The sequence below is a fragment of the Salvelinus namaycush genome, chromosome 1, assembly GCF_016432855.1.
Source record: "Salvelinus namaycush isolate Seneca chromosome 1, SaNama_1.0, whole genome shotgun sequence".
Lineage (NCBI taxonomy): Eukaryota > Metazoa > Chordata > Actinopteri > Salmoniformes > Salmonidae > Salvelinus > Salvelinus namaycush.
In genome coordinates, this window is record NC_052307.1 from 71,594,108 (window position 1) to 71,879,854 (window position 285,747).

At 44.7% G+C, this 285,747-nt stretch overlaps 6 protein-coding genes and 1 long non-coding RNA gene across 15 annotated transcripts in view; 2 read left to right on the forward strand and 5 right to left on the reverse strand.

The window, feature by feature from the left end:
• LOC120052813 (transmembrane protein 266-like) overlaps positions 1-10,544 on the reverse strand; it is a 43,649-nt gene extending 33,105 nt beyond the window's left edge. The window contains exons 1-2 of the mRNA XM_038999952.1: positions 10,474-10,544; positions 10,194-10,415 (exon numbers count right to left, since the gene is read on the reverse strand). Of these exons, the coding sequence (XP_038855880.1) occupies positions 10,194-10,415; positions 10,474-10,544 (293 nt within the window). The remainder of the gene's footprint in view (positions 1-10,193; positions 10,416-10,473) is intronic.
• Positions 10,545-25,467: 14,923 nt separating this feature from the next.
• LOC120056706 (F-box only protein 22-like) lies at positions 25,468-32,260 on the reverse strand. The gene is made up of 7 exons (XM_039004913.1): positions 32,072-32,260; positions 31,375-31,507; positions 29,241-29,328; positions 28,899-28,997; positions 27,921-28,073; positions 27,438-27,603; positions 25,468-27,053 (listed from the first exon to the last, which is right to left on the reverse strand). The coding sequence occupies exons 1-7, from the start codon at positions 32,200-32,202 to the stop codon at positions 26,660-26,662; spliced, it is 1,164 nt and encodes a 387-aa protein (XP_038860841.1). The 5' UTR covers positions 32,203-32,260; the 3' UTR covers positions 25,468-26,659.
• A 5,934-nt stretch (positions 32,261-38,194) lies between these two features.
• LOC120056717 (tropomyosin alpha-1 chain) lies at positions 38,195-49,298 on the reverse strand. Of its 7 annotated transcripts, XM_039004941.1 has the most exons (10): positions 49,185-49,298; positions 48,473-48,598; positions 46,027-46,160; positions 45,037-45,154; positions 43,462-43,532; positions 43,205-43,280; positions 42,928-42,990; positions 42,630-42,699; positions 41,126-41,146; positions 38,195-38,253 (listed from the first exon to the last, which is right to left on the reverse strand). In XM_039004941.1, exons 1-10 carry the CDS (start codon positions 49,296-49,298, stop codon positions 38,195-38,197), a joined length of 852 nt encoding a protein of 283 aa, XP_038860869.1. The 7 variants fall into 7 exon arrangements, with proteins under 7 accessions (XP_038860869.1, XP_038860891.1, XP_038860861.1 ...); XM_039004963.1 differs by lacking the exons at positions 48,473-48,598; positions 49,185-49,298 and adding an exon at positions 47,063-47,194; XM_039004933.1 differs by lacking the exons at positions 38,195-38,253; positions 41,126-41,146 and adding an exon at positions 39,007-39,080.
• Positions 49,299-58,590: 9,292 nt separating this feature from the next.
• LOC120048252 (talin-2-like) lies at positions 58,591-128,455 on the reverse strand. The gene is made up of 56 exons (XM_038994089.1): positions 128,299-128,455; positions 126,135-126,232; positions 125,484-125,613; positions 125,112-125,264; positions 124,042-124,184; positions 122,780-122,907; positions 122,333-122,396; positions 121,644-121,748; positions 119,637-119,792; positions 118,196-118,297; positions 117,874-117,950; positions 116,651-116,831; positions 116,313-116,426; positions 114,909-115,017; positions 113,925-114,133; positions 112,802-112,900; positions 112,459-112,626; positions 111,927-112,061; positions 111,610-111,769; positions 110,836-111,002; positions 107,597-107,725; positions 102,919-103,032; positions 102,637-102,750; positions 102,242-102,376; positions 101,931-102,059; positions 101,704-101,806; positions 100,277-100,485; positions 97,526-97,645; positions 97,084-97,281; positions 95,845-95,984; positions 95,147-95,240; positions 94,734-94,823; positions 94,433-94,555; positions 93,947-94,090; positions 93,490-93,651; positions 93,256-93,396; positions 92,883-93,064; positions 92,433-92,565; positions 92,042-92,143; positions 91,702-91,872; positions 87,786-87,932; positions 86,697-86,798; positions 86,260-86,379; positions 85,887-86,033; positions 81,711-81,877; positions 66,514-66,697; positions 66,134-66,259; positions 65,000-65,116; positions 64,219-64,404; positions 63,852-63,959; positions 63,646-63,751; positions 63,016-63,140; positions 61,624-61,812; positions 61,284-61,466; positions 60,934-61,059; positions 58,591-59,447 (listed from the first exon to the last, which is right to left on the reverse strand). The coding sequence occupies exons 1-56, from the start codon at positions 128,432-128,434 to the stop codon at positions 59,319-59,321; spliced, it is 7,629 nt and encodes a 2,542-aa protein (XP_038850017.1). The 5' UTR covers positions 128,435-128,455; the 3' UTR covers positions 58,591-59,318.
• A 32,649-nt stretch (positions 128,456-161,104) lies between these two features.
• Positions 161,105-172,140, forward strand: LOC120056767. The gene is made up of 3 exons (XR_005477828.1): positions 161,105-161,209; positions 162,142-162,288; positions 172,102-172,140. It is a non-coding gene; the product is annotated as an uncharacterized LOC120056767 (long non-coding RNA).
• Positions 172,141-190,679: 18,539 nt separating this feature from the next.
• LOC120048260 (probable ATP-dependent RNA helicase DDX28) lies at positions 190,680-194,815 on the reverse strand. Its single transcript, XM_038994102.1, has 4 exons — positions 193,488-194,815; positions 193,217-193,300; positions 192,375-192,587; positions 190,680-192,144 (listed from the first exon to the last, which is right to left on the reverse strand). The coding sequence occupies exons 1-4, from the start codon at positions 194,601-194,603 to the stop codon at positions 191,833-191,835; spliced, it is 1,725 nt and encodes a 574-aa protein (XP_038850030.1). The 5' UTR covers positions 194,604-194,815; the 3' UTR covers positions 190,680-191,832.
• A 4,419-nt stretch (positions 194,816-199,234) lies between these two features.
• The window catches only part of LOC120048266 (nuclear factor of activated T-cells, cytoplasmic 3-like), a 98,450-nt gene continuing 11,937 nt past the window's right edge, over positions 199,235-285,747 (forward strand). The window contains exons 1-9 of one of the 3 annotated variants that reach the window (XM_038994129.1): positions 199,235-199,662; positions 220,416-221,592; positions 230,957-231,119; positions 254,029-254,228; positions 254,768-254,964; positions 256,500-256,640; positions 262,326-262,381; positions 262,569-262,695; positions 264,750-265,925. In XM_038994129.1, the coding sequence (XP_038850057.1) occupies positions 199,572-199,662; positions 220,416-221,592; positions 230,957-231,119; positions 254,029-254,228; positions 254,768-254,964; positions 256,500-256,640; positions 262,326-262,381; positions 262,569-262,695; positions 264,750-265,925 (3,328 nt within the window). In that variant the 5' untranslated portion in view covers positions 199,235-199,571. Of the gene's footprint in view, positions 199,663-220,415; positions 221,593-230,956; positions 231,120-254,028; positions 254,229-254,767; positions 254,965-256,499; positions 256,641-262,325; positions 262,382-262,568; positions 262,696-264,749; positions 266,071-285,747 lie in introns of those variants that run through there. The other 2 variants (XM_038994113.1, XM_038994122.1) reach the window with 2 other exon arrangements.

A 285,747-nucleotide genomic window follows, 5' to 3' on the forward strand; every position in this document is an offset into this window, starting at 1 on the left:
AATCAGCCAACATCCCTCCCTCAGAGTGCAGACGGTCCATGATAAAGGACTGCAAACCCTACACACACTGACTGACTGCAGCAGATGATACACCACCTCTCTCTCTCTCTGATCTCCTATTTGCCTTCATCAGGGCTCGGATTAGAACAGTCCTTATCAGCCAATCACAGATGATTTGTATAACAGTCTATTTGCTCAAGCATCACAGCAAAATCAGGGGGAACAGGAGGATTGAGCTGCCTTCATTTCCCTTTCCTCCCTTCCTTCCCTTCAAACACATTATCAGGAAGTGACCTTTTAGATCATTCCAGGAAATATTGACCTACTCACTGGCTCCCGAGTGAAGAAAGAGAGAGAGAGAGAGAGAGAGAGAGAGAGAGAGAGAGAGAGAGAGAGAGAGAACAATTGAGGACCAACTCAGAAGTATTTCACTGAACTGAACTTCTTGAGGTATTGTATTGACTGGAAGCCTTTCTCTGAAATATATTATGGCATTCAAATTCATAAACAATCCTTCAGCTAGCACAAATCTCATTGCTGCTGTGGCGCGGAGCAGGCCCCTTTGATAATGTATAGAGTCCAACTTCTGACTAACTGAAGCTTAAGATCATTACTAAATTAAAGACCTGGGATAAACACCTCCTTCTGCAACTGGATCCTGGACTTCCTGACAGGCCGCCCCCAAGTGGTGAGGGTAGCAAAAAACATCCAATCTGACCCTCAAAACAGGGGCCCCTCAGGGGTGCGTGCTTAGTCCCCTCCTGTACTCTCTGTTCACCCACGACTGCGTGGCCATGATCACCGACGACGATGACACAGCCTACAGGAAGGAGGTCAGAGACCTGGCAGTACGGTGCCAGGACAAGAACCTCTCCCACCATGTCAGCAAGACAAAGGAATTGATCGTGGATTACAGGAAACGGAGGGCCGAGCACGCCCCCATCCACATCGATGGGCTGTAGTGGAGCAGGTCAAGAGCTTCAAGTTTATCGGTGTCCACATCACTAAGGAATTATTATGGTCCACGCACACCGACACAGTCATGAAGAGGGCACGATAACGCCTCTTCCCCCCAGGAGGTTGAAAAGATTTGGCATGTGCCCTCAGATCCTCAAAAAGGTATATAGCTGCACCATTGAGAGCATCTTGACATGCTGCATCACCTCTTGGTATGGCAACTGCTTGGCATCCGACTGAAGGCGCTACAGAAGGTAGTGCGTACAGCCTAGTACATCACTGGGGCCGAGCTCCCAGCCTTCCAGGACCTCTATACCAGGTGGTGTCAGAGGAAGACCCTAAAAACGGTCAAAGACTCCAGCCAAGTCATAGACTGTTGTCTCTGCTTCTGCATGGCAAGCGGTACCGATGCACCAAGTCTGGAACCAACAGGACCCTGAACAGCATCTACCTCCAACCCGTAAGACTGCTAAATAGCTAGTTACTGTAAATAGTTAACAAATAGCTACCCAGACTATCTGCATTGCACTCTTTTGACTCATCACATACGCTGCTGTTACTGTTTACTATCTATCCTGTTGCCTAGTCACTTTATCCCTACCTAAATGTACATATCGACCTCAATTACCTCGTACCCCTGTACATCGACTCGGTACTGGTACCCGTGTATTTAGCCAAGTTATCGTTACTCATTGTGTATTTATTCCTTGTGTTATTATTTATATTTTTTCTGTTTGCATTTTAATGTTAGTCAGAGTGTTAGAGTGTGTGTGAGAGAGAGAGAGAGAGAGAGAGAGAGAGAGAGAGAGAGAGAGAGAGAGAGCGGAGAGAGAGAGAAGAGGAGAGGAAGGAGAGATGAGCGACGAGGGAGGAGGAGCAAGAGAGAGAGAGACCGGCGAGAGAGAGGAGAGGAGACGGGGGGAGAGAGAGAGAGGAGAGAGAGGGAGAGACGGGAGAGAGAGAGAGAGGAGAGAAGAGAAGAAGAGAGAGAGAGAGAGAGAGAGAGAGAGAGAAAGAAAGAAAGAAAGAAAGAAATACACAAGAGCCATATAGCATTGAGGAAAGAACAGGGGCCTCCTCCCTCGCAGGGCAGTGAACAAAACTTCTTCCCTCACAGGGCAGTGAACTAGACCTTCCTCCATCACAGGGCAGAGAACCAAAACTTCCTCCCTCACAGGGCAGTGAACAAAACTTCCTCACAGGGCAGAGAACCAAAACCTCCTCCCTCACAGAGCAGTGAACTAAATCTCTCTCCCTCACAGGGCAGTGAATTAAACCTTTCTCCCTCACAGGGCAGTGAACAAAACCTTCCTCCCTCACAGGGCAGTGAATTAAACTTCCTCCCTCACAGGGCAGTGAACAAAACCTTCCTCCCTCACAGGGCAGTGAACAAAACCTTCCTCCCTCCCAGGGCAGTGAACTAAACCTTCCTCCCTCACAGGGCAGTGAACCAAACCTTCTCTACGCAAGGGCAGTATGAACAAAAACCTTCCTCACTCACAGCCGGCATGATGAAACTAAACCATCCACCCTCACATGGCAGTGAACTAAACCATCCACCCTCACAGGGCAGTGAACTAAACCACCCACCCTCACATGGCAGTGAACTAAACCTTCCACCCTCACAGGGCAGTGAACAAAACCTTCCTCCCTCACAGGGCAGTGAACTAAACCTTCCTCCCTCACAGGGCAGTGAACCAAACCCTCCTCCCTCACAGGGCAGTGAACAAAACCTTCCTCCCTCACAGGGCAGTGAACTAAACCATCCACCCTCACAGGGCAGTGAACTAAACCATCCACCCTCACATGGCAGTGAACTAAACCTTCCACCCTCACAGGGCAGTGAATGAAAACTTCCTCCCTCGCAGGCAGTGAACTAAAACTTCCAGTCCTAATGACAACTTACTCCCCCCTTGGCTGATTCCAAATTCAATCTCACCTGACAAATATGAACAGTCAACCATGGCAGGGTGGCGTGCCTCTCAAACTGCTCCCCACAAAAACAAATGTTCCCGCCAGCTAGGTTTCGCTGCCTGGGCCCACACACAAAGGTTTCTACTAAAGCAAGCGTGGAGAGGTGAATACCAACTAAGCACAAAATATATACTGAGTATCAGAGATGTGTTGAGATCGCAGGTAATTACTTTTACATTTGAAAGGTTCCCCATTACTGATACTTAGGCACCACTGATCACGACAACCTCAGCCTGAAACTGACAAACAGAAAGAGTACATAAGTCTAGGTGAGTTTTCAGGACTATTAAGGAAATATTACATTGTAAAAAGGCTATTTATAAGGTTATGTATAAACTATTGATGAGACAAATGATTACCTGACTAATACTGATTAATTCATATTAATATCAAATAGGAAAATTTATGTATTCTAGCAATGAAAATGGACAGTTACTATTAGAACTATATCAATCCTACTGTATAATGAATTTGTTTCTCAGCCTGGGTTGGAGTCAACCCTGCCCCTCTGTAATCCAGTTGTTGTTATAGTAACTACAGTGGTATCTCTCCTACAGGGTTAGTGAATTAGTGTTCCAAGCTGTCACGCCCTGACTTTAGTTATATTTGCTTTCTTTATTATTTGGTTAGGTCAGGGTGTGACAAGGGGTGGTTTGTTTAGTTTTTGTATTGTCTAGGGGTTTTTGTCTTGTCTAAGGTTTTTGTTTATCCTATGGGTTTTGTAATTGTTAGGGTTCTGTAGGTCTTATTGGCTGCTGAATGGGTTCCAATCGAGCGAAGCTGTTTATCGTGGTCTCTGATTGGGGATCATATTTAGGTGCATTTCCAGTTGGTTTTGTGGGTAGTTTGTCTATGTTAGTTGCCTAGTCTTCCCGAAATTGAAAGGTTTTGGACCTATTGGTGTAATTGGCTGAAGTCTGTAAATAAAGCCAGCGCCTGACCCTTCCCTATTGAGGTTTGGACCTATTTGGTGTAATGGCTGAAGTCTGTAAATAAAGCCACAGCGCCTGACCCTTCCCTATTGAGGTTTGGACCTATTGGTGTAATGGCTGAAGTCTGTAAATAAAGCCACAGCGCCTGACCCTTCCCTATTGAGGTTTGGACCTATTGGTGTAATGGCTGAAGTCTGTAAATAAAGCCACAGCGCCTGACCCTTCCCTATTGAGGTTTGGACCTATTTGTGTAATGGCTGAAGTCTGTAAATAAAGCCACAGCGCCTGACCCTTCCCTATTGAGGTTTGGACCTATTGGTGTAATGGCTGAAGTCTGTAAATAAAGCCACAGCGCCTGACCCTTCCCTATTGAGGTTGGACCTATTGGTGTAATGGCTGAAGTCTGTAAATAAAGCCACAGCGCCTGACCCTTCCCTATTGAGGTTTGGACCTATTGGTGTAATGGCTGAAGTCTGTAAATAAAGCCACAGCGCCTGACCCTTCCCTATTGAGGTTTGGACCTATTGGTGTAATGGCTGAAGTCTGTAAATAAAGCCACAGCGCCTGACCCTTCCCTATTGAGGTTTGGACCTATTGGTGTAATGGCTGAAGTCTGTAAATAAAGCCACAGCGCCTGACCCTTCCCTATTGAGGTTTGGACCTATTGGTGTAATGGCTGAAGTCTGTAAATAAAGCCACAGCGCCTGACCCTTCCCTATTGAGGTTTGGACCTATTGTGTAATGGCTGAGTCTGTAAATAAAGCCACAGCGCCTGACCCTTCCCTATTGAGGTTTGGACCTATTGGTGTAATGGCTGAAGTCTGTAAATAAAGCCACAGCGCCTGACCCTTCCCTATTGAGGTTTGGACCTATTGGTGTAATGGCTGAAGTCTGTAAATAAAGCCACAGCGCCTGACCCTTCCCTATTGAGGTTTGGACCTATTGGTGTAATGGCTGAAGTCTGTAAATAAAGCCACAGCGCCTGACCCTTCCCTATTGAGGTTTGGACCTATTGGTGTAATGGCTGAAGTCTGTACATAAAGCCACAGCGCCTGACCCTTCCCTATTGAGGTTTGGACCTATTTGTGTAATGGCTGAAGTCTGTAAATAAAGCCACAGCGCCTGACCCTTCCCTATTGAGGTTTGGACCTATTGGTGTAATGGCTGAAGTCTGTAAATAAAGCCACAGCGCCTGACCCTTCCCTATTGAGGTTTGGACCTATTGGTGTAATGGCTGAAGTCTGTAAATAAAGCCACAGCGCCTGACCCTTCCCTATTGAGGTTTGGACCTATTTGTGTAATGGCTGAAGTCTGTAAATAAAGCCACAGCGCCTGACCCTTCCCTATTGAGGTTTGGACCTATTGGTGTAATGGCTGAAGTCTGTAAATAAAGCCACAGCGCCTGACCCTTCCCTATTGAGGTTTGGACCTATTGGTGTAATGGCTGAAGTCTGTAAATAAAGCCACAGCGCCTGACCCTTCCCTATTGAGGTTTGGACCTATTTGTGTAATGGCTGAAGTCTGTAAATAAAGCCACAGCGCCTGACCCTTCCCTATTGAGGTTTGGACCTATTTGTGTAATGGCTGAAGTCTGTAAATAAAGCCACAGCGCCTGACCCTTCCCTATTGAGGTTTGGACCTATTGGTGTAATGGCTGAAGTCTGTAAATAAAGCCACAGCGCCTGACCCTTCCCTATTGAGGTTTGGACCTATTGGTGTAATGGCTGAAGTCTGTACATAAAGCCACAGCGCCTGACCCTTCCCTATTGAGGTTTGGACCTATTGGTGTAATGGCTGAAGTCTGTAAATAAAGCCACAGCGCCTGACCCTTCCCTATTGAGGTTTGGACCTATTGGTGTAATGGCTGAAGTCTGTAAATAAAGCCACAGCGCCTGACCCTTCCCTATTGAGGTTTGGACCTATTGGTGTAATGGCTGAAGTCTGTAAATAAAGCCACAGCGCCTGACCCTTCCCTATTGAGGTTTGGACCTATTGGTGTAATGGCTGAAGTCTGTAAATAAAGCCACAGCGCCTGACCCTTCCCTATTGAGGTTTGGACCTATTGGTGTAATGGCTGAAGTCTGTAAATAAAGCCACAGCGCCTGACCCTTCCCTATTGAGGTTTGGACCTATTGGTGTAATGGCTGAAGTCTGTAAATAAAGCCACAGCGCCTGACCCTTCCCTATTGAGGTTTGGACCTATTGGTGTAATGGCTGAAGTCTGTAAATAAAGCCACAGCGCCTGACCCTTCCCTATTGAGGTTTGGACCTATTGGTGTAATGGCTGAAGTCTGTAAATAAAGCCACAGCGCCTGACCCTTCCCTATTGAGGTTTGGACCTATTTGTGTAATGGCTGAAGTCTGTAAATAAAGCCACAGCGCCTGACCCTTCCCTATTGAGGTTTGGACCTATTGGTGTAATGGCTGAAGTCTGTAAATAAAGCCACAGCGCCTGACCCTTCCCTATTGAGGTTTGGACCTATTTGTGTAATGGCTGAAGTCTGTAAATAAAGCCACAGCGCCTGACCCTTCCCTATTGAGGTTTGGACCTATTGGTGTAATGGCTGAAGTCTGTAACTGGCCTGTAAAGCCACAGCGCCTGACCCTTCCCTATTGAGGTTGGACCTATTGGTGTAATGGCTGAAGTCTGTACATAAAGCCACAGCGCCTGACCCTTCCCTATTGAGGTTTGGACCTATTGGTGTAATGGCTGAAGTCTGTAAATAAAGCCACAGCGCCTGACCCTTCCCTATTGAGGTTTGGACCTATTGGTGTAATGGCTGAAGTCTGTAAATAAAGCCACAGCGCCTGACCCTTCCCTATTGAGGTTTGGACCTATTGGTGTAATGGCTGAAGTCTGTAAATAAAGCCACAGCGCCTGACCCTTCCCTATTGAGGTTTGGACCTATTGTGTAATGGCTGAAGTCTGTAAATAAAGCCACAGCGCCTGACCCTTCCCTATTGAGGTTTGGACCTATTTGTGTAATGGCTGAAGTCTGTAAATAAAGCCACAGCGCCTGACCCTTCCCTATTGAGGTTTGGACCTATTGGTGTAATGGCTGAAGTCTGTAAATAAAGCCACAGCGCCTGACCCTTCCCTATTGAGGTTTGGACCTATTGGTGTAATGGCTGAAGTCTGTAAATAAAGCCACAGCGCCTGACCCTTCCCTATTGAGGTTTGGACCTATTGGTGTAATGGCTGAAGTCTGTAAATAAAGCCACAGCGCCTGACCCTTCCCTATTGAGGTTTGGACCTATTTGTGTAATGGCTGAAGTCTGTAAATAAAGCCACAGCGCCTGACCCTTCCCTATTGAGGTTTGGACCTATTGGTGTAATGGCTGAAGTCTGTAAATAAAGCCACAGCGCCTGACCCTTCCCTATTGAGGTTTGGACCTATTGGTGTAATGGCTGAAGTCTGTAAATAAAGCCACAGCGCCTGACCCTTCCCTATTGAGGTTTGGACCTATTTGTGTAATGGCTGAAGTCTGTAAATAAAGCCACAGCGCCTGACCCTTCCCTATTGAGGTTTGGACCTATTGGTGTAATGGCTGAAGTCTGTAAATAAAGCCACAGCGCCTGACCCTTCCCTATTGAGGTTTGGACCTATTGGTGTAATGGCTGAAGTCTGTACATAAAGCCACAGCGCCTGACCCTTCCCTATTGAGGTTTGGACCTATTGGTGTAATGGCTGAAGTCTGTAAATAAAGCCACAGCGCCTGACCCTTCCCTATTGAGGTTTGGACCTATTGGTGTAATGGCTGAAGTCTGTACATAAAGCCACAGCGCCTGACCCTTCCCTATTGAGGTTTGGACCTATTGGTGTAATGGCTGAAGTCTGTAAATAAAGCCACAGCGCCTGACCCTTCCCTATTGAGGTTTGGACCTATTGGTGTAATGGCTGAAGTCTGTAAATAAAGCCACAGCGCCTGACCCTTCCCTATTGAGGTTTGGACCTATTGGTGTAATGGCTGAAGTCTGTACATAAAGCCACAGCGCCTGACCCTTCCCTATTGAGGTTTGGACCTATTGGTGTAATGGCTGAAGTCTGTACATAAAGCCACAGCGCCTGACCCTTCCCTATTGAGGTTTGGACCTATTGGTGTAATGGCTGAAGTCTGTACATAAAGCCACAGCGCCTGACCCTTCCCTATTGAGGTTTGGACCTATTTGTGTAATGGCTGAAGTCTGTAAATAAAGCCACAGCGCCTGACCCTTCCCTATTGAGGTTTGGACCTATTGGTGTAATGGCTGAAGTCTGTAAATAAAGCCACAGCGCCTGACCCTTCCCTATTGAGGTTTGGACCTATTGGTGTAATGGCTGAAGTCTGTAAATAAAGCCACAGCGCCTGACCCTTCCCTATTGAGGTTTGGACCTATTGGTGTAATGGCTGAAGTCTGTACATAAAGCCACAGCGCCTGACCCTTCCCTATTGAGGTTTGGACCTATTGGTGTAATGGCTGAAGTCTGTAAATAAAGCCACAGCGCCTGACCCTTCCCTATTGAGGTTTGGACCTATTGGTGTAATGGCTGAAGTCTGTAAATAAAGCCACAGCGCCTGACCCTTCCCTATTGAGGTTTGGACCTATTGGTGTAATGGCTGAAGTCTGTACATAAAGCCACAGCGCCTGACCCTTCCCTATTGAGGTTTGGACCTATTGGTGTAATGGCTGAAGTCTGTAAATAAAGCCACAGCGCCTGACCCTTCCCTATTGAGGTTTGGACCTATTTGTGTAATGGCTGAAGTCTGTACATAAAGCCACAGCGCCTGACCCTTCCCTATTGAGGTTTGGACCTATTGGTGTAATGGCTGAAGTCTGTAAATAAAGCCACAGCGCCTGACCCTTCCCTATTGAGGTTTGGACCTATTTGTGTAATGGCTGAAGTCTGTAAATAAAGCCACAGCGCCTGACCCTTCCCTATTGAGGTTTGGACCTATTTGTGTAATGGCTGAAGTCTGTAAATAAAGCCACAGCGCCTGACCCTTCCCTATTGAGGTTTGGACCTATTGGTGTAATGGCTGAAGTCTGTACATAAAGCCACAGCGCCTGACCCTTCCCTATTGAGGTTTGGACCTATTGGTGTAATGGCTGAAGTCTGTACATAAAGCCACAGCGCCTGACCCTTCCCTATTGAGGTTTGGACCTATTGGTGTAATGGCTGAAGTCTGTACATAAAGCCACAGCGCCTGACCCTTCCCTATTGAGGTTTGGACCTATTGGTGTAATGGCTGAAGTCTGTAAATAAAGCCACAGCGCCTGACCCTTCCCTATTGAGGTTTGGACCTATTTGTGTAATGGCTGAAGTCTGTAAATAAAGCCACAGCTCCTGACCCTTCCCTATTGAGGTTTGGACCTATTTGTGTAATGGCTGAAGTCTGTAAATAAAGCCACAGCACCTGACCCTTCCCTATTGAGGTTTGGACCTATTTGTGTAATGGCTGAAGTCTGTAAATAAAGCCACAGCGCCTGACCCTTCCCTATTGAGGTTTGGACCTATTTGTGTAATGGCTGAAGTCTGTAAATAAAGCCACAGCGCCTGACCCTTCCCTATTGAGGTTTGGACCTATTTGTGTAATGGCTGAAGTCTGTAAATAAAGCCACAGCGCCTGACCCTTCCCTATTGAGGTTTGGACCTATTGGTGTAATGGCTGAAGTCTGTAAATAAAGCCACAGCGCCTGACCCTTCCCTATTGAGGTTTGGACCTATTGGTGTAATGGCTGAAGTCTGTAAATAAAGCCACAGCGCCTGACCCTTCCCTATTGAGGTTTGGACCTATTGGTGTAATGGCTGAAGTCTGTAAATAAAGCCACAGCGCCTGACCCTTCCCTATTGAGGTTTGGACCTATTGGTGTAATGGCTGAAGTCTGTAAATAAAGCCACAGCGCCTGACCCTTCCCTATTGAGGTTTGGACCTATTGGTGTAATGGCTGAAGTCTGTAAATAAAGCCACAGCGCCTGACCCTTCCCTATTGAGGTTTGGACCTATTTGTGTAATGGCTGAAGTCTGTAAATAAAGCCACAGCGCCTGACCCTTCCCTATTGAGGTTTGGACCTATTTGTGTAATGGCTGAAGTCTGTAAATAAAGCCACAGCGCCTGACCCTTCCCTATTGAGGTTTGGACCTATTTGTGTAATGGCTGAAGTCTGTACATAAAGCCACAGCGCCTGACCCTTCCCTATTGAGGTTTGGACCTATTTGTGTAATGGCTGAAGTCTGTACATAAAGCCACAGCGCCTGACCCTTCCCTTCCCTAATCAATAGCTACCTACTGTACGGTCAGAACGCGTCAGTGCCTTTCAATGGATGAATACAGTTGTATTGCCTCACCCTTCCCTGTTGTCGTCCTCATCCAGGTTAGAGAGGAGCTGTGATCCGGCCAGGGAGAGGTCCAGGTGGGCCAGAGGAAGGTCCCTGTAGCCGAAGCTGACCAGCTGGACAGGAGCCATGCAGGACGGGTCCATCTCCTGCACACCATGCTCCTCCACTGGGTCTGGCTGGGAGATGATCTCCAGGTCTGATAGGCCTCCAGCCTGCTGCTCCACCACGTCACTAAACACACAGGGAGAGAAGACGACTGTGTTAGCCCACTGAGCTCAAGCCTCTTCACCTTCTAACTCCACTGGGTCTGGCTTCACCCTTTACCTCCAGGTCCGACAACCCAACCGCCTGCTCAACCATATCCCTAAACACAATGTTGTGGGCTGCTGGAGATCCAGATCCTATATCAAAGTCTGAGAATCAACACTATGAGATGATGGTGTTCATGTGTTACTTTGAAACAAACAAAACAGGGAAATAAAGTCCATTGAAGTGCTGTAGAAAAACACCAACTTGGTGATTGGCGATAAACAGCACACCTTGCATCAATGATATCTGATTCAAACACACACAGTGACCTGAGTAGTGGTAGAGGCTGAGCCTCTTCTGCAGGGGGGTACCAGAGCACCATGACAAAGGGAACAAACTGAGCATATCCAGTTATTTGACATGGATTATTGTCTGATATGCATGACTTCCTCTGTTGGGGTGGAACAAAAGTTGAAATGATACAAACACAGAAAGTTATTGAAAAAGCTCTGTCCTGTCGCACAATAGAACAAATAACAACATTATTCTGTCTCACTCCTGCCAAGTGTTAGCATTTCATCAAACAGGCAGACTGAACTTATAGACGTTAAATCAGTACCTACACTTAGAAAAAAAGGTGCTATCTAGAATCTAAAAGGGTTATTTGGCTGTCCCCATAGGAGAATCCTTGAAGAATCCTTTTTGGTTCCAGGTAGAACCCTTTTGAATTCCATGTAGAACCCTTTCCACAGAGGGTTCTACATGGAACCCAAAAGAGTTCTACCTGGAGACAAAAGGGGTTCTCCTATGGGGACAGCCGAAGAACCATTTTGGAACCCTTTTTTCTAAGAGTGTACGTCAACTGATTTTGCAAACACACACTGAGGGAGCACAAAGCACAACACCTGATACTGTTGTTTCATTCTCCTCTGTAGTATAGTTAAACACCTCTATACAGCTTTGTCAGCACCTCCAGAGTATGTATACATACTGTAATATATCAGAAGTTTATATTGTGGGCCAGGCCTCTAGCAGCATCACACAGCCCATCCACAAGCCTCAGTTGTGCCCTGTGGTGCATATTTTTAGACCAGAGCAGATGCGGATGTATCATGTCTGCTGTGACGTTGCTCTCCTCTACACTCACAAGCCTCCCATTGTCAGATGAGTGGATCGGAGCTCTTACAAATGTGAAGTTAGGAACGAGAGAAGTTGAGGAGGAGAAGGGAGAGAAGAGGGAGGGTCTAAGCAGTCTCCCACTGATTCACCGTCAGTGATTGTTCTCTCTCTCTCTCTCTCTCTCTCTCTCTCTCTCTCTCTCTCTCTCTCTCTCTCTCTCTCTCTCTCTCTCTCTCTCTCTCTCTCTCTCTCTCTCTCTCTCTCTCTCTCTCTCTCTCTCTCTCTCTCTCTCTCTCTCTCTCTCAGAGATTTGATCTCCACTGTGCTGTACTGAGGCGCTGTGATGCGTTCCACTGGGCTGTACTGTGAGGCGCTTTACTGGGCTGCACTGTGAGGCGCTGTGAGGCGCTCCACTGGGCTGTACTGTGAGGCGCTGTGAGGCGCTCCACTGGGCTGTACTGTGAGGCGCTGTGAGGCGCTCCACTGGGCTGTACTGTGAGGCGCTCCACTGGGCTGTACTGTGAGGCGCTCCACTGGGCTGTACTGTGAGGCGCTCCACTGTGCTGTACTGTGAGGCGCTGTGAGGCGCTCCACTGGGCTGTACTGTGAGGCGCTCCACTGGGCTGTACTGTGAGGCGCTCCACTGGGCTGTACTGTGAGGCGCTCCACTGTGCTGTACTGTGAGGCGCTCCACTGTGCTGTACTGTGAGGCGCTGTGAGGCGCTCCACTGTGCTGTACTGTGAGGCGCTGTGAGGCGCTCCACTGGGCTGTACTGTGAGGCGCTCCACTGGGCTGTACTGTGAGGCGCTCCACTGGGCTGTACTGTGAGGCGCTCCACTGTGCTGTACTGTGAGGCGCTGTGAGGCGCTCCACTGGGCTGTACTGTGAGGCGCTCCACTGGGCTGTACTGTGAGGCGCTCCACTGGGCTGTACTGTGAGGCGCTCCACTGTGCTGTACTGTGAGGCGCTCCACTGGGCTGTACTGTGAGGCGCTCCACTGTGCTGTACTGTGAGGCGCTGTGAGGCGCTCCACTGGGCTGTACTGTGAGGCGCTCCACTGGGCTGTACTGTGAGGCGCTCCACTGTGCTGTACTGTGAGGCGCTCCACTGTGCTGTACTGTGAGGCGCTCCACTGTGCTGTACTGTGAGGCGCTGTGAGGCGCTCCACTGTGCTGTACTGTGAGGCGCTGTGAGGCGCTCCACTGGGCTGTACTGTGAGGCGCTCCACTGGGCTGTACTGTGAGGCGCTCCACTGGGCTGTACTGTGAGGCGCTCCACTGTGCTGTACTGTGAGGCGCTGTGAGGCGCTCCACTGGGCTGTACTGTGAGGCGCTCCACTGGGCTGTACTGTGAGGCGCTCCACTGGGCTGTACTGTGAGGCGCTCCACTGTGCTGTACTGTGAGGCGCTCCACTGGGCTGTACTGTGAGGCGCTCCACTGTGCTGTACTGTGAGGCGCTGTGAGGCGCTCCACTGGGCTGTACTGTGAGGCGCTCCACTGGGCTGTACTGTGAGGCGCTCCACTGGGCTGTACTGTGAGGCGCTCCACTGTGCTGTACTGTGAGGCGCTCCACTGGGCTGTACTGTGAGGCGCTCCACTGTGCTGTACTGTGAGGCGCTGTGAGGCGCTCCACTGTGCTGTACTGTGTGGCGCTGTGAGGCACTCAACTGTGCTGTACTGTGAGGCGCTGTGAGGCAATCCACTGTGCTCTACTGTGAGGCGCTGTGAGGCACTCCACTGTGCTCTACTGTGAGGCGCTGTGAGGCACTCCACTGTGCTCTACTGTGAGGCGCTGTGAGGCACTCCACTGTGCTGTACTGTGAGGCGCTCCACTGGGCTGTGCCTTTAGGTTGTGTAATTATGAGACTTCACAGGGCTGTGGGTTTAGAAGGTCAGACAGTGCTCCAGTTGTACTCTAGCTCAGTCATCCTCCTCATCCTCCCCCTCCTCCTCCTCATCTCATCCTCCCCCTCCTGCACCCCCTCCTCCTCATCTCATCCTCCCCTCCTGCACCTCCTCATCTCATCCTCCCGCTCCTCCTCCTTCCCCTCCACCTGCTCCTCCACCTCATCCGCCTTCACCTCCTCCCCCACCTCCTCTCCCACCTTCTACTACTCCTCCTCCTCCTCCTCCTCCTCCACCTCCTCCCCCACCTTCTACTCCTCCCCCTCCTTCTACTCCTCCACCTCCTCCTCCTCCACCTTTTCCTCCATCTCCACCTCCTCCTCCACCTTCACTTCCAACTCCTCAAGGCTAAGTAAAACAATATCGACCTCCTACATAATGAAAGAAAACCATCTTGTAGTTCCATTCTAAGTATTAAGAGATAAGTCAACAGTAATGGTCTGCTGATAGGATCAGGGTTGACCTGTGAAGTTGGAGGGCAGCCCCATCACCATCACTAGGACCAGGGTGTGCAGTAAAGTGCTTGTGTTGTGGGGAGTCAGTGGCCTCGGAGGCACCCAGGACCAACCTAATCTCTACAGTGACTCACTAACCTTCACAAGGACGACGGACACGGCGGACTGGGAGCAGACCACACCTGGAGTGGTTCTTACTGTATGTCCACGAACAAACAAACACAAACACACTGAACACACACACACGCACGCACGCACGCACGCACGCACGCACGCACACACACACACACACACATGCACACACACAGACGCACATACACAAATTAAACCCACATAGGCTGCACCCACGCATACTGTGCATGCTAGCATATCCAGGTGTGTTCTTCTGACACACATTCACATAAGAAATAGTTAAAGCGGTTAACAAGGATTTCTAAGGAAATTCTCACGATAAGCCTGACGGATAACAGTGTCTGTCATGTGAAACAGAGAGGTTACATGGTACACATAATCAGTGGAGAAAGCTCTCTCTCTCTTACGAGCCTGGCACGCATCATCCCTAGCTGAACCCCCATCTGAAATGTTAATGTGGTCTATGTTTGAAGGCCAGCATTATGACTAATCCCTACTTAATATGCTCCCCTCCAACATTGTTTTTCTTTTTCCAAGTACACAGAGACCTCTGGGAAGAAATACTAGTCAGGTAGTGACTCTTTTACCTCAGAGTGAGGAGTAAATCAGAGTATATCACCTTTATTCACCAATTACATTTACATATACCTGGAATGGTGCAGGCAGCAACAGAGAAAATATACAGACAGAATATAGACAGATATAGAGCATCTCGTCTTGGATCAAAACACTACTTGAACACAGTAGGCCTAAATGATAGTGACCCTGAGTGTTTCCCAGTGTGGGTTTGTGTACATGAGACAATGAAAAAAGAAAATAAATACTACTATTCGACTATAAGTGAGACCAAGTAAGCTCAAGGAACTATAGATGCCACAGTCAAGTTCAGCCTAAAGACATAAGCCTCTTCAGCGTCCTTGGTCATCTCGCCCTACACTACACGTCTCCATTAGACCAGACCTGTCCTGGCCTCTCACCATCCCTTCTGATCAACACAGCCATCTGATCAGTCATGGCAGACACAAGCTGTTCAGAGCCCCACACCTCATCATCTCATCCCAGCACAACTGCATGCAAAGCAGGGACCCAGTGCTGTGGCTAGCTGCCAATGGAAGTACATGGACAGTAGTGGCCCAAGACTCCTGCCGTCTTGTGTATCTCAGTTGGTAAGAGATTGTGAGTTAAATTCCCACAGGGATCACATATGTGTACTACAAAGTCCCACAGCAGAAAAGCTCAGAAGCATACTTTATATACACTACATACATACAGTACATAGAACTCACTCTAAGACAATGGAAAAAGCCATCGCACTCTGCAGAGTTTATGTGTATTATTCAGTGGGAAAGACAAGAAGAGTCTCCCTTGGGGCATTGGGACACATACACACAGCCTGCCCCTTCAGCCAAATGATAGAATTAGAAGTGTTATGGGCCAGGTCGAAAAGGTCATTATTCATGTTGCATAATTGGCTTAAGGCAGTCCACTGACCATACAGAAGGTCACGCAACTGGGAGCAACCACAAAGAAGATCATCGCACCACTTGCAATGTACCGTTGTTTGTGTAAGTTGGACAGACACATCAGTGTTTCATACAGTGGAGGCTGCTGAGGGGAGGACAGCTCATAATAATATATGGAACGGAGTAAATGGAATGGCATCAAACATATGGAAACCATGTGTTCGATGTATTTGATACCATTCCACTGATTCCGCTCCAACCCTTACCACAAGCCCGTTCTCCCCAATTAACGTGCCACCAACCTTCCGTGGTTTCATAATCCAGAAAAGCAACACCAATCCATATTCTAGTGTACTTGGGTTGGTTGGACTAGGCTACAGTATCTGATTAACACACCTTGAAGTACTCAGGTTGTGGAAAGCCCTGCAGAGCTAAACACACCCAACCTGGCCAAGTAAAACGCAGCAGCTGTCTGATTGAAACCACCAGCTGCTACAGAGAACAGTGGAGAAGCTAGCCATCAGTATGAGTTAGTGTTCAAGGCTCCACCATATCTAACAGTGTGTTCCATGTGTACAGCATCTCTAGACACTTGATGCACATCTCACTCCACTCCATCCAACCCATGTACATGCTCACTCCACTCCATCCAACCCATGTACATGCTCACTCCACTCCATCCAACCCATGTACATGCTCACTCCACTCCATCCAACCCATGTACATGCTCACTCCACTCCATACAACCCATGTACATGCTCACTCCACTCCATCCAACCCATGTACATGCTCACTCCACTCCATCCAACCCATGCACATGCACACTCCACTCCATCCAACCCATGTACATGCTCACTGCACTCCATCCAGCCCATGTACATGCACACTCCACTCCATCCAACCCATATACAGTGGGGAGAACAAGTATTTGATACACTGCCGATTTTGCAGGTTTTCCTACTTACAAAGCATGTAGAGGTCTGTAATTTTTATCATAGGTACACTTCAACTGTGAGAGACGGAATCTAAAACAAAAATCCAGAAAATCACATTGTATGATTTTTAAGTAATTAATTTGCATTTTATTGCATGACATAAGTATTTGATCACCTACCAACCAGTAAGAATTCCGGCTCTCACAGACCTGTTAGTTTTTCTTTAAGAAGCCCTCCTGTTCTCCACTCATTACCTGTATTAACTGCACCTGTTTGAACTCGTTACCTGTATAAAAGACACCTGTCCACACACTCAATCAAACAGACTCCAACCTCTCCACAATGGCCAAGACCAGAGAGCTGTGTAAGGACATCAGGGATAAAATTGTAGACCTGCACAAGTCTGGGATGGGCTACAGGACAATAGGCAAGCAGCTTGGTGAGAAGGCAACAACTGTTGGCGCAATTATTAGAAAATAGAAGAAGTTCAAGATGACGGTCAATCACCCTCGGTGTGGGGCTCCATGCAACATCTCACCTCGTGGGGCATCAATGATCATGAGGGATCAGCCCAGAACTACACGGCAGGACCTGGTCAATGACCTGAAGAGAGCTGGGACCACAGTCTCAAAGAAAACCATTAGTAACACACTACGCCGTCATGGATTAAAATCCTGTAGCTCACGCAAGGTCCCCCTGCTCAAGCCAGCGCATGTCCAGGCCCGTCTGAAGTTTGCCAATGACCATCTGGATGATCCAGAGGAGGAATGGGAGAAGGTCATGTGGTCTGATGAGACAAAAATAGAGCTTTTTGGTCTAAACTCCACTCGCCGTGTTTGGAGGAAGAAGAAGGATGAGTACAACCCCAAGAACACCATCCCAACCGTGAAGCATGGAGGTGGAAACATCATTCTTTGGGGATGCTTTTCTGAAAAGGGGACAGGACGACTGCACCGTATTGAGGGGAGGATGGATGGGGCCATGTATCGCGAGATCTTGGCCAACAACCTCCTTCCCTCAGTAAGAGCATTGAAGATGGGTCGTTGCTGGGTCTTCCAGCATGACAACGACATCTCAAGGTCCTGGAGTGGCCTAGCCAGTCTCCAGACCTGAACCCAATAGATAATCTTTGGAGGGAGCTGAAAGTCCGTATTGCCCAGCGACAGCCCCGAAACCTGAAAGATCTGGAGAAGGTCTGTATGGAGGAGTGGGCCAAAATCCCTGCTGCAGTGTGTGCAAACCTGGTCAAGAACTACAGGAAACGTATGATCTCTGTAATTGCAAACAAAGGTTTCTGTACCAAATATTAAGTTCTGCTTTTCTGATGTATCAAATACTTATGTCATGCAATAAAATGCAAATTAATTACTTAAAAATCATACAATGTGATTTTCTGGATTTTTGTTTTAGATTCCGTCTCTCACAGTTGAAGTGTACCTATGATAAAAATTACAGACCTCTACATGCTTTGTAAGTAGGAAAACCTGCAAAATCGGCAGTGTATCAAATACTTGTTCTCCCCACTGTACATGCTCACTCCACTCCATTCAACCCATGTACATGCTCACTCCACTCCATCCAACCCATGTACATGCTCACACCACTCCATCCAACCCATGTACATGCTCACTCCACTCCATTCAACCCATCCACAAAGACACACGAATCTGCTTCCTAAACCTTCCTTCACCTCTTCCTCTTAGGCTTTGTCTTGATGCCTTTACTAATATTACAGTATGTGCTAGCCTATGGGTACACTCCATCAGCCTTGACTTTATGCAGGAAATCTCCATAATGATAAATGAGTCTGGTTTCAGGAAGCTGTAGGCATGGCATGTTTCAGACAGGCACAGTGTGACCAGTCTCATCTGACCTTTACAGATACCAGGACTGGGAGACACACTGATGATGAGAGACCCTCCTGGAGAGCTGCTGTGCTGTACTGTACTGTCAGCAGAGGAAAGGTCTTGGCTCTTTACAGTCGGACTGAACTGCAGTGTGTTTGAGGTTACCTAAGGCTCAAAGCTAAAGAGTCTGCATAGAAAGGTGATCAGTGAAATGGGAATGGGCTGTATTATGATGTGGACTTGATTTGTAATATGTTAAACGATATGACATCCAGAAAGGATTTTCTAGGCAGAAAATCATCAGGAATGAAATAAAGTACAGTTTCAATCCAGACATTTGCTAAGATGCAAATCACCTACAGCATGAAATAGCACCCTCTTCACAGCAACAAAAACGATTTGTTTCCGGCTACTAAACCTAGATGCATGTAATGGAGACTTCCTAACAGATTCCTTGTTATCTTCTGTAATAGATGAGGTCCAATAGATGAGCTGGCCCAAGCATCCATCCATCCCTGTGTTACTGTTCTGCTTGGAAAAGACTCACAGGAATATGACCCTGCTCAGACAGACACCATGTGCTTGTCAACCTCAGCATGCTGAACAACAGAGGCAGAGCCCTCCAACCTCCCCACCCTCCTGTTGGCATTGAATAAACAACAGGGTCAACAGCGACGGAGAGAAAGATGAATGGTGCTGTCCTGCAACGACAACCCTTCAGAATCTTAAACAACTGGGCCCAAAGATAGGCTACAGCCCTACGCCACTGACTGAGCAAGACAGAGTGACAGAATAGAATTGGACCGACAGGGCACAGAATAAATCCACTCCCCTGACTGGCTGTCACACTGACGGACAGAGAACAGTGAAGGAGGGCTTTTCATTTACCATTCATTTATTACACGTTTGGATAATGAGCATGGCTAGTTACATACAGCCTGCTGAAGACTAATAATTAAGTCAAGTGAGACTAAATAAGCTCAAGGAACTATAGATGCCACAGTCAAGATCAGGCCTAAAGACGTAAGCCTCCTCTTCAGTCTCCTTGGTCCTCTCGCCCTACACTACACGTCTCCATTAGACCATACCTGTCCTGGCCTCTCATCATCCCTACTGATCACGCAACTGGGAGTAACCACAAAGAAGATCATCACTGCATAAGCAATTGTTCATTAGTCGGGTATGTTTCTGCAAGGAAATGTTGAACTATCTTGTTTCTATCTCTTTATCGCTCTCTCTCTTTCTCACACACAAACACATTCTCTCTCACACACACTCATCAATAAATCAACCAATCAAAAGACTTGAGGATAGCAAGAAAAAATGGCAAGGTAAGAGGAATTTGTGAAAGAGTGGCTAGACTGCAGAATTCCAAATGAGCTGACCGATGAGGTGCTCCTCAGCAATATCATTGAGCTCTGCCTCTGTCTGTAACAGGGACATTGTCGTTTTCCCTCTCTCTCTCTCCCTCTCGCTCAGCCTCTCTCTGTCTCTGTCTCCCTCTCTGTCTCCTTTTCTGTCTCTCTCTCCCTCTCTCTCACTTTCTCTGTGTGTGTGTCTGTGTGTTTGCGTGAATGCCTGTGAGTACAATACCATATATATTATTCAGGAAAAGAGGTGAGAGGAGATCAGAGAAGTCTGGTAAAGAGGGAAACATCTTACTGAGCACAGATCGTGTTCTGGGGGGGAGACATCTTACTCAGGACAGGTCATGTTCTGGGTGGGAGAGATATCTTACTAAGCACAGGTCATGTTCTGGGGGGAGAGAGATCTTACTGAGCACAGGTCATGTTCTGGGGGAAGAGAGATCTTACTGAGCACAGGTCATGTCCTGGGGAGGGAGATCTTACTGAGCACAGGTCATGTTCTGGGGAGGGAGATCTTACTGAGCACAGGTCATGTTCTGGGGGTGAAAGATCTTACTGGGCACAGGTCATGTTCTGGGGGAAAAGATATCTGACTGAGCACAGGTCATGTTCTGGGGGAGAGAGATCTTACTGGGCACAGGTCATGTTCTGGGGGGAGAGAGATCTTACTGGGCACAGGTCATGTTCTGGGGGGAGAGATCTTAATGAGCACAGGTCATGTTCTGGAGGAAAAGAGATCTTAATGAGCACAGGTCATGTTCTGGGGGGAGAGAGATCTTACTGAGCACAGGTCATGTTCTGGGGGGAGAGATCTTAATGAGCACAGGTCATGTTCTGGGGGGAGAGAGATCTTACTGAGCACAGGTCATGTTCTGGAGGAAAAGAGATCTTAATGAGCACAGGTCATGTTCTGGGGGGAGAGAGATCTTACTGGGCACAGGTCATGTTCTGGAGGAAAAGAGATCTTAATGAGCACAGGTCATGTTCTGGGGGGAGAGAGATCTTACTGAGCACAGGTCATGTTCTGGGGGGAGAGAGATCTTACTGGGCACAGGTCATGTTCTGGGGGGAGAGATCTTAATGAGCACAGGTCATGTTCTGGGGGGAGAGAGATCTTAATGAGCACAGGTCATGTTCTGGGGGAAAAGAGATCTTAATGAGCACAGGTCATGTTCTGGGGGGAGAGAGATCTTACTGAGCACAGGTCATGTTCTGGAGGAAAAGAGATCTTAATGAGCACAGGTCATGTTCTGGGGGGAGAGAGATCTTACTGAGCACAGGTCATGTTCTGGGGGGAGAGATCTTAATGAGCACAGGTCATGTTCTGGGGAGAGAGATCTTAATGAGCACAGGTCATGTTCTGGGGAGAGAGATCTTAATGAGCACAGGTCATGTTCTGGGGGGAGAGAGATCTTACTGAGCACAGGTCATGTTCTGGGGGAGAGAGATCTTACTGGGCACAGGTCATGTTCTGGGGGGAGAGATCTTAATGAGCACAGGTCATGTTCTGGGGGGAGAGAGATCTTACTGGGCACAGGTCATGTTCTGGGGGAGAGAGATCTTACTGAGCACAGGTCATGTTCTGGGGGTGAGAGATCTTACTGAGCACAGGTCATGTTCTGGGGGAGAGAGATCTTACTGGGCACAGGTCATGTTCTGGGGGGAGAGATCTTAATGAGCACAGGTCATGTTCTGGGGGGAGAGAGATCTTACTGGGCACAGGTCATGTTCTGGGGGAGAGAGATCTTACTGAGCACAGGTCATGTTCTGGGGGAGAGAGATCTTACTGAGCACAGGTCATGTTCTGGGGGGAGAGAGATCTTACTGAGCACAGGTCATGTTCTGGGGGGGAGAGATCTTACTGAGCACACGTCATGTTCTGGGGGGAGAGAGATCTTACTGGGCACAGGTCATGTTCTGGGGGAGAGAGATCTTACTGAGCACACGTCATGTTCTGGGGGGGAGAGATCTTACTGAGCACAGGTCATGTTCTGGGGGGGACAGAGAGGAGATACACACACTGGGTGGTGTAATGTACTATACTTACTGAGGGTTAGCCATGTTGGTGGATGGTGATGGTGATGGAGAGAGGAAGAGGAGGAGGCTATGATCTTCACTCAGTTCTCAGTCAGGCTATGCCTCTCTTAGCTCCTGAGTTCACCACACCAGATAGACTCTGCTGGACTCATGTTGAACCTGGGGATTGAATTAAATATCAATTACACCTGACATGTACTACAACCATATTACATCCGTATTACACTAAGATGTTTAGGAGTTCAGTAAAACATTGTATAATGGCACCAGAAACCGTATGGGGATACTGAGATAATGAAGAACTATAATTGTAGCTTGAAGAGTAACCTACAACAGCAATTCTTCAAAGTAAAAGATGATTCATTCTATGTCTATGGTAAGAGCACATCACCTGCATGTCTGCTGGATAATACTCATGAAGAGCTGCTCTCACCATAGAATGAGTCCATTGTTGAGTTACTGCTGTGAAAATCCATTACGCTTGACACAGGACATGCATGAGTGAAAACCTACCCAGGTGCTTGGTCTTTATTTAGATATGATTGATGACAGACAGTGACATACTATTATGACAACCCCCTGAGAGTATGGTATGTGTCATTCAATAACACTTTAAACGCAAGACATACACTACAGTACCAATACTTTAAATGGAGAAGATGTGAGAGACATTACAGGTCAAATCTTTCTGTGTTGCCCATCATTACATTGCAGATGGTGCTGGTGAGAAGGTCTATTGAGAGACTTCTACTAAAGACTACAACAACTGAAGGTTGTCAGCACATCCCAACTTACTGTATAAAGGGTTATGTTCAGCAAATTCTCTTGAATACCCTTTTTTCGACCATGGTGTTTGAATGGTGAGAGTTCATAGACTGTGCTTTGCCTGATCAGCACAACATATCAAGTAGAGGTCTGTCCACTGGTCTCTGCATGACCTTAATAAGCTACAGGAGCCTATCAGTTCAGATCCATCTCGCCTCTAATCTACTTACTATATAGTGCACTACATTTAAGTGAGCCTGTGTATGCCATTTGGAGCATGCCCTGGGTCTCACACAGTTCATTGAATAGTAAAGTAGGCTAACGGCCCCTTACTTCATAACTGAGGTTTCTTCACACTAACTTCATTTTACAAGGCTTTTCTGTAGCACTGCATAAAATTCAAAGCACAACTCAGCCCCATATCCACGTCAAAACCAAACTTACAGGTAGTTTGACATGCAAATGTTTGTCTCCCTGTTCGGGAACTAATAATAATGTAACCCTACTGGAAATTGTAATTGAAACGGACTAAGCCAAGCATTAATCCACGTTAGGACTATACTTAGTCGCTGTAGTACCTGAATATAGAAGCAGAGACTCGAGAGACTATAGTAGCCTAGTGCGTAAAGCGGGGGTGGTCCCCGTTGTAGGCTACACCGAGGGAGTGCCCCGGCAATGTACAACTAATCTATTATTCAGTTGAACCAAAGAGGAACCTTCCTACCTGTCTTGATTTACATTGTTGACAATCTAATCGAGCCTCCCGTTGGCCGCGTGCTCGTGATAATGTCTCCCTCTGTGATGATCAGCGTGAGTGAGGCTCGTGCTCCAAGCTCGTGGGGATGTGTAGGCTGCTGCCTTCCTTAGCACTTTTACATTGGACAAGCACCCCTGCCGCTGCTGCTGCTTAGAATCCTGTGCAAAACGAAAAGACTGGAGCCGAAATGCAAGCACCATCGTCGTTCAGCAAGATTATATTAAATGTCCCTGACTGACCACCAAATAACCAGCATCATTGGAGAGTGGAGGAAGAAAGGTCAGAACGTTGTGTGTGTTGTTGGCTACACCGCTCCAAATTTGCTAGTGAGGGTTGAGGGCTTCCCCCGCGATCGCAGAAGGGACTCCTTGCTGCCGAATATAGACCTCCTCTTCCACAAGGAGCTGTCTAGGTGCTGAAAACGTGATTAACCTCCGGCTTCTCTAGTGCCACGCTGTGATGCCTGGCTCTCTCCCTTCAAACCCGAGAATAGTAGCATAATCCCCGCGAAACAACGTCAAAAACATTGCCGTCTCTTTTCATGCGGAATAGTGGCAGTATCGAAGCTCTAACATTGTCATTGCTTGCTTCGGTCACGAATCACATGTTTGCTCTCAGTGGATTCTAGTTCCAAATCCTGATAACCGAATGAAAACTGAGGTACAGTCACCTCACTTCATTTGTAGGCCTATAGCTTTATGCCCGAGCTGCCTTTCTCCATGTCCATAGGCTTTACGATTTTTATCGTTTCGTAAATTGAAGATACTATGGGAATATAAATGATCTTTCTACCAATTGGTTTAACAGTTTGTCATTCACCAGGAATAGCCAGTCGATGGTTAGAGCGCACATCAATCCATCTCATAGCGTCTTCGCAGCCTTATATCAAACACGCCTGCTTGTCAAGGTTAGGCTTTCGGAAATGGTCGATATGAAATAATTGTAGTCTATGATAGAGCAATTCTGAACAATTAGGGCTGTTATATAAGAAAACATATATATAAATTGCAGGTTTTACTATTCTGTTATTCTTTCATTTAATTGTTAATATAAGTACATTGGTTGTAGAATATGATATTGGAAGGTGTTCTGAAAATAAATAGATGCACATTTTTTCTCCATTATGATAAATCAGGATACCTAAACCTGAAGTCCACGTTGTGACTCTTGTGCAGGAGTTAGAGATAGAGAAAGCCAGAGAGTGAGGAGACATTTCAATGGCAGTCATTTATTGAATTTCAAATAAAATCAAACATATTTGGCACACATAGTTGAAAAGTGCTTGTAACCTTAAACATTTTACTCATATTAAAGCCAGAGAAAACAATTTAAAGAACCATTTTAAAATAATCCCATTAGCTCTACACAGAATGGTTGTGTGTTATCATTAGGTGTGTTGTCTAATGAACATAATGAAAGTGTATAAGGTGACAAAGATGCATGTTCCTAAAATATGTCTGCTATAGAAAAAAGTTTGTTATCCAGATGAAAACCTCTGTTGAGTGTACAGTATTATTTGGGAAAAGTTAGGTCACAGAAAACTATGAAGTGATCTTACATTTCCCCCATTAAAGAGTATCAGGAGAATAACTTGTATACTATACTGAAAAGTTATACCTTAAAATAGCTTATCTAAATAAAAAACAGAAGCAATCAAAACCCTTTAGCCAAACATATAGGTTGGTAAAATTGCACATTCATCTCCAAAGAACTGTTTTGAACTTCCTAAACATTTCTCATACCTCATACCTTCATACCCTCATACCTTCATAAACAAAACAAATACTGTCATCAGGAATGTCTTCAGAATTATAATATGTTCGTAAATTCAATGAATGAAGCAGAATATTGTACAGAATCCAAACTACAAAACTGTTTGTACATGGTATGTTTATCACACATATAATACCCTGTTTGGGAGTGGAACACGTACAATAATAACACACATTTTAAAACCATCAGTTCCACTGAAGCAACAAATATGACCTTACAAGATAGTATGAAGAACGACACAACAGAGAGATTTTGTCTTAACCACGGAACCCATTTGAGTAAATAGAAGCTAGTGAGGCAATTCCACAATAACAGAATGACAGCACAAACCCTCATTCTGTTACCAAACTTTGCATCCTTTTTTTTATTTAACTAGGCACATCAGTTAAGAACAAATTCTTATTTACAATGACGGCCTAGGAACAGTGGGTTAACTGCCTTGTTCAGGGTAAGAACGACAGATTTTTACCTTGTCAGCTCGGGGATTCGATCTAGCAACCTTTTGGTTACTGGCCCAACGCACTAACCACTAGCCTACCTGCCGCCCCACTGTTCACTGTTCTTCAAGTAAATGTCTTTATAAAAGCCATCCTTATGCATAGAGTTGTATGGTTTGTTTAACTTTGCAATCATTGCTTTCTGTTTGACATAAAATTTAAAGTGAAAAATCAGAGTCTCAGCCTCACTCTGTTATTGTGGAATTGCCCAGTGTGTGAAATAGTCTTATAAAGGTAGTAGGAATAGGCCTTGATTTAATTGCATTTCAAAAAGGGTTTCTCCATATCTAACACGAAAAGAGGGGCATGTGTCAAAGCACATACAGGAGAAAACATTGAAATCAAGACAAACTGAATTTTTCTCAAAGGTTCAAAACATGTTACTTTCCTTATCTTAACTAAAAAGTGCCTGATCGGTAATCTCAACAAGTATTTATAATAATTAATAATAACATCATTAATTGGACATCAAGTGTCAGTAACTTTTCACTATAAGGTGTAAGAAACCATCTGGTTAAGATTATTACTTAGTTTCAGTTCTATGTTTTGAATATGTACATAACATTTGGTGACTAATTCAGGATAATATATACGTGTTTTACATGGGGAAGTCCACTGTATTATTTTGTAACAGAGGACTGAGATGAATGGACAGTATTTTCTTCTCTGATTCCCATCAGCACCTTGTTAAACTCACTAACATATCAGCAATATTTCCTATTCAAGTTTCAAACTGATCAATGCATGATCAAGTAAGTATTTGCCTCTATTGCAGCAGATAAAACATTGCATTTCCCCCCAAAATTGACAAAGTTAAAACTTTACATTGGGAAAAGTTGAACACAACAAAAAGAAAGACATCTACATGTTGTAATCCACTTCAAACAGCATCACATACCACCATGGCTGAGAGTTAAGATTCTACAACCAAAATGTTGTTGATCCTGATTGTTATGTGTACAGACAGTCTTCTGAACTAGACACCAGGGTTGTATTCATTAGGGCACACCGTTTCAAAACATTTTGCAATGTAAAACAGGTGTTTCTTATTGGACCAGTTAAGATAGTACCTCTCTGCTTCTTCTGGTTTTCTTCCGTTTCGTACCTAATCAATAGGAACCTGAAGTGAACAAAACAAACTGTAGTTTGAATGTAAATATGACCATCGACTCCTCAGCCAAGGTGAACTAGGGTCATAACAGTGGTGTATCCATGCTGCAGACTGTCCGTATCCGTGTCACACAGAGTATAGTCCTCCTTCACGATACGATCACACCCGATCTCCCCGTTACCAAAGAAGCCAAACAGTGGGATGTTGGGGAACACCTTGCGGAAGGTGTCAGCCTCCACGTTACGTTGGTTGTTGTAATAGTTGTGTCCGCGGCCCACGCAGGCAAACATGAAGCCCAGGGTGTTCCTCTCTGGGAGGTTGGCGGCTTTCAGTCTCCGTATGGTGGCCTCGGCTGCCTTGGGGTTGCTCACGTCCTGCTCCAAGAGAACACTGGCCCCCTGGATCCTTGGACCGCTCAGAGCCAGACCCACCACGCCGTACGACCCCCGGCCACAGCTACGGAGAAAGACAGACCACTGTCACATAACTGTATAGTAATACTCTTAAGCTAAACCCTAACCCCGGTACCACTCAGGGCCAGACCTACACCACCGCACGAGCCCCAGCAACAGTTACAGAGAACGGCGGCGGGACAGACAAAAACAAAGTCACAGCTGCATAGTAAGAGTAGGGATTCCCAAACCTTTCATGTCAAGGCCCTCTGAATATGATAAGCCTCCAGCTGAGGACCACCACTACCTTAAAAAAAAAAATGTTTTGCCGCTTGGTAGATTACTAGGGGGTCGCAATAAATAAGACCCCAGACCCCTGTTTGAGAACTCCTGACCTTTCTCAGCATTGAAAAGAACAGTACATGTTACAGATCACTCAGGTACTCACCACTCTCTTTCAGGGGAGAAGACATTCTCCACATGGCCCCCAGCGATGAGAGCCTTGCTGCGTGCCAAAGGCTCCAGGACCTGGTTAAGGAAGTGGGCTGCTCCGGGTTTGTAGGCTTCATAGCCAAAGAGCAGCACCACACGCAGATCAGGGTTATTCACTAGCCCTGAGGGGACAGGACGACAACAGAGAGGGGTCAGAGATGGAATCATATGGTGGACGGTTGGCTAGAGCCAAGGATGTGTTTAGCATACTGTAGAAATGTTTGTTGCCATCTCTTTTCTGTAAATATTGGTATTTATCACTCACACTCATATACTAATCCTAGTATCAACTTTACACTGCAGGGTTTGTATTGGGCTAGAACAAGACCTGCACTGACCAGCTTAATGGTTGACTGTGGTACCCCTATGTGGGAGAGCGGAGAAAGGTATATTTCTGAACTGGTCATCATAACTTCAACTCCCAGTCGGTCACACCAACCTGCTTCCTCCAGGTGTGACTCTGAGATGGTGCGTTTGCAGAAGTGAAAGGGGCGGATGTCCACTCCCTCCATCCTAGGGAACATGATAGCGTAGCCAGCTTCTCCTTCTTGGAACTCCTTCGGTGGACCCGAGTGGGAGCCACTGGGAGTTACTGTGGGGGAAGATGAAAAGAGACTCAGCAGCAACTCTTGGGAGGACATTTGAAGTTTGCTTTTTTTAAAGTACATTTTGGCAAATGCCTTCTTCAGGGTTACTGTGGGAAAAGGCAAAAGGACAAATCATACTGTCAACCAATGTCCTTTTCCTTATATTGGTAAATGTATCACCTGTATGATGTACATTTAAAGTAGCTAGCTAGCTAACAGTAATTGCATTTAACCTATTGCATGGCGTTCCACTTCTCTGCTTCTCTAAGCACCCAATCTATGTGACATAACACTATTTAACACATAACAAATCAATATTACCTAGCCAGATATTCAGTTCACGAGCAAAGACACTATCTGCATACTTGGTTGATGGAGTGTCACTTCTCTCCAGCTTAGTGATTATATGGAGTAATACAGAGCACAGACCCTGTTGTCAGTCCTGGAATACTAGGCTATCTATCGACATATCTAGTCGCCATGCTTCTCTTCCCAGCTCCAAAGGAGAGCACCCTATGCTAATAAGGCAGGGGGAGATTAATGTGGACCATCCCCTGTTGACAGGTGACCCATTCCTCTGTGATATGCTTAAGTGAGCTGGTTAACATTCAAAAACTCTGGTAGATGAGAATGCACAACACGCATCAAAGAGGAAAGGACCTGAATGTCATGCACTGGCAGCAGCCTGTGTCATGAATTATGGCACAAGAGCTAGCTATCAGTGGTTAGTTAGTGTTGTAGGGAAATTTTGTGTTATAACATATAACAACACACAAAAGAGTTACCACACGGTGTTCTGGTCATTAGGAAGGGAAATATGTGGTTCTTACAAACAACACCAGGAGTGGCGATGGCCATGATGTCACATCCATTGGGGAACAGCCTGTTCAGTTCCTCCACTGAGTCTGAACTGTGGTGGCTCTTACGTGCTGCAAGAGGGGATACAGGTTAGAACATGCCTTACATTTAGATTGTTACTGACAGGGTCTCTAATATAAGCAGCAGGTTTCACAACTTAGCCTACAACTTTTAATAACTTAACACGTGTTTAGTAACAAACTAAATGTAAGTTTGCTAGTAAATAAGAGGCCACAGTACTTTTTACTTCTCGGCCCAGGATTATTAGTGTGCTTTACTACAGAGTAGTAAATGTAGTACATGTTACATCTTACCCTTTTTCTGCTTGTAGCTAGAGTCTTGTCCACTGAAGGTCTCGCTGTCCACCATAACCAAGACTGTTTTGGGCAGCAGGTATACATTCTGCAAACATTAAGAGAGAGGTGTTTCTACAGTTTTCAAAAATGTCAGTCTTCCACTGTAAGTGCCAGGCTATAACTTTACTGTGTTCTACTAGCCTACTTGTAGGACTGTTGCAACAGCATACAGATAGATATGCATAATGTCTAACAAGCATGCCTCTGGCTAAGCTCAGTTAACTTCTTATGGCTGGGGGCAGTATTGAGTAGCTTGGATGAATAAGGTGCCCAGAGTAAACTGCCTGATACTCAGTCCCAGAAGCTAAGATATGCATATTATTAGTATATTTGGATAGAAAACACTCTGAAGTTTCTAAAACTGTTTGAATGACGTCTGTGAGTATAACAGAACTCATATGGCAGGGAAAAACCTGAGAAAATAATCCAACCAGGAAGTGGGAAATCTGAGGTTTGTTGTTTTTCAACTCATCGCCTATCGACTATACAGTGGGATATTGGTCATATTGCACTTCCTAAGGCTTCCACTAGATGTCAAGAGTCTTTAGAATCTTGTTTGATGCTTCTACTGTGAAGGAGGGGGGAATGAGGACTCTTTGAGTCAGGCAGAGTGCCATGAGCTGACCATGCGCATTCACGTGAGAGTTAGCTTGCGTTCCATTGCATTTCTGAAGACAAAGGAATTCTCAGTTTGGAACATTATTGAAGATTTACGATAAAAACATCCTAAAGATTGATTCTATACATCGTTTGACATGTTTCTACGGACTGTAACGGAACTTTTTGACTTTTCGTCTGCACCTAGTGATCGCGCCTCATGAATTTTGATTACTGGGATAAACGCGCGAACAAAAAGGAGGTATTTGGACAAAAATGATGGACTTTATCGAACAAATCGAACATTTATTGTGGAACTGGGATTCCTGGGAGTGCATTCTGATGAAGATCATCAAAGGTAAGTGAATATTTATAATACTATTTCTGACGTTGTTGACTCCACAACATGGCGGATATCTGTATGGCTTGATTTGTTGTCTGAGCGCTGTACTCAGATTATTGCATGGTGTGCTTTTTCGGTAAAGCTTTTTTGAAATCTGACACAGCGGTTGCATTAAGGAGAAGTGTATCTATAATTCCATGCATAATAGTTGTATCTTTTATCAATGTTTATTATGAGTATTTCTGTAAATTGATGTGGCTCTCTGCAAAATCACCAGATGTTTTGGAACTACTGAACGTAACACGCCAATATAAACTCAGATTTTTGTATATAAATATGAACTTTATCAAACAAAACATACATGTATTGTGTAACATGAAGTCCTATGAGTGTCATCTGATGAAGATCATCAAAGGTTAGTGATTAATTTTATCTCTATTTCTGCTTTTTGTGACTCCTCTCTTTGGCTGGAAAAATTGCTGTTTTTCTGTGACTAGGTGCTGACCTAACATAATCGTTTGGTGTGCTTTCGTCGTAAAGCCTTTTTGAAATCGGACACTGTGGTGGGATTAACAAGTTTATCTTTAAAATGGTGTAAAATACTTCTATGTTTGAGGAATTTTAATTATGAGATTTGTTGTTTTGAATTTGGCGCCCTGCACCTTCACTGGCTGTTGTCATATCGATCCTGTTAACGGGATCCCAGCCATAAGAAGTTAACCCAGAACTAAAGTCTTGCGTAATTGGTCAGATGCTCGATTAAGTTCTGGGTCTGTACATGTTAATAGAAGAGATGCTAGAACGAGGAGTGGAACCGGATTGAGGAGATCCACTCTTTGCAAGTTATAGGTAAATGTATGGGCCAGATGGCCCCTCCCCTTCCAAAATTAGAAAATATGCTAACACCTGTGAAACCTTGATTTGTCCAAATATAAAACCAGTGACGAAAAACTGGAACTACTTCTGCTCGTTATCAATCGGAGCTCATAGTATAAAGACAAATCTACGGTACCATTTATGTTTATGTAGTCTGTTCACGAGATACTACTCTCTGGCATGCAATCATGTCAGCTCTATTCATGACACTTCTATCAACAATTCATGAACGTTCTCCTGAAAAAGACCCTGTGTATTTCCAGTAGTCAAACTGACTTCCACTTCTTCAGCCAGGCTGTGGCAGAGAGCATGGCCGTCATAGTTGGACGGTCCTGAGGCAGACACCCACGTCAACTTCTGCTGGACCCTCAGTACTCTCCGTGCACAGTTCATCCACAGCCTGCAAACACTGCACAATAAGGAAGACAGTCGTCGTTAGCTCTCACTCTCATCCTGGCATGACAAGGAAGTTGTTTAAAAAACATGATACCTACGACCAGTCTGGGGATAACTAGCTAACGTTAGCTAGATTCCAATAATTTCTTAGCTAGCTAATTTAGCTGTCAAACACTCATCTGTAATACAAGATTATTACTAAAATACTGTTGTGATACCTGTTAGCTAGCTAGCTAACGTATGCTAGTTTCACATGGCTGCACGCCTTTGCAAGCAAAACGTATACAGCTAACAGAGACATTTAGTGTAGATTGCTAGTTAGCTACATATATTCAGTTCCAGTCTTGTTTAGAACTAGAAACGTGCATTGCCATTGTTGATAAAACACTGTTTTTGCTTGCTAACGTTAGCTAGCTAGCTGACTGTGGCTAATCGGTCAGTGTTATCCGGAATCCTTGGGACATCCCTACCCCCCGAAACCCTACCCTTACAGGGGGGGGACGTCCCAAGGTTCCCCGATAGTACGGACCGTGGCTAATCTAGCTAGCTAGCTAACGTTAGCTAGCTAGTCACTTACCACGCAATTTGGAGCAGGGATTTGGTTGGTACAAACGTCAAAATTCTCTCCACTACTTCTGCCACATTACTGAGAATGTATTCTGCCGTGCATTCATCTGAAACGCCAGAAAAGTCTGTATTTCCATCCATATTTCCTTCGCAAGATCTTGGCAGCTAGCTACGGATTTGTCTTTTGACCTTTCACTAATTCAAATTGCATAGCTAAATATCGAAAGCAGTTTTCGGGAGAAAATACACTATTACTGCCACCTAGTGGCGAGTACACTTTATCTGCCTAGTATGTATAAATCAAATCAAACGTTATTTGTCCATGCGCCGAATACAACAGGTGTAGGTAGACGTTACAGTGAAATGCTTACTTACAAGCCCTTAACCTACAATGCAAATAGTCTGGGTAGCCATTTGATTAGATGTTCAGGAGTCTTATGGCTTGGGGGCAGAAGCTGTTTAGAAGCCTCTTGGACCTAGAATTGGCCCTCCGGTACCGCTTGCCATGCGGTAGCAGAAAGAACAGTCTATGACTAGGATGGCTGGAGTCTTTGACAATTTTTAGGGCCTTCCTCTGACACAACCTGGTATAGATGTCCTGGATGGCAAGAAGCTTGGCCCCGGTGATGTACTGGGCCGTACGCACTACCCTCTGTAGTGCCTTGCGATTGGAGGCCGAGCAGTTGCCATACCAGGCAGTGATGCAACCCGTCAGGATGCTCTCGATGGTGCAGCTGTAAAACCTTTTGAGGATCTGAGGATCCATGCCAAATATTTTCAGTCTCCTCAGGGGAAATAGGTTTTGTCGTGACTGTCTTGGTGTGCTTGGACCATGTTAGTTTGTTGGTGATGTGGACGGCAAGGAACTAGCTCTAGCTCTGTGCAGGACCCTTGTATCCTGGGGTTGGACTTTCTTAGGAGCACAGGCTGCCAGTTAGACCTAAATAGGGGCACACTGAGCTTCCAGGGAGGGCCGGAATTCACCATGGCCCCCCCTAATGTCACATTCACTCAACCCAACAAACCCTTTACTCCAACAGTTAAAGCAGCAGAGACTCATGGCTGCCCCCCTCCCCCACATCTGTGGGTGATTTTTCCCCAGCCCCCCTGTCACCAACGGCGGTGTGTTACATTCCCCCAGCCACCTCCACGACACAGCCCTCTGTGAGCCTGAGCCGCGCCCCCCCCAGCCCAGCTACCCCAGATGGGAGAGGAGAGGACACTGTCTGCAGTGAGGGAGATATGGGGGAGGAACTGTGTTGGTCTTGACCCCGAGCAGCAGGAACGGTTGTGGCAGTTGCTGTTTGAATTCAGAGACAGCTTTGCGCTGAGTGAGGAAGAGGTGGGTCAGACTCATCTGGTGCAGCATGAGATCGACACAGGTGATGCTCGACCCATCAAGATGCGTCCCCGCCGTATCCCGCTGGCACGCCAGGAGGCGGCAGACAAGGCTGTGTTGGAGATGCAGCGGGCAGACTTCATTGAGCCCTCAGACAGCCCCTGGGCGGCGCCAGTCGTCACGGTTCCGAAGAAGGGGGGCAAGCTGAGGTTCTGTGCGGACTACAGGCGGCTGAATGAGGTAACCAGGAAGGACTCATATCCCATACCACGTATCGATGAGTTGCTGGACCTGGATAGGGGGTCCTCCTGGTTCTCCTCACTAAACCTCCGCAGTGGCTACTGGCAGGTGCCCCTCTCCCCAGAGACCAGAGCAAAAACTGCGTTCTCCACTAACAGAGGACACTGGCAGTTCAAGGTCCTGTGCTTTGGCCTGTGCAACGCTCCAGCTACTTTTGAGCGTTTGATGGACAGGGTGCTGGATGGCATCCCCCGACAGCAGTGTCTGGTATACCTCGATGACATCCTGGCCCATGGCAGCTCCTTCCAGTCAGCCCTGGGGGCGCTACGGCGTGTGCTGGAGAGGGTGGCTGCCGCAGGTCTGAAGCTCCACCCCGAGAAGTGTCACTTCATGAGGAGAGAGGTGTCCTTCTTGGGCCACCGAGTGGGGAAGGAGGGGATCAGCACCATGGAGGACAAGGTAGGGGCTGTCAAAGACTGGCCCACCCCCACCGACCAGCGTCAGCTGAAGAGCTTCCTGGGCCTAGCCTCGTACTACAGGAGGTTTGTACGGGGCTTCTCAAGCGTTGCTGCTCCCCTGAACCGCCTGCTGCCGAAGGACAAGGCTTTCACTTGGACAGTGGAGTGTGAGGAGGCGTTCAACACCCTCAAACGTGCACTGATCGAGGCCCCCGTGCTCGCCCCCCCTGACCTCACCTTGCCCTTTATCCTGGACACAGATGCGAGCAATGTGGGCATGAGTGAGGTGCTGGCCCAGGTGGGGCCAGAGGGGGAGAGAGTGGTGGCGTACTTCAGCAAAACATTTGACCAACATGAGCGCCGCTACTGTGTCACCCGGCGGGAGCTCTTGGCTGTTGTGGCTTCCGTCAAACACTTCAAGTACTACCTGGGTGGCCTGCCCTTTACTGTAAGGACTGACCACTCTGCTCTCCAGTGGCTCATGTCTTTCAGAGAGCCAGAGGGGCAGGTGGCACGCTGGTTGGAGGAGCTTCAGCCGTATGACTTCACAGTGGTGCACAGGGCAGGGGCACGCCACTCCAACGCCGACGCCATGTCCCGTCGGCCCTGTACTGCAGACGGCTGCCGCCACTGTGAACAGAGAGAGGGACGGGAGAGAGAGCTGTGTGCAGAGGAGGGGGTCTGTGCCACAGTGTGTCGGGCGAGCGGGCCTGTCTGCTGTGAGCTGCAGACTGTCGACGTGGCTGAATGGGGGCAGCAGCAGGGACGGGACACAGACCTACAGCCAGTGCTACAGTGGGTAGAGGCGCAGGTGAGGCCACCATGGGAAGAGGTGACAGCGCTCTCACTCGCGACCAAAGGGTTGTGGTCAAAGTTTGAGCGACTGCGGCTGGCTGATGGCGTGCTACAGCGGGCATGGAAGGAGTCAGCTACGGGAGAGGGGGGGTGGCAGGTGGTGGTCCCAAAAGCACTGCGGGAGGCTGTGCTCCAGAGTACTCATGGGGGGGTGGGGACTGGACACTTTGGGGTCACAAAAACACTGCGCCGCCTCCGTCAGGGCTTTTACTGGGGGCAGCACAAGAGGGATGTGGAAGACTTTTGCCGCCCCTGTGACAACTGCACAGCGAGAAAGGGCCCCCCAGGCCGCTCTCATGCTGAGCTCCAACAGTTCCCAGTGGGGGCTCCCATGGAGAGGGTGGGAGTGGATGTAGTTGGGCCGTTCCCCACCACAGACAGTGGAAACCGCTGGGTGCTCACGGCCATGGACTATTTCACAAAATGGCCCGAGGCCTATGCTCTGCCTGACCAGGAGGCAGAGACCATCGTCGACGCCCTGACAGCGGGGCTGTCCATCCACAGCGACCAAGGCAGAAACTTTGAGTTCCGTGTGTTCGCCACCATGTGTGAGAGGCTGGGTATGCACAAGACCCGCACTACTCCTCTCCATCCTCAAAGTGATGGCCTTGTGGAGCGCTTCAACAAAACGCTTGGACAGCAGCTGGCCATCGTCTCTTCCAAACACCATCATGACTGGGACAAGCACCTGCTTATGGTCCTCATGGCATGCCGCTCCGCTGTCCAAGACTCCTCCTCCTGCACGCCTGCCCTCCTCATGCTGGGTAGAGAGATCCGCACCCCTGCGGAGATGGCGTTTGGTCGGCCCCTGGATAGCCCTCATGTTCCCCCGGGGCCGGAGTATGCCCGGAGACTCCAGGACCGCCTGGAGACAGCCCACACCTTCGCCAGAGATCAGCTGTGAGGCAGAAGAGGAACTATGACGTGCACACCCGGGGAAGGCACTTTGTGGCTGGGGAGCTGGTCTAGGTCTACAGCCCCCTAAGGAAAAAAGGCAGATGCCCCAAGTTGGACAGTCACTGGGTGGGACCCTGCAGTGTCCTGGAGAGGGTAGAGGAGGTTGTTTACCAGGTACAGCTTCCTCCCAGGGGGAGAAAGGTGACACTGCACCGGGACAGGTTAGCCCCATACAGAGGGGCCTCTTCTCCCCAAACCCCAGGGACCCCCACAATTCCCCTCTCTGGCAATGACATTCTCCAGGCACCCACCCCCAGGTGCCGCAGACAAGGCTCCAGACAGCCCACTCCCCCTGTCTCCCTCCCTGTGTCACCGCGTGGTTCCCAAGAGCCACGGACTGTAATACCCGTTCCCGCTTCCTTGTCCCCCATATCCCTGCCTTCATCCCCTGGTTCCCAGAGGGGCATTCTGCGACCATCACGACTACGCAGGCAAAGGAGACCTCCAGGTCGCTTCAGAGACTTTGTTTGTTCCCTCGGGGACGAGGGACTTTGTGGTGGGGGGGCTGTGTAGCGACCCGCACAGACAGCTGTGTGTTATGTGTTAGGCTAGTAGGTGGTTGTGTTGTACTTACCAGTACCCAGTGTTCGCGGGGTCCGACATGCCAATCAACCTGCTATCTGCCAATCACGGGAATGCCTGGAATGTTCTGATGCCGGGCATCCTGGCGGTTGGCGGAGTGGCGTGGAGGGGGGTTGGGCAGGGGGATGGAGCATTGGAAGTTAAGACCAGGTTTAGCCTTTGTTCTCTCTCTTATGTCTGGCCTTCACAAGAGAAGGTCACGGTTGGCTTGTGGTTATCTTTCATTTATTTGGCGTGGGCTACGGCCAAATAGTAGCCTGTGTAAAGTTGGGTTAATAAACCGTCAATCGTAAACTCAATCCTCTGTCTGGACAATTGTTCCTTTATGATCTAGTCAGGTCATTACAATATTTTGTGTCATATATTCATGGATTACATTTTCAGTCCATTGGCATTTGAGCAAGAATTATCCTCATAAAAAACAAAATGTTATCACTCCAAAGAAAGTTTTTGTAGTTTCTTTATCATTGCAAAATAACACAAAAATACTAGGCTATGCATGGTCCTGGAAATATCATTTTTTTAAATTAAATGGATCGATTCAAGGAGGTACCACCTTGGTTGATTATAATGATTATATGCGTTGAAAGTAGTATTAGACTGTGTTTACACACACAGACTATTTCAGATTTTTTGGGGGAAAAAATTTGATCTAATTGGCCAAAAGACCAATTAGTGGAAAAAGTTCAGAAATGGGATGCCTGTGTCAATGCAGCCTTGGAGAGCGAGTTAATGATCATTGTGCAGTAGCTTCACACCAACACTAGAGTGTAGTCTTCACACACTACATCTGCTTCCACTTGTAAAAAATATGAGCCAGATCTTTCTAAAGGGCATTTACAAGTCAAATACATTTCAACAAAATCACAGTTGACTTAGTGGAGACTGGACTACAATTCTAACTGTACCCCTTATCTACAAGTGTAAACACTGTAAAATAATAGCACAGATTACAGATGTCAGCATGTTTTCTGAAAGTAACACTTCATAAATGTGATTGTGGGTTTTTATTTATATATTACATTCACATAATAAAAGGAACAAGAGACACCATCAAATCAAACATGTATGCTATTTGACAAAAAAAACATTCCCTGGGGAGTGACACTGGACATGAAATGATCTAGGTCGATCTATTTGAGATTAAATGAACATACTGTACCTGCCGCCTCGCTAAACATTGTATCAGTGTACATATTGCACATGCTTACTTTCTTTTAAATATAAGTACTGTATATCACTGAGGCACCAGCACATACATATGAAACATGGACAATAAATAACTAAAGAACAAGTTACAAAAGCAGAATAAAAAGTGTAAATGTTAAACCTTGGCTTCGGTTATGGCTTAATTGGTCAAGAGTAATCCTGTCCATTATAATAGCTTGAATAAATCAAGTGCACATTTTGTCAAATAAATCTCACTTTAACATACAAAAATAAATGGTATATGAGTCAAGTGACTGCTCAGCCATATGTCTGCTTTGCTGTCTAGCTAACATCCAGTTAAAGTCCATTGTGTTTGTTTTCTCAGCCCCTCTGAGAGCTGAGAAAACAGTCAAGCCCCAGAGATCTCCACAAAGAGGGCACGGAGGAGCACTCCATGGCAACGGCAGGTGAGTGTTGGTGTGATCATGGTGTAATGCTGGACCAGGTCACAGCAGGTGAGCGGTGCAGTCTTGTGTGATAATGGACCATGTTGTTACATGTTATTGAGGTCCATGAGTGTCTGATCCAACATTTGACACATACCAAAGTTCTCTCATCTCATCATTAGCCTGATAGAGTTTGTCACTATGTGTGCAACATAAAAATGAAGCCTGCAGACTATTTATAATTTTTGACCACAATGAAAATGACAACCAAGAGTTTCACAAACCCAATAATATTGAATGAAGATTGTTATAGTTAAAACTTTAAAAGGTGGTCCCTGTGTATATCCTTAGTCAACCACAGTCAGTAGATATTGTTATAATGCACACTCATATCAAGCCTTATCATACATTGTGGGTCAGTTTCACAGACCCAGATTATGCCCAGAATTACTCCTGTACAATGGACAATCTTTCAGTCATAGACTTATAGAGTGATCCAGTTTATGTTATCTAAATTGAATTGCTGTTCATGAAATAAAAATTCCAGATGTTGGTTAACTAAACTAAAATAGGCCTGCGCTTAAATCCATCTGTGAGTCTGTGAAACCTGCCCTCTTCACCTGCAATGTGAACATGCATTTCATTTCTCTGATGCTCCGCATTAACTACAGTCCAATTATTTCTTCCCGATAAATATTATCCAATATATATATTTTTTGTCTTTGCCTGACTCTTAGGTTTGTGTCATAGACACACATTATCCTATATTTCCATCACAGCATCAGACAAATGTCTACGGCCAATGACATGCCAAGACAATAAAGGTATTTTAAATTTGAGCCACAAATGAAGAGTGCCTTTCATTTTTTTTCTTCTAATTTGAGCACAGTGCTAATTTCACAACACATCCAGTAATAGTTTAATCCTGATTTAACACCACTCTCAGTTCATTGGAAAGAAGACGATTTTTCTCAAGCTGCCGGTACAGAGGGTCTTTGCAGTCAGAAAGCAGGTTAAGAGAAAATAGAATAGAGAGAACAAAGTGTGTTAGTACAGAAAGATAGAGTCTTGTGTCATGCTACAACAGCACACACAACAAATACCATTGTTTTCTACCCTCTGCCTAAATGATCACATCTATCTGCAAACAAAGAAATGGCTCCCTCACCTCAATGTGGAGATGGTGTGACTGTGAAATGACAATTATATGTTTACAAAATATCCCCAATGTTACACAAGTCACTATTATCTTTTGGCTTTGAACATGAAGCAAAGTGTGACCGTCGGGAATGTTGAAACAGGTACATTTTCAGTTTCTGATCAATCCATGTAATTGAACTCGTCTGGTTAAAGAAGTTGAAACCATGCCTGAGGTTGGTAGAGAGGTCATGGCCGCAGCCCTCTGCATTTACACAATCCACTGCCTGAGTGGGATCAAATCCCCGTCCCACCGCACCTCTACACAATATTTTTTATCTATCTCTCTCCCTCTTAATTTCTTGCCTATCCCTGTCAATAAACACTTGTATACTTTTTTTAAAAGAATAAGCTCTGTGGATGTGCTTTTGTCCAAATGTAAGCAAATTTTTAGTTAATACTACTACCATAGTACCATAATGCCAACCAAAATCAAATCAAAAACAAAAAACATATGTTTGGGAAGAGGAGCTTTCGGTTTTATTCAAAGCTGCTCAGTAATACATTAAACAGAGAAACATTTAAAGACAGGAAATTAAGGAAATTAAGAACTACATATTTGAAGGGTAAGAATGGCTGACATGGATAGATGTAAAGTTTATTTTACAGAAAGCAAAATGAGTCAGGGTTCTGTACAAAAGGTGGTCTATAGGATGGCAGCAGCAGCAGAGGCCCAATGTGCGGTGGTGCTGTGGTAAAGAAGAGACGTGGAGACATAGGGGACAGGATGTTGGGCGATACTGCCACATAGTTGTAGTAGAGAGAGGCCTCTCAACCAGCGGGTGGCATCTGTGATGGTTGTGAGATGATGTAAACAATTTAACTGGAAAAGAATGAGAGGAAAAACAGAACGTGTTGGAGGGACAAATCGTAGAAAGGCACGTGACTGATATGACATGCAGGATGGAAACAACAGCACACAGAACAGAAAGCAGAGCCAGGTACTCAAAAAGGGTTGAGAGGTACACTATTCTGGAAGTTCAATTTAGATGTTTCTAAAAGCATGTAAAAACTGATTGTACAACTTTAATTGTACAATGCATGTTAGATTCTATATAGTTTTCTCAGCCTAACAAAAAAGCCACTAGTTAACTACAAAAGGCAAAAGCTATTTTCTGTTGCATGGCAGAAGCTTAAAGTGAGTCAGATTAGTAGGCACTGAAATTAAAATGTGAGTGGAAAAATCCAAACAGATGAAACACACAAAAAAAATATGCCACTAGAGGGAGTATACAGTAGAAAACATTGTGAGTGGGTGGGACCTATGCACAACGCACAAGCAGACACAAGCAGATGATAGATTACATGGAGGTCATGTCGTTGAGGGCGTGGTCCAGCTCCTCGCTGATGGCCTTGTACTTCAGCTTCTGTGCATACAACTCATCTATTATGGGTGGAGTGGAGGAGGAGGAGAGGAGTGGTGGAGGAGATGACATTGATGGGGTGATAATGAAGGAGGGTGGGGACAGCAACAGAGATGATAGACAGAGCAAAGAAAGGAGGGGAAAAGGTTAGGAAAAAACAAAGGATTGTCAGAGAACTGAACGAAATAAAATAGAATGTCAAACCGAAAAAGAATAAGGGAGCAATAGGATGTGCACAGGCCACTAATGCCCTGTTAGATTGTTTAGACCAATCAGGAAACGACTAACTGAAAACCTGATGAAGGCAGCTTGGTTTTCGAAATGTTTGTATCTAATTAATACATATTACATCGGAGTGGTACAGTGTGTAGCTTCTTTATTTTCCAGAAGGAAATGACAACATGGTCTCCAACCAAATTATATAGAGCTCCATTGTGAATGCTTTGTAATTCCACAGCTACAGTGCCACAGTCACACCAACAGCAGCATGAGACATTTCTTTCCCTGGCCTGCACTAGCCTAACAAACACTGACTGTGGGTCTGCATAATGTCAGCTGTGGCACTGGCCTAGTCTGCCTAGTACAGAACTGACTGTGTAGAATGTAGATGCAGTATCTGATGACACCACAGAGGAGGTGATGAAAGGTTAGACTTGACAATATTTGCACATTACTCTTTTTAAAATTCTTCAAGCACTGTCAAGTTGGTTGTTGATCATTGCTAGACAGTCATTTTCAAGTCTTACCATAGATTTTCAAACCAAAACTGTAACTAGGCCACTCAGGAACATTCAATGTCATCTTGGTAAGCAACTCTAGTGTATATTTGGCCTTGTGTTTCAGGTTATTGTCCTGCTGAAAGGTGAATTTGTCTCCCAGGTTTTCCTCTAGGATTTTGCCTTTGCTTAGCTCTATTTTGTTTATTTTTATCCTAAAAATCTCCCTAGTCCTTGCAGATGACAAGCATACCCATAACATGATGCAGCCATCACCACGCTTGAAAATATGAAGAGTGGTGCTCAGTGATGTGTTGGATTTGCCCCAAACATAACACTTTGTATTCATGATATAGTGTTAATTTCTTTGCCACATTTTTTGCAGTTTTACTTTAGTGCCTTATTGAAAACAGGATGCATTTTTTAAATATTTTAATTCTGTACAGGCTTCCTTCTTTTCACTCTGTCCTTTAGGTTAGTATTGTGGAGTAACTAAAATGTTGTTGATTCATCCTCAGTTTTCTCCCATCATAGCTATTAAACCCTCACTGTTTTAATGTCACCATTGGCCTCGGTGAAATCCCTGAGCGGTTTCCTTTCTTTCCGGCAACTGAGTTAGGAAGGACGCCTGTATCTTTGTAGTTACTGGGTATATTGATACACCATCCAAAGTGTAATTAATAACTTCACCATGCTCAAAGGGTTATTCAATGCGTGTGTTTTTAGTTTTTTTTACCCATCTACCAATAGGTGTCCTTCTTTGCAAGAAATTGGAAAACCTCCCTGGTCTTTGTGGTTGAATCTGTGTTTGATATTCACTGCTCGACTGAGGGAACTTACAGATAATTTTATGTGTGGAGTACAGAGATGAATGAGGTAGTCATTCAGAAATAATTTTAAACACTATTATTGCACAGAGTGCAACTTATTATGTCACTTGCAAAGCAAATTTTTACTCCTGAACTTATTTAGGCTTGTCATAACAAAGGGGTTGAATACTTATTGACTCAAGACATTTCAACGTTTCATTTTTTATTAATTTGTAAACATTTCTGAAAACATAATTTCTCTGATATTATGGGATATTGTGTGTAAGCCAGTGACAAAATGTAATCAATTTTAAATTCAGGCTGTAACACAATACAACGGGGTGTGAATAGTTTCTGAAGGCACTGTATATGTCCTGTTTTACTATACAACTTACCTCAGATTTTCACATAGAAAATGCTTCACAATATATGAAATGAAAGGAAAAAGGTCCATACCCTCCAGATCATCAATGGTCTTCTCAAGCTTGGCCACGGACCTCTCAGCGAACTCAGCACGGGTCTCAGCCTGTGGCACAAGAGGCAGACAAGATGTGATGAGTGTCTCCCATCCTCATCACACCAAAACATGTTCCAACATAGATATATAATACAATGTCTAGTGTTCTCCACCCTTTCTATGGTCGCACTTTACAGAAGATCTAGTGGCTAACATGCTTACGCTAATGTCCCACTTTAGCTAATGGTAAAGTGAATGGAAACAGGGGCTAATTTGCTAATGCTAAAGGGAACTCACCTCCTTTAGCTTGTCTGTGAGAACCTTGATCTCCTCCTCATACTTGTCCTCCTTCTGTGAGTACTGTAGTGACATAGTGGAGCGCAGGTCAGAGAGTCATCATCACAGCACTACCGACATGAACTGGTTCAAGGGATAACAGGCAGAAATGAGTGGGCCTACTCAATAGAGTTACCTCCCTTTATCTCTATGGCTATACTAGCAGGCAATGGGGATATAACCCCTGACTGCAACGACCTGAGACTCTACAAATACATTTGTCTAAACAGACACCTACCTTCTCTGCCTGAGCCTCAAGAGACTTCAGGTTGTTTGTGACTGTCTTCAACTCTTCCTCAAGCTCAGCGCATTTGCTGGTGTTTTAGGTATGGTTGAAGGAGCAGAGGAGGAGAAGGAACGAATGCAATAGGAGGACCGACGGGGGAAAGAAACAAGAGTTATAACAGGGCAATAAGTACACAATAAGAGTAACAGCAGGTTGTCTCCAAAGCAGTAAATTGTGCTGTATTTTGTGGTTGGTTCCAAAGTTTTTACCCTTCAGAGAGCTCAGCGCGCTCCTCTGTACGTTCCAGATCACTCTCAATGATGACCAGCTTACGGGCGACCTGTTTTCACCCATAATAGGACAACACATCACTATAGCACATTGGTGCACCAAGCAATCAATATGTTTAGTTTCATGTACAGGTCTATATGCTGTCTGTTTCTCTCACACACACACACACACACACACACACACACACACACACACACACACACACACACACACACACACACACACACACACACACACACACACACACACACACACACACACACACACACACACACATTTACATTTAAGTCATTTAGCAGACGCTCTTATCCAGAGCGACTTACAAATTGGAAAGTTCATACATATTCATCCTGGTCCCCCCGTGGGAATTGAACCCACAACCCTGGCGTTGCAAGCGCCATGCTCTACCAACTGAGCCACACGGGACACACACACAGTCTTTGTTCCTGAGCACTCTGGAGCAGGTTTTCATCAAGTATCTCTGTGTACTTTGCTCTGTTCATATTTCCCTCGATCCTGACTAGTCTCCCAGTCCCTGCCGCTGAAAAACATCCCCACAACATGATGCTGCCACCACCATGCTTCAGCGTAGGGATGGTGCCAGGTTTCCTCCAGATGTGACACTTGGCATTCAGGCTAAAGAGTTCAATCTTGGTTTCATCAGACCAGAGAATCTTGTTTCTCATGGTCTGAGTCTTTAGGTGCCTTTTGGCAACTCCAAGTGGGCTGTCGTGTGCCTTTTACTGGGGAGTGGCTTCCGTCTGGCCACCCTACCATAAAGCCCTGATTGGTGGAGTGCTGCAAAGATGGTTGTCCTTCTGGAAGGTTCTCCCATCTCCACAGAGGAACTCTAGAGCTCTGTCGGAGTGACAATCGGGTTCTTGGTCACCTCCCTGACCAAGGCCCTTCTTCCCCGATTGCTCAGTTTTGTCGGGTGGCCAGCTCTAGGAAGAGTATTGGTGGTTCCAAACTTCCTCCATTTAAGAATGATGGAGGCCATGGTGTTCTTGGGGACCGTCAATAATGCAGACATTTTTTTGGTACCCTTCCCCAGATCTGTGCCTCGACACAATCCTGTCTCGGAGCACTACAGACAATTCCTTCGACCTCATGGCTTGGTTTTTGCTCTGACATGCACTGTCAACTGTGGGACCTTATATAGACAGGTGTGTGCCTTTCCAAATCATGTCCAATCAATTGAATTTACCACAGGTGGACTACAATCAAGTTGTAGAAACATCTCAAGGATGCTCAATGGAAACAGGATGCACCTAAGTTCAATTTCGAGTCTCATAGCAAAGGGTCTGAATACTTATGTATATAAGGTATCTGTTTTTTTATCTTTAATAAATTGAAAAGAAATTATAAAAACCTGTTTTCGCTTTGTCATTGTGAGGTATTGTGTGTAGATTGATGAGGATTTATTTTTATTTAATCAATTTTAGAATAAGGCTGTAACGTAACAAAATGAGGAAAAAGTCAAGGGGTCTGAATGCTTTCCGAAGGCACTGTATATAATAAAGTATCAGCCTAAGGAATGCTAGGAAACTCACCTCCTCGTATTTCCTGTCAGCCTCCTCAGCGATGTGCTTGGCCTCCTTCAGCTGGATCTCCTGCAGCTCCATCTTCTCCTCATCCTTCGATGCTCTGTTTTCAATCACCTTCATGCCTCTGGAGGATGGAATAAACGGGGGGAACATATGTCAGGGATAGGAGGACATTGCATGTTGTCTTGTTTTTTAAATAAATAAAATGTTGATAAACTAAAAGGAATAGGAGGACATTAATCTGCAGCCCAACAGTCCACACACTGTGGGGGCCATAACTACATTTGGCACTTGCCTATTGTAACACAATAAATCTGGTAGTGTGCTTATGCATATTTTACATGAACTCTTCTCAATAAGTGTGCTAGTTAAAGAGATTTAACATGATCTTAAGCACTTATAAATTTGTCACATATTGTATCATATGAATTGCAGAATATTGTAAAAAAAAATGCAGGATGTAACATATCATAAGAAATGGATGTCGTTGTACACAATTGTGCACAATTTTCGGGGCTCCATTTTGGCTCGGCTTCTTCTAAAACTACTGTCTGAAATGATACAATACCTTTATCATGCATCCTTTACTGAACACTTTTAAGAGTGAAATGATAACATTATTACTGTGGTCTTGTGGATTGATGTCATCTATATGGGTTTGGTGTTGATGACCGAGTTTGAGACAGACTGACGGGTCTGATGATGGCTGTGTCTATACTCCTAGAAGAAATGGTTCCAAAAGGGTTCTGCGGCTGTCCCCATAGGAGAATCCTTTTTGACTCCTGGTAAAACCCTTTTAGGTTTCATGTAGAACTCTTTTGGGTTCCATGTAGAGGCCTCTGTGGAAAGGGTTCTACCCGTAAACAAAAGTGGTTCTTCACAGGCTTCTCCTATGGTGACAGCCGAAAGAACCATTTTTGGTTCTAGATAGCACCTTTTTTGTCTAAGAGTGTAGTGTATGATACAGAGTCGGAGTCTCTGAGTGCTGCTGCTCACCTCTCACTCTCATCAGCAGCCTTCTCAGCCTCCTCCAGCTTGGTCAGAGCTGTGGCTAGACGCTCCTGAGCACGATCCAACTCCTCCTCAACCAGTTGGATACGTCTGTTCAGGGAAGCTACATCAGCCTCGGCCTAAGTGAGCACAACATGGAGAAACCACAATGTCAACCTGATGCACACTCAGACAGTCACACTTTCTTGCATAATACAGTATCTGGAGAGATGTGTAATGGAGGAGGTTGGGGTCACATTTGGACACCTCTGTGGGGGGCTTCTTAACACTATAGGGGATTAAGGTTTAAATGTGTGAGAAAGGCATAAGGGCCCAGACCACACTGTATTTTATTTATTTAACCTTCATTTAACTAGGCAAGTCAGTTAAGAACAAATTCTTATTTACAATGACGACCTACCCCAACCAAACCCTAACCCGGACGACGCTGGGCCAATTGTGCGCCGCCCTATGGGACTCCCAATCACGGCCGGTTGTGATACAGCCTGGAATGGAACCAGGGTCTGTAGTGACCCCTCTAACACTGAGATGCAGTGCCTTAGACCGCTGCACCACTCGGGAGCCCCTGTAATTTCATGCTAATCTCCAGCATTATATATAACATTCTATAGACAAGATTGTATAAAATATACATTTATATAGGCCTAATTGGTATGTTTGGAAAGGCAGTGACCAATATAAACATAATAAGCTGACAATTATGTAAATGTATGTAGCTACAGGAGGTGTAGGATGATAGTGTATGATCGACTGGAGCATGCTGAAACTGCAGCAGCCTAGGCTAATGTGTTTATTTTGGAGCCTTCCTGCCTGGCACGTTTTACCATTACATCGATTCTCACTGTCCCATTTCTCCATCCTTTTAGCACATCACATGACAGACAAAATATTGATTTTTTAGTACCGTAAAATCATCTATATTCTGTCTATCGTTCTACCAAGCGTGTTGATCAGATTTATACTAATACTGTCGTCAGGCAGGCTGCAGACTAATTGTCTTAAATTATTAGCCAGGGCTTACGGATTCTCTCGCATCCCTCTCCAGACCCAGTTCCTTCTGCCGCATCTCTGCCGACTCTTCTGCACCGTCAGCCTGCTCTTGTAATGCTTTAATTTTTCTTTTTACAGCTTCCAACGACGTTAGCCCGGCCATTTCGCTTGTTTACTGCCTATTTTCTATTGCCTACGCCTTTTTCTAACGGTTCTCGGGACAGAAACGCGCAACGATGCCGGGATGAGAAAATCTCCTCACGTCTCTGTGGTTTTTTCCTACTGCTACTGGGGAGGCTGGGACTTGCGCTAAATGACACCGGAAGTAACACATTTCATACATTGCGCAAAATTGCCTCAAAATATCCAGAAAGATTTTGTTAAAAGAGGTTATTTATTTATTGTATTATAGTGAGATAATATGATTATGTCATAATGACTTATTGGCCATTAGCCTATAATGGGCACTCTGCTCAGAGCCTCCCCAACCCCCTTATCCCCTACATGCTCATGTTAGTGGTGTTGTGATTGCGCATCATATCTGGGATATTCATTTATTATGGGGGGATTTAACCTATAATAAACGTTTTAAAATAAGCATTTAAAATGTATTTAAAGATATTAATTGTATTTAAAAATAAAAATCGATTACATAAGGACAAAAGTAACATGATTATCCCAATTCATAATAATGATAGACCTATAGGCTACATAGTATAAATATAGCATAAATATTTTTGGTACCATTTTTGTTAAAACATTTTTTTTAACTATAATTACTATCATAATTTGGTGTTCTTTCTAAACTGACACAATAAGATGCATGTTTCCTATAAGAACAAACGTTCAATTATTGGCGTCCCTTACAACATTCTCAATAAAAGGAGAAGTAAAAGTTTTAATTTGACGAGTGGAATATAATGTATGACACCTACAAATCTAAATTAAAGGTATTTAAAATATTCAAAAACTTCCACCAAACTTTTAACTGAAATTCTAAACGGGCCCCCATTTTAACCCAACAGGTTGCGGGGTGCACAGGGTACACTGCCTAAACCTGTCAGCTGTAACTTGGCCATATAAAACACAGCTAAATTTAACCTTCTGCTTGCATCTTCGAGGAGGGTGGCACACAACGCACATTTGTTAAGCCTACAGTTGGTCTACTCAGTCTTATTCGGTTTCAATGAACACATGTGGAATATTGCGCATGGCAGGCCAATGGTCGAGCCTAATGAAGACGCAGGTATTAACCATAAACCATTATGTAGGCTATTCCAAACTGAAACAATAAAATAATCTTAACGTATATGTATATGTATGATGACTAGGCCTAGAATGAAAAATGTTGAGGTTCAATGTTAGCAGATTGGATTCAGGGGGACCACGAACACTCTAACACATCGGACAGGTTTATGCCACCGCGCCTCTTCAAACTTACGTCTGTGGCTTTCTTCTCAGCGAGTTCAAGTTTCTCCTGGGCATCCTTAAGAGACTCAGAGTACTTGTCCAACTCATCCTCTGTTCCCTTCAGCTTCTTCTGCAGCGCTACCAGGTCATCCTCAAGCTGATAGTTGGTGGGAAATATCATCAGTCAATTGGGGTGTGCCATAAGCAGCGTGGACGCACAGCCAGAAACAGACAACAAAGGGAAGAAAACAAAAGCCAAGAGTCATGGAAAAAAGGCAAACACTTACAAATGCTTCAATGCTTCAATTGTCTTTGGACAATTATTTACATTTCATTTATTCAATCCACTCACAACACTAGAGTGGCATACTTTAATCAATAGACTACGCTATTCATGTTTTATGGTAAAAAATCTAACGCTGATCAAAGAATATTAGTTTATAGTAGGCTTAATCCTGTATAATGCAGTATAAATGAATCGGTCAAACAATAAATATTTTCTAAAACTTCCTGGAGTCCAATAATAAAATATTGTCACGCCCCAAAAACAAATATATTCCTAATACGATTAAATACAGCAATCAATACTGATCCTCATACGCATCCTCTGAGACTTCATTTAATCCATATCGAGAGAGAGAGAGAGAACGCTCCAAAACACTCCGTGCCCAAACATTTGACGCACAGTGCCAAAGGCACCCGTGCGAAATAAGACAGACCCCGATTTATCTATGGATGCCAACCTGTTTGCTCTTGTCCTCCGCTGCCTTTTTGTCTCCCTCAGCTCCCTCAGCTCTGTCCAAGGCATTCTCCTTGTCTAGCTTAAGCATCTGCATCTTCTTCTTGATGGCGTCCATGACTGCTGTGTTGTTGGGGTGGCCTCGCCAACTGACAAAAACCAAACTGAGTAAAATGCTGAGAAGCTCCGCGCGTCTGAACCACACTGAACGTGAAGCTGGAGTGCTCGAGCTGACTGTAGCTTGTCAAATATGTACTATAGCAGAGGAGTTACTGGATCTCCATGGATACCAAATACTTTTTGGGGAAACGACGGCAGCTGCTCTCTTCCGCGGGTCCTGCCTTTTTTATGGCTCTCCTCGGCGATTCGCTGATCCAATACATTTTACCGTTGATAAGACTATATATGGGTTATGAGACGTAGGCTACAGCCAAGGAAGTCAGTTTGGGGAGTGGGGGTTAGTTTATGCACAAGGAAGTGAAGGTGGACAACAAAAACATGATCTTTGACTGGAATTGCTCATTTCATTCTGGTAGGATAACTTATATTTGCTCAACACAGCAGTTCAAAGAAGGCTTGATAGAGTAATATTTATAGGAATAAATAATGGCATAGTAATCGTTGTTTATGTTACCATTCCTCCAACCAAACTCATGTTTAAAATAATTGTCGCCCACACTTAGTTTAGCCATTGACCCCTCTTGATTATGAATCGTGTCTCCACTATGAATCATAACACCTGAGAGATGGGGTCATGTAACTCTGATCTCCAAAGACAAAATAAGCAGTTATTAAAGCAGACAAATTTAGTCTAATGTTTAAAAGGGATTGTCCCTGGGAGGGGTGTCATAATCTATGCTGAAGTGTTCTGTCAGTGATACCACACGGTAGAGAGGAGAGGAGCACGTCAACAAGTCCCTCAAGATATTGTTCACAGTCTGAAGAGGGGCATCAGATAGTGTTATATTCAACAGTGGCATGTCATCGAGATTATAAGTGCCTTGGAGTTCATTCAAAATGGCCACAGGGAAAGAAACGAGTGCTTTGGCATTTCAGCAATCCCCCTCTTCCTCTGTGACAGTTCACAGGTCCAGGGGAGTCAGTCACAGCTGTCACACATGGACAGTGGAGGAGGAACCAGAGACCTGTCCAAACACACTGTGATTGGCTGCATGGTATGGACATATACCCTCTAGTTCACTTTTAGCTAAATTATTTCTAGGATATATCTTTATGGGGAAGATAATGAAAAAATGATGTCTAGTACTTACATTTATAGTACATTTTACTTTATAGTACTCATACGTACAGAACATTGGTTTAAACTTTAGGTGATATGTGTGTGAAAGGTACTGCTGTTGTAGGTCTATACCCCATAAAGGAGAAGAACAGAACAACAACACAAACAATGACGTCTTTATATCACCATATCCTGGGTTGGCTCAGCGACATCTACTCAAACAACCTCTTCTTCTTGTCCTCTCTGTTCCTCCCATGTTTTCTTGAGGGGTATTTATAGGAGCGTCTTGTTTGCACAAGTTGCACCTGTTACATACTGTCCATAGGGCTTCAACAAGGGTTCTTCTAAGATCCTCAAAGTTCTTTGAAGAACTTTAGGGTTATTGGCGCTGAAAAATGACCCCAAAAGTTACTTCCAAGAACCCCATAGGAGGTGGGGTTCATCAAGTAACCTCCTTAGGCACCTGCAAGAACCCCCAAGAACTAACTGCCCAACAGAAACATTTGGATTTGAATTTGAGAAAACAGAGGTTCAGGCACTTAAAACATTTGTAAGATCCCCTCAATTTAAGGTTTCTCCCTTGTATGATCTAAATTGATATTGTTTTATGGTGATACTATCTATCTTTTCATATTTGTGCAAATGGCTGTGTTTGGAACTTTCTCGCTTTTAAAATTAGTTATAAAACAGAAAATGGACACAATTCAGTGGATGTCAATCAACAAAGAGGTAAGAATATGTTGAAAGCTATAGCTGCATTAGGCGCAGATGACTGAACTGCCAACTTATTTGTGTGTGTCTGTAGGTATACTGACGAGGAGGCACACAAAGGGTATGTACAATTGGTATTGGTTTGTCGCATGAAAGTTATGCAGATCACATGTAGGCCCACCGTACCTTCTCCACTGTGCAATCTGGTTTCCGAGCTGGTCATGGGTGCACATCAACCACGCTCAAGGTCCTAAACGATATCATAACCGCCATCGATAAAAGACAGTACTGTGCAGGCGTCTTCATCGACCTGGCCAAGGCTTTCGACTCTGTCAATCACCGCATTCTTATCGGTAGACTCAACAGCCTTGGTTTCTCTAATGACTGCCTCGCCTGCTTCACCAACTACTTCTCAGATAGAGTTCAGTGTGTCAAATCGGAGGGCCTGTTGTCCGGACCTCTGGCAGTCTCTATGGGGGTGCCACAGGGTTCAGTTCTCGGGCCGACTCTTTTCTCTGTATATATCAATGATGTCGCTCTTGCTGCTGGTGATTCTCTGATCCACCTCTACGCAGAAGACACCATTCTGTATACATCTGGCCCTTCTTTGGACACTGTGCTAACAAACCTCCAAACGAGCTTCAATGCCATACAACACTCCTTCCGAGGACTCCAACTGCTTTTAAATGCAAGTAAAAGCAACACCCAACTGTGAAGCATGGGGGTGGCATCCTCATGATGCCATATATTTTGTGAAGTGCACCAGTCCCTCCTGCAGCAAAGCACCCACACAACATCATGCTGCCACCCCCATGCTTCACAGTTGGGATGGTGTTCTTCGGCTTGCAAGCCTCTCCCTTTTTCCTCCAAACATAACGATGGTCATTATGGCCAAACAGTTCTGTTTTTCTTTCGTCAGACCAGAGGACATTTCTCTAAAAAGTACAATCTTTCTCCCCATGTGCAGTTGCAAACCGTAGTCTGGCTTTTTTATGGCGGTTTTGGAGCAGTGGCTTCTTCCTTGCTGAGTGGCCTTTCAGGTTATGTCGATATAGGACTCGTTTTCCTGTGGATATAGATACTTTTGTACCTGTTTCCTCCAGCATCTTCAAAAGGTCCTTTGCTGATGTTCTGGGATTGATTTGCACTTTTCGCATCAAAGTACGTTCATCTCTAGGAGACAGAATGCGTCTCCTTCCTGAGCGGTATTACGGCTACGTGGTCCCATGGTGTTTATACTTGCGTACTATTGTTTGTACAGATGAACGTGGTACCTTCAGGCGTTTGGAAATTGCTCCCAATGATGAACCAGACTTGTGGAGGTCTCCAATTGTTTTCTGAGGTGTTGGATGATTTCTTTTGATTTTCCCATGATGTCAAGCAAAGAGGCATTGAGTTTGAAGGTAGGCCTTTGAATTACATCCTCCAATTGACTCAAATGATGTCAATTAGCCTATCAGAAGCTTCTAAAGCCATTACATAATTTTCTGGAATTTTCCAAGCTGTTTAAAGGCACAGTCAACTCAGTGTATGTAAACTTCTTACCCACTGGAATTGTGATACAGTGAATTATAAGTGAAAAAATCTGTCTGTAAATAATTGTTGGAAAAACTACTTGCGTCATGCACTAAGTAGATGTCCTAACCGACTTGCCAAAACTATAGTTTGTTAACAAGAAATTTATGGAGTGGTTGAAAAACGAGTTTTAATGACTCCAACCTAAGTGTATGTAAACTTCCGACTTCAACTGTATGTATATAAAAAAGTTGTCAAAAGTGAACAGTTTTTTATTCACATTTACCACAAAAACCAAGGTATGAATACTGTCGCACACGTTTTGTTAATCAACTGTATAACATATATTCTTGTATTCACAGATTTCACCCTCCCTATACCGCTGATGAATATACCTGGAAACCTGTTCAATCACCATGCACTGCAAAATCATTCTGGCTATGGATACGAAGGATATCAACACGCTGGGGAGAGGGGGGGGGGGGGGGGGGGGGGTACATACTTCCTACCTAACTCAGTTGCCGGAGAGGTTAGGAAACCACTCAGGGATTTTACCAATGGTAACTTTAAAAACAGTTACAGAGAAAACTGAGGATTGATCAATAACATTGTAGTTACTCCAAATAATATTAGAAAAGATCTGTTTTCAACAAGGCACTAATACTGCAAAAAATGTGGCAAAGCAATTATCTTTTTGTCCTGAATACAAAATGTTGTTTGGTGCAAATCCAATACAACACATTACTGAGTACCACTGTCTATATTTTCAAACATAGTGGCGGCTGCATCATGTTATGGGCATGTTTGTAATCTTTAAGGACTGGGTAGTTTTTCAGGATAAAAAAAGTAACAGAATGGAGCTAAGCACAGGACCAATCCTCGAGGAAAGATCCTAGTGGAATCCTAGAATTATTAAAAGAATAATGTGCAAATGTTGCACAATCCAGGTGTGGAAAGCTCTCACCCAGAGAGACTCACCCAGAAAGACTCACAGCTGTAATCGCTGCCAAAGGTGCTTCTCCAAAGTATTGACTGAGTGGTGTGAATACTTTAATTTTCAATAAATTAGCAATAATTCATAAAAACATGTTTTCACTTTGCCATTATGGGGTATTGTGTATAGATGGGTGAGAAAATGAATCCATTTAGAAAATAAGACTAACATAACAAAATGTGGAATAAGTCAAGGAGTATGAATACTTTCTGAAGGCACTGTATGTACTTTGAAGCAGACTAAAGCATTAGATGAATAGTTTGCAGTGATCACTAATGTTCTCCCTGGGGTGTCTGCCCATCTCATTTTATGGCAGGCAGCTGTCATTCTCTTGTTAGCCTGGGTTTTGTCCAACTGCTGCCAGGCACAGCATGCCGCTCATACACACAGATCAAAGACCACATAGACCGCTCATACACAGAGATCAGAGAGGCTCAGAGCAGAAGCCATGCTATCCCAGGACATTTGGGGCTAATGGAGACAGATACTAGACACAGATACACAAACACAGTACCTGGCCAACTCATCATAATGCTTTAAAAAGTCTAGCCAAGCATCTAGGGCCTCTGAAATCCTGGTCCCAGATCTGTTTGTGCTGTATAGCCAACTCCAAAATAGCTCAGCGACCAGGCTGGGCCAAAACAAAGTACATGGAATTTAATTTACACAGAGTTTACTTAACTGTGTAAATTCTATTTAGGTATTCTTACTGGGGAAGTGATAAACCCTTTTACTACTGAAGTATCTGACCCTATGATTCTATGGCCCTCCATTACTGGGAACTTGGGATAACATAAAACTTACTGTATCTCTCTGTCAGTCATGTAATACATGTGTTTCCTTGATGCCTCTAAGCCCATCATAACAGTATACCCCTCAATCCCACACCAATGACAATAGCATTGTGGTGAGTAGAGTATTCCCAGAATTCTCAGGCTGGTGGGAAGTATGTGGTCCTGTAATGTGGTCGGTGGTAACGAGGTCAGTTGTAACGCGATCGTGGGTGAGTGTCAGTGTAATGGTCTCTGGTAATAACTATGTGAACCCTACAGACCTCTGGCAGTCCTCTTCATTAACCAGGACTTTCAGGTATTTTGATAAAAAAATCTTAGCACAATGGGTCAGGTGAAAAGGGGCTTGAAATGCAGTAGACTTTGTCTACATTCTCAGAGTAGTACAATTCCACAATGGGATCATTAGCTAAATTGTATTCCTTCCAAAGGCTTCCATACGCACCTGTACTGTAACACATGGGTGCAGAGAGGTTTCCAAACCCCCGCATTTCACTATAGTTTAAGAACTTTGAGAAAGGCAGATGATTTCATCTTCACAATGTCAAGACTAGTTGAACAATTCCTGTTCATTTTTCACACCATGTGGGTGCTTCGAAAGACAGAGACCGACACGCTAAACGATTGCTTGACAACAGCTACCCATCTCATTTACAATGTGGTTTGGGCGGAGCAGAAGCTTGCTACCTCTGAGGTCACCCACCCACAGATAACATCCATGAGTGATGTCTATGTGTAGCTCTGGGTGCAGCATTCAAAAGGGTGACTGCAGCTGGCCTGGGAACGTTATGTCATTGGTGTCTCATTTTCCCTCTGTGGCAGCATGTACGCCAAAGAGTTGGGGTGGGAGGATTCTAAGAGTCAGCTTGCCTCAGACAAAAGACAAAAAAAAAAGTACCTACACTTGACTTTTACTTCCCAATATGTTCTAACAGAGAAGTTTCCTTTCAAAACTGATTGAAGGGAACACATTGAACCACATATAGCTCAGGCTTCTCACGTGTCAACAAGACGAGATTTGGAAGGGCGGCCCCGCGATACTTGACCATATAAAGCTTGTAGGCTATTTTATGGGGCTACACAATTCCAATTGTGAACCAGTAGATTGTCCTACTTCACTGATTTAAAGGATCGGATGGGTGCCATTTTGCTTTCACCTGTCCAGCACCTTGAGATCAGCGATTATAGTATTGAGATTCACCCTTCCTGCCAAGAATTCTGGGTATTATCCTGCAGAAGGAGGGAGCAGCTGTGCCAGTGTAATTTACAAATCACCTCCCTCCTCAGATTTTAGAGCGGGCCAGAATTAGTACCTGTCTCGGCTCTAACCAACACCAGCTAAATATAGAACAAGGCTCACTGCTGACTCAGAAATACCATCTACCTTCACTGACAGAGGAGCTGCTTAAAGGGACCCTGCCTGAAAAAGTCACCTCTAGAGCAGTAAGTCTCCTCAAACCACAGGATCATGTTATGTTATTGTGCTAGTAGTGCATGTTTTTATGTGCAGGATGTGATGCTAGGATTTGTGATTATTAAAGCTTTACTACAGTATACATGTCATTAGTCTGTCACAGGCTTTCACCTCATCTTTAAACAACAACAACTTCTCGGTCATCTGTGACTTGATTTCCAGCTGGCCTGAACCTGAGAATGTAGATTAGTCTAGGAGAAGGCTGCTGGAATCAGACAATGTTAGCCTGTCCATTCATGATCACACTCCTCTATTCAACAAGACAACAAAAACACAACAGGTAAAAACACAATTCTGCAGGCCATATTACTTTGAAACCCTTTATTTTCAGTGAATACAAAAAATATGTTTTCTTGTGGCCAGATAAATAGTTTCCATACTGTAGGTCATTGTCACTTCATATCCATCTTTCTTGTAGAACTGCACTTTAATTATCATTGAATTCATTATGGGACAAACACACAGGTATGAACAGTTTCTCCCTACCATTGAAATGTGTCACACTACATTAACAGTGACAGCTATACATCTTAATATCCTTATCACATTCATCCTTAAAAAAACTATTCCTCGTGGCTTAAAAGAGAAAGAAAAAATAAATTCAATCCATAAAACTTTTGTGAGACAGCAGAGTACAGACCTATTGTCCGGAGTGTGTGAATCCTATGATTTACTTGTAACATACAATAACCGAACAACAGACTCCATTCTGTCATACAGAGTTCAGAAACATCTTGGTACATGCCCATGGAATGCAGTACAAAAATGTGTTGTCTTCATATATATCGTATACATATAGTGATGGTACTTTTTACACAGCGACACACTCGTCTCTGCCCTCAAGGCCATGGTTGCATCAGGCAGAAAGATGGGGACAGAGGTACAGTTTATAGGACAACGCAGTAGTACCTATGAGGCCATGTTTTTCATCTCTATGGGACCTAAAAGTCTTGGTAATAGGCTATGACAGGAACAACAAGGCCCTACTCATTGATACTGACCACACTCCTTTATCCAGCAAGATAAGTTGTCACAAGCAGACCAGACGCTGTATGAGCTAGAGACTAAGGCACTAATGACATAATACTACAAAGACCAGATGCGTGAACTCTGACAGAACTGTACCAGCGTTTGAACTGTAGAGCCTACTGTTACACATCAATACGGAGTAAAACATGTTTAACATGGACCGTTTGCAGTTTGTTAGGGGTTATTGTACTTATGTGCAGTTCAGAATACCAATACCATTCAGTGCGTCGTGTAGATGTATTTTCTGTTCCGAAAATCATAGAACCCAGAAGCCATGCATATGACGGACACGCAAGAGCAGAATTTTACCTCACAATAATGATTTGTTTGCTAACCGACACTCACTGACTGTCCATAAAACTAGTAAAACCAAACGCTAGAACCAAACCTGGGTTGTGTTCATTAGGATTTTTTTTTGTTCTATTGGACAATTCTAGTTAGTCACTCCTCCGTTTTCCTCCTTTTGGTGCATAATGAACACAACCCTGGCAAACAGAAGGTAAATATACTGCAATAGTAGTACTTCCCACTACAGTTACACAAAGCACCGTAAGAGTGAGACGGATTCAACAGGTGAACAACAACAGGACGTGATCCACGGTAGTGGTCCAACAGGCCCCTATGGAGGGATGGGGGACTCTGCCCCGTGTAAGACAGCAGGGGTAACCAACAGAAGCACAGTACATTGTGTATAGTCAACAAAGATTTACCACTTCACATTCATTCAAGAGGTCTGGGGTGTTACAATATCAGAGCCATCCATTTAAGTTTGCATTATGAGTTGTAGAGAAATCACGCTTTATCAATGAGAATCTTTTTTCAGATTGCCTGGATGTTTTTTTTAAACTCCTACTTAAATCGTAATACATTTTCAAGACCAGCAGTTGTTTCCTACATTAGTATTTTTTCTTACAGTATCTGAACGGTTTTCAGAGGTGCAGTGTTTGAGGTTTGAAAAGATCAAGCAAGAGGGCACTTCATTACACTGCTTGTCAGGAGGCTGTGAGGACACCAACACTGCCCCCTACAGCGCCTTCATAGTATTGCTTCATGAACATCAGTTCCAGCTGTATGGCTCAATATCAACTGTAAACTAATGAGAATAGTAGAAGGAAGCCAGTTAACTGACTGTCCACGGTCCAGGTTATGCAGGGCTAGGAGATCTGTAGTAGTGGAAGGGATGAGACTAGTTAAGCTTACTGTAAATGTCAGAGTATCTTAACTTGCTAAAAATGTTATTCTGTAGTAACTTCGTCTCCAAATCACAGAAATAATAAAGTACTAGATTGTAATGCATCATAAGAGGTTGTTGTAAAGAGGTCTCCAGCAATTAGATGCAAATTTAAGTGTTTATAGGGCACTACCTTTGACCAGAGCCCTCAACACTAGGTACATTTCAATCTTCAGTGTCAAGAGCACATCTAAACAAGGATTTTTAAAAAGGGTCTACGCAACCCGAACGGTGAATGCGACAAAAAATGCTTCCATGAAATAAGATCCATAAGCTATTCTTCAATATGCTCCAAATACCTCAACTGTCTGAATTACTTGCTGTCTGACAAGGAGGATATATATATATATTATATATTATATATATATATATATATATATATATATATATATATATATATATATATATATATATATAGACCACAAGCTGACATAAGGGTCAAATCACATACGTGTGACATTTCAAACACTAGTAATATCTATGAAATGCTATAATTTCTCACAAAAGAGGAAATGAATAGCAATGTGTGTGTAAATGCCTAATGTACTGTATGCACCTAACATATCACACTCTTCTTCCTTTATGAAAGAAAGTCCGGCCAAAAGGTTAAGACCATGCTAACATCTAGAAATATCCCCTTAGTTTGGAGATTCAATGTCAACACTGGTATCTAATCACATCAAATGTATAGCTCCATAGAGAAAGACATTCAAACTATTAGCATGCACATTTTCAGCTTGTTCACCTGTTACAAATCCATTGCTTCTAGAGAAGACTATTCCGGTGTAGGTTAACTGGCAGGTAATGCAGAGTAACAGACCGTTACAAGCCAAGTCATAGTGGTAGTAGACAACTCCTGGTAGTTAAAGACCATGCAGGTGTAGTAGACAGTGGCTATCCATGTCCCATTCTGGGCTTGACCCCACTGGTTGAGTGGGCACATTAAAAGGCCAACTTAACCTTGCTGCACACTGAGAAAGTCCATTTGGGCCACCGCTCGTGTGTGTGGTAACATACTACATATACACACACAGGTACAAATGCGCTCAATACACACACACACACACACACACACACACACACACACACACACACACACACACACACACACACACACACACAGCGGCAGCATGGCAATGCAGCAGGGTATAGCTCAGTTCTCGTCCTCCCGTAGTTCACTGGGTAAGAACTTGTACTGCTGCTGTCTGATCTGAGCCAGCTTCTTCCTGGCCTCCTCCAGCTCTCTCTCCTTCCTCAGCATCTCCTCCTGGGCTGCAATGATCTGGACACAGGATAGAACAGGCACCACTTACTACACAACACATAGCTATTTAACACTAGGATAGAACAGGCACCAGTTACTACACAACACCTAGCTAATTAACACTAGGATAGAACAGGCACCAGTTACTACACAACACCTAGCTAATTAACACTAGGATAGAACAGGCACCAGTTACTACACAACACCTAGCTAATTAACACTAGGATAGAACAGGCACCAGTTACTACACAACACCTAGCTAATTAACACTAGGATAGAACAGGCACCAGTTACTACACAACACCTAGCTAATTAACACTAGGATAGAACAGGCACCACTTACTACACAACACATAGCTATTTAACACTAGGATAGAACAGGCACCAGTTACTACACAACACATAGCTATTTAACACTAGGATAGAACAGGCACCACTTACTACACAACACCTAGCTAATTAACACTAGGATAGAACAGGCACCAGTTACTACACAACACCTAGCTAATTAACACTAGGATAGAACAGGCACCAGTTACTACACAACACCTAGCTAATTAACACTAGGATAGAACAGGCACCAGTTACTACACAACACCTAGCTAATTAACACTAGGATAGAACAGGCACCAGTTACTACACAACATCTAGCTAATTAACACTAGGATAGAACAGGCACCAGTTACTACACAACACCTAGCTAATTAACACTAGGATAGAACAGGCACCACTTACTACACAACACCTAGCTAATTAACACTAGGATAGAACAGGCACCAGTTACTACACAACACCTAGCTAATTAACACTAGGATAGAACAGGCACCACTTACTACACAACACCTAGCTAATTAACACTAGGATAGAACAGGCACCAGTTACTACACAACATCTAGCTAATTAACACTAGGATAGAACAGGCACCAGTTACTACACAACACCTAGCTAATTAACACTAGGATAGAACAGGCACCAGTTACTACACAACATCTAGCTAATTAACACTAGGATAGAACAGGCACCAGTTACTACACAACACCTAGCTAATTAACACTAGGATAGAACAGGCACCAGTTACTACACAACACCTAGCTAATTAACACTAGGATAGAACAGGCACCAGTTACTACACAACACCTAGCTAATTAACACTAGGATAGAACAGGCACCAGTTACTACACAACACCTAGCTAATTAACACTAGGATAGAACAGGCACCAGTTACTACACAACATCTAGCTAATTAACACTAGGATAGAACAGGCACCAGTTACTACACAACACCTAGCTAATTAACACTAGGATAGAACAGGCACCAGTTACTACACAACACCTGATTCAAAGCAGCCTGTACAACATACTGTACAGTGCTGTCAGCTCCTGATAAATGCTTGGAGTTGTTCTTAATGTGTCCACTTACAGAACTGAAAGGCTTGACAAGAGTAAATCTGGTTTGAACAGTCTACATTTCACTGTGGAGTCTGCCAGAGCCCTGAAGTCTCACCTGAGCGATTCCTCCCACAAACTTGGTCTTGACCACCACGTTGTCATCGTCTGCCTTGTGGAACGCTGCTTTCTGGGCCGCTCGGACCAGGTTGTCCGACGCCCTCTTTACTGCGTTACCAGCAGCCTTTGGGAGGACAGTCCATCAATATCATACCACATAACATGTTACAACTATTACACAATGCTAATAACAAGATGTGTGTTTGTGGGGTTACACTGAATTCCAAATTGACCCCGAGCCCCGTCTCCCCCTGCACCCCTCCAGATCTGAAACAATTAGATAGGCGTGTAAGATCTACAGGAGTGCCTAGGAGGCAAGGGGCAATTTGTTATTCATCATCCTAGTACCTGTAGTCTCCTCATGGCCTCAGAGTCCTGGTCAGCTTTAACCTTACAGGCCACTAGGAGCTGGGCTGTGGAGGCTGCCACCTGCTTGGCTGACGAGATCAGCTTCTCCTCACTGGCTTGGCCCTGGACCGAGGCATTAGCTGCCTCACACAGGTTACTGGTGGCTGCTGCTACCATCCTGGCCTGTAGGAGAGAACACAGAGAGAACGCTTCATATACATTTCAAAGATGCAATCCCTTACAATTATTGATGTGTTCATTCCAGCTCTTCCAAAAAAAGGATTGATAAACGTTATTTGGAGGCTTTATTTAGATTGTGTGTGTAGGTGTGTGTACGTACCGCTGAGATGAGACCCTGGGACCACTGACCATCATCCACTGCGTTAGCTGGAATAGAGCCCACCTTGCCCTGAGCCACCAGCTCTCTCTGGGCAGCTGAAGCAGACTTGACCAGGGCACTGGTGGCCGCAGCGATGGACTTAGCTGCTTCCAGGATCTGCTCCTCAAAGTCCAGCGTTTCATCTGCTTGCTGAAGGGGAGACGAGACAGTCACAACTCAGACGTCTCACAGGAAGAGACAAAGATAGGCAGCAATCATATTACATGGCAAACGTAATGGTTTTGATGTTGGAGTTTTAGAGTATAGCTGTTCAAGTCTTTCAATTTCAAAATAGTTCAATGACACAGATTGTTTACAAATCCGTACTGTCTGCACTACAGAAACTTCTCAGTAACATCTGTTATTTGGGGCAAACTAAACGAAGTAAGAACACAAAACACTTACAACTATTCTATGCCAAGTCATTCCAAGATTAGACCAGTCCCTCACACACACAGTCTGTAGACAGGGCGGGACACTGTAGAAATATGTTTGATATATAGTTGGATTGAATAACAACCTAATATATCAAACATATCAGACAGAGGCCTGCAGAGAAGGCTTCGAGGGTTTTTACTCTGATCAGAGGAGTACTTTGTATATAGGGACAGATGGGCTACAACTAGAACTACAGGACAGGAGGAGGGAGAGAGAGAAAGAAAGAGGGAGAGAAAGAGAGGGAGAGAAAAAGAGGGAGAGAAAAAGAGAGGGAGAGAGAAAGAGGGAGAGCGAGAGAGGGAGTGAGTGAGTGAGAAGGAAGGGAGGAACAGAAGGGTTAGAATCATAGACAGCAGGAAGGGGGGAGAAAGGGATTGAAAGAGGAAAAGAGTGAGGAGGGAGAGAGGAGGGAGCGGTGAGCAGAAGGTCAAAGTCAGAATAGAGTAGGGGGTTCCTCCTGAACAATGTTCATGATATCAGCTACAGACAGACTGATAGACTGGTAGACAGACGGGTGTACATATAGACGGTTGTACATACAGGTGTACAAACATGAATAAATCCAGAGACAGAGAGGTTGCCACTAGTTTCACTGTATGTGAGGAGAGACAATACAAGTATTAGACATTCAAATAGTGAATAGAGCATCACCCTCTGGATCTAACACTGACTCACGGTGACAGAACACCACAGAGTCTTAGTGTCAAAACTGATGAGACACCGTTTCTAAACAGACAGCCAAACACATAATGACAAACACCCCAACAAAGAGACAAGCACCAAGACAAAATTACTGACAGGATTGTCATTCTTGCTCCAACTTATGCATCCCATTTCTGTTATTAGTGTAGAAATTGGGGGTTAAAAATACCCATGTGGCTTGTGAGGTGTGTTGTGGGTGGTGTAGTCTCCTACCTTGGGCTTGGCTCTGGGTTTCAGCTGCTCCAGTTTCTTAGCCGCTGCTTCGATGGACGCTGCCGCCCCCAACAGCTCTGTCTCTGCTATCACTGTGGGGTCCTCTGGGTCCACCCACTCTGTGCCTGAAACACACACACAGTGAGTTACCACACACACAGCAGTGTATGAACAGAGCATGCCTCACAATATGGAGACCACAGAGACAGAACAAATGCCACAGCATGCACAGCAAATTAAGTGTGTTTAAGATTGAATCGCAATTATCTTATCAGTGACATTAAATATGCAAATGAAGAGCATCCAGACTGCAATGACATAGTGATGAGCATTTCACCATGTCTTTATGGTGAGAAGGAAACTAAAATGAAGAGCATGATGGATGAATGGGGATATTGTTAGACTAACGAGCCTGTAAAGAGGGACAATTCAACAATGAATCTCAATGGAATGGTCAGCCCTGAATCACAACTGGTTACATTCTTAACTTACCTCCATCTGTGGCAAAGAAGGCAGGAACAGACTGTTAAAAGAACACTCTGGATACATACAGTATATCTGCTAAATGATCATTACTGTCCTATATTATGAACCAGGCGTACAGTAGTTGAGTGAAGTGTCTTCTCTCACCTTTCATGGCCTCAGCAGTCTGGATGAGTTCAGTAACAGCTCCAGCAACACGTTTAGAGTAGAACACCAGCTGCTGCTTCTGCTCTGCTGTAGGCCCCTGGAGGACCTGGAGATACACCCAGAGTAGAGGTGGTTCAGGAAAACATCTCCATCATCACTATTACTCTATTCTCAATCACAGACATACCCACCCCCACCCAACTTACCAGCAGCACATGCTCCAGTAGGTCAATGTAACCTGTGGTGCACTCTGTCCCGTAGAGCAGCGCTCTGCTCCGTACGCCCTTGTTCACCTCCTGGTGGTAAGCTGCTTGCTGAGGGACACAGACACACAGTGTTAGGAGTCAGATGATCCACTTTCCAGGTGGTCAGTATGGATGAGATGAGGAGTAATATCAATATCTGTTCTTCCTCTAACATCTACAACGTTTAGGGCCTAGGGATGATCACAACCTCGCATATAGTCAGCATGTTGAAAATGGCCGTGCTGGTCAGGGTTTAACTATACAGGATAGAAGGGTAGGGGACAGAAGGTAGGGGGCATCTTCCCTAGTAAGGAGTATTGATCAGAACCTTGCATGTGGTCAGCATGTCGAAGATGGCCTTGCGACTCAGGTTAGCTGTGGAGATCACATCCTCCTGTCGTGCAGAGTTCCCAGCCGCCACTGCTTTGGCTGTTGCCGTGGTGATGCCCTTGGTCATGCGGATGAACTCTTCAGGCGTGGTCGACTTCTCCGGGACGTCCTTAGACTGGAACACCTGAAGAAATACAACACTCAATATGTTCTTAAAAACCTCACTGATTTAAAATATCAAACAGCTCTCCATATAATGTCGAATTGTACAGCTGTGTGCAGTAACACCTAACAGGGCTATGTCCTATAATGACCAAACACACAAGAGGCATACTAATGTGTCCCAATGTGGCAACCCTGGTTGTTGAGTTTTAACTCTGGTTTATCTTATTGATCCCATGGTAATAGCCGTGTTTGATCAAGGCTCTAGTTGTAGTAGCTGCACTAGGAGGCTGTCCTGGGGGGATACTGATAAAGCTTAGAGCTGGAACCACAAACTAATGGAGATCTGTGGTCCTCTGTCAGTTACTAAAGATAAGGATAGCAGGGAAAACACAAGGCCTGGGCCGTTCTAGAGTTCATCTAGTGACAAGTATATAAACCGTTATGGTTGATGATTCAATCTGTCAATGCTTTTATAGTATGTAACTATTAAAGCATTTACAGCTTAGCATGAGGACACGTTTAGGCCACAAAGCGTAAGTGAGAGAGCATGTCCATTGTCATCTATCCTAAGCAAGTCATTGATTAACTAAATAACTTTATAGATGATTGCTTACCGTGAGTTCCTGTTTAATACATTCAATGGTGGCCTCCAGGGCTCTGGTCCCCCGCGTGGCCTCGTCCTCCACAGCCTTCACCGTCTTCAGCAGGGACGTCACGTTGGTCACCATCACCTGGTGGGTTACCAGAGGGGGGACAATGGGGGAGACAGGTCCAAGGATGTCAGTGGGAGAGACAGCACTGGGGGGCATCAGAGAGACATCTTGCCTTTGGTGGGCGGAGAGATGAACCTTTTTTCCTGTTGACAGTTTGCGTGTGCTGTTGGTATTATTATGTACATAAACACCATATGGAACTGAAAGACGGGGAGCACAACAGCCATCAACATGAACCACAGCACTGCAGTTTGAGCTGAAATTAATAGAAGCCATACTCTACCTGTTATCTACCGTCTGTCTGCCTCAGGGCTTGGAGAAGGTCCAAAAGCAGGTTAAAAGGAGTTCCCTGGATTACTATGACTACGTCCCAAATGGTATCATATTCCCTATATAGTGCACTACTTTTAACCAGGGCCCCAAGTAGAGCACTATATAGGGAATAGGATACCATTTGGGACACAGGCCATCAGTCTGTTAAACTACATTTCCACCGCATGCGCTAGGTAGGTAGTGGCTGACAGTGATTTTAGATCTTGCTTCCTTTCCACTTGGCTGGGTCATTGACTAGCGCTGAGATGAGAGCATGGCGTTAGCATATAAGAGGTAGATGGGATGTTGATTAATGGCTAGGCCTAAAGGAGGGGGAGGAAATCTGCTGCTATGGCACACAACGACAGCATGCCTTCATCTGGTGTACTGGAAGCGCTCACCAGAACACCCTTTACGCACATATCAGACTGAGGAGGCATCCCGTTCACGTCTGCCATGTTTCTGGGGGACAACTGGGCGTAGATTACAAGATTTAATCTTACAATATTTTATTTCAGAGCACTAGACATAGTTCAAACAGAATGGGGCAGTTGCCCGGACACAGATTAAGCCTAGATTAAGCCTAGTGCTGGACTAAAAAGACAGTCAACAAGATGTATAATAACTGTATAATAAGCTACAGCCAGGAGGGATGACGATGCAACAATGCCTGTTAGAGACAGTGGCCTGAGAGTCCAATATTGGTCTCACTGGGTCTCCTACCTTGGCAGCACTTTTCAGCTGGTACATGGACGGGTCGTCTGCAGCCTTGCCCGCAGCACACTTAGTGGCTCCTATGAGCTCAGCCAGGGCCTTGGCCACGTCTTTCACTGCGTTGATCAGAACCACCTATACAGAACACACACATCAGCTTATTAAGGACACAACCCGGGGTAGAGTCCATCCCAGGTTGGGTACATCAATAGGTCCCCCTAAATAGCTACAGTACTTCCTACTTTTAATAGCAGTCTCTTTGAAGAAAGGAAAGTTGCAGTAGGCCTATGTTTTATTAATTAAAAACAGTCTAAAATGGTACAGTAATTCTGTCCACTAAGGACTGTTCTGGGAACAGAAGATGTCACCTAAAATGAATAATAGGTCACCTGTGTCTCTGGGTCGTCAGAGCCGATGCTGGCGGCGCCCAGTTTGACCACGTCAGTGAGCTGTGTGATGGTCTTAGCTGAGGACCGGGCAGCTTGGGCTAGTTTGTCCTGACCGGACGCTGCTCCAGACACTAACATCTTAGTGTCCTCCACCAGAGCCTTCGCTGTCTTCAATATGTTCTCCCTGGGAGGGGGTGCGGGGAGAGGGAGGAGAGACGGACGCAGACAAAGAGAGACCGAAGGAGGCGGTCAAATCTCTAAACTTCTACAGGTGTTACCATGGCTCATGGTTAAACATTACGTTTGTTTAAAATTCCAATGGTCTTAATACCATCCTGCTATGAGACGACCCTCCACCAACACAAAGATATGTCAAAACTCTTAACCCATTCAAAATGATAGCTCTTAACACTAGAACCCTAAAGCAGTCATTTTGACAGCTCATTAACTTTTTCGTTTTTATTACTCTGCCATTAACTCTTGCCCACTCCGTCCTTGACTTTTCCTAAATAAGTCTAAAAACACACCGCCGTCGTTAGAATCTTAATATCACAAATAGAACTGGTGTAATAACCAGTTATAGGAGGGCATGTCATTTCTTTGAATGGTTTTCCCCCCTTGCCCCTCCTCCTCCCAACAGTAGGGCCTGCTCTGCTCCTCCTCCTCCTCCCGACAGTAGGGCCTGCTCTGCTCCTCCTCCTCCTCCCGACAGTAGGGCCTGCTCTGCTCCTCCTCCCAACAGTAGGGCCTGCTCTGCTCCTCCTCCCAACAGTAGGGCCTGCTCTGCTCCTCCTCCCAACAGTAGGGCCTGCTCTGCTCCTCCTCCCAACAGTAGGGCCTGCTCTGCTCCTCCCAACAGTAGGGCCTGCTCTGCTCCTCCCAACAGTAGGGCCTGCTCTGCTCCTCCCAACAGTAGGGCCTGCTCTGCTCCTCCCAACAGTAGGGCCTGCTCTGCTCCTCCCAACAGTAGGGCCTGCTCTGCTCCTCCCAACAGTAGGGCCTGCTCTGCTCCTCCCAACAGTAGGGCCTGCTCTGCTCCTCCCAACAGTAGGGCCTGCTCTGCTCCTCCCAACAGTAGGGCCTGCTCTGCTCCTCCCAACAGTAGGGCCTGCTCTGCTCCTCCCAACAGTAGGGCCTGCTCTGCTCCTCCCAACAGTAGGGCCTGCTCTGCTCCTCCCAACAGTAGGGCCTGCTCTGCTCCTCCCAACAGTAGGGCCTGCTCTGCTCCTCCTCCTCCTCCCAACAGTAGGGCCTGCTCTGCTCCTCCTCCTCCCAACAGTAGGGCCTGCTCTGCTCCTCCTCTTCCCAACAGTAGGGCCTGCTCTGCTCCTGCTCCTCCCAACAGTAGGGCCTGCTCTGCTCCTCCTCCCAACAGTAGGGCCTGCTCTGCTCCTCCTCCCAACAGTAGGGCCTGCTCTGCTCCTCCCAACAGTAGGGCCTGCTCTGCTCCTCCCAACAGTAGGGCCTGCTCTGCTCCTCCTCCTCCCAACAGTAGGGCCTGCTCTGCTCCTCCTCCTCCCAACAGTAGGGCCTGCTCTGCTCCTCCTCCTCCCAACAGTAGGGCCTGCTCTGCTCCTCCTCTTCCCAACAGTAGGGCCTGCTCTGCTCCTGCTCCTGCTCCTCCCAACAGTAGGGCCTGCTCTGCTCCTCCTCCCAACAGTAGGGCCTGCTCTGCTCCTCCTCCCAACAGTAGGGCCTGCTCTGCTCCTCCCAACAGTAGGGCCTGCTCTGCTCCTCCCAACAGTAGGGCCTGCTCTGCTCCTCCTCCTCCCAACAGTAGGGCCTGCTCTGCTCCTCCCAACAGTAGGGCCTGCTCTGCTCCTCCCAACAGTAGGGCCTGCTCTGCTCCTCCCAACAGTAGGGCCTGCTCTGCTCCTCCCAACAGTAGGGCCTGCTCTGCTCCTCCCAACAGTAGGGCCTGCTCTGCTCCTCCTCCTCCCAACAGTAGGGCCTGCTCTGCTCCTCCTCCTCCCAACAGTAGGGCCTGCTCTGCTCCTCCTCCTCCCAACAGTAGGGCCTGCTCTGCTCCTCCTCCCAACAGTAGGGCCTGCTCTGCTCCTCCTCCCAACAGTAGGGCCTGCTCTGCTCCTCCTCCCAACAGTAGGGCCTGCTCTGCTCCTCCTCCCAACAGTAGGGCCTGCTCTGCTCCTCCTCCCAACAGTAGGGCCTGCTCTGCTCCTCCCAACAGTAGGGCCTGCTCTGCTCCTCCCAACAGTAGGGCCTGCTCTGCTCCTCCCAACAGTAGGGCCTGCTCTGCTCCTCCTCCTCCCAACAGTAGGGCCTGCTCTGCTCCTCCTCCCAACAGTAGGGCATGCTCTGCTCCTCCTCCCAACAGTAGGGCATGCTCTGCTCCTCCTCCCAACAGTAGGGCATGCTCTGCTCCTCCTCCCAACAGTAGGGCATGCTCTGCTCCTCCTCCTCCCAACAGTAGGGCCTGCACTGCTTCTCCCAACAGTAGGGCCTGCTCTGCTCCTCCTCCTCCCAACAGTAGGGCCTGCTCTGCTCCTCCTCCTCCCAACAGTGGGGCCTGCTCTGCTCCTCCTCCTCCCAACAGTAGGGCCTGCTCTGCTCCTCCTCCTCCCAACAGTAGGGCCTGCTCTGCTCCTCCTCCTCCCAACAGTAGGGCCTGCTCTGCTCCTCCTCCTCCCAACAGTAGGGCCTGCTCTGCTCCTCCTCCTCCCAACAGTAGGGCCTGCTCTGCTCCTCCTCCTCCCAACAGTAGGGCCTGCTCTGCTCCTCCTCCTCCCAACAGTAGGGCCTGCACTGCTTCTCCCAACAGTAGGGCCTGCACTGCTTCTCCCAACAGTAGGGCCTGCTCTGCTCCTCCTCCTCCCAACAGTAGGGCCTGCTCTGCTCCTCCTCCTCCCAACAGTAGGGCCTGCTCTGCTCCTCCCAACAGTAGGGCCTGCTCTGCTCCTCCTCTTCCCAACAGTAGGGCCTGCTCTGCTCCTCCCAACAGTAGGGCCTGCACTGCTTCTCCCAACAGTAGGGCCTGCACTGCTTCTCCCAACAGTAGGGCCTGCTCTGCTCCTCCTCCTCCCAACAGTAGGGCCTGCTCTGCTCCTCCCAACAGTAGGGCCTGCTCTGCTCCTCCCAACAGTAGGGCCTGCTCTGCTCCTCCTCTTCCCAACAGTAGGGCCTGCTCTGCTCCTCCTCTTCCCAACAGTAGGGCCTGCTCTGCTCCTCCTCTTCCCAACAGTAGGGCCTGCTCTGCTCCTCCTCCCAACAGTAGGGCCTGCTCTGCTCCTTCTTCCGACAGTTGAAAGTGGAGTCCCAAGTTGAAACTGAACCTAAACTAATTTCACACACACAACAGATGAAATAAATGAAGTAAAGTATGATGTGGAATCACCAATTGTGAATGAAGAACAGAGAGGGCCATTCTATTGTATTGATCCATTCTAATCATTATCTCAAAATGGTATGTTCCCTATATCAGCAAAACAAATCCAACCAGTCTTATGAGACCACTCTGGACTACTTGGAGGACGCTACACAGCGAGAGCGTAAATGTTGAACGGCTTTCAATCTCTGGGAAAATATCCACATCTCGCAGCAGGCACAAGTTTCAGAGAATGTGGTGATGAGGCTTGTGGAACCTTACATTAGCAAGGGGAGAACTGTCACCATGGACAACTTCTTCCCTTCACTGTCATTGGCGAACAAGTTGCTTGCAAAGAAAACAAGTATGGCAGGCACCATGAACAAACAGAGACGGGAGCACCCTCCCTCTGCACAAAATAAGGCACCTGCACAGCCATTGTACTCAACAACAGTGCTGAAGAATGACAAGACAACGGGACACAAGCAAGAGAAAACCGGATACTATTACACACTACAACCAAACAAAGGTATGTCCAAGTGTGTCAAGCAAGTGAAACTTGAGAAAATTGTGTCAACTGTTAGGACAAGGGATAATAGCTAAATTAAATCCAACTGATGAAGTACGAGCTGACAATAATTGTCTATTTTTGACTACTGTCATATTAACACATATTCATTGTAATGTCATTATTGCTGTTGTGCCAAGATTCACTATTTATCAAGACCACTTGGTGCCTAAAATGATGTTCAGGCTACTGATGTTATCATTTGACCGTGTGTCATTTGACCCTACTTCTAATGATGTTCAGGCTACTGATGTTATCATTTGACCGTGTGTCATTTGACCCTACTTCTAATGATGTTCAGGCTACTGATGTTGTCATTTGACTGTGTCTTTTTGACCCTACTTCTAATGATGTTCAGGCTACTGATGTTGTCATTTGACCGTGTCTTTTGACCCTACTTCTAATGATGTTCAGGCTACTGATGTTGTCATTTGACTGTGTCTTTTGACCCTACTTCTAATGATGTTCAGGCTACTGATGTTGTCATTTGACTGTGTCTTTTTGACCCTACTTCTAATGATGTTCAGGCTACTGATGTTGTCATTTGACCGTGTCTTTTGACCCTACTTCTAATGATGTTCAGGCTACTGATGTTGTCATTTAACCGTGTCTTTTGACCCTACTTCTAATGATGTTCAGGCTACTGATGTTGTCATTTGACCGTGTCTTTTGACCCTACTTCTAATGATGTTCAGGCTACTGATGTTCTCATTTGACCGTGTCTTTTGACCCTACTTCTAATGATGTTCAGGCTACTGATGTTGTCATTTAACCGTGCGTCTTTTGACCCTACTTCTAATGATGTTCAGGCTACTGATGTTGTCATTTGACTGTGTCTTTTTGACCCTACTTCTAATGATGTTCAGGCTACTGATGTTGTCATTTGACCGTGTCTTTTGACCCTACTTCTAATGATGTTCAGGCTACTGATGTTGTCATTTAACCGTGTCTTTTGACCCTACTTCTAATGATGTTCAGGCTACTGATGTTGTCATTTGACCGTGTCTTTTGACCCTACTTCTAATGATGTTCAGGCTACTGATGTTGTCATTTGACCGTGTCTTTTGACCCTACTTCTAATGATGTTCAGGCTACTGATGTTGTCATTTAACCGTGCGTCTTTTGACCCTACTTCTAATGATGTTCAGGCTACTGATGTTGTCATTTGACTGTGTCTTTTTGACCCTACTTCTAATGATGTTCAGGCTACTGATGTTGTCATTTGACCGTGTCTTTTGACCCTACTTCTAATGATGTTCAGGCTACTGATGTTGTCATTTAACCGTGTCTTTTGACCCTACTTCTAATGATGTTCAGGCTACTGATGTTGTCATTTGACCGTGTCTTTTGACCCTACTTCTAATGATGTTCAGGCTACTGATGTTGTCATTTAACCGTGCGTCTTTTGACCCTACTTCTAATGATGTTCAGGCTACTGATGTTGTCATTTGACCATGTCTTTTGACCCTACTTCTAATGATGTTCAGGCTACTGATGTTGTCATTTGACCGTGTCTTTTGACCCTACTTCTAATGATGTTCAGGCTACTGATGTTGTCATTTAACCGTGCGTCTTTTGACCCTACTTCTAATGATGTTCAGGCTACTGATGTTGTCTTTTGACCCTACTTCTAATGATGTTCAGGCTACTGATGTTGTCATTTGACTGTCTTTTTGACCCTACTTCTAATGATGTTCAGGCTACTGATGTTGTCATTTAACCGTGTCTTTTGACCCTACTTCTAATGATGTTCAGGCTACTGATGTTGTCATTTGACTGTGTCTTTTGACCCTACTTCTAATGATGTTCAGGCTACTGATGTTGTCATTTGACCGTGTCTTTTAACCCTACTTCTAATGATGTTCAGGCTACTGATGTTGTCATTTAACCGTGTCTTTTGACCCTACTTCTAATGATGTTCAGGCTACTGATGTTGTCATTTAACCGTGTCTTTTGACCCTACTTCTAATGATGTTCAGGCTACTGATGTTATCATTTGACCGTGTGTCATTTGACCCTACTTCTAATGATGTTCAGGCTACTGATGTTGTCATTTGACCGTGTCTTTTGACCCTACTTCTAATGATGTTCAGGCTACTGATGTTGTCATTTAACCGTGTCTTTTGACCCTACTTCTAATGATGTTCAGGCTACTGATGTTGTCATCATTTGACCATGTCTTTTGACCCTACTTCTAATGATGTTCAGGCTACTGATGTTGTCATTTGACTGTGTCTTTTGACCCTACTTCTAATGATGTTCAGGCTACTGATGTTGTCATTTGACTGTGTCTTTTTGACCCTACTTCTAATGATGTTCAGGCTACTGATGTTGTCATTTGACCGTGTCTTTTGACCCTACTTCTAATGATGTTCAGGCTACTGATGTTGTCATTTAACCGTGTCTTTTGACCCTACTTCTAATGATGTTCAGGCTACTGATGTTGTCATTTGACCGTGTCTTTTGACCCTACTTCTAATGATGTTCAGGCTACTGATGTTGTCATTTGACCGTGTCTTTTGACCCTACTTCTAATGATGTTCAGGCTACTGATGTTGTCATTTAACCGTGCGTCTTTTGACCCTACTTCTAATGATGTTCAGGCTACTGATGTTGTCATTTGACTGTGTCTTTTTGACCCTACTTCTAATGATGTTCAGGCTACTGATGTTGTCATTTGACCGTGTCTTTTGACCCTACTTCTAATGATGTTCAGGCTACTGATGTTGTCATTTAACCGTGTCTTTTGACCCTACTTCTAATGATGTTCAGGCTACTGATGTTGTCATTTGACCGTGTCTTTTGACCCTACTTCTAATGATGTTCAGGCTACTGATGTTGTCATTTGACCGTGTCTTTTGACCCTACTTCTAATGATGTTCAGGCTACTGATGTTGTCATTTAACCGTGCGTCTTTTGACCCTACTTCTAATGATGTTCAGGCTACTGATGTTGTCATTTGACTGTGTCTTTTTGACCCTACTTCTAATGATGTTCAGGCTACTGATGTTGTCATTTGACTGTGTCTTTTTGACCCTACTTCTAATGATGTTCAGGCTACTGATGTTGTCATTTGACCGTGTCTTTTGACCCTACTTCTAATGATGTTCAGGCTACTGATGTTGTCATTTAACCGTGTCTTTTGACCCTACTTCTAATGATGTTCAGGCTACTGATGTTGTCATTTGACCGTGTCTTTTGACCCTACTTCTAATGATGTTCAGGCTACTGACGTTGTCATTTAACCGTGCGTCTTTTGACCCTACTTCTAATGATGTTCAGGCTACTGATGTTGTCATTTAACCGTGCGTCTTTTGACCCTACTTCTAATGATGTTCAGGCTACTGATGTTGTCATTTGACCATGTCTTTTGACCCTACTTCTAATGATGTTCAGGCTACTGATGTTGTCATTTGACCGTGTCTTTTGACCCTACTTCTAATGATGTTCAGGCTACTGATGTTGTCTTTTGACCCTACTTCTAATGATGTTCAGGCTACTGATGTTGTCATTTGACTGTCTTTTTGACCCTACTTCTAATGATGTTCAGGCTACTGATGTTGTCATTTAACCGTGTCTTTTGACCCTACTTCTAATGATGTTCAGGCTACTGATGTTGTCATTTGACTGTGTCTTTTGACCCTACTTCTAATGATGTTCAGGCTACTGATGTTGTCATTTGACCGTGTCTTTTGACCCTACTTCTAATGATGTTCAGGCTACTGATGTTGTCATTTAACCGTGTCTTTTGACCCTACTTCTAATGATGTTCAGGCTACTGATGTTGTCATTTAACCGTGTCTTTTGACCCTACTTCTAATGATGTTCAGGCTACTGATGTTGTCATTTGACCGTGTCTTTTGACCCTACTTCTAATGATGTTCAGGCTACTGATGTTGTCATTTGACCATGTCTTTTGACCCTACTTCTAATGATGTTCAGGCTACTGATGTCATTTGACCGTGTCTTTTGACCCTACTTCTAATGATGTTCAGGCTACTGATGTTGTCATTTAACCGTGCGTCTTTTGACCCTACTTCTAATGATGTTCAGGCTACTGATGTTGTCATTTGACCATGTCTTTTGACCCTACTTCTAATGATGTTCAGGCTACTGATGTTGTCATTTGACCGTGTCTTTTGACCCTACTTCTAATGATGTTCAGGCTACTGATGTTGTCATTTAACCGTGCGTCTTTTGACCCTACTTCTAATGATGTTCAGGCTACTGATGTTGTCATTTGACCGTGTCTTTTGACCCTACTTCTAATGATGTTCAGGCTACTGATGTTGTCTTTTGACCATGTGTTTTGACCCTACTTCTAATGATGTTCAGGCTACTGATGTTGTCATTTAACCGTGTCTTTTGACCCTACTTCTAATGATGTTCAGGCTACTGATGTTGTCATTTAACCGTGTCTTTTGACCCTACTTCTAATGATGTTCAGGCTACTGATGTTGTCATTTAACCGTGCGTCTTTTGACCCTACTTCTAATGATGTTCAGGCTACTGATGTCATTTAACCGTGCGTCTTTTGACCCTACTTCTAATGATGTTCAGGCTACTGATGTTGTCATTTAACCGTGTCTTTTGACCCTACTTCTAATGATGTTCAGGCTACTGATGTTGTCATTTAACCGTGTCTTTTGACCCTACTTCTAATGATGTTCAGGCTACTGATGTTGTCATTTAACCGTGCGTCTTTTGACCCTACTTCTAATGATGTTCAGGCTACTGATGTTGTCATTTGACCATGTCTTTTGACCCTACTTCTAATGATGTTCAGGCTACTGATGTTGTCATTTGACCGTGTCTTTTGACCCTACTTCTAATGATGTTCAGGCTACTGATGTTGTCTTTTGACCCTACTTCTAATGATGTTCAGGCTACTGATGTTGTCATTTGACTGTCTTTTTGACCCTACTTCTAATGATGTTCAGGCTACTGATGTTGTCATTTAACCGTGTCTTTTGACCCTACTTCTAATGATGTTCAGGCTACTGATGTTGTCATTTGACTGTGTCTTTTGACCCTACTTCTAATGATGTTCAGGCTACTGATGTTGTCATTTGACCGTGTCTTTTGACCCTACTTCTAATGATGTTCAGGCTACTGATGTTGTCATTTAACCGTGTCTTTTGACCCTACTTCTAATGATGTTCAGGCTACTGATGTTGTCATTTAACCGTGTCTTTTGACCCTACTTCTAATGATGTTCAGGCTACTGATGTTGTCATTTGACCGTGTCTTTTGACCCTACTTCTAATGATGTTCAGGCTACTGATGTTGTCATTTGACCATGTCTTTTGACCCTACTTCTAATGATGTTCAGGCTACTGATGTCATTTGACCGTGTCTTTTGACCCTACTTCTAATGATGTTCAGGCTACTGATGTTGTCATTTAACCGTGCGTCTTTTGACCCTACTTCTAATGATGTTCAGGCTACTGATGTTGTCATTTGACCATGTCTTTTGACCCTACTTCTAATGATGTTCAGGCTACTGATGTTGTCATTTGACCGTGTCTTTTGACCCTACTTCTAATGATGTTCAGGCTACTGATGTTGTCATTTAACCGTGCGTCTTTTGACCCTACTTCTAATGATGTTCAGGCTACTGATGTTGTCATTTGACCGTGTCTTTTGACCCTACTTCTAATGATGTTCAGGCTACTGATGTTGTCTTTTGACCATGTGTTTTGACCCTACTTCTAATGATGTTCAGGCTACTGATGTTGTCATTTAACCGTGTCTTTTGACCCTACTTCTAATGATGTTCAGGCTACTGATGTTGTCATTTAACCGTGTCTTTTGACCCTACTTCTAATGATGTTCAGGCTACTGATGTTGTCATTTAACCGTGCGTCTTTTGACCCTACTTCTAATGATGTTCAGGCTACTGATGTCATTTAACCGTGCGTCTTTTGACCCTACTTCTAATGATGTTCAGGCTACTGATGTTGTCATTTAACCGTGTCTTTTGACCCTACTTCTAATGATGTTCAGGCTACTGATGTTGTCATTTAACCGTGTCTTTTGACCCTATTTCTAATGATGTTCAGGCTACTGATGTTGTCATTTGACCGTGTCTTTTGACCCTACTTCTAATGATGTTCAGGCTACTGATGTTGTCATTTGACCATGTCTTTTGACCCTACTTCTAATGATGTTCAGGCTACTGATGTTGTCATTTGACCGTGTCTTTTGACCCTACTTCTAATGATGTTCAGGCTACTGATGTTGTCATTTAACCGTGCGTCTTTTGACCCTACTTCTAATGATGTTCAGGCTACTGATGTTGTCATTTGACTGTGTCTTTTGACCCTACTTCTAATGATGTTCAGGCTACTGATGTTGTCATTTGACTGTGTCTTTTGACCCTACTTCTAATGATGTTCAGGCTACTGATGTTGTCATTTGACCGTGTCTTTTGACCCTACTTCTAATGATGTTCAGGCTACTGATGTTGTCATTTAACCGTGTCTTTTGACCCTACTTCTAATGATGTTCAGGCTACTGATGTTGTCATTTGACCGTGTCTTTTGACCCTACTTCTAATGATGTTCAGGCTACTGATGTTGTCATTTGACCGTGTCTTTTGACCCTACTTCTAATGATGTTCAGGCTACTGATGTTGTCATTTAACCGTGCGTCTTTTGACCCTACTTCTAATGATGTTCAGGCTACTGATGTTGTCATTTGACTGTGTCTTTTTGACCCTACTTCTAATGATGTTCAGGCTACTGATGTCATTTGACTGTGTCTTTTTGACCCTACTTCTAATGATGTTCAGGCTACTGATGTTGTCATTTGACCGTGTCTTTTGACCCTACTTCTAATGATGTTCAGGCTACTGATGTTGTCATTTAACCGTGTCTTTTGACCCTACTTCTAATGATGTTCAGGCTACTGATGTTGTCATTTGACCGTGTCTTTTGACCCTACTTCTAATGATGTTCAGGCTACTGACGTTGTCATTTAACCGTGCGTCTTTTGACCCTACTTCTAATGATGTTCAGGCTACTGATGTTGTCATTTAACCGTGCGTCTTTTGACCCTACTTCTAATGATGTTCAGGCTACTGATGTTGTCATTTGACCATGTCTTTTGACCCTACTTCTAATGATGTTCAGGCTACTGATGTTGTCATTTGACCGTGTCTTTTGACCCTACTTCTAATGATGTTCAGGCTACTGATGTTGTCATTTAACCGTGCGTCTTTTGACCCTACTTCTAATGATGTTCAGGCTACTGATGTTGTCTTTTGACCCTACTTCTAATGATGTTCAGGCTACTGATGTTGTCATTTGACTGTCTTTTTGACCCTACTTCTAATGATGTTCAGGCTACTGATGTTGTCATTTAACCGTGTCTTTTGACCCTACTTCTAATGATGTTCAGGCTACTGATGTTGTCATTTGACTGTGTCTTTTGACCCTACTTCTAATGATGTTCAGGCTACTGATGTTGTCATTTGACCGTGTCTTTTGACCCTACTTCTAATGATGTTCAGGCTACTGATGTTGTCATTTAACCGTGTCTTTTGACCCTACTTCTAATGATGTTCAGGCTACTGATGTTGTCATTTAACCGTGTCTTTTGACCCTACTTCTAATGATGTTCAGGCTACTGATGTTGTCATTTGACCGTGTCTTTTGACCCTACTTCTAATGATGTTCAGGCTACTGATGTTGTCATTTGACCATGTCTTTTGACCCTACTTCTAATGATGTTCAGGCTACTGATGTCATTTGACCGTGTCTTTTGACCCTACTTCTAATGATGTTCAGGCTACTGATGTTGTCATTTAACCGTGCGTCTTTTGACCCTACTTCTAATGATGTTCAGGCTACTGATGTTGTCATTTGACCATGTCTTTTGACCCTACTTCTAATGATGTTCAGGCTACTGATGTTGTCATTTGACCGTGTCTTTTGACCCTACTTCTAATGATGTTCAGGCTACTGATGTTGTCATTTAACCGTGCGTCTTTTGACCCTACTTCTAATGATGTTCAGGCTACTGATGTTGTCATTTAACCGTGTCTTTTGACCCTACTTCTAATGATGTTCAGGCTACTGATGTTGTCATTTAACCGTGCGTCTTTTGACCCTACTTCTAATGATGTTCAGGCTACTGATGTTGTCATTTAACCGTGCGTCTTTTGACCCTACTTCTAATGATGTTCAGGCTACTGATGTTGTCATTTAACCGTGCGTCTTTTGACCCTACTTCTAATGATGTTCAGGCTACTGATGTTGTCATTTAACCGTGCGTCTTTTGACCCTACTTCTAATGATGTTCAGGCTACTGATGTTGTCATTTAACCGTGTCTTTTGACCCTACTTCTAATGATGTTCAGGCTACTGATGTTGTCATTTAACCGTGTCTTTTGACCCTATTTCTAATGATGTTCAGGCTACTGATGTTGTCATTTGACCGTGTCTTTTGACCCTACTTCTAATGATGTTCAGGCTACTGATGTTGTCATTTGACCATGTCTTTTGACCCTACTTCTAATGATGTTCAGGCTACTGATGTTGTCATTTGACCGTGTCTTTTGACCCTACTTCTAATGATGTTCAGGCTACTGATGTTGTCATTTAACCGTGCGTCTTTTGACCCTACTTCTAATGATGTTCAGGCTACTGATGTTGTCATTTGACTGTGTCTTTTGACCCTACTTCTAATGATGTTCAGGCTACTGATGTTGTCATTTGACTGTGTCTTTTGACCCTACTTCTAATGATGTTCAGGCTACTGATGTTGTCATTTGACCGTGTCTTTTGACCCTACTTCTAATGATGTTCAGGCTACTGATGTTGTCATTTGACCGTGTCTTTTGACCCTACTTCTAATGATGTTCAGGCTACTGATGTTGTCATTTGACCGTGCGTCTTTTGACTCTACTTCTTGGTGGTTAGTGTATTTTCTTTAGTCTTTCTAAAAAGAAGCTGTTACCATGCTTCTAAGCATATGCTTTCTGTTTCATAGATGTAACAAAGCACTTCATAAATAAAATGTATTAAAAACTAGAATGTTTGTTTGAGCATCACAGTAAAGGAAAATGCTATTGTGTAATTTGAAATAAAATACAAATCGGATTATCATGTTAACCAAGGCCTTCATAAACACAACCAAATGATCATTTTTGCTACAACATGAAATATATGAATTACACTGTTAGAATGTTGCAGTCAAAATGACTGCTCATTAGCTTGAAGGGGGGTCCATAGATGCCAAGCGGTTCTAGTGTTAAAAAGATGACATCATTCAACCTTCAGAGATTTCCATATCAAAGGTTGATCTTTGTCAGAGCATCTGCAGAGGCAGGGGTCAGGTAAGGTACAGTACGTCTGAAGTGTTTAATAGAAGTACTGAGCGACTTCCTCTCCTCCCAGTCTGAATGATTTGTAGTGTGACTCCAGTCCAGACACTTCCTCCTGCCTGATCACTAGGCTATATGTCTTCCTGTCACTGAGTGCAGGGGCGAAGGTTGGCCTAAGGCACGTGTCAAACTCATTCCAAGAAGGGCCAAGTGTCTGCGGGTTTTCCCTCCAACCTTGTACTTGATTAAGGTTACTGATTAGTAAGGAACTCCCCTCATCTGGTTGTCTAGGTCTTAATTGAAAGGAAAAAAACAAAAACCAGCAGACACTCAGACTCCGTGGCATGAGTTTGACACCCCTGGCCTAAGGCCTGATTCCAGCTGTCTCTGTCACACACACACACACAGCCTTGTGGGGGGACACAATTCAGTCCCATTCAAACTCTTATTTTCCCTAACCCCTAATCCTAAACCGTACTCAATGTAAATAGTCTGGGTGGCCATTTGATTAGTTTAGTTGTTCAGCAGTCTTATGGCTTGGGGGTAGAAGCTGTTAAGGAGCCTTTTGGTCCTAGACTTGGCTAACCGGTACCGCTTGCCGTGCGGTAGCAGAGAGAACAGTTCATGACTTGGTTGCCTGGAGTCTGACAATTCTTTGGGCCTTCCTCGGACACCGCCTAGTATATAGGTTCTGATGTCAGGAAGCTTGGCCACAGAGATGTACTGGGCCGTACGAACTACCCTCTGTAGCGCCTTCCGGTCAGATGCCGAGCAGTTGCCATACAGTGATGCAACCGGTCAGGATGCAGCTGTAGAAATTTGAGGATCTGGGGACCCGTGCCAAATCTTTTCAGTCTCCTGAGGGGGAAAAGGTGTTGTCTTGCCCTCTTCACAACTGTCTTGGTGTGTTTGGACCATGATAGTTTGTTGGTGATGTGGACACGAAGGAACTTGAAACTCTCGACCCGCTCCACTACAGCCCTGTTAATGGGGCCTGTTCGGCCCTCCTTTTCCTGTAGTCCACGGTCAGCTCCTTTGTCTTGCTCACATTGAGAGATTGTTGTCCTGACACCACACTGCCAGGTCTCTAACCTCTTCCCTATAGGCTGTCTCATTGTTGTTGGTGATCAGGCCAACCACTGTTGTGTCATCAGCAAACGTAATGATGGTGTTGGAGTCATGCTTGGCCTTGCAGTCGTGGGTGAACAGGGAGTACAGGAGGATGCACCCCTGAGGGTCATCGTCAGGAAGTCCAGGATCCAGTTGCAGAGGGAGGTGTTTAGTCCCAGAGTCCTTAGCTTAGTGATGAGCTTTGTGGGCACTATGGTGTTGAACGCTGAGCTGTTGTCAATGAATAGCATTCTCACATAGGTGTTCCTTTTGTCCAGGTGGGAAAGGGCAGTGTGGAGTGTGATTGAGATTGCGTCATCTGTGGATCTGTTGGGGCAGTATGGGAATTGGAGTGGGTCTAGGGTTTCTAGCATGATGGTGTTGATGTGAGCTATGACCATTCAAAGCACTTCATGGCTACCAACGGGAGTGCTACGGGGCGGTAATCATTTAGGCAGGTTACCTTCGCTATCTTGGGCACAGGAAGTGGTGGTCTGTTTGAAACATGTAGGTATTACAGCCTCGGTCAGGGAGAGGTTGAACATGTCAATGAAGACACTTGCCAGTTGGTCCGCACATGCTCTGAGTACAAGTCCTGGTAATCAATCTTAGTTCTGTATTGAAGCTTTGCATGTTTGATGGTTCGTCTTACCCGAAGCCAAAAACCTAACCTTAACACTAAAACTAACCCGAGCACTAACCCTAGCTCCTAACCTTTAATGTAATTCTTTAATGTAATAACCCTAACACAAATTCTAACCTCAACTCTAAACCCCCTAGAAATAGCATTTGACCTCGTGGGGACAAACAAAATATCCCCAGTTATTCAAATTTTTGTTTCATTACTATTCTTGTAGGGACACACACACCTGTGGTCAGCGAAGGACTCGTCATTCTCTGCGTTGAGTGTGCCAGCGGAGGCGAACATGATGGTGGTGTCCAGGTCAGCGATGATGCCAGAGACAGCACTGGCAGCTGTGATGCAGGCCTGAGTGCCCTTATTACCAGCCTGTAGGGCCGACAGCACCATCGACACCTAGGGAGACAGACACAGTCAAACTGCTCAGTTTGATACATCCAGAAAGACACACGCAGACAACACACACTGAGGACTCCTGTAGGAGCCACAAACAAACAATCACAGATCACAGCCTCCATTGACACTGGGGCTAGATCAGAGAAAGGGAGTTGGTGTGGCTGTCGGTGTGTTTCTCTTGTTGGTGTGTGATTGCTACAGGACTCGTGTTGTAGGAGGTGGTGGTGGTTTTTGCAGTGTTTTATGGTTGTGCTCTTGCCTCCTTTTGTTTTCTTTCACTGCAGTGCTCTCAGATGTATTGATGTGTTGGTCTAATGTCTATCCATATCAGATGCAGACCATAGGAACTAGAGAACCCGTCCAGTCAAAACGACAGCTACATGGCACACTTATTTCCTCTGCTACCTACTCAGCTGAGAGAATATTTGGCAAATCAGAGAGAGCAAGCGCCAGACAGAGCGAGAGCGAGCAAGAGCGACAGAGAGAGAGCGTCAGAGAGCGAGAGCGACAGAGAGAGAGAGAGCGACAGAAAGAGAGAGAGAGCGACAGAAAGAGAGAGAGAGCGACAGAAAGAGAGAGAGAGCGACAGAAAGAGAGAGAGAGCGACAGAAAGAGAGAGAGAGCGACAGAAAGAGAGAGAGAGCGACAGAGAGAAAGCGAGCGTCAGAGAGAGAGAGAGAGAGCGAAAGAGAGAGCGACAGAGAGAGAGCGACAGAAAGAGAGAGCGACAGAGAGAGCGTCAGAGAGAGAGAGCATCAGAGAGAGAGAGAGCGTCAGAGAGAAAGCGAGCGTCAGAGAGAGAGAGCGAGAGCGAAAGAGAGAGCGACAGAGAGAGAGAGCGACATAGAGAGAGCGACAGAGAGAGAGAGCGAGAGAAACAGAGAGAGAGCGAGAGAAACAGAGAGAGAGCGAGAGAAACAGAGAGAGAGCGAGCGACAGAGAGAGAGAGAGCGACAGAGAGAGAGAGAGCGACAGAGAGAGAGAGAGCGACAGAGAGAGAGAGAGCGACAGAGAGAGAGAGAGCGACAGAGAGAGAGAGAGCGACAGAGAGAGCGACAGAGAGAGAGAGAGAGCGACAGAGAGAGAGAGAGCGACAGAGAGAGAGAGAGCGACAGAGAGAGAGAGAGCGACAGAGCGAGAGCGACAGAGCGAGCGACAGAGCGAGAGCGACAGAGAGCGAGCGACAGAGCGAGCGACAGAGCGAGCGACAGAGCGAGAGCGACAGAGCGAGAGCGACAGAGCGAGAGCGACAGAGAGCGAGCGACAGAGAGCGAGAGTGAGCGAGCGACAGAGAGCGACAGAGAGAGAGCGACAGAGAGAGCGACAGAGAGAGAGAGCAACAGAGAGAGCGACAGAGAGAGAGAGCGACAGAGAGAGAGAGAGCGACAGAGAGAGAGAGAGCGACAGAGAGAGAGAGAGCGACAGAGAGAGAGAGAGCGACAGAGAGCGACAGAGAGAGAGAGAGCGAGCGACAGAGAGAGCGAGCGACAGAGAGAGAGAGCGACAGAGAGAGAGAGCGACAGAGAGAGAGAGCGACAGAGAGAGAGAGAGCGACAGAGAGAGAGCGAGAGACAGAGAGAGAGCGAGCGACAGAGAGAGAGAGCGAGCAACAGAGAGAGCGACAGAAAGAGAGAGCGACAGAGAGAGAGCGTCAGAGAGCGAGAGCGAGCGACAGAGAGAGCGACAGAAAGAGAGAGCGACAGAGAGAGAGTGTCAGAGAGAGAGCGAAAGAGAGAGTGACAGAGAGAGAGCGACAGAAAGAGAGAGCGTCAGAAAGAGAGAGCGTCAGAGAGAGAGAGAGCGTCAGAGAGAGAGAGAGCGTCAGAGAGAGAGAGAGCGTCAGAGAGAGAGAGAGCGAGAGCGAAAGAGAGAGCAACAGAGAGAGCAACAGAGAGAGAGAGCAACAGAGAGAGTGAGCGAGAGAAACAGAGAGAGAGAAACAGAGAGAGAGAGAGAGAGCGAGAGAAACAGAGAGAGAGAGCGAGAGAAACAGAGAGAGAGAGCGAGAGAAACAGAGAGAGAGAGCGAGAGAAACAGAGAGAGAGAGCGAGAGAAACAGAGAGAGAGAGAGCGAGAGAAACAGAGAGAGAGAGAGCGAGAGAAACAGAGAGAGAGAGAGAGCGAGAGAAACAGAGAAAGAGAGAGCGAGAGAAACAGAGAAAGAGAGAGCGAGCGACAGAGAGAGAGAGAGAGCGAGCGACAGAGAGAGAGAGCGAGCGACAGAGAGAGAGAGAGAGAGCGCGACAGACAGAGACAGAGAGAGAGAGAGCGCGACAGACAGAGACAGAGAGAGAGAGAGAGCGACAGAGAGAGAGAGCGCGACAGACAGAGACAGAGCGACAGAGAGAGAGAGAGCGACAGAGAGAGAGAGAGCGACAGAGAGAGAGAGAGCGACAGAGAGAGAGAGAGCGACAGAGAGAGAGAGAGCGACAGAGAGAGAGAGAGCGACAGAGAGAGAGAGAGCGACAGAGAGAGAGAGAGCGACAGAGAGAGAGAGCGACAGAGAGAGCGACAGAGAGAGCGACAGAGAGAGCGACAGAGAGAGCGACAGAGAGAGCGACAGAGAGAGCGACAGAGAGAGCGACAGAGAGAGAGCGAGCGACAGACAGACAGAGAGAGCGAGCGACAGACAGAGAGAGCGAGCGACAGACAGAGAGAGCGAGCGACAGACAGAGAGAGCGAGCGACAGACAGAGAGAGCGAGCGACAGACAGACAGAGAGAGCGAGCGACAGACAGACAGAGAGAGCGAGCGACAGACAGAGAGAGCGAGCGACAGACAGACAGACAGAGAGCGAGCGAGCGACAGACAGAGAGAGAGCGAGCGACAGACAGAGAGCGAGCGAGCGACAGACAGAGAGAGAGAGCGAGCGACAGACAGAGAGAGCGAGCGACAGAGAGAGCGAGCGACAGACAGACAGAGAGAGCGAGCGACAGACAGACAGACAGAGAGAGCGAGCGACAGACAGAGAGAGCGAGCGACAGACAGAGAGAGCGAGCGACAGACAGAGAGAGCGAGCGACAGACAGAGAGAGCGAGCGACAGACAGACAGACAGAGAGAGCGAGCGACAGACAGAGAGAGCGAGCGACAGACAGAGAGAGCGAGCGACAGACAGAGAGAGCGAGCGACAGACAGAGAGAGCGAGCGACAGACAGACAGAGAGAGCGAGCGACAGACAGACAGACAGAGAGAGCGAGCGAGCGACAGACAGACAGAGAGAGCGAGCGAGCGACAGACAGAGACAGAGAGAGCGAGCGACAGACAGAGAGAGCGACAGACAGAGAGAGCGACAGACAGAGAGCGACAGACAGAGAGAGCGACAGAGAGACAGAGAGACAGAGAGAGAGAGAGAGAGAGACAGAGAGAGAGAGACAGAGAGAGCGACAGAGAGAATATCTGTCCATTTCCCTACATGGAAATTTAAAGCAGAGCCAATCAAATTCTATCACATTCACACAAAGACTTTAGCAACGTCCTTGGAAAAGCATTCCTTCCGAAAAGGATGATCTGTGATAACAGCATAAAAGCAGAATACATAAAAGCAGAATATTGGCGTATGTACCTTTACACTGCTCTTTGTTTTACATGTTTCACTGCATTAATTTAGTGCCAGTGGAATACTTATCATGTATTACTAAACAGGATTGACTGAGACCCTGGCTCTACCGGAGGCCTTAAAGTCAACTGTAATGGTGTTACACAAGTTCCTAAAGTACTACTAGACGTTACTTTAAAGTTGCAGTGGGGACCCTGTAGGCAGGCCAAGATATTATGATGTAGTAGTTTTCAGGTTACATTTCTATTTCAATTCAGGAGATGAATCAACATTCAATTCAACAACCGAAAATCGTATTTATTTTCAAAGATGATTTTTCTTTTCATTACTCAAATTCCAATGGACTTATTGAATTGATGGGAGTTGAAAAGGAATTGACCCCACATCAGGTGTATGGTAAACCAGGTATGTGACACCTTATTGGGATGGCAGACCTCTCCTACAGTACAGTACCTTCTCTGTGACGGTGCGGGCACACTCTATGAGCTCTCTCTTGGTGTAACTGTCTGAGGGGGTGATCTGCAGCGCTCCAGCCTTCTGCACCAGGAAGATACAGCCGTGACCCAGCTCCTGGACACCAGCCTTGATCTGGAAACCAATCTGAAGACAGAACCAGCATAGAAGACACCAATCAACCCAAGACATAACTTAATGCTAACCTAATAAGGTGACAAAATAAAGATTTAATTGAATACTCTCTGGTTGTACATTTGAATCTGGAACCAGGTTTGTTGAGTAGAAAGCAGATTAGAGTGACGTAGTAGTCAAATTGGGCCAATAGAGATGGGTGGATAGATGGATGGGATTGACTGTAGTGATTGGATACCTCCTGGGGTTCTGCAGTGTGCGCGGCCAGACGTCCCTGCAGCGCCAGCTGGCTGTAGTCTGTGGTCACCCGAGAGGCCAGACCCCCCAGCTCCTCTGGACACGTCACAGACTTGGTCATCTAGAGGACAGAGAGACCAGTCAACATTAACACAAGACTTCCTGAATCCTTGAAAGGAATAGAGAAAACTATACAACACAGAGTCTGCTGGAGGAAGTTTGTGGATGACTTGTGGTCCACAGGAAGAAAAATGGGTTAAGTCCTGAAACAAGACGTTTGGATAATTCTTTCAAAGAATGTTGGCTATGTTACCGCAAAGCACTTTGTGACAAATGTTGTCGTAAAGAGGGCTTTATAAATACAATATTATTGATTGATCGCTCGAGATAAATTGTTAAACAAAAATAAATAGGTATTTCCATCTGAATCTAATTTACCATTTCCTGGGCGGTGACCACAATGGCCTTGGAGTATTTCACCATGGTAGTCTGGTAGTCTACAAACGATCCTTCTGGTTCAGGAGAAGTCCCCTCGTCCAGCTGAGGAAAGGAAACAAACATAGAAAACCCTTACTCAACCAAAAATAAACCCTCAAAATAAACCCTTACTCGACCAAAAAAATACCATTCTACCCCCGCCAAAATCAAAAATCAACCCTTTTTCAACCAATCATACAAAACCTTATTCTAACTAAAAAACAAACCGTATTCAACCTGCATTATCAACTCCCTTGGCATACTGATCTGTTTTTACATACTTCCTTACTAACATCTTCCTGGCAAAGTATCCACCTTCATAATATGATAATGAATATGCACATTATCTCATTCCAATCCATCATTAGCCTATTAGTCTGTAAATATAGTGTCACTTATTAGACACCCGTCATTACTTCTTGAGAGAGAGATGCAACAAGCTGTTTCAACATTCAAGGCTTCTTCTTCCTACACAGCCAAAGATATTGATTCTTTACAATGCAACTGATAACCATAATGGCAAAAGCACTCTCTATCCCTCTCATTGCCAGTCTTACGACATGTTGACATGGAGCGGTGTTGCTGCATCTCCCATTCATCCTGCCCCCCGTCACCCCCACTCAGCCTGCCCCCCGTCACCCCCACTCAGCCTGCCCCCCGTCACCCCCACTCAGCCTGCCCCCCCGTCACCCCCACTCAGCCTGCCCCCCCGTCACCCCCACTCAGCCTGCCCCCCCGTCACCCCCACTCAGCCTGCCCCCCGTCACCCCCACTCAGCCTGCCCATGGCCTCAATGGAATCCACCATGCCCCCCACACCCCACTCATCCTGCCCCCCACACCACACTCATCCTGCCCCCCGTCACCCCCACTCAGCCTGCCCCCCGTCACCCCCACTCAGCCTGCCCCCCGTCACCCCCACTCAGCCTGCCCCCCGTCACCCCCACTCAGCCTGCCCCCCGTCACCCCCACTCAGCCTGCCCATGGCCTCAATGGAATCCACCATGCCCCCCACACCCCACTCATCCTGCCCCCCGTCACCCCCACTCACCCTGCCCATGGCCTCAGTGATGGAGTCCACCATGGCGCCCACCATACCCCCTTCGCTGGCGGCCTCGTTCAGGGTCACCATAATGTCATCCACCGCCTCCCTCATCAGCTGAGCAGCCTCCGCTATGGCATCATGGGTATGGGACGCCTTCATACAGACAGAGATACATACAGTTGAAGTCTGAAGTTTACATACACTTATGTTGGAGTCTTTAAAACTCATTTTTCAACCACTCCACAAATTTCTTGTTAACAAACTATAGTTTTGGCAAGTCGGTTAGGACATCGACTTTGTGCATGACAAGTAATTTTTCCAACAATTGTTTACAGACAGATTATTTCACTTATAATTCACTAATTCACAATTCCAGTGGGTCAGAAGTTTACATACACTAAGTTGACTGTGCCTTTAACTTCTTTGGGATAAGGGGCAGCATTTTCACGTCCTGATGAAAGGTGTCCAAAGTAAACTGCCTGCTACTCAGGCCCAGAAGCTAAGATATGCATATTATTAGTAGATTTGGATAGAAAACACTCTGAAGTTTCTAAAACTGTTTGAAACATGTCTGTGAGTATAACAGAATTTATTTGGCAGGCGAAACCCAGAGGACAAACCATTCAGATTTTTTTTTTTTGGGGTCACTCTCTTTTCAATGGTTTTCATTGGGAATCCATATTTCTAAAGGGACTCTCTTGCAGTTCCTATCGCTTCCACTGGATGTCAACAGTCTTTAGAAATTGGTTGAGGTTTTTCCTTTGAGAAATGAAGAAGTAGCACTGTTCAGAACGAGGGAAGAGTGAAGACGACTCTTTGATAGAGGCGCGTGACCTGAAAAGCACGCTCCACTTTGTTTTCCTCCGGTATTGAACACAGTTAATCCCGTCTTAAATTTGATCGATCATTTACGTTAAAAAATACCCCAAAGTTGTATTAGGAAAGTAGTTTGAAATGTTTGGACAAAGCTTACAGGTAACTTATGAGAAATTTATAGTCATGTTGCGCGAGTTGGAACCAGTGTTTTTCTGGATCAAACGCGCCAAATAAATGGACATTTTGGATATATATCGACGGAATTAATCGAACAAAAGGACCATTTGTGATGTTTATGGGACATATTGGAGTGCCAACAGAAGAAGCTCGTCAAAGGTAAGGCATGCGTTTCGTGTCGCGCCTGGAGGGTTGAAATATGATTGTCTGTGTTTGTTTGCTGGGGTGCTGTCCTCAGATAATAGCATCGCTTGCTTTCGCCGTAAAGCCTTTTTGAAATCTGACACGTTGGCTGGATTCACAAGAAGTGTAGCTTTAATTTGGTGTATTGCATGTGTGATTTCATGAAAGTTTATTTTTTATAGTAATTTATTTGAATTTGGCGCTCTGCATTTTCACAGGATGTTGGCCAGTTGGGACGCTAGCGTCCCACATATCCCAAAGTGGTTAAACAGCATGGAAAATTCCAGAAAATGATGTCATTGCTTTAGAAGCTTCTGATTGACTCAAATAATGTAAATTAGCCTATTGGAAGTGTACCTGTGGATGTATTTCAAGGCCTAGCTTCAAACCCAGTGTATCTTTGCTTGACATTATGGGAAACTCTAAAGAAATCAGCCAAGACCTCAGAAAAAAAATTGTAGACCTCCACAAGTCTGGTTCATCCTTGGGAGCAATTTCCAAACGCCTGAAGGTACCACGTTCATCTGTACAAACAATAGTACGCAAGTATAAACACCATGGGACCACGCAGGAAGGAGATGCGTTCTGTCTCCTAGAGATGAATGTACTTTGGTATGAAGTGCAAATCAATCCCAGAACAACAGTAAAGGATTTTGTGAAGATGCTGGAGGAAACAAGTACAAAAGTATCTATTTCCACAGTAAAACGAGTCCTATATCGACATAACCTGAAAGACAGCTCAGCAAGGAAGAAACCACTGCTCCAAAACCGCCATAAAAAAGCCAGACTACGGTTTGCAACTGCACATGGGGACAAAGATTGTACTTTTTGGAGAAATGTCCTCTGGTCTGATGAAACAAAAATAGAACTGCTTGGCCATAATGACCATCAATATGTTTGGAGGAAAAAGGGGGTGGCTTGCAAGCTGACGAACACCATCCCAACCGTGAAGCACGGGGGTGGCAGAATCATGTTGTGGGGATGCTTTGCTGCAGGAGGGACTGGTGCACTTCACAAAATATATGGCATCATGGGCCTCCCGGGTGGCGCAGTGGTCTAGGGCACTGCATCGCAGTGCTAGCAGCGCCATCAGAGTCTCTGGGTTCGCGCCCAGGCTCTGTCGCAGCCGGCCGCGACCGGGAGGTCCGTGGGGCGACGCACAATTGGGCTAGCGTCGTCCGGGTTAGGGAGGGTCTGGCCGGTAGGGATATCCTTGTCTCATCGCGCCCCTGCGACTCCTGTGGCGGGCCGGGCGCAGTGCGCGCTAACCAAGGGGGCCAGGTGCACGGTGTTTCCTCCGACACATTGGTGCGGCTGGCTTCCGGGTTGGAGGCGCGCTGTGTTAAGAAGCAGTGCGGCTTGGTTGGGTTGTGCTTCGGAGGACGCGTGGCTTTCGACCTTCGTCTCTCCCGAGCCCGTACGGGAGTTGTAGCGATGAGACAAGATAGTAATTACTAGCGATTGGATACCACGAAAATTGGGGAGAAAAGGGGATGAAATTTTAAAAAATAATAATAATAATAATTAAAAAAATATATATATATGGCATCATGAGGGAGGAAAATTGTGGATATATTGAAGCAACATCTCAAGACATCAGTCAGGAAGTTAAAGCTTGGTCGCAAATGGGTCTTCCAAATGGACAATGACCCCAAGCATACTTCCAAAGTTGTGGCAAAATGGCTTAAGGACAACAAAGTCAAGGTATTGGAGTGGCCATCACAAAGCCCTGACCTCAATCACATAGAACATTTGTGGACAGAACTGAAAAAGCGTGTGTGAGCAAGGAGGCCTACAAACCTGACTCAGTTACACCAGCTCTGTCAGGAGGAATGGGACAAAATTCACTCAACTTATTGTGGGAAGCTTGTGGAAGGCTACCCGAAACTTTGACCCAAGTTAAACAATTTAAAGGCAATGCTACCAAATACTAATTGAGTGCATGTAAGAAATAAAAGCTTAAATAAATTCTCTACTATTATTCTGACATTTCACATTCTTAAAATAAAGTGGTGATCCTAACTGACCTAAAACAGGGAAGTTTTACGAGGATTAAATGTCAGGAATTGTGAAAAACTGAGTTTAAATGTATTTGGATAAGGTGTATGTAAACTTCCAACTTCAACTGTATATGTTAGACTCCTAGTCTCTTCACTTCCTAAGTTAAACTTAGAAAAGTGCATCTATTAGTTATTGTTCAAACAACATACGTATTAGTTAATAGCAACTGTATAGGTTATATTGCATAATCCATAAAGATGAGGTGGAGTTTCCCCCTTGTGTTATAAAGCACTTTGAGTGATTTATAAATCCAATCAATTGAAGTTGCTGTAAAGTGCAATGATGGTAGGCTTTAGATAGAGTTTTTTCAAAGACCCAAAGTCCTGTTAAACTGTGAGGGTTCACCCTGGGATAGGGTTGGGCCATGTATCCTATTTTAAGGTATGGATCCACATACCCGTATGGATTTTTACAAAAGGTCTATGACGATATACTGATACAGTGCTAAATACATGGAAAGTTGGATAACTTCACTGTCAGTTTTGTCCTAGTTGAGTATAAAACAAATATAATGTAAAAATCCCATTAAAAACACTTATAATTCATTTTTGCCATCCCAGGGGCATGCACTACTCATAAAACAGGTTTAGAACTTGTATTATTCAGATACTTCAACATACCGTCAAATACTGACATAAATATTTTGACATGATTTTTTGGCCCTATCGCCCATATTTTTCCATACCTTGGGGTTTCCTCCTCCCTCCTTGGCTGCGTAGATCATCTGCAGAGCGGACTCTGCCAGGGTCTTAGTCTGGTCCAGGAATGCCATCTGCTGCTGGTGGTCCTGCAGCTTGGACGCCACGCCCACCGACGCCCTGATCAGAGGCTCATAGTAGCCCGCCAGCTGGGTCACCTGGGATGGAAAGGGGTCAAGGGTCAGAGGTTAATGTGTCAGACTGATTATTGTTACGTTCCAGATCGTCATAAAATAAAAATAAAAACATGGAACGTAGCTATTGACTGCACCTGACAGGTGATATAGACCTAGTATTGGTAACAGTGATGATGCTGCAACTAGTTACCTTGTGTCCTAGTTGGGCAGCTTCCCCTCTGGCGGCTGTAGATATTGGGTCGATTAGGTATCCAATCTCTTGCACTGTGGACGTCAGCTGCTCTTGCAAGGCCTGATGGGATTGATCAGAGTAAAATAATTTCAACATTGGTCATTATGCAAGGCATGTTGTGGTTCTGTGGCAATTCTGACGCTCCCTGTCCAAACTGCTTTTAACTTTATTCAAATGGCAGTTGGTCTCAATTAGCAGTAGACCTGATCAAGGATCTGTTGCCCACTAACGGACAGAGAGATTGAGAGAGATGGGTAAAGGGAGAGAAGGATGGATAGAGAGAGAATGAGAGAGGGGGGGGTTGCCTGTGGGTCAGCAGAGCGTGTAGTGTCTCATTAACGATCATTACCTCCAGTGAGATGTCATCCCTTCTGGCCAGGTTCTGGCTGACTGCGGCTAGCGAGGCCTGCTCAATGTTCCGGATACATCTGTTGATGTTATCTATGGAGTAGTCACACTCCCTCTGGCCTGGAGCCTTGTCCCTGAGAGGCGGAGAGAGAGAAATAGAGAGGGTAGAGAGGGAAAGAGGATGAAATAAATAAAAAGAGCATGTTTATTTATGTCAGCTAGCAGGCATCCAACAGGATCAGAGAGATCTGGAGAGATGGTGAATTCTAACAAACCATGAGTAAGCCGATCAACAGCCTTGAGCCAAATCAGCCAATCAGAGATCAAGGATGTACATTATGGTCTTGTCCAACCTCTGAAGGTTATTATAACTGCTTATCATAACTTAATGAGTTATAACAGCTGTCCATGTCCAGGCCAGTAAGAAGTGCAGTGCTGTCACTGTGCTAACCTGATGGCCGTGATGAGACCTTTGATGGAGTCGGACACAGTCCGAGAGTGGCCAGCCAGGACCGACCAGGTGGGTGGATCTTTGGGGTTAATAACCAGTGAACGTGCAGTCTTCAGCAGGTGGGTGGAGCTGTCCAGCATGGATCGAGCTGATTGGAGGATGGGCTCCTGAGCAGCAGAGCCCTGCACATAAACAAACGAATGAAAGATGAGCATCTCCATGACAACCATTACAAATAAACTGTTTAACGTAAACGTTTTCTACACCCACAATGTCATTGCAGTTGCTCTCAGACATCAAAATAAGGTTTCAACTTTCACACAAGTTGAACGGAGCACCATGTTAATAAATGGCCAGAAGTGTGTAGTCGTACCTCATTGCTGATCTGAGCAGGGACGCTGGCGAACTCTGGATTAGATGCAAACGCTGTGAGGTTCTCAACAGCCTCTATGAGTGGAGCTGTGGCCACCAGACACGTGTTCCTGTTCTCCTGAGAGAAATCACCATCCAGAGCCTAGAGGGAAAGAAATGGAGAAACCCAGGTCAATATACACATAATGGGCCAGTCTATCAGTTCAAAACACCTCATTGGAGTCTGCAGTCTTACCTTTATAGTTTTGACCAGGTTGGCTGTGCTGTTGGCCACCTCCTTGGCAGATTGGACAAAGTGTCTCTTGGCTGTGGGGTTGGCTGTCTTGGAGGAGGCCAGGCGACAGGCGTTGCAAAGAGCTGATGTGTGCTTTGCTACGATGGTGGCAGACGACAGCACCTGAAAACACCCACCATAACAGTCTCAGAAAGCCATACCCTAAATGGGAACATTGGTACGTGGTGGGAGGCAACCCGGATGTCTAGACAGATGAACCATAACACGTCAGATGAAGGACGACAACAAACAAATCAGCAGCTCGGGATTTTTCTAAAGTAGATCACAAGAGATAAACATGACAAAGGGAACAGCTGATGGCTCAAACATCTCATTTCAACTCTTCAAATCAACCCAAGGTGACTAGTTAGTAAACAAATAAAACCAAACAAACCTGTGTTATTATGTCCCAACTGACCTGTGAGGGGCTACTGTCCGGATCCACCAGGTTCTGACAGGCCATCTGGATCGCCTGATTGGCTCGTGCAAATTGGATGGCGTCGACCAACCCCTGATGCCCTGCCTGACTGTTGGGGTCAGACACGCCCACCAGGTAAGAGGCCTGAGGAGAGAGGACAGGAGGAGAGACATCAACATACTGTAGAACCAGACGTGGCTCTCATAGTAGCAGAAAACAGGTAGGCTACAATGTTAGCAGCTTAAATAGCAGCTTTTTACTGAACACAGCATCTGGTCTACACACAGATGGACAGAGCCAACTCATGTGTGGTATATTGATGTAGTAAGGGAAAACCCAGACATGGTCAGTAGTGGAGAAACAGAAGTCCACACTACTCTCTTTCTACACTAGCACAACACTCCCTAGCAGAGCACACATAGGGTGCTCACATATTCACACAGTATGACACACAGTATGTCTGGTAGGTTCGTAGCATGTCCTAACCTGTCCTGCAGCCTCAGTGAGCCCACACAGGGCCTTGGAGGCCAGTCCCACACAGCCCCCAAACGCTGGCACATCCCCGGTTTTACAGTTCTGAGAAATGCCAGCCATGGACTCTCCCAGGACCTGAAAGAACAGGGGGAACAGAGGAAAAGAGCAGAAGGGAGGGATTAAGCTGTAGCATTCCTCAGCCAGGCAGGTCACCGCTCTCTCTCTGCTCTCCATCTCTACTCGTTTCCATCTGTCTGGAGGTTGTGGTTATGCTTGCTCTTTCAGCAGCGCTCAGGGTCATGGCCCTCCCTACCTTGGAGTTCTCCATGACGCTCTCGATGCAGTGGAAGTAGGAGAGGTTGCTGACTGGCTCGTTGGGGCTGGCTAGCATTCCTTTCACCGCCTGAGAGGAGAGGGAAAACATCTTAACATCTAGAACAGAACCTGCTAATTTAACTAAAACCAAAGAAACCCATTACAGATACAACTTAAATGAGCTACATGAAAACATTCTCCTAGAGCACTCCCATAATCTATACATTTAACATAACTCACTTTAATGATGCTACTATCCAATCTCTCATAACAACAAAGGCTGCTACAGATGACACTGCTTTTACTAACACCCTTACTGCTCCATCTAACACTCCTGCTACCACCACTATGACTGCAGCTGTTATCAGTAAAGCTAATGTTATTGATGTAAGCTGTTGATGTTGATGGTACCTCCAGCTCTCGTAGGGCATTGTCACACTCCTTCTGTCCCGGGGCCTGCTGTGTGGCCAGTGTGATTAGCTGGTTAATGCTCTCTGTCACTGCTCTGAAACACAGGATGGGAGGGAGAGGAGTGAGAGAGGGGAGAGCCTGAGAGAAGTTCAAAATGAGAGGCACTTAGTCCAGCGTTCAGCTCCATTACACAAACACAAGGTCCCAGGCTCCATTGGTTCCAAATCTAATATTGTGCTCTGGGTCCCTCTGGTCTCCCCCCCCCTCCTCCTCCCTCTCTCTCTTTTTTCAGCAGAATTCCAGCAGGCTTCAGTGAGCCAGTCAGACATTTCAGTCACACACCTCCCTCTTAACCTTCCAATTACCAGACAGGAAATTAACAGCCTCCACAAGCCTGAAGGGAGACAGCACTTCATCTACCACCTAGGAGGATATTTCTGCTGTGAAGTGGAGCTACACTGGAGGTGTGAGATTGAGAAGTGCATGTGTGTCACATCAAAAGCCTTGTCCCTTCCTAAGGCACAGTGAAACCTCCCATTGCTTTGGCCCTGGCATAAGCGTATTGTAACACATTGCAAAAGTTGAATGAACTGTGGGTGGAAAATCTCCTGTTCTAAATCCAACATGACATAATAAATAACCAATCAACAGGTGTGGTATTGTGAGAGCCCACATAGAGGGTAGTGTATGGTAGGTACCTTGCAGCAGCAGCCAGAAGGTTCTTGGCGTTAGCTGCCCCAGGGTCTACAGACAGAGACTTGGCTGCCAGGAGCAGCTTGCTGGAAGCCATGGAGATGTTCTTCAGGTTACCTATCACCTGGATCTGCTCATCTTTCCTCTACAACATCCACAGCAGAATCACCAGTTATTACAAGTCATAAACACTAGTTGTAAATCAATCATATACAAAAGTCATACAGAAAGGGCATGAAATGTTGCTAGTCATTTAGAGAGTCTAAATGAACCCAAATCTGCCTAGTAACTGATCCCCTCAGAGCGATGAGATGGCTGTATAGTGCTAATCAACGCTGAATGTAACCTTTATTTAACTAGGTAAGCCAGTTAAGAACAAATTCTTATTTAAAATGACGGCCTACAATGGTCAAACCCAGACGACGCTGGGCCAATTGGGACTCCAATTGGCCCAGACTCACAATTGGAATCGAACCAGGGTCTGTAGTGATGCTTCTAGCACTGAGATGCAGTGCCTTAGACCGCTGCACCACTCGGGAGCCCTGTGCAACTGACTATCCCTGGTCCACCTTTCCATCAGTCCGATGAATAGGAGAATAGGAGAATGGCTTTCTAGCTGCACCATGCTTAACATGTCTATTGTTCCCCTCAAACTCTGTTCTAAACAAAGACTCTATGGTTCCAACTCTGCTGCTGGCAGTTCCTGCAGTCACCTGGGTCTGATTTGGTAATCAGTGTCATGCCATTAAGATTTCCTCCCCTTCCTTATCAGCAAGGCAGCCCGGAAAAGACCTTCAACTGTCATCTTATTTAGACTACATTTAACAGACCGCCGCTCTGAGGCAATTCAATTGAATATTTCGTATCTATAAGGAAAGTTAATCAACAAATAGATTGACTGATGGTTGGCCAAGCTATGACTTTTGCGGCCAATTGGTCAACTTTTCCTCCTCTATTTTCCATCAAATCAGCTTTGATAAATTATACAGTTGGTTCTTATGTCCAAAAGGTGATGAAGAGGCTTACGTAAATAAATTAGTCACTAAAACAGTCACATCCAGTATGGTGCCTCGTTTATGTTCATTAGGCACGAAACAAAACAACAAAAGTGCGTGGAACGGGGAGGCACTATGTGAACTTGTCAATAAGAAACGTTCATTATGGTTTCCATTGCTATGGTATGGCGTGCCCTAATGAACACGTTCCAGGTTCAGTACCACACAGACAGACCACTGTGACTGCACCTGAGTGTGCCCAGCCATCTCAATGCCGGCGTCCAAGAACTCATCAAAGTCTTCGCTGAACTTCCCAGATGCGTCTGCGAGCTGGGTGCTGGAGCCACGGGAGGCATGGACCACGTCTCCTGCTGATTGGTTCAGATCTGCTGCGGTCTGGTTCAGCTCGCTCTGGGCCTCCTGGAACGACCTGGTGGATGGAGGGAGCTACAGAGAAAGAGAAAGATAGAGAAATAGAGAAATACAGAGAGACAACAAAGACAGCCATAGCGAGTCAGTGTTTAGGTTGTGGTGCAATAAATGTAAGTTTGGTTTAAAAACATTAGATAAGTGTTTGACCTAGCGGCAGTTTTAAATCAATAAACGGGTGATTAACTCAGGGGTAATCAGTGGCTTCACGTGAATGTTTTTTCAATAAAGTAACCTTTACTTAAGGAAGTGTAGAACTTACCGTTTCTCCCAGCAGTTTCTTGCTGGCCTCTCCAATTCTCCTGAGGGCCATGTCCACATCCTTCTGGCCAGGCAGGCAGTTGACACAGTTATTCAGAGAGTGGGACACAGCCTTGGCCACCTGAAGCAGAGAGAACAGGTGTGTGTGAGCACAGGTGTGCGTGTGTGAGCGTGCCTGCGTGTGTGTGTGATCATTCATGCGTGAACGGAGGTGTTTTCCACAGGAGTGATGTTGCTGAGCTGCAATCACAATCTTAAAATGCTAATGAGCCAAGAAGCATAGCGGAGTAATTGATGTTCCTAATTTGCACTTCTGTTTCCAACAGAACATATGCCAACCAATATGTCTGTGTCCCTGTGGGGCCTAGCAACAGAACAGGAGTCGTGCTGCTGAAAGGATTACTGAATGCGCAACTAGGACTACCTGAAAAGATAAAAAGAGACAATTGAAGCCTTTTATTTGGTAAGATTTAAAAGAGATCATCATCCAAAGAGGAATTCAAGGACTTTCATTGGATTCCATTCAAAAACAAAGGGATCTTCGACACCATGTAAAATGGGTCCTATTTCTCTCTCATTTGCAAAGGAACAGAACAAGCACCACAATACTATGTCCCGTCTGTCCCTTTATCTGCAGAAGCATCTATAGATGCATCATTTATTCATCTGGTGGGAAGGTTATATGGGGAGGACCAGGCATTAATAATTGATGTGTGCATAAAGCTGTGAATCTCCTGCTACAGCAGGCGGAGGATCAACACCTCACTGTGTTTGACAGGTGATCAGTGTTTTGTTCAGCTGGGCTGATAAAATGTGAACTATTATTTGTCTATGAAAAGTTATTTTATTATTCACAACCAGGTACTGTAGTTGTGAGAAGTGATCTGTGGAAGCTCTACAATAAAAATAGTTGCCTCTCACTTGCCCTTCACTGTAACACAAGCCAAAACTTTCTGAATAAAAGTGGTGATATTAAAACTCTAGTAGCATTTGGTTGTCTAAGAGCACCAACCACAGTCCACTCCATTCAGACAGAGGACAATTATACTGAACAGATGGAAAATATGGACGTTAGCAGAGCCATATACAGCTGAAGTCGGAAGTTTACATACACCTTAGCCAAATACATTTAAACTCAGTTTTTCACAATTCCTGACAAAATGTCCCTGTTTTAGGTCAGTTAGGATCACCACTTTATTTTAAGAATGTGAAATGTCAGAATAATAGGAGAGAATTTATTTCAGCTTTTATTTCTTTCATCACATTCCCAGTGGGTCAGAAGTTTACATACACTCAATTAGTATTTGGTAGCATTGCCTTTAAATTGTTTAACTTGGGTCAAACATTTCGGGTAGCCTTTCACAAGCTTCCCACAATAAGTTGGGTGAATTTTGTCCCATTCCTCCTGACAGAGCTGGTGTAACTGAGTCAGGTTTGTAGGCCTCCTTGCTCACACACGCTTTTTCAGTTCTGTCCACAAATTTTCTATACGATTGAGGTCAGGGCTTTGTGATGGCCACTCCAAAAACTTGACTTTGTTGTCCTTAAGCCATTTTGCCACAACTTTGGAAGTATGCTTGGGGTCATTGTCCATTTGGAAGACCCATTTGCAACCAAGCTTTAACTTCCTGACTGATGTTGCTTCAATATATCCACAATTTTCCTCCCTCATGATGCCATCTATTTTGTGAAGTGCACCAGTCCCTTCGGCAGCAAAGCACCCACACAACATCATGCTGCCACCCCCGTGCTTCACGGTTGGGATGGTGTTCTTCAGCTTGCAAGCATCCCCCTTTTTCCTCCAAACATAACGATGGTCATTATGGCCAAACAGTTCTGTTTTTGTTTCATCAGTCCAGAGGACATTTCTCCGAAAAGTACAATCTTTGTCCCCATGTGTAGTTGCAAACTGTAGTCTAGCTTTTTTATGGCGGTTTTGGAGCAGTGGCTTCTTCCTTGCTGAGTGGCCTTTCAGGTTATGTCGATATAGGACTCGTTTTACTGTGGATATAGATACTTTTGTACCTGTTTCCTCCAGCAAGGTCCTTTGCTGTTGTTCTGGGATTGATTTGCACTTTTCGCACCAAAGTACGTTCATCTCTAGGAGACAGAGAGACAGCTCCTTCCTGAGCGGTATGACGGCTGCGTGGTCCCATGGTGTTTATACTTGTGTACTATTGTTTGTACAGATGAACATGGTACCTTCAGGCGTTTGGAAATTGCTCCCAAGGATGAACCGGACTTGTGGAGGTCTACAATTGTTTTCTGAGGTCTTGGCTGATTTATTTTGATTTTCCCATGATGTCAAGCAAAGAGGCACTGAGTTTGAAGGTAGGCCTTGAAATACCTACACAGGTACACCTCCAATTGACTCAAATAATGTCAATTAGTCTATCAGAAGCTTCTAAAGCTATGAAATCATTTTCTGGAATGTTCCAAGCTGTTTAAAGTCACAGTCAACTTAGTGTATGTAATCTTCTGACCAATTGGAATTGTGATACAGTGAATTATAAGTTAAATAATCTGTCTGTAAACAATTGTTGTAAAAATTACGTGTGTCATGCACAAAGTAGATGTTCTAACCGACTTGTCAAAACTACAGTTTGTTAACAAGAAATTTGTGGAGTGACTCCAACCTAAGTGTATGTAAACTTCAACTGTACATACACATAGCAGAGCCTTTTATAGAGATATACAGTAGCTTCATCCCTATATGGCTCTGCACGTTATTGTACTGAAGTCCCCTCCTCACCTGGGCTAGCCTCTGCTGGCTCTCTGCGTCACCGGGAGAGACCAGGGCCTGCTTGGCCTCATGGATCAGCATGGCCGAGCCTTCCATAACATCACAGGCTGAATCCAACATGGACGCCGCTGCCTGAGGGTTGGTGGTAGAGGCTGCCACGCCCCGCGCTGCCTGGGCTAGAGTCTTCAGGGCCTGGGCTGTCTCTCTGGCTGCTAACCCTGGAGGCAAATATACAAATGGTGAGTAGGGTTTGGAATGTTACAAATAAAGAAGAGTTATTACAGAAGTAGCAGAAGTAGCTCTCCACTGCCGCACGGCAAGCGCCCTCTCCACTGCCGCACGGCAAGCGCCCTCTCCACTGCCGCACGGCAAGCGCCCTCTCCACTGCCGCACGGCGAGCGCCCTCTCCACTGCCGCACGGCGAGCGCCCTCTCCACTGCCGCACGGCGAGCGCCCTCTCCACTGCCGCACGGCAAGCGCCCTCTCCACTGCCGCACGGCAAGCGCCCTCTCCACTGCCGCACGGCAAGCGCTCTCTCCACTGCCGCACGGCAAGCGCCCTCTCCACTGCCGCACGGCAAGCGGTACCGATGCACCAAGTCTGGAACCAACAGGACCCCAAACAGCTTCTACTCCCAAGCCATTAGACTACTAAATAGTTAACCAAATAGCTACCCAGACTAACTCGTACCTCTGGACATCGACTCGGTACTGGTACCCGTGTATAATGCCAAGTTATCGTTACTCATTGTGTATTTATTCCTTGTGTTCTTATTTTTTTCTATATTTTTCTCTCTGCATTGTTGTGAAGGGCCCATAAGTAAACATTTCACTGTCAGTCTACACCTATTGTTTACCAAGCATGTGACAAAAAAAATAAAAAAAATAATGAAAAGGACTGTTTGCATTCAGATGTGTCAAACATCCAAATACATTCAGAAGATTGAATTAAGGCTTAATAAATGCATGTTATGACCTCCGATATCCATAGCCCTCTCACGTTGACAGTGTGCTATACCAGGTAGCGAGAGCCTCTGGTTTAGTTTCATAACGTCTAAACCACTGACTGCCTCAACAAGGGAATGCAACATTTCAGCATCAACACAACACATTGGGGAGGAATCTAGTAAATTGAATCAGCTTGCATTACCCCATTCATCTAGACAAGATTACTGAAGGAATGTCACATCTATTGAAGTAGGGGAAGGATTTCTTCTGTTTTAGTCTTTGTGCTACTTTTCAGAGAGTAAAGGTTGAAACTAATTTACTATTGACCTTGAAGCATCAAAATATGTTGACGCTTTCAGTAGTAACAGTAAAATCTGTAGTCAAAAGTGAAATATACTATTATAGACACATCCTGGTGGTGCTATGGAGTTTGTTATTTAGTGGTATTGCTCTAATTAGAATGGGAACCCCAGGGCAGTAGTACAGTACCTGTGTAGTGTTCATTGCCCTGTGCAGCACAGGTGAGCAGCTGAGCCATGGAGGATCCCACAGACTTTGAGGTGCTGCCCAGATCCTGAGCACACTTCTCCAACTGCAGAGAGAACAGCACACAGTACATCAGACACCCAGACAAACAGACTCAGCAATGGATGAAAGAGTAATCACTAGAAGTAATGAGAGACGTTGATTAATTCAATGAATCAGATTTCCCTGACCGATTCTCCAGGTAGTGGTTTCAGCTGCATGTCTATGGCAGCCATCTTGGCGTCTTGGAGCTCAGTCTTCAGAGTCTGGACGGCTGTGAGAGCTGAGTGGATCTCCATGGGGCCGCAGGCTTCGTGGGCCTAAAGAGCACAGGGAGAGAGCAGACCATTGAATTAGTCATTCTAGACTGACAGCTTTTAACCCATCTGAGCTGGTATTTAGTGCCATAGTCTATCAGAAGCTGGCTAGTCCTAACAGGGGATAGGTACCCTCACAAAGTGACAAAGCGACAGGTATGACTTAAGTGTGTGTGTGTATGTACCTTCTGTGCTGCGGTTCTGAGCTCTGCCAGGCTGGTGGCCAGGTTCTTGGCACACTGACCCAGCTGCATAGCAGCGGCCTGGTTCATCACCGTGGGAACAGACGACTTCGCTGATGTCACCATCTTACTGCCAGGCTGTCATGAGAGAAACAGGAAACAGAGAAATGTCAAATTCACCCCAAGAAGATATTTGGTACCAGAGAATAGATGTCTTTCTTAGAATCTATTATGACTACAAAACCCAGCCTTGCCCAAGTATTAGACATAAATAAGATATCTTTAGAAGCTTTCAAGCACACACACACACACACATATATCAGCACTGTAAAATATATTGAGATCCCTTCATTCAATATGTGGTGAGATTAGGAGCCAGACTGGCACTGGGGGTGTACCTGTAGGAAGTTCTGGCTGGTGATGATGAGGGCTAGCTGGGTAGTGAGGTCTTCAGGCTGGGCCTGGCTGCCCCTTACCCCCTGGACCAGCCGGGGAATGTGGTCTGCCATGGCCTAGTGAGCCGCACACATATATAAACAGTAGACACACATACAGTATTCAAACACAGTTTCTATATAGCTGTAGCACCATTATAGCTGTTTAACTACAGTAGGCATACACAGTGTTCAATGCAAGGAACTGGCGATGTCCCCTGACATTAAGAGACTTATCCCCAGTACCTTGCAGCTCTGCACCAATTGCTGGTGAGCGGCGGTGTTCTTGTTGGAGGCTGCTGCATTCTGGGAGGCAGCGATGGTCTGGGTGGCTGCAGCTGCAGCTTGCTTGGCGGCATTCTGTTGGAATGTCACACACGTCAGGCATGTTTAGAATCACTGCCTCGACGAATCAAAACACACACAAGATGCCTCTCAAATGGCACCCCATTCCCTTTATAGTGCACTTATTTTGACCAGGAGGCCCATGGTCAAAAGAAGCGTACTAAAGGGAATAGAGTGCCATTTGGGAGGCAGACAGTCTCCGTTTAGAGCCAGGGTTCCTCAGGTCAGAGATCAAATATTTGTCATGCCATCTTTAATGTCGGGCAGCAGGGTTCAAACAGTCTCCTGATTTGGTATTTTATTAGGATCCCCATTGGCTGTTGTGAGAGCCTCTGGCCCACTCAAAACATGAACAATACAGAACATTAACAGCTCAAGGACAAAACTTCATCAATTTAAAAAAGGCACACGTAGACTCCATGTCAATACATACACGCACAAACTATCTAGGTCAAATAGGGAAGGTGTTGCTTTATTGGTTTCTTGAGACCAGGTTTGCTGTTCATTTGAGCAGTATGAGATGGAACGCAGTTCCATGCAATAATGGCTCTATATAATACTGTACGCTTTCTTGAAATCGGTTCTGGATTCGGGGACTATGAAAAGACCCATGGTGGCATGTCTGGTGGGGTAAGTGTGTGTGTCAGAGCTCTGTGTAAGTTGACTATGCAAACAATTTGCAATTTTCAACACATTGTTTCTTATAAAAAGAAGTGAAAAAAAAAAAGTGCAGTCAGTCTCTCCTCAACTCTTAGCCAAGACAGACTGACATGCATAGTATTTATATCCTCCTTCTGATTACAATAAAAAGCAAGGTGTGCCACTCTGTTCTGGGCCAGCTGCAGCATATCTAGGTCTTTTCTTGCAGCACTCGACCACACAATAATCAAGGTAAGACGAAACTAAAGCCTGCAGAACTTGCTTTTAGGAGTGTGGTGTCCAAAAAAGCAGAGCATCTCTTTATTACGGACAGACCTCTCCCCATTTTTACAACCATTGAATCTATATGTTTTGACCATGACAGTTTACAATCTAAGGTAACACCAAGTAATTTAGTCTCCTCAACTTGTTCAACCGCCACACCATTCATTACCAGATTCAGCTGAGGTCTAGAACTTAGGGAATGATTTGTACCAAATACAATGCTCTTAGCTTTAGGACCAGTTTATTACTAGCCACCGATTATAAAACAGACTGCAACTCTTTGTTAAGGGTTTCAGTGACCTAATTAGCTGTGGTTGCTGATGCGTATATGATTGAATCATCAGCATACATGCTTTGTTTAATGCCAGTGGCAGGTCATTGGTAAAAATAAAAAAAGAGTAGAGGGCCTAGAGAGCTGCCTTGCAGTACACCACACTTTACATGTTTGACAGAGAAGCTTCCATTAAATAAAACCCTTTGAATTATATTAGATAGATGGCTCTGAATCCACAATATGGCAGAGGTTGAAAAGCCATAACACATAAGTTCTCTCAGCAACAGGTTATGGTCAATACTATCAAAGGCTGCACTGAAATCTAACAGTACCGCTCCCACAATCTTCTTATAAAACAATCATCAGTCATTTGTGTCAGTGCAGTACATGTTGAGTGCCCTTCTCTATAAGCATGCTGAAAGTCTGTTGTTAATTTGTTTATAGAGAAATAGCATTGTATTTGGTCAAGCTGATAGGTCTGCTGTTAGAACCAGTAAAGGCCGCTTTATGTGATCGATACATGAACAATTTTGTTTAGGGCTGTGGCGGTCATGACATTTCGTCAGCCGGTGATTGTCAAGCAAATAACTGTCGTCTCACGGTAACTGACCATTAATTAACAAACACATTTAGCATCTCCTGGCTTCCACACATAGCCTACAAGCCATTTTAAAAAGTCTAATAAATCCATGTAATATAGCCTACCCCTTCACAATAAATCCATTATTTATTTTAGACAGGTCTAAAGAAGCATGATATGAAGAAAATGTAGTCTATTTCAGAAGAAAAGAATAGCATGCTCGGAGTTGTCCTTATGTTAGGTCCTGATATGGCTATGCCAAATGGCTGTGGGCTACACTACTTAATTTAGCAGATAGGATGTGCTTATAATTCCGTGGCATTATTTTATAGTATTAAGAATACAATTGAACAAAGCTGAATAAAATATAAATATTTTCTCCAAAACGATTTGAGGGAATGCGCACACACACTATTCTGTGTTGAGTGGTTAGCAAAGAAATAGGTACTCCTATATGCGTAATTTAGATGTATTAATGTAACTTTAGTTCTTACATTGTAAGGTTGCATGATTTGAAAAAATCTCGAAAGGCATGAGCTCGGCTTCGTTTTTGCATAGGCTGTACACATGCCAATAGCCTCTCATTCACAATTTGACAAGCACTTGATAATGCCTTGAATTTTACAGTGGCATCCCCTTCGTGGCCGTAATGCACCCTAAAAAAATCCATGCCTTTTGCAGTGCTGCGTTGTGCCCTTCTCCCTGAGTGTGCAACGCAATCCGAAGCATCTCTCACTCACACGGCTCTCTGTCATATCCAATTCCGAGGTGCATATTGAAGTTATTGAAAGAACTGTCCACATTTACTTTCGTCAGCCAACAAGATGAGTAGGCCTAACGAACAGCAAAAGCACTAGCCTATATCAATCTACTATCTCCCATAGTACCAAAAGTCGACCTATTCTATTCTTTGCGAGAAATAAATATTCCATGAATCAGTCAGTGTGTGTAAGTGAATCTGTGTGTGCTGCGGGGTTGAAGCTACAAACCCATAGGCTTTGCTCTCTCATCCCTTCCAGGGTTTTGGGAGGGAGGGTGGACAACGAGCCTGTCATAGCAGATGTAAGCAATGTCCCCACGCACTCTGGCAGCTTTCATGGCCAAGATAAGTTCTTTCCTCTTCTGGTGCACAGCTTCAGGATAGTCCTCGTTGAGGAAGGTACACGTTCCTCTCAAGTTCTTGGCTCTTTCCAGAGCAGCTACCTTGTGCTTTTTTATTATTATTTTTTATTTCAGCTTTATTTAACAAGTTAGGCTAGTTGAGAACAAGTTCTCATTTACAACTGAGACCTGACCAAGATAGAGCTAAGCAGTGCGACACAAACACAGAGTTACACACGGGATAAATAAACGTACAGTCAATAACACAATAGAAAAGTCTATATACAGTGTATGCAAATGTAGTAAGATTAGGGAGGTAAGGCAATAAACCTCAAGAACCTGACCACTACGGGCCTGTCACATGGGCCGGTGGTGGGTTTTCCAGTTCTGTGGGCGCGCTCCACCTCAAATCATCTAGTGGTCCATCTTCAGTTTCGCCGAGATCATTTCCCTCACTTTGTCCTCAGACTCCATCCAGGTCTCATGTGGCAATTCTACAATTACGTCCACAACCATGTTGTTCCTGCAAACTGTTCTTCAGGCCCTGGACCTCTCTGGTCAGGTCGTCCATTCTTTTATTAGTTGAGTCCACCAGGATTTGGACAAAACACTACAAGCCATTTTCTTGTTGAAACAACAGCATGTAGAATTTTTTTTCTTTTTTGTTTGCTCACCTGTGACAGAGACACCACTGTCCTCAACAGTACTCCTGCCGGCTTTGGTCTTTGTCATGGTACCTAGCAACGTAGGTTACGCTGTTACTCCTCACAGTTCCAGACAGGGCAGGTCGCAGGGAAGATTGAAAACAACAAAGAGCAGGGATCTAGACAGCCACAAGCCCGGGACAATCTGTGATCCCAGCCACGGGGGCTGCGTTCAAGCCCTCAAGAAAACCCCGCTAGCTTGATAGGCAGCTAGCAAGCAGCTACACCAAATAGCACCTCAGAACCGGTCTTGGTCGGCAGGATCACTGGACAGAGAGTAGCAGACCCAGCAACTGATGCCAACTGCGTCTCGGGATCCAAACTCAAAAAGGTAGCTAGATATTAAGAAACTTTATAACACACTTTCAAAACACCAAACTTTCCAAAACAACAAACCGAGCTCTCCCTCATTCCGCGTTCAACAGTCATATGTAAAATGCTCCTTTTACATTTCAGTGGCTAGTAGGATGACGATCGAAGAATGATACTGGATGGTCTCTACTTTCATATGAGGGAAAACATACAAGGACTTCTCAGAATGTAAACAGGAAGGGAAAGGAAGTTTCTATAACAGTTGCATGTACACAGAGTACACTGTAGCTCTCCAAACACACTCAGTAATGTCCTGTACTGTATATAACTGTTCTTGCATGGTTTACATCAGCAGTTGGAAATAATAACTCTGGTAATGTAATCACCTCTGCACGTTAACCTAAAGCCCCAAATAATACAGCATATAAAAAATACTATTTCTAGACTTTCACTCAAAGCCTGTTGTTTTCCATGTGATTGACAATGTGGTGTGTATGTAGAGCAAGAGCTATGATGAGGAGAAGCAAGTGGAAGTGCCTGGTTACTCAGCCCCAGAGCCATATACAGAGTTTTGCAAACCCATTAATGGGACGCCATCTTAGCACCAAACTCGCGGCGCCACCCATAGGTATACTGTACATATATATGGCTCTGCCCAGCCTAGCTCAGACCCATCCAACTGACCTCGAGCCTGTTAATGAGCTTCTTCTTGATGGCGTTCTGAGCTGCAGCGTTGGTGGCCACGCGTAACCCCTCAGCCGCCTCCCTCAGTCTCTGCTGCTGGTCCTCGTTCTCTGGGTATGCCGCTGCGCCCTGTTACACACACACACCCAGAGACAGACACACAGAGACAAAGGAAGACACCTCATCCATCATTAAACTGGAGCAGATGGAGATGCATCCAGGGAAAGTCCAACTGTAATCAAGTCCGTTTGTAATGACAGCAGCTCTTCTTTGTCTATCTATCAACATCTTGTTGATGAGGAAACGTCAAGATTCCTTTTCATTACCTCCTCCTCTGGCCCCAGCTCTCTTTACCTCTCGCTTTCTCTCCAGCTGTCTCTGATTGTACGTGACTGGGTTCAGTACACACAAACCAATATCCTAAGAGCCTCTGTGCGTCCTATTGTTGAGGGAATGAAGAGAATCTAGAGCCTAAGCCTCCATGCCATTTAGTTAATTAAGCAGCCAGGCGCTTCCCTCACCTGCTGCTGAATGTAACCCTCTACAGTACATTACAGCAGCCATCTTATATCTCACTAATACACACACACTAAAAACATACCACCCACAGCCACAAGGTGATGTTTATAGTAAGCCCAGACTAATGTGAAGAGACGTTACAGTACTAAATCCTCAAGAGTTGAGGGGAATAATGTGATTGACTGTTGAAATGCAAATCACTTTCTTCATAACAGTGTGTCATGTTAGCCAGCCCAGTACAGGCTATTATTCATATACTATTCACTGCTTCCTGTACGCCAGGTTAACTGGTCACCTATGTGTGATCGGAAATAGTCACTGAAGGGAAAACCAATCGTATTCTAATAATAAAAGGGATTGTAAATTAAACATAGTGTCCGAAATTAAACCACATGGCTTATGTCCAGATTTCTCAGCACACAGCTTTGAGAGAAAGCCAAACGAAGAGCTGCCATCTTCTGTGGAATCCCCACTACTGACACAATCCTTTCTCCATGCCTCAGCAAAACATTCTCTACCCTCAATCAATCAATTATATGATGCTTATATTAGCATCATATAATATATATTTTTTGTGCATACCCCCCCCCCCCCCCTCCGAGACCCTCTGAAAGTGGGGTTACAGCCAGGGATCAGCCAATGTTGACGGCAACCCTGGAGCAATTAGGGTTAAGTACCTTGCTCAAGGGCAGATCAACAGATTTTTCACATTTTGGTTACCTGCCCAACGCTCTAACTGCTAGGCTACCTGCAACTAGGGGTAGTGCTATAGTGTTGAATACAGTCCCCTTTCTGACAGTTACCAAGGAAACAGTGGCTGGGCAAATCCTTCATTGACAGTGATAAAGATAGCTGCTATAATGTGATTAATGTGGAATCAAAAGCATTTAACCAGCTGTAAGATATTTAGCATTTAGCATTCATGATGGCAGGGACATTAATACTTGTCTGTAAGGCTGAGGAGCAGATGAAGAATCAAGTGGACTGCCTGAATAAAAGTAGACGGATATTTAATTAGACAACCTGGAAGCACCCAAATAGCACTGTGGAAAAAGCTCTGGTTTGAATGAATGTAATCAAATGCAATACAACCCCATTTGGATAACCATATCAAACATACATGAAATGCATGTCAATGTAAATTGTAAATAAGAATTTGTTCTTAATTGACTTGCCTAGTTAAATAAAGGTTAAATAAAAACAAACAATACACTGGCAGCTCTGCGAATTACAACCTGTAGTTTCTCACTGGAAAGGGCCATTTTTAGAGAAAGTATGACATAGAAAGAGGTTAGACTAGCCAAATTCTTTCAGACCCCATAGCGATGCCTGTCCTCCTCCAGTCAGTGAGAACTGCTCAGTCTCTTGGTCTCTGGGTGGTGTTTAAATAGGAAGGCCACCATAGCTGGTCACAGCAGTACAATCAGTGATACCTCAGAGGTCACTGGTGGTTCATTAGTGATGAGGTCACTTCATGGGAACATAGTGATCTGAGGGACAACATGAGACATCCTGCTGCAGCCATACACTGCTCTGACAGACATTCTGGGATTCAAAAACAGACATCTCTCTCTAGGGACTCCAGCCGGGTCCTCTTTTCCCCAGCACATCCAGGCAGACAACGAAAAGGTCACCTTGTGTGTACAGGATGGGGAAAACAACGAACAGGACAGATCATCGTTCTTGGAAGGGAGTTTGAGGAATTTCACTGCTCTAGTTGTGTAGATGACGAATCTGTAATATACTACTTTAGTACAACCTACTTTACTAACCTTCCATTTGGACAACTCCTCTAGTACATACATAATGGAGAATCTATAACCCAGAGGAGTCAAACTCATTCCACGGAGGGCCTAATGTGTGCAGGTTTTTAGTGTTTCCATTCAAATAAGACCGCCCTTGCTGTCTCCACCTGGCCGGTTCCCCTCTCTCCAATGGGATTCTCTGCCTCAAACCCTATTACAGGGGCTGAGTCACTGGCTTACTGGTGCTCTTCCATGCCATCCCTAGGAGGGGTGCATCACTTGAGTGGGTTGAGTCACTGACGTGATCTTCCTGTCTGGGTTGGCGCCCCCCCTTGGGTTGTGCCGTGGGGGAGATCTTCGTGGGCTATACTCTGCCTTGTCTCAGGATGGTAAGTTGGTGCTTGAAGATATCCCTCTAGTGGTGTGGGGGCTGTGCTTTTGGCCATGTTCTGTTATAATCTCCACCCGGCACAGCCAGAAGAGGACTGGCCACCCCTCATAGCCTGGTTCCTCTCTAGGTTTCTTCCAAGGTTCTGGCCTTTCTAGGGAGTTTTTCTGAGCCACCGTGCTTCTACACCTGCATTGCTTGCTGTTTGGGGTTTTAGGCTTGTTTTCTGTACAGCACTTTGTGACATCAGCTGATGTAAGAAGGGCTTTATAAATACATTTGATTGATTGATTGACAACCAGGTGAGGGGAGTTATTTACTAATCAGTGACCTTAATTCCTCAATCAAGTACAAGGGTGGAGTGAAAACCAGCAGACACTGGGCCTCTGTGGAATGAGTTTGACGTCTCTAAACCCTTTTTACTAAATAAATGAAAAGAGGTCTCCGCACACTTGATCAGATGCAAGTTTCAGTGCTTAATGTGCTACGCTTTTAATGAACAACGACCTTCATCAGACCGGTTCTGACAAAGGTTGTCATTGACCGAAAGCTTAGCACAGTCAGTAAGCCATTATTACGTACTGTACCTTAGCAGCCTCCACCATCCTGGCTGTAGCGTCTGCCAGTAGTTTAGCTGCAGCAAGAAGCTTCTTAGAGTTGTCAACATCCACTTCCACCTCAGCATCTGACCGCATGGCATTCACCAGGTCAGAGGTGGCCTGAGCCAGGACCCTGGCCTGACGAACCATCTCTCCTGATTGGGGGAGACAGAGCAGAGAAAGAGGGGGATGGGTAGAAGTAGAGGGGATGGAGACGTGTGTGTGCGCGAGAGAGTGTCAGCGAGCAAGAGAGCGAGTCAGCAAGAGGAGAGAGAGAACCAGACAAAGTTAGGCTACTGTATGACTAAATCCTGCCAGTCCAAGGAGATGAGAGATGGGTAGTTATTCTCTCTATTAAAGAACACATGACTTTAAACTGCAGGCATCTGGCAACCAGCATCGAGAACTCAAGACAATCTGCCAACACTCCCCTGGGAGAGAGAATGAGTCTATTTCCAATACATTTTTATACTCAACTAACTGAGGCTTTTATGTCAGGTGTGACTGGAACCCACATATTTGCTGTTGGCTGAAAGCCAGCATTCTTCAACTGGTTGGCCACAGTACAGAACAGAATGAGGTTCTATAGAGTAGATGGCAGACACTTTCTATACACCAATAGGCCTTAAATCTAAATATCAACAAACATTCATCAATTGAAACAATTAAATCAAGCTTTATTAAATCAAGCATTTAATTCTATTCAGTTCTATTTAGCGACTTCATCACTACCACTACTAGGGAATCCCCTTCCCTCCTCACCTGCGTCTCCCATGGAGCTGAAGATGCTCTCTGTTACGGTCATGATGGTGTCGGTGGCCTGGTCGTAGCGACCAATGGGCTCGCCGTGGGAGGCGTAGTGGCATACATGCTCCAGCAGGTCCCCCAGGGCCTGACCGACAACACTGGCTGCAGCACTCACCTGCAGGATGTGTCTCAACTCAGTTTCAATTCAACTTTCAGTCAATTCAGGAAGTACACTGACAAACCCATTTCAATGTTCCTCAATGCTTCTATATGAGAAAATTGTACTGAAATTGAGATGGACTCCGCTCCAGATTGACCCCAACTCCGCTCACCTGCTTCAGCATCTCCCCGTCGACTGTGGCAGACAGACAGGCCTGGACACAGCCCTCCACTGAGCGGTCCACCAGCTTCCCTGCCTCAATCAGCTGCTCCTGGCACACTGGGGAGCTGATGGTGGGACTCACCACCTGCAGGGAGATGGAGAAAGTGAGCATGTGAGAGAGGGATATAGAGTTAGAGAGGGACAGGAAGGGCGAGAGCAGCTGCTCCTGGAATACCAGAGCACTGATGGTGAGAGTCTCCACCTGGAGAGGAAGGGATGATGGAGAAAAATTAGTGAATGTGTTGAAAGAGAAACAAAGATGAAGTAAACAAATCATGTAAGATCAAAAACACTTCCGTTGAACATCTACGTGTATATTATTGAAGTTAGTAACTTTACCTGGGGTTCCTGAAGTGGAAGAATCATAGCTACTGTTGTTGAATTATCCACCGTAGCACTGCCACAAACCTTATACCTTCTCACATCATTCTCATCATGATGAAATGTCAGTGGGAGTGTGTGAAAGGTCTACAGTGTTGTACCTTGGCACAGGCGACCAGCTGGGAGGTGGAGAGGGCACACTGCGTGGCAGCAGCGATGACTCTGTTCTGTAGGACCGTGTCGTCTGCCACCTGGGCCACGTTCTTAGCCTTCAGCACCATCATGGCTGCCGCGTTGGCCACCGCCTTGGCCAGGTTCATCAGCACCTCCTGAAATCGTCATCACCATTATACATGTCCATCCCTCGTTATAAATTCTAATAAGCAAAGGTTACGCTTGAAATTCAGATTGGGTGCAACAGCAGAATAATCCCTCTAAATGTGCTGAGTCTGAATCGCATGTGAACGGTTGTAATGAGAAAACTGAAAATAAACAGACTCTTACCTGGAACCTCTCGTCTGACTCGTTCTCTCCTATCTGAAGCAGCAGGTCTCCACTGGCCTGGCCTATACTGCCTGCTGCACTCAGCACTGTCTGACGGGGCTGAGGGAACAGGAAGTCAGAGTACAGCTATGGCACAAGGGTTAGCCCACGTGGGGTCTACGGTAGGTAGACCTAAATTACAGCTGGCTCGGCATCTACGCTTAGCCCCAGAAAGTCGACACACCAGACTAGCTTAGATGAGCTACTGTATTTCTGAATCCACATCAGGGTATTTTCATATTGTCAAGACAGAATCTCCCAAAAACATTATTATCCCAACTGGCCTTGAAGAGAACATTGTGAGCGTAGTGAACTGGGCCTGCAGGTGCAGGTCTATGTGAAATCCATTATTCAACATGGCAGTGATGAATCATTCACAACAGAATTATCCTCACCGGGCTTTGTTTTGTTCAACATGAACAAAACACAGTAGCAAAGGAAGGGTGAATAGCTCAAATGGCCATATTTTGTTATGGTTCTGCCTGGCTGTCGGTCTCTGGCCGCCTGTCTCTGTTCAGACATGAGGGCAGGAATACAATAGACAGCCAACACATGACACACACACACTCCCTAAAAAAGGGAAATAGTAATCAAATTAAGCCTTGTAACTGGGAGGAGTGCCACCATATGAATACAGTAAGAGCTCAGTTGGTATTATTGAGGCCAGTGGTGCATTAGTGATAAGTACAGTATAAACACTTCCAATCAATCAGAGGTCAGACCTAACAAACTCTACAGCCTTCTGTTACCCTCTCTTTACAGGCAATACAACTGGGAAAAGATAAACTGTGTTGTTTGTTCTGTTACTAAAGACAATATAAAATGCCTTATATCAGGGACAATGGAACTTAATGAGAGGTCCAAGTAAGTCTATAACGTTGAATCATGTGTAGAAGCTAGCTCATGTGCTCTTCAGATACCACAGGTGTTGGGCTAAAGCATTGTTGGTATAGAACTCTGGCCACGGAAAGCCGCAGTAGGCCAATCTGCAGGCTTTTGTTTCAAGTGTGCTTGCTTTGCACTAAGCTGGAACAAACGCCGTAAACACTCTGGGCTCTCCTGGACCAGAGTTGAGTTGTCTCACCTCTCCGGAGGCAGGTTCCACAGCCTTGAGCAGGTCAGAGACGGCCCCAGCAAGGTTCCTAGCGGCACCCATAAGGTCATTGCTCCCGCCCGTGTCGTCCTCTATAAGAGCAGCCAGTAGCTTCACACCCTTAGACATCTCTGTCAGGTTGGAGGAGATGGTGGTGATGGCACAGCCCACTGCAGTGTAGTCTGTGTCTGTCGGGTCGCCTATAAGAGGGAGGGAGGAAGGAAGGGAGGGGAAGAGAGAGAGAGCAGAGAGAGACAGAAAGATAAAGAGAGCCAAGTAAACCATCTCAAGCCCTTCTGGCCTGTCCTCTGGGGACCTAACAGGGTGCAGTACAGTGAGCCAGTATGTGTCACAAACATGTACCCATGTTACACTCAGCCAGTCAACTCAGCATGTCACATTAGATCATTCTGTTTAGACATGAGACTGCTGGTGGAAATGACCAGACGTTTAGATAAAAGGGGAAAAGGGTCAGGGACCGTATAAAGCATCTCAGAGCGCTGTTCCAGGATCAGGATCCCCGGTCCATGTCATCTTAATCACTATACGATGGCCTAAAAGGCCAAACTGATCCTATATCAGCACTCTTCTCTGATTGCTACTTGACAACAGAGCAGGGAAGTCCCCTTATATTGAAACAGATGGTTGAAGCACCGACTGTCCCTTGGCTGGGTTCCGCATGGCACCAAACCAATGATATGAAGAATACTGCCAGCTTGCATGGCCCACTAGTACACATTAAAATGGATAACAGTTCATCATTACTGTAGATTTACACGTAATGAAAACCAGATCATTAATTTGAAAAATGTCAAGTGTGAATAATTTAAAACCGCAAGATGTAAAAATGAAGAAAAAAACTGCTTGTAAAAATGTAAGCTCAAAACCTTTTTACTGTCACTTCAACAGCACTGGAATATTCAGCTCTTCCATTGAATAGCATGTCATTTCATGAGTCATCCCAAAGCCACGTACCAGCGGTGAGGTTGACCACAGAAGCTGTTCCTGCGGTGATGGCGTCCACCTGGGAGTGGATCTCATGTTTGGACTCATCCACCTTGTTCTGGATCCACACCTTGGACGCCTGGAGGAGAGAGATGGTACTGGTTCATCATAATTATTACATGAAGGTGGTACTTGGCAGCTAAAAGCTGAATTGCAGAACATACAAGTAAATAAGAACAATTAAACATCAGAAAGTCAGGATGGGAGTTGAAGGATGAATGGTGATCTAGGAGCTGAAGCAGGGAGAATGGCATTGAGGAAAGAGCACTAGGGTGAGCATAGACGTAGTTACATTTATTTTAAGGAGTGTTATGTACATACATTAAACATGCCATTAAGCATAAAAATCAAACGTCAGAAAATTACAATATAAAATGTAAAGATTTGGATCAGAAGTTAAAAGGGCATGAAATTAGCTGAGTGCTGTGTGTGCTTGTCCGTGTGTGACGGTCAGTATGCTGTTGTATGTCCACCTCACCATGTCCTGTCCCAGTGGAGACAAGTGTGTGTGTGTGTGTGTCTGTGTGTCCACACCATGTCCTGTCCCAGTGGAGATAAGTGTGTGTGTGTGTGTGTGTCTGTGTGTCCACACCATGTCCTGTCCCAGTGGAGATAAGTGTGTGTGTGTGTGTGTGTGTGTGTGTGTGTGTGTGTGTGTGTGTGTGTGTGTGTCTGTGTATCCACACCATGTCCTGTCCCAGTGGAGACAAGTGTGTGTGTGTGTGTGTGTGTGTGTGTGTGTGTGTGTGTGTGTGTGTGTGTGTGTGTGTGTGTGTGTGTCCACACCATGTCCTGTCCCAGTGGAGATAAGTGTGTGTGTGTGTGTGTGTATCCACACCATGTTCTGTCCCAGTGGAGACAAGTGTGTGTGTGTGTGTGTGTGTGTGTGTGTGTGTGTGTGTGTGTGTGTGTGTGTGTGTGTGTGTGTGTGTGTGTGTGTGTGTGTGTCTGTGTCCACACCATGTCCTGTCCCAGTGGAGATAAGTGTGTGTGTGTGTGTGTGTGTGTGTGTGTGTGTGTGTGTGTGTGTGTCTGTGTGTCCACACCATGTCCTGTCCCAGTGGAGATAAGTGTGTGTGTGTGTGTGTGTGTGTGTGTGTGTGTGTGTGTGTGTGTGTATCCACACCATGTTCTGTCCCAGTGGAGACAAGTGTGTGTGTGTGTGTGTGTGTGTGTGTGTGTGTGTGTGTGTGTGTGTGTGTGTGTGTGTGTGTGTGTGTGTGTGTGTGTGTGTGTGTGTGTGTATCCACACCATGTTCTGTCCCAGTGGAGACAAGTGTGTGTGTGTGTGTGTGTGTGTGTGTGTGTGTGTGTGTGTGTGTGTGTGTGTGTGTGTGTGTGTGTGTGTGTGTGTGTGAGCCTGTGTGTCCACACCATGTCCTGTCCCAGAGGAGGCAGGTTGTCCACCTCTCCCAGATCAGCCTGTGCCTGCTGTACTGCCTGCATACTGGTGTTGATGGTCCCCATCAGGGCCTGCTGGGCCGAGCTCTGGAGAGAATAAACACACAGACATGATCAATATCTACTGAACACGTATAGAGATATAAGAGAGAGATATATATATTAAAAGAGGATGTGCGAGAGAGATAGGGGGAGAGAGAGAGAAAGGTGGAGAGAGAAACAGAAAGAAGAGGGGGAGAAAGAGAAAGTGTGTGTGTGTGTGTGTGTGTGTGTGAGAGAGAGAACATGCAACATTGCATTCCTGCTCTCACCAGTGGTGGCATGTGTCCTCGGTGCATCTGTCCCATGATGACCTGTTGCTGTGCAGAAGGCATGGTGCCCATGCTGAGAGACTCTGCTCCTATAGAGCCAGACCTGATCACCCCTGGTAGAGCCACAGAACCATGCTCCACACGACCCACACGGTTAAACTGCTGCTGCAGGATCGTCGACCTGGAAACACGCAGATAAACAGACAAATTCTACATGAATTAACTATGATCTCTGCATGATTTTAGAAAAAACACATCTGTGATACTTAATATTGATCACATAATTATCGATAGCATTTCAGGCGTCACCTTTCCCATCCACAGGTGGTCCAACTATCAAAGGATGGTGGTGTCTGTTTTTCAGACTCGGTGTGTGTGTGTGTGTGTGTGTGTGTGTGTGTGTGTGTGTGTGTGTGTGTGTGTGTGTGTGTGTGGTGCTAACAGGAACCACGGCCGACATCAAACCTTCATTGTGTTCTTCCAGGAACAAGACTCTGTTATTCTTCAGATGAATCCTTCCAGGTTTGGTTTCCTGTGAGTTTGCAGAATTAATGCCTGTGTTTTCCCTTAGGCTCTCTATGCTATCCTCCACACTGACTGGCCCAGATAAGGGAACAACACAAGGTCCACGTCTCAAATGGCACCCTATTCCCTAATTAGTGTGCTACTTTTGATCAGGGCACATAGGGTTCTGGCCAAAAGTAATGCACTAAATAGGGAGACATTTGGGACACTACCAAGGCCAATATTCCCTCAGTACAGGAAAGGAAACATCAATTGAGACTAGACAGGAAAACAGCTTACATTATTTAACGACAGCTCTATGTAGATAAAGGGACTAATACGCGTGTAATTAGGGAAGTCCAGATAAAAATGTTGTTTATCCGGACGGAGAGAACAGAGGAACTCCAACAGAGGAAGTTGATCCTAAGAGACAAAACTATCCTCACTGAGGGGAAGTGTTCATGAGTACAGGCAGGTGTATTTATGAGATCTATACATTATAGCTGGAACATAAAAATGGGACTGAGGACATGTTGGCTTCATTAGCCACTGAACGGAAGAAAACAGACAAAAACAGACGAGACTACCTGGACCTCTCCAATAATAAACACTATTTTTAATTTTAAAATGTTTTCTGTTGCATGCCCTAATGAACACAACCCTGGTCTGTAGGACACTACTATTGTGTGTTACTGAGCATTATATAACAGTTCACATACTTCTTTGGGGAGACGGATTCTTCCAGCATGGTGGATTCTTCATCTCCTTCTAAACCAAAACGGTCTTTACTTTGCTTCTACAGAGACAGAGAGAAAGAGAGAGAAATTCCCAAAGTGACATTTGGATCACAAAGGTGACAATGGCTATTCTATCTCTAAAAGGCAACACATATTGTGATTGGCAGGTAAGTTTAGGCATAACTATTTGGACATGCATGGGAGTATTGATGTTTTCTAGAAGCAGTGTCCCTCACTTTAACAAATCGATAATCAATAATCAAGGAAGATGTAGCTACGATGGGAAAGGGTTTTCCACACTCACCTTTTTGAGGATGATGTCGATGTATCCAGCGATGAGCTGAGAGATTTGTTCTCCCTCAGTGGTCTGGACTGAGTAGTAGCTCTCCTGGTACTCCCCAAAATCCTACAGCAGAGGTCCATACCAAATATAGCATTTTATACTGGACTATTACAAAAGCCTACAACAGACAGACAGAGGATGATACCAAATCCTATACATCCCTACCAGAAACAAACACACACTGCTTCATACCAAATCCTACAACAGTCAAACACAGGCCAGCAACGCCAAATGCTGCATCTCACGCTGGAATAACACGCAGAGGTTCATGACAAATGCTCCAGCTAATGGCAAACTGTATACAGCATCTCTTACTGGAATAATATTCAGAGCAAGATCCCAACCACTGCAGTGGCTTCACTTGTCATTTGTTTACATAGAGGACTTGGCTCAGTGTGTGGGGATTAATGTGAACGTATGGAATAAGTTTGTTATAACAGACGCCAGACATTATACTGCTGGAGCCTAGACATCAAACTGTTAGCAGGCTGTAGCCACTGTCAGATTAAACCAATTACAGTTATTGTCGTATAAAAGGCACACTTTGCATGGAAGAAACTGTGTGGGGAAAGAAGAAAATCACTTCGGACGTTAAATATCAGGAGACATTCCATAGAATATCCTTCTATATTTCTTAGTCATATTTCTGGACATCATCTTTTAGAATATGAAACTGATCTGACCCTGCCAACAGGGGTTTGAAAATGGATGAAAGGATCTCCACAAAGGAATACGCATGATTGGTTGAATAAAATTCTATGAATATATTTAAAAGCATTCACCAAAAGGTACAGCTTAACTTCAACAGCTTCCTCAGTATCAAGGTACAGAGGCTGCATGCCAAATGGCACCCTATTCCCTCCGGTCAAAAGTAGAGCACTTTAAAGGGAATATGGTTCTATTTGGGACACAGAGGGAACATTCCTGAACTGTACCAACACAGAGAGGATTAATTCAATTGAGTGTTGGTAAAGACTGCATGTCTACAAAAAGAGATCTTCTAGATTAGGCATTTCTTTAGTCACTGACTCTTAGTAAAGTCACAAAGGGCAGACATTGGCAGGCAAGACAAAGGGGGTTTGTTCAATAAATTAAGTTAAACAATTGAATGAGTGAAGAGAAGAGTCTTCATACAAATTGTTTATGAGAAGAGAAACATTCAGATGAACATTTCATTTACTGAGAGTCAATCTATGTGTAATCTACCTAAGAAATAGAGCACAAAGGACATACATGTCAGAGAGCAGATAATGGATTGGTGTTTGCATATAAAATATACAAGAGGTCTCTGTGGACACTGTCAGTCTTCTAGTGGACTATAGGAAGTGGAGGCGGCAGCACTGAGGAAGGGAGTCTTACCAGACACACACACACACACACACACACACACTGGGGTTCTCACCAGGGTGAAGCTCTTGGGCGAGGCGGCCCATCTCTTTACAGTGGTGAGGGGCCACTCCTGCACCACGTCTTTGGTCTTCTCCTCCACCCTCATCACTGACTCTTTGGTTATCCCCAACAGCCTGGGAACCAGCTTATTCTTACTCTTCATCTTCTCCTGTGAAACAGTGTGACAGAACAATGGGAAATATTAAGCAACAAAAGCCTATTGGAGAATGATGAAGAATAAGCAACAAAAACGTATTGGGGAACAATGGGAGAATAAGCAACAACTAACACTCAGAGAACAGTGGAAAATACGCAACAAATTCATACTATTCATCATTCTAATACAATTACAAACAGTCAATAGAAAACAATGGAAAATAAAAAGCAACAAAGCTTCATTCGAGAACAGAGTGAAATAAGCAAACTTAAACTTCATATTTACATGAACGGTTAAGATAGTCCTTAATGTCTAATCCATCAAGAATCATGGACTGCCTTTCACTCACACTTTCCTAAAATAGAAATGGCGTCCTTCTCCCTCTATCTCATGTGGCTTTTCTGACTGATCAGAGGGAGAGAGGAGAGATGATTGGGAGTGACACGGGACAGAGGTGAGGAGTGTTTAAGAGTTGCTCAACACTGCCTTGCTGGTGGAGTGGGTCTCTATGGGCTCTGGAGGGGTGAGGGCCAGGGGAACTGGAGGGGTCAGGACCGGGGGGCTGGGGTTAACAGGGGAACTGGAGGGGTGAGGGCCACAGGGCTGGGGTTAACAGGGGAACTGGAGGGGTCAGGACCGGGGGACTGGGGTTAACAGGGGAACTGGAGGGGTGAGGGCCACAGGGCTGGGGTTAACAGGGGAACTGGAGGGGTGAGGGCCAGGGGGACCAGGTGAACTGGAGGGGTGAGGGCCAGGGAGACCAGGGGAGCTGGAGGGGTGAGGGCCAGGGAGACCAGGGGAGCTAGAAGGGTGAGGGCCAGGGAGACCAGGTGAACTGGAGGGGTGAGGGCCAGGGAGACCAGGTGAACTGGAGGGGTGAGGGCCAGGGAGACCAGGGGAGCTGGAGGGGTGAGGGCCAGGAGAGGCCCCTCCTATCTCCCTGTGGAGTATGCAGTAAAAGAACAGACCCTGCCTGGCAGAGGTGCAGCCAGAAGCCACTAGTTAACTCTCCAGGTGCTCGCTCTCTGTCTCCCTCCCTCGCGCTCTCTCCCTTCTCACAGGGAAGTAATCATTACACCACACTCCAGTGCACAGGCTGCAGGCACACAGTTGGTCACTTTCCAGGAACACAATGAACCTCACAGAGGTGATGATGATGGGAGTAAGTTAGTGTTCACTGCTTTGCTACAGTTCTACCACCTTAACCAGAGCCATTTAAATCCATCAACTACGACTCCTTTGTCTTGATATTACCTTCTCATAAACCACTGTGGGATGTGTTTGAATCAAAAGGTTTATTGTTCATCACTTCTACGTATTGCTTGAACTCCTACTCGAACGTCTATATCCAGATATGAAGCATTTGTAAAAAATGTGTCTAACCCTTTTGTTTAGCTCATATCTACATAAGATTAATGGGTGTGCCAAAACGTGCAATATTTCCTCAGTCTAATTCATTCAAATCATTACCACACTGCCTTGTGTTGCTCTGCCATATCTTAACTAGGAAAGTGTGACTCTGGAGTCTGAATAATGATGTCAGTTTTTCTAGCCTGGTACTAGAACTTATTTGTATTGTATTAGCCAACTCCTATGGTTGTTGCACAAATAGATCTGGGACCAGGCTAGGAAACATGTAGTTTGGTAGAAGCCAGATGAGCATATTTCAGTCATCTGGTTGGTCTTAAACCTAATGCTCAGGTGGGATTGGATTCTGTCCACTCCAAAGAGAAGACATTCCTCTGATATGAAAGAGTGCAACGAGGCCTTGGTGTTGCAACAACAAGCTACTGATATTCAGCTGTAACCCACTCATTTCTGCACCTGCTAGTGCTTCACACACAAACACACACACAATCTTACCTTCACCAGGAAGAAAGACACTCCGTATGTCCTTAGGGACCTGGCTAGCTTCACGTACTTTACTTTAGCTTCTATCTCTGTCATCTCACCACAGTTCTTGTGGTCCTGTGAGTTTGAAAATAGAATAGAATATATTAAAGCAGTAAGGCATGATGGGGTGCTCCGCGTTGTGTCGTGCCTAAGAACAGCCCTTAGCCGTGGTATATTAGCCATATACCCAGAGGTGCCAAGAGGTGCCTTATTGCCATTATAAACTGGTTACAAACGTAAAGAACAGTAAAAATAAATGTTTTGTCATACCTGTGGTATACGGTCTCATATACCATGGCTTTCAGCCAATCAGCATTCAGTGCTTGAACCACCAGGGTTATACTTTTATTTAGACTATCAGCAGTTGTATGGGACTAAGACGTTGACAGAATAGGAACCAAAAAAAGTATTAATTCAGAAACAAGCAAATTAATTGAAGATAAAATGGCAATATTTTTTATTTAACTAGGCAAGTCATTTAAGAACAAATTCTTAGTTACAATGACGGCCTAGGAACAGTGGGTTAACTGCCTTGTTCAAGGGCAGAACGACAGATTCAATCTAGCAACCTTTTGGTTACTGGCCCAACGCTCTAACCACTAGGCTACCTGCCGCCCCAATATCTACTTCTATAAGATTCATAAACAAACTGGACCAACCTGAAAGATTTTCTTTTCATTCCCTCGCTGCTTGATATATTCTTTAGGTAGAAACTCCTTGAGGCTAAAATAGATTACAGGTAGGTACAGGTTGAGAGTTCATACATAAAACCATGAAAAGTCTGCTGGTTTAAATCAACAAAACCCCATTTAATATGGTGAGGATTTGTATTATGAAAACAAATAACAGATTTCTATCAGTACCCTGAAGTAATACATTCCTTCCAGCAATATGTCTTCATTGTATTGAATAGCATCACCTTCATGATAAAAATCATCATCACCATGTTCATCATCATCATTATCCTTCCCCTGATTCAGAGGGGTTGGGTTAAAGGCGGAAGACACATTTCAGTTGAATGCATTGTTGTACAACTGACTAGGTATCCCACTTTCCCTTCACCTTATGTAAAGTTAAAGTAGTCTTCAGAAGGAAGTGAAGCTTACTCTAGGAATCCAGGTTTGTGTTTGTGTTCTATGTGCGGTCCAAACTGGATCTGAGCCTGAATCCCTGCAAACTCACAGGCCTTGTCGAAGGACACAGGGTGAGAACTATTTAGGATGTCATCTCGTGCCTGGGAGAGAGATAAACACACACACATTTAATATAATCACCGTCATAAGAGACGCGCCACTCAAAGTTCTCCAAGGATGTTTTAATTCTGGAATGGTAAGAGATGAAGATGAAACCCATTATATCACTAGTAATATGGAGCGGCTGACTCCATTTTCTTTACATTCTTGACTGGGAAACAATTCACTTCCTGAAATGATGGAACTGACCCCAACCATGGTGACCTATCAAAACAAAAGACGTCTAACTCTAGTACCTCTAATCACCTCATCTCAACCCTGATCCCTTAATGTTGTACAGCCCATCAGCCTGATCGAGACAACTCTCATACAGAGAATAATGAGCCCAGAACAGAGAGCCTGCTGAGTCTCATATACCTACTTATTGAACCAGATCCTTTATCTGGCTGAACCATCTCTCACAGCCATTTACACACACTACAACAACAGGTAATTACACACAGACAGCACAACATGACTAGCAATGGAAGTGGTGCTTTAGTCCTTTTGAGGAAGAGCAGAGGTCAGAGGAGAGGTGTGTTAAAGACTAGGCAGGACCCCTGGGACCATATGTCACACAGAAGAGGACACTGTCAGCAGACAAGGGAATAGGGTCCAAGTCCCACCATGACTTGACAATGACACAAATTCAATATGCCAGCTGCATACATCAAAATACAATACATCGCAATTGCACTGACTGAAATGATTTAGAGATGCAGGAAAATATACATGCGTGCACACACACACCTTGAGGCAGTAATCATTGTGGTGGTGATAATGAGACACCAGAGTGTGAAGCACCAGCTCTGGCTGTGTGTGTTCAATTATTATTATAAAAGGCAAAAAAAAAATCAGAACAGATGTTCTCTATCCATCAACATTCATCCATTACAGCATGTTTCTGGTGAAGAGCTTAATTGCTGACTACTATGCAGGACAAGTACAACAGAGGAGAAGGCATGAGAGAGGAAAGAGGTAAGGAGAGGGGCGGGAGAGAGTGAGGGAGAGTGAAAGAGTTATTGAGGAGGGAAGGATGAAAAGAGAGAGTAAGAAAGAGTAGGAGAGAGGGAAGAGGAAAGGACAGAGACGTGTTAAAAGCAGTAGGAGAGGAGAGACCGCGGTGAGGGTCAGACCTGGACGTAGAGCAGGTTGAGCTGGACCGGGTCTCGTGAGTCCACGTTCTGGTCTGAGTAGAAGAACTTCCTCCTGAGCAGAAGAGTTTCGGTCTCCTCCACCCCCTGCTCACGGAACGTTCTGCTGTGGTCAAGCCAGTTCACTGAACACACACACACACATTGATATTAACTCGTAAATGCACAGATTCTGACATTCTCAATAAACGTACAAATCTAACCATAATTCTCTCCATTATAGTCAACTCAAGGGGTAACTCAATATTTTGTAAAACCAAAATCCATGTTGGCGTCAGTGTTCCCCTGAAGGGGGGTAGTGATAATGTCAATAGTGGTGTAAAGCTGCCCATCAGTTTGATGGATGTGCCAATATCTAGAGGCTGGAGAGGAGCTGCCCTGTCCATGGCATGTATGACTCAACACTTCACATCAGGCCAAGACAGACGTCTATTGCCTACAGCACATGAGAAATGGACACTACTGCTCAGGAAAAAGGAGGAAAATACAATTTGATGTGCGATAACAGTATCCAACTCAAATCACTATTAAAATAATACCTTAACCAAAAATGTATGTCAAATCAATAACCGGGAAATAATGCTGCTTCTGTCCAAACTCTTATGAAACACGCAGATGTATCCAAATGTATTTTCAGAACAGACGACAGAGCAATACTTAAGGATAGCAGATGCAAGTTAGCTAACTAAATAATCCTGTTACTGCTAACTTTATTCAAAACATATTTGGCTCAAATGATCAACTTGGTTGAATTATAAAAAATGACCATAAGGGAAATTAAATTGGCTTCAGCATCAACATGTTCCCAGAACTAGTGGCAATTTGTAGAGGTGGCAGGTAGCCTCGTGGTTAAGAGCGTTGGCCAGTAACCAAGGTCGCTGGTTCGAATCCCCAAGCTGACAAGGTGAACATTCTGTTGATGTGCCCTTGAGCAAGGCACTTAACACCCAATTGCTCTGGATAAGAGCGTCTGCTAAAGATGATTAGCCTCAACTGAGGCCCTATGCTTCACTAGGAGTTCAAAATAATAAGTCAAGTTGGCCTAAACTCACAGTCGTCGTCTGTGTGAAGCTTGGCTTTGAGTTTCTCCATCTTCCTCTCGTCTCGGAGCAGAGTCCTGTCTTTCTTCAGGGTGCCCAGCCCATCCTCCTTCTTCTCCTCCATTACCTCCTGGATCAGAGAGTACTCCTCGTAGTTGGTGATTCCTGAAATCACAGGGAAAAGCTTTCAGACAACCTCAAACCACTGGCTCTCCTTTGACAGGTGTTAAAACAAATCATGTAATCCAGGTTAATTGTTAAGGGGAATTAATTGCGGTACAAAAGGAAGCAGATTCACATTCTACTGCATATCATCACTTTGAGACAACCTCAACTCACTAGCTTTCCTATGAGAGGTGTTTTTACAAATAATAGACCACTCACCTATTCTACTGCATATTGTCACTAACAGCTCTCCCACTGTTTTGGAGTCGTCCACCATGATGGTTTTCACAGCTCCATCCAGCATCTTGATCTTCAATGGCCTCTGTTTCTTCTTGTAATCAAGGATATCCTGAGAGGGAGGGAGAGAAAAAGATAAACTGTGAATGTGGCGAAAAGTAGAGCGAGTGATCAAACATTTAGCCAGTCAAAGGAGAGAGGGATGAACGGAAGGCAGAAAATCTAATTCCTTCCCCACAACTCTCTCATTTCTCACACAGCAAATATGAAAAAGGTTTTCCTCTGAATTACATACTCTGTCATTCTAACAGGTCTGGTACTTCACCCTGCATTAAACACACAGCACTTGTCTAGAGAGGAAATACCAATGGAAAACACATCCTATGAACACATTTTTGATGAGTGTGATCTTTGAGGACCGACTTCCATCAAGAATAGTGTCAGTGTGTGTGTGTTACAGTATGTGATCTGTCAACATTATTCACCAACACCACCTTACATCTTATACTTTAAATACTTTCTCCATGGCAACAACTACAAAGAACCCTCGCTACAGTAGAGAACCCTCGCTACAGTATAGGACTGGTCAGATTACTAAGGGTTACTGTAGGTATGCTTTAGGTAGGAATTTACCCCGTTCCGCAGCATGTAATAATCCAGAGTTCTTCCTGACTCCAGCCAGATTCCTTTCCTGGGGTCCTCATCAGAAAGGAACAGGCCGTAGTCTGAGGCTGGAAGACAATAGGAATAGAAGTTACCATTAGCAATAGGATGAATGATGCATTTCTAAGCCCTTGTTTCTAGTGTTGAGAGGCAGGTACCATTCTAATTCTTCCAAATTCTCTTTGAAGTAATCAGTGCTAAGACATGACTGGACAGATGAAAGCCACGTGGTGCCCTTGCTTTCACCTGTTAACCTTTCACGAGTATCAATCCCGGATCCGGGATCACCCCCCACCCCCCCCACACTGATTAGCATAGCTAGCATAGCGTCACAATTAAATAGTAGCATCTAAATATCATTAAATCACAAGTCCAAGACACCAGATGAAAGATACAGATCTTGTGAATAACCCCATCATTTCTGTTTTTTAAAATGTTATACAGGGAAGACACAATATGTAAATCTATTAGCTAACCACGTTAGCAAAATACACCATTTTTCCTTTGTCCACCATTTTCTCTCTCCACCAGTAGCTATCACCAATTCGGCTAAACTAAGATATTGATAGCCACTAACCAAGAAAAAACCTCCTCAGATGACAGTCTGATAACATATTTATGGTATAGGATAGGTTTTGTTAGACAAATGTGCATATTTCAGGTAGAAATCACAGTTTACAATTGCACCCACAGTCACAACTGGACTAGAATTACTAGAGAGAGCAACGTGTATGACCAATTTACTCATCATAAAACATTTCATAAAAATAGACAAAGCATAGCAATGGAAAGACACAGATCTTGTGATTTCAGACAATATTTCAGATTTTCTAAGCGTTTTACAGCGAAAACACAATAAATCGATAAGTTAGCATACCACATATGCAAACAATACCAGAGCATCAATTCAAGCCAAATAGCGATAACGTAATCATCGCCAAAAGATATTAATTTTTTCACTAACCTTCTCAGAATTCTTCCGTTGACACTCCTGTAACATCATATTACAACATACATATATTGTTTGTTCGAAAATGTGCATATTTAGCCATAAAAAACCGTGGTTATACAATGAAGATGGTAGCAAAACCAGCATGGAAAAGTCGGTCGCCATCTTTCAGAGTGATCTAGTTTAATCAATAGCTAATCATATACTTGACTAAAAAATACAGGGTTGACAGGAATCGAAAGACAAATTAGTTCTTAATGCAATCGCTGATTTACATTTCTAAAATTATCCTTACTGTGCAATACAGGGTTCGCCAAGCGAAGGGATAGAAAACAAAATGGCGAAATATGCGTTTAAAATATTTCGACAGAACAACGATTTATCATATTAAATATTACTTACTATGAGGTGATTTTCCATCAGATTCTTGGGCAATGTATTCTTTCTTGGGTTTAATCTTCTTTTGGTCGAAAGATGTCCTTTGTCCGTCTAAATGCCCGCTAACGTTCGACCGGGACCCCGAAATGTGCCCGGTGCTTCACATAGAAATGCATCAAAATCGCACTAAACGGATATAAATTGCTATAAAACGGTTTAAATTAACTACCTTATGATGTTTCTAAGTCCTATATCGAATTAAATTACAGACGGATACATTTCAAGTTGATAACCGAGCCTGTGAAAATGGCATCCGGAGGTCCCTTCCTGCGTAAGGGCGAGCGTCGAAAGGGGGGCTACTCTCACTCCTTGGTCTTTTATAACCTCTGAGAGCTACCTAGAAGGCCCATTCCACTTCTCATTGGTTACTGACATCCAGGGGAAGGCGGGTGCAGTTCGTGTCGTTCCATAGGATAGACAGAGACCTTAAAAACTGATCTGAAACCAGAGCTTCGCTCTCAGACCTTTCACTGTCTGTCATGGATTTCGCTGTAGAAAGAGTTCTGGGTCACCCACAGACATAATTTCAACGTTGTATGAAACTAGAAAGTGTTTTCTATCCAATAGAATTAATAATATGCATATTGTACGAGCAAGAATTGAGTACTAGGCAGTTTAATTTGGAGACGACAAAATGCTAATTCGGAACAGCACCCCCTGTAGTCGCAAGAAGTTAAGGAAGGATGGTCTATTAAGGAATTTGAACGTGGCCTCAGTCGCTTGTATGTCTGTGTCTTGTGACTGTACCTTGTCCAGTCTGGGCTTCGGGAACCCTCTCTCTGATGATTCTGCAGGCGTCGTAGACGGCCGTGGACGGCTCAAACTGCATGGTCTTCACCAGGTTGCACTGGCGGACACAGATCTTCAGGGACAGGGCCACCATCTTGGCGGGTGGTGTGGGGGGTACGTCTACACCTGCGGAGAATGGAGGGTGAGATCAGTATAAGATGTGGATGAGAACAAAGGAAATACAACTACTTAGTTATTTTCCATGAAGCCAAGACACAGACGTGACCATACCGCACTGCATTAGTAATATTTCACAGAATTCATTCTTGTGAGTTAGAACCTATGACAAATTCACAAGTTTTCAAATACAGTCCATCTGTTGTCTGGGGAAAAACGAAGGGGGTCAAAACTGAAGTCATGTCTGTATCTGGATTTAAACAACGTGAGAAGAACACTGCCATCTGTCTGTCTCACTGAGCGGGCAGACTGGGCAGCCACTCAGACAACCTGAAACTCAATTTATCTGTAACCCAGACAGACAGAAATAAGCCATGTGCCACTCGGAGACGACTGAGAGAACATATCCTGCATATTACTCTGACAAGGAGAAATAACTGCACCTGGTTGATACACACTCAGAGGGTTCAAGTCTAATCAACAGTCTATATACCTAGACATATACCTACAACCATTTCACTACACCTGCAATCACATCTGCTAAAAGTGTGTATGTGACAAATCAAATTTGATTTGACAGCGTAAGGGGAGGATTTCCTACGTCATATACAACCTTCCGGACTGACCAGAACAACCTGCTCAAGTTAGGAAATCACTCGCCAACAATCTATAGGAGTAGGGCTGTTACGGTGTCCATATTACCGCCACACCGGTGGTCACAAGTCATGAAGGAAGTCAAATTCCACATGACCGATTAGTTACGGTAATTAGGCTTCTCCAAGCTCTGATGCTGCGGATGGTCATTAGTAGCTTACCAAACTTGCTAACTGCCTGGTACTCTGCACTCTACTGTCTTTCTAATCACTCTGACAATGCAAATGTGATCGAAAATCAAATCAAACACTTCATGAGCTCATTTTGCACAATATTTCTATAGGCTATGCAATTGCGTGAGAAAACAGTGGTGCCCTCTATTGAAAAGAGGATCCAATAAGCTTTATATAGGCTAGGCCTACTATATTTATTTCTCAACGTTCCTAATATTATGTACATTGCTTCTCTTTACAACAGGAGTATAGCCTACCTGGCTGGCATTTAAAAAATGAACATTAGCTATTTAAGTGCATAGGTGACATGTATTTTTCACCCTGCCCGTTTCGAGATAGATGCATGATATTGGTCCATTCTAAATCATAACAAATTTCACACATATGTTATTTAGTATAAGGAAAGACAAGATTAAATCAAGAATAGTCTGATGGATGACAACATTAGCTTGTGAATTATATATTATCATTTGTGAATGATGCCCAGCATAAGGCAAGAAACAATGTCTTTTTTTGGCTACTTTAAAAAAAATCATAGTCGCACACCTCATTTAGTCTAGCCCATAGGCCTATATGTTTTGATAAGGTTTGTATCACAACTAAAGTGGATAAATAACTTCTTAAAATTACGCACATTAAACCGCTTTACAAGGGGTGTAGAGCCTAACTGGCAAATAAAACAATAAAAATCAATTTTTATTTGTCACATGGTTAGCAGATGTTAATGCGAGTGTAGCGAAATGCTTGTGCTTCTAGTTCCGACAGTGCAGTAATATCTAACAAGTAATCTAATAAATTCACAACTACCTTATACACACACAAGCGTAAAGAGATGGAATAAGATTATGTACATATAAATATATGGATGAGCGATGGCTGTGCGGCATAGAGATGCAATAGACGGTATGAAATACAGTATATACATATGAGATGAGTAATGTAGGATATGTAAACATTATTAAAGTGGCATCATTTAAAGTGACTAGTGATACCTTTATTAAATCCATTTATTAAAGTGGCCAGTGATTTGTGTCTGTATGTTGGCAGCAGCCTCTACGTTAGTGATGCTGTAACAGTCTGATGGCCTTGAGATAGAAGCTGTGATTGCTTTTATATATATATAAATAAATAAGCAAGTGAGTTTCAAGTTTGGGGATGCACATTTTTATTTTTTATTTTATTTTTATTTTTTAATTTTTATCCCATTTTCTCCCCAATTTTCGTGGTATCCAATCGCTAGTAATTACTATCTTGTCTCATCGCTACAACTCCCGTACGGGCTCGGGAGAGACGAAGGTCGAAAGCCATGCGTCCTCCGAAGCACAACCCAACCAAGCCGCACTGCTTCTTAACACAGCGCGCCTCCAACCCGGAAGCCAGCCGCACCAATGTGTCGGAGGAAACACCGTGTACCTGGCCCCCTTGGTTAGCGCGCACTGCGCCCGGCCCGCCACAGGAGTCGCTGGAGCGCGATGAGACAAGGATATCCCGACCGGCCAAACCCTCCCTAACCCGGACGACGCTATGCCAATTGTGCGTCGCCCCACGGACCTCCTGGTCGCGGCCGGCTGCGACAGAGCCTGGGCGCGAACCCAGAGACTCTGGTGGCGCAGCACTAGCCCTAGACCATAGCCCTAGACCACTGCGCCACCCGGGAGGCCCTGGGGATGCTAATTTTTACAATAAAAATGCACCTTTCTAATAACAAGCATTACATGCATAATCACATTTGCGGTCACTTTTGATAATGGTGTTTTCCTGCTAATGGAACATTCACGCTTACGTAAAACAGCCTCATTGCGTAAAAGTGGTTGTATTAATTTGATATCTAATCGCATCCCACAACTGTCCCAGACTATGTTTGGAATATTTATTTCATGCACAGAATAGGTCAATATTTTGTACTATGGGGGATAATAGATTGACATAGGCTAGTGCTTTTACTGTTCGTTAGGCCTACTCCATCCTGTTGGCTGACGAAAAGTAAAATGTGGACAGTTATTCCAATAACTTCAATATGCACCTCGGCATGTGTCTGTCTTCACTTGTAGTCTGTGAGAAAGACCCAATCACATGATGGATAGCTATTTGAGTGAGAGGTGCTTCGGAGGACGCAGCACTCAGGGAGAAGGGAATTATCATTATTTTATTCAGCCCAAGGGCACCAAGGCACCGATTTTTTTAGGGGGCATTACGGCCACACAAAGGGGATGCTGCCGGGAAATTCGAGGCATTATGAACTGCTTGTCCAATTGTGAATGAGAGACTGATGAAGTGTGTACAGCCTGCGCATAAAACAAAGCAGCTCATGCCTTTCATGCAACTTTTTTCAAATCACGATTAGAGTCGCATCAGGCAGTCTTACAATGTATTACAAATCTAAACATATAGCCCAACGTTTGAAGAACTAAAGTTACATGTACAACTAAATTAAGCATATAGGAGTACCTATTTCTTTGTTAACCGCTCAATACAGAATAGCCGCGTGTGCACACTCCCTCAAATAATTTGGAGAAAATATAATTTATATTTTGTTCAGCTTTGTTCAATGGTATTCTTGATACTATAAAATAATCTAAAATAATGCCACGGAATTCTAAGCAAATCTTGTCTGCTAAATTAACTAGTGTAGCCCACAGCCATGGCATAGCCAGGACCTAACAAAGACAACTCAGAATACGCTATTCTGTTCTTCTGAAATAGACTACATTTTCATCATATCATGTTTTTTTTAGAGCCGTCTAAAATAAATAATGTATTTATTGTGAAGGTGTAGACTATATTACATGGTTTTATTCGACTTTTTATAGACGTTCCAAAGTTCTGCATCAGATGCTTGTATAGAAGCCAGTGACGCTAAATTTGTTTATGTTAATTAACGGTCAATTACCGTGAGACCGGTAGTTATTTGCTTGACAATCACCGTCTGATTAAATTTTGTGACCGCCACAGCCCAAAATAGGACTATCTAACTGCCTTTACCAATACTGAAACATGCATGAGAGCACCAGCTGTTCCGGAAGACTGTGCGATCACTCTCTCCGCAGCCGATGTGAGTAAGACAATTAAACAGGTCAAGATTCACAAGGCCACAGGGCCAGACGGATTACCAGGATGTGTACTGCAAGCATGCGCTAAGCAACTGGCAAGTGTCTTTACTGACATTTTCAACCTCTCCTTGTCCGAGTCTGTAATAACAAAATAGTTTAAGGAGACCACCATAGTGCCTGTGCCCAAGAACACTAAGGTAACCTGCCTAAATGACTACCGACCCGTAGCACTCACATCTGTAGCCATGAAGTGCTTTGAAAGGCTGGTCATGGCTCACATCAACACCATTATCCCAGAAACCCTAGACCCACTCCAATTTGCATACCACCCCAACAGATCCATAGATGATGCAATCTCTATTGCACTCCATACTGCCCTTTCCCACCTGGACAAAAGGAACACCTACGTGAGAATGCTATTCATTGACCACAGCTCGGCGTTCAACACCATAGTGCCCTCAAAGCTCATCAATAAGCTAAAGACCCTGGGACTAAACACCTCCCTCTGCAACTGGATCCTGGACTTCCTGACAGAACGCCCCCAGATGGTAAGGGTAGGTAACAACACATCCGCCACGTTGATCCTCAACACAGGGGCCCCTCAGTGCTCAGTCCCCTCCTGTACTCCCTGTTCACTCATGACTGCACGGCCAGGCACAACTCCAACACCATCATTCAATTTGCCGATGACAACAGGGGTAGGCCTGATCACCATTCAACAACGAGACAGCCTATAGGGAGGTCGTCAGAGACCTGGCCGTGTGGTGCCAGGACAACAACCTCTCCCTCAACGTGATCAAGACAAAGGAGATGATTGTGGACTACAGGAAAAAGAGGACCGAGCACGCCCCCATTCTGATCGAGAGGGCTGCAGTGGAGCAGGTTGAGAGCTTCACGTTCATTTGTGTCCACATCACCAACAAACTAACATGGTCCACGCACACCAAGACAGTCGTGAAAAGGGCACGACAAAACCTATTCCCCCTCAGGAGACTGAAAAGATTTAGCATGGGTCCTCAGATCCTCAAAAGGTTCTACAGCTGCACCATCGAGAGCATCCTGACTGGTATGGCAACTGCTCGGCCTCCGACCGCAAGGCACTACAGAGGTTAGTGAGAACGGTCCAGTACATCACTGGGGCCAAGCATCCTGCCATCCAGGACCTCTATACCAGGCGGTGTCAGAGGAAGGCCCTAAAAATTGTCAAAGACTCCAGCCACCCAAGTCATAGACTGTTCTCTCTGCTACCGCACGGCAAGCAGTACAAGAGCGCCAAGTCTAGATCCAAAAGGCTTCTTAACAGCTTGTACCCCCAAACTATAAGACTGCTAAACAGCTAAACACCCCTGCCACATTTTCTTTTTTTACGCTGCAGCTACTCGCTGTTTATTCTCTATGCATGGTCACCCTACCTACATGTACATATTACCTCAATTACAATTACTGGTACCTCCTATATTAGAGGTCGGCCGATTAATTAGGCCCGTTTTCAAGTTTTCATAACAACCGGTAATCGGCATTTTTGGACACCGATTCTGGCCGATTACATTGCACTCCACGAGGAGACTGCGTGGCAGGCTGACTACCTGTTATGCGAGTGCAGCAAGGAGCCAAGGTAAGGTGCCAGTTAGCATTAAACTTATCTTATAAAAAAACAATCAATCTTAACATAATCACTAGTTAACTACACATGGTTGATGATATTACTAGTTTATCTAGCTTGTCCTGTGTTGCATATAATCAATGCGGTGCCCGTTAATTTGTCATTGAATCACAACCTACTTCGCCAAACGGGTAATTTAACAAGTGCATTCATGAAAAAAGCACTGTCGTTGCACCAATGTGTACCTAACCATAAACATCAATGCCTTTCTTAAAATCAATACACAAGTATATATTTTTAAACCTGCATATTTAGTTAATATTGCCTGCTAACATGAATTTCCTTTAAGTGGGGAAATTGTCACTTTTCTTGCGTTCTGTGCAAACAGAGTCAGGGTTTATGGAGCAGTTTAAGACGCCTGGCTTGTTGCGAACTGTGTGAAGACCATTTCTTCCTAACAAAGACCGTAATTAATTTGCCAGAATTCTACATAATTTTGACATAACATTGAAGGTTGTGCAATGTAACAGCAATATTTAGACTTATGGATGCCACCCGTTAGATAAAATACGGAACGGTTCCGTATTTCACTGAAAGAATAAACGTCTTGTTTTCGAAATGATAGTTTCCGGATTTGACCATATTAATGACCTAAGGCTCGTATTTCTGTGTGTTATTATAATTACGTCTATGATTTGATAGAGCAGTCTGACTGAGTGGTGGTAGGCAGCAGCAGTCTCGTAAGCATTCATTCAAACAGCACTTTACTGCGTTTGTCAGCAGCTCTTCGCTGTGCTTCAAGCATTGCGCTGTTTATGACTTCAAGCCTATCAACTCCCAAGATTAGGCTGGCAATACTAAAGTACCTATTAGAACATCCAATAGTCAAAGGTATATGAAATACAAACAGTATAGAGAGAAATAGTCCTATAATAACTACAACCTAAAACTTCTTACCTGGGAATATTGAAGACTCATGTTAAAAGGAACCACCAGCTTTCATATGTTCTCATGTTCTGAGCAAGGAATTTAAATGTTATCTTTTTTTTCTCATGGCACATATTGCACTTTTACTTTCTTCTCCAACACTGTTTATGCATTACTTAAACCAAATTGAACATGTTTCATTATTTATTTGAGACTAAATAGATTTTATTGATGTATTATATTAAGTTAAAATAAAAGTTTTCATTGTTCATTCAGTATTGTTGTAATTGTCATTATTACAAATATATATATATATATATATATATATATATAAAAAAATTAAAATAGGCTGATTAATCGGTATCGGCTTTTTTTGGTCCTCCAATAATCGGTATCGGCGTTAAAATCATAATCGGTCGACCTCTACCCTATATAGCCTCGTTATTGTTATTTTATTGTTGCTCTTTTCTTTTCTTTTTTACTTTAGTTTATTTAGTAAATATTTTTCCTAAAACTGCATTGTTGGTTACGGACTTGTAAGTAAGTATTTCACGGTAAAGTCATGTGACAAATACAATTTGATTGAAGTCTGGTGGATTTTACAGGTCAGGTTCGGCTGTGAACACTTCCTAGCCTTGAAAACCAGTTGGCTCTTTTCTTCACTATCAATAAACTGAAACATCTCTCTCTTTATTAGGCTGCCAGAGGGAGGCTTAAAAAAATGCAATGGCTGGCATCAAACGGGAGAACTGACAATTAATGTTCTTAGTAACAACCAAACCATCATTTACATAAGTAGGTCTTGATTGTTGCAATAATAAATACAAATATTTGTCATAAGAATACGGTTGGCATGAGATGACTGCGGCAGGCTAACGAGAGGATGCCCTGCTATCAAACATGGATTACCACACCAGCCTGCCATCCTTCCTATTCTCTCCCTCAGACGAGGAAGGATTTGCTGAGATCTAGTCGGGTTTTGAAACACCTTCCAGTACACTGAAAAGCAAACCCACAGTGGGAGAAAGGGATATAGAAACCACAATGTACAGTGAAATGACAAGGTAGAATAATGGCATAGCTTTTCATGATAATGTTCAGATTATTAGGTTTACAGTAGGCAAGTAAATGGGGTGGTGTTTATGGTCATTTGTGAGCAGGCTAAGCCCTTGGCTTCCAGATGACCCCATATCCATGTCTGACTCCCTGCTACTGTGTGACATCACCTCTATAGCCACCTGTCATTTGTCCTGTCCTCCAGACCACATCCATTCAATTAACACCAGTCAATATGGGCTGCAGCCACCCAAGGCAGGCAGGCAGAGACGGGTACAAAGGCAAACACCTCTGCCTGTTCCGCACTACCAAGGTCACCTCCAGCCAAGCGGTCTGACAGAGAGAGGTGAAAGACCCTCTTGTACGCACACAGCCTCACACCTGATTCACGTTCATCATACATCTCAATGTATAATAAAGGAGAGCAGAATAGTATCTGAAAGCAGAATAGTATCTGAAAGCAGAATATTATCTGAAAGCAGAATATTATCTGAAAGCAGAATAGTATCTGAAGCATACTTCAGGTCAACAACAACACATTGTAAGGAAAACAACCCAAGGTGAAATCTGAACCACTTCCTTTAGCAGGAGTGAGAGAGGGATGGACAGAGGAGAGAGAGAGAGAGAGGGATGGACAGAGGAGAGAGAGAGGGATGGACAGAGGAGAGAGAGAGAGAGAGAGAGGGATGGACAGAGGAGAGAGAGAGAGAGAGAGGGATGGACAGAGAGAGAGAGGGATGGACAGAGAGAGAGAGAGAGGGATGGACAGAGGAGAGAGAGAGAGAGGGATGGACAGAGGAGAGAGAGAGAGAGGGATGGACAGAGGAGAGAGAGAGAGAGGGATGGACAGAGGAGAGAGAGAGAGAGGGATGGACAGAGGAGAGAGAGAGAGAGGGATGGACAGAGGAGAGAGAGAGAGAGGGATGGACAGAGGAGAGAGAGAGAGAGGGATGGACAGAGGAGAGAGAGAGAGAGGGATGGACAGAGGAGAGAGAGAGAGAGGGATGGACAGAGGAGAGAGAGAGAGAGGGATGGACAGAGGAGAGAGAGAGAGAGGGATGGACAGAGGAGAGAGAGAGAGAGGGATGGACAGAGGAGAGAGAGAGAGAGGGATGGACAGAGGAGAGAGAGAGAGAGGGATGGACAGAGGAGAGAGAGAGAGAGGGATGGACAGAGGAGAGAGAGAGAGAGGGATGGACAGAGGAGAGAGAGAGAGAGGGGGATGGACAGAGGAGAGAGAGAGAGAGGGGGATGGACAGAGGAGAGAGAGAGAGAGGGATGGACAGAGGAGAGAGAGAGAGAGGGATGGACAGAGGAGAGAGAGAGAGGGGGATGGACAGAGGAGAGAGAGGGGGATGGACAGAGGAGAGAGAGAGAGGGGGATGGACAGAGGAGAGAGAGAGAGGGGGATGGACAGAGGAGAGAGAGAGAGGGGGATGGACAGAGGAGAGAGAGAGAGGGGGATGGACAGAGGAGAGAGAGAGAGGGGGATGGACAGAGGAGAGAGAGAGAGAGGGATGGACAGAGGAGAGAGAGAGAGAGGGATGGACAGAGGAGAGAGAGAGAGGGGGATGGACAGAGGAGAGAGAGAGAGGGGGATGGACAGAGGAGAGAGAGAGAGGGGGATGGACAGAGGAGAGAGAGAGAGAGGGATGGACAGAGGAGAGAGAGAGAGAGGGTTGGACAGAGGAGAGAGAGAGAGAGGGATGGACAGAGGAGAGAGAGAGAGAGGGATGGACAGAGGAGAGAGAGAGAGGGGGATGGACAGAGGAGAGAGAGAGAGGGGGATGGACAGAGGAGAGAGAGAGAGGGGGATGGACAGAGGAGAGAGAGAGAGAGGGATGGACAGAGGAGAGAGAGAGAGAGGGATGGACAGAGGAGAGAGAGAGAGAGGGATGGACAGAGGAGAGAGAGAGAGAGGGATGGACAGAGGAGAGAGAGAGAGAGGGATGGACAGAGGAGAGAGAGAGAGAGGGATGGACAGAGGAGAGAGAGAGAGGGGGATGGACAGAGGAGAGAGAGAGAGAGGGATGGACAGAGGAGAGAGAGAGAGAGGGATGGACAGAGGAGAGAGAGAGAGAGGGATGGACAGAGGAGAGAGAGAGAGGGGGATGGACAGAGGAGAGAGAGAGAGAGGGATGGACAGAGGAGAGAGAGAGAGGGGGATGGACAGAGGAGAGAGAGAGAGGGGGATGGACAGAGGAGAGAGAGAGAGGGGGATGGACAGAGGAGAGAGAGAGGGGGATGGACAGAGGAGAGAGAGAGAGAGGGATGGACAGAGGAGAGAGAGAGAGAGAGGGATGGACAGAGGAGAGAGAGAGAGGGGGATGGACAGAGGAGAGAGAGAGAGGGGGATGGACAGAGGAGAGAGAGAGAGGGGGATGGACAGAGGAGAGAGAGAGGGGGATGGACAGAGGAGAGAGAGAGAGGGATGGACAGAGGAGAGAGAGAGAGGGATGGACAGAGGAGAGAGAGAGAGGGATGGACAGAGGAGAGAGAGAGAGGGATGGACAGAGGAGAGAGAGAGAGGGATGGACAGAGAAGAGAGAGGGATGGACAGAGAAGAGAGAGGGATGGACAGAGGAGAGAGAGGGATGGACAGAGGAGAGAGGGGGATGGACAGAGAAGAGAGAGGGATGGACAGAGGAGAGAGAGAGAGGGATGGACAGAGGAGAGAGAGGGATGGACAGAGGAGAGAGAGAGAGGGATGGACAGAGGAGAGAGAGAGAGGGATGGACAGAGGAGAGAGAGAGAGGGATGGACAGAGAAGAGAGAGAGAGGGATGGACAGAGAAGAGAGAGAGAGGGATGGACAGAGAAGAGAGAGAGAGAGGGATGGACAGAGAAGAGAGAGGGATGGACAGAGGAGAGAGAGGGATGGACAGAGGAGAGAGAGGGATGGACAGAGGAGAGAGAGGGATGGACAGAGGAGAGAGAGGGATGGACAGAGGAGAGAGAGGGATGGACAGAGGAGAGAGAGGGATGGACAGAGGAGAGAGAGGGATGGACAGAGGAGAGAGAGGGATGGACAGAGGAGAGAGAGGGATGGACAAAGGAGAGAGAGGGATGGACAGAGGAGAGAGAGGGATGGACAGAGGAGAGAGAGAGAGGGATGGACAGAGGAGAGAGAGAGAGGGATGGACAGAGGAGAGAGAGAGAGGGATGGACAGAGGAGAGAGAGAGAGGGATGGGCAGAGGAGAGAGAGAGAGGGATGGGCAGAGGAGAGAGAGATGGGCAGAGGAGAGAGAGGGATGGGCAGAGAAGAGAGGGGGATGGACAGAGGAGAGAGAGGGATGGACAGAGGAGAGAGAGGGATGGGCAGAGAAGAGAGCGGGATGGACAGAGAAAAAGGGTTAGAGCATGGAAAGAGGGAGAGAGCGAGAGAAAGAGGGAGAGAGAGAGAGACGGGAGGAGAGCGAGAAATAGGGAGAGAAAGGAGGATAGAGTACATAGAGAGAGAGACCATGTGATTCAATAGATCAATGAATGAGCCTGGTCCTGCTGGGAATCCCCAGGCCTGGTTACTGTAACATGGTCTCCAATCCAATAGGAGACTACAATACTGGAGGGCCACTGGGATGGACATTCAATACACGGACAGAACACATCAATGTGGTCGCAAATACAATACTGTGTGTGTGTGTGTGTCCACCAATACAATATAGCCTCATCTTATGACCGTCAGGCTGGCTCTACAACAGCACATGGCCTTCGGGGTAACACAATGAAGGTTGGAATAGAATCACATCTACCTCAGATTTGATCAAGTTCCATTTTGCAAAAATGTAATCCCTGATGGATTTGTTTGGGGAGAAAGATGTGGTAAAAAAACGACTCAGAGAGCAACATCTGGTGCGAAGCTAACAGTGAGAGACGCAGCAGGCTTCTTAAATATCTTCTTGATAAACTGAGGCTAAAGGTTCTAATGCATTCCCGGAGCATGTAGCAGACTATGATCCATCCATTTTACATGGAGCGCCTGTGGATAATAAATAGGTTAGTGATGTCAGACCATCTTCTCCATGCAGCCAGTCCCCACATGAATGATTACAGAAACATACATGAGTTTCTCAGACTAAACAGGATGGGCCATGTTAGTTTAATGGAGTGTGTAGACACAGGCCTACTTGTGCTTGTGTACAGAATTGTGTATTAAAAGTCCTAAGAAACACCAAAGGGTGGTCGGTGTGTGAGGACCAGGGCTGTAGGTGTGGTAGAAACACAGTATGCCAGTGCTTTAGTGCATGGGTACCACACATGCAAACCTACTATGTACAATCAAAAGACACACACACTGTTGCAGAAGTTAGGTGGTGTGTCCCTGCTGCCTGGTTTACTTGGTGATTTATCAACTTCACATGTATCTCATTAGCACGGCATCTGGATTCTCTCCAATACACAAACACAGTGGGCGACGCTGAATTACGTGTGTGTGTCTGTGTGTGTGTGTGTGTGTGTTGGGGTCAGGAGGTCTGTGTCAGTAGGCAGCAGCATTAAACACAGAGGTAAGGTTTCACCCAGAGAGGAGAGGAGCCTCTGACCCCAGACAGACCTGCTGGCGGGTAACTAGAAAAGGAGCAAGACAGAGGCCATCTCCAGCCTCATCTATCAACTTAATGGCTACAGCCTCCCTCATCTTCTCAACCCACTGTCTCTGGACGCTCCATGTAGCCAAGGCTGCCTGCCTGCAGGCACATATCTAGGACCAGCTTAGCCTCTCCCGGTCCGAAACAAAATACCGGGAATTTACCCCTAGTACTCTACTCCTACCTGCGACCTGATGGCTACTGACAGCCCACATCTCCAACATGTCCATTCAGTCATGGATTGCCATGGTTACAAACTGCTTGCAGTAATCTTTGCCCTGACATTTTCAAAACAAAAAAAAGCGAGGGGGAACAACTACACACAGTCAATGTACCCACACCGCAACCATCCCAGATGGACGATAAGTAGATTCTCCTCTCTCAGTGGAGGCAGTAGAACCACATCAAAAAGGCAAGGCAGTCAGCTTGGATCAGTGAGTGAGTAAAATATACCCTGCAGATACTGAATGACACATTCTCTCCAAGACCAAACCCCTATACAGCACCAGGAGGTCACTCACCCACACAACTCTCCACCCACAACATTTAGCACAAGGAGTAACATGATCAAAGCCAGCTACAACGCAGGGAAACAGGAATAGGGAGTCCCCTATGATGTCAGGTGCAGATATCAAATGACAGGCCAACCGTGGGTTTTATGATGTAGTTCTGCATACATGTAGTCTGATTACTAGTCATGTCTGGTAAAATCCCTCGTGAGGGGCTTTTCAGGGACAAAGAACAGATACGGTTTCCATGTTTCTGTTCCACCAGCTTAGATTGTTTCCCTGCAGTCATAAGAAGGTTGTGAAAGATTTTTGAAAGGACAGCAACAACAGGAAGTAAAAGGCATCAGGCATAAATCTCAGCTCCTGAACCGGCCACTCAACGAAGGGCTGAGCCAGAGCAGACATGACAGCAGCATTTGCACTTACCACCCCTGGACCTCCTGAAACATGCTGCGTAAGCAAGCACTGTCGATAACTAAACAGTCACACACACACCTCTTCTGGTTCGCCCTGTGTGAGATCCTCTTCACACTCCACTATATCTCCATGTCAGCTGGAGGCAGCAGGAGCTAAAGCACTAGATGAGCCAAGCTCAGAAGTGAGTCATTATACAGACCCCACTATGGTTCTGGGTGGGTGTTCGTCAATCCTGCCTCTCTGCCTGCCTGCCTGCCTGCCTCGCTGCCTGCCTCGCTGCCTGCCTGCCTAGGCATAAACATCTCCATACAGCTCACATCAATCTCCCTGGAACACACAACTTGCTTTGGGTAGCGTCCCAAATAGCACCACATCCATATTTAGTGCACTACTTTTGACCAGGGGATATAGGGTTCTGGTCAAAAGTTGTGCAACAAATTGGGAATAGGGTGCATTTGGGATGCAACCTGGGACACTCTTCCAAACAGAGGGATTCCTGAGACGCTCAAGAACGTGTGCTTTTCAATGCGACCACTGACTTCGCTACAGGAAGATCTCACAAAAGAATAGTACTACCAGTCTGTTCTGTAGACAAGAGTGTAGGTGGGATCTAGGCATTACAAGGCTGTAGGTGCACTTAAAATTCCATCAAAAGTGTCTTCAGAAAGTATTCATACCCATAGACGTATTCCACATTTTGTTGTGATACAGCATGGATTCAAAATGGATTAAATAGCTTTTTCCCCTCTCACCCATCTACACACAATACATCATAATGACATAGCAAAAACAAGTTTAGAAATGTTTGCAAATTTGACATTGAAACAGAAATCTCTGATTTACATAAGTACTCACACCCTGAGTCAATACTTTGTAGAAGCACCTTAAGCAGTGATTACAGCTGTGAGTGTTCTGGGTAAGTCTCTAAGAGCTTTCCACACACGGATTGTGCAACATTTTCCCATTATTCTTTTCAAAATTCTTCAAGCTCTAGTTGTTGATCATTGCTAGACAACCCTTTTTCAGGTCTTGCCATAGATTTTCAAGACTGTAACTCAGCCACTCAGGAACATTCACTGTCTTCTTGATAAGCAACTCCAGTGTAGATTTGGCCTTGTGTTATAGGTTATTATAGTGCTGAAAGGTGAAGGTATTTTAAAACCTCCCTGGTCTTTGTGGTTGAATCGGTGTTTGAAATTCACTGCGACTGAGGAACCTTACAGATCATTTTATGTGTGGGGTACAGAGATGAGGTAGTCATTAAGAAATCATGCTTTACACCATTATTGTGCACAGAGTGAGTCCATGCAACTTATTAAGCAAATTTCTACTCCAGAACTTATTTAGGCTTGCCATAACAAATGGATTGAATACTTATTGACACAAGACATTTTAATTCATTTCAATACAGTAGGCAAGAGAGGAGCATGTCAACAAGTCACATTTCTAAAAACGTGATTCCACTTTGACATTATGTGGTATTGTGTGTAGGCCAGTGACAAAAAATCTCTATTTAATCCACTTTAAATTCATGCTGTAACACAACAAAATGTGGAAAAGGGGGTGTGAATACTTTAAAAGGTACTGTACATATTATCCATATAGAGTACTGTGTACACACTATTCAATACATTACTTTCAATGCATTACACAGCCTACATATTTTATTTATTTTCAGCTCACTTGATCATTTCCTAGGACTTACAACACAATATTCTACAGGCTACATTCTGTCCCTCAAGTCCTTTCACGATGTGGGAGTCCCATCAGTGACACAGCAGCATGGATTCTATCCTAAAGAGAGGGAAATCAACACTCTGTCATGTACTAGATACAGCTGAAGTCAGAAGTTTACATACACTTAGGTTGGAGTCATTAAAACTCGTTTTTCATCCACTCCACAAATGTCTTGTTCACAAACTATAGTTTTGGCAAGTTGGTTAGGACATCTACTTTGTGCATGACACAAGTAACCTCAGAAAAAAAATTGTAGACCTCCACAAGACTGGTTCATCCTTGGGAGCAATTTCCAAACACCTGAAGGTACCACGTTCATCCGTACAAACAATAGTACGCAAGTATAAACACCATGGGACCACGCAGCCGTCATACCGCTCAGGAAGGAGACGCATTCTGTCTCCTAGAGATGAACGTACTTTGGTGTGAAAAGTGCAAATCAATCCCAGAACAACAGCAAAGGACCTTGTGAAGATGCTGGAGGAAACAGGTACGAAAGTATCTATATCCACAGAAAAACGAGTCCTATATCAACATAACCTGAAAGACCACTCAGCAAGGAACAAGCCACTGCTCCAAAACCGGTATAAAAAAGACTACGATTTGCAACTACACATGGGGAGAAAGATCATACTTTTTTGAGAAATGTCCTCTGGTCTGATGAAACAAAAATAGAACTGTTTGGCAATAATGATCATCCATCGTTATGTTTGGAGGAAAAAGGGGAATGCTTGCAAGCCGAAGAACACCATCCCAACCTTGAAGCACGGGGGTGGCAGTATCATGTTGTGGGGGTGCTTTGCTGCCGGAGGTACAGGTGCACTTCACAAAATAGATAGCATCATAAGGGAGGAAAATTATGTGGATATATTGAAGCAACATCTCAAGACATTAGTCAGGAGGTTAAAGCTTGGTCGCAAATGGGTCTTCCAAATGGACAATGACCCCAGGCATACTTCCAAAGTTGTGGCAAAATGGCTTAAAGACAACAAAGTCAAGGTGTTGGAGTAGCCATCACAAAGCCCTGACCTCAATCCTCTATAACATTTGTGGGCAGAACTGAAAAAGCGTGTGCGAGCAATGAGGCCTTACAATCCTGACTCCGTTACACCAGCTCTGTCAGGAGGAATGGGCCAAAATTCACCCAACTTATTGTGGGAAGCTTGTGGAAGGCTCCCCAAAATGTTTGACCCAAGGCAATGCTACCAAACACTAATTGAGTGTATGTAAACTTCTGACCCACTGGGAATGTGATGAAAGAAATAAAAGCTGAAATAAATAATTCTCTCTACTATTATTCTGACATTTCACATTCTTAAAATAAAGTGGTGATCCTAACTGACCTAAGACAGGGACTTTTTACTAGGATTAAATGTCAGGAATTGTGAAAAACTGAGTTTAAATGTATTTGGCTAAGGTGTATGTAAACTTCTGACTTCAACTGTAGTTACACATAATCCTCCTACTTATGATTCTTCTCAAGCCTCGTCACTGCAGCTGCTAGCTGGAATGAGAACACACAGGACACATTCCAGTTTCAAACTCCAGTTCCTAAAGGCTTCGGCTCCAGAAGACATCTCTGCTTGGCCTGCTTCCCAGTCCTGACAGGTGCAGGTACAGGCCACTGGGTTTCTGCCCAGGCAATACAAGTTGACTGTGATGCCCTGTGGAATGCACAATGGCCCTGATGGCATGGGAGTGCCTGGAAGGTGACAAACAACTGTTCCAGTGCCAGCCAGCTGCAGCAAGGACATTGGCCTAGTGGCCTCTAACCCAGACCCAGCCAACAGCCATACCAGTGAATTGAAAACCACTAGCAAGAAGACAGATGTGTGTGAGTGTGAGAGCATGACGGTGTGACCATGACGGTGTGAGGCAGAGGCCTGTAGCTACACCCCCGCCCCCCCCCCCCACGAGTCCCCATCAGGCATAAAGCTCATGGTTTCACTTCAGAGCAATACTCAGACTGAACCTTCTGACAGTTAAAGCCACATGAATACATAACTACATTCCCTTGTAAAATGTATAGAGCTATTGACTTTTGCTTACTGATTTGAACAGTTGATTCATTTGATTAATACTAGAGAAGAATAACGAAAGATGGAACATTCTGGCAAACACTTCAGTTCCTTGCACCCCTCTGAAAAATGTGAAACCTGTCAACAGCACGACATCACTTATTTACCGAGCATGTAATTTATCTATTTTAGGAAACACTTAATAGCCTAACCACATCATGTAAACCTCAACACACAACAGCTCACAGCCGTTAGCTACAGTCCCACAACAACATGTGCCCTTGTCTCTAACCATTTTCCAACAACTGGTATTTTATGAATTGAGGGAGGCTTAGACAGGCAATTAAATGACGCCATGTTGTTCACTAAATATTTTCACATCAACAGTCCATGGGAATTGAATGTGATGTCTGCCCTGAAACGTGTTGGTTTCTCAACCATTGAATAAAGCTATGGCAACACTGTTCATAGTAGAAGAGAGCCTTGAAGACGGATAAACAAAGCATTTTTGTAGGTAGTTAAATGACATCAACCAAGTCAAAAATAAGCAACCACCAACTAAGTCTGCTCCAGTCCAACACTGTTGGATATATTAATTGTTATTACATTTAGTAGGTTTTTATGTTGTTTGATGTTGTTGGTAGTGTCATAAATTCTCACTAAAAATAAACATCTGCGTTCAAAAAAAGAGTGAAGATCCTGTCTTACTTCCAGAGAGGATAGTCTAGGCAGTAGCTTAACCTCTCCACTTCACATCATACTGCTCACTCTTCTGTCAGGTCAGCCTTGAAATGACCTAACCTTCCTGATCTATTTCAGTCTGGCATGGTTCTCACTACAAATACCATTAATGGCTCTTAACAAGTGCTTAAAGGGCTCTACACTGCAACACTCAATTGATCTTCTTGGCAAGAGAACACAGTCAGAGCTCTGTGCAGGCCAGAAAAGTTCTTCCACACCGATCGACAAACCATTTCTGTGTGGACCTTGCTTTGTGCACGGGGCATTGTCATGCTTAAACATTAAAGGGACTCCCCAAATGGTTTCCACAAAATTGTGAGCACAGAATCATCTAGAATGTCATTGTACGCTGTAGCATGAAGATCTCCCTTCACTGGAACTAAGGGGCCTATGCCCGAACCATGAAAACCAGCCCCAGACCATAATTCCTCCTCCACCAAACTTCACAGTTGGCACTATGCATTCCGGGCAGTAGTGAATGTTGCAACAGAGGACAGACTATTTTCAGATCCTACGCGCTTCAGCACTCGGCGGTCCCGTTCTGTGATCTTGTGTGGACTACCACTTTGCGGCTGAGCCGATGTTGCTCCTAGACGTTTCCACTTCACTATGACAGAACTTACAGTTGCCTGGGGCAGCTTTAGCAGGGCAGAAATTTGATGAAATTACTTGCTGGAAATGTAGAATCCTATGACGGTGCCATGTTTAAAGTCACTGAGCTCTTCAGTAAGGCCATTCTACTGCCAATACACCTGTCAGCAACCTGTGTGGCTGAACTAGCCGAGTCCAATCATTTGAAGGGGTGTCCACATACTTTTGTATATATAGTGTAAATAAATTAATTGGACCAGCGGCGGAAGAAAACGTCCGTAGTGAATGGTAGCAGTAAAGAAAGTCTGCCATAAAAAAACAACTACTCAAACACAACTGATTTCCTGTAATATAATTAATTTAAACATTTTTCAAATGATCTACAACCACTTTATTACACGTTTTTGCGACCGGTAGTCGTGTTTTCAATGTTAATCCTGTAAAATCAGCAACAGCGCTGGCCCAATTAATGTGTTGATTTGCAGATGTGTCACATGGAATTATTACATGGTCTTAACCTGTATTTTGTGCCACGAAATGCTTGTGTTTCTAGCTCTCAACAGTGCAGTAATGTCTAGCAACACAAAACAAACAATCCAAAAAGTGAAATTAAAGAATTTAAAGTAATGTCTGAAAAATTTCAATTAACAACCCAAATAGCACTGTAAAATCCAAATGCAATCTACACTGGATAATCTACACGAGCTGCTAATGATCTGCGCTTTCGATCTAGCATCCTGGAAAACTTATGGAAACCACTACTTGATTGAGTAGGAAACCACTGCCTTCTCTCAGGAGAGGTTAGAGCTCTAAATAGGAAAATTACAACTCATTTCCCTTGTTCAACTAATGCCCCATATTTAGGCAATTATCCATATGTAAGTAATTATAATATATTAATCTGTTTTTACAAATTGAATGCAACAAACAGTGTAACACAAACCAGCTGTAAAAAGCTATTAGGTTATCAATTTCTCCTGGCTGTGGAAATAAGCCAGAACATATGTTTCCAACATTGAATATCCCCATGAAAGTAAATGACTTCTGCCTAATTGAGAAGTAATGAAACGATCCCAAAGCACCGTACAAACTAGGCTTTTTATTCATTGCAAGGGGACCAAGTGCACAAAAGAGGTACAACGGGATTCTTAGTAGTGTAACAGTCCCGTGTGGCTCAGTTGGTAGAGCATGGTGTTTGCAACGCCAGGGTTGTTGGTACGATTCCCACGGGGGACCAGTACAGAAAAAAGTATGAAAAATGTATTCGCTCATTACTGTAAGTCCCTCTGGATAAGAGTGTCTGATAAATGACAAATAAATTAAATAAAACACATTAAAGAAACACTTAGCTGATAATACAATAGCTTGAAATGTGAAAGCTAGGCCAAGCAACAGTGCAGTCTTCATGGAGATTGAAAACAACCTTCAACAAATCACCCCAGTCAGATATTTGCCGTAGTGATTATGCTGTAGCTGAGCACCAATAAACATCTCACACAGCCAGACTTGGCAGATATCCAAGGCACAACTTGGATTACTTATCTACGAACTCAGGCAAAACCAAACAGGAAAGACGGCCACTCATCTGAGTCCAATCTCACCACACAATTGGCTCGTCTCTCAAGAGTTTTTTTTAATTTACTGAGCATTCCTTCTCAAGATGATAAACTAATCTTCCAGATCTATAAACTGTGGAAATGAGGCAACTGAACGTGTGTGTGTGTGCATGTGTAAAGTAATGCATAAATGAAGAAGCTACCTTCACTATTATGGTGCTAGTTCAATCAGAGATCCATTAGCCCTGAGAGCTGGTGGCCTTGGTGCTGCACTGATTGACCATGACTGGAGTGGACACCACAAAGAGCTACGACAGAACATCAGCAGGACTTTAGTACATAGAGATGAGAAGGTCATTGAGATCCATTAGTGAACATTTCCTTTATTGGTACCCAGAGGATAAGACACTCAGCAGAGTTCTGATGACAGCATACATATTTATACTTCCCTAGTTTCCCCTCTCTTTCCCTTTCTCCCTCAGACCACCAGCCACAATGCTAATGACCCACACAATACTGCTGTGGAGATGGTATTAATGACACACCGTGGGGAAAACTGAGGTGTAATATAGATCATTTGGCTATACATGTCTAGAACCATTTTATCCTCGCACTACTCCTAAACTAAGCTTATATCTCCGTAAAAAATACCATGTAGCTCGCCAGCAAAGCAAAGCCTTGAACAGGGTTCCAAATTAAATCCGTCATAGAACCCTAGGACTTCATTCATCTCAGAAAAACTCAGATGCTCCTCCAACTCATTTCAGAATCAAGTCGCACCGAGTAGCCAAGCACTGTGAGCACCATACATCCAGAGAGAGTTAATTGCTCTGTGAAACCAGTTGCAGAGTCAGCATTGAAGTATAGCACCCACAGCCATGGAGAAACAAGTACCAACAAGCAGGGCTGTGGTCTACAGCCCCAGCTACACACCTCTCCTCTCCTCCTAGTGTGTGTGGAGGCATCTGGAGTGGAGGCTAGCTGCTGACTATTACCACAGTCAGCTAGCAGGACCAAACTATTACCACAGCCGGGCCAAACTATTACCACAGTCAGCTAGCAGGACCAAACTATTACCACAGTCAGCTAGCAGGACCAAACTATTACCACAGTCAGCTAGCAGGACCAAACTATTACCACAGTCAGCTAGCAGGACCAAACTATTACCACAGTCAGCTAGCAGGACCAAACTATTACCACAGTCAGCTAACAGGACCACACTATTACCACAGTCAGCTAACAGGACCACACTATTACCACAGTCAGCTAGCAGGACCACACTATTACCACAGTCAGCTAGCAGGACCACACTATTACCACAGTCAGCTAGCAGAACCACACTATTACCACAGTCAGCTAGCAGAACCACACTATTACCACAGTCAGCTAGCAGGATCAAACTATTATCACAGTCAGCTAGCAGGACTGACAGGATGTCCCGCACATCACAGAGAGGAACTCTGCAGCTACACAGCTAATATCCCCGAGCACAAGTGGAGAACATGGGTGAGTGTGGGTGGGTGTGTGTGCAGAGAAAGATACAGAACAAGTGTATGTATGAAATAGTCAGCCATGGGGGGGGGGGGAGAGAAACATACAGAGAGAGAGAGGGGGATGGAGAGAGCAGTAAAGAGAGAGAGCGATCTGGACTGTCTTCCTGCTATGCTCTGTTAACTCTTTCCACTACTCTTTTACGGTCCACTTCCACAGTTTTCCTCGGCAACCAGGCAATGTTTGGGGCATTCGTTGCCTAACTACCCTCTGACTATGCAAACGTGACACTCCTGGGGCCACCAACGGTGACGGGATTAAAGGTACGGATGTCATGTGGTGTTTAAACAACACTCACGAACACCACTATGATATGAACAAGAATATATGCCACTTTGTGGCTTTACAAGTCTGGAAACATAAGAAAACTATCCTTCTAAGTAGATTCTTTGCAAATGTGTGGAGATGGAGACGGCACTTAATGAAAGGTGTTGGCCGAAGCCATATAAAAAAGGTATGAACCATGTTTCTGAAGCTTTGGTTAACAGTAGCAGCAGTGGACTTCAAAACTATCTCCATAATCTCTAGCACATTCAGAGTCTTATCTTATCGCTGCAGGTAATGCAGCCTAGGATATCTGCAGATATTCACAACTGAAAAAACAAGAGAATTCATGAGCTAATGTGAACAGAGATAAAGAGGTTAAGAACAATACATAACAGATGAATGTATCCCACATACAGTGCATTTGGAATGTATTCAGACCCCTTGGCTCTCCCACATTTTGGTTTGTTACAAACTTTTAAAGGGATGAAATTGTTTCCCCCCCTCAATCTACACACAATACCCCCTTAATGACAAAGCAAAAACAGGTTTAGACATCTTTGCAAAAAAATAAAAACTTAAATATCACATTTACATAAGTATTCAGACCCTTTAGTCAGTACTTTATTACAACCTTGAGTCATCCTGGGTATGACTCTACCATCTTGGCACAACTGTATTTGGGGAGTTTCTACCATTCTTCTCTGCAGATCCTCTCAAGTTCTGTCAGGTTGGATGGGGAGCGTCGCTGCACAGCTATTTTCAGGTCTCTCCAGAGATGTTCGATCAGGTTCAAGTCCGCGTTCTGGCTGGGCCACTCAAGGATATTGAGACTTGTCCCGATACCACTCCTGCGTTGTATTAACTGGGTGCTTAGGGTCGTTGTCCTGTTGGAAGGTGAAGCTTCGTCCCAGTCGGAGGTCCTGATCGCTCTGGAGCAGGTTTTCATCAAGGATCTCTGCACTTTGCTGCATTCATCTTTCCCTCGATCCTGACTAGTCTCCCAGTCCCTGCTGCTGAAAAACATTCCCACAGCATGATGCTGCCACCACCATGCTTCACCCTAGGGATGGTGCCAGGTTTCCTGCAGACGTGACGTTTGGCATTCAGGCCAAAGAGTTCAATCAGACTAGAGAATCTTCATTCTCATGGTCTGAGAGTCATTTAGGTGTCTTTTGGAAAAATCCTAGCAGGCTGTCATGTGCCTTTTACTGAGGAGTGGCTTCCGTCTGGCCACTCGACCATAAAGGCCTGATTTGTGGAGTGCTGCAGAGATGGTTGTCCTTCTGGAAGGTTCTCCCATCTCCACAGAGGAACTCTTGAGCTCTGTCAGAGTGACCATCGGGATCTTGGTCACCTTCCTGACCAAGGCCCTTCTCCCCCGATTGCTCAGTTTGGCCGGGTGGCCAGCTCTAGGAAGAGTCTTCCTCCATTTAAAAATTATGGAGGCCACTGTGTTCTTGAGGACATTCAATGCTGCAGATATTTTTTTTGTACCCTTCCCCAGATCTGTGCCTTGACACAATCCTGTCTCGGAGCACTACGGACAATTCCTTCGACCTCATGGCTTGGTTTTTGCTCTGACATGCACTGTCAACTGTTGGACCTTATATAGACAGGTGTGTGCCTTTCCAAATCATGTCCAATCAATTGAATTTACCACAGGTGGACTACAATCAAGTTGCAGAAACATCTCAAAGATGATCAATGGAAACAGGATGCATCTGAGCTCAATTTCGAGTCTCATAGCAAAGGGTCTGAATGCTTAAGTAAATAAGGTATGTTTTTTTATTTAATAAATTGGCAAACATTTCAAAAAAGCTGTTTTTGCTTTGTCGTTATAGGGTATTGTGTGTAAATTGACGAGGATTTTATTTGATCAATTTTAGAATAAGGCTGTAACGTAACAAAATGTGGGAAAAGTCAAGGGGTCTGAATATTTTCCGAATGCACTGTGTCAGCAGCTTCACTAAACTAGAGCAGTATTATCCCATAGAGATGCTACTACGAAGCAGTATTATCCCATAGAGATGCTACTACGAAGCAGTATTATCCCATAGAGATGCTACTACGAAGCAGTATTATCCCATAGAGATGCTACTACGAAGCAGTATTATCCCATAGAGATGCTACTACGAAGCAGTATTATCCCATAGAGATGCTACTACGAAGCAGTATTATCCCATAGAGATGCTACTACGAAGCAGTATTATCCCATAGAGATGCTACTACGAAGCAGTATTATCCCATAGAGATGCTACTACGAAGCAGTATTATCCCATAGAGATGCTACTACGAAGCAGTATTATCCCATAGAGATGCTACTACGAAGCAGTAGGCCATATGCCATTCTTTAATAGGCAGTGCTTGAGAATGAACACACTGTTCAACATGTCGGATAATTATCCATCAGCTAACCATCAGGACATTATGACTGGTTAAATAAATGAGTATTACTTAATAGGAATCAAGCCTCAGTCACCACAAGTTGAAAAGCAGAAACACATAAGAGTATGACAGTGATTTCATATAACACAAGATCATACTCAAATGTCAGTTTTCAAGGATAGCACGAGGACCAAAGAAACTAATTCAGGAGGAAGTGTATGAGGAGGTCAAATCAAACTGCTGCATTCAGCTGAACGATAACAAGGGGCACTGGACAGTAACTGATATCTGTTGTGAATTTGATCACCTACCTACTCATCATTCCTTCTATTGTACACCTCGGCTTTTAACCCTTTGGGGGTTAGTCACCACAACCTGAAACACTGCTGATGTGTGGATTTTAATACTAGCACCAACAACCTTACATTTTAGCACCAACAACCCCATTTTGAAAGTCAAATGTGCTCAATTCAAACATAACTGCAAGAGAGGCGCCCGGTGGGTCGGTTTTAGGTTTCTTCTGGTAACGGATCTACTGCACATCTGTCATTTCTGAAACTCCTCTGAGACGCAGTAAAAGACAGTCAGGCGACAAGAAGCCCAGTCACAGCAGCTGAGGACAGAAACGGTGGGAAAGAGCACCAACGTCAATATAGTGAGGAGGACATGAAATGGTCCTGCTTATCAGATGGGGGTGAGATGGAATGTACTGTACTCCAGCAACCTAGGCCTAATCAGACCCCTCCACATACTGTACAACTAACCATGGCTGCTTATGGCACCACATTTTACTTTATAGTACACTACTTCTTCTGGCTAATAAAGTAGTGTACTATAGACTATAGGGAATAGGGTTCCATTTGTGAAAATCAGCAAGCGCCATCACAGCCAGCATGTTATTCTCACTTACTAAAGGCTATGAATACCTGGAAAAGGAGAGAATAAGGTAATAATGAACTGATCAGCACAGATGTCAGCCTCCAGCTAAATAAATGTTGAGAATAAGACTTAGAGAGAGAAGAACAGTACAGATGTGGGATGTTCATTTAATTTGAATTTGCTGTTGCTGGAAATTCAAACTTGTAGAGTATTTAAGGTTTAAAAAGGTTTCTAAAGTTTGTAATTTCCACTTTAAAATGTCAGACGTGATTTGCCCTAACTAAAAATGTATCAACCCCCACAAAAATTGCCATTAATTATAATCCACATTTCCTGTTGCTGCAGGATTATTTTCAAACCGTGAGAAAATGGTTAAATGATATCCTGCATCTGGACTACATGAAAGACACCTGCATTACTGTCATTCTGTATTCTAAAGCCCCAGAGCTTTTGACATGAAAACTAAATTGTGCTTGATACAGCGTTCAAAAGTCCACCCTGATGAAGCCTACAGAAATGTCTCTACCTTGGTACAGCTTACAGTACAAGCTGATTTTACTACATTGAACCAAATCCTGCTTTCAGAAAGTGTAAGGTAATCTTTGGTGGAAACACACCATCTCATTCCCTGGAGGGGTGTAGAGGCGGGGCACACAGGGCCATATCACCAATGCAATCTGTGGAGTAACAATGCACAACATGTGACTCCATTGTTGGGCTACATGTATCAACTATTTCCACAGTTTTTCATACAGCAAGGTGGACAGACTGAGGGCCCTGCAGACAATGTGGTGCCAGGGGAAACATCCCGGCCAGCGGTGAAAATTGCTTTTTAATAAAGCTGCACTCGATGGTATCCCAATTGAACACTATCCCCTGACCACTCCCATTCATTTCAACAACAGTCTGATGAACACCAGAACCGCTGGGCCTCGAGGGACCAGCTCCTTTTTATAAGAAAATGCATTGTTCACATCCTCGCTCATCAACTCACCCCCTTCTCCCCATCATACTTCACTTCATTTATTTCATCGTTTGTTATACATGTGAAATTCTTGTTGGTATAATTTAGGTTAATTTGAAGCAATTATTGTGGTGATCAACTGGGCACGACACCTTCAACTGTTGTGAGAAGGAGGGGAGCAGGCCCTAGTGTTGGGAGGAGGAATGGGGAAAATGTTATTCCAAACTTTATCCGCAATGTTCAATTCTATTTTGTTGCGACTCAAGCGATACCTCGGTCCATTCTACATGTAACTGCCAAAATAAAGGACAACTTTAGTTAATAAGGGATACAAAGTATATTGAAAGCATGGGGGGGTGCTTCCACACAGGAAGTTCCAGACAATTGTAGAATCTATGCCAAGGCACATTGAAGCTTGTCTGGCGGCTCGTGGTGGGCCAATGCCCAAATAGACACTATTTTGGTGTTTCCTTTATTTTGGCAGTTACCTGTAGCAGCAGGCTACACAGAGAATGGATACGGGAAACGGCTCAAGTCACGCAAAAGGGAAAGTAACTTAGCAGATAAAGTTAGGCTTGACACAATTTTAGTGTGAACAACATCTAAAGAATTGCATCACTATACTGAGAGCTTTGCCATTTCTAAATGGACGTATTGGGCTGTTTTGGGAACCTTGGTTTTTTCAAAGCCCCCAAACTACACAACGAGGATGAGGAAGTGATTTGCGGTAAGTTTCTCAAAAACATGAAATCACAAAAGGTGTCATTTACATCAAAAAGAGATTTGGTTTTAAAAAATAACATCCTTTAAGATTCTAACAACGACTGTTATATAGACTTACAGTGCCTTCAGAAAGTATTCACACTCCTTTGTGAATACATTTGGTAAGCAATATGTTTGGAACATCGAATCGCAATACATACAGAATCGTGAGAATCGCAATACATATCGATTCGGGCACCTAAGTATTTTGAGTTCCCTGGTATTTCCCTGCCCTAGAGTGTTGCTGCTCAGTGCTCACTGAGGCCTGCTAATTGTCTGGGATGCGTCCCAAATGGCAGCCTATTCCCACTGCTTTTGACCAGAGCCCAATGAGCCCTGGTAAAAAGCAGTGCACTATATGGGAACCGAGTGCTATTTGAGACACATTCCTGGTGTCTTCGGCCACCCTCCTCCATGTATCACAGCAGGCCCAGCTATGTAATTAGCTAAGTGGGGCCAATGGAATGTGGCTCTTAGTAAATCAGGGAGAGATTCACATGTGGCCAAAAGACTCTGTCTGGGCCTACCACCTCTCATTACTTACCCACCTGCGTAATATCAACCATACGCTTGCTTTGCCAAACTCATGTGGGGTGAAGAGACGAGAATATATTAACCATATAACTCAGACAAGTCTTTAAGAAAAAACATTGTATTTTTTATTAGACCTTTATTTAACTAGGCAAGTCAGTTAAGAACAAATTCTTATTTTCAATGACGGCCTAGGAACAGTGGGTTAACTGCCTGTTCAAGGGCAGAACGACAGATTTGTAGCTCAGGGATTCGAACTTGCAACCTTTCGGTTACTAGTCCAACGCTCTAACCACTAGGCTACCCTGCCGCCCTGCCGTATCCTTCAAACAAAACCAGAAATTATCCAAAAGTGAACAGATAAGTCTGTTTCTCGACCATGCATCCTTGTGAGTAATGGCAGTTGAGGAAACTGCAAGTTCTGTACAAGGGGTATGGTTAGAAAGGTTAATTTCCTCTATTACAGTGAAATAATGTCTCAATGTATTTCTGTGTCCATAGGAAGAAGTAATCTCTCATCTTTGTTGTTGGTAGTGGCAGGGGGGGGCTTTGGGTGTGTGTGTGTTTGTGTTTGTAAACAGAGAAGTAGGAGGCGAAGGGAGAGGTTTCACTCTTGCCGAAATCTGTCCAAAATACGCCCAATGCATTTCTTTGGGATTATTTTGGATCTAAGTGTCGACTGCCTTCCCACCTTTGGGACAACAACTCCCATTGCGGAGACATGAGCATCTCTGGTGTAAATAGGAAGGCGTACAGCACAGAAGGAGTGAAGAACACAATACCAAAAAGATGACAGAACAAGCGGACATAAAACACAAGAAAATAAACGGGATTCTTGCCATAGGAATATCGCGCAAAAACAATAATTCAAATGAATTCAATATATCGCCCAACCCTACACCAGCTACCCATACACCTCTCAGCAGCAGGAGAAACAAGCTCTTCATAGCTCAGTACCTCAGAGAATTCAGCAGTAGGAGAGATCAATGAACAGAACCCACAGAGACCAACACACAGAAAACATTCTGAGAATTCCAGCATAATATTCCTTTCCTTTTGAGAAAGGATGCTCATCTACAGTAAGCCTAGATAACCATCAATCTGAAACTAAAACCAGCTTACAAAATCTGTGGTTGTGAGGCCAGTTGGACGTACTGCCAAATGATCTAAAACAACGGCGGTGGCTTATGGTAGAGAAATGAATATTAAATTCTCCGGCAACAGCTCTGGTGGACATTCTGCGAGACAGCATGCCAACTGCACACTCCCTCAAAACGTGAGACATTGTGTTGTGTGACAAAAAACGCACATTTTAGAGTGGCCTTTTATGGTCCTCAGCACATGGTGCACCTGTGTAATGATCATGCTGTTTAATCAGCTTCTTGATATGCCACACCTATCAGGTGGATGGATTATCTTGGCAAAGGAGAAATGCTCACTAACAAGGATGTAAACAAATTGTGCACAAAATGAGAGAAATAAGCTTTTTGTGCATATGGAACATTTCGGGGATATTTTATTTCAGCTCATGAAACATGGGACCAACACTTTATATGTTGTGTTTATATTTTTGTTCAGTGTAGTAGGTTTCACCTAGGTAGCCATTTCTATTTCATGCACGTGATTTAATCCACTATATCACAGAGGCTTCTCTCAGGACAGCGCTGAATCTGGTGATAGAACAGTGTACCCAAAAACACAATGAAGTCATTTTATTGGTGCATTCCTGAACCCTCAGGATTTCCTATACCCTTTTTACTCTCACAGATCAGAGTGACTGTGGATGACACACAGCATTGACCCTCTCAGTAAAACAGACATTATCCCCCAAGGTGACGGAGGGGCATGCAAATGCCTCCAGCATGAGTCAAGGCCCATGGTATTGCTCTCTTTTTCTTGTGGTTGGGTCAGCTCTTCTTTCATAATCACATGGCTCCCTATTCCCTATATAGGGCACTACCTTTGACCAGAGCCCTATGGGCCCTGGGCAACAGTAGTGCACTATGTAGGGAATAGGGAGCCATTTGGGCCACATTCAGTGGTTTTTAGAGTGTTCCAGGACATCTGTGGAGCAGCTGTTGCTATTGCTCCTCTTAGGGCTTCAGCAGGGCCCTGTGTAGAGACCATATTTAATCATGCCCCGCTTCCTCAGCCCCGCTTCCTCAGCCCCGCTTCCTCAGCCCCGCTGCTCTCAATGCCGTAAATGGAAACAAACCTCCGTTGAACTAGAGGGGACTTGCCAGAGACCTCACGAAGCAATACCATGATTCTTTGGTGCCGATATGATATGTATTGAGATTTAAACGATTCTATATGTATTGCGATTCGATGTTCCAAACATATTGCTCACCATATGTCTGCTGCAGAGGTACAAGAGAGGGTCATGAGAAAACACATATTGTTTAGTCATGCAAATAAAAGTTCCCTGTGTGCTTTGGACTCTGACATGCCATAAAGGAAAACTGACAGAGTTTGAGACACCTGATAGAGTTTATTGAGCAGCATCTCAGGCCTGTCATCAACACAACCATCAGCACTAGGGCCACAACAACATCAGAGAGCAGATACAACACAGAACTGCCGTCCAGAACAAAAACATCACAATGATTTAGGGAGAGCAAATAGGAGACACTGCCTTTTATTCTGCACACTTGGGATCAACTAATTCCATATCATTTGAGCTGCTTCAAGACTTGAGGTGTGAGGTTGCATGCTACGCCACTGCTTATAAGTATAACTAAATAAATCTAAGATGTGTCAAATAAATGATATCCAACTCAGGGCTCCAGCTATGCATTTGGTTTGCTAACTTCCTAGCTTTGATGTCAAGTTCAAGCTTCTTGGTTACAACAGAGACATTCAGTCTCCTCCTGGATCAAGATCCCCGTTGCCCAAAAAATGTTGTGCGTCTAAATTATTTCAATTTCATTTTTACCCCTTTTTCGTGGTATCGAATTGGTAGTTAATCTTGTCCCATCGCTGCAACTCCCGTACGGACTCAGGAGAGGCGAAGGTCGAGTGCCGTGCGTACTCCAGAACACAACCCAGCCCAGCCGCACTGCTTCTTGACAATGCCCTCTTAACCCGGAAGCCAGCCACACCAATGTGTCGGAGGAAACACCGTGCACCTGGCGCCCGGCCAGCCACAGGAGTCACTAGAGCGCGATGGGACAAGAACATCCCTGCCAGCCAAACCCTCCCCTAACCTGGACGACGCTGGGCCAAATGTGTCTCCCATTCACGGCCTGGACTCGAACCAGGATCTCTAGTTGCACAGTTAGCACTGCGGTGCAGTGCCTAAGAACACTGCGCCACTCAGGAGGCTTCTGAATTATTATTATTTTACTTTTTTTCATAGCACTCATCTTCCGCCTATCATTCCCTATACCTCCTCTCTCTCCCTATATCCGTCAGATTCTGGGGGCCCCAGAAGGATTACAGTAGTATTCAGAGCTGCTGTAACTCAGTCAGATGCTGGGGGCCCCAGAAGGATTACAGTAGTGTTCAGGGCTGCTGTAACTCAGTCAGATGCTGGGGGCCCCAGAAGGATTACAGTAGTGTTTAGAGCTGCTGTAACTCAGTCAGATGCTGGGGCTCCCCAGAAGGATTACAGTAGTGTTTAGAGCTGCTGTAACTCAGTCAGATGCTGGGGCTCCCCAGAAGGATTACAGTAGTGTTTAGAGCTGCTGTAACTCAGTCAGATGCTGGGGCTCCCCAGAAGGATTACAGTAGTGTTTAGAGCTGCTGTAACTCAGTCAGATGCTGGGGCCCCCAGTGGTGGAGGTACCAGCTGCCAGGCATTCATGACATAGCAGAGCAGCTTGAGTTCAGCAGTCAAACCTCTGGAATTCCACTTTCTTATTGCTGGATGGCTGACCAGAGTATGATAGACACGCCTCATTCATACTCATCATAGCTGCTATGGGAAACAATATCAAGTAACAAAGTAGTGGTCTCTCTCCGGTAAAGACCTTAATGAACTTTCAGCACCGTGCTCAACATATAGCAGGCGGTATTATTACTAACAGAGGCTGTATTGCTCATTTGCCCTCTAGGCTTTGTCTAGAATGAATGAGCACAATCTTCTGTTTTCCTCTGATGAGTGAAAACAGACTAGTCAGAAAACTGCATGAATACTTTATCATGGAGACCACCATGTACTTAACAGAACAAACGGTTACAAGCAAAACCAATATGAGGTTGTGAAGTTTTTTTGGTTTATGCCTCCAAGGCTGCGTTTACACAGGCAGCCCAACTCTGATCATTTTTTAACCACTAATTGGTCTTTTGACCAATCACATCAGATCTTTTCACATCAGAACTTTTTCAGAGGTGATCTGATTGGTCAAAATACTAATTAGTGGAGAGAGGGGAAAAAATCTGAATTGGGCTGGCTGTCTAAACGCGTATGAAGAAGTATAGTAGGATGACATCCTATTGGGTCTTTTGGCAAACAAGAACTCTTGGTGAGACTGTTAAATTCTGCATTGATGGGACCCAAAGCCACGATGTAAACAACAACTGCTCCTCACCAATGATAAATCTAATCTCTTTTATAACGCAGCTGTGGAGAGATAAGGGTGCTCTCTAATCCTCTCTATGGGTGTAAAAGCTGAGTGCAGGACTGCTGGTGTTAACAGTCTGTTGCATAGCCTACTACTACTGACAACAAAATAAACCTTAGTTGGCCGAGAGTCGTCTGCTCGATTGGTCAACTTTTTTAAACGTGTATTTTTTACCTATATAGACACACCCTATGAGTATTAATAAAATCAACTATATGTAGGCTAATGAGCTTGTCAGACGCTTTATGCCAGGGTACCCCAACTGGCAGCCCACGGGCCGAATTCCCGCGAGTGGTTTTCTTAGGCACCCAACGTTTTCAAAAAATAAATACAAAAAGGAAATCAGCTCCAAGTGATTTTAATTTGGGAAATCTGTTCAAGTATTTCCACGCATAATAGAGAGATACGTGATCATATACAAATGTAAGCAAAGTTTGAAATGTTTATGTTTTAGTAAAATATTATATCTGTTTGGGCTTCTTGCGATCATTTTGCAGTCTACAAATTATTTGTAATTATGTTCTGGCCCCCCGACCATCCGCTTTAGAAAACAATAATAAATCAGCCCGAGGCTGAATCTAGTTGATGATCCCTGCTTTAAGCACACTGTGATTAAATAATTAAGACAAATGACGAGGGATCAGGATAGCTTAACCAGAGGAAGAAGAAAAACTGTTCCTGACCCTCTTCCTCCTGCTGGCCTTTGCAGATTCTGCTGTTACGCTACACCAGAGGTTGGCAACCTTTTCCATTTGTAGTGCCAATTTATCTACCGATCTGCGTGCCAGTTATGACTTTTATATGCACATTTACGTGGAACAGTTTAATTTAATTTATAATAAAGTTTTCGCATCTCAAAATCATTATCATGTGGTTAATCAAAATTCTAAAAGTAACTTATATTGCCAACTACGTAAAAATTGCCTACAAAAAGCCAACAAATAAACACATTGCAGCCCGCAGGTAGAAAATATCCTGATCAAAATAAATATCCTATAAATCACATTGGCTGTGCATGGCCTGTCTGCAAGGAACTAGAAACATTGTATCAACTATTAACTAGGGTCTGGCCTGAAGCTCATGCTAGCAAACTAGAAACATTGTATCAACTATTAACTAGGGTCTGGCCTGAAGCTCATGCTAGCAAACTTGCAACTATGTATGAAATATTCTGGGCCCTGGACAGACATCGCTATAGGCTATTTGCGCCAGGGATAAGAAGTAAATCAGGTAAGCCTATTTTATGACATTTCCACCGGATCAGATCATGACATTTCTTTCCTCTTTCACACTATGTGGTTATCGAAAGAGCTGGAACGATTTTTCAAATAGGCAACATTTGCGCGCAGGCCAGGTAGTCTAGGACTATGTATAATCAGGTGCGCGTCCTTACTCAACATTGACGGGAGCGATACAAATAATAAATTGACAACTCCTAAATGGAAATAAACCAAAACTTGTTCCTCACAAGTGTAGCCCGCAAACATAATGACTCCGACAATGAGAACGGTAAAAGATTGTATAAATATATTGAATGCATTAACGGAAATTACCGTAACCAAACATTTTAGATTCTAAATTATGGGAATTAACTGTAAATGTGATACTGATTTGGTGATTTGGGGCGGCAGGTGATTAGAGTGTTGGGCCAGTAACCGAAAGGTTGCTGGATCGAATCCCAGAGTTAACAAGGCAGTTAAGCCACTGTTCCCCGGTAGGCCGTCGTAAATTGTAAATAATAATTTGTTCTTAAAGAAAATGTACTGGTGGTGTGCCTCCGCAATGGATTAGTCCACAGACGGGCGTGAATCAGACAGGTGTCTCATGTGCCATAAATAAATATATTTTAGACTGCTCGACTAAAATAAAAATTAAAAATAAATCTTGATAGACTGTTGGTCTATCGACCAAACAATCGACTAAATGGGGTCATCCCTAAACAGCCTAAACCTTGGACAAAAGGTCAAAGCCAAAAGGTAAATAAGGCCATCGGAGGTAATACACAGACTGAATATATCACGGGTAGGTGCTGAGGAGAATGAGAGGGTGACTACCCAGCACTTAGCCGATTTACTGAAACACAAAAACACTTTACGTCTTAAAAAGGCTGTGGCTTTGCTAATCCTGTGAATTTCCCCTGCGATAATGATCATTCCGGACAGGTAAGCTGACCTGCTGGAACCCAATTAAAAGGCCTCAGGCGCTGGGCTGGCTGGGGAGAGAGAAAGGAGGGATGCTGAAAGAGGAGAACAACATGACAAGAACGGCAAGCCGATGAACTCTGAGGACTGTGGCTAGCTATTGTTGAGGTAACAATATAAGCCTAGTGGCTCAGAGCGCCGCTGCGCAATCGTATCTGCTGTGTCGAGGCTAGTTCTGCTCTCTCAGAAGGCTGGCAGGTTCTATTGTCCTGGGCAGGGAACACAGTCCTTTCCATTCAATCACGCTAAATACCCTGCCTCATCCATGTGCACAATTGCTGTGGTACACACACACATACAGTTCTAGGCATTCAACATGATCACAAACCAGTTTCTCAAAGACGGACAGCTTGAACAGCCGACTTGACAGTAGCAACGCTATTCTGTCTGTGACGGTTAGTCTTGTAACTAAGTAGAGTGGTTGTAAAACGCAACGCAGTCACCAATTAGTGCCTAAGTATCCCAGGGAATGGTTTGGAAATGAGAACATGACACAAGGTTGGTGTACAACATGTGTAAGAGATCACAGAGGACGCAAAGCACTTACATCATGTTCCTGCTAAAAGTTTCATTTACAGTATGCAACTTATAATGCTGAGGTTTCATTTGATAAGAGAACTACAAGTTTAGTACAAAACTCTAGAAAGAGCCACCTATCAAATCCATTGAGACCCACACAGCAGCCCATCTAGGTCTCAATCTCTCTGACTTCAGGTTAGACTTCCCGACACAGTACAACCCTGAGTCTAGGAGGTCACAGTGGGATGGGGAAATGTCTCATCATCCAGACACGCACAGCGAGACGCACAGTGAGACACACACAGTGAGACGCACAGAGTGACGCACAGAGTGACGCACACAGTGACGCACACAGTGAGACGCACAGTGAGACACACACAGTGAGACGCACAGAGTGACGCACAGAGTGACACACACAGTGACACACACAGTGACACACACAGTGACACACACAGTGACACACACAGTGACACACACAGTGACACACACGATAGGGGCAGTGGAGCACAGCACCAGGGTGGTATTCATTAGGTTAGACCAAAGCGTTTGTCAGTTTCTCCTATTGGTTCCTAATGTCTCTAATTGTTTATCCAGAAGGCGACATCAGCTGTCAGCTGCTCACCAACTGCCATGTCATTACCATCCAGACCCAGTACATTATCCTCCATAAGTATGATCTGCCCAAAACATGGAAGCAATCATGCTTTTCTGATCGTCGACCAGAAGGTTTTTTCAAGCGACTGTTTCCTCCACTCTTGTTGACAACGGTTTAGCAAAGCTTTACATCACAGGGTCTCCTCAAATAGATGGTTCACACATAAATCAAGGCTTGTGATGTGAGAGGTTTTCAAAGACATCCCACGTCATCTCCTCTGATGTGTAGATCAGAGATACAGCTGTAAACATCATCAAATCTTCAGCAGACCTCAAAAGAATAGAATTGATTGTCTAAACATAATTCTATAGACACCTGCAGATCTCTCCAAATGCAAGTGACAGGATCTAGTGGAAAGATGTGGCATGTGGCCTCAGTCAGCTTGACTTTACACCACATTTGATTTATGAAAAAACGCTGAAACATGTCATTTAGTACTTGAACTATTTCTATAACGTGTTTGCTAGTGATGTATGATTGACTTCTCTGAAAGACACAGACTGGACGAACCGGTTAAGTTACCGGATGGCAGTCACATGCAAGTGATACATGAACAGATATTGTACTGTATGTAATGGAGAAGGCATCAGTCACTGCTATGTAAGTGATATGTATACCATGGGGCCTCTGTTGCATAGGAAATACAATGCACAGGCTGGAGGCTTGATTTCATATACATTGTTATGTCATCTTATATTATACCATATTATGTAGGTCATTAGGATCACACAGTTCAAGCTTTTTATGTTCATCCTAGGCAATGCTTATGAGTGTGGTGAGCAGAGTTCAAAGTCCACCTTTCCAGAAATAAGTCTCTCACCATTGCCACTTGCTATAGACCACCCTCTGCCCCCAGCTGTGCCCTGGACACCATATGTGAATTGATTGCCCCCCATCTATCTTCAGAGCTTGTGCTGTTAGGTGACCTAAACTGTGACATGCTTAACACTCCGGCCATCCTACAATCTAAGCTTGATGCCCTCAATCTCACACAAATTATCAATGAATGTACCAGGTACAACCCCAAATCCATAAACATGGGCACCCTCATAGATATCATCCTAACCAACTTGCCCTCCAAATACACCTCTGCTGTTTTCAACCAAGATCTCAGTGATCACTGCCTCATTGCCTGCATCCGTAATGGGTCTGCGGTCAAACGACCACCCCTCATCACTGTCAAACGCTCCCTAAAACACTTCAGCGAGCAGGCCTTTCTAATCGACCTGGCCCGGGTATCCTGGAAGGATATTGGCCTCATCCCGTCAGTAGAGGATGCCTGGTTATTCTTTAAAAGCGCCTTCCTCACCATCTTAAATAAGCATGTCCCATTCAAAAAATGTAGAACCAGGAACAGATATAGCCCTTGGTTCTCTCCTGACCTGACTGCCCTTAACCAACAGAAAAACATCCTATGGCGTTCTGCATTAGCATCGAACAGCCCCCGTGATATGCAACTTTTCAGGGAAGCTAGGAACCAATATACACAGGCAGTTAGAAAAGCCAAGGCTAGCTTTTTCAAGCAGAAATTTGCTTCCTGCAACACAAACTCAAAAAAGTTCTGGGACACTAAATCCATGGAGAATAAAGGCACCTCCCAGCTGCCCAATGCACTGAGGCTAGGAAACACCGTCACCACCGATAAATCCACTATAAATTTAGATTTTCAATAAGCATTTTTCAACGGCTGGCCATGCTTTCCACCTGGCTAACTGTGGATGGAATTTATATGTTTAAATGAATGATTAAAATATTCCACCCCGAAACTATATAATTGTATGAAATTGATTAGAATCTTCGGTGAAATATATTAGAATCATCAACCGCTAAACTGCAGAGCGCCAAAAAAAATAAAAAATAAAAAAAATATTTATAATCATGAAATCACAAGTGAAATATACCAAAACACAGCTTAGCTTGTTGTTAATCCACCTATCGTGTCAGATTTTGAAAATATGCTTTACAGCGAAAGCAATCCAAGCGTTTGTGAGTTTATCAATCACTAGACAAAACACTAAGGACAGCTAGCCTTAAATTAGCTTGGTCACGAAAGTCAGAAAAGCAATCAAATTAATCGCTTACCTTTGATAATCTTTGGATGTTTGTACTCATGAGACTCCCAGTTACACAATAAATGTTATTTTTGTTCGATAAAGATTAGTTTTACAACCGCCATTTGGTTTGCGCGTTATGTTCAGAAAACCACAGGCTCGTTCCGGTCCTGAAGGGCAGACGAAAATTCCAAAAAGTATCCGTAATGTTCGTAGAAACATGTCAAAGGTTTTTTATAATCAATCCTCAGGTTTTTTTAACATACATAATCGATAATATTTCAACCGGACGGTAACCTATTCTATACTACAGAGAAAGAAAATGTCGAGCTACATCTGTCGCGCGCAGGAACTAATCAAAGGACACCTGACACGTTTTGAAGAATCTCGCTCATTTTTCAAAATAAAAGCTTGAAACTATGTCTAAAGCCTGGTCACAGCCTGAGGAAGCCATTGGAAAATGAATCTGGTTGATACCCCTTTAAATGGAGGAGGGGCAGGCAACGGAACAGGGATTTTTCCAAATAAAAGGCACTTCCGGGTTGGATTTCCTCAGGTTTTCGCCTGCAAAATCAGTTCTGTTATACTCACAGACAATATTTTGACAGTTTTGGAAACTTTAGAGTATTTTCTATCCTAATCTGTCAATTCTTGCATGGCCAGCCGTTGACAAATTCTAGCATCTGCACCTGAGAAATAGTCCATTTACCTTGGGAACGTTATTTTTCCAAACATAAAAATTCTGCCCCCTAGCTGAAAGAGGTTTAACCTTTTCTCAATAGGGGGTGCTGTTTGCACTTTGTAATAATTTCGTTCCCAAATTAAACTGCCTCGTACTCAATTCTTGCTCGTACAATATGCATATTATTATTACTATTGGATAGAAAACACTCTCTCGTTTCTAAAACCGTTTGAATTATATCTGTGAGTAAAACAGAACTCGAGTTGGAGCAATTTTCCTATGAGGAAGTGAGAAATCTGAAATCTGCAGGCTGTTCTGAGGTCGGTTTATTAATTTGCATGTCTTCTATTGGTTGAGATGCACTGCATACGCCTTCCCCTGGATGTCAGCAAATAGTGAGAATTGGAATGGAGTTGCTAGGCAGATCTGAGGCCTTATAAATGGGCTGGCAACGTGGGGTCCTCTCTTTCTTCCCTTCGCCATGACGCAAGACAGACCTCAGGATGGCGTTCTAGAAAGCTCCCGTTATAGCCCTTAGATATATCCGGCTCTGATTTTATTCGATATAGGTGTTAAAGACATCATAATGTTGTTATTTTAAACCGAGTTATATCAGTTTATATCAGTATATTGCGATTTTCGGGTATTTATTTGTGCTGCGTTCTAGGGAGTTGGGCACGTCTGGCCCACATGGCTAATGTTTACTGCTAATTCCAAAGTTGAAGGCGACAATCTACAACCGAGCAACGATTCTTTTGGAAAAAGGACAACTTGCCCAAGATTCTGATGGGAGCTCATCAAAAAGTAAGAACTATTTATGATGTTAATTCGTTCTGTTGAAAAATGTAAAACTCATATTCCGCCATTAATTTCGGTGCGGTCTCGCTTTAACGCACGCTGTATGTCGTAGTAACGTTGATTTTAAAAATCTAACACAGCGATTGCATTAAGAACTAATGTATCTTTCATATGCTGTCCAACCTGTATTTTTTAGTCAAGTTTAGGATTAGTTACTGATTAGATTAGGTGCCTCTCCCAAGATTTCTCCCGACATATTGTTGGCAGCTTGGCTACTATTCTCATTGTATAACCACGATTTGTGCCGCTAAATATGCACATTTTCGAATAAACTCTATATGTATTGTGTAATATGATGTTATAGGACTGTCATCTGAAGAAGTTTGAGAAGGTTAGTGAAAAAATGTATATCTTTTGCTGGTTTATTCGTTATCGCTATTGTTGGCTTGAATCAATGCTGTTGTGTGGTTGGCTATTGTAGTAAGCTAATATAATGCTATATTGTGTTTTCGCTGTAAAACACTTAAAAAATCTGAAATATTGGCTGGATTCACAAGATCTTTGTCTTTCATTTGCTGTACGCTGTGTATTTTTCATAAATGTTTTATGATGAGTATTTAGGTAATTCACGTTGGTCTCTGTAGTTATTCTAGTTGCTTTGGTGAGAGTTGTGATGGTGGCTGCAATGGTAAACTATGATTTATACCTGAAATATGCACATTTTTCTAACAAAACATATGCTATACAATAAATATGTTAACAGACTGTCATCTGATGAAGTTGTTTCTTGGTTAGTGGCTATTTATATCTTTATTTGGTCGAAATTGTGATAGCTACCTATGCAGGAAAAAAATGGTGGGAAAAAAAAGTTGTGTCTTTTGCTATGGTGGTTAGCTAATAGAAATACATATTGTGTCTTCCCTGTAAAACATTTTAAAAATCAGAAATGATGGCTGGATTCACAAGATGTGTATCTTTCATCTGGTGTCTTGGACTTGTGATTTAATGATATTTAGATGCTAGTATTTACTTGTGACGCTATGCTAGGCTATGCTAGTCAGCTTTTTTACTGATGGGGGTGCACCCGGATCCGGGATTGTGTGCAAGTAGAAGTTAATGATGTGTGTAGTCTTAGTCAGTAAAATTATAATACATGATGTGTGTAGTTTTAGTCAGAATTAGGGTAAACAATATCTGTAAAATATGTCTCTAAAGTATCTTAAACACAGACTGTCTGAGCAAGATTCGGTGCCGACCTTGGCTAGGGGCCACAGAGATTTGGGAAAGGACAGGGAGTGCTTCTCACAGTCCCTAATCTTTGTCAGCTGGGTAGTGGGACGGTGTGTGCGTAGGATACCTTCTGTTTGTGTGCAAAAGTATGTGCGTAAGGAGCTAGTATAAAATGAATGGTTTTGTACAACGAAGGAGCGCGCCCGTGAATAAACATTTTGACTATCGTAGCTGGGCCTCAGTCTGTTTCATTCAACCAGTATCTTACAAATTATGGGGTGCAGACTGAGTCGTCAAATTGAATTAGGTTATGAACATTGAGAACATAATTCTAGTGACACTAACCCTACCCCGGTCAACAGCCCACCACAGCAACTCGCCCAAGCCTCCCCCATTTCTCCTTCACCCAAATCCAGATAGCTGATGCTCTGAAAGAGCTGAAAAATCTGGACCCCTACAAATCAGCCGGGCTAGACAATCTGGACCCTCTCTTTCTAAAATTAGCTACCGAAATTGTTGCAACCCCTATTACTAGCCTGTTCAACCTCTCTTTCGTATCGTCTGAGATTCCCATAGATTGGAAAGCTGCTGCGGTCATCCTCCTCTTCAAAAGGGGGAGACACTCTAGACCCAAACTGCTACAGACCTATATCTATCCTACCCTGCCTTTCTAAGGTCTTCGAAAGCCACGTTAACAAACAGATTACCGACCATTTCGAATCCCACCGTACCTTCTCCGCTATGCAATCTGGTTTCAGAGCTGGTCATGGGTGCACCTCAGCCACGCTCAAGGTCCTAAACATATCATAACTGCCATCGATAAGAGACATTACTGTGCAGCCGTATTCATCGACTCTGTCAATCACAACATTCTTATTGGCAGACTCAACAGCCTTGGTTTCTCAAATGACTGCCTCGCCTGGTTCACCAACTTCTTCTCAGAAAGAGTTCAGTGTGTCAAATCGGAGGGCCTGTTGTCCGGACCTCTGGCAGTCTCTATGGGGGTGCCACAGGGTTCAATTCTCGGGCCAACTCTCTTCTCTGTATACATCAATGATGTCGCACTTGCTGCTGGTGATTCTCTGATCCACCTCTACGCAGACGACACCATTCTGTATACATCTGGCCCTTCTTTGGACACTGTTAACTAACCTCCAGACGAGCTTCAATGCCATACAACTCTCTTTCCGTGGCCTCCAACTGCTCTTAAATGCAAGTAAAACTAAATGCATGCTCTTCAACCGATCGCTGCCCGAACCCACCCGCCCGTCCAGCATCACTACTCTGGACGGTTCTGACTTAGAATATGTGGACAACTACAAATACCTAGCTGTCTGGTTAGACTGTAAACTCTCCTTCCAGACTCACATTAAACATCTACAATCCAAAATTAAATCTAGAATTGGCTTCCTATTTCGCAACAAAGCATCCTTCACTCATGCTGCCAAACATACCCTCGTAAAACTGACCATCCTACCGATCCTCAACTTCGGCGATGTCATTTACAAAATAGCCTGCATCCAATTTGCTGAGTAGAGTGTTGGAGGCTATCACAGTGCCATCCATTTTGTCACCAAAGCCCCATATACTACCTACCACTGCGACCTGTACGCTCTCGTTGGCTGGCCCTCACTTTTTACACGTCATAAACCCACTGGCTCCAGGTCATCTACAAGTCTCTGCTAGGTAAAGCCCCGCCTTATCTCAGCTCACTGGTCACCATAGCAGCACCCACCCGTAGCACGCGCTCCAGCAGGTATATCTCACTGGTCACCCCCAAAGCCAATTCTTCCTTTGGCCGCCTCTCCTTACAGTTCTCTGCTGCCAATGACTGGAACGAACTGCAAAAATCATTAAAGCTAGAGACTCTTATCTCCCTCACTAGCTTTAAGCACCAGCTGTCAGAGCAACTCACAGATCTCTGCACCTGTACATAGCTCATCTGTAAATAGCCCATCTAATCTACCTCATCCCAATACTGTATTTATCTTGCTCCTTTGCACCCCAGTATCTCTACTTGCACATTCATCTTCTGCACATCTACCATTCCAGTGTTTAATTGCCATATTGTAATTACTTCGCCACCATGACCTATTTATTGCCTTAACTCCCTTATCTTACCTCATTTGCACATGCTGTATATAGACTTTTTCTACTGTATTATTGACTGTATGTTTGTTTATTCCATGTGTAACTCTGTGTTGTTGTATGTGTCGAACTGCTCTGCTTTATCTTGGCCAGGTCGCAGTTGCAAATGAGAACTTGTTCTCAACTAGCATACCTGGTTAAATAAATTTGAAATAAAATGAAAATAAAAAAGTTGTATCAATCGCAGTATCCAAGTAACAGAGATAGGACAGCATGCAGGTAAATAGACTTAAATGTACATGTTTTTATTGCCGCATGAATCTGTCGGGCAGGAACCCTTCCTCAGCGTGCAAGGCAATGGCAATCAATGTCACAACAACAAGACTTCACAGGTGGGCATAATTATAACTTCAGTCAGTATTGGCCCAATCAAGAGAACCCAGTCAATACTGACTGTTAATTTATAATTATGCCCACCTGTGAAGTCTTGTTGTTGTGACATTGATTGCCATTGCCTTGCACGCTGAGGAAGGGTTCCTACCCGACATATTCATGCGGCAATAAAAACATGTATATTTAAGTGAATTTACCTGAGTGCTGTCCCATCTCTTTGGATCATATACACCAGGATCCAGCAACCGATTTCAATTCATATAAAAAGGTGGAGTCGAGCACATTGTGTATCTTTTCATCAATCTCAGCATCCCCAATCCCAAATTAGGAAAGACCAAGCAAGAGAGAATCAATTTCACTTAAATAAGAAAATAACGGAGTCACAGCAGGCAGGCTACCACCGATGCAGCTTCCATCAGTACCAGACAGCTATCACACACACAACAAACACTGAGCTCCACATAAAGGTGCATCATAGGGTTTTGTAAGTCAAGAGTGGTTATGTACAGAAAGAGTGACATGAAATGTAGGACCAATACCACTAGCTGGGATGCCAGTGGGTGGTGTATGGCCTCCTTCTTCCCACTCTTTGAACCATGATGACAAAGAAGGAAATGACTCTGTATGCACCATTGAGCCAGAGGGACCACAGAGAGAGGCTGTAGTACAGTTGGCTGAGCAGAGAGGGGCAGAATTAGCAGCCATTGAGTGCAATGAGAGGAACAGCTATCTGACAAGGATCACAGCAGGTGGTTAATAGACAATAGAGCCATCAGAGTCCACAGATGTCAAAATGGCACATAAAATCCAAATCCTATTAAGTGAGTTGTGGCCGTTACAAACATCAGACTTTTACATGACATGAGTGATGTTTGAGGTGCCTCCCACAAGAGGAGCGCCATAGAGGTTATATCTGATTTGATTTATTTAACTAGGCAAGTCAGTTAACAACAAATTCTTATTTACAATGACGGCCTACACCGGCCAAATCCGGACAACGCTGGGCCAATTGTGCGCCGGCCTATGGGACTCCCAATCACGGCCGGTTGTGATACAGCCTGATACAGCCTCTTTCATGCCGTCCCTAGGAGGGGTGCGTCACTTGAGTGGGTTGAGTTACTGACGTGATCTTCCTGTCTGGGTTGGCGCCCCCCCTTGGTTTGTGCTGTGGTGGAGATCTTTGTGGGCTATACTCGGCCTTGTCTCAGGATTGTAAGTTGGTGGTTGAAGGTATCCCTCTAGTGGTGCGGGGGCTGTGCTTTGGCAAAGTGGGTGGGGTTATATCCTTCCTGTTTGGCCCTGTCCGGGGGTATCTTCGGATGGGGCCACTGTCTCCTGACCGCTCCTGTCTCAGCCTCCAGTATTTATGCTGCAGTAGTTTATGTGTCGGGGGGCTAGGGTCAGTTGGTTATACCTGGAGTACTTCTCCTGTCTTATCCAGTGTCCTGTGTGAATTTAAGTATGCTCTCTCTAATTCTCTCGTTCTCTCTTTCTTTCTCTCTGAGAACCTGAGCCCTAGGACCATACGTCACGGCAAACCAGGCATGATGACTCCTTGCTGTCCCCAGTCCACCTGGCCTTGCTGCTGTTCCAGTTTCAACTGCTCTGCCTGCGGTTATGGAACCCCTACCTGTCCCAGACCTGCTGCTTTCAACTCTTAATGATCGGCTATGAAAAGCCAACTGACTTTTATTCCTGATTATTATTTGACCATGCTTGTCATTTATGAACATTTTGAAAATCTTGGCTCTCTCTAATTCTCTCCTTCTCTCTTTCTTTCTCTCTCTCGGAGGACCTGAGCCCTAGGACCATACGTCAGGACTACCGGGCATGATGACTCCTTGCTGTCCCCAGTCCGCCTGGCCTTGCTGCTATTCCAGTTTCAGCTGTTCTGCCTGCGGTTACGGAACCCCTACCTGTCCCAGACCTGCTGTTTTCAACTCTTAATGATCGGCTATGAAAAGCCAACTGACATTTATTCCTGATTATTATTTGACCATGCTTGTCATTTATGAACATTTTGAAAATCTTGGCTCTCTCTAATTTTCTCCTTCTCTCTTTCTTTCTCTCTCTCGGAGGACCTGAGCCCTAGGACCATACGTCACGACTACCGGGCATGACTCCTCCTTGCTGTCCCCAGTCCGCCTGGCCTTGCTGCTATTCCAGTTTCAACTGTTCTGCCTGCGGTTATGGAACCGCCACCTGTCCCAGACCTGCTGTTTTCAACTCTTAATGATCGGCTATGAAAAGCCAACTGAAAATTATTCATGATTATTATTTGACCATGCTTGTCACTTATGAACATTTTGAACATCTTGGCATAGTTCTGTTATAATCTCCACCCGGGACAGCCAGAAGAGGACTGGCCACCCCTCATAGCCTGGTTCCTCTCTAGGTTTCTTCCTAGGTTTTGGCCTTTCTAGGGAGTTTTTCCTAGCCACCGTGCTTCTACACCTGCATTGCTTGCTGTTTGGGGTTTTAGGCTGGGTTTCTGTACAGCACTTCGAGATATTAGCTGATGTACGAAGGGCTATATAAAATAAACTTGATTGATTGATTGAATTCGAACTACTGTTGTGACCGCTTGCACTGAGATGCAGTGCCTTAGACCGCTGCGCCACTCGGGAGCCCCAATTCTGCCACATCCCCTAAACATCTCAACCCCTCCAACCCCAGCTATTTGTCTCCAACCCCTCTGGCCACTAACACCTCCAGATCGAACTAGATGTGAGCATTTACAGTCTGCCAAAGCAACCTGTGACTTCCCTGTGACTGTAGCTAGAGGTGTTGACACTGTAGCTGGGGGAGGCTAAGGAGAGGGGGGGGGGGGGGGTCCATGGTATACCCCCCTGGAAAGAGAGAGTTTGGAGAAGAGAGGCGGGTAGGGGGGTAGTTAGTGTTTCCCTCTAGGTCAGCAGACTGGGGCTAATTCCAGGAGTAGGCTACAGTTTATCTTTCAACAGTTACCACCTCCACTCACACCATGGGATTAAATGCCATACTGGATAATAATGCTGCTGGGATTAGATTACGAACTGATGAGCAGACAACAATAGAGATGTCTGGGGATTGGGAGAGAAACTATTTTTACAACAGCCAGATATCCACCCTCCTGCTGAGATTTGCCACTTAGGTTGCCTCAGTCTCCTCGTCCTTGTCATTTGTATTGGGAATATGGCAGTTTTCTGTAAACAAATCACCAGGGATGATACAGTGAGTTTGAGTACACCGACCTCACTGGGTTGCCAGGTTGTGTTGTGGTAATGTTTACCTCGAGTGTACACTCCCCCTATTGACTGTTTGTAGTATTTACCTTCCTACTCCCCCTCATTGGGGTGAGTTTAAATACTCTGGGTTGCCAGATTGTGTTGTGGTGTTTACACAATCCCCTGCATTGGGATGAGTGAAATCCTGTGGCAGGCAGTTGCAACATAAGCACTGGTCCACCCAGGGAGGGTTAAGGCATGGTCACGGGTAGCATTTGCCGGCCAAGAGCACTTAGAGTACCATCGGTAATTTGCAAGCCGATTCTACATATAGAATTGCGTGCACAGTAAATGTCAGCAGTCAGACGTTCACCAGCGGGTTGTCCCTAAAACACACAGCATCGGGAAAAACAGTGTTTCTGTTGCCTCTCTTCAGTGTATTTGGGTCTAAAGTGTTTCTGCTGCCTCTCTTCAGTGTATTTGGGTCTAAAGTGTTTCTGCTGCCTCTCTTCAGTGTATTTGGGTCTAAAGTGTTTCTGCTTTGAAAACTGTACTGCAAGAAAAGTGTCAAATAAATCCTTAGAGCCCCATTGAGAATGAGACATCATCATGAGACATGTTAGAAGCAATGAAGAGCTGCCCCGAGGAGGGGCCCTGAGAATTTACCTCTGGTTAATTACAAGATTTGATATGGACATGGGTTGCACCACCTCACCCGGATCAGGAGTTTGAGGTGTGTGCGCACGTATAACCCGAGTTGGGACAAGGACAGCATTCTTCCCCATTCCCTAATAGTCCTAACAACAACTGCCTGAGGAGGGCTTCAATGTACCCTTTATCTTTCTGACAGATCTCAGAACACACTTCCCACAGACTCATGTCATCAATATGAAACTGTGTGCTCAAACTTAAGACTATTGAAGAATGGCATTTCAATTAGACAAAGTAGAAAACAGCAAACATTGTATTGGCTTATCTCAATTAAATTCAAACTGGGGATTAGAGTGATTAGGCCATTTGCAAGTCAGGGCCAGGGAACATAAGCACTGTTGTTGCAGCATAGAAATCACAAGCTTTGCATTAGTCCCACAGAAAGTATTACGCAGGTAGCCATAATCAAATACTTACTGCCTGTGGGTAAGACTGACAGTTAGGGTGTCTCAACTCCCCTAACAGAGTACTGAATGTTCAAGAACTATACGATAGTTCCTCACTAAAAACTGTCCATATATAGCAGTTTGTCACTCAGAGCATCCCACACCACTGCTAATAAAGATGTGTTACTGTCAAGCCACTCCCACCACTGACTACCGCAAATTCCACCAAATTGAACCACCACCCAAATGAACAACCATGCATCCAACAAAACACAGGGCTTGTTAATGACTGTACAAACTGTTACTGTACAGTACTTCCAGTCAGCTGTTCTCACTAAGTTTTTAACTGGACTCTGTGATGGGGTTAAATGTCCAAACTAGCTATTCCAATGAAAAAGGAGTTCCCTCTCTGCAGGCAGCCTTCTCTTCTCTCAGTTCCCATCCGAGACAGATGAGTTAAGTTGTCAAGTGTCCACTGAACCACAGACCAGGGTACATAACACATAATCACAAGTACCCAGAATATGTAACCAAGACTTAATTTCCTAGCAAACAATTCATAAACAAAACAAATGCTGTTTATGATCAGAATGGTATGGAGTTAGGTATTTTTTTATTACTGTTGAATTCTACTGTATTTCCAGGAGATAATCCACTGAAGACCTCTGAGCCCAAGTCCAAAATAATTACAGGGTACTAATTTCTGCTTGGTGAGTGTCACTAAGACAGTATAAAAGTGCTTTAATAGACATGCCCAATCATATCCAAGCAAACAATATTCTCAGTCCGCAAGTAGTTTGCAGATAATTCAATCACTGCAATCAGTTTGCACTGTAAATTGGTTGTTACCAGCAAAAATATTGTAATCAGATTAAAAGGTACTTTTGAAAAACTAGATGATTACTTCTTGGGTTACTTTTCAATTTAGAAAGGACGTTTGCGCAAAAAAATAATTGCTAACTTTTTTCAATGACATTCAATTCAGCATTGAAAAAATGCGCAAGTTTAAATTTGTTCCACCTGAGCGAGTCTGACCACAAGTCAGAGACCACTATGATGACACCAAATGCATTTGATGGATCCTTTGTCTTATTCTAATGTGTCTTAATGGGAAAGTAATCCAAAAGTAACTGAAAGTAATCAGATAATGCTACCGAGTTTGGGTAAAGAAGCATTACAGATTACAATTTTGAACAGGTAACTAGTAACTAATTGATTATATATAGAAATTTACCCAACCCTGCTACTCACACTAAATTATTCCGCTGCTCTGTCATTCGCTACATACTTTAATCTGCAATCATTGAAGTTGTTTGGTGTTGAGTGGCACGAGGGGTGTTGTACAAAACAAAGTGATCAGCAATTGGATCGTCTCTAACCAATCAGTGTGTCAAAGCCAACGACACATTTTCAAACTGCAGTGTGTTCTAACTCTGGCCCAACCCATCGATTTCTGGACCGATCAGACGGCCCCGAATGTGTTCACATTCGGTGAAGGGTCGGGGAGGTACTCCGATCCACACTCATTGCGGAGAAGAAACGAATGTCCGTGGGCGTTTGGCCGGAGCAAGGAGTCTGGGTAGCCAGGCAACAGGCTAGACGAGCCAACCAGCTAGCTAGCTCCTCATACCACACGGAGACCGGGATCATGTTCATTTGGGCACAATGTAGCAAAACGTTTTGCAACGGGAAACAAAAACAAGGGTTAAGGTAGTCCCCTCCCTGTTTCAGTTGAGTTTATTGCGTTTGCTGCCAAATAAACATGACAAAGACCACACCAGGGCAGCGTGCTAGCTACTGACCTGCCCCTAAGTAGGTGTTGGATTGTCTGGCCTCTCTCCAAGGTCTCCCTCTTCTCATCACTCAACTGCCTCCTCATCCTCTGGACTTGTTGGTTCATCAGATGTTGAGGAGGCAGTCTAATGTTAGCTGTTGTATCCATTTAGTTGCCTTAGCCGAGCTGAACTCTCCCCCCTTTGCATGCCGCGACAAATAAAAGGTTATTTTCAGTTATTTGAATATCGTTGGCCTGTCCACATGTAATAGAATCCGGATGCCTCCCTGCCACACATGATGCTGCTGCAAAACCTTTTTAAGCCGGAGAGGAGACTACAGAAGTGCAGAGATAGTGGGTTTAAAGTAAAGGCTCTCTCCAGTCTCACTTAGCCTCTTTCTGTCTCAGTCACTGTTCCCATCTTGAAATCTGGAAGGGAGCACTGGCTGCACTCCCATTTTCTCTCCCCTCCGCTAATAAACAAAGAATGGATTCCCTTATATAGGTCTATTGAGTATCCATACAGGCAGGCAGCAGGCGACATCAGAAAATGCTCATACAAGATACTGTCAGAAAGATACCTCTGCGTCCCAAATGGCACTATTCCCTACATAGATATTTTTTGTTTACAAGCAAACATCACATTGGAGTGATGTGCACACATCTTCGCACCAAAAAGCTCTGAAACAGGATAGCTAACGCTGATGTTGGGACCTTGACAAACTTAAGTCTGAGTGATGACCATGAAAACACACAAGACTGATGGCTATAGCTAATTAGCTGTGTTCAACAAGTATAGTATTCTTCTGCCTTTATCTAGCTCTACTTGTGATATTTTACCTTGCTAGGTAATCAATACTCCGATGACATCTGTGATGTCGTAGACAAAAACCATCTAAATTAGGTTTTGTTAACTTGCACGAGCTGCATCTCAAGTTGGAGGATTCTATATTGACTCCTACGTAAACAAAGCCCTTTCTGGTGCGAACCTGCACGCTCTACTTTTCATGATGCAGCCAGGAAATGGGTCTATCCTGCACTACTGTTGAGCAGGGCCCATGTACAGTGGTATATTAAAAAGGCACTTAAAGAGCTATTTTCTGGTCACAGTGGATGCATTTACTGTTGTTGCATAGGGCAGTCACAGTGTCAGATAGGTCATGTTTGAAAGGACTTGAGAAGCAAAGCAGCACTAAACATTTCAACACAAGTGTGTGTCAAATGGGGCCATTAAAAGAAGTTTGTCTTGGAACATCATGATGCAGAAGCCCGAAGGCACTTTAGGCCTAGTCATTAGAGCCAAGCAGAAATAAAGTATGTTACAGTCTCAAGTCAAGATCAAAATGCAACAAAAGCAAATAAGCAAAGTAGAAGGGGCTTCCATTTCTGACTAGATTATAAATGAGAAAACATGGGCAAAATCTTGCCCAACCAAATTCAAATTATTGGTAGGTTTATCAATGGACATTCCATTCTCTGTTCAGTGTTTTTAAAATAATTTTCTAAGACGCCACGTGGTCCTCTTTGAAAAATAAATTCCATTCTAAAAACACCAACATGAAAATGTGTCAATACTATTCCCAGGACAGGAAAAGGTAACAGTAATACTTGTTAACGGTATGTTGCCTGGTCAGACTTCAAACATTGACACTTGTCTGCAAAGTGCAAATTCCTGCACCATAGGATGAATACACCATCTACTGAGGTTTCCAGAGGCTCACTGGGGCTGTACAGTGACAGTCAAAAACGACCAACTATATAACTGGCCCCTGATCGCTCCACATATAGCTTGAAACACTTTTGCATTAGGGGCGGGGTGAAGTGGAGCAAGTGTCTATAAGAATTGGAAAGTACAGAGCCTTCAGAAAGTATTCACACCCCTATACTTTTTCCACATTTTGCTGTGTTCCAAAGTGGGATTAAATGTTTGTCATTTTTTGTAAACGTTCTACACAAAATACTCTAATTAATAGAAACAAAGAATGTATCTTGGTTAGATAAATATTAAACCCATGTTAGAATCACCCTTGGCAGCGATTACAGCTGTGAGTCTTTCTGGGTAAGTCTAAGAGCTTTGCACACCTGGATCGTACAATATTTGCACATTCTTTTTACAATTCTTCAATTCTGGCAAGTTGGTTTTTGATCATTGCTAGACAGCCATTTAAGTCTTGCCATAGATTTTCAAGCCGATTTAAGTCAAAACTGTAACTACGCTACTCAGGAAAATTCTATGTGTTTTAGGTTATTGTCCTGCTGAAACGGTGAATTTGTCTCCCAGCGTCTGTTGGAAAGCAGGCTGACCCAGGATTTTGACTGTGCTTAGCTTTATTCTGTTTCTTTTGATCCTAAAAAACTCCCTAGTCCTTGTCGATGACAAGCATACCCATAACATGAAGCAGCCATCATTATGCTTGAAAATACAGAGAGTGTTACTCAATAATGTGTTGTATTGGATTTGCCCCAAACATAACGCTTTGCATTCAGGACAAAAAGTTAATTTCTTTGCCAATTTTTTTGCAGTTTTACTTTAGTGCCTTATTGCAAACAGGATGCATTTTTGGGAATATTTGTATTCTGTACAGGCTTCCTTTTCACTCTGTCAATTAGGTTACTATTGTGGAGTAACTACAATATTGTTGATTCATCCTCAGTTTTCTCCCATCACAGCCATTAAACTAACTGTTTTAAAGTCACCATTGGCCTCATGGTCAAATCCCTGAGCGGTTTCCTTCCTCTCCGGCAACTGACGCCTGTATATTTGTAGTGACTGGGTGTATTGATACACCATCCAAAGTGTAATTAATAACTTCAGCATGCTCAAAGGGATATTTAATGTCTGCTTTTTTTTACCCATTTACCAATAGGTGCCCTTCTTTGCGAGGCATTGGACAACCTCCCTGGTCTTTGAGGATGAATCTGTGTTCGAAATTCACGGCTTGACTGAGGGACCTTACAGATAATTGCATGTGTGGGATACAGAGATGACGTAGTCATTCAAAAATAATGTTGAAAACTATTATTGCACACAGTGAGTGCATGCAACTTACGTGACTTGTCAAGCACATTTTTACTCGTGAACTTATTTAGGCTTGTCACAAAGTGGTTGAATACTTGACTCAATACATTTTAGCATTGTATTTTTAATTAAATTTGTTGAAATTGAAAAACATAATTCCACTTTGACATTACGGGGTATTGGTGTAGGCCATTGCCAAAAAAATCTCAATTGAATCCATTTTAAAATTCAGGCTGTAACACAATTTGGGGGGTGGGGGGCATCAAGGGGTCTGAATACTTTCTGAAGGCACTGTACAAACATTGAACATAATAGGCACTATTTATCCGACACACAGGGTTAGGCTAAGTAACCTCAGGTTGTGATTCAACAAACAAAGTCCTCTGAACAGAACGAGATGCAGAATTGCTAATTAGAGTATTTATTTGGGAGAATCAGTGATTCTGTGCAGTCCGACTGCAATGTACGTAGTCAATCTTAAACATGCACATACTGTCCCCTGTCTCTAGCCTCTCAGGATGAGTAACCAACCAACCTGTGGAGTGGGTGGAACAACTTGAAACCATGACCCTCCCTCAACTACCAAGGCAGGCAGGAAAGCTAGCTCGTAAACATTTGCAGCAAGAAGAGAATCTATCCTTATAGGAAAACCAAAAATAGAAGCCCTTGCCTGAAGCCAGGCTAGGGAAGAGGCAGAGCAGGGGTCCACCCACATGATCTCAACAATACAACCAGGGCCAGAAACACTTTCTGGGGTTTTCCAACCAGGAATGCCATTTTCAGCATGGTTACCACCTCAGCGGCATCAGAACAGGAATACATTTCTGTATTCCTGTTCTGATATGAATGGTAGAATTGTGTCAACAAATAATGCACAATCATCAGAAGTCCATTTGTTTATGAGCATATGGGGATAAACAAGGTGACTTAGCAATAATTGATTTGAACAACCAACTGTTGAGGGAATGTCCAATGTGTATCAAAGCTAGTAGCAATACCAGAATGAAAGCACACCCAAAAGCGCTTCAACCCAGCTTGAACAACAAAGAGAATCAGGTGCTGGACTAAAGTATTATTTACCCCACGACACTTCAACCGGTGGCTATCCAGGAAAATAAAGGAGCAATATAAGACTGTTCCACTCACATCAGCCAGGTTGGACTTTCTCTCATGAAAAAGGAACATTTCACATTTTTACAAAAAGTAGTTCCACTGTTCGTTTGTATCAGTCTTGCAGATCAGAACAACTCAACCAAAGTTTGAAACCTGTTCACTCAGATTGGATAGAGGCTACTCAAAGGGCTCGCTAAACTGAAATCGAATTCTGGATTGCTCCCTGGGCTAAATAAGGTCACGAGGATCAAGGTCAAACAGGCAGACTACATAGTGTGTCAGGCAGTGACATGGCCAATCATCGCAGCATCTGAGCTCATAGCAGTATCACTATCATGACTGCGTTTACACAGGCAGCCCAATTATTAGCAAAAGATCTGATTGGTCAAAAGACCAATTATTGGCAAAAGATCAGAATAGGTTTGCCTGTGTAAACACAGCCTAAGTAGTCAGAGTTTTACACACCTTAGGCAAGTAGCCACACGATCAGACATTGCAATGCTGTGGTCATTTACAGTTAGGAGACTACACGGTGTGTCAGGTAATGACATGGTTAATCATCAAAGACTGCGAGCTAATAGTCTGTGTGTGGTTTTACATACGATAGCCAAGCAGTCATTGCAATCCAATGCTGTGGTCATTTACTGTTAGCAGACACCTGATTATTACAAATCAGACATTTCTGTCCAGGTGACTAAGAGGCATGAGCCCCGGACCCCGAGGAGCCTGGTGACCATGCCAACCATGGAGATCTGCCAATACCAAAGTCCAGCAATAGCAGAGGCTCTCAGCTGCAACCTCAAACAGATTTCAGAGCAGATCTGCTTTCAGCTGCAGTGATCCAGTATGACAGTTAGTTCCCTAGCACTGGCCTGGGCCAAAGGAGGGTGGGTTCAGGGGCTGTCTCCCAAATGGCACCCTATTCCCTAAATAGTGCATAACTTTTGACCAGGGCTCTTTAGGGAATGCAGCCAGTGACACGACACCTTGAATTTGGCCCAAAGGCCAGTAAAGTGCACCCTCTTAAGGACACGTAATAATGTGTAATGGGAAAGTATGATATCCTGTGTCCGATTTGGCCATATAAACATGTTCAGTACAAGCTGTAGTTCCGTGGTGTGGGGTTCTCACTTCACAGGCTCTGTCCCTTTCATTAAATAAAAACAAGAAAATAAAAACGTGTCTTTTTAAATTACATTTTTATAATGTAAATGTAAGTTGTTAGAAACCCCAATCGCTTTCAATTACAGAATGCAGTTAATTTGAAATTCATTTTCCAATGGTAACGGATCACTGTAGGAGGAAAGGACAAAGTCAATACAAACGAATTAAATATAACAACTATTTCAATTAATCATTGAGAAAAGCCAAACCACATCCAAGTCAATTAAAGCAATATAGTGAACAGTGTAAGTGGATAATTAGCTGATTCTAGCACAGAAGCTAATGTAACAGGTTGCCTGTTATATGTTCAATCTTTTTTTTGTGGGATGTAACATAACATATTATACGAAATGGATGACTCGTTTTGGCTCGTTATCACTATTTTTAAAACTACTGACAAATTATACAAAACCTTTATAAAATACATCTTTAAGCACTAGTTAAATCTAGAACCAGTCATAATTGAAGTCATTTTGGTCTAGCAGGAGGAATTACAGCAACACCATATAAGATATGAGGACCAGTTGCTGAGTTAGTAACACATCTCTTTAGGCTATGGGCCCACGTTTGGGGTGCTGCATGGGTCCGGATATGAATCTGTAACTTTGCTTTTTGCAAAGCTTCAGACTTAAAATTTTCACAAAGACACCATAGGCTACAGCCAAATGAAAGATCTTATCAGAACAGACCCCATTTTTTAAATATAATTCTCACAAATGTTCCTTGCCGTTTGAACTAATGCAGCTTGTCCTGTCAGTTTACACAGGCTGCAGATGAAGGGCCATTGTCTCACATTACACAACAGTGAGGACTCTCCTGCATGGCAAACACTGCAGGCCAGAGAAGCTGTATTCAAGAGGCAATTACAGAGAAATAGCATCACAGAATCATCTTAAAAAGGTACAGTCTTGGATCTGTTCAATGGTCATTTCAGTTCTATTTAGTCCTACTCATTGACTGCATTTAGAACTCCATCTATGAATCTGAGAGGGGTTACATTTCCGCAGCCCCGTCCCTCAGCTGTATACCAAAACAAATGGCCGAGCTGCAGCTGCTTTCTCTCATCTCAGAATGTAGCTTTAAGCCTGGCATCTCTTTTCAATTATAGGACTTCTTGCATCAGAACTGCTAAGAATGATCAGCCCTCACAAGCATGGACTACCCTTGTGTAATGTACAGTACTTAAACAAACAATTTACAAAGGCCAACCAATTAGAAATAGCTTTGAGACATGCCTGGCAAGCAGCCATATTTGATTTGCAATGCAAACAGGACATTACAACTCAAATGCATGGAGGCAGGTGAGTGGAAGTGGAAGGGACACAGTATGGGAAATGTTGACTGGAATATGAATACCCAATTTCAACCTCCAACCTTTTGGATCCTGTGCATGTCAGAGGTGTAGTATTTTATCAGTTGCTGTTGGCAGGACCGTAGTCCAGCGAGCTGCAGCTGTGAGCCTGTGATACTTGAATGGCGTGTGTTGCCTGTTGCTAATTATAACTGAACATATGAGAATGTGACAGTGTGGGAGAGCACAGGAGTGCACCCACTGAACCGTGGGTTTGGGTCACACGCTCTTAACTGTCTGGGTCCAAACTAAGGCAGAGTTACAATTCTCTATACTTCTCCCAGAGTGTGTATTAGCACACTTTCTCGGATGGATTTTACAATGGTGGAAACTGCCTTCAGCCAACGATTAAACCAATCCCATGCTTTTTAATCAATACACTTCTGGAAAAGGGTGGAGAATCAGATTGTATCCTAACTCAGCATTAAGCACAGGCAGGCACAGAAAAGCCCTGGTCTTCAAAGTTCAAAAGGAATCCTGCCGAAGTATTGTAATCTCATGATTTGGCTCTTTTGTATAAGGTTACACATAGCTGGGCTGGATCACACCGAGGTGTGAAATTCAGATATATTGTTGTTAATGTGCACGAAGACAGCCCTGGGGCTGCATTCCAGACCGTGGCTGCTACTATGGACTGCATTCATATAGTAGCGTACCTTTCATAATCACACCTAAAATGGTTCTTAAGAGTATTAGAGGTTAACTTACCTTTATACCCAAGTGTGTTACCCAGTGGGGTGATACACAACGCATTAATCAAGAGACTGGCTACAACTCAAGTGATCAAATTAAATTATGTAGTCAAATAAAATCAATAGGAGACTAAGGATACACAGTAGTTATCGTTAGGAATAGTTCTCTGCCCCAGCCACTTCCTCTGCTCTGCAGTCTGCACACATCAGCCAAGCCCACAGAGAGCTACTTATCTTCCCCTGCGTCTCACCTCCATCCCAGTAGGCCTGGGTCTCACCTCTCCCCCCAGAACGAAGGCACCTGACTGCTGGCCTTAGCAGCAAAGCCCCCTCCTCTCCCCTGGTCCTCCAGACCACCAAGTTGACATTGCACATCCTGCTGTCAGTATGCTGCCTGTCGACAGACTGGTCGACTCCCAAATAGCACTCTATTCCCTACAAAGCCCATCAAAAGTAGTGCACTATATAAGGAATAGGGTGCTATTTGGGACGTAGGGCAGCCTCCAGCCCTGCTCATTACTTCCTCTCCCTGGGTTGTGATGACAGGCAGCAGAGGCCACTCTGAACACAACACAGGCTGGATCAATAAATTAGCCATAACACTCGTGATGAACTCCTCCACAACCGGATGCTATTGGCCTTAGAGGTCTTTATAAGCCATAAACACATTGGCCTGTGGCTTTGAGAGGCTCTTATTATCGCCTATAGTTGGAATGTGGCACTATCAGGTTTAGTATGTAAAATACAGAACAATGCATGAACCAGCGGTCAGCACCATGTGGGAAATGACATGGATGCCAATCAAACTGACAGACTGTAGCCTATAATCATAACAGAATGTCTATTAACGCTTACAATCATATTGCCATTAATGCCGTAGAACAGACCCACATACAAATGCTGTCATGCATCCCACCATCCCACCATCACATAGATTCATATTAAACTTCTGCTGCTAAAGTGATGTTTTTATTTTTATTTGACCTTTATTTAACCAGGTAGGCCAGTTGAGAACAAGTTCTAATTTGCAATTGCAACCTGGCCAAGATAAAGCAAAGCAGTGTGACACAGACAACAACACAGAGTTACACATGGAGTAAACAATAAACAAGCCAATAACACAATAAACAAGTCAATGACACAGTAGAAAAAAGAAAGTCTATATACAGTGTGTGCAAAAGGCATGAGGAGGTAGGCAATAAATAGGCCATAGGAGCGAATAATTACAATTTAGCAGATTAACACTGGAGGGATAAATGAGCAGATGATGATGTGCAAGTAGAGATACTGGTGTGCAAAAGAGCAGAAAAGTAAATAAAATAAAAAACAATATGGGGATGAGGTAGGTAGATTGGGTGGGCTATTTACAGATGGGCTATGTACAGCTGCAGCGATCGGTTAGCTGCTCAGATAGTTGATGTTTAAAGTTGGTGAGGGAAATATAAGTCTCCAGCTTCAGCGATTTTTGCAATTCGTTCCAGTCACTGGCAGCAGAGAACTGGAAGGAAAGGCGGCCAAACAAGGTGTTGGCATTGGGGATGATCAGTGAGATATACCTGCTGGAACGTGTGCTACGGGTGGGTGTTGTTATCGTGACCAGTGAACTGAGATAAGGCGGATCTTTACCTAGCATAGACTTATAGATTTAACAATGTATTCATTGTTCATATAAATACTGCATTCACGACTCCATTCACAGGAAAATAAGGCAGCTATACTGGTTAGCGTCAAACAGCAGTTTCATAAAGGACTTGATTGTTATTCTAAATACTGTCACTTCATGCCACTCATCTCAGTGCTGGGAATTGGACAAACAGGCCCATTGAAACAGTAAGAATATTTGTCAATCACTGCTGCTGTGACAGAATGTAGCTCAAACTGCTAATAATGTAATGGATGAATACACACGTTTAAAAAGGTCAGAGCAGTTTCTAATACAAGGAGGAAAAGGCTTTTGATTGATGTTTTGTGAATGTCAGATGTGTGTAAGCATGAAAATGATAGAAGTTAATGCTGGTGATAACTGACCTGCATTGCATACTAAGCATCAATAAGAACAGTAAAATAGTTCTTATGGAGGAATATTTTACAAATGGTCAAGTGGAAAATGAACCAGGGTTGCATTCAGTAAGACAAAACGGTGGGCAACAGCTGAATTCAACAGAAACGGTACTTTACGACCAGTTGAAAATCATTGTGGTTATAGTGCTGTACGAGTTGTGATTTCAGATGGTCACACCCATATTGATCAGGCCACACATATCAAATCTGAGCAAACATACCTCAGACTGTTGATGAACGGTACGCAATGTTTTAGGGAAACGTGTCGTTCAGTACAAACCGTCACACAACCTAGCAAACGTTGATGCGACCTGAACGCTTCCCATGTGTATTAAAATACTTCATTGCTTTTCTATGACAGCATGGAAGATGACTCCTCTGGGAAAAGCCATGCAGCCCCTCCATCGGCTTCAACAACTAGACCAGGGCCCAGTTTCCCAAAAGCATATTAAGGCTAAGTTAATCATTAGAACCACTGAGCTCAATGGTTCTAACGATGAACTTAGCCTTACGATGCTTTTGGGAAACCGAGCCCAGAGCTGTTAAATTCCGGTCCTGGAGAGCCCTAACGCTACTGCTTTTAGTTTCTACCTGGCAGTTAATTGCACTTTCCTGGTGTCCTCAGTCTTATTAGAAGATGAGCATGAAAGCCATAAGTGTTTTGGCCCTACAGGATTGGCATTGACCAGCCCTGAACTAGATGAAGAGAAGGGAAGGTGCCAACCCCATGTAGAGTGACATTACCTTACCCTGGCCGATCAATAGGATCAATGACTCATTTCACAGACATAACAAACCAATCCCAGTATGGTAGGTGTCCCAACAGAGCTATCGGTCAGTCTTCTCAGACATTATGTACCCAGAACATCCTCACTAGAAGGCCATGTCTTTTTACTGGCACGCCAAGGACTAAACCAGGGAGTCTTCTGAACCATGTACTTTTTGTCCATAAAACTGCCCCAAAAAACCTAGCTTGCTCAGCAAACATTTCAAACATCCCCGTTTTTCTGCCACTCATAACAGTGTCAACCTTCTGCTTACCAGCTGAAACCAACAAGTCTACCTCTAGCCGTACTCCAAGATTCTTATAGGTTAAATGACAAGTTTTCCCATCTTTACTAGTGGTCCTTTACAAACAGTAATAAAATAAGAATGTAACAACACTGCACATGCAGTCATTTGAATAATCATTCACCAAATGAAAAAAATAACATTATTTTGTAGTATTCTCAAAAGGATCGAATTGTAGTTATAACAAGCAATGGTAGGCTATACTGTGCAAAATGAATGGTCAATTGATGATATTCTGCATTTAATAGGATACATGATCACAGTGGTACGTCAATGCAAGTCAAGGGGTGTGGCACTACCATGCGCTGCAAGAAGGCACACAGCATCTTTAAATCACAAAGTAAATAGAGTAATTCGTGGAAATTCCACAGCCAACAATTATCCGGACCGTTGCACATTCCTGGATACAATGTTGCCGTTCTTATGACGAGCGACACATTGATATATTGTAGCGACCAGCACCCACGCCGGTGTAAAGCTCACCGACGTGGAGAACTGCTGCTGAAATACTGGACGAGTGTGGTTGGATTTAAAAATCATTCGCGTGCTTATTCGGCCAGATTCACTATGCAATGAGTGCCTCTGAAATGGGGAAACACAGCTTGGCACACTGTGTTGTTTCATATAAAACACATCAAAGCATAGATTCTTCAATGGCGTATCATGTATAAACGGAGATAATGCAAAGTTGTAAAAGGTGTATCTAGTCGTGATACTCACTGATGGTAGCCGCTTTCAGGTTATAATATGGCGGCTTCAAATCGCACCCCTCCATGCAGTTACAATTTAATTGCAATAACCCCTACGCATGCACAGCCTATATTTCTAACAATAATGTAGGCTATTTGTTACATTGGATATACTCAGTAATGTTGATTAAGTTTACAAACGTGGTGTTATTATAAAGGGCTCAATTCGGCACTCATTTCACAAACAGAGCGACCCCAAAACACATGGACTTCGACTCCTGCTTCTCTTCTCACCAAATGCAATATATGTGGTCATTTAGCCGAAAGGGTACATTTGGGTCTAAACTACTTAATTTCCCGTTGCAGTATGAAAATGCAATGACGTTCATGTGAAATTCCTCAACAGTCTCTGCAGCCTAATCTCACACCATGAAATGTGATTTTGACCATAAATTCCCGAAAAGTAGGGGACACGCTCACGAATTGAAATAAGAAACTGTATGTACAACAGTTCCGAGTTTACATCCCAGTAAAAACTATGCAGTAAGGATAACTCTGAAACAAGACATACAATCCCATTCATTCGATAGTCAAGCAAGGTTTCTAAATCGCCTTGCTCGCTGTTCCGCAACGCACTCCCATCAAATCCCTAATTAAATCAAGCATGGACAGAGAGAATGTCTCATTTCGACGTCTATTCAAGAAACGGACTGGACATACATAATAAGCCGGCAGAAAATGCTATCCTACCTGCTAATGTTCTACTGTTTCATTGCCTGCAGTCAGCCCTTCGGATGCACATATAACCAGAAGTCCTGCTCTATTGAGTAAAAACACCTCCTCGCTGAGGAAATCTCAAAGTGGCCAAATAGTGAACAGTAGTGGTGGTTGGTGTTGAAGGGAGTGGAGGTAGCGGGGTGTAGGGATAGCGCTGGGAGAGCGGAAACACGTCATAAAAGAGGGACCCTAAGGGGCTTTGTAGTCACTTCTGCATTGTAGACTATTATGTCCGTAGCTGTGTTCCATCTACTGTAGTAAAAAGCGCTTTGAAGTCCATTAGAGGATAGGTTCTGAGAGAGACGTCGCCATGGTACCACAAGCAGGGGCATAATAGTGAAACATAATAGAAGTAGATCAGGGCCCAGTTTACGATAGATGGAATTTAGGCTTACGAGTGTTTTAACCATGCATCTTTCCTACAACGGCCCGAAGATGTAACATGCGTTTCCCAAAACACCACACAGACTTACCACATCATTGCGCACATGTTAGGCTACACGTCATGAAATATATTGAGACAAATTACAGACAGTAGCCTACAAGTAGCAAAATATAAGTCAATTGATTGAACTTGAAATGTACAGCACTAGTCAAAAGTTTGGATACACTTACTCATTCAAGGGGTTTTCTTCTACATTGTAGAATAACAGTGAAGACATCAAAACTATGATATAACACATATGGAATCATGTAGTAAAAAAAAGTTCTAAACAAATATATTTTAGATTCTTCAAAGAAGCCACCCTTTGCATTGATGACAACTTTGCACACTCTTTGCATTCTCTCAACCAGCTTTATGTGGTAGTCACCTGGAATGCATTTCAACTAACAGGTGTCCCTTGTTAAAAGTTAATGTGTGGAATTAATTTTTATTTGAAGCATAATTTTATACGTCGCTTGTTTGTATCAATTGCAAAGACATTGGCAAGTTTGTATTTGTAGTCAACTTTGTTCTAAAGTTATCAGCAGAGAGATAGGGATGAACCATAAGATTCTATGTTTAGTGGAGATTTTCTGTGTATAAAGTGACGCAGTAGGCCAAAAAAGCATCTAACGACGCACTTAGCCCCCCCAGTCTACTATAGAGGAGGAACGCTGTGGAGCCAAACTTGGCCCTTGTTTTCAGGGCAGCGTGTAGTAAAGGAAAGAACTTGGCACTCGTTGTCAGGGCAGAGGAATTTGAAATGAAGACAAACCCGTAAGGTGGTGTTAACCCACAGAGTGAGCTGCAGACAGAAGTATAAGCACAACAACATTCCAGGGATTCTGATGTGAACACCCTGGAACACCTACACTCAGTTCAGACCGCCTGCTGCTAATCTTTACCCTTAGTTCTCATGTTAGGCTTTGCTTTGTCCAAATGTTTTATTTTATTTACTATACTAAATGATCTTTCAGTATATGGAAGTGCATTGATAAGCACATTGTAATTACTAATTAAGTACAAGACTGCTCCTAATATAGTAATAAAATAACATATGCTGAACAAAAATATACATGCAACATGCAACAATTTCAATGATTTTACTGAGTTACAGTTGAAATAAAGTCAATTTAAATAAATAAATTAGGCCATAATCTATGTATTTCACATGACTGGGCAGGGGCACATAGGCCCAACCACCCACTGGGGAGCCAGGACCAGCCAATCAGAATGAACTTTTCTCCACAAAAGGGCTTTATACAGACAGAAATACTCCTGTTTCACCAGCTGTCCGGGTGGCTGGTCTCAGACGATCCCGCAGATGAAGCTGGATGTGGAGGTCCTGGGCTGGCGTGATTACATGTGGTCTGCGGTTGTGAGGCCGGTTGGACGTACAGCCAAATTCTCTAAAATGACATTGGAGGCGGCTTATGGTAAAGAAATGAACATTCAACTTTCTGGCAACAGCTCTGGTGGACATTCATGCTGTTGAGGGAGCCAATTGCATGCTCCCTCAACACTTCTGGCATTGTGTTGTGTGAAAAAACAGCACATTTTAGAGTGGCCTTTTACTGTCCCCAGCAAACAAATTTGTGAACAAAATCTGAGAGAAATACGCTTTTTGTGTATATGGAACATTTAATTTCAGATCATGAAACATGGGACAAACACTTTACATGTTGCATTTATATTTTTGTTCAGTGTAGTAATACTGTAAGAACTCCTAAAAAGCTCAAGTCTCAGTCTGGATGTGTACAGCACAAGGATGTCTACAGGTATATGTTTATGGTACAGCAACCTAGTGACGTTATATTTGGTGCAATTAAAGCAAACTCAATAAGTGAGAAAATATAGAGGCATATTTAGAAACCAGATTTCACAAAGATTTATTTTCACTCCGACACATTTTCAGGTACAAACATCTTGCTTCCTCTAAAACAAGTAACCGCAGGCATCAATGGGATAGACTTCAAGGCTAGGGCCTGAATTCAACTTGACTGTAGATTCATGGACATTTCTACATATGGAGGTTTTAATGTCGTGCTTCTGTATTACACACAAAAAAGCAGAAACAGAGTGAAGACCACTTTCCAAAACGTAATATGCTAATGTGGGTCTACCTGTGGTTAGTGAGAAGAGATTAGCACCGTTATCTCAGTGCTACCCTACCAGATACATGAAGGGTTATATGAGTTACTCTTTCTTTTAAGGAAATTCTTTTCATTTCTGGAAGGAAAAGTAAAATCAGTATTCCATACTTGTTCTAAATGTTTTTTAGATTCTTTAACCTATGTTTTACCAAAACAAGTTAGTATGGCTGAGTTAAATTCCATGAACGAAGGGAGAAATTAAAGCAAACTTCATGTGGATGAACATTAAAATAAGGCTATATTCGGCCATAGCCCTTCTCTGGTTATTGTATGACTGCTGTATGACAGGTCAAATAAAGTAAATACTGCCACCCCGTGGTTACCCGTGAGATGTGCAAACATGTGCCGCACACCTGCTGCTTGTAAGAGGGCATGATTTTTGTACATTACCAAAGACACTTCCTCTTTGGAATGACATGCGGTAACCATCTGGGTTAAAAAGAGAAGTCAGATCATAGTTCCAGTCTCAAACATGATATGGCTTCTAAAAAGGTCAAATTAAAAAACGACCATGCCTGTGTTGGAGACAAAGGATTCAGTCTCACACAGCTGGTTTGGGCTATCATGGATACAATCGTTTTACTGAACAAATTAATCAAGCAAGTTAGTTCTGCTGTTGTAATATCCTTATTTGTGGCAGACCCACTAGTAGAGCAACCCCTCTTCCTCCTCCTCTTCGGCTGCTTTGGGCTCAGGCTTCCTGATGGAGGACTCCATCCCAGGCAGACTTGTTCTCCTCCGGGCAGCCGTCTCAATCTTCTGCACCAGCTCCACGTCCCAGGGGTGGGTGACGAAGCTGAGCACCTCCCCATCCTCCACACTCCCTGCCCGGCCCACCCGCCCCGCCCGGTGGATGTAGTCCGTGTGGGATTCTGGGAAGTCGTAGTTGACCACCAGACAGACCCTCTGGGTGTCCAGTCCTCGGGAAGCGATGTCGGTACAGATCAGCACGTCCACCTATAGGGACAGAATGTGAAACGTAGCCTATAACGTGTCTCTGTTATTAATTACATGTTAGCTATGTGTTTTGTTATGATCTGTGGTCAATGTGTTATTTTTACTGGGTATCTTTTTAAAGTGTGACATGGAGCTTGTCATACACTATGGACATAGATATTGTCACATGGAGTTTGATAAGGAATTTGAAACTGCATAAGCAGACAAAGTATTTTCTCATCTCATATCACCTGTCCCTTCTGGAAGGAGTGGAAGATTCCAGCCCGGAGGGAGGCAGGCATCTCCCCCTGCAGTCGGACGTGTCTCAGCCCCATGTCCTCCAGGGAGTAGCCCAGCCAGTTGACTGTAGAAGCCCGGTTACAGAACACCAACACCCCAGCCTTGTCCTGCTCTACTGCCTTCAGGGCCTGGTGGAGCTCCAGAAGCTTGTCAGCTCCCCTCACCTTAACATTTAATAATATATATTTGTTATATAGTATACTATAAATTATATTCTATCATTTATACTTTACTAATTTAATACTATAAATTACTATATAATTTATATTATACTAATGTAATTCATAGTATTCTGTCAAACTATTTTCTTTTTAAAGTTAAATCGCAGGATTTGCTATGATGAACAGCAATTGATCGCAAATTAAGAATTTGCTCAATTTGAGCTGTAATAGATTTTTAGACAAAAAACATTATGGAATATTGACGTCTTGATTTTGTCCAAAGTAACGGTAAGCAAAATCTGATAAATTGATGAACTCTTTCTTTAACCTCAATGACAACTTGATTTGACATCACATTGTTGTTTTTAGCTGTAGAGATGATGTATTTTTAATGCCTTCAGACAATGTGAATAATCACGATTTAAAAAAGTGTGCACTAAAATTACAAAAAGTTAACTCCAGTTAACTGATTAACTTTGACAGCTCTACTATAAATACCTAAGTACAAGTACATGGTTTTTATACATAGCTTTTATATAGGTCCCATAGACACTTTAAAATATTGAAGAACACCAAAGAAACAAAACACTAATACCAAACCAATGAAAACAAGAAAAAGAAGTGGGGAATACCTTCAGGAAGGTCTGTTTTACATGTGGCATGAGGAAGTGAAGATTCTTGCTCTTGATGGTCACCATGCTGCCCAGGTCCGTCACCTATAAGAACAAGTCAGTCTCATTTTAATGTGCATTTTCCATGGGTCTCAACACATTTTACATAATGCAGCAGGAATATGCACTACTTTTGACCAGAGTCCTATGTGTTAGTGCACTATAGTATAGGAAGTAGGGTGTATAGGGAGTTTGGGACGCAACCAATGTAGGAAAAAGTTATGATAATGACCTGACTGAGAACCTCTCCGACCCCACCGGGGAACGTGGCCCCCACCACCACCAGCTGGGCCTTGCGGGTGGGGCCGGGGCCCCGGGTCTCTGAGGGGTCACAGGCCACGCGGGTCTGGGCCAGGATGCTCTCCAGCATGCCAGAGAAGCTGGGATCAAACATGGTGTCTGCCTCGTCCACCACCATGAACCTCAGCTCCCCCAGGTCTAGGTAGCGTCTCCGCAGGGCCTTGACGAGGGCACCAGGTGTGGCCACCAACACATCCGGGGGACCCTTGGCGAAGGCCAGCTTGATGTTGCCCACACCTCTCCCACCTCCCACTGTCTTCACCATCAGCCTAAATGGGCCACACAGGCTCCTGGCCACAGCTGAGACCTGGTCAGCAAGTTCTCTAGAGGGGACAATGATAACAGAGCGAATCCTGGGTGTGGTCTCTATAGACTCGGAATCTGCTGCTTTCTCAGCTTGTAGTTTGTGAATGACAGGCAACAGGTAGCTCAGGGTTTTGCCGCTGCCCGTCTCAGCTGCGCACAGGATGTTATAGCCTTTCAGGAGCTTGGGGATGGTTTGTAGTTGAACGGTTGTAGGGCGAGTTATGTTGTCCTTGCCCAAAGCCTCCACTAAGTCTGGGCAGAGGTGAAGGTTGTGAAATGTAATAGGTTTACTCTTCTCTTTGAGTTTGTCACCCTCCTCATCCTGGATTTCAGTGACAAAGGGTGGAGTGCGCTGAGTGTTGTTAACTGTGAAGTAGTCACCAAATGATTTGTTGTGTTTCCATCCTTTGGAGGAGAGATGGGGCTGCTCAAATTTCCCAAGTGTGTAGCCTGCGGACTGATTCAGTTCTGGGTTCTTGCTTTTGATTAGGAGCTTGCCAGCCTTGATGGTGTTGACTTTGTTCTTGCCTCTCACCTGCTTCACATTTTCTACCTGCTCCTGCATGTGTCTGGGAATACGAATGACCACAGGCTGTGCTGTGGTTGACATGGGATGGACACCACAGGCTGAACTGATTGTACCATGAATACATGCTAGTGCTCTGAAATGACCCGAGGACGAGTAGTTGTGTTTTGATATCAACGTAAACAACACTGAGTAGCCGACCTTCACAGACTGCATTCTGATGGTAAGTTAGATAGCTTACTAGCTAGCTAACGTTATGTAGGAGGAATCCGCTGGTGCACGTCTTCACCAACAAATAGACAATATCGTTTCTGTTGTATTTCATTATAGTGTATAATTTATCAAATGCTTCCGAGAACAAGATACATTTGATTATATACGTTTTTACAGGACTGTATTTTCCGTTCAATTTCAAACATTTAATTGCACATGCGTCGGTGGCGAATAATGATGACATCGATCTGTCGCAAGAGATGACGCCTTCCTTATTGAATAGAACGGGTAGCCCAGATAGAAATCTAATATATATAATGGACATTTCAACAACAACAAAAATGCTCTCCAGTTGTTGTTTTTATGACATTTTGCTGTTTAGAAAGTATGTTAGATGTAATGTACATTATGGAACGTTTTTAATAGTACGTGTCGGCTACCTGTGTAGTACTCGAATGGAACAGGGTAACATTTGTGGGCCAACTTCGATCCACAGTGGAATCAGTCTTATATTTCTGTGTTGTGTTAATGTATTATTGTACTTGAGTACAACTTGAGTTTGGCTGTGTGGATTGGAGACAGCCAGCCAAGTCATTATTGTGTTTCAATACTGGGTTAATTGTTAAATTCAATTATGCATGTATCTGTCTTAAGACCATTTTGATATTGATCCTTACTAGTATTGTTAAACTTTGCTGTGTATGTATGTGTGGTAGACTAGTTTGATGTGCTTCTATGATACATGTTACATGCTACATACATGTCTATGATACATGTACTAAATCATTATTGTAGACTATTGTACTGAAGAGCCACTGACAACCTGTGGACCTTTTTTGGCATTCTAAATCCCCAGCCCATACCTGTTTGAACTATTTTATAATAATTTATATTAAAATCGATATTTTGCGATAACCTCATGGTGACTTCCAGGACCAGTGCCCATTCAGGTCTTCTTTGACACTGCTGACCTAAAAGAACAGACTTCATAAAATAAAATAGACTTGTACATTTATACACACACACAAACAAAAAAAAAGTCATACATTTATTTAACTTCTCTCCACCCTAGATCAAAGCCAATGTGATGGTACAACCCACATGATGAGCTCATAGCTCTATTCACCCTGGACCTGATGATGAGGATTGCCTCTGATGATCTCTGTGGTTCAGTAATTACTGATCTGTCACCAGTATTGATCCCTCACCAGGCACAGTTCCCATGCTCTGAATGAACCGGTTGTCTGATTGATTTTCTGAAGCGTCAGAACATCACACATACGCTGCCAGTAATAGGGTGTCTGACTGTGTCACGTGTTGACTGTTGGTTCAAGCATTGGGCAACACCCTGACATTGCTATCCAGAACAGTACTGGTGGCAAAAAGAGGAAAAATAGAAGAGCTTTGACAGTATTAGAGAGAACTAAGGGAAAGAAGTGAGCAGTGAGGAGAGGCGAATAATGCTGGGTCTTGATTGATTTTGTTGTTGTTCTTTCAGTAAACAGTGGAGGGCAGCCTACATCAATGATGAAAACCAGTAAGTCAAACCTGTAAGCCACAAAACCTGTCATATGCTCCACTCGATGACTATCCTGTGTATACATTTTACACTCTTCTTCATAATTTTTGTGCCAATTGCTCAGCCAATTTTTACAGTACACTTTTGCATTTTTTCATAGTTAAATAAAGGTTCAATTAAAAAAAAAAAAAATTATGAATAGGCTACATGGTGTCTACATGTAGCTATTTTCACTATTTTCAGATGTTCAGTCAAAATGTTTTTCACTGCATTTTATAGCTGCAATATTGATATTATGGGAAAATGATTGGATTTATATAGGACAAGGGTGTTATGTGGCCAAAATAGAGAAATAACATAATTTACTAACCTTGAAGTTCCCTGATGTTATTTCACAAAAGTTATTTTGAAAGTTCAGTTTTAATAAACCATATTCAAAAAATATTCTAATAAGATTTAAAAAGTGAATAACAGATTTAGCTCTTGCCTGCCTCACAACCTGTCCAACACTGTAAACACTGACTCAGTAGGATTTGTATGCATTCTCTTTTGTATGGTAGGTTATTATTTGTTTTATTGACATCTGTATGAGTACAATGCAGAATGCATGGTATGTATGGTATGTAATGTATATGATCGTCATGACCCCAAGGCATTATAACACTACTGCTGTAAGAGCATGTCTCCAGACCCACTACTGGTTGCTGCTTAATTCAGGTTACCTGTGTGGCTCTTATCTTCTCAGATGACCTTTAAAGGGAGAAGATAAAGAACACAGTGTACACAAATTGTGTGGGAGGGTGTGGATGTGGTTAACGATATTAAGTTCTCGTAAAGAAAGTTGTGAGGGAAAAAATAAACCCTCTACCCCCTCACTTGTCCTGTGTGTGAGAGAGGTATGTGACGCTCTCTTTCAAGGATTGAGGCGTGTGCTTCTGCACAGCATAGTACACAGACTGCACAACTTCAATGCATCACCTTGACTGACATGAGCCATAATATGGGTTAAATATTGACTGTTATTATTATATTGCACAAGAATCTGTCTGAATTCCTCACTTGATGAGGAATGAGGCCTATTTCTAACTTTCTAAATATGGAGAAGACAGGATTATTTCAGATGTATTTTAACTGAATTCTAAAGGATTTTCTTTAGGCCTACTTGTTTGTATTAAAATACAGAACCACAAGAAAGCAAATGGCAGGAATGTATCTATTTCATATTGGTACATAACTGAACTGAGTATAACAGTGATTAGTTTGTTGCCTAATGTACCAAAAGAGAGGGTTATGCTTCAACACTGAATTGTCTTTTGAATTAAACTGTAATTTCTAAATTAACTCAACCATGCACTGTCAAGGTAACATACCTTTAGCAGTTTTATCAGTATGATCTCAAACTAGTATATTTTGTAATCGATTTCACTTTCGCCAGCTGATGGCATACAGTGAATGTCAATGAGGTTTACATGTAGTGAGTGCTTTTGCTTGGAAATTTAGACCACAGGAAATGTGATATTTTTTCCGCATTGCTTTTGTGAACTTCAGCGTCTGTACGCCCACATGTGTCAAACAAAAACATTCTCTTGTTTTTTTCTTATCTTCGCTGTATCAGTTATCTTTCACGAATATTCGATAAGAGGATTCTGTGTATGCAAGTGTTCTGTCTCAATGCACCTCAGACAGCTGCAGAAAAATTCAGGTAGGCATAGTAACAAGGACAGAGATCATTAGAACGGCACTGTAACTTGTTGGTGACTGAGGGATCTAGAGTTCAAGTGTACATCGTGTTATTACGGCCCAATCAGTGATGGACTGTCGCCACGAAAATATAGTTACAATATACTGTAGTTAAGAGAGAAGGGTTGAAGGTTGGCTATAATTTGGTTGAATCTACTGATGCACAGAATGGTTGGCAGTGATACAATTAAAGTGATTGTGAAATCTGCTCAACACGAAAGGGTCAAAAGTTTTACTTGATCTACCCAGGCCAGAAAAACTATCTGTGTGGTCTATAGGACAGGGTTCCGCGACTGGCGGCCCATTTTTATAAATGTTGGACATAAAAGACTAAAAACACTAGCAAATCAGCTCCACGTGATTTTGATTTTGGAAATCTGTTTCAAAGTATTCCCAAGCATAATAGAGATATACTGTATATGTGATCATATAAAAATGTAAGCAAGGTTTGAAATGTTTTAGTCAAATGGTATATCTGTTTGGGCTTCTTGCGGTCAATTTGCAGTCTACAAATGATTTGTAATTATGTTCTGGCCCCCTGACCATCTGCTCAAGAAAAAATCGTCCCGCGGCTGAATCTAGTTGATGATCCCTACTTTAGGGTATAGGATATACTGAACTAATCACATAAGCAATGCATTCCAGGAAAGTGTGATGGCCTACTTAGTATAAGGACAGATTTAAAGTCTAATGCATATGTCACAGACTTTATCATCGACATGCAGAACTATTGCATAGACCTTGGGGCAGGCCGTCTGTTGAATTCCTATAGCCCAAAAGGCAACGTGAACACAGAACATTTAGTTAATTGGAGTCAGCATGGTCCGTTTAAACTGTAATTGTGTCTGGCACGGATGTAGGCCAATAGTATATGAGAGCCTGCATACATTCAAAATAGGGATTGAGACATTATAAATGAAAAGTCAAAAGGAAAATTACATACAATGTGTGATGATCTCAGATAAAGTGTAATTTCATTCTGATTAAAACAGCGCTGTACATCTGGATAACTTTATTATACGCTATAATAAGGTCCATGTTGAGGCAATGAGCTTCAACATGATATTTAACTACATATCCCAGGAGCTCTTGCCAGCCTTATCCGTGTTTGTGCGTGTGTGAGATAAATGTTTAATGTTAATTTTTGATTGTTTATTTAACTTTTGTTTATTATATATTTCACTTGCTTTGGCAATGTAAACATACTGTATGTTTCCCATGCCAATAAAGCCCTCTGAATTGAATTGAGAGACAGAGTGCGTGCGCTCTGTTGTGTACCCGGGTTTGCTGACGTCACTACTGGAACTGCCCTGTCACGCGCAGTTAGTAAAAGTTGGGATAGAAGGCGCTCCAGTGAGAGGAGTCAGTTTCACCGACAACCTTGTCTGTCTTGTTGACACCAAACAGCGATAAATCAATTTAACGTTCGCAAGGACAATAGAGTAGACTCGCTTTAGGACAATCAAAAGTTTAACCAGCATTTTATTACCAAACGTCGCCGGGAGGAAGAATAATTTTTGGATTTCTAATCAAGGAAGAAAAGCTAGTTCACGCCGATCGCGGGTCGATTGCTCGCTACAATTTTGATTTACTAAATTTAACAAGTTTTGTTGTTTCAGTTAACGTTAGTTCTGTAAATGTTGTGACATTTAAAATAGTATTTTGCATAAGTCGTCGTTCGTGTGACGGGTGAACCCGAGCTGTCAACCCCGATGACTACTGCAAATTTCACTGGTAATGAGGAGCTGGACTTCAGGCTGATCTTCGGAGAGGACGGCCAACAGCAGTCGCTAGGCCCCGCAGGTTAGAACTTTATCTTTGCCGCGAATACCCAGTAAACTTCTCTAGACGTAGAAGAGTGCACAGATGCGATTACATTGCAAACAACAAGAACAGTGCAGAAGGGGCATTGGTTGCAACAGATTAGCTAATGTGAACAAGCTAGGGAATGTTCTGGCAGCAGAAAGTAGAATAAGTAGGCTACACATCAACATTAGTCTTTTCTATTTTTGTATGTGCAGTTACACACTGACTTTTCCACAGTTAAAATATGGGGTTTTAGGAATATGAGCCTAAACAGCAAACAAGCGCGCGACAGCAGCTGTCAAATAGCGGTGTCCTCATGCTAACTAGCTAATTCCCACCAAAAGTTGCAAAACTGTACTAAATAATGTATAAATAATATATTTAAATACTGCAGCACATGCTGAAATGTGTATGTGGCTCCTAGCATAAATAATAAGGCTAGAAATGTATTTCAAAAGACTAGCTTGGCAGCTGAGTAGGTAAGATAGCTAGCTCACGAGAGGACACAGCTGTCAGTTATTCAGACACCTATAGCTTAACAAGAATGCATTATGCCTTGCCTATCAGCTCTACTTGTTTCAAACATTCGCTCCAATCAATCAATTTTATTATCGATTATGCTTCAGAAAACGAATTGAATAGGTTTGAAACCGCAATGCCATGAACTTGGCAGCATGCATGCATTCACAACTCTTCCATTTGTAATCTAACTTGTTCGTAACGTTAGTGGTCATGCAATCGATGTTGTTGATCATAATACTGAATAGAACTTAAAAAGTACAACAATTAGACATAAATAGCAATATAGTGAATGTAATAACATAGTTATTAGTATTACAAGCAAGCAAATATTCTCTATTTTTCTGCTTAGTTATTCTAAATGACCTCAGAAATTAAGAGGTTATTACATCAAGTAATATGACTCCCTTTAACTATTAATTTGTCATGCAGATAAATGTGTAAGGTGTATGTTTAAATTAGAGTATTTGGTACGTTGACTATGCAGCTTGACAAAACACCATTACAACAATAAACAACACAATAAATTAAACTGAATTAATAAACTGAAACGACATATTTCCCAGTATACAAGACACCTCACAACCTAGTTTAAACAGTTTTTTTTTTGCATAATTTCTTTGGCCAATAAGTCCAAACACATCCAATAACCGTATGTCACCCTGCTGCCATTTCAATCATCTCTGCAGTTTGTGCCCAGTTTGCCGGCCACAGTGGCCCAATACAGGATTTGACTCTCACAGATAGAGGTGTGTGTGTGTGAGAAGGTGGGGGTTCATATCAGAATCTCAGTGTGACCAGGTGTGCAGAGAAAGAACCAGATCTGTGGAAGTCTGGTGATGCATCATGCCACAATATTCTATTTGTGTTTGGTTTGTGTATTTTGGACGGTTGTTTTGGAAACAAGACTAGACAAGGGGTTTAACTATTCTGAGACAAGAGAAGACAAGCAAGCTGCCATTCATTCATTCATAACCACAGATCTAGGAGTTCCATGCTATTTCAAAAGCATCTGTCTTTCACGTAGCTAGAATGCATGCTTGGATTCTGTGAAACTAAAAGAAGCACAACTGTTTTAATTCAAACCCTAAATTCAGTGTAGGGCGACTGCAACTTACATTTTATCTTGAAAGCTTGATTACCGGTTTTGATTAAATAAGGCCAATATCTGCAGAGTTAGACAGAGTTAAGCCTAGCCCGGCCCTTTTCATGAAGCTCTGGCAAAACGATGAATCCAAGGCTTGGCTAGTCCTTTCTCCTCCGCAATCAATTTTTCCCTAGATTATAAAGAAGTCTAATTTGGAGACGAGGAGGGAAAAGTGACAAAAGTGCTTTTGGAATAAGTCAAGGAATCAAAACGCCACTGTGCAAGTGGTTTTAATCTGGTTGGACTGTGTGCCTTGGCCCGTATGGCTAGTGCCTGTTCAGATTAATAACTGGAGTGTAACGCAGAGACACAGAACCAGAGTAACGGTGAGTTGAACGGTATGGCTCCAAGTTGAATTGCTCTTTCTCCTTCCTCCTCAGCCCTAGCCTCACTCACACAAGTCAGGGTTCGCTAGAACAACCTGGAACACTGCTAGCATTTTTCAGTCTGACCTACTCTACCGCAGTAGGACTTACCTCTGTGTATAAACGTGTGATTAAGAAGACTGCACTGTGCCAAGCTTGGCCTCTTTCTCTCACTCACTCACTCACTCACTCACTCACTCACTCACTCACTCACTCACTCACTCACTCACTCACTCACTCACTCACTCACTCACTCACTCACTCACTCACTCCTTCCTTCCTCTTCAGCCCTAGCCTCTCTCTCCCTCTCTTTCCTTCCTCCTCAGCCCTAGCCTCTCTCTACCTATCTTTCCTTCCTCCTCAGCCCTAGCCTCTCTCTCTCCTTCCTCCTCAGCCCTAGCCTCTCTCTCTCCTTCCTCCTCAGCCCTAGCCTCTCTCTCTCCTTCCTCCTCAGCCCTAGTCTCTCTCTCTCTCCTTCCTCCTCAGCCCTAGCCTCTCTCTCTCCTTCCTCCTCAGCCCTAGTCTCTCTCTCTCTCCTTCCTCCTCAGCCCTAGTCTCTCTCTCTCTCCTTCCTCCTCAGCCCTAGCCTCTCTCTCTCTTTCTCTCCCTCTCTTTCTCTCTTTCTCTCTCCTTCCTCCTCAGCCCTAGCCTCTCTCTCTCTCTCCTTCCTCCTCACCCCTAGCCTCTCTCTGTCTTTCTCTCTCGCTCTCTCTCTCCTTCCTTTTCAGCCCTAGCTTCTCTCTCTTTCTCCTTCCTCCTCAGCCCTAGCCTTTCTCTCTCTCTCTCTCCCTCTTTCTCTCTCTCTCTCTCTCTCTCGCTCTCTCTCTCTCCTTCCTCTTCAGCCCTAGCCTCTCTCTTTCTCCTTCCTCCTCAGCCCTAGCCTTTCTCTCTCTCGCTCTCTCTCTCTCTCCCTCTTTCTCTCTCTCTCTTTCTCTCTCTCTCTTTCTCTCTCTCTCCTTCCTCAGCCCTAGCCTTTCTCTCTCTCGCTCTCTCTCTTTCTCCCTCTCTCTCTTTCTCTCTCTCTCTCCTTCCTCCTCAGCCCTAGCCTCACTCACACAAGTCAGGGCTCTCTAGAACAACCTGGAGCACCTCTATTTCCTTCATTTGTATTTATTTAGTTTCTTGAACTGTGCTGTTATGACTGTTCATCACAGAGGATCGTAATGTTAACAGCAATTATGTGGTTATTAATAAAGTAACTATGAACCCAGAGAAATAGCCCAGCACATTTCCATCCTCTCAAATAGAACAGTACCTTAGTTACAGGTAGTGACAGACATGTTATTCTCAGTCACTCTCTGAATCCCGTCAGTAAGGTATGTAGTACCCAGCTGTTTGTTTACATAGCCTAATTGAATAGTGAAGGTTAGTGTAAGAACCATTGAGAAAAAACACATGAGCCTATGTAGTCTAGACCCACCCCATTTCTTAACTTTTCAGTCTGACCTACTCTACCGCAGTAGGTCTTACCACTGTGAATAAACGTGTGATTAAGAAGACTGCACTGTGCCAAGCTTGGACTTTCTCTTCAAAGGCTTTATTTGCATCGGAAACGTGTTTACATTGCCAAAGCACGTGAAATAAACAAACCTGAGAAGACACAAAACAACATCAACAAAAAACTATTCGAATTTAACAGTAAATATTGCATTCAAAAAGGTTTAAAAATATAACATTTGTTTTATTATCAGCTATGTACCGTGTTTTAGCAATGTGCCAATAGTTGTAGTACGAATAGTAGGGAAAGATAAATAAAGAGATAAATATTAGTGTTATATCCACTGGCTGTCCTTTGATCAATGGCAATGGGCTACGCATCTTGCTGATGAGATTGCAAACTGAGGTATTTTGTCTAACAGATATGGGAGTTATCAATGCTTGATTTGTTTTGAAATTCTTTGTCAGTGTGATCTGAGGGAAATATGTATCTCTAATGTGGTCATACATTTATCAGGAGGTTAGGAAGTGCAGCTCAGTTTCCACCTCATTTTGTGGGCAGTGTGCACATAGCCTGTCTTCTCTTGAGAGCCAGGTCTGCTTATGGCAGCCTCTCTCAATAGCAAGGCTATGCTCACTGAGTCTGTACATAGTCAAGGATGTTCTTAATTTGGGGTCAGTCAAAGTGGTCAGGTATTCTGACTCTGTGTACTCTCTGCATAGGGCCAGATAGCATTCCAATTTGCTCTGTTTTTTGGTTAAGTCTTTCCAGTGTGTCAAATGGTTATCTTTTTGCTTTCTTATAATTTTGTTGGGTCTAATTATGTTGCTGTCCTAGAGAAAAGACCCCTCAGCCAGCAGACTCCACAGAGCCCCAGAACCAGCTGGCTGAGGGGACTCTTCTCTAGGTTAATCTCTCTGTAGGTGAGGGCTTTGTCTTTCTCTCTCTCTCTCTCTCTCTCTCTCGATTTGTTGTTCAGGAAATGCAGTTCCCTTTGAAGTGATGCATTCCAGTGAGTGCTGTAGTAAAAGGCATTAGCCTAACTCAGTCAATGCTGAAGGGTTTTCCCCCACTACTGTAGGCCTACAACGGTGTTGAATGGAAGAGGGAAAAACATGGACTAATAAGTCCTTCAAATGGAATAACAATTTGACAGAATGTTCAACTCTACTGCCAGGATTAGGCCTAGGCTGTAGTCTAAAGTAGCAACCTGTCATTTTGACAAGGTTAGTCATTTAAAGGGTAAGGGCGTATTCACTTCTCACTGAAACTCCAGAGTAGTTGGGATAAACTATAGATATACTGTAATATGGTCCTTTTTTCCCTTATGATATTTAAGAAACAAACTGTAACTTTTTTTCTACCCCTACATGGTAGCTCGTGTGCTATTGAGCGAGGCTGTGTACAGTGAAAAGTGAAGATGTAACACCAAACCTTTTAGGAGCCTTCTCATCCTTCCCAACTGTCATGGCCGTATGACACAAAAGGTGTCATAGAGAAGGTGGCTGGAGGTAAGTAAGTAAGGGCCCCGTTGAGTGGCAGTCTAGAGGTGGTGGCAGTCTAGAGGTGGTGGGAGTGGGGCCCTATTGAGTGGCAGTCTAGAGGTGGTAATAGTGGGTTGAACAGTAAGAGAGTGGTAGAGGTGTCAGTGAGGGGGAAAGTGTCTCTCTGAGTTGTAGAGGAGTAGAGCCTAGTATATACAGTAAAGGTGTCTGGCACAGTGCCCAGACATGCCATGTGGGCTTTAGATGGCAGTGCAATGACAGAGGAGGAGTGGGCAGCTCCTCCCCAGCTCCTCCCCCCCTGTTAAGGGGAACAGGGAAAGGTTCTGTCTCGCTCTCTTTCTCTTACCCTTTTTTGTCTTCTTTCTTTCTCTTTCTTCTGGTCCTTTTTCTCTCACATCCGGTGGCCTGTCTGGCAGCTCTGGGTCTGTCATCATCGTACCACCTCAGAGCTGTGCAAGCCTCAACAAGGACCATGCATGCTTCCTCTCTTTTTTCTTTTCTCTTCTTCTCCTCCCTCCCTCCCTCCCTCCCTCCCTCCCTCCCTCCCTCCCTCCCTCCCTCCTCACCCACGAAGGATATGGGAGACCACCAGTTGTTTCCATCTAAGAGAGAGCCTAAACCAGACTAATGAAATCTCCAGATGCTGGCAATCTTGGCGTAAACTAACTGTAATCAGGTTTGATTTGGCTTTGGCGTAAAATAGTATATCGGTTGACATGTTGGTATGTTGTAGAGTGGAATTTGTACAGAGTTTGATGTTGTAATGTAGTAGTACTGCGTCATAGCTGAAACCCAGTGAAGAAATCAACTAAGTGACAGTCTGTCAATTTTTTGGAGGAGATCTGTTGCTCTTGACTTGTAGTTTGTTCTTGTGCTTGCCCCAGCTTCATCTGTCTGGACTTGACTCCTGGCTCTGTCTGTCTCAGTCGTGGGAAAGACTGAAATTACATCGCTCTCATGGTGGACTATTTTGGGCTCTCAGAGAGAGTGATAGAGGGCAGCAGGCGGCAGGTTTCAGACAGCTCTGTTAGATCAGGAGTCCCCCAGCAGCAGGCAGGTCTGAAGCTGTCCAGTCCACAGAGCAACATCGCTTCACCGTTACCGTTTAACGGGAGCTAGGAGCAGAATAATGTTGTGTGCCACGTCAACAGGTGAGTGACTGTATGTCCGACTCCCAGACTCTGGCCAGCTGTGTGTGTTGTGGGGGTGTAACCGGCACAGATGAGGGACTGGGTCTGTGTTGCAGGACCCTTATCAAGTGTGTCTGGCAGACTAACAATGTATCAAGTTATAAATTACAAAGCATTATTTCTCTAATTTGTGGAGTTTTCCTTTGTGAAAAATGAGTCACATTCAGGCCTATAACCAAGATTAAACTGAGTGGTGAAGACTTAAAGCTGCAATCTGTAACTTTTTGGGCGACCCGACCCAATTCGCATAGAAATATGTGTTTTTGAGCTGTAGTTCTCATTGACAGCAAGTCTAAGAAGCGGTAGATCTGTTCTATGTGCACTATTTTTATGCTTCTCCTTCTTAAGTTTATTTTTTGTGTATTTCACTTTCAGTTTTGTACACCAACTTCAAACAGCTGAAAATATTATATTTTTGGTTATGGAAAATATATTTCACAGAGATTTAGATGGTACAATGATTCTCTACACTATACTTGCTTGTTTTGTCTCATAAACTGAAATTAGGTGAACTATTAGAACTTTAGCAACCAGGAAATGGCAGAGCAATTTCTGCATAGTGCACCTTTAAACATACTATGACCACTAACACTACAGTCTCAGCTGTTGTGTATTGTACTCTATGCAGGACTCCACATGTTTAAAGTACATTAGGTATTTGGGGCATACTGTAGCCTGTCTCTGTTCAGTGGAGCACACAGCTTAGAGTGAGAGGGCTTAACAGTTTGGTTGCCAGCAGTGAACCCTGGTTGGATTCGTTAACACTGAGGATATGTGGGCTAGTTGGCCAGGTGGGTGCCCCAACCCCCTAACCCTCCAGAGTGGACAGTGTGGAGCTGAGCTGAGGGGATCTGGCCGGGAGGAGCCCTGGTCTGGAGTGATGAGAGAGACGTTTGTTTCCCAGGGCGAGGCACGAGCAGCTTTGTGTGGCATCTGTCTACTTAAAATTTTAACATGCGGGGGAAGAAGAGAAAGTTATTGAACTCTTGCATTTACTTTTCCCCCTCCCTGTTCCTCTTTGAAGAGGCGGGGCATAGCTGTATTGCACTGGTCTCAGTAAGAGCTGCTGCTGCTGAATCCCAGTTTATTCTAGGCTGTGCCTGTAAGCCCTGTTTTAGTCAGTGGCGACTCTGCCCCATCTGTTTTGAGCCCCACCTTTCTAGCAAAAAAACCCTACTTTTTGGGGAGGATGCCTGTTTTGTATGTTATTGTGACATTAATATGTGTCACATCAGTTTACAAACAATGTAAAACAATATATAAAAATAAATTGAGTTAATAAAGCCGCATTCAAACTTGGTCTCGTTTTTGCTTTCTTGAGTAAGGCAGCTCCAAAATACAGGTGTTTCAGCCTAGCTCAGTGCTTTCTTTGGTGGTGGGGCAGCCAGCGGAACATATACGGAGCGTAGGGGTTGGTAATGTTCTCTAGTTGCGCCGTGATTGGCTCAGTGTTCTGTCACTCATGGGGACACTACATCACCGCCAAATCTAAGGGTAGAGCTTGAAAATTCAAGCCCTTTGGGTGCTGCCATAGAGTTATATTAGAGTGCCTATCCAAGAAGGCTCAAGGTCATTTGCCACAGATAAAATGATGTCAAGTCACGTTATATCTACAACAGCTTTGATTGGACTGTCAACATCATACTTTGAAAATCTTAGCTAGCAAGCTGGCAGACATCATCATGAATCAAGTCAACAATCTACTGGCAAATCCTTTTTAATCCTTGTCATATGAAGATAAATAATGAAGAGAAATTATAGTTCAAATGTATCTGTGCTCATCGGCCATTGGACATAAACATTACACGGCAAGTTGGAAATCGCAAATTCAACAATGAGTGTTTTGGAAGGAATTAGTGCCTAACTACAAGCATTGCAAAGCAACCACTAGCCTGCTCTTCAGTGGAGTGGGTGTGTGGTCTGGGTTTAAGGGTCTCTTTTTCCAAGATTAAAAGGATAAATATTCAACCATTGGCTATGGTGTCAATCCAGCATGACTTCTGTCGCGCTCAAAACAACTGGGAACTCAGAACTGGGAAATCTGTTTTCAGTGAGTTCAAGACAACTAGGAACTCTGGGAAAAAAACGAGGTCCAACTGGGAAAATAGGTTTTGAACCGTCATCCAACTCGGAATTGAATGTCCCGAACTCGGGCCTCTTTCTAGAGCTCTGACCTGAAGATCACTGACGTCATCATGATTTGACCTTGTTTTTTTCAGAGTTCCCATAAATCCAGAGAATGCCAGACTTTGATGACAAAGTTTGATGACAATTTTCCCACGAAGGACCGCCGAAGTTAACAAAATATTTTTTATGAAAGTTTTGTTTTTCACAAAATGTGGGAAAGTTTGGGCTTGTGAACAATTTATGACCTTTCAACTTATTTCAATATGGTTTGATGTCGGTAGCCTGTTGGTGAGTAACACTTTGTGATTGGTTGGGGAAAACCATGCTATTTAGGCCTACATTTCAGTGGAGGTAATTTGCGTAACATGATGATGCAAGCCTGCTACAACTGTCTGTGTAGTGTCTAGTGGAGAGGGGGCCTTTGGTAATTAAATTAAAATAGCCTTGACGAAGCTAATGTGAAATATAAATGTCAGTTTGTCTATCTACCCTCTGGTATTTAACATGGCCTTGTGAGTGTGCAGAGAAAGATCTCGGTGAGTGTGCAAGGGTTCCCTTCCACTTCACAAGCCCCCAGACAGAGGCAGCACGGCCATATCTCCACCCAGGGACACTGCACTTCCTTCTTACGGTCCCGAAGGTCCACCTCTTCCTTCTCCACTCCATGGTTGCACAATTTACTCTAAGAGCCAGCAGCTTACTGCTGCTGTTACAGTTGTGTAATTAACCTGAGAGGAGGGACATTATCACTAGGGACTGTGACTGGGGAGGAGAGGGGAGTGGAGGAGAAGGATGTTACATACATTATTATGATGATATTACAAATTATATTCCTATTATACTGTATGATAAATAATACATATTATGATATGAGTCTGTTAAATATTGTCTCAGCCCAGAGACCCTAAGGGATGCTGAGTTAGTGAAGGACTCCAAATGCAGTAGGCCTTCGTCTTCATCTACTCAGGTCCACCTTCAAGTTGTTTTCCAACTGACTGTGCGTTGAGTTTTATTTATAGGAGACAAACAAATATTGTAGTTGAAATTCAGTGTGATTACTTAGCACTAAGAGGTGTGTGCACTAGAGGTCGACCGATTATGATTTTTCAACGCCGATACCGATACCGATTATTGGAGGACCCAAAAAAGCCGATACCGATTAATCGGCCGATTTTTAAAAATATATTTAATTGTAATAATGACAATTACAACAATACTGAATGAACACTTATTTTAACTTAATATAATACATCAATAAAATCAATTTAGCCTCAAATAAATAATGAAACATGCTCAATTTGGTTTAAATAATGCAAAAACAAAGTGTTGGAGAAGAAAGTAAAAGTGCAATATGTGCCATGTAAGAAAGCTAACATGAGAACATATGAAAGCTGGTGGTTTCTTTTAACATGAGTCTTCAATATTCCCAGGTAAGAAGTTTTAGGTTGTAGTTATTATAGGAATTATAGGACTATTTCTCTCTATACCATTTGTATTTCATTAACCTTTGACTATTGGATGTTCTTATAGGCACTTTAGTATTGCCAGTGTAACAGTATAGCTTCCATCCCTCTCCTTGCTCCTACCTGGGCTCGAACCAGGAACACAACGACAACAGCCACCCTCGAAGCAGCGTTACCCATGCAGAGCAAGGGGAATAACTACTCCAAGTCTCAGAGCGAGTGACGTTTGAAACGCTATTAGCGCGCACCCCGCTAACTAGCTAGCCATTTCACATCGGTTACACCAGCCTAATCTCGGGAGTTGATAGGCTTGAAGCACAGCGAAGAGCTTCTGGCAAAACGCAGGAAAGTGCTGTTTGAATGAATGCTTACGAGCCTGCTGCTGCCTACCACCGCTCAGTCAGACTGCTCTATCAAATCATAGACTTAGTTATAACATAATAACACACAGAAATACGAGCATTAGGTCATTAATATGGTTGAATCCGGAAACTATCATCTCGAAAACAAGACGTTTATTCTTTCAGTGAAATACGGAACCGTTCCGTATTTTATCTAATGGGTGGCATCCATAAGTCTAAATATTCCTGTTGCACAACCTTCAATGTTATGTAATAATTACGTAAAATTCTGGCAAATTAGGCGGCCCAAACTGTTGCATATACACTGACTCTGCGTGCAATGAACGCAAGAGAAGTGACACAATTTCACCTGGTTAATATTGCCTGCTAACCTGGATTTCTTTTAGCTAAATATGCAGGTTTAAAAATATATACTTCTGTGTATTGATTTTAAGAAAGGCATTGATGTTTATGGTTAGGTACACATTGGAGCAACGATACGCACCGCATCAATTATATGCAACACATGACACGCTAGATAAACTAGTAATATCATCAACCATGTGTAGTTAACTAGTGATTATGATTGATTGACCCCGATTGTTTTTTATAAGATTAGTTTAATGCTAGCTAGCAACTTACCTTGGCTTCTACTGCATTCGCGTAACAGGCAGGCTCCTCGTGGATTGCAATGTAATCAGGTCCGTTAGAGCGTTGGACTAGTTAACTGTAAGGTTGCAAGATTGAATCCCCCAAGCTGACAAGGTAAAAATCTGTCATTCTGCCCCTGAACGAGGCAGTTAACCCACTGTTCCTAGGCCGTCATTGAAAATAAGAATGTGTTCTTAACTGACTTGCCCAGTTAAATAAAGATTAAATAAAGGTGTAAAAAAAAACTTGAAATCGGCCCTAATTAATTGGCCATTCCGATTAATCGGTCGACCTCTAGTGTGCACACATTCTGGGGCCACCCCATCCTTTTACACTGTATTTTGGCAGTTAGATCATATACCTATTTAGTTCAGTCTCTGCTCTTTACCAGACTCACAGTTTGCAAATGTCAACGCAGATTTCTGTATTTCTCTGCTCTGTCTCCCTTGCTTTCACTCCTCCCTCTCCCTAGCTCTCCCCCCGTCTTTCCCCCCTCCCTCTCTTTCTCTGGATCAGGCGTATGCACAGTCAGCGCGGACAAGCATATTGTTTAAATGTCACCCTGGCTAGGTTGTGCTGTGAGCAGAGCAGTAGCCACTGATGTTATCTATCTGCCCTGGGTTATTGCAGGCTGCTGGGCTGTGTTATTGTCACTACTGCGTTCGCGGCTCAAAGGACAATCATCTAATGTACTGTAGCTAGGGGTCACCGCTCATATTGCCTGACCACTGTTAACCAATTGATGCAGCCTGGGTTGACTGTATGAAGCCTATTGGTACATAGGCAACTGAATAAATATATGTGATGTGAAAAAAATAAGTACCTAGGCCTATATAAAAATGTAACATAAAATTTCTGCAAAATGGAATTCCCTGTCTTATGCGACTAATATTAACTGATTAAATAAATAAACTAAAATGAGTTTAAATGCTATAGTAGGCTATATGAATAGCCTTTGTCTGTGAACCTATTGCACTGGGGGCTTTTTAATTCAGGTGGCCACTAGGCCACTCTCAATGTTTATCCTATAATGTTATCATTAAGCATGAGATGCTTAATTAGGGAGCTTTATTTATCTAACAAACGTGTGTTAGCGTTGGCTAAGCCAGCCGTCAGGTTCATTGGGCCTCGACGGGGCCGGATATACTATTTCAGACCGACAGTGTGGTCAAAAGTATGGATTATATCCTTCATGCTCCGCGTAGGTCTAGTAATAATAACATCAAAGTCCCGCCAGTGCTAAGCTACTATTCAGTCAAATCATCTATCAAATAAATGGTAGATTAGGCCTACCTAGAGCTGTACTGCACAAGTTATGATCATCACTAAATGGAGCGGCAGGTAGCCTAGCGGTTAGAGCTTTAGGCCAGTAGCCAAAAGGTCGCTGGTTTGAGTAAAATCTGTCGCTCTGTCGATGTGCTCTCAAGCTGTACTAATATGGCTGACCCTGTAAAACAACACATTTCACTGCACCTATCCGTTGTATGTGACAATAAAACATCTTTAAAACTAAATATTTAGCTATTTTCTATTTCTATATAACTCCTTTGCTCTTTTTGTCTCTGTCTCTCTCCCCTTCTCTCTTTCCCTCCCCCTCTCTCACACACGTAGCCGACCTACAGAGTTCAACGGGAGGTTTGAGGCATCCCCACTCCTACCCCTCTCTAGTCAGCATTGAGGGCCACAGGTGTAGGCCAGGCCAGCCCTACTAACACTAATATACAGTACAGTATGCGTGCCGTGTGCGTCACAGCCTCTGTTTTAAAAATGGGGGCAGGTGGCCAGCCAGTCAGTCAGCCAGACAGGCAGGCAGCTCAGTTGTTGGATAGGCAGAACAGAAAGGAAGTAATTAAATGTGTTGTTCAGGGAGTCACTATTGTCTGATAATGATGATGCATCAAATCCAAGGCATTATTTGACCAAAATCCAAACCATTGAATAATGGTTATAATTGTGTAACGATGTGTAATTGAGCTATTACAGACGGTAATTGTTATACAATTGTATCATTAAAAAGCTGCTGCAAAATGTTGAGGGTAGATAGATGGCCTTTTACTACAGTAAGTAACAGAAATGATGAGCTAGAAATGGACTGTTCTTTATGTTATTTCAGAGGTGGTTGGATGGCTAATAGTACTCAATGCAAGTCCTGCTTCAGTCAATGAGTCCCCCACTGTTCCAGCCCCTGGCTCTGTGTTAGTCAGCAGCCCTTGAGGAGAGTAGAAAGGAGAGCCAGGCCCTGCACAAAGCCCAGTGTGCAGGGGGTCTAAACAGAGACGTGTGTCTAATCAACCTGCCTGGATACACAAAGGGAATCCAGGGTTAGGTTACTACTGTTACCTCCAGGCCTCACACACACTGACTGAGCCCTGTGTGGCGCAGGTGGCTCTGGAGGACAGGTAGAGTGCACGCACACTGACTGAGCCCTGTGTGGCGCAGGTGGCTCTGGAGGACAGGTAGAGTGCACGCACACTGACTGAGCCCTGTGTGGCGCAGGTGGCTCTGGAGGACAGGTAGAGTGCACGCACACTGACTGAGCCCTGTGTGGCGCAGGTGGCTCTGGAGGACAGGTAGAGTGCACGCACACTGACTGAGCCCTGTGTGGCGCAGGTGGTTCTGGAGGACAGGTAGAGTGCACGCACACTACCATTCAAAAGTTTAGGGTCACTTAGAAATGTCCTTGATTTTGAAAGAAAAGCATTTTTTTTTGTCCATTTTTAAAATAACATCAAATTGATCAGAAATACAGTTTAGACATTGTTAATGTTGTAAATGACTAGCTGGAAACTGATTTTATGGAATATCTACATAGGCGTACAGAGGCCCATTATCAGCAACCATCACTCCTGTGTTCCAATGGCACGTTGTTAGCTAATCGAAGTTTATCATGAAAAATCAGCCGTTTCCAGCTAGAATAGTCATTTACAACATTAACAATGTCTACACTGCATTTCTGATCAATTTGATGTTATTTTAATGGACAAAAATGTTGCTTTTCTTTCAAAAACAAGGACATTTCTAAGTGACCCCAAACTTTTGAATGGTAGTGTATGTACGCACTAGCGCATGCATGAGTGCACGCACACACAGCACCGGTGTAGCAGCACAGGGTAAATGAAAGAACAGATCATGGTGATGAATTTGTCACCAGAGAAAGAGAGCGAGAGAGAGGTAGAGCGAGGCAACAAGAGAGTGGTAGATCCCCTTACTATAACCGGAGGCTGTTTCTTAGGACAAGATGTGTGTCAGTAATAATGACCGGATGACCCTGACCCACTCCAGGGCAGGGTAGACCATGAGGAGAGCCTGTACCGGTACGAAGGAGAGGAGAAGAGGCGTGGGCGGCCAGACCAGTGAGAATCCCCAGGGCTCCAGAGAGAAGGTGATGTCTGAGGCAGGTCGAGACCACCTCGGAGGCCTCAGCTGGGGCTGCCCGTCAGTTTGCCTGGGGATGGTGGAGAATGCAACATGGATGACCCTGGGGTGTGTCACGCAGAAGCCTATCCTACATCACCTATAGCAAAACTTCTCTTTAACTCCACTGCCAGGCGATTTCCAGCTATTATTAGCTTAGGAACAGCAAAGCCTCTTAGGGCTCTTTATTTAACCAGATCGGCAGTCTGATGTTGGGGCACTTTAGTTGTGTATGACGCAATCCTCTTGCAGCCTGTCAGGAGTGGAGAAGAGAGGAGAGGAGCAGGGGCCTCAGGCCAGGCCAGACCAGGAGTAGAGTAAAGCAGCTGTGCTTTCTATTCATTGTCTGGTTAGATTATGAGATGTTCAGATGAGATAAAGGAGAGTTTTCAACTCATCTGACCTCATCTCTTACCAGGAACTTGTCCATTTCCAGAGGACTGACTTATATCTCGTATGAGGCTCCGTCAATGTCATAAATCAAAGATGCATTCATTTAACCTTTGAGCATGTGGGTTTGTGTGTGTGTGTGCGCGCACGTGCGTGCATATGTGCGTGGGCCGGAGTGTGTGTGTGAGGGAATTTTAATTATAGTTTGTTGATATAATGGTTCTAAAACAGGGACAGGAGGGTTGTGGTCATGTTGACCAGCTTTCTTAGACCTGTCTGATCCACATGCATCCCCGACTACCCTCTCCCCCCTCTCCTCCTCCTTCCCCCTCTCCTCTTCTCCTCCTTCCCCCTCTCCTCCTCCTTCCCCCTTTCCTCTTCTCCTCCTTCCCCCTCTCCTCCTCCTTCCCCCTCTCCTCTTCTCCTCCTTCCCCCTCTCCTCCTCCGTCCCCCTCTTCTCCTCCTGAGAGCAGGTGGTTGGGGTCTGACAGCCCCAGGGGAGCCCCCTCGCCAGGTATTCAGTGGCGGTCCAGTGGGCTAATCTGGTCTCAGAGAGGGGTGTGAGGCAGGGCACCCGGTCCACTCCTCCCTCCCCCATGTCTACCCCTTGCCTCCCCTCAGAAGCCCCCCCCCCCCTTTCTTCTCTCCCTCCCCCTTCTGTCTTTTTCTCTCAACCCTCCCCCTCTCTGTCTGTAAACCTCTTTCCCCTTCCCTCCTCCCCCCAGAAGACCATCCAGTGAGATGAAACCGTGGCAATAACAGGAGGGTTTCAGATCAGTCATCTGAGGAGGCTGGCGGAGCTTGTGGAGCAAGAGGGTTTCCACGTCATAAAACATACATCTAATGAGCTCTTAGACTGGTCATGCAGAGCATTTAGACACACTTTCACTCACATACAGACTGTAGCCTATATGCTGTATACAGTACAGTTTAGACTTCACAGGCCTTTCCAATGCAATGTGGAAGTAGGACAATGATGAGACTTTTGACAGTAGCTTTGTTTCATCAGATTGGCGACCGATTTTCATGCGAACATTCAAAAATCCAAAATTTTCCCGCGATGTTTCCATCAAATTTACTTGTTGTGGGTAAAAGGCTGTGAGTGATAATGTAGTTAGTGCAAATAAAAATTACTTTTAAGATTAAATTCTCATGTACCGAATGGGTTTCCATCACATTTTCAACTCTACTGATGGTTTTGTCACAAAAAATATAGCTTTTTATAGCGAATGTGCCCCAGTGTTTCCGTTAGGAAAATGTGGTGCTGGACATTTGACCGGCATTTGAGAAATATACCAGACTGCATATGCAAATAGCGGGTAACCTGATTAGGGCGTCCACCCACGGTGCTCAGAATGACAGAAATCACATTTAGAATATGGTCATTCAAATTAACAGAACATGCAAGTCGATGATGCAATGATGTGGTCCTTCTTAACGAATTCTGATGTGCACTTTGAACATGTTAGAATAACTGTCAACATTTACTTTTCCTCAGCCAACAAGACGAGTAACAAACAGCAAAATCACTAGCCAATGTCAATCTTCTATAGTAGAAAAGTTTAGGTTACCTATTCTATTGGTCAGCTTGTGGAGAAAGAAATAGCCTGTTCCAAACCGACTCTGGGACAGTTGTGGGACGATAGATCCCACATTCATACAACCAGTATGCTACATAAATACAACAACATTCAAATGCAATGAGTCTGATGCAACAGATCAGAACATTTATCTTAAAATGTTAATAAACTATTATTTCTTCACATTATAAGTGCAGCCATGCGCACAAGGCAGTAGGCTACACGTGAATGTTCATTTCATAATGCAATCAGCAGGAAAACACCACTGTCAAAAGGGCACTTCACATGTGAACAGTTTCATGTGACAGAGATGAACATATCTGTTAGAAATGTAGATAGAGTGGGAAGAGCCCTATCTGTCGGTTATTGTGGTACATTATTTTGTAGACAGTTCTTGATAGAATAAAACAAAGAGCCCTTCATAAGAACCAGAAGATCTTTAATGTCCCACTGCTGGGCAAATTGGATTGAGATCAGATGGCTTCACTGCTTCCTTTGTTAATTAACTCATGTGTTATGTCTGACTCTGTTCTAGCTGTATCTCTGTCAGTGGTCACAGACAAGACAGGGAGATGACCATTTCTGTCTGTCTCTCTGTCTCTCTGTCTTGTCTCTCATCATTGAGTGAGTGATGTTAATGAACTGAGCTGGCAGCCTGCAGTGTGGTAGGGTTGAGTATTAATTGATGGCTGGCCATGCCACCTCAATAATTTAGAACAGCATTTAAATGAGGGGGAGATGTACATTTACAACACAACAGGTGGCTCACACATACATACACACATACATACACACACACACACACACACATACATACACACACACACACACACACACACACACATACACACACACACACACACACACATATATACACACACACACATATACACACACACACACACACACACACGTACAACACAGTCAGCAGATAGTTTTTTCTCTCTTTCCAGCAGGCTCTTGGAAACAGAGAATATTCAATAGATCTTTAATAACTGAGGTGTATTTGTGGACCCGCTCTTGTTAATTAATATGCAATTGAAAATGCCTGCCTTAAAAGTAACCCCTTCTTAATATGTATGCATTTGGCAATGAATATTGGCTTCTTTGCACTTTAAATATCCAGGCAGATGTATTTTGAGTGCTTACTTCTGACTCGTGTAAACTGAATCGTTTTCCACTTTCAATTTTTACCTCCCAATGGATTTCTTTAATGCAATGTGATTCACAAAGTATTAGCCATTACAGGTTTGTCTAAATCAATTTCTACTGTTGAGAATATATTGAATTGGCTACATTTATTGAATTGCGTGGGAAACTACCAGGACTGTCCAATCCTGTGCCTTTTGAAGGGTGTTGTCACGATACCAGTATTTAGATTTTGATACCAAAACCAGTTTACTATCACAATACTTGATACCATCACAATACCAAAACCAGTTTACTATCACAATACTTGATACCATCTCAATACCAAAACGACACCAAGGGGGAAAAAGAAGGCGTATTAGCCAAAGTCACAGAATGGCACTTGATGTCATTACATTTCTGAATGAATGCATTAATGAGTCAGTTATACAATCAAATTATCAGTTATACAATCAATTTGTCAGTTATACAATCAATTTGGCTTTGGTAAAAAAAATAACTAACTACATGACAACATAATGGTAATAATTTATTTGAATGGAAAATCTCTAGTCTATTGATAAACTGGGTAATCAAGATTTATCCTAGGCCTATTTACAATACAGGTGAAATCATATTCATTAGGATGTGTGCATGCCTTTAGTTATTGAGCTTGTTTTGACTGATTTCATGGGACTGCAGATATCAAAACAATATGTTTCCCTTCCATTTGGGACTTATTTTATTGTACTGATCAACAAAATGTGCATAGAAGAAGCAATCTCTTCTTTGATAAAAGTCTGTGCTGTCTCTTTAAGACCCATGATGTCATTCACACACACACACACACACACACAGAGACAGACAGACAGACAGACAGACAGACAGACAGACAGACAGACAGACAGACAGACAGACAGACAGACAGACAGACAGACAGACAGACAGACAGACAGACAGAGACATGCATGCATGCTCGAGCAAAAATTATCTTGCCTGGGAGAAACTGAGGCGGGGAGATTAAGTGTTTTGGTGACAATAAGCTTTGAAATCTGCAATATTTTGCGTTATGGTTTGTATACTGCATGTAATCACAAACAAGGTACTAGGGTAGTGAATTGATGTTAGCTTCAGCTGTAAGCTAGCAAGGAAAGTTTGCCTACAAAGCTGGAAGTTACCGGTAACGTTATCTTTTTGCATTGTAAAGTGTTGTATTTTATGTAGCACTTGGACATTGTTTAGCGAACAGTAATCAACATTTCTACATGCCGTTTAAGCGTGTTAACTTCTGTGCAGCGCAAGTAGTGATGCAGCCCAGACTCCCAGTGAGTTCCTCAGCACAGGCTAGTCTAGAGCTAGTCTAGAGGCAGCGTACTCTTGTGCTATAAGGGGACTGCCCTGATAGACTTGATCCTCTCTCAATCAGTAGACGCCGTGAGAAACATTTGACAGAAGTACCAAAAGTCATATTAATTCTCGTACCAAATCGTTTTTCAGCTTCTAGTATCGGAAAAGTACAAACGTTTCAGTATACCGTGCCACACTACTTTTGAATGATACATTTTTTTTAAACTTGACTGAAAGTAAAGGAACAACACAAAGTAAATGTGTGTGTTTTTCCAGATGCTATGGAGAGCTAGGCCTACAGTGTATGACTATCCAACCCGATAGCAGTGCTTTAGTTAGTGTATCCTCCCACATACTGTACGCCATGCCTTTGTTAGTGTGTTGTCTTGTCCTTCCTCTGAGGGCTCGGGGGGGAGGGTCGAGGCGGCACAGTGCAGCAGGCTGTTGACCCGCTCTGTTGTCCTCCACACACACACACACACACACACACACACTAACACACACACACACCACATACACTCCGTCTATCCCTCCGTCAGTCAGATGCTGTCTTCCTCTGTCGTCACAGGATACAGCAGTCTTGTGACACTGACAGGCAGGCAGGGCCAGTGTGGAGCAGCTATGAATTGAGTGAGTGAGTGAGTGAGTGAGTGAGTGAGTGAGTGAGTGAGTGAGTGAGTGAGTGAGTGAGTGAGTGAGTGAGTGAGTGAGTAGGATGGGGGAGTGGGAGAGAGAGAATTGAGTAGGCTGCTCCTCCTAAAATGTCCCTTTTTATACTCTGATGCTGATATATCCATTCATCTTTAGCTTTAGAAGACTGTGGTTTCCTAAATGTGTTGACGCACAGGATTTGTGTCTCTTCTCATGATCCTTTCAAAGTGTTTTGTTTTGAAGAACAAGCTTTTTTGCAGAAAGTGTTTTGTAATCGGACAGCAATTTCAAACCCCCATTGCCTATGACATGAACTGGGGGTGTAAATATCATGATTATGTGCACCTTTGGTTAGGTTATTTGTACTTTACAGGAGAGCACAGCACAACTATGTTAAGTGATTTACACTACTGCTGCAACAGTAGTTAAAAGTGAACTGTATTTTCACAAAGTTACATAGGTTCAATATTGCAAATTCTCTTCATCTTTGTACGAAGTCCTAAAATTGAACAGAACTATCGAATAGAACGCGACATGGTGTATTTCTCGGGATCAGTCCAGGGGCGTGTAGTGACGCTGTCCTGTGTTTGTGTCCCAGTTAGGTCCAGCCAGTTTATCAATAACTACAAATAGAGTGGTGTTGGTGTACAATAGGTTGTTGTCTGTGAGCCACCTATCCTTTGTGTGTTTGTCTTTGTGCCTGTGTGTGTGTGTTTGTATTTGTGCCTGTGTGTGCGTGCCTGTCTTTGTGCCTGTGTGTGTGTGCCTGTCTTTGTGCCTGTGTGTGGCCAGACCATCACTGAGGCAGGGCCGATGTGTATTATTAGAGTGCTGGTGCTGCCGTGATGACAGGAGAGAGCATGCACCGTTGTGTGAATTTGTTTCCTGAGGAGCGATGCTCATCGGTTATCCCTCTTGGAAACATGCCCGTTTTCTTTCTGCCCGTCTAAACACACACACACACACACACACACACACACACACACACACACACACACACACACACACACACACACACACACACACACACACACACCTCTATCGTCCCCCCGCCCCTCTGGAATGTAGGACTATGTCTGGAATGGAGGTTGCCTATCAGTAGACCATAATGTACCTACTGTTGTAGTTGAGGACTATCCTTGTTTGCAGCGAAGCAAAGTAACTCCTCCTATGTGTGTGTCAAGCCAATTCCTGTTCAAGGCTAACATAATGAAAACCACAGCAATAAAGCACCAATAAAGGTGTTAGTCAGGGAGATAGTGGAGCTGTTTGCCTGGGTCTTTCCTTATCACTCCCCTGGCGGTGCAGTGGCTCAGATCTCACAGGAATAGGGGTAAAAGTAATGTTCTGTTGAAATAAATTCAGTTCAAAGGCATTGCCAGATTACAAGTATTAGCATCCTTCTCATATAATACAAATAGGTATTGTATGGCCCATAGAGCGGTTATTGTGATGGTGACTTATGGTCCTTTTTCTCCATCATTCCCTCTTCAGATCTGGAGCCTGACGACAATACGTCGTTCTACATCCTCAATGTGGGCCAGCAGTCCGTGGTCAACAACCAGTCTATGGGCCAGTCACGCAATGGCAGCATGCAGTCTCACTCCCACTCCCAAGTCATCAGCTCCTCCCCCCATCAGCGCCTGCAGTCCCACAAGGTGTACGACCCCAACTATGAGGTCCAGGACAATGTCAATAAAAACAAATCCAGCCCTGCAGGTGGGGGTGGGGGGCCTCCCAAAGCCTTTGAGTGTCCTAGCATCCAGATCACGTCTATCTCCCCCAGCTGTCAGCAGGAGATGGACGCTAACGAGGACAATCTTAGAGGTAATGATGGGGACTACCACCATGGGGACCGCCCCCTGTCCAGGGACCACCTGTACCTGCCCTTAGACCACTCATACCGGGACTCAACTCTCAGCCCGTCCCCCTGCAGCTCCCTGTCCTCCAGGAGCTGGTTCTCAGACGCCTCGTCCTGCGAGTCCTTCTCCCACGTGTACGATGATGTGGACTCTGAGCTGAACGAAGCGGCCGCAAGGTTTACCCTGGGGTCTCCCCGCACCTCCCCTGGCTGCTCCCCTCACCCTGGGGTCCTGGAGGAGGGTCTGTGGGCTGGGCATCAGCACCACCACCCTGTCTTTCACCACTCCCACTCCTCCCACTCCCTGTCCCCCCGAGTCTCCCCCTGCCACTCCCCACGCACCTCCGTCACCGACGAGAACTGGCTGAGCCCCCGGCCTCCGTCCCGCCCCTCCTCACGCCCCACCTCACCCTGCGGGAAGAGACGCCACTCCAGCGCAGACATCTGCTACCCGGTGGGCTCCGTGTCCCCACACCACTCCCCGATCCCCACCCCCGAGCCGTCCCCAAGGGGCAGCGTGACAGAGGACACCTGGATAGGAAGCGCCTCCATGGGCATGTTCCAGTGCTGCCCTTCCGAGGCAGACATCCCCTCCAAGACTAGGAAGACTTCCCAGGACCGGACATGCTCCATGGGGGGGAAGGGGGACCTAGGCCTGGACGACTCTGGGAACGGTTCCCCCCTCATGGACTCTCCCTCGGAAGACACCCTGCACTCCCTGAAGAAGGACGGGCCAGGGGAACAGTTTCTCTCAGTGCCCTCACATTTCACATGGAACAAACCCAAACCAGGACACACACCCATCTTCAGGTATGTCACTTCCTGTACCTGCCCTCTCAATCACAGATAGAGTTGAAAAGTTCCACAAACTTTCCCAGAAATGTTGGTTGGAGGATTCCCAGAATCAGGAGGGAATAAGCAGGGAGGGAATCCTCCAACCAGGATATCTGAATAACCAAGGGAGATATTTTGCAACACTAATCACAACTCATCTTTAGCTCTAGTCAGCATTTAGAAAGAATACACACTCATCAGAGTCATTAGTGTTACTAGGTCAAGGTAGAGTACATGAAAGGTACAGATAGGAACCTTTATGGGACCTTTATAGGATTAGTGATAAATGAACAAAATGTTCAGTAGCCTGTTTGATCCCGATAAGAGCATTAAGACACTGTTCGTTCCAGTATTTTATGAAGGAAGTGGTTATGCAATGTCTTGGACAGTTGGGCAAGCATTCCTCAAATTTGAGCTTGCAGTCGGATATCCAGAGCTCCGGAGTTACAATTATGTAGCCTAGTTGAATTGGAACAGGGGAACTACCCTGCACTTAGTCTGCACCTATCAGGGGTGCACTAGTATAATATTCTGTAGGTTATACCGGTATAACTGTGTCTGTAGGTTTGACTCCAATGCTTTCAAATTGTAGGTTCTGGGAAAGCTTCACAAGTCACTTCTTTAGACCCACATGGGCTGAAACATTTAATGAGCCACAGAGACATAATGGCGCTGTCTGAAGTAGCACAACAGTGTAACATAAGGTTATTGGTGCCTGGGGGGAAGCACATGCGCACGTCTCTCACACACACACACACACATACTTTTTATCTGGAAATCGGCGTAACCAGAAGCTCTTGATCGTCGTGACGCACTGACTTCTATCAGAAAGAGCGGGTTAAAGTTTCCCTTCTCTGCTCTCCCAATGTGTGCAGCAGATGAAGTCTCAGCCTTGTTTGTGTGCTCTGGTCCCTAGCGCTATTAATAAAATGATTAGTCCTTTAGGACTAGAGTAGGCTTCCACTGTTGGATGTAGTGAGTGCTGTGACTGTGGGGTGATCTCTCCTGTCTGCTGTAGAAGAAGGTCCTGGAAGTGTCTCCGCTAGGGTTGTCACCATGATACCAGTATTGCGATACTCAGAAGTATCGTGGCAAGGAAACAAAAAATGAAGCAGACATAATTTCTTATGACATAACAGTCCTATAGTAGAAAATAAAACCTTTTTTTAAACAACCATAGAGTTTTTAGTCTGCTTCCTGTTTTTGTTTTTTTTACCAAGGAAAATGTGGTATCGTAGTACTGGTATCATGACAACCCTAGTCTCCAGTCAGAGAAGCTGTGTCTGGGAGGTGTTCTGCTGAACAGATGGTCCTGGCGTCTGTCTGCTGGGTGGCTGTCAGTGTTCAGTGGCTGGTGGTGGAGGAAACAGAGGCATGGCATGGGGCGGGGGGCTCCGAGTCTGAGCCTCAGACAGACTGGGGAGCCCTCCCCCCGAATCCCTCCCAGTCCCTCCCTATATCTTGATCCCAGATTTGTTTGCTGTATAGACAATGGGCATGAAAATGACCATTGTAGTTGGCTATACTGCACAAAGAGATATGTAACCAGGCTAGTCCATCCCACCTCAGGGCTAACTATAGACATACATATTCACATACCGGTATTCAGGTTGATATGACATTTAGTGGGGCTAAGAAAGGCTTTATGGCTCAGCACACGCATACTCAGGCTGACTGGATCTCGTTCAGGCAAATTAGAAATAAGTGCACTCAGGCTATCCGGAAGGCCAAAGTTAGTTACTTTAAGGAGCAGTTCTCTCGGTTAAAGACTTGGAGAATAAACCCTCCTCACAGCTGCCCATGTCCCTTAATGTTGATGTGGTTGTTACTGACAAGGCGCACATGGCTGAGCTCTTTAATCACCACTTAAGTCATGATTCCTATTTGACTCATGCGTCCTCATCTCCCACCTCTTCTAATGCGACTAGCCCCGATGCTCCTCCCTCTTTCCCCTGCCCCGTTACAAAGTTTCTCCCTGCAGGCGGACACGGAGTCTGAGGTGCTATAGGAGCTCCTTAAACTGGACCCCAAAAAAACATCTGGGTCCGATGGTTTAGACACTTTCTTCTTTAAGGTTGCTGCCCCTATCATCACCAAGCCTATCTCTGACCTTTTTAACCTGTACTCTCTGGGGAGGTTCCCATTGCTTGGAAGGCAGCCAAGGTGTGTCCTTTATTTAACTTCTCTAGGGTACGTGAGACGGTAGCGTCCCACCTCTTCAACAGCCAGTGAAACTGCAGGGCGCCAAATTCAAATACAGAAATACTCATTATAAAAATTCAGAAAACAAAACATATTTTACATAGGTTTAAAGATGAACTTCTTGTGAATCCAACCACGGTGTCAGATTAAAAAAATGCTTTACGGCGAAAGCATACCTTACGATTATTTGAGAACATAGCCCAGCAGACAAATCATTACAAACAGTAACCAGCCAAATAGAAGAGTTACACAAGTCAGAAATAGAGATAAAATGAATCCCTTACCTTTGATGAACTTCATATGGTTGCACTCAGCAGACATTCATTTACTCAATAAATGTTCCTTTTGTTCGATAAAGTCTCTTTATATCCAAAAACCTCCGTTTTGTTCACGCGTTTTCTTCAGTAATTCACAGGCTCAAACGCAGTCAAAACAGACAGACAAAAAAATCAAAATTGTATCCGTAAAGTTCATAGAAACATGTCAAACAATGTTTATATTCAATCCTCAGGTTGTTTTTAGCCTAAATAATCGATAATATTTCAACCGGACAATAACGTCGTCAATATAAAAGGTAAACAAGAAAGGTACTCTCGGTCGTGCGCATGAAAAAGCTCTGTGACACTTTAGGGTCCACTCATTCCGACTGCTCTTACTTCCTCATTTTTCAGAATATAAGCCTGAAACAATTTCTAAAGACTGTTGACATCTAGTGGAAGGCATAGGAACTGCAATTTGAGTCCTAAGTCAATAGATACTGTAATGGCATTGAATAGAAAACTACAAAACAAAAACAAAAACGACGGCCGATTTCAAGTTTTCATAACAATCGGAAATCGGTATTTTTTTTATTTTTTTTTATTTTTACACCTCTATTTAATCTTTATTTAACTAGGCAAGTCAGTTAAGAACACATTCTTATTTTCAATGACGGCCTAGGAACGTTCTGCCTCGTTTAGGGGCAGAACGACAGATTTTTAACCTTGTCAGCTCGGGGGATTCAATCTTGCATTGATTACATTGCACTCCACGAGGAGCCTGCCTGTTAGCGAATGCAGTAAGCTAAGGTAAGTTGCTAGCGAGCATTAAACTTATCTTATAAAAAACAATCAATCAATGACTGTCAGGATTTCCTGCATATAGAAATTAAAGTTTTTGTTTTCAACATTCATCACAGGTAACTTAAACTCTATTTTTATTCAAACAGTTGAGAGTATTTGTCTCCTAAGCAGACTCTTCAGTATCATTGTCACTTAAGAGCTGTGTGCGTGTGTGTGTATTTATGTATTATATTAAGTTAAAATAAAAGTGTTCATTGTTCATTCAGTATTGTTGCAATTGTCATTACAAAAATGTGTGTGTATTATATATATATATATCTTTTTTTTTAAATAAATCGGCCAATTAATCGGTATCGGCTTTTTTTGTCCTCCAATAATCGGTATCGGCATTGAAAAATCATAATCGGTCGACCTCTAGTTGCTACCATGCTGTGTTGTTGTCTTAGGTCTCTCTTTATGTAGTGTTGTGTTGCTGCCATGCTGTGTTGTTGTCTTAGGTCTCTCTTTATGTAGTGCCGTGTTGCTACCATGCTGTGTTGTTGTCTTAGGTCTCTCTTTATGTAGTGTTGTGTTGCTACCATGCTGTGTTGTTGTCTTAGGTGTCTCTTTATGTAGTGTTGTGTTGCTACCATGCTATGTTGTTGTGTTAGGTCTCTCTTTATGTAGTGTTGTGTTGCTACCATGCTGTGTTGTCTCAGGTCTCTCTTTATGTAGTGTTGTCTCTCTTGTCGTGATGTGTGTTTTGTTGTTTTTTATTTTTTTGTTACTTATTTTTTATCTTAATCCCAGCCCCCGTCCCCGCAGGAGGCCTTTTGCCTTTTGGTAGGCCGTCATTGTAAATAAGAGTTTGTTCTTAACTGACTTTCCTAGTTAAATAAAAGTTAAGTAAAGAATGAGAGATGTACAGGGGAGCGGCTGTAGGCCGAAGGTGGTGACTGGTAGCACCAGACTGGGAGCCCCAGAGCCCCGCCGTACGGAGCAGCATACCCTAGAAAGGTTACGCTAATCCAGGCTCCGACCTCTGCTCCAACCCGCTCCCTCCACACGCCACAACGCTCAGGTTTCCTAGCTACCAAACCCCTCTTGTGTTACTGTGGCCGCTGGCCAGGGAAAACATACACTTCCGGTGTTATGTCGGTAGCATTGGAGGGTACGAGACAAGCCACTGTTACACCCACCTTTGTTTTTAGGCCTTAAACCTTTAGAGACGGTTTCCCAGACCTAGATTAAGATTACTTCTGGACTACAAAGCCTGCTCATTGGAGAATTCTTATTCAAAGGGCTTCGAAGTCCAGGAATAGACTTGATCTGGGTCTGCGAAGCCTACATTTTTATTTAGAATAGTTGTGACTCGTGCAGTACATCTTTATAGCATGCAATGTGATCATATTCATGGGGGCTTTCCTCTGCCATGTGCTGTGGGGGAATCTAGGCTACCAGGACAGGCTATCCTATAGCCTACTTTGATAAAAAATCTCATGGGAACAGATGCCAGTGGTACAATACCCCTCTTTGACCACAATGTTAGAGACACGTGCTTCTATTTTTCTTCAAATGTTATTCTTTCCTCTGGACAACAGTTTATTCAGTGAACCGGCTCCAAAGAAATCCAGCCACCACATTTCTCCCATTTAGCCTTACTGATGGTGTCCGGAGTCAGCCAGCTGCCCAGCTTCTGATGGAGGCATGGAGTATAGGGAAAAACTGACTGACTCATGTTTTGCTACTCTGTTGAGTTCTTTTTGAGTTCCCTGGCCTTTAGCAAGTTAACATTGATTTTATTTGGTGTCTGTGGTCTGCATGCTGTGTGAGGGCTGAGTGGAGGGCATTTCTGTGTGGCATGTTTGTCTGGCATAGCATGGCCTGTTGAAAGCACAATTTTAGTTTTGTCACGACCTGACGGGGCACATAAAGAAACAGTAGACAATGGTTAGTGACTTTCTTTGACTAGGTTAGGCTAGCCTTCGTGGTTAGGCTAGTTACTGTAGAGAGAGGCATAATGTGGTGTAAATGTCTGCCTGCTAGGACAGCTTACAGTGGTGTGTATCATTCCTCTTACTCATAGACCATGGACGCACACACACCCACACACGTTTAATTTCTCCCCATTTGTACTGCACAGTGCTGTGTTAGAGCAAACTGTGTCTCCCTGTAACTGTTAACAGACCAGGAACCCCTGTATCATGCTGTATGGAACACATACTGAGAGCTCCTGAACTGGCTCAATGTAGCCAAGTCTTTATAACTGGCTCAATGTAGCCACGTCTTTATAACTGGCTCAATGTAGCCAAGTCTTTATAACTGGCTCAATGTAGCCAAGTCTTTATAACTGGCTCAATGTAGCCACATCTTTATAACTGGCTCAATGTAGCCACATCTTTATAACTGGCTCAATGTAGCCACGTCTTTATAACTGGCTCAATGTAGCCAAGTCTTTATAACTGTCTCAATGTAGCCCCGTCTTTATAACTGGCTCAATGTAGCCACGTCTTTATAACTGGCTCAATGTAGCCACGTCTTTATAACTGGCTCAATGTAGCCAAATCTTTATAACTGGCTCAATGTAGCCAAGTCTTTATAACTGGCTCAATGTAGCCAAGTCTTTATAACTGGCTCAATGTAGCCAAGTCTTTATAACTGGCTCAATGTAGCCCCGTCTTTATAACTGGCTCAATGTAGCCACGTCTTTATAACTGGCTCAATGTAGCCAAGTCTTTATAACTGGCTCAATGTAGCCAAGTCTTTATAACTGGCTCAATGTAGCCAAGTCTTTATAAATGGCTCAATGTAGCCACGTCTTTATAAATGGCTCAATGTAGCCAAATCTTTATAACTGGCTCAATGTAGCCAAGTCTTTATAACTGGCTCAATGTAGCCCCGTCTTTATAACTGGCTCAATGTAGCCACGTCTTTATAACTGGCTCAATGTAGCCACGTCTTTATAACTGGCTCAATGTAGCCACGTCTTTATAACTGGCTCAATGTAGCCACGTCTTTATAACTGGCTCAATGTAGCCAAGTCTTTATAACTGGCTCAATGTAGCCAAGTCTTTATAACTGGCTCAATGTAGCCAAGTCTTTATAACTGGCTCAATGTAGCCAAGTCTTTATAACTGGCTCAATGTAGCCAAGTCTTTATAACTGGCTCAATGTAGCCACGTCTTTATAACTGGCTCAATGTAGCCAAATCTTTATAACTGGCTCAATGTAGCCACGTCTTTATAACTGGCTCAATGTAGCCACGTCTTTATAACTGGCTCAATGTAGCCAAATCTTTATAACTGGCTCAATGTAGCCAAGTCTTTATAACTGGCTCAATGTAGCCACGTCTTTATAACTGGCTCAATGTAGCCACGTCTTTATAACTGGCTCAATGTAGCCACGTCTTTATAACTGGCTCAATGTAGCCACGTCTTTATAACTGGCTCAATGTAGCCACGTCTTTATAACTGGCTCAATGTAGCCACGTCTTTATAACTGGCTCAATGTAGCCACGTCTTTATAACTGGCTCAATGTAGCCACGTCTTTATAACTGGCTCAATGTAGCCACGTCTTTATAACTGGCTCAATGTAGCCACGTCTTTATAACTGGCTCAATGTAGCCACGTCTTTATAACTGGCTCAATGTAGCCACGTCTTTATAACTGGCTCAATGTAGCCACGTCTTTATAACTGGCTCAATGTAGCCACGTCTTTATAACTGGCTCAATGTAGCCACGTCTTTATAACTGGCTCAATGTAGCCACGTCTTTATAACTGGCTCAATGTAGCCACGTCTTTATAACTGGCTCAATGTAGCCACGTCTTTATAACTGGCTCAATGTAGCCACGTCTTTATAACTGGCTCAATGTAGCCACGTCTTTATAACTGGCTCAATGTAGCCACGTCTTTATAACTGGCTCAATGTAGCCACGTCTTTATAACTGGCTCAATGTAGCCACGTCTTTATAACTGGCTCAATGTAGCCACGTCTTTATAACTGGCTCAATGTAGCCACGTCTTTATAACTGGCTCAATGTAGCCAAGTCTTTATAACTGGCTCAATGTAGCCCCGTCTTTATAACTGGCTCAATGTAGCCCCGTCTTTATAACTGGCTCAATGTAGCCACGTCTTTATAACTGGCTCAATGTAGCCACGTCTTTATAACTGGCTCAATGTAGCCACGTCTTTATAACTGGCTCAATGTAGCCACGTCTTTATAACTGGCTCAATGTAGCCCCGTCTTTATAACTGGCTCAATGTAGCCAAGTCTTTATAACTGGCTCAATGTAGCCACGTCTTTATAACTGGCTCAATGTAGCCACGTCTTTATAACTGGCTCAATGTAGCCACGTCTTTATAACTGGCTCAATGTAGCCACGTCTTTATAACTGGCTCAATGTAGCCACGTCTTTATAACTGGCTCAATGTAGCCACGTCTTTATAACTGGCTCAATGTAGCCACGTCTTTATAACTGGCTCAATGTAGCCAAGTCTTTATAACTGGCTCAATGTAGCCAAGTCTTTATAACTGGCTCAATGTAGCCACGTCTTTATAACTGGCTCAATGTAGCCACGTCTTTATAACTGGCTCAATGTAGCCACGTCTTTATAACTGGCTCAATGTAGCCAAGTCTTTATAACTGGCTCAATGTAGCCACGTCTTTATAACTGGCTCAATGTAGCCACGTCTTTATAACTGGCTCAATGTAGCCACGTCTTTATAACTGGCTCAATGTAGCCACGTCTTTATAACTGGCTCAATGTAGCCAAGTCTTTATAACTGGCTCAATGTAGCCACGTCTTTATAACTGGCTCAATGTAGCCACGTCTTTATAACTGGCTCAATGTAGCCAAGTCTTTATAACTGGCTCAATGTAGCCCCGTCTTTATAACTGGCTCAATGTAGCCCCGTCTTTTTTATGAAGATTCAGTGTGTAGGCTAGTAGATTATGAATTACTAACATCCTAAATAGTTTTGACAATAATTTACCTAAATAGGTTTTTAGAACATTATTTCTCTGTAGGTTCTAGGTCAATAGAGCCATAGACCAGCCAAGCTACCCAGAGACCCACTGAGAGAGACAGTTTGTCTGTGTGGATGGGCACAGATGGAATGTTTATTTTTGAGTGCAGCTGTTCAAATATGATTGTGCCCTACATAGATAAAAACATACAGAGGGAAAACCCCCATCAGCCTGCAGCCTCTCCTGTGACACAGCCTCATCCATACTACAGTGCTGAACAACACAACCATACTCTCCATCCATCTATATACCGTTTATAGTGTAAAACCCCTTCATGATTCACTGCTAGTTACAGTCCCTGCATGACCTATTACAAGTGTGATTATTCCAGTATGGTTAGCCTGATGTTGGTGGGAATTCCTATGATTCACTGTCTGACTGATGGGGTTGAACACAGCCATTTAGACACTGTACTCTGTGTGTCACTCAGACCTAGTGTAGGCCTAGTGTGATCCTCCACAATGTTTCCAGAGGTCATGATTCAGCACAGCCTGTTGTGCTCTCACTTCTTTATATTACCATACATAATGTGTCATTGCATTGGTTCTTCTATGTACTTATTCTCTTTGATTAAGGGCAGTCAAACCTACATTCCAGTAGCATATTTATGTTAAAAGCACAACTTATTTTCCCTGACCAAATACAATATCGATAGTTGAGTGGTTCTCTATACTAAAATTGACTCATCTTACAAGTAAATGCTCTTAGTTCTCAGAATAGGACATGTGGGTGTGCTGGCCTGGCAGTAGTTTGTAAACAGAGCTACTGTACTGTGCTGCCAAGGCAGGTTTGAATGAATCCAGCCGGCTTAACTAGCTCTAACCTGCCCCTGCTAGCTAATATGTTAGACCTACATATCTGATTTATAGAGCCTTTTTGTTATCCATAGGATGATTATGTAGTCACAGCGGCTCACAGGTAATGTCTTCCCCAAAGACAAGAAATGCTAGGTGATATAGGCTATATCTATGTGTTATCCATAGATCACCTAGGTAATGCCTAGGTGATCTATATCTTGTTATCTAAACCATCAGTACCCTTATTGTCTATGTATCGGTCTGTCCCCAGGACCTCCTCCCTGCCCCCCCTGGACTGGCCCCTGCCCCACCTGTTTGGCCAGTACGAGCTGAAGGTTGAGGTGCACCCCAAGGCCCACCACCGAGCACACTACGAGACGGAGGGAAGCAGAGGGGCGATCAAAGCTGCATCAGGTGGTCACCCTGTTGTCAAGGTAAGACCATATAGCTTATTGTAGTCTTTCCCCTAGATTGTTTTCCAGACAGGGCTCAAAGGCCCCTGGCATCAACATTGTTAAAGCGGGTGGACCTTCCTCACTAATTCACTGGCCTAGTACATGGTCAGTGAATAACCCATAGAAATCAGAATAACCAAAACATTCAGTTATTACCAGCTGGTGTAACCAACCTTACCTAATAACTGGCAAAACACAGGTCAAATGGCTCTTTAGGTCATAGTATACATAAGCCTACAAACATTTACAATAGCAAAATCACAATAATCACAAGAATGGCTTCAGATCAAAGTCTACTTTGAAACCGAAGGGAGCAAGGGTCTTTAAATTAAAGATCCATGCAGCCTCTCATTTTAACAATAAATTGTCGAGGTCACCCCCTCTTCTAGGGAGGGTGACATGTTCGATGCCAATATAACGTAAGGACAAAATCGAGTGGTTTGTTTCCAAAAAGTGGGCCGCAAGTGGGTAAGTCGAGTTTTTGCACCAAATGGTGCTACGATATGCCGAGATTCGTACTTTTAATTTGCGCTTTGTTTTACCCACATAATTGTAGGATAAATAACTGCCTTAGTGGAGCACGTGATAACACCTTTGAGTGCGTAAGGTAAACCTTTCTGAATCTAACCTATACCACCAGGGAAACTATCACCTTAGTCATGTAACCATGATGTCGGTGTAGCAACCTGGACGCAGGAAGTAGAACTTAAGAAACTCTGATGTAAACTACAAGAGGTAGTGCAGCTCAGTTCAGTTCTGGAGGTGACCTGCATCTATACTGACAGTGACAGTCTGGAAAAGGGTTCCCGAGTGGTGCAGCGGTCTAAGACACTGCATCTCAATGCAAGAGGCGTCCCTGCAGTACCTGGTTCGAATCCAGGCTGCATCACATCCGGCCGTGATTGGGAGTCCCAAAGGGCGGCGCACAATTGGCCCAGCGTCGCCTGTGTTTGGCTGGGGTAGGCCGTCATTGTAAATAAGAATTTGTTCTTAACAGACTAGCCTAGTTAAATAAAGGTTACATTTACAACAACAAAAATAAAAATTTGATTGATAGACCGCCCGTGCCTTGTAGAATCAGGACTGTCACAACATGTAGTACCTCAACTGTCAATTTATACAGCCGTCTAGGTTACGGCAGCCAATGCTAGTGAATTAAAGTATTATGTGTAAGTATTACCAAACAATAACCGCCCCACCCCTCCCTCTGTACAGGTAGAAAGGGTGAGCTGCTGCAGCAGGCACGCCAAGCAGGGCAGGGTACATCATCGCAGTCACCGTGACCGAAGCCCAATTAGTTTGTCTGTCATGTGATACCCCAGAGACTGAGGCAGAGTGAGCCTCAGCCTTACTACTGTACCAGACCTGGGTTCAAATAGTATTTGAAATATTTCTGTTACTTAACTTGTGCTTGATTGAGCTTGACTAGAGCAGTGAATCCAATAATAATATATGCCATTTAGCAGACGGTTTTATCCAAAGTGACTTACAGTCATGCATGCATACATGGTCCCGTGAATTGAACCCACTACCCTGGCATTACAAGTGCCATGCTCTACCAACTGAGCTACAAAGGACAAGTTCCAAAGGTCCAAACCCTGTCCAACTACAACTCCACTCCAGGCAGGCTCAAGAAAAGGATCCCAAGTATTTTGAAAGGTTTTGAATACTATTTGATCTGAGGTCTGTTACAGTACCTATGTAGTGCCACATTCCTGACCCAGGGCTCCCGTTCTGTTATCCAGCTGACAAACAGAGCAGAGCCAGGCAGCGGGTGAATATTTTATGCTCAGGGGACAGGGATCCATTGTGTGGTGACTGAAGCGGGGCGGACGGCATCATGGGCCATGACCAGTGGTGTGTAACCCAACAATGCTCCGGCTTGGAGTGTGTGTTTGCATAACCCAACAATAACCCTGCTTATAAGAGCCAGGAGGTGGCTTGTCATTCCAGTCCACTCCCTCAGGATCATCTTTTAGTTGGGGTTTTAATGGAACTATACACTGGTAACCACAGTAACCCCAATGTAATACTCTTCTAATTGAAGTGACCTTTAAGAATGTGGACCAGAGGAAGACCACAGTTTGGTGTACAGAACCGCTCATTTCTTTAATTTTTCAGTGGGGTTGTCATCATTGGTTATTTTGATGCAAATGTTGTTGACCATTTGTTCCATACAGCATAGTTTCTTAAAAACTATGCCAACTCTCATCTCAGGGCGAGTTATACAGACTGGGTCCTGTTCCTCCATCAGTCAGAGCTAATGCTGAACCATTTCAACTGCAACCTCTCATTCTACCCCACCATGTGTGACGATGCATAATTTAGTTTTCAAAATGTTGAACCCGTACGAGCATTGGCTGTGTTTGCCCTCATTCCCAGTCCAGAAGGGAGCTATTTGTGTGTGTGTGTGTGTGTGTTATGGGTCACCAGACCAGTGTAACACTAGGAACATGTGATGATGGATGATATCATCTCTGGTCAGGCAGGTCTAGTGGTGTTGTCCTTGTTTACTAAACAGAACTTCCTCATTGTTTCTCTGTTGACACTCTGTTTCCCACTGTGGGACCAAGAGGCTGTCCTGTTATATTGACACTCTGTTTCATGTCCCCTTTAACACTGTAGGACCAAGAGGCTGTCCTATCATATTTGTTTTCACAGAAACACTGTTGTTTTGGTTACAACCTAAACACCTGCCTTACTGATACAGGCCCAAGACACAATGTGCTGCTAGACTATTTACAGAAAGTCTCAGGTAAGAAGTGCTGATCTTGGACCAGGTCCCCACCGGTCGAGAAAATCATATTCATTATGAATTCTTTATGTAAAAGACAAAACTGATCCTATATCAGCAGTTGTACTCTGAGTGAATATGCAGTAGGCCCTGGTGAATAAGGGTCAGTCACTAGGCTAACAACAGACTGACTAACAGCCTTTTCCCTCCAGGTGTTGGTCTGTAACTAAGCCTATAGTCCCTAGCCGTAGGAGGACATTGGTCCCTCAGTGTCTCCAGTGTGTCACTGCATCCTTCTGCTCTGATGGCGCCAGTCTTCCTGTGGGGTCCACTGACTCAGGTGTTGGGACTCGTGATGTCATCAACTGACGCCATGACTGCCATCTGGCCGTGGTGTGGGCAGCTTCCTTTTGTGACTGTTGTGTTTGTTTTCTATATCAAGACACACACACACACTCTCTCACACACACACACACACATACACCCCCCCCCCCCCCCCCCCCCCCCAGATCAAGGAGCTCCTATGTCAACAGAAAAACAAGAGCATGCCACTGGGTAGAGGTCCATGGTAGAGCCCGAGCCCTACCCATGCCCACGACGTGCAGGCTCTACCCTACCCATGCCCACGACATTCAGGCTCTACTCTACCCATGCCCACAACATTCAGGCTCTACTCTACCCATGCCCACGACGTTCAGGCTCTACCCTACCCATGTCCACAACATTCAGGCTCTACCCTACCCATGCCCATGACGTTCAGGCTCTACCCTACCCATGCCCACGACATTCAGGCTCTACCCTACCCATGTCCATCACGTTCAGGCTCTACCCTACCCATGTCCAAGACATTCAGGCTCTACCCTACCCATGTCCACGACATTCAGGCTCTACCCTACCCATGCCCACGACATTCAGGCTCTACCCTACCCATGTCCATCACGTTCAGGCTCTACCCTACCCATGTCCACGACATTCAGGCTCTACCCTACCCATGCCCACGACGTTCAGGCTCTACCCTACCCATGTCCACGACATTCAGGCTCTACCCTACCCATGCCCATGACGTTCAGGCCTAGCTTGGGCTGCTCATGAGACGTGGTAGAGCTGTTAGCTAGCAACGTTTCGTCACTCTAAACTCCTACCAAAACTTAAGGAATATTATTATTTTCATTGAAATAATCTATCCTGTTGACTTGGACAATGTTCTGGTTTTATATTTTATAAGAAGTTCTGACACCATGTTATGATGGTAAGATATGACTGTACAGAGACACTGCACAGCAGAGCAGGAGGGAGCCCGGGCCGTACCCTGGTTGATGAGAAAGCAGGCCTTAACCTGAAGTACACTGCTCAAAAAAATAAAGGGAACACTTAAACAACACAATGTAACTCCAAGTCAATCACACTTCTGTGAAATCAAACTGTCCACTTAGGAAGCAACACTGATTGACAATAAATTTCACATGCTGTTGTGCAAATGGAATAGACAAAAGGTGGAAATTATAGGCAATTAGCAAGACACCCCCAATAAAGGAGTGGTTCTGCAGGTGGTGACCACAGACCACTTCTCAGTTCCTATGCTTCCTGGCTGATGTTTTGGTCACTTTTGAATGCTGGCGGTGCTTTCACTCTAGTGGTAGCATGAGACGGAGTCTACAACCCACACAAGTGGCTCAGGTAGTACAGCTCATCCAGGATGGCACATCAATGCGAGCTGTGGCAAGAAGGTTTGCTGTGTCTGTCAGCGTAGTGTCCAGAGCACGGAGGCGCTACCAGGAGACAGGCCAGTACATCAGGAGACGTGGAGGAGGCCGTAGGAGGGCAACAACCCAGCAGCAGGACCGCTACCTCCGCCTTTGTGCAAGGAGGAGCAGGTGGAGCACTGCCAGAGCCCTGCAAAATGACCTCCAGCAGGCCACAAATGTGCATGTGTCTGCTCAAACGGTCAGAAACAGACTCCATGAGGGTGGTATGAGGGCCCGACGTCCACAGGTGGGGGTTGTGCTTACAGCCCAACACCGTGCAGGACGTTTGGCATTTGCCAGAGAACACCAAGATTGGCAAATTCGCCACTGGCGCCCTGTGCTCTTCACAGATGAAAGCAGGTTCACACTAAGCACGTGACAGACGTGACAGAGTCTGGAGACGCCGTGGAGAACGTTCTGCTGCCTGCAACATCCTCCAGCATGACCGATTTGGCGGTGGGTCAGTCATGGTGTGGGGTGGCATTTCTTTGGGGGCCGCACAGCCCTCCATGTGCTCGCCAGAGGTAGCCTGACTGCCATTAGGTACCGAGATGAGATCCTCAGACCCCTTGTGAGACCATATGCTGGTGCGGTTGGCCCTGGGTTCCTCCTAATGCAAGACAATGCTAGACCTCATGTGGCTGGAGTGTGTCAGCAGTTCCTGCAAGAGGAAGGCATTGATGCTATGGACTGGCCCGCCCGTTCCCCAGACCTGAATCCAATTGAGCACATCTGGGACATCATGTCTCGCTCCATCCACCAACGCCACGTTGCACCACAGACTGTCCAGGAGTTGGCGGATGATTTAGTCCAGGTCTGGGAGGAGATCCCTCAGGAGACCATCCGCCACCTCATCAGGAGCATGCCCAGGCGTTGTAGGGAGGTCATACAGGCACGTGGAGGCCACACACACTACTGAGCCTCATTTTGACTTGTTTTAAGGACATTACATCAAAGTTGGATCAGCCTGAAGTGTGGTTTTCCACTTTAATTTTGAGTGTGACTCCAAATCCAGACCTCCATGGGTTGATAAATTTGATTTCCATTGATATTTTTGTGTGATTTTGTTGTCAGCACATTCAACTATGTAAAGAAAAAAGTATTTAATAAGAATATTTCATTCATTCAGATCTAGGATGTGTTATTTTAGTGTTCCCTTTATTTTTTTGAGCAGTGTATAATGTTGGGGCCCTTCAGACTCGGGTCGAGTATCAGAGCTACTGTAGGTAGCTGTAGCGCAGGGGAGGGGCAGTGGTGTAGTGGATGGTAAAAACAGTTTACTCACCTTTTGCGGAAAAATGCATTGAAAGTACAGGAAGCGTGACTTTTTTCACTGCGACCGGTGATCAGAGTTAACCCAACCTATTTTTTTTACCACTACAGGAGCAGGACAGGCGGTGGGTGTGCGGACATGGGCATGTAGGTGTGTGCGTACGTGTCTCCCCCTCAGCCAATCAGTCTACATTATTCATGCTACAGTATCTGCTTTATGCTAATTTTACCAGTCCTGTTCCTGAAGCACTTCCTGGCTTGTCTCCCTATCATCTCTCTATTTGTCTAGACTCTCTGTGACCGAGCCCTGTTTATATGGCAGAAGTCAGCCAGGCTTTGTCTGTTGTTTTCTCTTATCACAGTGGGCCACAGATGCAGTTATAATGGTCGAGGTTGTGTGCCTGAGGCGGGAAGCTGTTAAAATATCCTGGTCCTCCCACCACCTGAAAGGGAAGGATGGACTTGTCTCTGTTTTCTGTTACTGTTATGATTCATGCTTTTACTGCCGTATGTTGACTTGTTGCAAACCAACGTAGAAGAAAGGCAGCTTTAAAGCATGCCTCTATATAGGACGTGTACTTCACTGATAATGCTGCTCACCTAGTTTGAGCTACAGGGATTTGTTTGCTTGGGGGGCCTCATCTTAAATTATTGGTTTTTATTTCATCCCCCATATTGTTTAGTAGATTTGAAAGGTCGCTAGCTACAGGGTCTCCTTCCCATAACCCCAAGGGTCACCAGGTTATCAGGCAGGGCAGCGTCATTTACATGAGAGGAACATGCAAGACTAACTGATCTTATCCACACTGTGATCAAACGGCCACCGAACTGTTCCCTTGGGCTTACATGCACATACATATCCTACAATAGGTTAATGAGTAGTATAAGGGAAAGTCAAAAATGTAAAATCTCCTCAGTCCGTGTCTCCCCCCCCAAAATAAACCATAGAGTGCAACAGAAAGAAAGCCACGGGTCTGCATGTCATAACAGTCATCTTCTAACTAAATCCTACAGTAGCCAGACAAACAAAAGCAAAACAATGTGACACTGTTTACATGGCACTGTTTGGACAGAGGTGATTCATACCACTGTGTTCTGTGTGGAATGCTGCTTATTCCAGTGGATACCACGCTAGGCTATGCTATGCTAAGCTGTTCTAATGTAAACATAGCCTGGGTTACGCTAGGCTAGGCTAAGCTAGGGCTTCTCCTCTGAGGCTAGCCAAACTGCTGGGCAGGCAGACCATAATTGTCAGGCACACCTGTTGCTAGGAGATAGGTAATTCCAAAGCCTCTGGCTTAACAATCCATGTGCGTATTTAACCAGCCTAATTGTGTGCTTGCTGTTTCGACACAAAGAAAAGGAGATCCACAGTGTTACACAGTTGGGCCATGGATACACACACACACACACACACACACACACACACACACACACACACACACACACACACACACACACACACACACACACACACACACACACACACACACACACACACACACAGGTGTAGAATTTAGCGTGAAATGCTTAGTTACAAGCCCTTAACTAACAATGCAGTTCATGAAGACTTAAGAAAATATTTACTAAATACACTAAAGTAAGAAATAATAAGTAACTCAATAAAATAACAATAATGAGGCTATATACAGGGAGTACTGGTACCGAGTCAGTGTGCGGGGGTACAGGTTAGAGGTAACTTGTACATGTAGGTAGGGGTAAAGTGACTATGCATAGATAATAAACAGCAAGTAGCAGCAGTGTAAAAACAATGGGGGGGTGTCAATGCAAATATTCCGGGTGGCCATCTGATGAATTGTTCAGCAGTCTTGGCTTGGGGGTAGAAGCTGTTACGGAGCGTTTTGGTCCTAGACTTGGTGCTCCGGTACCACTTGCCGTGCGGTAGCAGAGAGAACGCTCTATAACTTGTGTGACTGGTGTCTTTGACAATATTTTGGGTCTTCCTCTGACACGCCTAGTATATAGGTCCTGAATGGCAGGAAGCTTGGCCCCAGTGATGTACTGGGCCGTACTCACTACCCTCTGTAACGCCTTACGGTCGGATGCCGAGCAGTTGCCATGCCAGGCGGTGATGCAACCGGTCAGCATGCTCTCGATGGTGCAGCTGTAGAACTTTGTGAGGATCTGGGGACCCATGCCAAATTTTTTCAGTCTCCTGAGGAGCAAAAGGTGTTGCCGTGCCCTCTTCGCGACTGTCTTGGTGTGTTTGGACCATGATAGTTACATTTACATTTAAGTCATTTAGCAGACGCTCTTATCCAGAGCGACTTACAAATTGGTGCATTCACCTTATGATACAATAGTGCATCTAAATCTTTTAAGGGGGGGGGGGGGGGGGGGGGGGTTAGAAGGATTACTTTATCCTATCCTAGGTATTCCTTAAAGAGGTGGGGTTTCAGGTGTCTCCGGAAGGTGGTGATTGACTCCGCTGACCTGGCGTCGTGAGGGAGTTTGTTCCACCATTGGGGTGCCAGAGCAGCGAACAGTTTTGACTGGGCTGAGCGGGAACTGTACTTCCTCAGAGGTAGGGAGGCGAGCAGGCCAGAGGTGGATGAACGCAGTGCCCTTGTTTGGGTGTAGGGCCTGATCAGAGCCTGAAGGTACGGAGGTGCCGTTCCCCTCACAGCTCCGTAAGCAAGCACCATGGTCTTGTAGCGGATGCGAGCTTCAACTGGAAGCCAGTGGAGAGAGCGGAGGAGCGGGGTGACGTGAGAGAACTTGGGAAGGTTGAACACCAGACGGGCTGCGGCGTTCTGGATGAGTTGTAGGGGTTTAATGGCACAGGCAGGGAGCCCAGCCAACAGCGAGTTGCAGTAATCCAGACGGGAGATGACAAGTGCCTGGATTAGGACCTGCGCCGCTTCCTGTGTGAGGCAGGGTCGTACTCTGCGAATGTTGTAGAGCATGAACCTACAGGAACGGGCCACCGCCTTGATGTTAGTTGAGAACGACAGGGTGTTGTACAGGATCACGCCAAGGTTCTTAGCGCTCTGGGAGGAGGACACAATGGAGTTGTCAACCGTGATGGCGAGATCATGGAACGGGCAGTCCTTCCCCGGGAGGAAGAGCAGCTCCGTCTTGCCGAGGTTCAGCTTGAGGTGGTGATCCGTCATCCACACTGATATGTCTGCCAGACATGCAGAGATGCGATTCGCCACCTGGTTATCAGAAGTGGGAAAGGAGAAGATTAATTGTGTGTCGTCTGCATAGCAATGATAGGAGAGACCATGTGAGGTTATGACAGAGCCAAGTGACTTGGTGTATAGCGAGAATAAGAGAGGGCCTAGAACAGAGCCCTGGGGGACACCAGTGGTGAGAGCACGTGGTGCGGAGACAGATTCTCGCCACGCCACCTGGTAGGAGCGACCTGTCAGGTAGGACGCAATCCAAGCGTGGGCCGCGCCGGAGATGCCCAACTCGGAGAGGGTGGAGAGGAGGATCTGATGGTTCACAGTATCAAAGGCAGCCGATAGGTCTAGAAGGATGAGAGCAGAGGAGAGAGAGTTAGCTTTAGCAGTGCGGAGCGCCTCCGTGACACAGAGAAGAGCAGTCTCAGTTGAATGACTAGTCTTGAAACCTGACTGATTTGGATCAAGAAGGTCATTCTGAGAGAGATAGCAGGAGAGCTGGCCAAGGACGGCACCTTCAAGAGTTTTGGAGAGAAAAGAAAGAAGGGATACTGGTCTGTAGTTGTTGACATCGGAGGGATCGAGTGTAGGTTTTTTCAGAAGGGGTGCAACTCTCGCTCTCTTGAAGACGGAAGGGACGTAGCCAGCGGTCAAGGGTGAGTTGATGAGCGAGGTGAGGTAAGGGAGAAGGTCTCCGGAAATGGTCTGGAGAAGAGAGGAGGGGATAGGGTCAAGCGGGCAGGTTGTTGGGCGGCCGGCCGTCACAAGACGCGAGATTTCATCTGGGGAGAGAGGGGAGAAAGAGGTCAAAGCACAGGGTAGGGCAGTGTGAGCAGAACCAGCGGTGTCGTTTGACTTAGCAAACGAGGATCGGATGTCGTCGACCTTCTTTTCAAAATAGTTGACGAAGTCATCCGCAGAGAGGGAGGAGGGGGGGGGAGGGGGAGGAGGATTCAGGAGGGAGGAGAAGGTGGCAAAGAGCTTCCTAGGGTTAGAGGCAGATGCTTGGAATTTAGAGTGGTAGAAAGTGGCTTTAGCAGCAGAGACAGAAGAGGAAAATGTAGAGAGGAGGGAGTGAAAGGATGCCAGGTCCGCATGGAGGCGAGTTCTCCTCCATTTCCGCTCGGCTGCCCGGAGCCCTGTTCAGTTAGTTGGTGATGTGGACACCAAGGAACTTGAAACTTTCGACCCGCTCCACTACAGTTTACACTTACAGTATTGTGTATTAGGTAAAAGGCTTCTGTAAACAAAAACACAAAATATAAAATATTTTATATTGCAGCCCTTGCATTTAGTCTTTAATGTTCAGTCTTTTTAATAACTCTAAATGAGTCCATGGTGTCTGAAAATGGGATTTGAAAGACAAGATGGGCTGAGGCTGTCCAAGAGCGCATTACGTTTCCCTCTCTGGCCACACAGAATGATTTTGATATATCAACAACCCCCTCTCTGACTACCGGTGACTGTGGTTCTATTTCTATACAGCATAACCAGCAGCTTTTGTCACATATAAAGCATGTGGCTTGCTGTGTTGTCACTTTTCTACACCAGTCCCCCTCTGCTCCACTGTGTGTAGTCTTTATTCCTCTGTGTTGTCACTTTTCTACACCAGTCCCCATCTGCTCCACTGTGTGTAGTCTTTATTCCTCTGTGTTGTCACTTTTCTACACCAGTCCCCCTTTGCTCCGCTGTGTGTAGTCTTTATTCCTCTGTGTTGTCACTTTTCTACACCAGTCCCCCTCTGCTCCACTGTGTGTAGTCTTTATTCCTCTGTGTTGTCACTTTTCTACACCAGTCCCCATCTGCTCCACTGTGTGTAGTCTTTATTCCTCTGTGTTGTCACTTTTCTACACCAGTCCCCCTTTGCTCCGCTGTGTGTAGTCTTTATTCCTCTGTGTTGTCACTTTTCTACACCAGTCCCCCTCTGCTCCACTGTGTGTAGTCTTTATTCATCTGTGTTGTCACTTTTCTACACCAGTCCCCCTCTGCTCCACTGTGTGTAGTCTTTATTCCTCTGTGTTGTCACTTTTCTACACCAGTCCCCATCTGCTCCACTGTGTGTAGTCTTTATTCCTCTGTGTTGTCACTTTTCTACACCAGTCCCCATCTGCTCCACTGTGTGTAGTCTTTATTCCTCTGTGTCGTCACTTTTCTACACCAGTCCCCCTCTGCTCCACTGTGTGTAGTCTTTATTCCTCTGTGTTGTCACGTTTCTACACCAGTCCCCCTCTGCTCCACTGTGTGTAGTCTTTATTCCTCTGTGTTGTCACTTTTCTACACCAGTCCCCCTCTGCTCTGCTGTGTGTTGTCTTTATTCCTCTGTGTTGTTGTGGCATGGCTTGTTGACTCTTTCAATAGGCGTGGATGGGTAATAAAGAGGGAGACATGCAACGCTCTGCTCTGCAGTTTGCACTGTGTGAACCGACCGGAGCTGTTGTCCTGCCCCAGGCTCTATTTGATGTAAACATGATGTAGTCTGTGAGGCTCCACTCTCATTTGATGTAATCAGGGTTAGTGTGCAGTAAGACGGCAGGGAGAGGGAACTTGGTGGTGGGAGAGAGAGGGGGAGATGTTTATTGTTCATTTTATATTGTTTATTTCACTTTTATTTATTATCTATTTCACTTGCTTTGGCAATGTAACATATGTTTCCCATGCCAATAAAGCGCTTTGAATTGAATTGAGAGAGAGGGGGAGAGAGAGAGAGAGAGAGGAAGGAAGGAGAAAAAGGGAGAGAGGTGGGATGGTAAAGTGAAGGGGGAAATAGCCTTCAGCTTCAAGCAGAGGGAAGGGGAGAGACATGGGGGGAGGAAGAGAGGGATAGAAAAGGGGAAAGAGTCACTGAGCAGACCTGCAGAACCATATACTGGCTGAGCATACAGTAGACGTTGCTCTGCTCTGTGTGTGTGTGTGTGTATTGACCTTGTTTAAACAAACGGCCAAGCGGCCCCCTGGCTCTCTGGGCCCTGGTGTGCTGGGTACACAGCAGGCCTGTATGTGAACAGGGCTGTGTGTGTGTGTGTGGGTGGGCCCTAAGCCGTGTCAGAGCAGAGACACCACTGAACGTCATGGGCCAGAAGCCGCCCATGACCTTGACCACCGCTGTTCCCGCTCCAACATCTCTCTCTCTTTCTCTCTCTCACACACACACACCCTCTAAGAGCTGTAGTTTACACCAGTGTGAGAATGCACTCGTATACACACACACACTCATATACACATGCATAGAGCCTTGCCATGGCAACACCAGAGAAACACAGGGAAACAACTTGGCAGAGGCATGTGCCTAAAGAACGTGTTGTGTTACAGTAGAGAGGGTCGGAGCTGAAGGGGGTGAGGAGCGAGGGGAAAGGGGAGGGAGGGAGGTAGAGGGTCGGAGCTGAAGGGGGTGAGGAGTGAGGGGAAAGGGGAGGGAGGGGGGGAGAGGGTCGGAGCTGAAGGGGGTGAGGAGCGAGGGGAAAGGGGAGGGAGGGAGGGAGAGGGTCGGAGCTGAAGGGGGTGAGGAGCGAGGGGAAAGGGGAGGGAGGGAGGGAAGGAGAGGGTCGGAGCTGAAGGGGGTGAGGAGCGAGGGGAAAGGGGAGGGAGGGAGGGAGGGAGAGGGTCGGAGCTGAAGGGGGTGAGGAGCGAGGGGAAAGGGGAGGGAGGGAGGGAGGGAGAGGGTCGGAGCTGAAGGGGGTGTGGAGCGAGGGGAAAGGGGAGGGAGGGAGGGAGGGAGGGAGGGAGGGAGAGGGTCGGAGCTGAAGGGGGTGAGGAGCGAGGGGAGGGAGGGAGGGAGGGAGAGGGTCGGAGCTGAAGGGGGTGTGGAGCGAGGGGAAAGGGGAGGGAGGGAGGGAGGGAGAGGGTCGGAGCTGAAGGGGGTGAGGAGCGAGGGGAAAGGGGAGGGAGGGAGGTAGAGGGTCGGAGCTGAAGGGGGTGAGGGGAAAGGGGAGGGAGGGAGGGAGAGGGTCGGAGCTGAAGGGGGTGAGGAGTGAGGGGAAAGGGGAGGGAGGGAGGGAGGGAGAGGGTCGGAGCTGAAGGGGGTGTGGAGCGAGGGGAAAGGGGAGGTAGAGGGTCGGAGCTGAAGGGGGTGAGGGGAAAGGGGAGGGAGGGAGGGAGAGGGTCGGAGCTGAAGGGGGTGAGGAGCGAGGGAAAGGGGAGGGAGGGAGGGAGAGGGTCAGGGAGGGAGAGGGTCGGAGCTGAAGGGGGTGAGGAGCGAGGGGAAAGGGGAGGGAGGGAGGGAGGGAGAGGGTCGGAGCTGAAGGGGGTGTGGAGCGAGGGGAAAGGGGAGGGAGGGAGGGAGGGAGAGGGTCGGAGCTGAAGGGGGTGAGGAGCGAGGGGAGGGAGGGAGGGAGGGAGAGGGTCGGAGCTGAAGGGGGTGTGGAGCGAGGGGAAAGGGGAGGGAGGGAGGGAGGGAGAGGGTCGGAGCTGAAGGGGGTGAGGAGCGAGGGGAAAGGGGAGGGAGGGAGGTAGAGGGTCGGAGCTGAAGGGGGTGAGGGGAAAGGGGAGGGAGGGAGGGAGAGGGTCGGAGCTGAAGGGGGTGAGGAGTGAGGGGAAAGGGGAGGGAGGGAGGGAGGGAGAGGGTCGGAGCTGAAGGGGGTGTGGAGCGAGGGGAAAGGGGAGGTAGAGGGTCGGAGCTGAAGGGGGTGAGGGGAAAGGGGAGGGAGGGAGGGAGAGGGTCGGAGCTGAAGGGGGTGAGGAGCGAGGGAAAGGGGAGGGAGGGAGGGAGAGGGTCGGAGCTGAAGGGGGTGAGGAGCGAGGGGAAAGGGGAGGGAGGGAGGTAGAGGGTCGGAGCTGAAGGGGGTGAGGAGCGAGGGGAAAGGGGAGGGAGGGAGGGAAGGAGAGGGTCGGAGCTGAAGGGGGTGAGGAGCGAGGGGAAAGGGGAGGGAGGGAGGGAGGGAGAGGGTCGGAGCTGAAGGGGGTGAGGAGCGAGGGGAAAGGGGAGGGAGGGAGGGAGGGAGAGGGTCGGAGCTGAAGGGGGTGTGGAGCGAGGGGAAAGGGGAGGGAGGGAGGGAGGGAGAGGGTCGGAGCTGAAGGGGGTGAGGAGCGAGGGGAGGGAGGGAGGGAGGGAGAGGGTCGGAGCTGAAGGGGGTGTGGAGCGAGGGGAAAGGGGAGGGAGGGAGGGAGGGAGAGGGTCGGAGCTGAAGGGGGTGAGGAGCGAGGGGAAAGGGGAGGGAGGGAGGTAGAGGGTCGGAGCTGAAGGGGGTGAGGGGAAAGGGGAGGGAGGGAGGGAGAGGGTCGGAGCTGAAGGGGGTGAGGAGTGAGGGGAAAGGGGAGGGAGGGAGGGAGGGAGAGGGTCGGAGCTGAAGGGGGTGTGGAGCGAGCGGAAAGGGGAGGTAGAGGGTCGGAGCTGAAGGGGGTGAGGGGAAAGGGGAGGGAGGGAGGGAGAGGGTCGGAGCTGAAGGGGGTGAGGAGCGAGGGAAAGGGGAGGGAGGGAGGGAGAGGGTCGGAGCTGAAGGGGGTGAGGAGTGAGGGGAAAGGGGAGGGAGGGAGGGAGGGAGAGGGTCGGAGCTGAAGGGGGTGAGGAGTGAGGGGAAAGGGGAGGGAGGGAGGTAGAGGGTCGGAGCTGAAGGGGGTGAGGAGCGAGGGAAAGGGGAGGGAGGGAGGGAGAGGGTCGGAGCTGAAGGGGGTGAGGAGCGAGGGGAAAGGGGAGGGAGGGAGGTAGAGGGTCGGAGCTGAAGGGGGTGAGGAGCGAGGGGAAAGGGGAGGGAGGGAGGGAAGGAGAGGGTCGGAGCTGAAGGGGGTGAGGAGCGAGGGGAAAGGGGAGGGAGGGAAGGAGAGGGTCGGAGCTGAAGGGGGTGAGGAGTGAGGGGAAGGGGGGGGGAGGGAGGTAGAGGGTCGGAGCTGAAGTGGGTGAGGCGCGAGGGGAAAGGGGAGGGAGGGAGGGAGAGGGTCGGAGCTGAAGGGGGTGTGGAGCGAGGGGAAAGGGGAGGGAGGGAGGTAGAGGGTCGGAGCTGAAGGGGGTGAGGAGCGAGGGGAAAGGGGAGGGAGGGAGGTAGAGGGTCGGAGCTGAAGGGGGTGAGGAGCGAGGGGAAAGGGGAGGGAGGTAGAGGGTCGGAGCTGAAGGGGGTGAGGAGCGAGGGGAAAGGGGAGGGAGGGAGGTAGAGGGTCGGAGCTGAAGGGGGTGAGGAGCGAGGGGAAAGGGGAGGGAGGGAGGTAGAGGGTCGAAGCTGAAGGGGGTGAGGAGCGAGGGGAAAGGGGAGGGAGGGAGGTAGAGGGTCGGAGCTGAAGTGGGTGAGGCGCGAGGGGAAAGGGGAGGGAGGGAGGTAGAGGGTCGGAGCTGAAGGGGGTGAGGAGCGAGGGGAAAGGGGAGGGAGGGAGGGGTCGGAGCTGAAGGGGGTGTGGAGGAGAGGTGAGGAGTGAGGGAAAGGGGAGGGAGGGAGAGGTGAGGAGCTGAAGGGGGTGTGGAGGAGAGGTGAGGAGCGAGGGAAAGGGGAGGGAGGGAGAGGGGAGGAGCTGAAGGGGGTGTGGAGGAGAGGTGAGGAGCGAGGGAGAGGGTCGGAGCTGAAGGGGGTGAGGAGCAAAGGAAAGGGGAGGGAGGGAGAGGGTCGGAGCTGAAGGGGGTGTGTAGGAGAGGTGAGGAGGGAGGGAGAGGGTCGGAGCTGAAGGGGGTGTGGAGGAGAGGTGAGGAGCTGAAGGGGGTGTGTAGGAGAGGGTCAGAGCTGAAGGGGGTGTGTAGGAGAGGTGAGGAGGGAGGGAGAGGGTCGGAGCTGAAGGGGGTGTGGAGGAGAGGGTCGGAGCTGAAGGGGGTGTGGTGGAGAGGGTCGGAGCTGAAGGGGGTGTGGAGGCGAGGGGAGGGAGGGAGAGGTGAGAAGCTGAAGTGGGTGTGGAGGAGAGGTGAGGAGCGAGGAAAAGGGGAGGGAGGTAGAGGTTTGGAGCTGAAGGGGGTGTGGAGGAGAGGTGAGGAGCGGGGGAGGGAGGGAGAGGTGAGGAGCTGAAGGGGGTGTGGAGGAGAGGTGAGGAATGAGGGAAAGGGGAGGGAGGTAGAGGGTTGGAGCTGAAGGGGGTGTGGAGGAGAGGTGAGGAGCGAGGGAAAGGGGAGGGGGGTAGAGGTTTGGAGCTGAAGGGGGTGAGGAGCGAGGGAAAGGGGAGGGAGGTAGAGGGTTGGAGCTGAAGGGGGTGTGGAGGAGAGGTGAGAATCGAGGGAAAGGGGAGGGAGGGTGGATTTAGGCATGGTGAAACATGCCGCTCTCACTGTGAAGTTTGGCGGGCTTCGCTTCTGTTGGTGATACGGCGCCTAGCCCAGCCCTAGCCCCAGCCCAACCCAACCCATCCCTCAACTCTTGTGTTTTGCCTTTTCAAAGGCTGTTTTAAATTTCTCCTTGTTGCTTGTCACCTTCCTCTCTCCGGGCCCTGCCGGCCAGGCTGTTTTCACTTCTAATACTGGATCAGTGGAACAGATGCCACTGAGAACCAAAATAAGCCTCTCTTTATTTAGACCTGAATCTGTAATCGTATCCAGCAGTTTTTTATTTAGGTAACCTAGCAGGCAGCCTATGTATGTGTTCCAAATGGCATTCTAGTCCCTACATAGCGACCTGCTTTCAACCAGAGCCCTGGTCGAAAGTAGTGCACTTACTGCACTATGTAGGGAATAGGGTGGCTTTTGGATGTAGGGAATAGGGTGGCTTTTGGATGTAGGGAATAGGGTGGCTTTTGGATGTAGGGAATAGGGTGGCTTTTGGATGTAGGGAATAGGGTGGCTTTTGGGACGCAGACCTATATCCAGCAGCAGCAGTGCGGTGTGTGTCAGACATGTGACTGGTATTAATGTCAGCAGATTTAATATGACTACTGACTGACGTGATCCATCAGATCTTATTGACCAGCTGGTCCCAGAGGATTTGAGGAGGTTAAAAAAGTGCAGAGACCACCCTCCCGTGGTATTTCACACCAACCATGGATTTGGTGGGGGATGTGAGGCGAGGAATGTGAAACAAGCAGGCAGAGAGTTTGTGTCTCTGTGAGTGTGTATGCATGTGTCTACTCTGCCTGTGTCTACATGTGTGTGTGTCTGCATGTGTCTACTCTGCCTGTGTCTACATGTGTGTGTGTCTGCGTGTGTCTACTTTGCCTGTGTCTACATGTGTGTGTGTCTGCGTGTGTCTACTCTGCCTGTGTCTACATTTGTGTGTGTGTGTGTGTGTGTGTGCGTGCGTGTGTGTGTGTGTGTGTGTGTCTGCATGTGTCTACTCTGCCTGTGTCTACATGTGTGTGTGTGTCTGCATGTGTCTACTCTGCCTGTGTCTACATGTGTGTGTGTGTGTCTGCATGTGTCTACTCTGCCTGTGTCTACATGTGTGTGTGTGTCTGCATGTGTCTACTCTGCCTGTGTCTACGTGTGTGTGTGTGTGTGTGTGTGTGTGTGTGTGTGTGTGTGTGTGTGTGTGTGTGTGTGTGTGTGTGTGTGTGTGTGTGTGTGTGTGTGTGTGTGTGTGTGTGTGTGTGTGCATGTGTCTAGTCTGCCTGTGTCTACGTGTGTGTGTGTGTGTGTGTCTGCATGTGTCTACTCTGCCTGTGTCTACATGTGTGTGTCTGTATTTTTAGCTTATTCGCCCCCGCATGTGTTATGTTTACATAACACTTTACGTATTACAGTATTTGGAAAGGTGTAGCCTTGCTATGATGTTGGGACTGAACAACGGAAATTGCAAAGAAAATAGTTATTTTGCAAGTAGTTTTAAATGTCAGAGGTTGCTAAATTAGCCTGCTCTGTCTTCTGTTTCTGTTCTGTTTAACCGTGTGGTGTTGACTCACTGGGAGTGCTGATGCAGGGCTTTTTCTACTCTACAGTCAGTTTTACCTGGTGTATTATTGCATTTGGAGCAGCCCACATCTGCTGAGTGTGTTTGATAACATGATGGCTTGCTACCAGACCTGGGCCTCGTGTTATAGACTAGAGACTGAGAGAAGCCTTGGTGTAGAAGGTCTTTACAGAAACTTCTACTCCAGACCTGGGCCTCGTGTTATAGACTCTAGAGACTGAGAGAAGCCTTGGTGTAGAAGGTCTTTACAGAAACTTCTACTCCAGACCTGGGCCTCGTGTTATAGACTCTAGAGACTGAGAGAGGCCTTGGTGTAATAGGTCTTTACAGAAACTTCTACTCCAGACCTGGGCCTCGTGTTATAGACTCTAGAGACTGAGAGAGGCCTTGGTGTAGTAGGTCTTTACAGAAACTTCTACTCCAGACCTGGGCCTCGTGTTATAGACTCTAGAGACTGAGAGAGGCCTTGGTGTAGTAGGTCTTTACAGAAACTTCTACTCCATACCTGGGCCTCGTGTTATAGACTCTAGAGACTGAGAGAGGCCTTGGTGTAGTAGGTCTTTACAGAAACTTCTACTCCAGACCTGGGCCTCGTGTTATAGACTAGAGACTGAGAGAGGCCTTGGTGTAGTAGGTCTTTACAGAAACTTCTACTCCAGACCTGGGCCTCGTGTTATAGACTAGAGACTGAGAGAGGCCTTGGTGTAGTAGGTCTTTACAGAAACTTCTACTCCATACCTGGGCCTCGTGTTATAGACTAGAGACTGAGAGAAGCCTTGGTGTAGTAGGTCTTTACAGAAACTTTTACTCCAGACCTGGGCCTCGTGTTATAGACTCTAGAGACTGAGAGAAGCCTTGGTGTAGAAGGTCTTTACAGAAACTTCTACTCCAGACCTGGGCCTCGTGTTATAGACTCTAGAGACTGAGAGAGGCCTTGGTGTAGTAGGTCTTTACAGAAACTTCTACTCCATACCTGGGCCTCGTGTTATAGACTCTAGAGACTGAGAGAGGCCTTGGTGTAGTAGGTCTTTACAGAAACTTCTACTCCATACCTGGGCCTCATGTTATAGACTCTAGAGACTGAGAGAGGCCTTGGTGTAGAAGGTCTTTACAGAAACTTCTACTCCATACCTGGGCCTCGTGTTATAGACTCTAGAGACTGAGAGAAGCCTTGGTGTAGAAGGTCTTTACAGAAACTTCTACTCCATACCTGGGCCTCGTGTTATAGACTCTAGAGACTGAGAGAGGCCTTGGTGTAGTAGGTCTTTACAGAAACTTCTACTCCAGACCTGGGCCTCATGTTATAGACTCTAGAGACTGAGAGAGGCCTTGGTGTAGTAGGTCTTTACAGAAACTTCTACTCCAGGATGAACTGCAGGTGTTCAAAGTATTTAATGTGATCAGAGTATTTTGTTTAGAGACGCGAAAAGCACCTCAGTACGAAACATGGTTTCACAAAACAATAACAATGCTTGATTTCTGACCACGTTTTGTGCTGTAGTGCTCTTCACGTCCCTTCCTCTCTCTCTCTTTCTCTCCCCCGCGCTCTCACAGTTTCACACCCACACAGAAACATAAAGTCGCTAAATGCTGTCTGGAACACACATGGTGTGCTGTGAACTGTGAATAAACATTACAACGCCACACACTCACAGATTTACACGCACACACACACTCACAGATTTACACTCACACACTCAGTCAGTCAGTCAGTACTCACTTCCATAGTCTGCTTCCATAGTCCGCTTGCCATATCTATACTAGTAATAACAGACCGTAAAGCACCTCATAAAGCCATGCCTACTGACTTTGAGCTTTTTGAAAGTAGAATTAAGGTTTTGTTTACGATCACAGGTAATTGTAATGATAATTATCACTAGTTAGCTATTAGATGTATTTCATGTTGATGGGGTTCTCTAGGGATTGAGGATGACCCCATAATAGGGGGATATTATATAGGAAGTAATGTTGATCGTATAAACAACTTTCAGCACAAATGAAGAGAAGCTTTTTTGACATTTGGAGTTGCAGTCAGAGTCTGCACATCCATTGTCTCAGAGAGTTGTTGCACTCTATTTCTTATGAGACTTTACCTTTCTGCTAGACTCACCTGGTTCCCTACAAAGACTAAACCTGTAGGGACAACATTAATACCACTATAAAGAGTAGTCCTGTAGGGACAACATCAATACCACTATAACAGCTGTGTTTCTGTATTCAGTAGGGTTAAATCAATGCTACTTCTCCTATTTGCAGATCTAAGAGACCATTATAGTGCACCTCTCTTCCTCTCTTTAAAAGCTCTGAAGGACTAATCCATTACTAGGCTGGACTGTTCACCAACCCTGTCCGCTCAGCTGGGTGCCAATGTGTTGTGGATGCCACAGGCCCTATCCCTGACTCTGGCCTTCTTTCGACGGGCGAAATGGCACCGCCTCTGACACTGATCGCCCGAAGTGTGTGTGTGTGTGTGTGTCACAGTGTGAGACAAGGATGTGACCTCGCACGCTTCGCCCCGGCCGTCCAAAAGCTTCTTAGCGTAGTCAGTGCAGGGTCAGGGAGGAGTCAGATTGTCTCCTAGGTATCAGCCTGTAGCCCGTAGGTCCAACAGGAGCAGGCTTAGAGGGCACACACACTTCCAAGACATCCAGCTAGGAATGACTTTAGGGGGCTTCCCCTGTCCCTTTAAGTTCTATCCTAAGCCTGTGTGTGCCCCTCTGCCAGGTGCTCTTGACTTAACCACCATGTACCATTGTTCTAATGCATACAATATCAAAATGCTTTTGTTTTTGTTCATTAAAGCAGTGGCTGCATTTGATTAGTAAGCACCCAGTACTTCAGCATGAACAATGCATTGCGGAACTGGAAATTCTAACTGAGACAAATTGTCCAGTACCACATCAACCTGAATTGGAAGTAGGCCTACTGCTCAGCTGTAATGTGTCTGCCGTGTGTTGAAAGGTTAAGAATCAAGAATCAAGTCAAATGGAACAGAACCGGTCTAATCACCCATACTCTAAAGGTCTCCATGTGTTGCTGGTGCTTTCCTAGATGTGCCTGCCTGTATAAATAGGTGGAGCTGCAAAGCAGAGAGGAAAGTGACCTAACCTGGTTGAGTTGAGCCTGGCAGGGCTGCAGTGGCCAGCTGCTGGGCCTGCTTTTACATTTTTTTGCCAGCTACCCTGAAGATGAATTAACCAGCCAGACCAGACCAGCCGGGCCTTGTAACCAGTAACTAGGCCTATGAGGAGCCAGGTCATAATAAACCCTGCCCCCTCTCGCACTCACTCACTCACTCACTCACTCACTCACTCACTCACTCACTCACTCACTCACTCACTCACTCACTCACTCACTCACTCACTCACTCACTCACTCACTCACTCACTCACTCACTCATTCACTCACTCACACAGAGGTCAGGGAGAGGGGGTGGGTTAGGGTCCACTGCGTAAACAAAGCCCCTGACCAGCACCGTCTTGCCGACTGTGTGTCCCGGGTACCTCACCTTCCTACCCCTATTCAGAACACTGAGGCTTTATGCTGATTAGAACCCTGCTCCTGTCTTCAGTGTTATAGTAGTAGAGGTCTTTACCACCCTGTATGATACCCAGGGGACTCGTCTTCTCTCAAAGACCACTAAACATAACACATCGTTTCCACTGACTCTGTCTGACCCCAACAGGCCCCCATACCTCTATTTTGACCCCGCTGGGCCCCATTTATGTGTTTTAGTCAGAGAGAAAATAGTCTGAAAATTCAATAAAAACCAATGGAGTGGCTGATAGGATCTCTCCCCCCTAAGTGAGCACACACCACCACAGTCAAGCTTTCAGTTGGAGCTGGAAAGGAAAAGGATGTCCAATAATTGGTTTCAGAGAAAGTAAATATTTTTAAACCTAGCGGCATGTGATTTTTGGTGTTTGGTGTTTTTCTCAGGTACACTTGTTTCCATCCAGACCATAATTTCACTGTTTTGGCTGCTGTTGGTCTGTGGATCAATTGCATAATGACAACTCCCACCCTCAAACCCCCCTTCCCCCCCTTTCTTTTATCTTTTTTTCTCCTTCCACACCTAACCTTTTTCTCTCTTTCCACAAACGGTAACGCCGGTGTGTGACGCAGGGTGGGGAGCAGGGGTAACCCTCCAGCTGCAGTGGAGCCAGGGGTTGGATGTGGCTTGGCTGGGTCGGGGAGGTGGGTACAGGGGAGGTGGTGGGTGGAAGTGGTGGTGGAGGGCCCCTGCCAAGCACAACATTCCTAACAGTAGTGGGATTGTGTTGCCGGTGTTTTCTCTGTCCCTCTGAGGAGTGGATGGAGGGGAGGGCCTCTCACCTGCATGGCAGGCTGGTGGCCATTTTGGCTCCTGAAAGAGCCAAGAAGGAGAGAGCAGCTGCACAGGCTGCCCAGGGCTCAGGCCAAGCTGGCACTGGCACCACAGCTGGATCAGGGTCATGGGCGTTGGTTGGCAATTTCACTGACAGGTTTATTCTAGAACCCTAAACCGCAGCTTCACCAATAAAAGGTGCTTTAAAAGGTGCACGATAGACCACACAGAATGAGTTGAAGATCATATCCGTGGTGACTTGTTTTTCCAAGTTTGCACTCCATTTAGCAAAGTTGTAGCCATTTAGCCATTTTGTTTCCGGTACTGTGGTGCACCAAAGAATGTCTTTCAAGATAGATTTTTTTTTCACTCCCTTTCCATTTCCATTTTCTTTCTCCTTTCTCTCTCGTGTTTTGAAAACGTGTCTCCTCGTTTTTTGGCTTGGTCTTTTTGGGTAGCTCCGACTTGTTGGGGATTTATCTCGGAAAATACTGGGTCTGAGATGGTGGTTCCTCTGGAGAAGGGATTTTGGAGGTAATTGTGCACATGTGGGTTGTGATCCCTGTTAAAACAGAGAGTAGACAAAGGGGGAAATGATAAGGGTCTTTAGTTAGAGAAGGAGAACGTGTGTGTGTGCGTGTGTGTGTGTGTTGACCTGGTTGGAGGCCAAGTAAAGGGATCCAGATGAATCTCCAGAGATCCTTCCAGAAATTCCTGACTGACTGGGTTTTCACTTGAATGTTTGAAGCTGACATTTAGGCTAGACTCCCTCCAGAAAAGAGAGAAGTGGGCATTTGGAAGTAAAGGAAATGTGCAGATTGTCCTGGAAGTGCGATGCTCATATGGACTCTATCTACATACTCATGTTTTTTTGTGTGTTTTTTCTCCCCCCTTCCCTCCATATCTCTGCCTTGTCTCAGCTGATGGGCTACAACGAGAAGCCTGTCAACCTACAGATGTTCATCGGCACGGCAGACGACCGCTACCTCAGACCTCACGCCTTCTACCAGGTGCATCGGATCACTGGGAAAACGGTGGCCACCGCCAGCCAGGAGATCATCATCTCCAGCACCAAAGTTCTCGAGATTCCTCTGCTTCCCGAAAACAATATGTCTGCCAGGTGAGTGTCATGGTCGCTCAAGGATTACATTACTCAGTTGAATTGTGAGCGCTACCTCCTAGCACAGAGGAAGACCTTGAAAGTGTAAAAATAACAGTTTATGATCGAACAGGATCGTAATATCCACAGACAGACACACATACATACATACATACACACAGGAGGAATTTTATTTGTCTTAATTCAAACCAACAGGAAGGTTAAGTACAGCAGGAAAATATGAGAATTTCCCACCAAGCAGAATATTATGCTTACAATACACTTTATTCCCTTATTTATGGATCTACATTGACCACAGTATATATTTAGGCTTTTATTTCAAAGGCTCTGGTTTTCCAAGATGTTTTGTCTTAGATTTGGTGTTTCCCTCACAGCTGTAGCATTAATAAATCAAATTTACTGCTTTTGCACTTTGTAATTTGACTCAGATGGATATTTTTTCACAATATGATGGCAAAGGTTTATTATGGAATTCATTCAGCCTTCCATTCATCCTAATAAATTGCTTAAATGATACCCAATTGGGGGGTGTTGCTTAGCTCCCCTCCCTATCTCTCTTGCAGTATTGACTGTGCTGGCATCCTGAAGCTGCGGAACTCAGACATTGAGCTGCGGAAGGGGGAGACTGATATCGGGCGGAAGAACACGCGTGTGCGAGTGGTGTTTCGTGTTCACATTCCCCAGCCCAATGGGAAGGTTCTCTCTCTACAGGCTGCATCCATCCCCGTGGAGTGTTGTGAGTGTCCAGATCCTGTTCAGATGCACACACACATACATACATGCAGTTGAAGTCGGAAGTTTATGATGGCATGGCTTTAGAAGCTTCTGATAGGCTAATTGACATAATTTGAGTCAATTGGAGGTGGACCTGTGGATGTATTTCAAGGCCTACCTTCAAACTCAGTGTCTTTTTGCTTGACATCATGGGAAAATCAAAAGAAATCAGCCATGACCTCAGACCTCCACAAGTCTGGTTCATCCTTGGGAGCAATTTCCAAACGCCTGAAGGTACCACGTACATCTGTGCAAACAATAGTACGCAAGTTTAAACACCATGGGACCACGCAGCCGTCATACCACTCAGGAAGGAGATGCGTTCTGTCTCCTAGAGATGAACGTACTTTGGTGCGAAAAGTGCAAATCAATCCCAGATCAACCGCAAAGGACCTTGTGAAGATGCTGGAAGAAACGGGTACAAAAGTATCTATATCCACAGTAAAATGAGTCCTATAACAACATAACCTGAAAGACCGCTCAGCAAGGAAGAAGCCACTGCTCCAAAACTGCCATAAAAAAAAACAGACTATGGTTTGCAACTGCACACGGGGACAAAGATTGTACTTTTTGGTCTGATGAAACAGAAATAGAACTGTTTGGCCATAATGAATGAAAACGGGGGAGGCTTGCAAGCCGAAGAACACCATCCCAACCGTGAAGCACGGGGGTGGCAGCATCATGTTGTGGGGGAGCTTTGCTGCAGGAGGGACTGATGACCTTCACAAAATAGATGGCATCATGAGGAAGAAAAATTATGTCGATATATCGAAGCAACATTTCAAGACATCAGTCAGTAAGTTAAAGCTTGGTCGCAAATGGGGTCTTCCAAATGGACAATGACCCCAAGCATACTTCCAAAGTTGTGGCAAAATGGCTTAAGGACAACAAAGTCAAGGTAATTGGAGTGGCCATCACAGAGCCCTGACCTCAATCCTATAGAAAATTTGTGGGCAGACCTGAAAAAGCCTGTGCGAGCAAGGATCCTACAAACCTGACTCAGTTACACCATCTCTGTCAGGAGGAATGGGCCAAAATTCACCCAACTTATTGTGGGAAGCTTGTGGAAGGCTACCCGAAACGTTTGACCCAAGTTAAAGAATTTAAAGGCAATGCTACCAAATACTAATTGAGAGTATGTAAACTTCTGACCCACTGGGAATGTGATGAAAGAGATAAAAGCTGAAATAAATAATTCTCTCTACTATTATTCTGACATTTCACATTCTTAAAATAAAGTGGTGATCCTAACTGACCTAAGACAGGGAATTTTTACTAGGATTAAATGTCAGGAATTGTGAAAAACTGAGTTGAAATGTATTTGGCTAAGGTGTATGTAAACTTCCAACTTCAACTGTACATACAGCCCTTTTCTCTCGCTTTACCCCCCCCCCCCCCCCCCCCCCACTCATCTCTATTTTTCTCTGTCTCTTTCTATCTTTCTCATATGTACATTGCTGCCTATGTAAACCCCTCTCCTCTCCTCTATCCTCCCAGCCCAGCGTTCGGCCCAGGAGCTTCCCCAGGTAGAGAAGGCCAGTCTGACCGGCTGTCTGGTCAGCGGGGGAGAGGAGATGGTCATCACAGGATCCAACTTCTTCCCCGAATCAAAGGTCATATTCCTGGAGAAGGGCCCTGGTAAGAGACTTGTACACACAGCGTCTCACACACGGGGGAAATCCTTAGGGACATCCTTGCTGAGGAATGTGATTGTTTTTCTTGATTATTTGTATTATATTGTATTTGACTTTATTTTGTAAATTGTGTATACAGTATGCAGGGCTCCCTTGTAAAAGAGACGTTGGTCTCGATGGTGTTTCCCTGTTAAAATAATAGTAAAATAAAATATTGTTGACCCACAGGCTGACTCTTAATTCACATGGTCGAACAGTCCAACGGATCAGGAGAGATTATTTTTTAGATTGTCCTCTTGCTACAATGGTCTTATATCAGATATATACTGTTTGGTTCATCCAAATTAAACAGCTCAGAATATCCACAGTAGCAAATACTCTGTAGTTTGGATCCAGTGAGTTGACCCAAGATCTGGGTTACTTTAGGTACTGTAGCTCCAGCTTAACATAACCATTGTTGTGTAGAAAACAGCGGGAGTGTAAGGACCCTTCTCAACATACTCTAGATAGAACGTCACCATCATCAATCACCTCCACAACACAGAGTTCAAACACGTTCCAATAGCTGATTTACTGACTGCGGAGGAAGAGTCAGACCCAACTAGAAACACCTGGAAAAAGAACAGTCCCATGCCTCCTACAGCCCTGGGGTGCGTTCCACACCATGCTGCTATCCCGCCCACTAGCACTGCTCTACTATTTAAAGCACATCTCTTTTTCTGTCATCCATGGAATGTTACTACTGAGTTATGAGTTATAATACACACATAGAGCAAGAGCCACTAAAAATGGATCTGTCTCTTTTTCTAATCGTCTCTGTCCATCCCAAGAGAAAGATGGGTAGCATATCTGGCTACTGCTACTAACTGACACACAGGTTATCACACACTCACACAGTACAATCTACTGCTTACACCTGACTCCTCAGTCTCTCTCTCTAGTCCTTATCAGTGTTAAAATTTAGCCCTGCCCTGACCTGTTTAGTGTATTAACTTAAGAAGAGAGAGTCTCTGAGTGTGGTCGGTCCTTCTGCTCATACTTTTCCTCTTCATTAATCGCTTGGGTTGAACTTAACTTACTACAACCCACTATTTAGACTCTCCCTCCTTTAACTCTTTCAATAATAAAACACAAGTATGGGCGGGTTCTAGAATGGAAACTGTGAAAGAGTGACAGCATTCTGTGAACCAGTCCCTGCCTGCTCACCATAGCTTTGTGAAAGAGGCCAAACTGAATCAAGTTCAAACACGGAGGAGAGTCAAGGGTGCTGTTACTTATTGACTAAGATACATTATTTTGAGAAATTGAGTGGAAACCTTTACCCTAGGAGTGGAGTGGAGGAAACTTGGGCCCTTCAAACATGATGTGTGTCATCATGGGGGAAAGAGAGAGATAATGATGATCTGGTTTGTGTAAATTGTCAATCGTCAAGGCTAATCCAGACACTTATTGCAGAACATGCCTGATTGGAGGGAGCGGATGGAGGGATGGAATAAAGAGAGGAGAGGAAGAGAGTAGTAATGACAGAGTTTTCCACCTCCTTCCATAAACAGTGGAATCACGTTGAGCGTGAAAGAGAAGTTTATTGTGGTTAGTTAGTTAATGTATAGTCAGTGTTTCCCCTAGAATGTTTTTCAGCAATGTTGGGGGGGGGTCTTCCAGGGGTCTTCCTGCAGGGGGTAGGGTGAGGACTTCATGCAGGGTGTGGTGGATGGGGTCTTCCTGGGGGAGTAGGATGGGGACTTCATGCAGGGTGTGGTGGATGGGGTCTTCCTGGGGGAGTAGGGTGGGGTCTTCCTGCGGGGGGTAGGGTGGGGTCTTCCTGCGGGGGGTAGGATGGGGTCTTCCTGCGGGGGGTAGGGTGGGGTCTTCCTGCGGGGGGTAGGGTGGGGTCTTCCTGGGGGAGTAGGATGGAGTCTTCCTGCGGGGGGTAGGATGGGGACTTCCTGCGGGGGGTAGGATGGGGTCTTCCTGCGGGGGGTAGGATGGGGACTTCATGTGGGGGTAGAATGGGGTCTTCCTGCGGGGGGTAGGATGGGGTCTTCCTGCGGGGGGTAGGATGGGGTCTTCCTGCGGGGGGTAGGATGGGGACTTCCTGCGGGGGGTAGGATGGGGACTTCCTGCGGGGGGTAGGATGGGGTCTTCCTGCGGGGGGTAGGATGGGGACTTCATGTGGGGGTAGGATGGGGTCTTCCTGCGGGGGGTAGGATGGGGACTTCATGTGGGGGTAGGATGGGGTCTTCCTGCGGGGGGTAGGATGGGGTCTTCCTGCGGGGGGTAGGATGGGGTCTTCCTGCGGGGGGTAGGATGGGGTCTTCCTGGGGCATACAAATAAATGCAGTGGCGGCGCACCGCTCCTAAATGCACAGAGGAGGAGTGGAGGGTTGGGTAACAGGGATCCCTAGCTCCAGGCACCAGTTGATAACAAGTACTACATTACGGTTTATGGAATCTCTACTGGACTCTCTTCTTGACTTGTTCAATTCCTATTTTTAAGATTATAAAAGTCACTTTGAAAATAAACGTTTGCTAAATGACCATATTATATTTTTATTACAAGCAGTAATGGAGGTCTTTTAGTGAGTTGGTTGTCCATCTAGTTTACCAGTTCTTTGTGGGCTTCAGTTAGTTATGTCAATGGACTGGGCTGCACTGCAGATAGGGGAGGAGGGAGAGAGGTAGTTGAAGGGGAGCCATAATGATGCAGGCAGGCGAACTCTGGTCCATCTGGCTACAGCAGGTCTGTCAGTGTGAGGTCTGGTCTTTGGCTCGTTCGCTCATCTCCTAATGCTAGGAAAAGCAGAAAGGTCCTTTCCCTCTGTCCAGATGAAACAGGATCACATCCATTGGCTTCATGCTGACTTCTATCACTTTATTACCTGCTCTGGGGGAGGGAGAGAGCAGTTTGGCTCAGAGGAAGGGGAATATGAAAAAGGCATTATTATTATTCTGAGGGGAAAAAATATTATTTGACCAGAGTGAACCTCATCAAACAGAGGAAAAGGACCCCTAGATGGAATGACTGACTATACTGACTGACTCTACTGACTGACTCTACTGACTGACTATTTTGGCCTACTGACTCTACTGGCTTACTGACTCTACTGGCTTAGTGACTGACTGACTGTACTGTACTGACTATACTGGCTTACTGACTCTACTGGCTTACTGACTGACTGACTGTACTGTACTGACTATACTGGCTTACTGGCTCTACTGGTTTACTGACTGACTGTACTGTACTGGCTTACTGGCTCTACTGGCTTACTCGACCCACTGTACTGTACTGACTATACTGACTGACTCTACTGACTGACTATTTTGGCCTACTGACTCTACTGGCTTACTGACTCTACTGACTTACTGTACTGTACTGACTATACTGGCTTACTGGCTCTACTACTGACTTACTGACTGACTGTACTCTACTGACTGACTGTACTCTACTGACTTTACTGGCTCTACTGTACTTACTGACTCTACTGACTGACTACTGTAATGACTACTGTAGGGCCTTGATTAGGGCAGAAGGCGAGTGGAGGATGATGTAAAAAAACTGGTTGAATTGAAATTGCATTTAACACACCAGGCATCAGTGTTTTTCCTTTCTTCCATACAAAAGGTCTACAAGCTACAGTTATTCTAGCTGTCTGAATAGCGTAGCCCTCATTGTTTTGGTAGATATCATAACACATGGACGTGTTTTTAACTCTGAGAGAGGGGTGGATATAGAACATGTTTTTTCTCTGAGAGGGAGGGGTGGATGGATGTGTTTTCTCTCTGTCATCGGGTAGGTTCCTGTTGGAGCTTGTTTAGTGGTGGGCGAAGGACGGTGGCAGTACATGTGGGGCCCTCTCCCTCCTCTCTCCTGCCTATTGAATGTCAACATGTGCTGCAGAAATACACTCAGTATGCTGAAGTCAGACAGAGCTAAGGCACCCAAGGTCATTATTCAGTCATTACCAGAAAGCTGACTCAGATACCTAGAGGAGTAGCTAGAGCCCCCCTTTCACAAAAAGAGAAGGAACCTTCCAGTAGAGATACAATTTCCTAAAGTGGCTTATGTCATTAACCTGTTCTGTTTCATTCTGTGGGACAGTGGAATCTCCACTGAGCTCTATAGAAGAGTCTAATGCACCACAGGATTACTGGGGCAAAGACTGTCATCTGCCTCTATTAGGTTGAGATCAAGGGCCTTCCTAACTAAAGTAGTATGTTATCTCTCTGAACAGTTATCAGTTAAGAGGAGATCAGAGTAGGGCCATCTATTATAGATGGCTATTAGAAGGGGAAGCGTTTGGAAAGAAAAGCAGAATACTGTAGATGTACAGGACTTAGCCTATAACTACAGTACAGCTATAAGATCCCATTGTAAAGATGGGGAGTCTTTCAGCAGGCATTAGGGCAGATTGTTTTGGGGAAGCCCTTTGGTTAAGTGGAGAAGTAACACAGGTGCAGTCAGATGTAATCAGATCCATATGTGACGTTATGAACAGCATGAAACAGCCCCATTTTCAATTGCAAGTTAGTGTGGCATCATGCCATTTCAAAAAAGTTGTAGCTACTTATGTGACTGCAGTAGTTGTGCAGTAGTAGCTGAATACATTTTTGATTTAGTAGTTGTGATGATGGTGACTTCTCCTTAACCGCAGCAGCCCGTTATAATTCTCTCAACTGTTTTTCTGAATGGCTGGATGCCTAAGATGTCTGGCCAGATCATTAGATCTGTAGGAGGAAAACTGGAAAATAAGAGGATGTTTCCTTTCCTAAGCCAGCCAGAACTCTGGCAGCGCAACGTAGCCTAGCGCATGGTGGACCGACCGGCGGAGGGAGGCAGGGATTTTAAATAAATAGAGAGTTATTCCACTCGTCTCTCCATAATGTTAACCAGGCAAGACAAACAGCAGGATATTTAGACTTTGATTACTTTTTAATAGCTGTAAAAAATACTCTCCACTGAGTTTTTGTGTCCATAAAGATGACATCATTGAGATGTTTCTGGTCCCCCAGCCAGAACCAATTGAAATCTCTCTGCTTTTCGAAGATTTTCTGTGGTTCATACTGAGCCATGTCTGCTGGGGCAGGGAGTCTTACACTGACATGATGATCATTAGGAAAATAGACAGTAACCCAGAAGATATATTACACAAGACTTAAAGATGGGTCTGAAATATAGTGCAATGATCATAGATTGTCTTCATAATTAAGTTCTTTGGCCGGAGTGTATTGCATGTCAGGTGCATTGAGCTACTTGACTTATTCAACTCAGCATTACTGTATGATCTTTAGATTTAATGGTCTTGGTTTTCTATTTGAAAACTATTTGACAGATACTATAATTCACTTCCTCCCAGATTCACATTGATATAGGAATTAGTCCAAGAGCTGGCAATTCAATTAGGGGAGGATTTGATGGAGTCCTTCGTGTCAAATTTGTCTGTTGACTCCATCTGTTTGTGGAGGAGGAGGAGGTGGGTTGACTCTATGCTGAATCCCTATGGGTGCCATTCTGCCATGTATTCATTAATTCACACATAATTTGAAAAGCAGACCAAGAGCCGAATGCATTGTCTCTAGCCAGGCCCAGCCTGGAGTGGGAATGCTGTGATCTTGCCGTCTGTCAAAATGGAGTCCTACAATGTGTTTTACTCATCTGTCATGTCTTCTCCCTCTCTTTTTGTCTTTTTAGATGGAAGACCCCAGTGGGAAGTGGAGGCGAAAATCATCCGTGAGAAAAGTCAAGGAGTAAGTAGAACATAAGCTTTCTACACCTCTCTGTAGCTTAGCTGTCACAAACATGATGTATATTATTCTGTATCATTAGGCTGTTATATTGATGTAGCATTATTCATGAATTATTACTAAAGTATCCTGACTAATGTGAATGTCTGTGAAAAGTGGAAACGTTGACTGTGTTGGTTCCTTCTCCCAGTCGAGCGTCGTAGTGGAGGTCCCTCCCTACCACAGTAAGACTGTGACCTCGGCTGTTCAGGTGCAGTTTTACGTGTGTAACGGCAAACGGAAAAGGAGCCAATCACAACGCTTCACTTACCTGTCAGGTAGGAGGATCTACATTCTACACCAATCATAGTGCTTGAATTGCAAGTCTTTAGAATCACTGGCGGTTGTGTTCCACTGCAGATGGTTAGATCTGGCAACACGTGATGTTTAGCTAACATCTCATCAACCACATTTATATGATGTAGCAATTGTGTCGTATGTGTGGCAGTGGGAGTGTTCTAAAGACATACTGGAACAGGATCATGTGGAGTCACGTTGAAACCTGCTTTTCACTCCTCTGTTGACCTCTCAGGGGGATTGACAGAAAGCAGATACAGCCATGGAAAGCAGTAGCACACGCATACAAACATACACACACTGCCGAGGATCCTGCTTTTGGGCTTAGCTAACTAACCCGGTTTTGGAGAGCTTTGAACTTTCCCTCCCAGTTTGCGTAGCTGTGGTTAAAGAAGGGGCACCTCCACTAACAGTTACATGTGCACCTGCCAACTGTTCATGTAAAGCACCATGAAACTTTATTGCTGTCTATTTCTGATGTGTATTTGCATTGAAGTTTTAGTATGCAAATCTTTGCTCTCCAGGAACATTTTATTACACACAGGAATTGTGGGAATTTCAAACGGTGTTGTTTGCCTAAAATGAAATCTCTCCGAGGCTGAATTTTCTTTATTTTTTTTACGTGGATTCTACAGTTTCCTAATGTTTTTCATTAAGTCAAATCCCTGCATAGTTACTTGATATTGTTATTGTTTTCCAACAATAACGTCAAACCAACGTTAGTCAAAACGAAAACTGTGTTGGCGGAATATAATGACAAGTGAGCAATTTCTGATATCTACCACAGCAGTGTGTGTGTTTAGATGTGTATGTGCCCCTCCACCCACTCTCCGTTTGCAGCACGTCGCCCACTCTTCAAGTGCTTCCTGTTTTCCACGCTACCCTACCAGGACAGCCAATTAGAGCACAGCACAGGAAGCCTGCTCTGTCAGTGTAGACGCCACTATTGTTACCACGGACACCGCAGGCTTAATTGTGGCGTCACCGGCCCACCAATCACACTGTGCTACCTAGTGTGTGTGGGTAGTAGGGCCCTGGCTGGCCCGGTTTAGGGATGAACTGTGAGAAAAGAGCATCAGTTCTCTTCTGAGATCCCTTAGAGAAGATGTCATGATTAGAATGTGTAGGGTTCTCAGGTGTTCCTGGTCAGGTGGTCAAGACAAGAAAAGCTTTGTCATTAGGGTTGGCCAAGTATGGATAGGTGCTGTCAGCATAGTCCAGAGGAAGACCCTTCTGTCTCTACAATATTGCAGTGCCTTTCCCCTTCAAAACAAAAACATGTAAAAAAGCACCATTTAACCCAATCTATCACAGTATCTCTGTCCCTTCCCCCTCAGACACAAGTCTTCCTGGCTGTATTCTCTCAGTAACATGCCTGTCAGAGGGAGGGCCATGGGAGGTAGTAGGGGTGCTAGGGGCTGTGAACTGGTTTGTCCTCCTCTTGGTTTCAGCATGGCTGGAAGGCATTTTGCTTCTCCCCATACTGCAGTCAACATGATGGCACCCAAACCCAACAACATATGCTCCCTCTCTCTGATTCAGAGCTGGGTCAAAATAAAACCCTGCCCGGTCACAAGCACCAGATTGGGAAATAGGTTACTGATTGGTACACAGCAGAGTTGTGCTATGCACTGTTGTAAAGGTGCTCCGTTTAAGTAAAGATTTCTAATCTAGTTAACACATACATTCTGAACTTGTGTGAACCACAGTGCTTTGACTTGGTGGATGTTGATTGGGAAGTTAATCCTGAGATTTGGCTATTTGTGGTGTTCCAGAATTTGGTAAAACAAATGAGTACTGCCTTGTGTTTTTCATTTTCTGTTGTCATAATCATCACATACGTCACCAAAATATTTATGGCTGCAATGAAAGATTTTAATATATTAATGCTGGTATCATGTGAATGGCAATGTGTTGGTTTCCCGTACTGAGTGTCTCTCTCTCTCTCTCTCCCTCTTTGTCTACCGCCCTCCCTCCCTCTCTCTCTCTCGCTCTCACTCTCTCTCTCTCGCTCACTCTCACTCACTGTCTCCAGTCCTGGTGAAGCAGGAGCACAACAGAGAAGAGATGGAAGGGCCCCCTGCTGTGCCCCCCATGCCTGGTATGTCCATGCCCCTGGCCCATGCTGCCAGCCTGGTCCGCAGTACCCACACCCAGCTACCTTCCCCTGAGCAGGGCCACCCACCGGACGGCCTTCTGTCCAGCTCTCCCCGGGGCCTGGCTGCGGGCCCCGGCTCCAGCCTCCATACTCTGCAGCCTGCCTGCCCCCTCATGGGCTCCCCCTCCTTCCAGCACCTGCCTCACCTCCAGGGCCGAGGCCTCCACACGCCTGCTGACTGCCACATGACGTTCCATCTGGGCCCAGACCCTCCCAACAGGCCCTCCTACCAACACCATCCTATGCAGCAGAGTCACACCCACCCCGGCCACCTAAGCAACCTAAATCCCAACCTGCCCTACAATGGCCAGCCCAGCCTTTCCATGAACACTGGGGGTCCGCAGGGCTATGAGAGGATGCCTTACCACCAGCAGCAGTCTGACCCTGGGGCCTCCCACCCCCACCCCATGGGGCTGGGTATGGTGTACCACTCATCCCCATCCACCTCCGCCGAGCAGGCCTCCAGCCCCCACAGCCCCATCTCCACGGCGCCCCACAGCCAGCCCATGACCCACTCCTCATCTCACCTGCTCTCCATGGGCTACCACTGCCCCCCCAACCCCAGCCAGGTGCCCTCGCCCTCGCCCACCCGACCCAACCACCCCATGGGCCAGCCCTCACCTACCCACCCCAACCATCCAATGCAGCCCTCCCCCCAGCTGCAGAGAGCTATGGGGGGCTACCACCCCACCAGCCAGAGGTCTGCCTCCTGTCCCACTACCTCCAGTGCCCCTCCAGCCCACATGGTTGCCTCGCCCCATTCCGGGCCATCCTCCCCCCAGCTCCACTCCCTGCCCTACCAGTCGCCCACCTCCCCCTCCCCCACCGGCAGCCCTCTGGGCCCCCCAGCACACAGTCCCCAGGCCAGCAGCCCTGTCATGTCCAGCCTGTCCCCAGGCTCATGCAGCAGCAACCCCGTGCAGCAGCACCCCCTTGCCCCCCAGCAGAGCCCCTTCCCTATGGAGGGGGAGAGTGTGAACATCAAGCAGGAGCCGGAGGAGAGAGAGCCCACCTTCAGATCCATCGGCCTGCAGGACATCACACTGGACGACGGTAAGACACAGCTCTGTCTGTCAGCCTCTCCATCTCTCTATGTGTCTGTACTCACTACACTCTCTCTGTATCTCATTCTCTCTTGATTAGAGGGAATTTAAAAGCCCTTACATTTTCATTATTTTATTATCCTTTTAGAATTAAAAAAAAGTTGCATTACATTACATTGTTGCATAGCATCCAGCTAACACATGTTTTACAAAAATGCTTGTTTTATAACACTGTAAAAAGATACCTTCCACCAGTTAGTGAATTCTCCTGGGTGAAATGATGTCTCGTTGTAGTGATTTGTATTTCATAAATACAGCACTTAAACCGGCAGTTGGGTTTTGTACACAGTAGGGTTGTTATTGAGTGGTCCTGACAGGAGGATTGGACATCATAGCAGCACAATAGACTAATGACTCTCACACTATTGACCTCGTCACAAATAGCTCATCCCCATCTGACACACACACACACACACACACACACACACACACACACACACACACACACACACACACACACACACACACACACACACACACACACACACACAAGTAAGGAGATTCATTCTTTGGGTTCAGCTCGTTTGTATTGACTGGATGTTGCAACAGTGGGAATACTACGAAAATTGTTTTATACTACAGAGACCACAGCCGCTGTAATTACTGTGTGGAAGGCCCTTTCCATTCTGAAGAGGACTAATGTACCTCTATTTACGGTGGTATAACAAACTGACAGGAGAATGATGAGACTAACTCATTAACAGTGCCTCTTCACTTCAAGAACACTACAAATCCTAACTCGGCACAAGCCGTCTGAGAAACCACCATTCCCCATTTAGTTTCTAATCTGCCATGCACAGCCACTTCTGCTTCTCTGCACACTGGTCCCGCTCAGTCACGTATTCAAATAAACAGCAGTCAAATGGCCCATAGTTAATAAACAGCCTGGAGTGGCTGCGACAGAAAGTGTGTGTGCATCAGGAAGTGCTGTATTGTGTGCTAGCAAGGGCCAGGCTAATTACATGGCCCATTATCAATAAGTCATGTATGAAAGGCCATCAGACACAAGTTCACCAGCTGCATAATGCACTGCATGTGTATGCCTACACACACTCATACACTCAGACTTACTCGCACAGTTGTGTGTACGCACGCATAATCATAATCAGTATATCCTTAATTACTCACTCTCTATTTTTCTCTCACACTCTCCAACACACATGCACACACACATTGTTAAAGTAAAAGTCTGGCTGCCTCAGTCAATTTCCCTCAGACGGTGTAGCTACAGGTAACTGCCAAAATAAAGGAAACACCACAAGCCAGAACAGCTTCAATGCGCTTTGGCATAGATTCTACAAGTGTCTGGAACACTATTGGAGGAATGCGACACCATTTTTCCATGAGAAATTTGTTGATGGTGGGGGAAAAACGTTCCACAATCTCTCATAAGTGTTCAATTGGCTTGAGATCTGGTGACTGACACGGCCATGGCATATTGTGAAACATAAGCAAGTTGAGCAGTCTTGGTCACCGAAGCTCCTGCCAAATGTGCCCCCCTCCCACCCAAACTCACTGAGATCTCTTCTATCCATGGTAGCCAAAATAATGGGCAACTGGGCCTGCCCAGCATTTTTATATATGACCCTAAGCATGATGATGGGATGTTAATTCCACACCAGTGTGGAAGCACTTGCTTTCAATATGCTTTGTATCCCTCATTTACTCAAGTGTTTCCTTTATTTTGGCAGTTACCTGTACATACCAAGAAGAAAAGTGTGAGAAAAGTTGTTGACTGAAAAGACTGACAGGTTCAACCTGGGATTAGTAAGTCCCTGTCTGAGCGAGGCCTAGAAATAGCTTCTGTGCCATGCAGGCTCTGTAGGACGCACAAACAAACACACACACAAAACACACACGCACACACACGAGCACACACTGGCTCTGTAGGACATCATGAAGCAGTGAATGACTGAGCAGCGCAGTGCAGCAATGGAACGACTGAGTTTTTAGGAGGTCAGAGCAGCACATGAAATATACCACAGAACTGACCAGGGTTCATGTGTATTTAAGTATTTGTTATTTAAATACATTGTTTTGTGTATTTGACTATTTTCAAATAATGTGGCCTGAATTAACTACTTCTATTGGAAGTATTTGAAAGTATTTTCGGTAACACTTTATTTGGATAGTCCATATGTGTCACGTTCCTGACCTGTTTTATGTTATTTTTGTATGTGTTTAGTTGGTCAGGGCGTGAGTTGGGGTGGGCATTCTATGTTTTGTGTTTCTATGTTTAGGTGGTTGGTAATTAGCCTTATATGGTTCTCAATCAGAGACAGGTGTTTGACTTTTCCTCTGATTGAGAATCATATATAGGTTGGCTGTTCACACTGTTTGTTTGTGGGTGATTGTCTTCCGTGTCTGTGTCTGCGCACCACACGGGACTGTTTCGGTTTGTTCGTTCGTTCGTTTTGTTGTAGTCTGTACCTGTTCGTGCGTTCTTCGTGTTTCATGTAAGTTCTCAGAGTTCAGGTCTGTCTACGTTTTCGTTTTGTTATTTTGTAATCATTTCAAGTGTTCTTCGTGTTTCGTCTTCGTCTGTAAATAAATCATTATGTATTCACAACCCGCTGCATTTTGGTCCTCCGATCCTTCTCTCCTCTCCTCGTCCGAGGAGGAGGAAGATCTAGACACCCGTTACAATATGTAGATGCTCTACAGACTATCAGTGGCATTTGAACTAACGATCTACTAACCCTAGCTCTAACTTTAACCCTAAACTTAATCCTTACCCTAACCTTATTCTTAACCTAACCTTAGCAAGCAGTTGTTTATCAACAGATAGTTTGTTGATAGTATGACCATCTGTAGAGCATCTACAGAGCGAAAATCCGGACTATCCAAATAAAGTGTGGCCGTATTTTCAAATACTTATTTCAAATACTATATTAAAAGAACTGGGTTAAATGCATGGGAGTGTATTTGAGTCAGTGTATTTGAGTGTTTTCAAATACTTTCCAAGTACATTCCAATATTCAACTACTTGTCTTTTCAAATATAAACATATCTAAATACTTACATCTAAATGTCTTTGAAAGTGATTGAACTCTGGTCTACTAGACTATCTGTGTCTTTCTGTTAATGTCTGTATGTCTGTCTATCTGTCTGAGTTCTAGTAGTCTAACTAAGAGTAGGGTCAGTTAGTTACATGTCAGTCAGTGCTGATATGTACATTTTGATATCATAGTCATTCCCTGGTAGGATTTCAGTATACAGTAGTATCACCAGGGGTGCAACTTTCACTTGGGAAATGGCATTTTTGTCCCCCCCCCCCCACAGTTTTATCATTCGAATGTGATACAAAACGAGGCAACTGTGCGCTTTAGGATCATGCGGACGCCTCAGAGCGGTCGGGTAGGCTGTTTGGAGTGTTTATCCTACTATTTTTTTTATATATATTTAAAAAATATATATATATATATTAGTTCCCCCCCACTTCTAAAACCAAAGTTGCGCCCCTGAGTATCACTGTAGTATTGCCTGCATAGACTCGTGTCAGCACAAGTCTGCGTATGTGTACCACCACGTCACAGTGTAAAACTGCTGTGGTGAGCTAACAGATGGCCTTGGTGACTGGTGACGTACGCCACGCAGGGGCATGTAGAGTGTGTGTGTGTGTGTGCGTGCGTACGTACGTGTGTGTGTGCAGTAGGTCTACTGTGGGTGTGGGGGGGTCAGGAGTGGCACAGACTTACTGACAGATGGACAGACGAGTTGAGGATCCCACCCAACTGGCAGTATGCACCCAAAAATGCATCCCCACTTCTCATACTCCTCCTAGACGAATTCTCATCTCCAATAAACAGGTTTATAACAAAGAGTATGTATTTATCAGTAAGAGGCAGGAGGAGGCAGTTCTTCTGCTGGAGCTAGCAGCTGAAAGGAAACTGCTGTGTACAGGACCTCTGCTTCTTTATTGGTAGGTACAGTAGTCTATATTTGGTTTAGTGTCCATATTTAGTGTCAATATATTTCCAATCTTCCTGAACAGTGTTAATGTGAGTGCACTATTAACAGGGACAGTAATTGTACAGTAGTGTGTATAGCGTGCTGTAGGTGTGTGCAACCTTGCTCTCCCCCTTCCTCTCTTGTGTGAATGTGAGTGAACCCTCTTGTGAGGGTGATTACGGCCGTCATGGTGACAGACTGAACCACTTGTGGTGCCGACCCGTGTGTTTATCTAATTAATCAGCTGGCCCTGTGTTTGCACAGACAACACACATACACAGTGCAGACGGGCTGCGGCGGGGGGTGGGGGGGGGGGGTAGCGGAGGCTGTGTGTGTGTGACACGGCGTGCCTGCATCTTATGTTTGCTCTCCTGCTCGGGCCACAGCTGCCTCTCGCCGTGAGCACGGCATTCTGGGTTAATAATAGGCCAGGCCTGCTGCTCCCGCTCTTCTTGTGAGAGACAACGACATAGAGCAGGCACACACACTTATTTCTAGCGCTGTCATAGTGTACACACACACACACACACACACACACACACACACACACACACACAGAGAGACACAGGCACATAGTACACACAGTAAATGCACCCACCAAAAACAGCCATATTCACGTCAGTACTATGAGTATGGCGCCACACATTGTAAACACTGTGCACACAGTAGTTAATCACATACTTTAGTCAGTTTTCTCAGGCACAACTCTATATACAAATACACGAGCAATGCTGCTTCCAGAGCATGTGCACGATCCCTGTTGACACAGCATAGCCAAAAACACACAGACATAAACACACACACGTGTACATTTACAACATGGGCTAATCTGGATCTGTTACTAAGGCTCCTAAAACATAGCTTTCACCAGACTCCAATCCCCTCCATGAGGTAGGCCCTGTCCATCTCTACTACTACAGACCCAGGGATCCAACCTCTAGTCTACAGGTTGCACTACCACTAGACGGAAGTCACAGAACCCTGGCACCATGCTGCTGGTCAGTTTGGGTCAAGCAGGCCTCAGTCTCCAGAGTCCTGAGTTGTCCCCAACAGGGGAAACTCTCCTCTGGTGCTCTGTGGTTTGGTGGCTTTGTGGCTTGGTCCAAGTCCCAGCCCAGCCAGTGCATGCTTCTAACTTCTAACCGAGCATGGCAGATAAATAACACAACTCTCTATTCATGTGAGGAAAAAACAACAGTGGTAGGAAAATGCATCAGGCCTGGACCTAACCAAACTCAGCTAGTTAAACACAATCACAAACGCACACCGCCGGCCCTGGAACAAGTGGAAACTGACTTTGTTTGTCATCTTTCCATACAATTAAAGACTTAGGAATGTAATGAAGGCAGAGGTATTGGCAGTGTAGCACCAGCGTCGGGTGCTGGGCTCTGGGGTTCAGGTCCTGCCACTGTGCCTTTCTCTCTCTCTCTGTGTGCGTGTGTCTGTTGGTGCGTGCTTTTCAGTGTGTTTCTCTGTCAAGATGTTGGCCAGCGGCAGGCAGACGGAATGCCCGGGCAGGCCGGAGATCCTTGGTAATGTTGGAACTTAACATTAACCTTCAGCCAGGAAAACTGAAAGAGAATCCTTTTATTTGTTTACAGAGTCCCATATCAATGTTTTGAATATAATATTGTCTTGTTTGTATGCAAATGGTCTCTTGTACCAGCTCGTGGGTTGTGTTATCGGGTAGCTTGTTTATCTTAGATGTCATTGTTGATTTGTGTTTCCTAACATAGAGCCACTGTTATAGTTGATATCCCTATTAAATCCTGTAGTGTGCTTTGTGTGACAGCTGCTGTAAGGGGAGTGTATCTGTCAAGTGTCTCAGAGAACTGTTGAGTCACTCTGCCCTGCTCTAGTAAACAGTAAAGTGATGTGCATTGCCCCTCCACACTCACACACACACACACCATATCACATCTCCACATGGCAGTCAGCTTACTGCAGTTATCCGCCATTCTAGTTATGTGGATGCAGGAATTCTTCTAACTCACTAAACTAGCCTCCGGTCCGGACAAATCTCTTAAAATGCCATTAGGTGCCATTAGGTGTTTAGTCACTGTGAAATGCAGCAGACAGATAGAATGTGTCATTATCTGATCCCTACTGCACATCCTAAGGTGATGGTCTATTGTGGTAGAAGTTTAGATGAATCTTCTGGTTGGCCATTCCGGATCCTATTGGCTTCCATTCCAACATTTTAGGACGGCCATTCTGGCTCCAATCATGATGGCTTCCACCTTGTAACTCACTCTTGTGTTCATTTGATGGCTTCCTGTGAGCAGACATTATAGGGGCCAGATCAAAAGACATGTGTCTTGTGAATCACTTACAAATGGGAAATCCACAGAGGATTCACAGAGATGAGTGACTTTGTTAATACTGCAGCAGTGTTCTAATGAGGCTCTAGTGTTCTCACTGGAGCTCTACTGTTACTGTGATCTGTCTCTCTGGCAGCGTGTCAGACTAGAGTAACAGACTACAGAGCTACAGTTAAACAGGCGAAAAAGAGATAACAGATTGACTCAGAGATGTTAGTCTAGCAACCCTGGAACATTTTTAGTCATCTAGTTTCTGTTACTGAAACTGACCATATATTTCCAATGAAATATGATCATTAAGTGGACTTATCCATTTAACTTGAACGTCTTATGTTTTCTCTTCTACCCGAGGCTCTCTGAAGATGTGTGCATGTCATTGCAAGTCTTCCTTTTGACCAACTGAATCTTGGCTTGCCTGTCCCGTGCCTTGCACAAGTGTTATCCATTGTAACATGTTTTCCTCATTTGGTAGAGTGGAGAGAACAATCACTCAGTCTTCTTGTTATTTTCTTAAGCTGGTTCTCTGTTGGAGCGCCCTACATGCCCTTTTCTACTTCACACTTCAGTGTTTGTCTGTCAGGGAACGTTTTCTCAATCTGTCAGAGGGGAACCAGGGTGATTACCTGTTTTCCATCCTAACTGACGACTTGTTAATCATAGAAAATCCACATCTGTTTGACTGTTTCACTTCTGTTTCTCATTGCAGAGATTATTTTAACAGGTCCCTTTTAGACATGAAATGTATACATCTAGACATGACGTTAAAGATCACTGTGTGATTCGAAACAAAGAAAAGCAAAGAAAAAGAATTGGGGTCAGAAAGGACACGCTATGTAGATTTAATAAGTGCAGTCTGTTTCTCCCCTATGACTGGGTTAGGTAAAGTGATTAATGTGAGTTTCCCCTTTGAGATAATGACATGACACACACTGAAAACCTTGTTTTACCACCAATCAGTACACTGATGGACTTTGATCGAGGAGGGACTCTCTGTCTTTGACTGTAATTAGCCTAAGTCACAGTGATTGAAGGGTTCGTTCCCCACTACAGTACTGTCTGAGAGGTGACACCGGTCTGATGGGGAGGGAAGGCATGTTCATGGGCTGGTTTAGTCACACATTCAGTAACGTAGACTAGCCCTAGGACCAGAGAGCTATGCCTTAGAAGCGAAATGACGGTTCACTGTATGAGGAGTTCAGTTTGCTTAATAGGGACCCCCCCTCCTAGTCATATAAAGAGGATCTCCCTCCCAGAGGGTTAAAGAGACCCAGGGTTCTCTGTAGTAAGCTGGGCTAAATCATCACGTTTCTGATGCGGCCATAAAAACAAGCCAATCTGAGACATTGGTTCAGCTATGAAACTACTGAAGTCAAGCACAATTTGAAAGATTTTTCCCATATCTACATCAGATTATAGACCTAGTTGATAATATTTTATATAACTGTCAGTCTTGTTCGAGCCCATTTTGAAACCTTACCAGTAGTCGATTAATAGGATATCTAATGCCCGTGTGAAAGTTTGCATCGTTTTGTGTGTTTTGTGTGTGTTCTGTGGAAAGTTTTCTTAGCAGACACACAACTGCAGATAGACATTGTGCTTGAGACTTACATTAAACGAATACAATAATGGTTCATTTTTAGTTGAACATTTCAGCTTGTGTGCTGTGTTTAGAACGTGGATACATTGTTGTAGACTGATGTTTTATGTAAAGCTGTCTGTCGCAGTTAACCGAGAAATACAGTCTATGTGTGAAGATAGATAGCCGTGTGTGATGGGAGAGGAAGAACCATCCGCCCACGCCAACAGGATAGAGACAGTGGCTAGCCAGCCAGGCACAAAGGCCTGCCCCTCCCTCTGTCACATCAGCAGTAGTAGCAGCTCACAGATCACAAAGACAAACACAAATAAACACCTCTATTTCTATCATGGAACCATCAATAAGTTTTCCATGCTTTTTTTAATGGTAGTCAACTAGCAAGTACAGTTGAAGCTACAGTATTCATTGTCAATACTGTAAAATTGTTTGAAATAGTTGTATTACTTTTTCTGGGCCACATTTATTTTGGAGGATTTTTGAGAATGTACCAGTTTTACAGGAGTGCAATGACTTTGAGACGTTATATAGCTGATGATTCTTAGGGATGGGGGTAACCGTTGATTTATATAGCTGATGATTCTTAGGGATGGGGGTAACCGTTGATTTATATAGCTGATGATTCTTAGTGATGGGGGTAACAGTTGATATATAGCTGATGATTCTTAGGGATGGTGGTAACAGTTGATATATAGCTGATGATTCTTAGGGATGGGGGTAACAGTTGATATATAGCTGATGATTCTTAGGGATGGGGGTAACCGTTGATTTATATAGCTGATGATGCTTAGGGATGGGGGTAACCATTGATTTATATAGCTGATGATTCTTAGGGATGGGGGTAACCGTTGATTTATATAGCTGATGATTCTTAGGGATGGGGGTAACCGTTGATTTATATAGCTGATGATTCTTAGGGATGGGGGTAACCGTTGATTTATATAGCTGATGATTCTTAGGGATGGGGGTAACCGTTGATTTATATAGCTGATGATTCTTAGGGATGGGGGTAACCGTTGATTTATATAGCTGATGATTCTTAGGGATGGGGGTAACAGTTGATTTATATAGCTGATGATTCTTAGGGATGGGGATAACAGTTGATATATAGCTGTTGATTCTTAGGGATGGGGGTAACCGTTGATTTATATAGCTGATGATTCTTAGGGATGGGGGTAACAGTTGATATATAGCTGATGATTCTTAGGGATGGGGGTAACCGTTGATGTATATAGCTGAAGATTCTTAGAGATGGGGGGTAACCGTTGATGTATATAGCTGATGATTCTTAGGGATGGGGGTAACCGTTGATTTATATAGCTGATGATTCTTAGGGATGGGGGTAACCGTTGATTTATATAGCTGATGATTCTTAGGGATGGGGGTAACCGTTGATTTATATAGCTGATGATTCTTAGGGATGGGGGTAACCGTTGATTTATATAGCTGATGATTCTTAGGGATGGGGGTAACAGTTGATATATAGCTGTTGATTCTTAGGGATGGGGGTAACCGTTGATTTATATAGCTGATGATTCTTGGGGATGGGGGTAACAGTTGATATATAGCTGATGATTCTTAGGGATGGGGGTAACAGTTGATATATAGCTGATGATTCTTAGGGATGGGGGTAACAGTTGATATATAGCTGATGATTCTTAGGGATGGGGGTAACAGTTGATATATAGCTGATGATTCTTAGGGATGGGGGTAACAGTTGATATATAGCTGATGATTCTTAGGGATGGGGGTAACAGTTGATATATAGCTGATGATTCTTAGGGATGGGGGTAACCGTTGATTTATATAGCTGATGATTCTTAGGGATGGGGGTAACCGTTGATTTATATAGCTGATGATTCTTAGGGATGGGGGTAACAGTTGATATATAGCTGATGATTCTTAGGGATGGGGGTAACCGTTGATTTATATAGCTGATGATTCTTAGGGATGGGGGTAACAGTTGATTTATATAGCTGATGATTCTTAGGGATGGGGGTAACAGTTGATATATAGCTGATGATTCTTAGGGATGGGGGTAACCGTTGATTTATATAGCTGATGATTCTTAGGGATGGGGGTAACAGTTGATTTATATAGCTGATGATTCTTAGGGATGGGGGTAACAGTTGATTTATATAGCTGATGATTCTTAGGGATGGGGGTAACAGTTGATATATAGCTGATGATTCTTAGGGATGGGGGTAACCGTTGATTTATATAGCTGATGATTCTTAGGGATGGGGGTAACAGTTGATTTATATAGCTGATGATTCTTAGGAATGGGGGTAACAGTTGATATATAGCTGATGATTCTTAGGGATGGGGATAACCGTTGATTTATATAGCTGATGATTCTTAGGGATGGGGGTAACAGTTGATTTATATAGCTGATGATTCTTAGGGATGGGGGTAACCGTTGATTTATATAGCTGATGATTCTTAGGGATGGGGGTAACAGTTGATTTATATAGCTGATGATTCTTAGGGATGGGGGTAACCGTTGATTTATATAGCTGATGATTCTTAGGGATGGGGGTAACCGTTGATTTATATAGCTGATGATTCTTAGGGATGGGGGTAACCGTTGATTTATATAGCTGATGATTCTTAGGGATGGGGGTAACCGTTGATTTATATAGCTGATGATTCTTAGGGATGGGGGTAACAGTTGATATATAGCTGATGATTCTTAGGGATGGGGATAACCGTTGATTTATATAGCTGATGATTCTTAGGGATGGGGGTAACAGTTGATTTATATAGCTGATGATTCTTAGGGATGGGGGTAACCGTTGATTTATATAGCTGATGATTCTTAGGGATGGGGGTAACAGTTGATTTATATAGCTGATGATTCTTAGGGATGGGGGTAACCGTTGATTTATATAGCTGATGATTCTTAGGGATGGGGGTAACCGTTGATTTATATAGCTGATGATTCTTAGGGATGGGGGTAACCGTTGATTTATATAGCTGATGATTCTTAGGGATGGGGGTAACCGTTGATTTATATAGCTGATGATTCTTAGGGATGGGGGTAACCGTTGATTTATATAGCTGATGATTCTTAGGGATGGGGGTAACAGTTGATTTATATAGCTGATGATTCTTAGGGATGGGGGTAACAGTTGATATATAGCTGATGATTCTTAGGGATGGGGGTAACCGTTGATTTATATAGCTGATGATTCTTAGGGATGGGGGTAACCGTTGATTTATATAGCTGATGATTCTTAGGAATGGGGGTAACCGTTGATTTATATAGCTGATGATTCTTAGGGATGGGGGTAACAGTTGATTTATATAGCTGATGATTCTTAGGGATGGGGGTAACAGTTGATATATAGCTGATGATTCTTAGGGATGGGGGTAACCGTTGATTTATATAGCTGATGATTCTTAGGGATGGGGGTAACCGTTGATATATAGCTGATGATTCTTAGGGATGGGGGTAACCGTTGATTTATATAGCTGATGATTCTTAGGGATGGGGGTAACCATTGATTTATATAGCTGATGATTCTTAGGGATGGGGGTAACAGTTGATATATAGCTGATGATTCTTAGGGATGGGGTTAACCGATGATTTATATAGCTGATGATTCTTAGGGATGGGGGTAACCGTTGATTTATATAGCTGATGATTCTTAGGGATGGGGGTAACCGTTGATTTATATAGCTGATGATTCTTAGGGATGGGGGTAACAGTTGATATATAGCTGTTGATTCTTAGGGATGGGGGTAACCGTTGATTTATATAGCTGATGATTCTTGGGGATGGGGGTAACAGTTGATATATAGCTGATGATTCTTAGGGATGGGGGTAACAGTTGATATATAGCTGATGATTCTTAGGGATGGGGGTAACAGTTGATATATAGCTGATGATTCTTAGGGATGGGGGTAACAGTTGATATATAGCTGATGATTCTTAGGGATGGGGGTAACAGTTGATATATAGCTGATGATTCTTAGGGATGGGGGTAACAGTTGATATATAGCTGATGATTCTTAGGGATGGGGGTAACCGTTGATTTATATAGCTGATGATTCTTAGGGATGGGGGTAACCGTTGATTTATATAGCTGATGATTCTTAGGGATGGGGGTAACAGTTGATATATAGCTGATGATTCTTAGGGATGGGGGTAACCGTTGATTTATATAGCTGATGATTCTTAGGGATGGGGGTAACAGTTGATTTATATAGCTGATGATTCTTAGGGATGGGGGTAACAGTTGATATATAGCTGATGATTCTTAGGGATGGGGGTAACCGTTGATTTATATAGCTGATGATTCTTAGGGATGGGGGTAACAGTTGATTTATATAGCTGATGATTCTTAGGGATGGGGGTAACAGTTGATTTATATAGCTGATGATTCTTAGGGATGGGGGTAACAGTTGATATATAGCTGATGATTCTTAGGGATGGGGGTAACCGTTGATTTATATAGCTGATGATTCTTAGGGATGGGGGTAACCGTTGATTTATATAGCTGATGATTCTTAGGGATGGGGGTAACAGTTGATATATAGCTGATGATTCTTAGGGATGGGGGTAACCATTGATTTATATAGCTGATGATTCTTAGGGATGGGGGTAACCGTTGATTTATATAGCTGATGATTCTTAGGGATGGGGGTAACCGTTGATTTATATAGCTGATGATTCTTAGGGATGGGGGTAACAGTTGATATATAGCTGTTGATTCTTAGGGATGCGGGTAACCGTTGATTTATATAGCTGATGATTCTTGGGGATGGGGGTAACAGTTGATATATAGCTGATGATTCTTAGGGATGGGGGTAACAGTTGATATATAGCTGATGATTCTTAGGGATGGGGGTAACAGTTGATATATAGTTGATGATTCTTAGGGATGGGGGTAACCGTTGATTTATATAGCTGATGATTCTTAGGGATGGGGGTAACAGTTGATTTATATAGCTGATGATTCTTAGGAATGGGGGTAACAGTTGATATATAGCTGATGATTCTTAGGGATGGGGATAACCGTTGATTTATATAGCTGATGATTCTTAGGGATGGGGGTAACAGTTGATTTATATAGCTGATGATTCTTAGGGATGGGGGTAACCGTTGATTTATATAGCTGATGATTCTTAGGGATGGGGGTAACAGTTGATTTATATAGCTGATGATTCTTAGGGATGGGGGTAACCGTTGATTTATATAGCTGATGATTCTTAGGGATGGGGGTAACCGTTGATTTATATAGCTGATGATTCTTAGGGATGGGGGTAACCGTTGATTTATATAGCTGATGATTCTTAGGGATGGGGGTAACAGTTGATTTATATAGCTGATGATTCTTAGGGATGGGGGTAACAGTTGATATATAGCTGATGATTCTTAGGGATGGGGGTAACCGTTGATTTATATAGCTGATGATTCTTAGGGATGGGGGTAACCGTTGATTTATATAGCTGATGATTCTTAGGAATGGGGGTAACCGTTGATTTATATAGCTGATGATTCTTAGGGATGGGGGTAACAGTTGATTTATATAGCTGATGATTCTTAGGGATGGGGGTAACAGTTGATATATAGCTGATGATTCTTAGGGATGGGGGTAACCGTTGATTTATATAGCTGATGATTCTTAGGGATGGGGGTAACCGTTGATATATAGCTGATGATTCTTAGGGATGGGGGTAACCGTTGATTTATATAGCTGATGATTCTTAGGGATGGGGGTAACCATTGATTTATATAGCTGATGATTCTTAGGGATGGGGGTAACAGTTGATATATAGCTGATGATTCTTAGGGATGGGGTTAACCGTTGATTTATATAGCTGATGATTCTTAGGGATGGGGGTAACCGTTGATTTATATAGCTGATGATTCTTAGGGATGGGGGTAACCGTTGATTTATATAGCTGATGATTCTTAGGGATGGGGGTAACAGTTGATATATAGCTGTTGATTCTTAGGGATGGGGGTAACCGTTGATTTATATAGCTGATGATTCTTGGGGATGGGGGTAACAGTTGATATATAGCTGATGATTCTTAGGGATGGGGGTAACAGTTGATATATAGCTGATGATTCTTAGGGATGGGGGTAACAGTTGATATATAGCTGATGATTCTTAGGGATGGGGGTAACAGTTGATATATAGCTGATGATTCTTAGGGATGGGGGTAACAGTTGATATATAGCTGATGATTCTTAGGGATGGGGGTAACAGTTGATATATAGCTGATGATTCTTAGGGATGGGGGTAACCGTTGATTTATATAGCTGATGATTCTTAGGGATGGGGGTAACCGTTGATTTATATAGCTGATGATTCTTAGGGATGGGGGTAACAGTTGATATATAGCTGATGATTCTTAGGGATGGGGGTAACCGTTGATTTATATAGCTGATGATTCTTAGGGATGGGGGTAACAGTTGATTTATATAGCTGATGATTCTTAGGGATGGGGGTAACAGTTGATATATAGCTGATGATTCTTAGGGATGGGGGTAACCGTTGATTTATATAGCTGATGATTCTTAGGGATGGGGGTAACAGTTGATTTATATAGCTGATGATTCTTAGGGATGGGGGTAACAGTTGATTTATATAGCTGATGATTCTTAGGGATGGGGGTAACAGTTGATATATAGCTGATGATTCTTAGGGATGGGGGTAACCGTTGATTTATATAGCTGATGATTCTTAGGGATGGGGGTAACCGTTGATTTATATAGCTGATGATTCTTAGGGATGGGGGTAACAGTTGATATATAGCTGATGATTCTTAGGGATGGGGGTAACCATTGATTTATATAGCTGATGATTCTTAGGGATGGGGGTAACCGTTGATTTATATAGCTGATGATTCTTAGGGATGGGGGTAACCGTTGATTTATATAGCTGATGATTCTTAGGGATGGGGGTAACAGTTGATATATAGCTGTTGATTCTTAGGGATGCGGGTAACCGTTGATTTATATAGCTGATGATTCTTGGGGATGGGGGTAACAGTTGATATATAGCTGATGATTCTTAGGGATGGGGGTAACAGTTGATATATAGCTGATGATTCTTAGGGATGGGGGTAACAGTTGATATATAGTTGATGATTCTTAGGGATGGGGGTAACCGTTGATTTATATAGCTGATGATTCTTAGGGATGGGGGTAACAGTTGATTTATATAGCTGATGATTCTTAGGAATGGGGGTAACAGTTGATATATAGCTGATGATTCTTAGGGATGGGGATAACCGTTGATTTATATAGCTGATGATTCTTAGGGATGGGGGTAACAGTTGATTTATATAGCTGATGATTCTTAGGGATGGGGGTAACCGTTGATTTATATAGCTGATGATTCTTAGGGATGGGGGTAACAGTTGATTTATATAGCTGATGATTCTTAGGGATGGGGGTAACCGTTGATTTATATAGCTGATGATTCTTAGGGATGGGGGTAACCGTTGATTTATATAGCTGATGATTCTTAGGGATGGGGGTAACCGTTGATTTATATAGCTGATGATTCATAGGGATGGGGGTAACCGTTGATTTATATAGCTGATGATTCTTAGGGATGGGGGTAACCGTTGATTTATATAGCTGATGATTCTTAGGGATGGGGGTAACAGTTGATTTATATAGCTGATGATTCTTAGGGATGGGGGTAACAGTTGATATATAGCTGATGATTCTTAGGGATGGGGGTAACCGTTGATTTATATAGCTGATGATTCTTAGGGATGGGGTAAGTATAGCTTAGGGATGGGGGTAACAGTTGATTATATAGCTGATGATTCTTAGGGATGGGGGTAACCGTTGATTTATATAGCTGATGATTCTTAGGGATGGGGGTAACCGTTGATTTATATAGCTGATGATTCTTAGGGATGGGGGTAACCGTTGATTTATATAGCTGATGATTCTTAGGGATGGGGGTAACCGTTGATTTATATAGCTGATGATTCTTAGGGATGGGGTAACAGTTGATATATAGCTGATGATTCTTAGGGATGGGGGTAACCGTTGATATATAGCTGATGATTCTTAGGGATGGGGGTAACCGTTGATATATAGCTGATGATTCTTAGGGATGGGGTAACCGTTGATATATAGCTGATGATTCTTAGGGATGGGGGTAACCGTTGATATATAGCTGATGATTCTTAGGGATGGGGTAACCGTTGATATATAGCTGATGATTCTTAGGGATGGGGGTAACCGTTGATATATAGCTGATGATTCTTAGGGATGGGGGTAACCGTTGATTTTTATAGCTGATGATTCTTAGGGATGGGGGTAACCGTTGATTTATATAGCTGATGATTCTTAGGGATGGGGGTAACCGTTGATTTATATAGCTGATGATTCTTAGGGATTTGGGTAACCGTTGATTTATATAGCTGATGATTCTTGGGGATGGGGGTAACAGTTGATATATAGCTGATGATTCTTAGGGATGGGGTTAACAGTTGATATATAGCTGATGATTCTTAGGGATGGGGGTAACCGTTGATATATAGCTGATGATTCTTAGGGATGGGGGTAACAGTTGATATATAGCTGTTGATTCTTAGGGATGGGGGTAACAGTTGATATATAGCTGTTGATTCTTAGGGATGGGGGTAACAGTTGATATATATTTGATGATTCTTAGGGATGGGGGTAACAGTTGATATATAGCTGATGATTCTTAGGGAGTAACCGTTGATTTATATAGCTGGTGATTCTTAGGGATGGGGGTAACCGTTGATTTATATAGCTGATGATTCTTAGGGATGGGGGGTAACAGTTGATATATAGCTGTTGATTCTTAGGGATGGGGGTAACAGTTGATATATAGCTGTTGATTCTTAGGGATGGGGGTAACAGTTGATATATATTGATGATTCTTAGGGATGGGGGTAACAGTTGATATATAGCTGATGATTCTTAGGGATGGGGGTAACAGTTGAGTGATATATAGCTGATGATTCTTAGGGATGGGGGTAACAGTTGATATATAGCTGTTGATTCTTAGGGATGGGGGTAACAGTTGATATATAGCTGTTGATTCTTAGGGATGGGGGTAACAGTTGATATATAGCTGTTGATTCTTAGGGATGGGGGTAACAGTTGATATATAGCTGTATGATTCTTAGGGATGGGGGTAACAGTTGATATATAGCTGTTGATTCTTAGGGATGGGGGTAACAGTTGATATATAGCTGATGATTCTTAGGGATTGGGGTAAACAGTGGATATATAGCTGATGATTCTTAGGGATGGGGTAACAGTTGATATATAGCTGATGATTCTTAGGGAGGGGGGTAACAGTTGATATATAGCTGATGATTCTTAGGGATGGGGGTAACAGTTGATATATAGCTGATGATTCTTAGGGATGGGGGTAACAGTTGATATATAGCTGATGATTCTTAGGATGGGGGTAACAGTTGATTATAGCTGATGATTCTTAGGGATGGGGGTAACAGTTGATATATAGCTGATGATTCTTAGGGATGGGGTAACAGTTTTTGATATATAGCTGATGATTCTTAGGATGGGGTAACAGTTGATATATAGCTGTTGATTCTTAGGGATGGGGTAACAGTTGATATATAGCTGATGATTCTTAGGGATGGGGGTAACAGTTGATATATAGCTGATGATTCTTAGGGATGGGGGGTAAAGTTGATATATAGCTGATGATTCTTAGGGATGGGGTAACAGTTGATATATAGCTGATGATTCTTAGGGATGGGGGTAACAGTTGATATATAGCTGATGATTCTTAGGGATGGGGGTAACAGTTGATATATAGCTGATGATTCTTAGGGATGGGGTAACAGTTGATATATAGCTGATGATTCTTAGGGATGGGGGTAACAGTTGATATATAGCTGATGATTCTTAGGGATGGGGTAACGTTGATTTATATAGCTGATGATTCTTAGGGATGGGGTAACGTTGATTTATATAGCTGATGATTCTTAGGGATGGGGGTAACAGTTGATATATAGCTGATGATCTTAGGGATGGGGGTACAGTTGATTTATATAGCTGATGATTCTTAGGGATGGGGGTAACAGTTGATATATACTGATGATTCTTAGGATGGGGGTAACCGTTGATTTATATAGCTGATGATTCTTAGGGATGGGGGTAACCGTTGATTTATATAGCTGATGATTCTTAGGGATGGGGGTAACCGTTGATTTATATAGCTGATGATTCTTAGGGATGGGGGTAACCGTTGATTTATATATAGCTGATGATTCTGGGGATGGGGGTAACAGTTTGATATATAGCTGATGATTCTTAGGGATGGGGGGTAACAGTTGATTATATAGCTGATGATTCTAGGGATGGGGGTAACACGTTGATTATATAGCTGATGATTCTTGGGATGGGGTAACAGTTGATATATAGCTGATGATTCTTAGGATGGGGGTACAGTTGATATATAGCTGATGATTCTTAGGGATGGGGGTAACAGTTGATATATATAGCTGATTGTCTTAGGATGGGGGTAACAGTTGATATATAGCTGATGATTCTTAGGGATGGGGGTAACCGTTGATTTATATAGCTGATGATTCTTAGGGATGGGGTAACCGTTGATTATATAGCTGATGATTCTTAGGGATGGGGGTAACAGTTGATATATAGCTGATGATTCTTAGGGATGGGGGTAACCGTTGATTTAATAGCTGATGATTCTTGGGGATGGGGGTAACAGTTGATATATAGCTGATGATCTTAGGGATGGGGGTAACAGTTGATATATAGCTGATGATTCTTAGGGATGGGGGTAACAGTTGATATATAGCTGATGATTCTTAGGGATGGGGGTAAACCGTTGATTTATATAGCTGATGATTCTTAGGGATGGGGGTAACAGTTGATTTATATAGATACTGGATGATTCTTAGGGATGGGGGTAACAGTTGATATATAGCTGATGATTCTTAGAGGGATGGGGGGTTAACCGTTGATTTATTATCTGATGATTCTTAGGGATGGGGGTAACAGTTGATTTAATATAGCTGATGATTCTTAGGGATGGGGGTAACAGTGATATATAGCTGATGATTCTTAGGGATGGGGGTCAACCGTTGATTTATATAGCTGATGATTCTTGGGATGGGGGTAACAGTTGATATATAGCTGATGATTCTTAGGGATGGGGGTAACAGTTGATATATAGCTGATGATTCTTAGGGATGGGGGTAACGTTGATTATATAGCTGATGATTCTTAGGGAGGGGTACAGTTTGATATATGAGCTGTTGAATTCTTAGGGATGGGGGTAACAGTTGATTTATATAGCTGATGATTCTTAGGGATGGGGGTAACTTGATATATAGCTGATGATTCTTAGGGATGGGGGTAACAGTTGATTATATAGCTGATGATTCTAGGGATGGGGGTAACGTTGATTTATATAGCTGATGATTCTTAGGGATGGGGGTAACAGTTGATTATATAGCTGATGATTCTAGGGATGGGGGTAACAGTTGATTTATATAGCTGATGATTCTTAGGGATGGGGGTAACAGTTGATATATAGCTGATGATCTTAGGGATGGGGGTAACCGTTGATTTATATAGCTGATGATTCTAGGGATGGGGGTAAACCGTTGATTTATATAGCTGATGATTCTTAGGGATGGGGGTAACAGTTGTGTATATGCTGATGATTCTTAGGGATGGGTACCGTTGATTTATATAGCTGATGATTCTAGGGATGGGGGTAACAGTTGATATATAGTCTGATGATTCTTAGGGATGGGGGTAACCGTTGATTTATATAGCTGATGATCTTAGGGATGGGGGTAACCGTTGATTTTATAAAGCTGATGATTCTTAGGGAATGGGGTAACCGTTGATTTATATAGCTGATGATTCTTAGGCTGGGGGTATCGTG

Excerpts from the sequence above, each read along its gene's own strand:
- LOC120048260 (XM_038994102.1), bottom strand. The coding sequence starts at position 194,603 with ATGCAGTCTGTGAAGGTCGGCTACTCAGTGTTGTTTACGTTGATATCA. Across the intron at positions 192,588-193,216 it reads TAAAACAGACCTTCCTGAAG|GTGAGGGGAGCTGACAAGCT; the intron begins GTATTCCCCACT and ends TTAAATGTTAAG. Across the intron at positions 192,145-192,374 it reads ACTCCTTCCAGAAGGGACAG|GTGGACGTGCTGATCTGTAC; the intron begins GTGATATGAGAT and ends CTGTCCCTATAG.
- LOC120056706 (XM_039004913.1), bottom strand. The coding sequence starts at position 32,202 with ATGGATGGAAATACAGACTTTTCTGGCGTTTCAGATGAATGCACGGCA. Across the intron at positions 31,508-32,071 it reads TCCCTGCTCCAAATTGCGTG|TGTTTGCAGGCTGTGGATGA; the intron begins GTAAGTGACTAG and ends CTTATTGTGCAG. Across the intron at positions 27,054-27,437 it reads TTCTCCCCTGAAAGAGAGTG|CTGTGGCCGGGGGTCGTACG; the intron begins GTGAGTACCTGA and ends CTTTCTCCGTAG.
- LOC120056717 (XM_039004925.1), bottom strand. The coding sequence starts at position 49,298 with ATGGACGCCATCAAGAAGAAGATGCAGATGCTTAAGCTAGACAAGGAG. Across the intron at positions 48,599-49,184 it reads CGGAGGACAAGAGCAAACAG|CTTGAGGATGACCTGGTAGC; the intron begins GTTGGCATCCAT and ends ACCAACTATCAG. Across the intron at positions 43,533-45,036 it reads CTGACAGGAAATACGAGGAG|GTCGCCCGTAAGCTGGTCAT; the intron begins GTGAGTTTCCTA and ends GGGTGAAAACAG.
- LOC120048252 (XM_038994089.1), bottom strand. The coding sequence starts at position 128,434 with ATGGTGGCCCTGTCCCTGAAGATCTGTGTCCGCCAGTGCAACCTGGTG. Across the intron at positions 114,134-114,908 it reads TGTGGTCAACCTCACCGCTG|GCGACCCGACAGACACAGAC; the intron begins GTACGTGGCTTT and ends TCCCTCTTATAG. Across the intron at positions 64,405-64,999 it reads GTATTAAACAGGAACTCACG|GTGTTCCAGTCTAAGGACGT; the intron begins GTAAGCAATCAT and ends GTATTTCTTCAG.